The sequence below is a fragment of the Castanea sativa genome, chromosome 4 (genome assembly GCF_040712315.1).
Source record: "Castanea sativa cultivar Marrone di Chiusa Pesio chromosome 4, ASM4071231v1".
Lineage (NCBI taxonomy): Eukaryota > Viridiplantae > Streptophyta > Magnoliopsida > Fagales > Fagaceae > Castanea > Castanea sativa.
In genome coordinates this window covers 612,002-900,359 of record NC_134016.1, presented here as the reverse complement: position 1 = coordinate 900,359, position 288,358 = coordinate 612,002, and the positions used below count along the sequence as shown (strand labels likewise).

At 35.4% G+C, this 288,358-nt stretch overlaps 11 protein-coding genes, 3 long non-coding RNA genes, 1 other non-coding gene and 4 pseudogenes across 26 annotated transcripts; 5 read left to right on the top strand and 14 right to left on the bottom strand.

The window, feature by feature from the left end:
• Positions 1–7,873: 7,873 nt before the first annotated feature.
• On the bottom strand, positions 7,874–15,987 carry LOC142631731 (uncharacterized). Of its 2 annotated transcripts, none has more exons than XR_012843650.1 (5): positions 15,805–15,987; positions 13,024–13,133; positions 10,380–12,829; positions 8,715–8,801; positions 7,874–8,578 (listed from the first exon to the last, which is right to left on the bottom strand). It is a non-coding gene; the product is annotated as an uncharacterized LOC142631731 (long non-coding RNA). The 2 variants fall into 2 exon arrangements; XR_012843651.1 differs by having other exon boundaries at positions 10,380–12,824.
• Positions 15,988–16,490: 503 nt separating this feature from the next.
• On the bottom strand, positions 16,491–20,115 carry LOC142631732 (uncharacterized). Its single transcript, XR_012843652.1, has 4 exons — positions 20,012–20,115; positions 18,569–18,791; positions 18,389–18,466; positions 16,491–16,612 (listed from the first exon to the last, which is right to left on the bottom strand). It is a non-coding gene; the product is annotated as an uncharacterized LOC142631732 (long non-coding RNA).
• Positions 20,116–26,154: 6,039 nt separating this feature from the next.
• Positions 26,155–30,564, top strand: LOC142633130 (putative thiol methyltransferase 2). Its single transcript, XM_075807398.1, is given in 8 exon segments — positions 26,155–26,447; positions 26,781–26,911; positions 27,639–27,725; positions 28,420–28,520; positions 28,599–28,698; positions 29,001–29,047; positions 29,219–29,297; positions 30,323–30,564. Coding segments are annotated over 8 exon segments (855 nt in total). The 5' UTR covers positions 26,155–26,191; the 3' UTR covers positions 30,377–30,564.
• A 5,373-nt stretch (positions 30,565–35,937) lies between these two features.
• Positions 35,938–41,044, top strand: LOC142631395 (disease resistance protein RPV1-like). The gene is made up of 5 exons (XM_075805564.1): positions 35,938–36,599; positions 38,516–39,617; positions 39,802–40,074; positions 40,176–40,944; positions 41,019–41,044. The coding sequence occupies exons 1-5, from the start codon at positions 36,109–36,111 to the stop codon at positions 41,042–41,044; spliced, it is 2,661 nt and encodes an 886-aa protein (XP_075661679.1). The 5' UTR covers positions 35,938–36,108.
• A 1,411-nt stretch (positions 41,045–42,455) lies between these two features.
• Positions 42,456–57,150, top strand: LOC142631210 (disease resistance-like protein DSC1). 6 transcript variants are annotated; one of them, XM_075805321.1, is made up of 10 exons: positions 42,456–43,284; positions 45,235–46,336; positions 46,521–46,793; positions 46,895–47,692; positions 47,810–48,791; positions 49,137–49,447; positions 51,032–51,219; positions 53,757–53,926; positions 56,049–56,313; positions 56,578–57,150. In XM_075805321.1, the coding sequence occupies exons 1-5, from the start codon at positions 42,794–42,796 to the stop codon at positions 48,596–48,598; spliced, it is 3,453 nt and encodes a 1,150-aa protein (XP_075661436.1). In that variant the 5' UTR covers positions 42,456–42,793; the 3' UTR covers positions 48,599–48,791; positions 49,137–49,447; positions 51,032–51,219; positions 53,757–53,926; positions 56,049–56,313; positions 56,578–57,150. The 6 variants fall into 6 exon arrangements, with proteins under 6 accessions (XP_075661436.1, XP_075661437.1, XP_075661439.1 ...); XM_075805322.1 differs by lacking the exon at positions 56,049–56,313; XM_075805324.1 differs by lacking the exon at positions 56,578–57,150 and having other exon boundaries at positions 53,822–53,926; positions 56,167–56,545.
• A 10,284-nt stretch (positions 57,151–67,434) lies between these two features.
• On the top strand, positions 67,435–86,799 carry LOC142631959 (uncharacterized). Its single transcript, XM_075806339.1, has 13 exons — positions 67,435–67,864; positions 68,551–68,643; positions 68,927–69,017; positions 69,494–69,560; positions 70,361–70,404; positions 71,855–72,025; positions 72,146–72,244; positions 73,266–73,334; positions 75,365–75,503; positions 78,258–78,453; positions 85,888–85,997; positions 86,132–86,171; positions 86,536–86,799. The coding sequence occupies exons 1-13, from the start codon at positions 67,528–67,530 to the stop codon at positions 86,703–86,705; spliced, it is 1,626 nt and encodes a 541-aa protein (XP_075662454.1). The 5' UTR covers positions 67,435–67,527; the 3' UTR covers positions 86,706–86,799.
• A 3,879-nt stretch (positions 86,800–90,678) lies between these two features.
• On the bottom strand, positions 90,679–97,663 carry LOC142631886 (uncharacterized). 2 transcript variants are annotated; one of them, XM_075806225.1, is made up of 6 exons: positions 97,199–97,663; positions 95,162–95,356; positions 93,838–93,954; positions 93,578–93,727; positions 91,859–91,917; positions 90,679–91,054 (listed from the first exon to the last, which is right to left on the bottom strand). In XM_075806225.1, exons 1-6 carry the CDS (start codon positions 97,436–97,438, stop codon positions 90,919–90,921), a joined length of 897 nt encoding a protein of 298 aa, XP_075662340.1. In that variant the 5' UTR covers positions 97,439–97,663; the 3' UTR covers positions 90,679–90,918. The 2 variants fall into 2 exon arrangements, with proteins under 2 accessions (XP_075662340.1, XP_075662341.1); XM_075806226.1 differs by having other exon boundaries at positions 95,162–95,383; positions 97,199–97,337.
• Positions 97,664–105,306: 7,643 nt separating this feature from the next.
• Positions 105,307–111,380, bottom strand: LOC142631675 (outer envelope pore protein 37, chloroplastic). Its single transcript, XM_075805904.1, has 6 exons — positions 110,821–111,380; positions 109,968–110,054; positions 109,426–109,596; positions 109,142–109,236; positions 106,277–106,397; positions 105,307–105,795 (listed from the first exon to the last, which is right to left on the bottom strand). The coding sequence occupies exons 1-6, from the start codon at positions 111,229–111,231 to the stop codon at positions 105,664–105,666; spliced, it is 1,017 nt and encodes a 338-aa protein (XP_075662019.1). The 5' UTR covers positions 111,232–111,380; the 3' UTR covers positions 105,307–105,663.
• A 1,170-nt stretch (positions 111,381–112,550) lies between these two features.
• Positions 112,551–112,624, bottom strand: TRNAI-AAU (transfer RNA isoleucine (anticodon AAU)). Its single transcript has one exon. It is a non-coding gene; the product is annotated as a tRNA-Ile (tRNA).
• Positions 112,625–113,389: 765 nt separating this feature from the next.
• Positions 113,390–125,017, bottom strand: LOC142631319 (la-related protein 6B). The gene is made up of 10 exons (XM_075805467.1): positions 124,263–125,017; positions 118,162–118,243; positions 117,754–117,848; positions 117,580–117,651; positions 117,197–117,276; positions 117,010–117,109; positions 115,400–115,447; positions 115,243–115,311; positions 114,658–114,804; positions 113,390–114,003 (listed from the first exon to the last, which is right to left on the bottom strand). Exons 1-10 carry the CDS (start codon positions 124,866–124,868, stop codon positions 113,746–113,748), a joined length of 1,557 nt encoding a protein of 518 aa, XP_075661582.1. The 5' UTR covers positions 124,869–125,017; the 3' UTR covers positions 113,390–113,745.
• A 2,015-nt stretch (positions 125,018–127,032) lies between these two features.
• Positions 127,033–136,545, bottom strand: LOC142631934 (inositol 1,3,4-trisphosphate 5/6-kinase 4). Of its 5 annotated transcripts, none has more exons than XM_075806295.1 (13): positions 136,261–136,541; positions 135,512–135,547; positions 134,923–135,121; positions 134,426–134,452; positions 134,114–134,217; positions 132,900–132,968; positions 132,228–132,430; positions 131,261–131,414; positions 130,854–130,967; positions 129,604–129,666; positions 129,183–129,328; positions 128,649–128,805; positions 127,033–127,658 (listed from the first exon to the last, which is right to left on the bottom strand). In XM_075806295.1, exons 1-13 carry the CDS (start codon positions 136,396–136,398, stop codon positions 127,521–127,523), a joined length of 1,548 nt encoding a protein of 515 aa, XP_075662410.1. In that variant the 5' UTR covers positions 136,399–136,541; the 3' UTR covers positions 127,033–127,520. The 5 variants fall into 5 exon arrangements, with proteins under 5 accessions (XP_075662410.1, XP_075662411.1, XP_075662412.1 ...); XM_075806296.1 differs by having other exon boundaries at positions 134,123–134,217; positions 136,261–136,540; XM_075806297.1 differs by having other exon boundaries at positions 134,923–135,051; positions 136,261–136,320.
• A 13,307-nt stretch (positions 136,546–149,852) lies between these two features.
• On the bottom strand, positions 149,853–188,204 carry LOC142631933 (putative disease resistance protein RGA3; annotated as a pseudogene).
• A 1,028-nt stretch (positions 188,205–189,232) lies between these two features.
• LOC142631390 (putative disease resistance protein RGA4) lies at positions 189,233–190,823 on the bottom strand (annotated as a pseudogene).
• Positions 190,824–193,788: 2,965 nt separating this feature from the next.
• LOC142633132 (putative uridine nucleosidase 2) lies at positions 193,789–198,783 on the bottom strand. Its single transcript, XM_075807399.1, has 9 exons — positions 198,467–198,783; positions 197,133–197,248; positions 196,926–196,985; positions 195,947–196,132; positions 195,760–195,864; positions 195,176–195,272; positions 194,746–194,853; positions 194,521–194,656; positions 193,789–194,183 (listed from the first exon to the last, which is right to left on the bottom strand). The coding sequence occupies exons 1-9, from the start codon at positions 198,513–198,515 to the stop codon at positions 194,075–194,077; spliced, it is 966 nt and encodes a 321-aa protein (XP_075663514.1). The 5' UTR covers positions 198,516–198,783; the 3' UTR covers positions 193,789–194,074.
• Positions 198,784–206,224: 7,441 nt separating this feature from the next.
• Positions 206,225–208,627, top strand: LOC142630904 (uncharacterized). Its single transcript, XM_075804963.1, has one exon. It carries the CDS (start codon positions 206,316–206,318, stop codon positions 208,404–208,406), a length of 2,091 nt encoding a protein of 696 aa, XP_075661078.1. The 5' UTR covers positions 206,225–206,315; the 3' UTR covers positions 208,407–208,627.
• A 45,443-nt stretch (positions 208,628–254,070) lies between these two features.
• Positions 254,071–257,290, bottom strand: LOC142630464 (monooxygenase 2-like; annotated as a pseudogene).
• A 6,698-nt stretch (positions 257,291–263,988) lies between these two features.
• Positions 263,989–268,494, bottom strand: LOC142631670 (uncharacterized). Its single transcript, XR_012843639.1, has 6 exons — positions 265,675–268,494; positions 265,347–265,440; positions 265,007–265,176; positions 264,825–264,919; positions 264,585–264,691; positions 263,989–264,379 (listed from the first exon to the last, which is right to left on the bottom strand). It is a non-coding gene; the product is annotated as an uncharacterized LOC142631670 (long non-coding RNA).
• Positions 268,495–275,237: 6,743 nt separating this feature from the next.
• Positions 275,238–278,954, bottom strand: LOC142630960 (proteasome subunit beta type-5-like; annotated as a pseudogene).
• Positions 278,955–282,105: 3,151 nt separating this feature from the next.
• On the bottom strand, positions 282,106–286,959 carry LOC142631384 (serine/threonine-protein phosphatase 7 long form homolog). The gene is made up of 7 exons (XM_075805528.1): positions 286,415–286,959; positions 286,165–286,255; positions 285,646–286,044; positions 284,705–285,558; positions 284,430–284,599; positions 282,558–282,905; positions 282,106–282,192 (listed from the first exon to the last, which is right to left on the bottom strand). Exons 1-4 carry the CDS (start codon positions 286,957–286,959, stop codon positions 285,535–285,537), a joined length of 1,059 nt encoding a protein of 352 aa, XP_075661643.1. The 3' UTR covers positions 282,106–282,192; positions 282,558–282,905; positions 284,430–284,599; positions 284,705–285,534.
• Between the last annotated feature and the right edge of the window lie 1,399 nt (positions 286,960–288,358).

The window sequence follows — 288,358 nt, the reverse complement described above, 5'->3', positions numbered from 1 at the left end:
TATTTCTTTTCTGATGTCTTTTTTTTTTTTTTTTTTTGGAGCTGGGTGCACGATTTTAACCTAGTGCACTTCAACAAAGACAAAAAAAATAAGAACAATGAATGAAGAACACAAAAGAAACAAGAAAGGAAGATAACAGGAAACAAAAAATAAAGGGATAGGAAACTGATTTTAGAACCTGTGCTCTGATACCAAATGATGCGAACCTCAATCGACACGCTTTGAGATCTAACAAAAATATTGGAATACTTGCCCAAGAAAGCTAAAATTCAGATTTTTGATAGAAACCCTGACCCAACATTTATAGACGAAACGCGAACCAAAGGTATAAGTTGACCTTGACCCAATGATTATAAAGAATCACGAACCAAATGTATAAAGTTTGAATGCCACAAGGAAGAATCATTGATAAGTTCACAGTTCTTGAAGAACCAAAAGAGAGCAAAGCCTCACCTTTTCTGATTTTTATTCAATAATATTCTGAAAAACATTTACAGACTTCAAGGCCTATTTAAGGACTCCACAAAACTTGACAGACAAGAAAATATATTCTAAAATAACTCCTAATTGATACCTTACCATATTAGGAATCAAGTTTGACCTAAAAAGCATTAAATGCACCTAAAAACAAGGAAAATACCTAAAAAACGTACTAAATAATAAAACCCTAAATAAAAGTTGATTTGGTACCGAAATTAACGGAATCCAAAATAGGAAAAAATCCGCCTAACGATATAGAGTTTGGAAAGTCAATCAGCCATTAATTCATGCCATAAATCACTCCCAATTAAGCCAGATCAACCTTAAATAGCTTGAATTAAATTTATTACACTTTCATCTTCCTTTGGGCTAAGCTCGGAATGTCCTGCGTTAGAATCAGCCCAAATCTCTTGAATCAGCCCATTAAGTGCTTCTTGGATCTTCTTGGATCTTGCTCTTGTAATAGGCCCAACTGAAACATGCAATGGATCCTTGAATGCTTGTTGATTCTCATCAAAACCCCTGCAAGGCCAATCTACTCATCGGCGAGTGAAATCACCTTCTTTAGTATTTCCCCAACAACAAAACTAATGAGAGCCACTACAAGAAAAAAGACTTAATACAAAGAAAAAGTCGTTGCAATAACAACTAATGTCGTTGTAATAGGTGTTATTGCAATGAAAAAAAAGTTGATGCAAGCCGTTGTAATAAACTCCGAGACAATAGGTTTATACAACACTAGATTTTCGTTGCAATAAATTCCATATATTGCAACAATTTATATATTGCAATGATTTATATTGAAAGTCTCGTTGCAATAGGTTATTTTTTATTTTTTATTTTTTAAAAAAGTAATAGGTTTATGCAGCATTAGATTTTCGTTCATTAGATTTTCATTGCAATAAATTCCATATATTGCAACAATTTACTTTGAAAATCTCGTTGCAATAGGTTATTTTTTTATTAAAAAAATCAATACCATGTCCTTCAATGACCTGAAACTTTATCTCTTCTAATTGTAGATTCAACTTTTTGTCAATTGTAGTTAGTCCTTTGCATGAGATAAAATGAGACGAAAGAGCCTTGGAGATTAAGGCCTCTATTTGGATCTTCTGAAGTTTGCTTTGAGCATACTTTTTCCCCCCTTATAATTTTATTGTTGTCATGTGTTGGCTTTTGAGACAATATCTATTGTTTCCAACTGTAGGAACAATTTATCATAATCATAAGCCAACAAAAGTTTATTAAAGTTGCAATTTCTCTCAAATTTTCCCATGTTTTCCTCTTTTATTGAATTCACTCTTTTTTTACCCTTTTTTTTAACATAGTTGAAAATCATAGAAACAAGTAGTTAGAATATCTTCTACACTGGAGAACCTATCATTTATACATGAGCTATACATTTGCAAGAAGCTACAATATCTGCTTATGGTGTAACTAGCTCATTGCATAAATAAATACCAATGATCTTTCATTGTCCCAATCAGAGGCCATGTAGTTTAGTACAAAAGGGTCTAAGATTTCCATGTTCCTTTGATTAGGATAAACCTTTGATACATCTTGTTCTAAGGTCAAAATCATTTAAAACTAGTATGTTCTCTCAAACCCTTTGTTTGCTGTTTCACCTTGAAGTTGACTAACTATTCATGATTTGTTATCTAGTCTATTTATTCTTGGCCGGGCTAATGATATCCAAAGATTTTTATGTCAAACCATTAATTCATATTTATTTAACATATTTTGCTGCATAACTTTTGTGTATCTTCAAATTTTAGCTCTTTTTATTGTGGTTCTTCCAATATGGTTGGACTTCTTTTGCATATCAAATATTTCTCAGAAACTAAGAAAGTTTTTAGGATTTCATTTGAATTATTGCATTCACTTGTGTTTTCATATTCTTTGTTAATATTTGACTCTGATTTGCTTGTTACAGTTGCACTACCTTCATTGAAAATTTTGCAATACTAAAGTTGCTGTGTATGGGAGAGGAAGATTCTCGAAAAATTTTCTACAAAACCAGACACTTTCAAGCCAAAATTGGAAGGTTGTTTCAACTTCAGTTTTGACGAAATTTCCTAATAAAGAGAGCTTTGTGTTGACTGGTGAATGGTATTGTTACTTGAAATTCCTTTTCATTTGCTCAGATGCTAAAGCCCACTTGGTGGAATCTTTTCTTCTTTTTATTGTTGGTATCTTAGTGTGATAAATATTTGTTGTAATCCAAGAATGACATGTTTTTGTTGTCTTTGTAGCCAATAGCGTTTGCTTTAGAGAAGATTATTGTAAACCCATATTCTATAGTGAAAGATTTTACTGGACCAGGTCCTGTGGTTTTTCCCTTCTCCTTGAAGGATTTTTCACGTAAAAAATTGGTGTCTTGATTGTGGGTTGTTTCATAATTTTTTTTTATTTTTTATTTATAATTATTATTGTGCTTAGCTAATTTATTTGAAATATCCTTTGAATTCATGGGCGGCTCCACATGAAGCCGAGGGCATTCAAATGAACCCCCTGAACTGGCCCAAAAAAAATATTATAATATAAATTTTTTTTTTTTACTCCTAAAATAAAATTTTGAACACCCTAACTCTAAAATTTTGTTAAATACAACTGAAATAAGCTTGAATTTGACGCTCTTAATAATATCTTGGCACCACTGCACACCCTTACTGCAATTGTCACTCCAGAAGTATAAGTGCTTGTAGGATATGGGGTGTGGGGGGAGAAAGGGCTAAGGTTCAAATCTCTAGGAAAGAGACTCACACACACACACACACACACATATATATTATACATACATACATACATACATACATACATACATAGATTAGGCTAAAATAGAATTTTTATTTTGTATAAAATAAATAAATAAATAATATCTTGGCATTTTTAAACACAAAAAAAAAAATCCAATAACAAACTAAATTTGAAAAAAAAAAAAAAAAAGCCTAATAACAATAGTATGAATTTGTTAATCTTAATTTTTAAACCTTATAAAAAGCCCGTTTAGATCTTAAAATATTTGAGATCAATCAATCGAATGGGAGATAAGTGAATGAATGATTGTTTGGCAATGAATATTTTTTTTTTTTTTTTTTTAAATGTAACTTGTAGGATTGATAATGAAGATATTATGCAACAATTTCAAAATATGAAATCTCATAAAAGGTAATCATAAATCTTCATGTATTTGGGGTGTTTTTTTATTTTTTTTTGTGATGTCAATATATTTAAGTTCACTTTTATTTTAAATTTTATATAATTTATGTTTCTCATTGAACCCCTAAGAAAATAATTTTAGAGCCGCCACTAATTGAATTTGCACGAAGAGGGAAAAATGAAATAATTCTATGTTGAATTAATTAGCTATTAATAACAATATGAAATAGAGGAAATTTTTTTCAACCAAAGGCAATAGAGGACATTTTTTTTTAAAAATGTCTCAGTGCCTTCACTTCAATGTCACTCCTCCATGCCTCCATTTGAATTCTGAGTTACCATTTTGTTTGCATTTGAAAGATAAACTTATAAAAGGATCGTTAGAATTTTTAGCTGCCATGATGTTGGCAACTGAACAAGGATCTATAGTTCATTTATATGTGTGAAGGGCCTTAACTAGTTGCCAAGTACAAAGGCAGTAATTGAGAAAATGTGAACCTAGTGTGGGAATCATCGATTATGACTTTGTTCCATTGCCAAACTGGTGGCAATCAGCGCAAAGAGGTTTTCTTAAGGGGGTGTTTTAGTTTTTGTTATATAACATTTAAAAAAGGCCTAGGCCCTCCTGCCTATTCTACAAGAATAATTCAAACCCGTGACCAGGGGAGTCTAAATTAAGACAAAGTCTAGCTCCAAACATGTTTCGATTTTTAGGCTTCAACAATCAATAGGAAGATAACATTAATCTTTGTTATGTGCAATAAATATAACTTACTTAATCAATCAATCAGTCATGTATATTATGCATAATAGGACACCTGTCATATTCTTAGCAGTGGTTTGAGCCCAAGGCTCCAAACCTTTTCTGCCGAAATATAAATATAACTCCATAAAGGCCACCTTCAATCAACAAATAATTTTGGACAGACACAAACCTTCGGTTCTTTTTCTTTTTTTACTTCTCAGTTCTCACCATTTGGTCCAAGCCCATATAAGAATGGAAGAAGCCCATCAATGGGATGGTAAAGTGATGTGGATTAGAGGGTAAAGTGGTCACTTCACATTGTTCAAAACCAATAGCTCATGGAGAGCCTAGACAATCTGCTGAACTAGGGCAAGCCCCTGACACAAAACCTTGTCTCCTACCAAAGATACAGTCAGCATTTACTAGTTGTTCTAGTTACTTATAATTTAGAGAAATGTTTAAAAAATTATTCAACCCATTAAATTTAAATAGTATCCACAGCAAAGATGTTAAAAAAATATAGTAACTTTTAACAACTTAAAAAACTACATTATTTATTTTAAAAATTCATTTTTAAATTTACCCAACATCAAAGATTCTATTTTAACATACAGCACATTAAAATAATATAAACAACACAATAAAATAATATAGGCGAAAATGCACTTTTGGTCCCTACATTTTGGGTCAATTCCTATTTTGGTCCCAAAATTGATTTCTTTGCTAATGTCATCCCTAAAAAAAGAAAATCGTTTTTAAAATGGTCCTTTCTATCAGGCTAGAAACGGAGAAATCTGACGTGGCTAACGGAAGGCCCTATTTGCTGACATGGCGCTGACGTGGCTATTAAAATATTATTAAAAAAGATTATTTGGTAAATTTTAAATGCCATGTCAGCATTTTAATTTTTTTAAATAAAGCCACGTCAGAAATTTTATATAAAAAAGAAATTAAATTTAAAAAAAAAACCTTAAATCTAATTTAATTAAAAAAACAACTTGTTTCTCAAAAAAAAAAAAAAAAACTAGGTGTTCTTCGTGTTCTTCCCCATCAAACCCAGGAAGAACTCAAACCCACATTCCCAAAAAAGAAACCCAGCAACCAAACAACAAACACATACCCAGATCGGCAGATTCACAACAGCACACCACAACAGAAACAAAAACCCAAACCAACAGCACACCACACGGCCAAACCCACAAATTTGACCACCACTTCCACCGTCACCCACCAGCCACAACCCCAAATCACAGCAATAGAAAAAAAAAAAAAAAAAATCAACCACAACAAGAAATCACGCTCATGAAATCACTTCCTCCTCCACAACTTCTCAAGAAATCACCACCATCCACAGCAAGAAAAAAAGAAAAAAAAGAACCCACAAACCAAATCAACCAAATCGGACCACGACTCCTACGATCCACGCTCCGACCCATGAACAAACAGACCCACGCTTTGATCCACCATTCGATCCACGCTCATGACTCCTTCGATCCACGCAGACCCACGAAGAGAGAACAAAGAACAGAGAAAGAGGGAGAGAAGAAGAAGCCGCCGCGACGTTGGGTGCTGGGTTGGTGGGTTTGGGTCTCGGCGAGAACAGAGAGCAGAGGGAGAGAAGAAGAAGCCGCCGCGACGTTTGCTGGGTTGGTGGGTTTGGGTCTCGGCGAGAACAGAGAGCAGAGGGAGAGAAGAAGAAGCCGCCGCGAAGTTTGCTGGGTTGGTGGGTTTAGGTCTCGGCGGCGAGAACAGAGAACAGAGGGAGAGAAGAAGAAGCCGCCGCGAAGTTTGCTGGGTTGGTGGGTTTAGGTCTCGGCGGCGAGAACAGAGAACAGAGGGAGAGAAGAGAGGGCAAAGAAAAGAAGTGAGAGAGGAGAGATAATTAGATTTAAGGTTGGGTTGTGTTTGTTGTTGGGTTTGAGTTCTTCCTGTGTTTGATGGAGAAGAACACGAAGAACACCTATTTTTTTTTTTTTTAGAAACAAGTTGTTTTTTTAATTAAATTAGATTTAAGGTTTTTTTTAAATTTAATTTCTTTTTTATATAAAATTTCTGACGTGGCTTTATTTAAAAAAATTAAAATGCTGACATGGCATTTAAAATTTACCAAATAATCTTTTTTAATAATATTTTAATAGTCACGCGCGCCACGTCAAGCAAATAGGGCCTTCCGTTAGCCACGTCAGATTTCTCCGTTTCTAGCCTGACGGAAAGGACCATTTTAAAAACGATTTTCTTTTTTTAGGGATGACATTAGCAAAGAAATCAATTTTGGGACCAAAATAGGAATTGACCCAAAATGTAGGGACCAAAAGTGCATTTTCGCCAATAATATATCAACGTAATAAATAACAGTCATAACCAACAAACCACACCCATCAGCAATCATAACCACCACAACAACCACAACCCACCATCACAGCCAAACCCACAGCTGAAATCAACCACCACCACCACCACTAAAACCACCAATCCACAAGAACCACACTCAAATCAACCACCACCTAAGTTAAATCTCAAATTGAGAAAATTATAGGAAGAAAAAGATAAGGAAGCTTGAACAGTGCGGTCAGATTTGTGGCAGCCGATTTCTTAATTTAGTTGCAGTCAAAGCTTGAACAGCCTTGCCAAAAGAAAAAAGGATTGAAGAGAAGGGAGGAGCAAGATAAAATATAAAATAATAAAAGAAGAGAAAGAACCGAATACAAAAAAAAAAAATTATAACTTTGTTGCTACAGTGGCAGCTTACTTTTATTACTTTGTTGCTACATATAAAGTCATTCTAGCTGATCAGTTGGTTATTGAAAAACAAAAGATTCTCATGAGGGTTAATGGACTGATATGTCACTAATTACCTTTGTTCCTACCCTTCAAGAAATTACTAGGCTCACCAAAGGACTGCTAAGGTAATCCTCCCGGGTCTTCACATTTAATAAAACACTGTCAATTAATAATTTTTGTATATTTAGTAAATCAATATATCTCAAAATCTTAAAGGCTAATAAAATTCCATCAACCTACACCTTCATGTTCAAAAGATAAGCATTTCTTATTCAAGAGCAACTGTGTAATTTTTCAATTGGTTGCCTAAAGGTCGCACAATGAAAAGTTGGAAATAAAAAATTGGACTTCCACTCTATTTGATGGTTTAACTATAACCCAGTTTATTATTTTTAAAACCAAATGTGATTTCCAAAATCATTTTCCCTAAACCAAATATACAACAATAAATTTCAAAATAAAAAAGATTCTCCATCTTCTCACATAAATATTTACGGCAAGCTGAACACCGGCTACCTACCAACCATTATGAATTTCTTGGTTCAAGTAAAATTTGAGTAAAAAATTAAGTAAAATGCAAAGTAGTTTTCTTGCCAACTAAAACCATCTCAAAACAAATTCACAATAGTAGACCACGAAAAACAAAAGATGCCTCTAAAAGTTATGCATCAAGCATCAATGTATAAATTTATTTGTTAAGGTGGAGTCGTCAATAATGGAAGCTTTGATATTTATTTGTTGTGTATGACCAAATGATAGTGGTTGTTCATGCAAAATAGAAAAGAAAATCACACGGGAAACACAAAAATTTACGTGATTCGGCCATAAGCCTACATCCACGGGTGCTGTCAAGGAGAACGTGTCACTAAGTAATTGGGAGATTACACAGATAGTATAAAGGTGCAATCACAAAACCTAAACACCATTACACCCAAATAGTACTCTCACCATAAGCACATAACAAGAGAAATCTATAATTTCTCTTAAACAAAGCCCAGCTTGAATTTTTTTTTTTTTTTTTAACTCTTGAACTCTATTTTTTGGCACAAAAAAATTAACAAGACTGCATATATATTAGTTTAGGTTTGCAACCTGAACCAATAAGGCCAGCTAATCTTTGTGTGGAGCACAAGTGACATGGTGCACACTATCTGAAACCAAGTACACGGGCAACATTGCTTAAACAATGTCAAGCAACCAACTCAACAATCATCATCATCATCATCATTGATTATACCGTGAAATCAATGATACCATTCATCACAGTAGCAAATAGGCATCACTCTTCAAATCAAATGTTTGATAGCTCATTCCACTGGAGAATCTTCTAGTTCTCATTTCCAAAATCCACACTATCTTTACATTAAAAGCATGATTGCGGATGATCCACGTTGCTTATACTAATGAAGAGAACTGCATAAAAAGAGATATCTCAATCATTGTCTGTCAAGTAAAATATGGCATGGACCAAAAAAAGAAAGTTAAATAATAACAGTGAAATAACAAGACAACTCTTAAATACAGCTATTTCTGTGAATGAAAGCATCACCATAGTTAATTTTAAACTGCCCTTTGACATTTTCTTATGTTTGCACCATTGCTATGTCCATATACCCATCCAGACATGTAAGAGTACCTGCACATAAAGATTAAAAGACATCATAAATGCCTGTAAATGTATGTTTTCATAGTCCATATAGAACAAATTGAAGTGGGGTGCAGCAAGCATCATTCAGATGTTTATCTGCAATGTGTAATTCTTAAATTCACCACTCACCTTTTATAGCCAAGTGGTATTTTTTTGCCTTCCAAAGATGTACCCCATGTTAAACAAAAGTTACGTTTCACCCCTTCCCCCTTCCTTTGGTTTGTATCTTGACAGAAAAATTTAATGGATAAAATGGTAGAGGGCAAATCTCCCATACATGAATGTCACTTTAATCTAGATGCCATGATTTTCACTAAGTATATTGTTTTCCTCCTCAAATCTCTGAGAAATGTTGTCTGAAGTACTTAATCCCCATTTAGAAATTGCCAATAGTTTATCTAACAGCGAGTAGTCAACATATGTACACTATGTTGCAGGTTATGCATTTTAGATGAAGGAAGGAGATCTCTATATGTACACCATGTAACATATGATGATTGTGTCAGCAAGAAAATTAATAACAGGGAAATCCATAAATTTAAATCAATCATGCATTAAAAATAATTCTACTACTAAAGCTCAACATAATTATCAGCTTGCAAAATGAAGGTTATACCAGTAAATGGCAAAGGGGTCCTGTAGAAAAAGGCAGGCCCCTTTCCAGAGGAGAGGAGCTGAATACAATTGAAATTTTTTATGAGACATAGATAATGCCTATAACCATATCATTGCATCTTAACCACAACTTGGCTCTCCGGAAAATACTTTTGAAAAAAAAGGATAATATATAACTCTGACAAACTCCATTAGCAATCTTAGAATATTTTGTGCAAACCTACATGACATCAAATTGGGAAATCGAAATATCATTAGCATTTGTAATTTAGTGATGCAATGTGCCACTTCCAATATGGGTAGATTCTGTAGCTTCTTGCAAATGAACAGCCCATGTAGAAATGAAAGTTTGCCAGTTACCATATAAGATAGTTTATTTGATTCAATGATGTTCAAATATGTTACTGTAGTGAGTTGTTGGATAATCACCAACATCATTTATATATTTGTATATGTACAATTTTCAGCATTCAGCAATGTTCTAAATGTACTACTAGGACCTTGGACAACAATTCTAAAGCTAGATCTATGATAAATAAGTAACTATTTGGAGAACTGTTGAAAATGACAAAAAACTGCAGGTTTGATTGAACTTTTTTAACTGAATAAGATTTGTAAAATACCAGTAATGCACTTGTATTATAATATTTTTTAGGAAAATGAATTATGAAAATAAATAAAAAAAACTGAGTTTCTCATCTATTATGCCATGTTGAAGAGAATAAAAATTCAGCAAAAAGAATTACCAGAACATGCTTCCCGCACTAATGAATTTCAACAATTCTCCAAATAGAAATGTAACAATAACCCTACAGAGTCATTATGCTCTGATGTGATGAATGACTTAGCAATGAAATCCAAGATCACTTATGAACAGTATATATTTGGCATGTGATATTAAAGAAAAGAGAGAAGATTTAGACATCAAGTTTGGAGGGAATAATCACTTGCCTTTTATGATCTTTCTATCATTTGAATAAGAGCAATCCAGGGATACTGGGGACCATTTCCCTTGGCATATCCTTCTATTAAATGAGGGAAATAAGAAATCAGCAGCATCTTGTAAGGGAACATATCAACTTCTTGAAATCCAAAGTATTTTGTACAGCAGTTGAAGATAATTTTCCTTTTTCTTGAATTTGGGGCAAAAAATGAGGGCCTTCTGTTAAGAGACAGAAAATGACATGGAGCACTTGTCAATTGGCCACAAATTTCAATCAACTCCACAAGGCAAGGAAACATCGTTTCTATTGTTGTCAACTCCATCGCGTCCTTCCATTCCACTAGATTGGGCAACTTCAGCAAACTAAGTTTTTTCAAAGTTGGGAAAACCACATTTCTGCCACTATCACCTCCACTATTACTTGATCTCTCACCACTATAATCAATGTAAAATTAATGTAAAATTCTATTCCTATACACGTCACATTATCCATTCCCTCTATTTGAAGAACCTTGAGACGGGGTAAATGCCCAAGTGTAGGAATCTTGTTGCACTTGTTACAGCCTTTTACATGGATTTCCAGCAGATTGTTCAAAACAAACAAACCACCACTACTATTATTACGTGCCAATATCCATGAAGGGAACTTCTTGCCCTTGAAATTTTCAATTTCTAAGCTTTTCAAACTTGGGTGAGGTTGAAGGTCTTCCAACACATCCTCATTGTTTCCTTCTCTTTCTCTATTCCAATGGAATCCCAACTTCTGCACTCCTGCCTTTCTCTCTAAATTTGCAATTTTGGCTTCTTCTTTATCTCTCACATGCTCTAGATTATAGATACTTAATCCTCCTCTAAATTGGCTTAAGCATCCCACTTCTTCAATTCAATGACCAGCATCTTAACTGATAACAAAAAAGACAATGTTTGAAGACAAGTCAACTTGCCCATATTGATTGGCAACTGCTTTATGTAATTATGTCTAATGTTAATGTATCTCAAGTTAGTCAAATTTTGTAGATCATTTGGAAGGTCTTCAAGAAGACGACAATACTTGATTAGTAGAGTTTGTAAGTTATAGAGTTTGGTAACAAAATCAGGTAATGCTTCAATGTTGGTCTGCTCAATGTGGAAAAGACTCAAATGTCTAAGGTCACCAATTGACTTGGGCAATTTGCCTACATGTCTCCCAAATAAAGTTAGATCACATACACATTTTAAGTCCAATAACTTGTCACCAAGATTAACAAGAATAAAAAAAACTGTGCACAATCTACCCATGTCATCTCTAGATAGTGGGATTGTTGGTGTTGTTTGTTGATTGGATATAAGAGATAAACATCGAATATGAGACATATCAATGTCACCCCCCACTATGCCATCTAAATGCAAGGTTTTCCGTTTTGAAATTGAGAGAGCAAGATCGTGTACAAGATCATGCATCTTACAGCTTATTATATCACCATAACCATCCTTTTTTATATCTTATAATAAGGAATTTGCCATATCAAAATACTTGTTACCAATATCCTCCATCACTGAAAAATGTCCTTGAGATGGTTGAAGGAACCCCTCGGCCACCCAGTGCTAAACTAGTTCTTCCTTTTCCATGTCATAATCTTTAGGAAAAATTGCTCAATATTTGAAACAATCTTTTAAAGATGGTGGATGAAGATGATCAAGGCTTCAGGCCGAGGGGTTCCTTCAACCGTCTCAAGCACATTTTTTAGTGATGGGAATATTGGTAACAAGTATTTTGATATTTTGTTGGCAAATTCCTTATTACAATATAAAAAGGGAGGGTTATGGTGATATTATAAGCTGTAAGATGCATGATCTTGTACACGATCTTGCCCTCTCAATTTCAAAACGAAAAACCTTGCATTTAGATGGCATAGGGGGGGTGACATTGATATGTCTCATATTCGATGTTTATCTCTTATATCCAATCAACAAACAACACCAACAATCCCACTATCTAGAGATGACATGGGTAGATTGTGCACAGTTTTTTCTATTTGTGTTAATCTTGGTGACAAGTTATTGACTTAAAATGTGTATGTGATCTAACTTTATTTGGGAGACATGTAGACAAATTGCCCAAGTCAATTGGTGACCTTAGACATTAGAGTCTTTTCCACATTGAGCAGACCAACATCGAAGCATTACCTGATTTTGTTACCAAACTCTATAACTTACAAACTCTACTAATAAAGTATTGTTATCTTCTTGAAGACCTTCCAAATGATCTACAAAATTTGACTAACTTGAAATACACTAACATTAGACATAATTACATAAAGCAGTTGTCAATCAATATGGGCAAGTTGACTTGCCTTCAAACGTTGTCTTTTTTGTTATCAGTTAAGATGCTGGTCATTGAATTGAAGAAGTGGGATGCTTAAGCCAACTTAGACGAGGATAGCCCCCAGTTAAAAAAATATCTATAATCTATCCTGCACTAATGAATTTTAGCCCCCAGTTAAAAAAATAGCTATAGAATAGCCCCATGGAGACATAATGCCTAAATGTTACTAATAACTTAATGAAAACAATTATAATAAGAAAGAAATACAATTATAATATGGTATTTGGATTTAAAGAAAAAATAATTAGAGAAGAGAGTTGGAATTCAAGTCTGGAGGTACTTATTACTTTCTTTTTAAGATATCTATTGTTTGAAAATGGAAAATCTTGGGACACCAGTCATCATTCCCCTTGGCATATCCGTCAATAAAGTGAGGGCAACAAAAAATCAGCAACATCTGTAATTTGAGGAGACATTACATGGAAGCAGATGAATCAGCATACTGAAATCATGCATAATGTGTGGTGCATTTGAAGAGAGTTTTCCATTTTTTATCCTTTTAGCACCAAATATGAGGGCCTTCAATAGCTAAATTAATTTGCAAAATTGCTAAAAAGATGTTTAGCACGTAATTAATCTATGAAGGATGACCTTTCACCACCAAAACAATACAATTTCCCTCTTCAAATCAAAGATTTCATAGCGCATTCAATTACATGTAACAGCTAACAAAAGTTTCATTTGTCCATTTTCTAATCCTCATTTCCAAAATCCACACTCTCTTACTTTAAAATACAAGTATAAAAATCATGAATGCAGATGACACCTACATGACTTGATAAAAGTTCAAAAACCAATCATTGTCATCCTATTTCATATGTGCTTTTGGCGCACTGGGTTGTTTTTCCTTTGTGGGCTCATATTGTAAGCCCACGACTACATGTCCTTCACAGACTTATGTCTTTTGACAATATTGTAAGGTTAGAACTTAGAAGTGAGAAATAGTTCTCTTCATAAATTACTCTATCTAACTAGGAAGATATCTAAGTAGTCCAATTTGCTTGAATACAAACATAAGTGGAAATTTTTCACTTCAGGAGGACCAAATCTCATGTGGGTCTCAGTTTGTATTCCTACTGGTCTTCTTTGAATTTTGCAACACTACGTAGTGTTATAAAAATGGCAGGATCTTGATCTTAGTTCTATATTGATCTTTGAATTTTGATGATTTTATTAATAAAGTATATTTTATTTAATGGGAAAAGAGATTTAATTGGAAGTGCATGCCCCCCCGGACTTTATAAGAAACAGTGAAAATTTGTGGGAAAAAAAATTAATTAGATTATGTTGTGGACAAAGAGAGTTAGTCTCCATACAGTTCTTTCTTGGACTAAATTTATAAACCAAATAAATAATTAATCAAATTCAGTTCTAGGTTGTGAACCTTTGACAAACACACTAATGAAATGCATGGAATGGTAGCACAAGTGTCTGATTTGGTTACAACATGATTGATTATGTTAAAGTTTGTGGAATGTGACATATACCAACAGGTGGTTTTTCTAAAGGCCATATTTAGCACAACTTTTATAAAGTGGAGATAATAAATTTACATATAATAATTACAAAACATGTGGCAGAGGCGTCTGCAATGAAACTCTATGTATGTGAAAAAAGATGATATGAGAGTAAGAGACTATTAATTTTGATTAGTACAACACATGATCCATAAATTGTCCCTCTATATGATAATCTTTAACACCTGAAAATATTTTAACTTGCTTACATTCTTTTTTGGATGGCTTGCTTCTAATTTGAATGAAGAAAAATAATCATAATAAATTTCAAAAGTATTATATAAAAACTCTTTATTATTTTCATATGTATGTATCACTTATAGTGGACAAAATGGACCGGAGTAAACCAAACCAGAGCGAATGAAACGATTTGGACCATAATGGACCGATTGGACTGATTCGACCAAATGGATGGAAATGATCCAAATTGGACCAAAATGGACTGAAGTGGACCTGATGGACAGAAGTAAATCAAAATGGACTAAATTGGACAGAAGTGGACGATGATGGGATATATCACACAACATGGATGATGATGACATGGCAAGGTGACGTGGCATGAGTAAGTGACATGGAACAACGCCAACCAAGCCTAAGGGCTGAATTTCAAGTGTCATGTCATGTCACGTCACAAGTCAGGCCAAGCCAAGCCAAGCCAAGCCTTGTGCCACTTCAATATGCCATGTCATCAGCATCCATGTTATGCATACTCTTGCATCAACCTCCCCCACCCCCCCATATCTTAAAGAGAGGTACCATATACCAAAAGCCTAGCCAAAAATTTCCATTTACAAATTTGTGGATATCTGATAAACAATCTTTAACTAATGTACCTAAAATCAGTAATCAATATATTGTAGATATCTGATAAACAATAAGGACCAAGTTAGGAAGTTTATATAAAGGAAGGATACCTCCTCTATATGTAAACTATGTGATAGATGGTAATTATGTCAATAGTGGGGAAATCAATAAATTTAAAATCAATCATGCAGTCAAAGCTATTAAAATTCAAGATAATTACAACTTGCAAAATGAAGGAGATACCAGTCAATGCCAAAAAAGGTACTTAGAAAAAGGAAGCAATTTCTTTCCAAAGAAAAGAAGGTGAGCTCGGACAGAGAATAATTGAAAGATTGAAACAAAGATGGTCATTATAATTATATAAGTAGATAAAACATAAAACGCTTCTCTCGAATGAGAAAAGTGACAAAACTCATTCCTTTTTAAGTAATAAAATATACAATATTAACTGACCAATCCCTTTTTTTAATAAAAATTAATATTTTAAAAAAGAAAAAAAAAAAAAAAAAAGGTGGCCTGTAGAATTGGAGTTATCTAGAATACCTCAACAGAAAGAATGTTTGCTACGAGGCAAATTAAACTTCCATCAAGAACTAGCCACAATAGGCAGCTGAATATGTTTTATTGAATCATTCACTTGTCACCTCACCCCCCCTTTCTCTTGCATGCACGCTTGTGCACACACACACACATAAACAAACAGAGACTAGAAACGATACTGTACAAATAAGAAATAGGGAGCCTGACCTTGATAATCTACTCCAGAATTCAGTTTAACAACAATAGGTCATCCACGAATTGATTTGAGGAAATCTCCTGGGGTTTTCGTAGTTGCTGACCCTTTCTCTCCACCTCCAATCATTTTGCCCATCTAAATATGATCTTTCTCTCCCGGATGATAGAACAATAAAATAGCAAAAGTGAAATTAACTAATTATTAATAAACATCAGAAATGAACTCCAACTGGTCTAAGCAATATTATCTCATAAAAGGTTAACAAAATATGATGTACAAAAATAAATGGACTAGTCATCAAACAAGACTAAGAGAATTTACTCCAATTTAGTTTTAAAACTCCAAGTAAACAACTTCTCTCAGAGAGGCATGCAAAACCTAGAGCATAGTCCAAGCACTACTTTCTTCTCTACTCAACATGTCAATATACAGTCTACTAATAGTTGCAATTTATTTGCAGCGTAAGATGTTTCACTCACTTAATGTCAATAATCAATTTGACTCCAAACGTTGAACTCAATAGAAAGCATAATAGAAAACTTAAACCAATGAAAAGAAATTACAAAACTCATATTATTCGTAACATACAACACCTTAGCCGCAGATTTTTTAGCCTCAGGTCAAAGTGAATTTGTGTGACCATAAAATTTGTTCTTATATAACTATGTTGGAGAAAAGATTTCAAGAACGCAAGAGATCTACCTGGAAACCATTTTTGCAGTCATCAAGTGGATGACATACATCATACACATTTGGCATATGTCCTAGCAGCCAACCCACAAAGGAAAAGCTGAAAGCTTGAAAGTCCATTTTCAGTAGCTACAATGTATGAAGAAAAACATATCATATCAAGAACAAATGCCTACACCATCAAGTTTTTTTTTTAAATTTTATTGGTAAGTTACATAAGCTACCAATGGGTCTTTAATAAATTTAGTTCTAATACAAAATTTTACAATTTTGCAGCAAGTAAACTTAATCAGTATTAAAATGTGGTGAGCATTTTCTTCGTACAGAAAACATAGAGAATGTGGTTGTCAACTAAAGTAGAATACAAAATGCAAAACCAAGAAAGACCCAATACGATATCCAATATATATAGCCCACTAACATACAATAAAAGACCATTACATTACATAACTCATCCTCATTAGGAAGGTACATACTTTTGTTTTTTGAAACTGCGAACTTCTCTTTTCACAAATGCAAATGCAAGTTTGTAACAAATTGAAAAACTAAAAACCTAATATTTCAAAGAGCACAAGCACACATACCTAATACAATTGTTAGAAAGAACCCTACAAACACAGTCAACCTGCACCAGTGGCGAGGGTATTAATCATGCCAGCTCTGCGACCCTAAAGACTTCACCAGTGCAGATTGAACTGGTTCAAATTTTTGAGCATTAGGATTTTTCATAGAAGGGTTGAAAAGAGATAGTGAGGGCTCTGCCACTCGACCAATTCAAGTTGTGCGTTTGGTAAATCGACCCATGAGAAGAGGAATAGACAGAGTGGATTAGGCCTTGTTTGGTTGCTGAGTGATAGGTAACTCATCACTTAAATCTCATCACTCATCACCCTATCACTCATTTCTCATAACTTAAAAATCCCCAAAACACTCCCACCCTTGTTTGGAAACTAAACCCAGTTCAGTTTCTTGCCTAAAAACTCAAAAAAAAAAAAAAAAAAAAAAAAAAAAAAAAAAAACCTTTTTGTGGGACCCACGGGCTGACCACTGTGCAGTGCACACGGAACGGTTACCCGCAGAGAGCCCTTCATTTTTTTGGTTTGCATTTCATCTCTCAAAACACATTTCCCTAACTCATTTCCCTATCACACTTCAGCTCTCAAACCCCAAAGCCGCTGACCATCCTCGAGCTCAACTCCTCCATCCTCGTCCAATTGCGCCGCCGCCATGGGGCCCACCTTGCACAAAATTACCAAACAAGAATTCCCCAAACACAATATCACATAGTTCATCAACACAATCATCATCCCACGTTCTCAAATCCCCAGCCATCTTACACCAATCCAAGACCATGTAAGTAACACTTTTAAACAACAAAATCCAAGGTTATGTATGTAATGCCAATTTAGGTGACAAGTATATGGGATCCACGTATGACTGTGTGCAAATCATGCCTTGTTCCCCCAAATCCCAGTAAGTGAAAAGGAAGAAGAAAAAAAACAAACAAAAACCACAGGGAACGCTAAATCAATGGCAATATTAGTATAATGCAACTCTCACCAAAAACCACAAACCATTATCCCAAAATCACACAACCATTATCCCAGATGCTTACATCATACCCTTTCCTCCAACATACAAACACTGTATACAGAACCACAAAACACAAAACATGGTAAAATGGAAATAAATCTCCAATAACTACGACCCACGGATCTAAGTTGTATTAAAATTTTGTATTAAACATGCGCATCTTATTTGTATTAATGAAATTGCCTAGTTGTAAAACCCATTCCAGCAACAACTGTGACCCACAGATCCGGCCAAAAAATCACAGCACAGAACGGAGAAAATGGAAAAAATGAAACTCAGCACCACAGATGAAGGAAGAAGGAGTGTGGGTACCTGTTCAGACCAAAAGCTCTGTCTTGAGAGAGTGATCAGCGTTTACATGGTGCATAAAGCACCATCATTCCATATTCGCTGAGACTGTAAAACAGAAAGTTACAGAATTTGAAAAGAAACAAAGAGAACAATAACAAACCAAGAGAGAAGGAGAATGGCATTCATGTAGCTGTCATCAACCTGTCCTCAGTAGGTCAGGCTTTAATTTAAGGGCAAAGAACAAGGATCGCATGAAATTGCTTTTGAAGAGAGATGAAGGAAATGGCAATGGCAAGATTGAGGAGAGGTAGACAATGTTGAGAGGGTGAAAGCATGGATCTTCCCACACCATCAGGTCAGCAATATATAGCCCAGGGAGAAGAATATGGTAAAGAAGACCAAGATCTTGACCATGAACGGACACCTATTCATTTGAAATACAATTGGAGTGACGAGAAACCCTATCCTTAATTCAACTGGCTAACATATTATACCATGTGAAATTGAAATTTCATAGATGACTAAGAGTCCGTTTGGATAGAACTTATTTAGTTGAAATTAAAAACTGAAAACTGAAAATACTGTAGCAAAATAATTTTTAAATATGTGAATAGTGCCGTGGGAACTATTTTTAATGAAAAAGTTGCTGAAAAGTGAATTTTGTGGGTCTATGAACAGTATACAGTATACTGTTCACGGTTGAATTGGTCCACTATTGCAGCTACTGTTCATGCACAGTGCATGAACAGTAGCCTCTGCATCCTGAAACGCGTGCCCAAAAAAAAAAAAAAAAAAAAAACCGCAGCAAAGAAAACGCAACGCGAATAATCCGTATCCAAACGCCCTCTAAGAAAATAAGCATGCCAACAAACACTATCATGAGGTATGGTCAATTTCGGCATAAATTCTTATAGCAGACCATCGGGGCTTCCGACAAATGAAAATTCTAAAACAACTCAAAACTCCTGATAGTTGTAAAGCCCTCACACTCTCAGTTTTCCTATTTATATGCAAGAACTATGGAATCTCATGATATTGAGTAAGAGAAAGTTTGGTCCAAAGAGGGGCTAACTTAATTACAGCAACATATGACAATGTTAGGGGAAGAGTTTCATTGAGATTTGTTTACTTTAAAACATTACTTTAAGTCATACACTTGCTTGCATTAATCCTGACCCTTCTCAACTACCCTGACCCCTTGCAATCAAAAGACATTCCTTAAAATTGAGTATATAACCATAAAACTTTAAACTGAGTGCCTAAATTTCCCCTTTACCAGCATTTTCTCAGCAGCCAACCAAAATGTTTAAACTAATAACTAAACATTTTGATAAAACCCCAGCCAAAAAAGTTCAAAAACCGAATTTGCCCCAACATACCCATTTGATTCACATGCAATTAAGTGACTTAAACGAAGAGAACACAACCAAATCACTCACAAGGATCCCATCACAGAACAGAGTGAACAAACAAACCACACCATTTTAATCACGAAATTAAAAATACCCAAATCACTACTCAAAATCTTAGATACCACAAACCACATATCTTAACTCGTAAGTCTTAACCACAAATCATATCGCAAAATTCATTATAAAAAAAAATAAAAAATAAAAAAAGAAGAGAGAAAGAATAGAGTGATACCTGAGATCGGCGGAAAAACCAAAGCAATGGGCTGAGGAAGGCAGCGGCGGCTTCGGCAGAGATGAGCTGGGCTTCGGCGATGGTGCGTGGGTCGGCGATGATGCGTGAGCTTCGGCAATGGTGAAATAGAAAAATAATTAAATAAAGAAAGGGAATAAATATTATTTTAATGTTAGTGAGAATAAAAAAAATAAAAAATTTTGTTTAACTTTTTTTTTTTTTTTTTTAGAGTAAATTTTGTTTAACTTCAAGCTATATTTTGCAGCCAAAAATAGCTGCATCAAGCTTTACCTTCACTATTATAGAGGACTTTTTATATTTTGGTGTAGCTAAAATAGCAATATAATTATTTAACTTCATTATTGCTGGTGCTATAATTGTTGATAGGTGAAAATATATAATCTAATTTACTCAATTGGTTTGATATGAGCACCCTATATGAAGATTTGTTCATTGAAAAAAAAAAACACATTGGCAAAACCCAAGCTATAAAAATACTAAAGGATATACAATAACGGTCAAAATTAAATAAAAAAAGCTACATTTAAGAAAATTAATATGAAAATATTTTAATTGTCTTGCAATCACAAAGAAAAACATAAGAGTACGTTACTTCTTTTGGCGAAATATGGTACTTTTTTTTTTTTTTTTGGAGGTAAGTAAAGTCATGTCTCGTGATTATGGTTATAAATTTCTACAATAATTATTTGGTAATTTTTATTATCCGATACCATTAATTAAATTCCAATTGTTGCCAACTAGTAAGGATGTGGTAAGTACCAAGAGGTTTGCAGTTCAATTGACACATTTTAATGTTTTCAATGTGGACATATATGGTTGATTCCTCCCATCTCCAATTTTTTATCAATATAATAAATAAAATAAATGAAAAAATGTAGTATCAACAATGAATAGGTAAAAAGATAGAGCTAATGGTAACATAAAATTTTTGAAAGATGGTGAAATTAATTTGTAGAATGGCTAATAAAGAATCACAATAAGACTCTTCAACAAGTGTTACGCATAATTCATGAAGCACAAAACTTAGGCATAATACCTTAGGTACTGTTTCTTAGATTTTCCACTTAAGATTGAGCAATGTGGTTACTTAACTAAAAAATACACTTTAATCTCATGAGGAAAAATCCACATAACAAAATCTTACAAGGAGAACCTAAGAAACAGCACCTAAATACTGCACCTAAATCTTGCCCATTCATGAATGTGACACAATAAATTAAACTGTGTTACAAAGGAGTTGTTTGATACTGGTGACTTTTGGCAAAAAAAGGGTAGCTTTTTTTTTTCTCGATGATACAAAATATATATAATTGTAGTGCCCTTTTTCACCGTTCTATAGGCTACATTTTTTTTTTCCTCACACTTGGGCTAAAAGAAAAAATTTTATTATAATTAACTAATTCACATGGTTGAAATTTATCATCACCTATTTTGTGAGTCCAAAAATTTTAAAAAAAAATTTCTCAAATCACATATATTTTAGAAATAAATAAAATGTTTTTGAGTTTACAGAAAAAATGTTTGTATTTTTAATTATAATAATCTTTTGTTAATAATTTGATAATTGAGAGAGAATAAGATTTGAACTATAGACATCTCTACTAGAAATATCAATAAATGTCAGTTGAGTTACAAAACTCTTAACAATTATATTAATTTTAACAATTTACATTTCTAAATCCTTGAATAACATGTAACATATATGTGTGTGTGAAACCAACACTTAGTTGCCTTACTTTGTACTATGTAAATGAATTTTGATGTGTTAATTCTTTACAAGTGTCAATATAAAAATTTCTTTATAAGTGGTGTACAAATTATTTATATATTTTTATGATTATTTTTATAAGATTTATATAAGGAACAGCCCCTAACAATTATAATACATTAGAAGTATTATTCATGGGATAATTTATTAAGATACTGTGTTGCAAGAAGAGAGAGAGAGAGAGAGGCTCAATTTAACTTCGAATAGAGGTCGCCTTTTGAGGTTGATTTACTCACTTGTATACATGATGTTCAGCCATACCACTCTCCTTAAAGACATGCCATCATCTCTTTATCTATTTTTTTGGCATTAATGAAACATACCACTCTCCTTAAAGACATGCCATCATTTCTTTATCTATTTTTTTGACATTAATGAAAATTCACTTCACTCACGTTTACTAGTAATATATAAATAGAACGCAATATCATTCATCTTGTATAAGCCATCTTCTCAGTCATGAACCAAACAAATGGGATTTCTTACTCGCGTTCCACTTCTATACTTGTTCCATCCATTATTGTTTTTCTTGACTTTTCATGTTAAAATTATTTGTATCAAAGTGCAATTAACTTAATTAATCGTAGTGGATTTCAGGTAGCTTAACTCATAAAGCCTTTTGTTGTTGAAAAAGAAATTTAAGGTTTAATTCCCCATTATATCAAAACCAATTAATGGCTTGGGCGCTACAAGATAATGAGTAATTATCATGAAGTGTGGATGTGGCTAATGGTAGTAACCAGTGATGTGGCTCAACTAATATGGAACTAAGACAGCATATATCAGTGGCATTACGTCTGAAAAACCAATCTTTGGCTGAATGCTCAGCGGCTCAGACCCATCACCCTGTTTGGAACAAAATATGGGCTCTTAATGTACCGCCGAAAGTACGTACTTTCATATGGAGAGCATGCTCAAACTGCCTCCCTACACGTGACAATCTTCACTAAAGGTTGATCCCAGATGTGAGTTGTGCTGCCAACAAGCCGAAACAGTAAGCCACTTGTTATGGGAATGTCCATTCGCACGTAATGTCTGGGCAATGTTCAAGGGTCGAACGCAGAAGTGCAGCAATGAAGCCAACGATTTCTTCCTCCTATTCATGACAGATGCAGATTAAGCTTAGTCAGTTGGAGCTAGAGAGATGGGCAGTTACAGCTTGGTCAATTTGGAATGCTAGAAACACGTTCTATTTTGAGCAAGTGCAAACCCATCCGAGGGTGATTCTTGAGGAAGCTGGTGGTTTGTATGAAGAGTATCAGAGGTTAATGGTTGCACACCAGGTTTCATGATGTAGTTTTGAATAGTATCAGTTTTCTTGATGTAGTTTCTTTTTCATGTTTTGTTTTGGGGACTCTCTACTAGTGACAGTGGTCCCCTTGGTCCTCGGTTTTGGCCGTGGCTCGTACGTGTACACTTTCTTATTTATTAATTCAATTTCTATCATTTGTCTCAAAAAACAAGAACTCAAGTTTACAAATATGGAACTAACTCAAAAGTCTTGTATGTGCCTCGCGCTTGAGATAAATTCTCGGTACTAAATACTCGACTTTGACAAAATTAAGTTTTTAAAGACTACAGTTTGAGAATTGCTTAATGCCAGTAGTTTATTCACAAAACGTGAGACAAAAAACTAAAAACTAATTTATTTTCCAAAAAAAAAACTTCAAATTAGATTATTTAAAATAAAATTTAGATAAAAAGTAATATAGACCACAAAGAGTACATAAAATAAGCAAAAAAATTAACTTATAATCATTACCCAATAAACTCACATGTTAGCTCAATATAATTCTAAAAAAACTATTATTTAGAAAAAAAAGGCCCTCAATTCCAATCTCTCAATATTTCTTGCACAATGTTGCATGGGAAAATAATGGGAGTGATAGAAAAAACGATACCTTATCAGGCGAATTACCAAACAACGAATCATTTGCGGTGCATTATCCAGGCTACCTGTTAGGCTAAAAATAATTATTTTCACATGCTAGAGCATGCGGATCAGTTATCAACTAGTTAGAGTGTGCAGGCAGTTACAATTTTCACATGAGCAATGTATAGGAGAAGTTACCAAAATATGAGGAAGAGTGCACTAATTGCTTTTGGTCACAAGGGACAAAAAAAAATAATCTAACAAACCAGATTTACATATCCGGTCAATAGAAGGATAATTTTATGTTTATAAGTGCGCCTTGTCTTGCCTAACATGCATGAATTATCTAGGAATTTTTTTTTTTATATTTTTTGGTAATTTAACTTAGTAGTTTGTGTGATTTAAATCTTTCTCACTTGTATGATCTTGAATTTTGAATTAAGATATCAATAGACTGTGATTACATTGCTTGTTCCCTTGTTTTTCTTAGTTGAATTTTTGTACCTTGAAGTCCTATCAGTTTAGACAGTGACAAAGCCCATCAATTTGGTGCAAAGTCTTGTCTCGCAAATGGTTCTTTTGTGGAGACAATTATAGTTTGCAAGATAGTTTGTATTCTCATAAACACTGCCCTTCTTCCACCTCCTGCGCCATCATTGACTCTCTCGGCAGCGCCTGAGCCATCCTCAAGGCACGCACTTCCCTTTCCAACAAACCGGAGCGCCGTTTCCAACCCATATTCCCACCCGGCTTGGTAGTTGGAAATTTGGAATATAGTATCGATATTACTAAAGAAACTTTTGCATGGATGTTTGTCTAAACTTTAAATCTTTGCAGTTATGAAGAGGTATTACGTACCTTGGGCCATACTGCCATAGGGCAGTATCCTTAGTGGAGCTATGGACCACGCAGGGTATGTGATAACATTTTCTCCTATCGTTTTTGTCCTTCTTTGTTTTATATTTTGATTTGTTGAAATTTTATTATTTATCATCACTTCCTCATTGATATATTTTTTTAAAGAAATTTAAAAAATATTTTTTACTTAATTTTACAATTTCCATTTTTATGCATGTTCTTCTTTATCTATTTTCTTATTTCTCAATCTTTTTCTAATCTTCATCTATTCAGTTGCAAATCACTTTTCTTTTGACCAAAGTGGATTTAGTGGGCTCAAATGGACCATAATAGACCAAATTGGATCAAATTGACCAAATTGAATTGAAATAGATTGAATAAACCGAAATTAACAATCTCAATATATCACATGTAGTGAGTCGTATGGAAGCCTTTACAAATGTCATGATTTGTTTAATTAGTTAATGAATTATTTAAATAATACGTATGGACGGTCTTATATATTACATGTAGTGAGTCGTAAAAGATAACTCCAAGCATGTTTAGTAGCTAAACTTTGTCCAATTAACAAATGAAAATAAAAATAAAAATAAAAATAAAATATGGCAAATTACAACTTACCATAGGTTTAATTAAAATTTAAGTTACTTACCTATACTTTAAAGTTTTATATTTTACCCACCTAAGGTTTGACCAAAATTTAAGTTACCTACATATAGTTTGAAAACTCATGATGCTAGTATTTTGCTAGAGTCTTTTTTATCTTATTTGATTTTATATTTGTATTTTTTTTTTGTGTTTTTGGAGAGGAGAGACATAAAAGTAAAGTAAAATTACACATTTAGTCATGTTTTTAACAGAGTTGGGTTAAGAAAATCTAACTGAGCTAACCTTAGGTGGATAAAGTACAAATTTTAAATCACAGGTAGCTAACTTAAATTTTGGTTGAACCACACGTTGCTAAGTTGTAATTTGCCCTAAATAAATACATCTCAAGTCGACTTGGGTTGTGTATTTCACTTGGGTAGAGGTGGCAATTTATGTTCGTGAGTCGGGTTCATGTCGTGTCGAGCCATGAGTATTCAGCTATATGAGTTGACTCGAACCTGACCTGTTAAGTAAACATATCAAGAATCTTCAACCTAAACACGATCTGTTTATTAAACAGGTCAATCAAACCCGACACATTTAACTCGTTTAATTAACAAATCATGTAAAGGTTAATATAAATAACTTATTTAATAATCTATTTAATTAATAGGTCATACCTAACCTATATAATTTTTATCAATTCCCATATATCTAAAATTAAAATACAATTACAACTATAAATATAATAATAAACATATACAAAACAACCATTAATTAAGCAATAATATTAAAATAACTAATAATTTTATAAGCTAAACGGGTCAGACGGGTTAGCATATTGAACACAAATACGACCCGTTTATTAAAAGGGTTAACCGTGTCAACTCAAATATGATCCAAACCCATTTAACTTTAATTTATAACCTTATAAATAGGTTAGTAGCGTTAAATTCACGTTTAGTGTCAGATTTTGCCACCCTTACACTTGGGTATGGACTACGGACTTGTATAGCAAATTGATAGATAGGTAAGTGGAGAAAGAGCATTTTCTCAATTTGGGCATTATGCAATGCAATCCCTCTCACACTCACGTTTACTGGGTCACACATTTTCTCATACATACGCCACCGCCCTCAGCCCGTTTCAAAATTTTCCATCAATCATACGGACCTTTTGGTCCATAAACGCTGGAATTCGTGGTACGAAACCGAGGAGGATGGAGAAAAGGGATGAAAATCAAAAGAGTGTAACTGTGGAGAGCGCCACAAGATTAAACAACCCCCGTGTTGATAAGCTTCAACAACTCGTACACAAGGATTCTACTGGTACCAACCAAAAACAACTTTTTTCTTTTTCTTTTTCTTTTTTTTGGGTTTTTAAGATGGTTTTGTCAAATGGGTATGCCGATTTTGTTTAAAAGATGTGATTTTTCTGTTGGGTTTTGGTTCTTTCTTGTATTAACTTTGTATTTCTATTGTAATGGGTCCTAAGAACATGAAAATGACTTGGTTCAGTTATAAGTTTATGTTTGTGTCAATGTTATTATGCCTCATAATATGGCAGAAATGTGAAAATTGCATACATTCAGATTGTACTATGGATGGAATTTGATTTGTGCGATTGTTCAGTACTCATTTTGTTGTATGTTAACTCATCAGATGGTTGGGAAAAGAGTTGGAAGCAAGGTGTGACCCCATGGGATTTAGGACAACCGACACCAATTCTTGTGCATCTTCATCAGACAGGAGCTCTTCCCAAGGGTAGGGCTTTAGTCCCTGGTTGTGGCAGTGTAAGTTCTATGGTTCATTCTTACTTACAAGATATTACTTTCTGATATATTAATTCAATTTCTTATATACTTATGCAAGATTTGAGTCCTCTACATGTCAATATTTTGTATCTGTTTCCTTTTTCTTGGTTTTCTATCTCAATATTTTCTATCAGGAAGATTAGTCCCTTGAGGATCCATCATCAATGATTAATTGGGTCAATGATCCTGTAGAAAATCTACATGTGATCTATGTTTGATGAAATATAATTTGTGGAGAAAAATAATGACACTTAAAAATAATTTCTTGTTTTAAGAGTAATTCAATGATCATTAATGACATCTTAAAATATGGTAGACGATTTTTGATGTGATATCTATCTCATCCCAGTGAGGGGGACCCAAAAAAAGTATAAAAGATTAAGCAATAACGATTAAATCTATCTGCAATTGAGTATGAAGTTGAAGCAAAATTCAGTTGTTAAATGAATTCCTGATGCAGTTATTCGATTGTATCAGAAATCAATCACTTAGTATCTTTCCTTCCTCCTCCTTTCTCACACATGGAATTTTAACTACTACTTGATCAAGCATTACTAAAAAGGGGACAAGGTGTAGTGTATATCTTTCCTCACCCTTTACCCTGTCTGCATGTTACATTTTTTATGTGTTGTTCTTATATCTTTATCTGTTTGCTAGCATTTTGGCTTGCTATTGTGGCCAACAACAAATTGCTCAAATATGGCAGGGTTATGATGTAGCAGCAATTGCATGCCCTGAACGCTATGTTGTTGGATTGGATATATCAGACATTGCCATTAAGAAAGCAGTGGAGGTAAGAGCAGTTGGTGAGAAAATTCTGACTTCACTAAGGCTTGCAATCTCTTAGAAAGAAAGGACACCCGAAAGTTTTTACTTTTACCATTTCATTTTCTGTTTCCTTTGGAGAAACAACCATGTATGTGGCTATGATGATATAATTGAAATATTAAAGCTGAATTACCCATGTCTATTTGGCCATTATTGTCTAATTTATCAACTTTTTGGAATGCCTCCCTGAACTGGTTGTTATTCAGCATTTCTGAATTGGATTAGGAACTACAGCTGGACCCAGCTTCTCACAGTTGTATTAAGGACAGGGTAGAGATGTATAGCACTTGTGATCTCTGTTAGATTGGATTAGGAACAATAACAGGGTTGTTCTAATTTCTGAAAACATGTCATTATTCATTTTCGTATTAAAATTGATGCTTAGGAAATTTATGTTATAGAAAAATTTAGAGCACTGTAAATACCAATTACTATGGTGATCATTTGCAAACGTCTTGCGTTGGGATTACCTAGACCAATAGAGAGTTGAACCTGATAGATTCAATTACTATTTCATAAGAAGCTGGTACTTTTGTGACTTTAACTTGTGATAAGTCACGGAATCTAAATTGTTTTACAGTTTAAAGACGTGACCTAGTATTGGTTTTCATCTCTTTCTTTACTTCTCATTTTAATAGTCTGTTCTAATGTTAATGCAGTTGTCTTCCTCATTACCAAATGCAAGTTATTTTAACTTCTTAAAGGCGGACTTTTTCACTTGGAGTCCAAGTGAATTGTTTGATCTCATTTTCGATTATACGTGAGTTCGCATGAACAGTGGTTTAATTGTCCATGAAAAGAATCTCTTTATGATCATATTTTAATGGAGAATTTACAGGTTCTTTTGTGCCATTGAACCAGACATGAGGTTGGCTTAGGCACAGAGAATTCGTGATATATTGAAATCTGGTGGAGAGCTCATAACACTAATGTTTCCAGTAATGATCTTAATTCCTCATTAATTTTTCCCACTTAATTTCTCTTTGTTTATTCTTGTTTGCATGTGAAAAACACTATCATATGATATTTGATAAGACATTCCACAATCTTACCTTCTTTTCTTTTCTTTTTCCACAATCTTACCTGCTTTTCATTTCAATAGCCATGTCCTTAGAATTTTAGAGACCTTCCAATTTTTAAAGTAAAGTTCAGATTAATTAGTGAAATTTCAAAATTTATAAATGTTTGTGAAAATGGTTTCCTTATGGCTCTGTTGAAACTAAAATTTTTGTGATGGCAGATCAGCGATCATGTTGGTGGACCCCCATTCAAAGTATCAATTTCAGAGTACACTTTTATTTACCTTCTTTTTTTTCTTTTTTGCCTGCCCCTCCCTTGGGGGTTGGGAGGCTTGGTAGTTTGAATCTAGTATCGATATTACTAAAGAAACTTTTGCATGGATGTTTGTCTACACTTATAACTTTTTTTTTTCAAACTTACCAATTTAAATCTTTGCAGTTATGAAGAGGTATTACTTCCCATGGGCTTTAGGGCAGTATCCATTGTGGATAATGAACTGGCTATTGGACCACGCAAGGTATGTCAAAACATTTTCTCCTAGTTGAGTAGAACCTTCAATGTAGAGCTTGCAAAATCAAGCATGCTAATCACATGATAATAAGTTCTCTAAGATACGCGGTACACTTTGAAAAGTCAACAAAGGTGTAATAACAGCCATTGGGACAGCCAGCTAGCTTACAGATAAATCTAACACACACACACACACACACACAAGAGTCTCAAGGAGAGTTAAGTAATTTATTTGTATAATTTCCTTTGCATATGTACTTGTATTACTTATCATGTGTATTATTCTTTGTTTTATTGTTTTGATTTGTTGAAATTTTGTTTATTGAAGTTTTTCCATCATTGTTTTTGACAACTTGTTATTAAACAGCATCTCTTTAATGTCTTACACCTTACTAAATACTTTTATTGATGTTTTATTTGAGGCATTAAAGTTCAAAAATGGGTCCAATTTCACTGAATGAGATACTTGTCGTGGTATTTTGCAACTCGCCACTGAAAGTTGATTTTGTGGACAGATATTCCACTCTAAATTACCAAGTTGGCAATCTTATACTTTGAGGGAGGAGATAAATGAGTTTGGAAATGGAGTGGGCATTTAAAAATATTTTCAGTTTGACCAGGATATTTTATACTGCACCAAACACTTGAAAACAATGAAAATGTTTTCCTCTGATAAACATAACTTAAGCGTTCCCTGTAATCCTCTCTCAAAAAAAAAAAAGTGTTCCCTGTAGTGATCTGATGTGCAAGTTGATTGAATGCCTTTTTGTAGGCTTAGAGTTTGCTTTTCCAGTCTCATAATTCGTTCTCTTTATTATTACTTTTTTATTTTGTTTAGAAAGAAGGGCAATGTCTATTACACACACTCGCTTGCACCCGCTCATGATTTTTGAGTAAGAGGAATGTTCCTAGAAAGAATGAGGAAAATTGATTAGTAACTATCTGTCTGGGGAGAAGTCTAATGACTTTTTGGTTTAGATATCATAATACCCTTTAAAGTGCTCTAACAATTGGCTTTATTAGCTTTTACAGGGAAGAGAGAAGCTTGGCAGGTGGAAGAGGTCCCTAGCCCAATGCTCACTATGATAACTACGGCCATCTTGTGAAAAGTGGAGCACTTGGGGACATTCAAATCGTTCATATAATGATTATGACAGTAAAACATAAAGAATCGTTCTAATAATTTGATTATTGTTAAATGATATCAATAAGTCTAGCAACACAACTTTTACCTGCAATTTTTGAATTTATTTGTTGATATATGCAGTTCTATGTAGCCCTATAACTTTAAAGTTAAAAAAGAGATTTGGTTCAGGTAATTTTTTTTATTCCCTTCATCCCAATGTTAAAAGTAAAATTTTTGGGTTTTAATTGGGATATTTTCACACAAACAGAGAGCGGATAACATATGATCTTGACACACAACATTTTTACCCTCTCATCCTCTAACTTGTGTTGGCCTTACTAATTACTAACCTCCACTTTGGCGAATTTCAAACAGTTGAAAAACTCTAAATCAACATTCAAATACAACCAATTTTAGTTCATTTGGATCATGGCGAAGAAATTTAAGAAACCCAAAGATTACTTGATAAGAAATTTCAACTCTAATTTCGAAATCTCCCCCAGGTCAAAGTTGATTTTGTAGTGTAAGTTAAACTAGGAGCAATTTCCATACTTTTTAAGATGGCAACTCATTTACTCTAACTGGATGATCGAAAATTTGTTCAAATGTGGACAAATTTGTTCAACCTTGGTCAAATCAGACTTGACTCAACATTTTTTTACAATTTTATGAAACTCTTTTAGCATATGTTTAATTGAGGTAAACAAGAATCATCAATTTGATTTCCAATGCTTCAATTACAGTTTTGGATACAACAATAATTTTCAAATACCTGGGCATCATTAAATAACTATTCATTTTTAAAAAAATTATGGAGCAAAATACGATGTCGACAAGTTCGTCACATAATTTATAACAAAAAATTATGCATCCTTCTCATGAATTCTTGTGCCGGAAGTGTTTTTTCTTCCCAACCAATTGTGTAAACCAAAGAGTGTTGGTTAAAACAAGGATGTAGAATGTTCTTATTACTCAACATTTATTACAAAGTATTTAATTCAGCTTCCAATTCCTCTTTTATACTTCATACATATATAACATCTCTTATTCTTCATACGTATGTAACATAGTTACTATTATTATTATCATTTTGAAAGAGAGTGATTACTACCGAGAAATAACTGATAAATTTTCTTCCCATTGTCATTGCGAGTATCCATATAGTATTCGACCACCTTTTAGTTGCATCAAACAAGTTACAAACTGATTCAAAAAAAAAAAAAAAAAAAACCAAGTTAGAAACTATAATGTAAGTGAGGTGGTGTTAATTGATGTTGATATCTAGATGTTTATTTCAAAATAGAAGTGAAAGGTAAAATATAAATCTATCATATTTGGTTGGACTTCAAATTCAACGTATTTAACATGTATCACACAACAAGTAAACCCAAATCCAGAAAAAATTTAGCTACAAAATTGATTATAGCCTAAAACTACAACCTTATTCAAGAAAATAAACGTTTCTACATATTTTGAAAATCTATCTGTTGAATTGCATATTCTTTATACTCTAAATATACATGTCTAATTTTGTGTTATAATTTACTATATGATCTAAAGCTTATATATTATGCATCATTTTAAACTATAGAAATTTGCAATTTAAATAATTTATTAATGACAAAGCTGTTGATCTTTAGTTTTCTAGAAATTTTGCAAACATGAAGGATATAAGAAGAAAATATAATCTGATAGTGGATTTGTCAAAATTCACATTCAATAAAAAAAAAATATTGAATAAGGTTATACCTTAAGACTACAACTAATTTTGTAACTAAACTTATCCAATCAAAAAGCTTCTAAAGTTAAATGGAACTTCCTAAAGTGTATTATTCACTTACAAAAATTTATTTGTCTACCAAAGAAAGAAATTTTGATTTTGGTCTAGCAATGGTCCAAAATTTAACGTAGTCCAAATATTTTCACATTCTTATCAAATCATAGAAAAAGAGGTTCATTCGTAACCAAAATTATTCATTAAAAAAATGTACATTTTAAAATCTAGGAAGAACTATGTTAAAATTTATTAATTTTTGAAAAATATAGTCATCCAAAAATGTATAAGCAACCCAACACTATAATTTTGTTGACCTTTGTGAATCAATTTTTTTGTTTAATTTGGGACCACAGTTGGTGTAAAAACAAGTTTTTATGACTTTTACGATAAAAGGAATTAGGTGGGGTGGTACACATAAGAGTACCACCTGGACTGCCATGTCAGCCTTACCTAATTTAAAAAAAGAAAAAAGAAATAGCAAATAACAAAATGACAATATCAATGAAAGCAGAAGCACCCTATACTAGTATGAGCACAACATTCACTCTGCTCAATGAAGTCCATGCCGAACATCATCAGTTCACACTTCATAATAATCTCTTCTCTTTCTTTTGAGGGCCAACTCTAGTCGATGACGTTCATGTAATCATGTGCTACATCATCACTTCACAATTTCACACTAATCTCTTATTATCTTCTAATTTTGCTTGAAGTATTTGTTTGTGATTGTATTTCCAATAAAAACCCATTTGAACAGAGAGTTAGAGAGAGAAAGAGATTAACCAAAATCTGCGTTACCAGCCGATCGGTTGTCGCCAGTCTTCACCGTTGGGTGTCGCTACCGTGCTTGACCTTCTGGCATTGCTACCATGAGAGCTAAATCTACTGCAAGCTTATCACTAAGTTGGTTTTTTTTATTTATTTAATTTTGACATGGCAGGCCAGGTAACGGTCTTATTTGACTTTATACAAATATTTTATTGAGATTAAATTCTGTAAGGACGTGATGTAAAACTCATGTTTTACCCCTTAATTTTAATATCATCTTATCACATATTTAAAAATAAGTATAATTACACTTATGGTCTGTTTGGATTGAGGGAGAGGGAGAGGGAGTAGAGTAAAGTAGAGTAGATTTAGCACAAAATTAGCTTATTTTTAGCCAACATTACTCTACTCCCCTCCACTTCCCCTCCTTCCCCCTTCCATCCAAACAGGCCATTAATTAATTCTAATACCATTATGACATAAAACCAGAATGTTATAATTAAATTGACACGTTTGAAATATTAATGACTAAATTATCATAGTTAGATACCAATTAAATATGTAATTTACTCATAAATCTATTTTAAGGTTAAAAAGACTCTAGAAATCTGGAAAAACAAAGAGCAAATTGACATTTTGAAAATTTTTCCTTTCATTTTTGAAATGCATGCGTAAAACTTGCTAGCTTTTACTTTCAATAGATTTTCCAAAATTTTCAAATATTCACACATCGCCATATATGTTTGTTTGGATGTAAATGATCTTATTTCACATTTGCGGCTTGTAATGTATTTTTTGCATTTTTTTTCCCATAAATTAAAGAAATATTTAAAGATATCATTGTGCGACTAGCATAAAATAAGGCCTTAATTAAGTGCCAAGCATACTTTCTACAAATTTGCAATTAAAATTAGGAGCTCATTTGTTACCGTTGTTTAAACAACAGTTTTTAGTATTTAAACAACACTATACGTATTTTCACACACTTTTTCACCCACAAGTATGTTCAAAAATACAAATAACGTTACTAGAATAATATTACCAAACAGACCCTAGATTTTTCGGTTACTAAAGGTGCTCATATTACTATCTCCAAAAAAAAAAAGTGCTCATATTCCTTCCTCCTCAAGAAAAAAAAAAAAGAAAAGGAAAAGTTATCTTCAAGTGTTGTGTCCAATAATTATGATTTCAGTAATCTGCTTCATCGATCTGCTCCCATGGTATGGCTCACCAAGTTGCAAATTTTGCCGATTTAAAAGAAGCTTCAGCCAAGGGAAACGGTGGTCCTGTGTCCTTAGACTTCCCATAATAATCAAATAATACACTCATCACAGAAAGCTAGTGATAAACACCTTGTCCCTAGATTTCCCGTAATCATATAATACATGCATCACAAAAAGCAAGAGATAAACACCTCACAAGCTGATTTCTTAGTTCTTACTCTCTTCTTTATTTATTTTTTCTTTGAAAGCAAAAACCAAATATGTGTGATTCATATGTGATCTATTATTTCTTTGCTAAAATACTCACTTTTTTTCTTCATTAAGTTACTACTTACTAGTACCATTTGCGCATCATGTTCTTTAAGGGCTATTTTATAGTTATTTTCAACTAGGAGAATCACTGAAATTAAACATGACATAATGCTTAAGAAATTCGAAATTGTTTATTTTTTTAATAGATATTTTTACACTTGGCTTCCACCACCCGTCATTGTTTCAATCATAAATTAAGCCACTAATATCAATGGATAATTTATGAGTCCCATCATAGGAACCATATATCAATCACCAATATACAAATTTGTCACAGTCAAGCTGGCAAATAAGACTAAAACGAATATTTAGTGTTAAAGAAATTGTAGATTTGGTGGGTTAGGTAAGAAATAAGAATTGGAGTTTGTCCATATATCATAATGCTTTTTATCTATTTTTCATGTTAATATCAGATATAATTTTGGTACTTTTTTATTGGGGAGATTTTCGATCCAATGTAAATCATATCCTATATTAATGTAAAGGCATTTTTCAATGCAATTTCCTGTATGATTTCCTTATTGAAATTGGAAAAAAAGAAAAAGAAAAAAAAGGGAATTGAATTTGTTTTTGCTGGGAGGTCCTACGCATGGTGATGGTTGATTGTAGCTGGATTTATGGTTGATTGCCTTGAATGTTGATGAAAAATACATTCTCAATCGATATTTTTCCCAAAACAAAAATAGATTGAAGCTTTAACCTGTGTTGCGTGTTTATATCTTTTAATGCATATATGACAGTAAATGGACATATTTGTGTCCATGTTAGGCCATAAAATTTTATCTACAGGTAAAGGATTTTTAGCTATTTAGCTAGCATATTGATATACAATAAATCTATATGCACTAAATCTTTTAATGGACTTTTCACACATCCCCATTCCGTGTTTGAGTGTGAGATTTCTGATAAAAAATTTATTGTGCTGAGTGGATTCTACTTTCTTCACCTTTTCATTTTTCTCTTCTCCTAATAACCAAACAAAGGAAAGTTTAATATTTCTCTTCCCTTCTTTCTTCTTTATACCATCAGTGTCATGGAAAAAGAGGGGAATCTGCAGGAAAATGAGAAACTTTACTTTCTATAAAGAAATCTTACTCGACATGGTGCTAGACTAAAGATTGCTACTTTTCCAGAAAGTCAAAAACGTGTGGACCTGTCTTTTAATTTTGTTGGATTGCATGGAAGAGTGATTGTCTACTTTTATCAACATTTCCCTTTGTTTATTACATCTCACTTTCGAATGACTAATAAGATAGGAAATTACCATTTTGTTTGACCACAATTACCGGTATGGTGCTTAGAAAGTCCCAAAATTTATTTTAGGTTTCACATGGAAACTTGCATGATATTGCAACAAAAAAGCATCTATGTTTCTTGGAAAGTTCAAAGAGTTATTGGTCACACCAAAACCAATGTAAAAGGCATCAATATGGCAGTTTAAAGTTAAAAGAGTTGCTGGACACACAAAAAGCAAGCCACCTTTAAAGGCTCCTCTTGCTTGCATTCACCCTCTTCCTAATTTGTCATTCACTTTCCCGAGTTATATTGCAATCCCATCACATTTTTTTTCTCCTCCTTTCAGATCTTTACAACAATTTGCTCATAAATCTCAATGGCTCTTGTGACCTACAAAGGAGCCTCATCTTCTTCTTTCACCCACCAACCCAAGAAGTTTGATGTCTTCTTGAGTTTCAGAGGTGAAGATACCCGTCTTGGTTTTATAGGTCATTTGTATGATGCTTTGTGTCGACGGGGTATTAACACCTTTATTGATGATAACCTCCAAAGGGGGGAAGAAATTTCTGTAGGACTTCTCAAATTCATTGAAAGTTCAAGGATTTCAATAATTGTTTTCTCTGAAAACTATGCATCATCCAAATGGTGCTTGGATGAACTTGCCAAGATTGTTGAGTGTAAGAAAAAAGACCAGTTAGTGCTACCGGTTTTTTACAACATAGATCCATCAGAAGTTTGTAACCAAAAAGGAAAGTTTGGAGAAGCACTATCTAAAAATGAAGAAAAATTAAAGGATGACAAGGTGCAGAGCTGGAGGGAAGCTTTATTTGAAGCTGCAAATATATCTAGTTGGCATTACAAGCATAGGTTTTATTTTTATTTTTTTGAGAAAAGCATGGGTATGTATTTAATGACAATTATTGTACTTTTTATGAGTAATTTTATTGTTAAACAACAATTACCACTAATTTATCAGTGTTGGTTTTTTGCCAAATTATGAATAAGTTTTTTTTTCTTTCATATCCACTCCTATAGAAGGGTTTTGTTTTGTTTTTTTGTTTTTTTTTTTTTTGAGAAAGCACTACTATAGAAGTTTGCTGGCAATGTAGAAATAGAAAGATTTAAAAAATAAAATAAAAAATTACCTTACCAATTAAATAGTTAACTATTTAATTGAAAACCATTTCCTAAAAATATCCTTAATAATTTAGTTCTAGTATTAAAAATGAGTTGTAAGTTGTAACAAGTTTCAATTATCAATAACTAGATTTTCATAGCAACTCACACTCAAAAAAAAAAAAAAAGATTTTCATTGCAACTTTATGCTAAATGTATAGTTATCATAATCGTACCAAAACAGTGGTTTTTTTTTTTTTTTTTTTTTTTTTTTTTTTTTTTTTTTTTTTTCTGGAGAGTCAAACAATGGTTGAACCCTCAAATTGGTAAACAATATGAAAATCTGGACATTATGATAGAAACGTTAGTTTCACAACCAAAAAGCTGATTAAATCATGAAAATTGTTGGTTTTTTTTTTAAAAGAAAAATACAGAACCACATGGCTTTATTCAAATCGTTTGGTATTTAATGTTAGTTTTTTTTATCAAATTAATAACTATACTTTCCTTCAATTATGCACTTTTATTTATGGTCTTTTAAGTCTGTAGCTTTTAAACTTGAAAGAAGTGGTCAAATGATCAATTCAAGTATCTTATTATTTAGTCATTATTTATATAAACATATATAAATTCAATATATGAACAATAATATCCTATTAATTTCAATCTATATAATGCCTACATATTTATGTTTGAATTGAATGTAAGTTCATCTTTTTATAGTTTATCTTCTTTATTTTTTCAAATTTACTTTAATTTGTTCATATTTAAAATAAATTTATCATTAGTACAATGGTTGAGTCAATCATCTAATGGTTGAACCAGTGAATTACCATACCACTCTTTGATGATTTAATGCTCAACACGCCATGACAACTATGCCTAGAACCCTAAAACTAATATATATATATATATATATATATATATATATATATATATATATATATATATATATATAAATAAATGCTAACATAATTATAGTTATAGATTTATGAATTTGTACATGCCACTTACTTTATATGATAATTATTCGAATTTAATGCACAAGCCGAACATCTTAAATTTAGTTCATTTTCATATTACTATTTTCTTCTCTAAATTGTGTGTGTATATATATGATAGAAATCTAAGGGTATGTTTGGTAGACTGTAATAGACACTGTAATTTAATAGTTATTCCTATAATTTAGTTATTCAATAGTTTGGTAATATTTTTATTACAAGAAATAGTCATTCCTTATGAATATCTATTCTTTAAAATGAGGAATAACTATTCATTTTTAAAAGGGATGTAATAGCTATTCCTTAATAGGTGTATTAATTTCTACAATTAATATATTTCTAAATAAACAAACTTTCCACATGCACATAACAATTACGAAAATTTTAAAAAAAATCATAAAAAATAACTAATATCTTTTCAAATTTAAAAAATATTATTTTTTAGGAAATATAATTATTTGAGTAAGATATTTCTTAAAATATATCTTAAGTTTGATTAAAATACTTTCATTCCATTGTCTTCATGGTTGTATTATTGTGTTGTCACCAAACAAATGAATTGTAATAAGCATTACATTATAGCATTTCATATTCCTATGTAATTACTGTTACAGTCTACCAAAGTGTCTTAAATCATATATTGTTTTCATGTTCTGTGAATGACAGTTGCAGCGAGTCTGAATTTATCCAAGAAATTGCTAAAGAGATCTCAAATTTTAAATTAAATCGCACGCCGTTATTTGTTGCTCGATACCCGGTTGGAATAAATTACCGTGTAAAGTGTATACTTTCAGATATTGAGTCAAATGATGTTCACATGATAGGGATCTATGGCCCTAGTGGAATAGGTAAGTCAACAATTGCAAGAGCTATTTTTAATAGAATTTGTGATCGTTTTGATGGATTTTGTCATCTAGAGAATTTTAGAGAAAATTCGGGGACAAATGATTGTGTAATCAAACTACAAGAGACATTTCTTTCGGAGATCTTAAGAGTTAAAAGTTTAAAGGTGGGTAACAAATCTAGAGGAATCAATATTATAAAAGAAAAGCTTTCTTGTATGAGGATTCTTCTAGTTCTCGATGATGTGGATAAATTGGTCCATATAGAAAATTTGCTTGGAAAATGTGATTGGTTTGCTTATGGAAGTAGAATCATTATAACAACAAGAGACAAACACTTGCTAGCTACTCTTGGAAATTGTTGTTCAACCTATGAGGTTCAGGAATTAGATAAAGATGAAGCTCTTGAACTCTTTAGTATGTATGCCTTCCAAAGAAACAAACCTAAAAAAGATTATTTGGAACTTGCAAACCAGGTTATACAATATACCAAGGGACATCCATTAGCTATAGAAATAATGGGTGCTGATTTGTGTGGTAGAACTAAACCGGAATGGAAAAGTGCATTATATATGAATGAAAGAATCCCCAGCAAAGATATTCAGAAAATATTTGAAATGAGCTATGAAGGTCTGAATGCAATTGAACAGAATATTTTCCTTGATATTGCATGCTTCTTTAAGGGATTTCTTAAGGAGTACGTCTTTGATATATTGGATGCTTGCGATTTATATCCAATTTACGGAATTCAAAGACTAATCGATAAGTGTCTAATAATTGTTGATCGATATGATAGATTGTTTATGCATGACTTGCTACAACAAATGGGTAGGGACATTGTTCGACAGGAATCACCAAAAATGCCTGGAGAGCGTAGTAGACTATGGTGTTATGAAGATGTTCATAAAGTACTAACTGAAAATACGGTATGCATCATTTTGGTTCATTTTCTACACTTTTTTCAAATGGCAAATGTAGTGATTATTTTGCGTTTAAATGTTGAACAAAATTTAAGTTTATTAGTTTGGTTTTTGTTTAAATTTAACTATCATTATATTTTTGGTGAATTTTATTGTATAGTCTGATTGACTTGATGCTTTGTATAATTAGGGATCGGAAAAAATTCGAGGCATAACGATATGCTCACTTGAACCATCAAAGATGAAATTAGAACCTAAATGTCTTGAAAAGATGAAAAATCTCAAGTTCCTTATAGTTAGTAATGTAGATATTTGTAGAGATCTCAAATATCTTCCTAACGAATTAAGGGTTCTTGATTGGTCTGGATTTCCTTTATCTTCCTTACCATCCAGTTTTGATCCTAAAAATCTCATTGCACTCAACATGCCAGAAAGTCGGGTTACATTGTACAAGCTTTTCAAGGTATAATCATTTTTATTTATTTATAAATTATTATTACTTTATTAAGCTATATTTTAATAACGTTTGTTGGAGTTAAAATTTTGAGTTTCTTTTTTCTACAGAGGATACAGTGTAGAAACTTGACATATATGAATTTCAATTCCAATCAATACATTAGGGAATTACCCGACCTATCAAGTGCCACCCCAAACATAAAAAAATTGGATCTCCGTTACTGTAAAAGATTAGTCAATGTTCCTGACACAATTGGATATCTTGATAAGCTTGAAAGCTGGGACGTCTATAATTGCCATGAACTTCAAACTCTTTCAAGCTGTATTGTGATGAAATCTCTTAAACATTTAAATCTTTTTGGATGCAAGAAGTTTAAGAGGATACCTCATATTCCACAAGAAATGGAAAATTTAAAGTTTCTAAGTTCGGGACACACGGCCATTAGAGAGCTTCCTCCATCAATTGGAAATCTCACTAGGCTTGAGCTATTAGAGATAGGTTCCGATTTCTATCCGTGTCATCTTCCAAGTAGCATTTATAAATTGCAACAACTTCGCACGCTCTCACTTTATGGTAATGTCAAATTTCCAAAGGACGAGGGGATTGGTAGACAAGCAGCAGCGGGCAATTCTTACGGTGGATTTTCAAAATATTGTTTTCCAAAGTTTAATTTTCTAAAAAAGTTGACTTCTTGCTTCACCCATTTAGAGAAATGTTTATTACCAAGAAGCGAAGATTTAAACTTCCAAGAAAACATCATCAGATTTAATAGATTAAATAGGCTTATAATTCGGGATTTCAAGTTCCTTAAGAAAATTCCAAAGCTTCCAGAAAGTATAAGACAAGTAGATGCAACAAAATTTAGATATAAAACCCGTGAGAAATACATTTTGAATAACAAGTTCTTTTCTTCTTGGTTTTTTTTTTTTTATTCGCTTATTTACTTTCAGTCATGGGGCCCGCTCATGGCACATGAAGTGTATACACAAGAAAATTAGTTTAACCATGGCTCATACCTTGGTGAACGTAAATTTTGTTTTAAAAGGACGGTAGATCTGCTAATTTAAAATTTTATCAAAAGGCAAGGTGACCCTTTTGACAAAAACAGATATTTTACTTTTTTTTTATTAAGGGGATAGTGGGTTAGGTGGATTAAAAGAGTTAAAAATAAATAATGTAGGTTCCATCAAATATATAAATAATGCAACTCTAAGTTTTTATTTTCAGACCATCATCATATTCATATCATCTCCGATACTACATACAAAACCGAGAAATTAGATATTTATCTTTGAATAAGCAATGCTTGTCTTTAGAATGTTGTCTTTATCTTTTGATACCAACGTGAACGTAAATCAAGATTAAAGGAGGTTTTATTTGCTAATTTATAAATTTGTCACAGTCAAGCTGGCAAATAAGACTAAAACGAATATTTAGTGTTAAAGAAATTGTAGATATGGTGGGTTAGGTAAGAAATAAGAATTGGAGTTTGTCCATATGTCATAATGCTTTTTATCTATTTTTCTTGTTAATATCAGATATAATTTTGGTACTTTTTTATTGGGGAGTTTTTCCAATGTAAATCAGATCCTATATTAATGTAAAGGCATTTTTCAATGCAATTTCCCTTATTGAAATTGGAAAAAAAAGAAAAAGAAAAAAAGGGAATTGAATTTGTTTTTGCTGGGAGGTCCTGCGCATGGTGATGGTTGATTGTAGCTGGATTTATGGTTGATTGCCTTGAATGTTGATGAAAAATACATTCTCAATCGATATTTTTTCTAAAACAAAAATAGATTGAAGCTTTAACCTGTGTTGCGTGTTTATATCTTTTAATGCATATATGACAGTAAATGGAGTTATTTGTGTCCATGTTATAATAGGGCATAAAATTTTATCAACAGGTAAAGGATTTTTAGCTATTTAGCTAGCATATTGATATACAATAAATCTATATGCACTAAATCTTTCAATGGACTTTTCACACATCCCCTTCCGTGTTTGAGTGTGAGATTTTTGATAAAAAAATTATTGTGCTGAGTGGATTCTACTTTCTTTGCTTTTCATTTTTCTCTTCTCCTAATAACTAAACAAAGGAAAGTTTAATATTTCCCTTCCCTTCTTTCTTCTTTATACCATCAGTGTCATGGAAAAAGAGGGGAATCTGCAGGAAAATGAGAAACTTTACTTTCTATAAAGAAATCTTACTCGACATGGTGCTAGACTAAAGATTGCTACTTTTCCAGAAAGTCAAAAACGAGTGGACCTCTCTTTTAATTTTATTGGATTGCATGGAAGAGGGATTATCTCCTTTTATTAACATTTCCCTTTGTTTATTACATCTCACTTTCGAATGACTAATAAGATAAGAAATTACCATTTTGTTTGACCACAATTACCGGTATGGTGCTTAGAAAGTCCCAAAATTTATTTTAGGTTTCACATGGAAACTTGCATGATATTGCAATGAAAAAGCATCTATGTTACTTGGAAAGTTCAAAGAGTTATTGGTCACACCAAAAGCAATGTAAAAAGCATCAATATGGCAGTTTAAAGTTAAAAGAGTTGCTGGACACACCGAAAGCAGGCCACCTTTAAAGGCTCCTCTTGCTTGCATTCACCCTCTTCCTAATTTGTCATTCACTTTCCCGAGTTATATTGCAATCCCATCACATTTTTTTTCTCCTCCTTTCAGATCTTTACAACAATTTGCTCATAAATCTCAATGGCTCTTGTGACCTACAAAGGTGCCTCATCTTCTTCTTTCACCCACCAACCCAAGAAGTTTGATGTCTTCTTGAGTTTCAGAGGTGAAGATACCCGTCTTGGTTTTACAGGCCATTTGTATAATGCTTTGCGTCAACGGGGTATTAACACCTTTATTGATAATAACCTTCAAAGGGGGGAAGAAATTTCTGTAGGACTTCTCAAAGTCATTGAAAGTTCAAGGATTTCAATAATTGTTTTCTCTGAAAACTATGCATCCTCCAAATGGTGCTTGGATGAACTTGCCAAGATTGTTGAGTGTAAGAAAAAAGACCAGTTAGTGCTACCGGTTTTTTACAACATAGATCCATCAGAAGTTCGTAACCAAAAAGGAAAGTTTGGAGAAGCACTATCTAAACATGAAGAAAAATTAAAGGATTACAAGGTGCAGAGCTGGAGGGAAGCTTTATTTGAAGCTGCAAATATATCTGGTTGGCATTACAACAAGAGGTATGTTTTTTTATTTTTTATTTTTTTTTTGAGAAAAGCATGGATATGTATTTAATGACAACTATTGTACTTTTTATGAGTTTCATTGGTTTGTTATGATAACTAATTTTATTGTTAAACAACAATTACCACTAATTTATCAGCGTTAGTTTTTTGCCAAATTATGAATAATTTTTTTTTCTTCATATCCATTCCTATAGAAGGGTTTTTTTTTTTTTTTTTTTTTTTTTTGAGAAAGCACTACTATAGAAGTTAGCTGGCAATGTAGAAATAGAAAGATTTAAAAAATAAATAAATAATTACCTTACCAATTAAATAGTTGTTTCTCCCACATATTATTTATTTGAAAACCGTTTCCTAAAAATATTCTTAATAATTTAGTTCTAGTATTAAAAATGAGTTGTAAGTTGTAACAAGTTTCAATTATCAATAACTAGATTTTCATAGCAACTCACACTCAAAAAAAAAAAAAAAAAGATTTTCATTGCAACTTTATGCTAAATGTATAGTTATCATTATCGTACCAAAACAGTGGGTTCTTTTTTCTTTTTCTTTTTTTCTGGAGAGTCAAAAATGGTTGAACCCTCAAATTGGTAAACAATATGAAAATCTGGACATTATGATAGAAACGTTAGTTTCACAACCAAAAAGCTGATTACATCATGAAAATTGTTGGTTTTTTTTTTCTTAAAAGAAAAATACAGAACCACATGGTTTTATTCAAATCGTTTGGTCTTTAATGTTAGTTTTTTTTTATCAAATTAATAACTATACTTTCCTTCAATTATGCACTTTTATTTATGGTCTTTTAAGTCTGTAGCTTTTAAACTTGAAAGAAGTGGTCAAATGATCAATTCAAGTATCTTATTATTTAGTCATTATTTATATAAACATATATAAATTCAATACATGAACAATAATATCCTATTAATTTCAATCTATGTAATGCCTACATATTTATGTTTGAATTGAATGTAAGTTCATCTTTTTATAGTTTATCTTCTTTATTTTTTCAAATTTACTTTAATTTGTTCATATTTAAAATAAATTTATCATTAGTACAATGGTTGAATCAATCATCTAATGGTTGAACCAGTGAACTACCATACCACTCTTTAATGATTTAATGCTCAACATGCCATGACAACTATGCCTAGAACCCTAAAACTAATATATATATATATATATATATATATATATATATATATATATATATATATATATATATATATATATATATATATATAAATGCTACATAATTATAGTTATAGATTTATGAATTTGTACATGCCACTTACTTTATATGATAATTATTCGAATTTAATGCACAAGCCGAACATCTTAAATTTAGTTCATTTTCATATTACTATTTTCTTCTCTAAATTGTGTGTGTATATATATGATAGAAATCTAAGGGTATGTTTGGTAGACTGTAATAGACACTGTAATATAATAGTTATTCCTATGATTTAGTTATTCAATAGTTTGGTAATGTTTTTATTACAGGAAATAGTCATTCCTTATGAATATCTATTCTTTAAAATGAGGAATAACTATTCATTTCTAAAAGAGATATAATAGTTATTCCTTAGTAGGTGTATTAATTTCTACAATTAATATATTTCTAAATAAATAAACTTTCCACATGCACATAACAATTACGAAAATAAAAAAAATCATAAAAAATAACTAATATCTTTTCAAATTTAACAAATATTATTTTTTAGGAAATATAATTATATGAGTAAGATATTTCCTAAAATATATCTTAAGTTTGATTTAAAATACTTTCATTCCATTGTCTTCATGGTTCTATTATTGTGTTATCACCAAACAAATGAATTGTAATAAGCATTACATTATAGCATTTCATATTCCTATGTAATTACTGTTACAGTCTACCAAATGTGTCCTAAATCGTATATTGTTTTCATGTTCTGTGAATGACAGTTGCAGCGAGTCTGAATTTATCCAAGAAATTGCTGAAGAGATCTCAAATTTTAAATTAAATCGCACGCCGTTATTTGTTGCTCGATACCCGGTTGGAATAAATTACCGTGTAAAGTGTATACTTTCAGATATTGAGTCAAATGATGTTCACATGATAGGGATCTATGGCCCTAGTGGAATAGGTAAGTCAACAATTGCAAGAGCTATTTTTAATAGAATTTGTGATCGTTTTGATGGATTTTGTTATCTAGAGAATTTTAGAGAAAATTCGGGGACAAATGATGGTGTAATCAAACTACAAGAGACATTTCTTTCGGAGATCTTAGGAGTTAAAAATTTAAAGGTGGGTAACAAATCTAGAGGAATCAATACTATAAAAGAAAAGCTTTCTTGTATGAGGATTCTTCTAGTTCTTGATGATGTGGATAAATTGGTCCATATAGAAAATTTGCTTGGAAAATGTGATTGGTTTGCTTATGGAAGTAGAATTATTATAACAACAAGAGACAAACACTTGCTAGCTACTCTTGGAAATTGTTGTTCAACCTATGAGGTTCAGGAATTAGATAAAGATGAAGCTCTTGAACTCTTTAGTATGTATGCCTTCCAAAGAAACAAACCTAAAAAAGATTATTTGGAACTTGCAAACCAGGTTATACAATATACCAAGGGACATCCATTAGCTATAGAAATAATGGGTGCTGATTTGTGTGGAAGAACTAAACTGGAATGGAAAAGTGCATTATATATGTATGAAAGAAACCCCAACAAAGATATTCAGAAAATATTTGAAATGAGCTATGAAGGTCTGAATGCAATTGAACAGGATATTTTCCTTGATATTGCATTCTTCTTTAAGGGATTTCTTAAGGAGTACGTCGTTGATATATTGGATGCTTGCAATTTATATCCAATTTGTGGAATTCAAAGACTTATTGATAAATGTCTAATAATTGTTGATCAATATGATAAATTGTTTATGCATGACTTGCTACAACAAATGGGTAGGGAAATTGTTCGACGGGAATCACCAAAAATGCCTGGAGAGCGTAGTAGGCTATGGTGTTATGAAGATGTTCATAAAGTACTAACTGAAAATACGGTATGCATCATTTTGGTTCATTTTCTACACTTTTTTTGAATGGCAAATGTAGTGATTATTTTGCATTTAAATGTTGAAGAAAATTTAAGTTTATTAGTTTGGTTTTTGTTTAAATTTAACTGTCATTATATTTTTGGTGAATTTTATTGTATAGTGTGATTGACTTGATGCTTTGTATAATTAGGGATCGGAAAAAATTCGAGGCATAACGATATGCTCACCTGAACTATCAAAGATGAAACTAAAACCTACTTGTCTTGAAAAGATGAAAAATCTCAAGTTCCTTATAGTTAATAATGTAGATATTTGTAGAGGTCTCAAATATCTTCCTAACGATTTAAGGGTTCTTGATTGGTCCGGATATCCTTTATCTTCCTTACCATCCAGTTTTGATCCTCAAAATCTCATTGCACTCAACATGCCAAAAAGTAGGGTTACACTGGACAAGCTTTTCAAGGTATAATCATTTTTATTTATTTATAAATTATTATTACTTTATTAAGCTATATTTTAATAACGTTTGTTGGAGTTAAAATTTTGATTTTCTTTTTTCTACAGAGGATACAGTGTAGAAACTTGACATATATGAATTTCTATTCCAATCAATACATTAGGGAATTACCCGACCTATCAAGTGCCTCCCCAAACATAAAAAAATTGGATCTCCGTGGCTGTAGAAGATTAGTCAATGTTCCTGACACTGTTGGATATCTTGATAAGCTTGAAAGCTGGGACCTCAGGGATTGCTTTGAACTTCAAACTCTTCCAAGTTGTATTGTGATGAAATCTCTTAAACATTTAAGTCTTTTTGGATGCGCTAGGTTTAAGAGGTTCCCTCATATTCCACAAGAAATGGAAAATTTAAAGTTTCTAAGTTTGGGAAAAACGGCCATTAGAGAGCTTCCTCCATCAATTGGAAATCTCACTGGGCTTGAGCGATTAGAGATAGGTTTCAATTTCTATTCGTGTCATCTTCCAAGTAGCATTTATAAATTGCAACAACTTCGTGCGCTCGTACTTTACGGTAATGTCAAATTTCCAAAGGACGTGGGGATTGGTAGACAAGCAGCAGCGTGCAATTCTTCTGGTGGCTTTTCAAAATATTGTTTTCCAAAGTTGAATTTTCTAAAAAAGTTGACTTCTTGCTTCACCCACTCAGAGAAATGTTTATTATCAAGAAGCAAAGATTTAAACTTCCGAGAAAGCATTATCAGATTTAATAGATTAAATAGGCTTCTAATTCATGATTCCAAGTTCCTTAAGAAAATTCCAAAGCTTCCAGAAAGTATAAGAGCAGTAGATGCAATAAACTGCAACTCGTTGAAATCAGAATCATTAAGAAAATTAATCCTTCAGGTACCCCTCTCTCTCTCTCTCTTAAAGTAATAATAGAAAATAATTTTGGTTACCTTTGCAAATACATTTACTAGGTTTGCTAAACTTCAATTTCTTAAAATTCCTAATCTCATGCAGTTTGGAAGAAATTTAGGGCTTTCACCAAATATGAAATGTTCAGGTGTGAAAGACAAAGTATTATTGGATTCGCATTCACATCGCAATTTATCAAATCAGATTGATAGCTCTTCTTGGGTCTCCGCCTCCAAGTTCAACGCAATTAATGATGAGTACTTTCCCACTCTAGATGCGCATCTGGTTGAGTTTACAGATAGATATGAAATTATAGTACCACGAAAGAAGATTCCGAATTGGATCAATCACCAAAGCATTGAAAGTTCCGTATCATTCTGGGTTGGTCCTGAATTTCCATCAATTGCTGTTTGTGTTGCTTTTCATCTAATTCCGTTGAAGGATAGTTACGCTAATAATGATAAGCACGGTTCTATTCGTGGTGATATAATCGATTGTATTTGTGATATCCACATTTCTACCAATAGTCGTAAGCGACGTCACATGGCTGGGTTTACTCTTTTTTATTTGAAGTGTGATCATCTGTGGTTTTACGGTGAACCTCACAGCCAATTACAGTGGATATTCGGAGACTTGATGCGAGGTGATCGGAATCATGTTGAGATTTCATGTAAAATCTCTCATTGGACAAGTGAATTTGGAAAATACGCTCCTATGATTGCAAGGATGGGAGTACATGTGGAATGCGTATGTCCTCCTCAGAATTCTGTTATCATCCAGCACAATTCTCAAAATGTTGATGACGACACAGAGCTACTCGCACCTTTACTATCTCAAAATGGTTCACATACGGACTCAGACGTAGGAGACCTTTCAAGTTCCTCTAGTCCCTGATGACATCTGATTCAAGGCGTCCAGTGGATATAGCAAATGGGCTTGACTTATGTTTGGGTATTGACTCAGCAGATGGTAATGGGTTTGATTTCGGTTCTTCTTTAATAGCCAGTACCTTTATAAAAAGATGACTCCATTTTCAATCTATATCCACCGTCAAAGAAACTGGTCCAATGTGAAGAAATATGCCCAGGTATTATTTTTACATTGAAACTATTTTCCGTTAGAAGACTAAATTCAATACAATGCACTTTGTATTATGAATATATATATTTAAGAAAAATTCAGGAAGTCAGAGTAGGAGTGGATCGCTGAGTTGAAATTTTAGAATTATATAGTCTGCTCATAAAGTCATTGCCCTGTTAAATTTGGTACAATTTCAAAGTCATTTGAGGGTTAAGCATTTGGTAGAACTAAGCATTTCATTAGGATTGACTTAAAATCTCAAGAATAGATTTTGCTCCCTTCATAAAGGGGAAAATCATGGTTTCTTATTTTATTTGAATAGTTTATGATTTTAATTGTCCTCAATGCCTAGGCTGTACAATACCGAGTGGCCAAATCAGAGTACTTTTTCATGTAATGACTCAGCTGTAACACAATGTCAACCTCCTCTAGTCTCTCACGCAACTGGGCACCTCTCTTTACCAATTGATTCAAGGCTTCAATTAGATGTGACAAATGGGTCTGACTTGGGTTTGGGATCTGACTCAACTGTTGGAGATGGGTTTGATTTAGCTCCCTCTCTATTGGCCAATTCCTCTGTAAACTATGATTTAGACTTCAATCCATATCCACAGCTGAAGAAAATGAGAACCTCTTGATTAAATTCCAAGAAAACATGACAAGGTACTGTTATTAAATTGAAACTTTTTTCCTTTGCATTATTTTAGTTCAATTTCTTTTGCCTTGTTGACAAAGTATGTCACCCACTTTAGTTGTATTGTTTGATTTGCATCTTTGGGTATTTTAATCACTTCTGGCTTTGTTTTGCTAAATTAACACCCTCATTCATGAAGGGTACCAACCCCAATTTGAAAGGATATGGTAATGCGAAGAAAATAATAGAATTAATGAAAGGAAATTAGTAATTTGATCAATATATATCATCGCATGGCTTATTGCTTTGCAGGGTAAGAATATTTGGCATTGGTTAGCTGTCACATCTAGAAGTTGGCCTCTAATTGGGTATTGTAATAAATATGTAACTATGCTTCCATCAAGTGAGAAGTCTTATGCATGGGTCAGTGTTTTTACTGCATTTTTTTAATACATTTTCTGCTTAAGATGTTGCCTTAAGAATCATGGCTACCCTTCTTTTTATTCAAACATTGCAGACTTTGAACTAACATTTTGTTTTCTCGGCCTTTGTTTCCTAGTTGGACAATTTTTTAGTATGAATAAAATGCTTCTTAAAGTTTCCTGCATTACGTTATGATGTAGTTGCATCTTGTTCTTGTCGAATTTGAAAATAAATCTAGTTTTTTCATACTAGCAATGTGGATTGCTCTTTTTCTTTTTCTTTTTTTTCCCCCTAGACTGGATTGCTATTCATTCTCATTCAATATTAGGCTGTACAACATCTCAATTAAAGGATGCTATTTTCGTATGTGAACGACCTTTGATTAATTATGTCCAGATTGAGTGACATCTATGTTTGAGTGAAGTTTTTTGTGGGTTTTGTATAGTTATTCTTTTCATGGTGTTTTTGTAGCATCTAGAAAGTGTCAGATTTTGTTTCAGTTAAGTAAAGGCTTACCATGAAAAGAAAACAAGATGAAATAATTAGTAAATTAGTGGATCAATAAAGGTACGTAGAATATTGTTGTTCTTTGGTCACTCAGGTGGAACTAAGAATGAAAGATGTTTTTATAATATTTTATTTGTTAGTTTACTGATGGAATTTACACAAAGATATATTGTTTTTTTTTAAGACTTTCCAAAATGATTTATAATTGTAATTGAAGTTTTAGATGTCAAAGAACAAATGGGTTTTTTTTTTAGTGGAGAGAAAACAGTAAAGAGAGAGGAGAGACAGCAGTTCAAAGGTCTTGAAAAGTCATTAACTAATTTAAGTCTATTGGTGTGTTTTTATATCATGTCATTCAATGTGTGAATATGGTGGGGGTACTAAATGCAGGCCCCTAATCACATACCTGGGCGGAAGTCTCTTGCCCATTGGATTTGATTATCATGTTGTCATTTCCATCAGTGGTAGGCAAACAAACGTTCAAAAGCACAAAGATTAAAGAAGTGATAGGGGTCCATATAGAATGCATTTGTGTTTTGATTCTGTCAAGTTTGAAGGGCTTTCACAATTATGGCTGTGATTTGGTATTGTAATCAACTGCCTATCCCTATGAATGCAGATCATCTCATGGCTTAGATTGTCCCTGATGACATTGTGCACCTTTCTTTGCCATCTGATTCAAGGTTTCCAATAGATGTGACAAGTGGGTCTCACTTTGATATGGGATTTGCTTTAAAAGTTGAACATGGGATTATTTTGGGTTCCTCTTCACTGGCCTATCCCTCGGTGAACAATGATTTCAATTTCAATTCATAGCCACAGTCAAAGAAAATTAAAACCTCTTGATCAAATTTCAAGGAAACATAGCAAGGTACTGTTATTACTTTGAAATTGTCTTCCTTTGCATCATCTTTGTTTGATTTCTTTTCAGTTGTTGAATGCCAGAGTATGTCCCCCTCTATAGTTGTATTACTTGATTTGCATCTTTGTCACTTCGCACTCTCTTTCATTATATTAACATGCTCATCATCAAAGGGGTATTAAGCTAATTTGAAAGGATATAGTAATATGATCTGTTGCTGAGTTGCATTCCTTTTAATGGAAATGAAGTTTTCAAAATTCTTTTAGCAAAAAGCATAAAGTTGTGCAACTTAATGGACAAGTAAAGCCAAAATGAAAATAATATTTTATATTGGTGAAGATCAACATTGCTTAGACATACTCAAGAGATTACTTGTACTGAATTGGAATTATTGGTTTAATTAGTTGAGCATAGTTTCTTATGGGATTTGAAGGGGCAAAGTGGTAGTTGCCAAATAGGCCTGCTGGATTTGGCAATAGTAAGCATTTAGCTAGGAAGGATATAATAAGCAGTTAAGCAGTTATTGTCTTGTCCTCTTCTAAGATACAATAAGAATAATATTTAAAAAGTTGAAACATATTATTTTCAATATTTTATATATGAGGATTAATGGGTAGAAAGTTGGATATTTGAGATAGGAAATGGCTTATGGAATAAAAATCCAACTTGGGAGATGGTGAAAGGAGTTGCACATATGCCATTTTTCAAGGTTAATGAGGGAAGAGGGAGATGTGTATTTGTATTTGGTGTTAACGAAACAAGAACTGTATTAGGAATTCTTAAATTTACCATAGCACATCAACCCATGTACATACCCTTATAGGTTTTCATAGCTTGCTAAAAAATATTATTATGGAATAGTCTTTTAAGCATATGACTTAGATTTCCGATGTGAACTCTACACAAGTCTTACACCTTTTTTTTACTTTTTTGATAATCTGCACAAGTCTTACATTAATGCTAACAAAATTTAAGCAATATTGGGAACTTAAGAAAATGACAAGGTAAAAAGATGACTCCATCTTCAATCCATATCCACCGTCAAAGAAACTAACAATATCTTAATCAAATTTCGAAGTAAAATGCCCAGGTACTATTATTGCATTGAAACTATTTTCCTTTGCATCATCTTCATTTGATTTCTTTTACGTTGTTGAATGCCAGAGTATGTCTCCCTATTTTGCAGTGTTTGATTTGCATCTTTGGGGGTTTTTGTCACTTCCCATTCTCTTTCTTTAAATTAAGGGGTTCTTTCATGTGGGATACTAATTTAATTTGAAAGGACTTTTATGCAAAGTAAAAGTTTAATTGATGGTCATATTATTTGTTTTTGAATTCAATATCTTATAAATTTGCAATGGTTAAAAAGCCTTCAAAATTATTTAAAAAAAAACATTAATTTGTCTAGTTAATGGACCAGTAAAGTCAGAAGCCCTATACTTTTTCAGACTCACTAAGATACACATCTAATTGGCCATTGTCAAGAGATTTCTTGAAATGATTAGAATTACTAGTTTTAATTAGTTAAGCATATTGTCATGGTGTTTTGAAAAGGCTCAGTGGTATTAGTTCTGAAACAGATAGCTTAAATGAATGTTGCTAGGAATTTAAGGTTTGATTAATGGAATTGTCATGGTGCCATAAATTTTCAGATAGAAGACTCTGTTCAATCGAAATGCATTGTGTATTATGGAAAATAAATAAATATACAGATTCACCCAACCAAAAAGAAAAATTTAGAAGTTGGAGTAAGAGTGAATCCTTGAGCTTAAATTTTTGGGTTATATAGTCTACTGATAAAGTCATTGCTTGTTAAATTTGGTGCATTTTTAAAGTCATTTGAGAGTAAAACAATTTTACAAAGTGATTAGGGTTGGTGGATTTGGCAGAACTTAGTATTTAAATAGAAGTGACTTAAACTCAAGAATAGATTTTGCTCCCTTCAAAAAATGGGGGAAAATAATGGTTCTTATTTTATTTGAATAGTTTATGATCTTAATGGTCTTAAAATTCAGTTGAATTGGATGATTGTGATAAAATATGGGTTTGAATTTGATTTGGTATCTGAGGCCTTAATGCTATGATCACCTGCCTAGACTTTTCGCATTGTAGAAAGCCATTTCCCAATGCTGATTTCCCTCCAGGTGTTTGTGTGAAGTTGACTAGTAGTTATGTTTATCTAGGTTGTACTTTTTGAACAACAACTTATTGGGACATAATAATTCAATACCATCATCTTTGTTTGAGGAAATCCTATATCATGATCTGTTAGATGAATTGTGTTCTTGCATTTACATGATAAATATTTAAATAACTATGCAATAATGCTTCTACCTAGTGAGACATCTTATGCATGGATTGGTCTTTTGGTAGTTGACATGGGCATGTTTTTACTACATTTCTGCATAAGATGTTTTCCTTAGAACTCCTGGCTGCACCCTTTCATTTTATTCAAACTTTGCAGTCTCGGAACTAGCTATTTTTCTCATCACTGTGTTTTGATATATCCTTTTCTGCTATGCTCACCTACTGTTGTTCTTTTGTAGGGTTTTATATGTTCTCCTGGCTCTTGACTTTTAATGTAAAAGTCTTTCTTGGTGTTTTCATGCAGAGGACTTGAAATTAAATTTTTAAGGTCTAAGGGACAATTTTATTGGCTTGATCTGGTCAAACAAGATAACCAAAAAAAAAAGGGGAACAAGCATTTGTGCAGCTGGTGAGTCTTCTTCTTTCTACTCAATATTTATGTTTTTGCTTCTTAGTAATTAGATTTTTGAGAAATTCAAAAGTTTTCAATTTATCACAGTTTAAAGAATCTGATTTAGATACCAAAAGATATTTACTATTGTTTATTTCAGTACTAATGTATGATTGTATATGCTGAAATATAATTGTGGGGCATTATATTACATTAGGTTATCTGTCTCATACACACCTGTTTATGTATCAACCATTCTATTTTATAACCCCTAAAACAAGACAAATTCTTGATGAGAACATAGTATATATGTAAGCACAACTATAACAAAAACAAAGAGGCAATTGTACTAATTTGTTTTTATTAGTCATTGGTCCCTGCATAAAGAGTAGTAACATTTCAATTCAAGAATGGAAGAAAAACATAAAATACATTGGCAATGCTTGGCATATATTCTTGTAATTCAGAAGTAATGAAGTCAACCTAAAAAATGTGCTTCTAAACAAAAGATGACATGTAGTGATAATATTGAATAGATCTATAAACCAGAAGCATCAATCACATAATTTTAGAACATTTGGAGGCCCGTGACTAGAACCAGATAAAAAAATTCACTTTTGTCCATGAGACGGGTTGCATCCTCGATACCATTCATTTCTTGTTAGACCAAAAATGTTCTTTGATCTTTGCTTTGAGAGATTTCTGAATTGAACATGAATACGTGTGTAAGTGAATTGGTTTGAGCAGAAGTTGAATTGGCAGGTGTTCTAGGCTGTAAGGCAGGTTTTCTTCCCATGTTAATAAGGGTTTTATTAATGTATGCCTTTAGGGCATATGTTTGTAAACTATTTTAGGAAATTATTTTATGGAAAAGTGAAAAAGTGATTAAATTTTTAGACAGCTTTTTTAATTTCTCATAAAAATTTCCTCAAATAAATGATTAATGTGTGCCTTAAGGGCATACATTAACCGGATCCTTGAAGAAATTGTACTTGTCAGAAGAGGATAGGATTGTCTTTGTCTCTTCAGTATGCAATTCCATGTGGCTCATTCATAAGATAAATTGAAGTGCATTTTCTGTTTTTGTGTTGGATTTCATTTGATAATTATATTTTTCCTTTCTTAGTATTAGATAAAAAATTTTCAAATTTGGAACCCAAAAAAAAACCTTTTTTTTTATTTAATAGATTTTCTTCTCCTTTTTAGGAAGAGGTGCCCTGTCTCAGATCCAACTTTTTTCATTCTTAATTATTCCCTTTTAAATTTTTTTGTTATGAGGCTCTAATTATTGTTATTTGCGAATGAATTTGTAATCATGTTAGCAAGTCAGTGGTGAGGAAGGTGGTGGAGCCCTGTCTCTAATCCATTTGTAATCATGCATTAAGTTAACATGTAGTTGTATCTGCTTCTATTTGAAGTTGAAAACAAATGGGTAAAATCTAGTTAACACCCTTGAGGTTTGGGCTAATGTTAGCCAAGTCCAAGACTTTTCAAAACGGACCAACTTGGTCCATAAACTGTTACTCATTTTCTCCTCTTTCTCACAATGATTAGGGACCAATTGGGTCAATTTTGAAAAGTCTTGGACTTGGCGGGCATTAGCCCAAACCTCAGGAGTGTTAGCTGTATTTTGCCCAAAACAAATTTTGTTCTTTTGGAATAGATATTTGATATCCTCTTCATTCCTATATCTTGTAGTTCAATATTAGGCTAGACATGTCCATAATTAAAAGATCTTTTGTATGCCAATTACCTTTGATCTTATACCCAAATTGAGTGTATCTTTTTTTGGGTTAAGTTATATTTTGGTTTTAAGCAGTTCTCAGTATAATGGTGTTTTTGCAACATTGAGTCTAATTTCCATTCACTTCAGGCAAGGATTATTAGCACATGACTTACTGAATATTTTTTAAAAGGCTTATTTGCTAAGGAGGATATCCTCAGAGTTGCATACAATATTCTTGTACTTTTGTCATTTTGGTATCACTAAGAATATGAAAGGCAGTTGTTGTGACATTAAGTGCACAAATATAGGCAATTGTTTCATTTATTTGTTAATAGATGGTATTTGAGCAAAAATAGATAGCAATCATTTGAAGACTTTGCAAAATGATTTTAAACTATTTGGGAATTTTTTTAGATTTATATGATATGGTGTGGTTGTAGAAGAGGGGGTGGGGTTCAAGATGGAGGAGGAGAAAGCAGCTCAAAGTTCAAGTCATTAAACTAACTTGTATACATTGGTGGGGTTCTTGTAGGTGAAGAGGATGACCTCTGTTGCCAATAGTGAGCTTGATGAAAGAGTAATGGGCATCATGGATCTCCTCAATTAGAATGTCTTTGCTTGGGATGAAATCTGCAAAATAGTGACAGCTGATGTTGAGCTTTAGGAAGCTTATATCAAGGTGCCATTCTATCTCATTAGTAATGTTGAGCTTTGGGAAGCTTTCATTTCCTCTAGCTATCATTAAAGAGCACCCCAAAGCATGGCGCATGCACAATTGTATTTTTTTTACCCTTCGATGAAATGACATTACTACTTTCTTCATCAAGTAAATTGAGTGTTTTTGGGTAACATGGAATGAAGCACGATCATATTAATTCTATACTAATTAATGAATTGTATAATTTTGAGTAGTTTTCATTCATTTAAAAGTGACATGTTGCAGGATCATCTGGATGCAATTGCATATAGAGATAGGATCTCATATTTGTGAATTGTTCTTGATTAAAGTTAATGAAAGTCAAAATGGAAGATCAAGTTGTTTGGACATGAAAATGGAGATCAACAATATTGCCCTTCCAATGGGGTCAATGATATAATGTGGGATATGCAATATCCAACTAGAGAGTTTGAAATATCTTATCAATGGAAATAATAGAAAGTTTGTAACTTCTTAAGCCTTTGCATGATCTCAAAAAGTTCAGAGAACATCTAGGAAGAGATACAAGAAGAAGTTGAGCAAATGCCATTAGTAGTCAAAATTGTTCCTAACATAGATGAGAAGCTCTTTTTGGAGGCTTGTGAACTTTTAAAAGATGAGAGAATGACCAAGAAAGATTTCTGGGAATTTATTCTTCAAATGTTTAGAATATGGTACTGGCATGTCTTATGTGGTTAACTTCAAAGTTTTTTTTTTCCCAACCAATCGTGTAAACCAAAGTGTGTTGGTTAAAACAAGGATGTATGACGTTCTTATTACTGCAAACATTTATTACAAAGTATTTAATTCAGCTTCCAATTCCTCTCTTATTCTACATACATATATAACATCTCTTATTCTTAATACATATGTAATATTTTTTTTTTTGAAAGAGAGTGACTACTAGTGAGAAATAACTGATAAATTTTCTTCCCATGGCCATTGCTAGTATCCATGTAGTATTCCACCACCTTAGTTGCATCAAACAAGTTACAAACTAATTCAAAATTTTTTTTAAAAAAAAAAAAGTTCGAAACTTTAATGTATGTGAGGTGTTGTTAATTGATGTTGATATCTAAATGTTTATTTTAAAATAGAAGTAAAAGGTAAAATATAACATTAACTATCATATTTGGATGGACTTCAAAGTCAATGTATTTAACATGTATCACCAAACAAGTAAATCCAAATGTAGACAAAATTTAGCTTCAAAACTGATTGTAGCCTAAGACTACAACCTTACTCAAGAAAATGAACGTTTCTACATATTTTGAAAATCTATCCATTGAATTGTATATTCTTTACACTCTTAATATACATGTCTAATTTTGTGTTAATCGGATATTATTTACTATATGATCTATGCTTATAAATTATTTTAAACTATAAAAACTTGCAATTTAAATAATTGATTGATGATAAAACTATTGATCTTTAATTTTCTAGAAATTTTGCAAACATGGAGCTAGAATATAAGAAGAAGATGTAATTTGATAGTAGATTTTTCAAGATTCACCTTCAATAAAAAGATATTGAGTAAGGTTGTAGCCTAAGGCTATAATTAATTTTGTAGTTAAATTTTATCCAATCCAAAAAACTTCTAAAGTTAAATGGAACTTCCTAAAGTGTATTATTCACTTCCAAAAAAAATTTATTTGTCTACCAAAGAAAGAAGTTTTGATTTTGGTATAGCCATAGTCCAAAATTTCACGTAGTCCAAATATTTTCACATTCTTATAAATCATAGAAAAAGAGTTTCATTCGAAACCAAAATTATTCATTAAAAAAATGTGCATTTTAAAGACTACAAAGAACCATGTTAAAATTTATTAATTTTTGAAAAATATAGTCATCCAAAAATGTATAAGCAAACCAACACCATAATTTTGTTGACCTTCGTGAATCAATTTTTTTGTTTAATTCGGGACCACAATTGGTGTACAAAGTAAAAACAAGTTTTTATGGCTTTTACGATATAGGGAATTAGGATTTTAACTCTACACACAGTTATTAGTATAAGGTTGTTGTTATGAATGTGTGTGTAATATGTATGTATTTTGCCTTATATATATACATTATACAAACATTCATAGTTGAAGCTTGGAAAATTTAAATTCTAAATATTTCCATTGGAAACGTTAAGAGGTGTCAGTTAAGGATGACAACGGGCTGTGATTCTAATTTCCCGTCTCCACCTTACTCCCACTTTAAGACGGTTTTTTTTTTTTCTTCTACCCCATCCTAGTAGGCACCCACAAATACCCGCCTTAGCTGCCACACTCAATTTTTTTTATATATAAATAATTAAATTTTGATTTAAAACATATCATTTATAATATTAAAATTTTTGAAATATGAAAAACAAATTCTAACACTATAAAAACTTTTCCAAAGTGTAACAACAATTCAAGCATAACAATACAACAATTATAAAATCTAAAAAATTTAAATTTTAAAACATAAAAATATAAATTTCTTGGAAAAAAAAACACCAAACGACATCATATATATATACGCGCGCACACACACACACACTAGCCTCATCGTATGCGCAAAGTGTGTGTGATGAAGTTATTTTTTTTTGGTTTAGTGTCATAGTTTTTTTTTTTTTTTTTAAATTGATAAATTTGTTTTAAAGATTTGGATTAGTAGTAGAGTATCCTACTTTGTAGGCATTTTAAGTAGAGTTTGAGATATATTTTTACCGGGTTGTCCTTAAGTTTTTTTCCTATTAAACGTAAGGTTTAAGGGTATTTTTGAACCACATAAAAGTTCAGTCTAAAGAAAGGAATCCTTTTATAAATAATATTAACCTCTAAGCATGTGCATCTTCTATTTTTTGGATAAAGGTAAATAATTTGCATTAATTATAATTTAAAAATATTTTTTTTAATTTAAAAAAATAAAAATGATAAACTTTAGAGATACGCAGTAATTGTAATTTCTTTTTTGAATATGAAGGGAAAAAAAATCTTAAATTTTAAGAGTTCTCTTTTTGAATTTAAAATGAAATTTGTTATTTGACATTTATGATCCTATATCTAAATGAAGTTACTTTTCATTAATGATAGTATTTTTTAACCACATAAAAGTCCAGTTAAAAGAGAGAAATCTTCTTATATAAAATATAGATACTATATGTATTTACGTGAAATTGCAATGAATGTCTAAAGATTATAAAATTTACTACTTCCAAATAAAATAAAAATCTATGCAAAGCACGAATCGACAACTAGTACATATAAAGTTTGAAGGCTAAAGCAAATATAAATTAATTTAGATTATTGAGAGAGAGAGAGAGAGAGAGGTATACTTTAGTATCTATATATATTAAGAGGATTCCGAAATCTGTATATATTAAGAGGATTCAGAAAGTTAGTTATTGCTTTTTTTTACTGTAAAAAATACCCCTAAATTAATTAATCGAGAATTTAAAAATATGGTTCAAATAGTAAATAAAAGAAAAGATAAGGATTAGAAGTTAAGACTAAGAGTACAGCTTGAATTGCCCAATTCAAATGGGAGAACGTGTGTGTGGTGGTGGAAATTTGTATTTGTATAGAAGTTGAGTATTTTAAATTTTAAATAGTTAATGGATGTCTTTCCTATGTGCAAAATAAAAAACAAGCTAAATTTCATGTTTATCTTAATCTATAAAAAAAAAAATTGGTGTTTGCTATTTATTCATAGAATATTTAAAGTCCATCTATTACCTTTTTTTTCTTTTTTCAAATTGTTGCAAATCTGTATAATATGTCACTTTTGTGTGGCGTTTGGTATGGGAAAATCCACATTACTCTTGGCATCTAGATTCCTAGGAATCACATTCCTAAGAATGTACTATTCCTATGTTTGGTTTCATTGGGATTAAGATTCCTAGGAATGTAAGATGATAATGTTTGGTTTATTCCCAAGAATCTTAAATGAATTATTTATTTTTCCTATTCTATCCTTAGATTTGAATGTGAACTACCAAGTCCTTAAATAATAATAAAAAATCTTTCTCTAAATAAATAATGAAAAACCAAATATTTGAAAAATTCAATAAAATTATAGTCTAATATTTCAAAATGACAGGTACAATACAAAAATAACTATTTAAATTCTCAAATGTTTTTATTCTTAATAATAATTTTAAAAGAGTTTAATCCATAATAATTTGTTTTATATTTTATCTTAATTGCTTAAATGATAATGAAAAATGGTTAAAATTGTCAATTTATAAAAAATACAATTTCCTTTAAATTTGGGAATCTGGATTCCCACCTGTTTTAAAGGGAATCCACATTCCTACTGAGAGGGGAATCCAAATTCCTCTGGCATCTGATTCCTTAGTGTGATTTGCAACCAAACATGGGAATCTTTAAACATTCTTGGAAATCCTAAAATATTACCCCATACGAAATGCCACATTGTTGTCTCTAATTGTGTGCTTAGAGGCTCTTCTATTTTTTGGGTAAGGATTAATTTAGAGCATTTATTATAATTTGGGATTATTACATTTTCTAATCATAAAAAAACCTAGGAGTGTGATGAGTATTACGTGCGGTGAAATAATTTTCCCTAGGTTTTTTTTTTTTTTTTTGTAATTGGAGAATGTAATAATCCCAAATTATAACAAATGCTCTAAATTAATCTTTACCCAAAAAATAGAAGAACCTCTGAGTACGCACGTGCTTAGAGGCTAGTATCCTTTATAACGTTTATATCAATATCGTGCCTCATCAAGGATTCCGTCATACATTCCACGAACTTGATCTATTCCATTATATTTTTCCTTTGCACTCTTTTTTCGCATCCTCTACCTGATGCAGGAGAGGTTCTACTCTTGGGTTTACTAAATTTCTTTGACATTTTCTTGGAGGTGTGTTATCTTCTTCTTCTTTCTTTTTTTCTTTTTTTCTTTTTTGTGAAGGAGGAGGTGTGTTATCTAGATGTGTAGAAAGGGAGAGAGATGGGGCTCGTGAAAACGGAACGAGAGAGAAAGGAAGATGGAGAGAATGAGTAGAAGAGGGCTTGCACCATAAAATGAACAACAATGGACAACATTGTTATCACAATAACTCCTTTCATTACCTTTTTAACCATTTCAGAAATATTTTGTTGTTTGGAATCCCCGATTATGAAACCACAATTTATAGAATTTGAAACCTTAATGATGCAGTATTTATTAGAAATTAAATTTAAAATTGTATATATTTTGATTGAAAACTTTATTCAACCTTAAAATCACCATACAACCAAACCTAAAAGTGATTAGATTGGTAGATTGATAAATTTTGTCCAGTAGTTTTTTAGTGTTTGCTGGTTTTGGTAAAAGTATTGTTGTAATTATTCCATTTGTATTTCAAGTTCAACCGATTGATTAAGATTCAACCTAACTGTGGATAGGTGAAAATATATAATCTAATTTACTCAATTGGTTTGATATAAGCACCCTATATGAAGATTTGTTTATTGAAAAAAGTGATTAAAAAAACACGAAAGGATATACAATAACTGTCAAAATTAAATATAAAAGGCAAAATTTAATAAAATTTATATAAAAATATCTTATTTGTCTTGCAATATCAAAGAGAAATATAATGGTAATTTATTTTGGCAAAATATGTAGCTATTTTGGCAAAATGTGTGAAGCTCCCTCCTGGAGACTTGAACCCCGACCCTTGCCCCCCACACCCTACAAGTACTTATACTTGTGGAGTGACCACCGCACCAAGGGTGCGCACTGGTGCAAAATATGTTGCTATTGAGGTAAGTAAAGTCATGTCTCTTGGTTATCGTTATAAATTTCTACAATAATTATTTGGTAATTGATATTATCTTATAGCATTAATTAAATTCCAACCATTGCTAACTAGTAAGGATGTGTTACACACCAATAGTTTTGCAGCTCAATTGATACCTTCTTGTGTTTTCGATTAGAACACACACACACACACACACATATATATATAATGCTTTTGAATTCACCAAAAAAAATATATTTTTAATTGTATTAATATTTTGTTTATAATTTGATAATTGATGGAGGTGAATATTTGAACGATGTTTATCTCCACTAAAAATATCAGTAAGTATTAATTAAATTATAAAACTCTTGATAATTATATTAATTTTAAAAACTTACATTTCTAAATCCTTTAATAACATGTAACATTACATATGTGTGTGTGTGTGAGAAACCAACACTTAGTTGCCTAACTTTGTATTATGTAAATGCATTTTGATGTGTTAATTCCTTATAGGTGTCACCAAAAGAAATTCTTTATAAGTGGTGTACTAATTATTTATGTATTCTTTTGATTATTTTTATAAGATTTATACATATAAGAAACAATTGATTTGAAACATGTAACTGTTGCCCAAATTATTTGAATTTGACAACAATTGAAAAAATGTTCACCAAATGATAAAAGCAAATGTAGTAACAAGCAATTGATTCAATCATATTCTTGATTATACTAGCTCTTATAATTTGCATATTTGTAAAATAATTGAAAATGAGTTTCCAAATTATTATAAGAGAAATGATATGTCCACAACATTTTTACAATAAATCCTAAGTGGTAAGTTGTTAATGGTTGTTATTGTTAGGGCAAAAAAGTAATCTTAGTGTTAGGTTCAAATTTGAACTAATAACAACTAACCACCTATGATTTGTTGTAAAAATGTTGTGGGCGTAGCATTTCTCTTATTATAATCCATAAGAAGTATTATATATGGGATAATTTATTACAAAATATTCAAAATACACCGCGCGTCAAGGCTGCCCTTTAAGGTTGATTCACTCACTTGTATACACGATGTTTAGCCATACCACTCTCCTTAGAGATATGCCATCATTTCTTTATCTAGTTTTTGACTGACATTAATGAAAATTCACTTCACTCACGTTTACTAGTAATATATAAATAGAACACAATAATATTCATCTTGTATAAGAGAGAAAAAATAGTAAAAGTGAATTTTTTAAGTTAGGGTCCGTTTGGATAGAACTTATTGCTGAAAATTGAAAATTGAAAATTGAAAACTGAAAACACTGTAGCAAAATAATTTTTAAATGTATGAATAGTGCTATGAGACCCATTTTTAATGAAAAAATTGCTAAAAAGTGAAGTTTGTGGGATCTGTGTACATTACACGGGTACACTGTTCACGGAAGAATAGTTAAAAGTTGCAGCTTGAAAAAAAAAGAAAAAAAAAAAAGGAGAAAGCACGTAGACGTGAAACGTGCAAACGCAAACGCTGAAACCAAACAGATACTTAGTTTATCTAAAATTTTACTGAGGCTGATGTGAATGCTTTAACATCACAAGAACATTACATTATTGTAATGTAGCATTATGGGAACCAAGCTCTTCCTTATGACAATGCTCTTCATGGTTTTAGTGCCCTCCTATCTATCTACAAATGAATTCAAGGCTTTAAAGATGTTCCCAGGATTTGTTGCAGCTTATAGTGGCAAGAGTGCATTGATTAAGCAAAATGGGTATATGCCATGATAGCCATGTTGCAGCTGATGTCGCAGCTAATGGTTTTAGTGCCCTCCTATCTATGATGTAGCTAATGTCGAGTTCTACCTGTAACTCGATTTTGTTAAAATCAAGTTTCAAAAACAGGGGCATTTTGCTAAACATTTTCAAAATAGGGATATTTTGCTACATAGTTTGTAAATTAGGGACAAATGCCCCCCCACACCCACCCCCACCCCCAATTGATTGATACTACTTTACACACCTGAATCTTTGACCATAAACAATCATGCAGATTTATGGCTTGTCTCAAGTTATGGTAAAGACATTATCATTGCTGTTGTTGAGAGTGGCATATGCCAGAAGAAAGCTTAAGCTTTGAAGACAATTAATAGGAGACACACCCGATGCGTAAGAATATATAATTATTTTTAGATATAGTATAGTGTCTAATTTATTCTCTAAACTTTATTTTAGATGTTTTGTTCTCCCGAAAAATTAAAAAATTTCTAAAAGTAATTTTTATCTATTTATTTTTACAAATATATAACTTTATCATTTTTGGTGTTTTTGATTAATATTATTCTTTTTTGAAGTGATCCATATTCTTCTAAGTGCTCGTTTGGGATGCATTTATAAGCCAATTTATTGCTAATTTTTATACTATTTGCGAATCACACATAAGTCACCTATTTATTTTATTTAAATTTTACTTATTTTTACTACTATTTGTGGATCCTACACAAGTCATCTACTTATTTTAAATGACTTTTACCTTATATCTACGACACTTTCAGCAAAAAACTAGATAAATTGTTCTCAAACAAACTCTAATTACTATTATTATGCATTAAATTTTCTTAATTTCTTTTGGTACATATACAATTTTTAAGTTTCAAATATATTATTCAAATTCCTCATTCTCTTAAGGAGATTATCATGATAATCAAAACTAATCATATAATTACGATCGATATTACTCAAATAGTTGATAGTTAACCCAAACATGTCTTTTCCTACTCTTAAGTAACCATACGAAGTGGATCGAATGGACCGGAATAGACTGTAGTGTGCTGAATTGGATTGAACTGGACCAAAGTGGATTGAATTGGACCAAAATGAACTGAACTAGACTGAAATGATCCAAAGTAAACCGAATTGGACCAAATGCTGAACCATCTTTATTGCTTTATATAGTGACTATATTACATGGATGGTCAAAAGATTTCGTAGAACTGCAACGAATGTTGGAAAGGGTTATGCAACTTATACAATGCTGAAGTGACAACTGACAACACCAGAAGTTTCTATAGTTACTCTCACCAGAGGTATTGGTGTTCGAAAAGAAGAAGGAGACGCAGTCATACAATATTACCATAGGTTATAGAGGGAAGTTTCATTTGGTGCCCTTGTTTGGGTTGAGGAAAATGGAAAGCATGAAGTTAGGAGTCCTATCGTGGTATCACCTATGTTGAATTTCTGAGTTCATGGTTTGCTGTATCAGAATTATCATATACATGTATTCATGTGCTTATGTATTGTATACACAAATACATAAACGTCTAAGCTAAATTACCATATTCATCCTCCAGCATTAGGTGGTGTTTGGATAAAGATTATAGCTGCGTCTGCGTTTTCAGTTTTTTTTTTTTTTTTTTTTTTTTCCTCCAGCCGCAAGTGTTGACACAATCTTTTGTGAGCAGTGCATTCGTGCACTGTTCACGGACCCACAAATTTCACTTTTCAGCAACTTTTTCATTAAAAATGGGTCCCGCAGTACTATTCACACATTTTAAAATTATTTTGCTACAGTATTTTCAGTTTTCAGTTTATAGTTTTCAGCAATAAGTTCTATCCAAACGGACCCTTAATCCCTGTGTATTACCCTGCATATATTGAGTTACATCTAAAGCAATATATTAGTTTGCTACAAACAAGGGAATCTCTTTGCAACCAAATTTCGGTGGTGGACCTAGTTAAAGCTCGTAGAGCTAAAGCATGTTTACTTTCTTTTTTAGTTCAATAATTTAAGGGGAGAAAAGTGTAATTAATTTAATTTTAGTGGGTTCTATAGCTTAACTCATCAAGTTTTTTGTTGTGGAATAAAAGATTTGGGGTTCAATCCCCTGGCTATACCAAAATCAATCATTGTCTTGGGCACCTAATGATAATGAGCAATTATCATGAAGTGTACATCATAATAATGGTAACTAGTGATGTGGTTTGACTGATATCAAACTAAGAACTTGAGTTTACTAAACTCGTGAGCCCGCATAGAACTTAACTTTGGCGAAATCGAGTTTTTAGATGTTACTATTTAGTTTAGGAATTGTTTATTTCCAACAACTTATTTATGTAAGTAAGGCAAAAAGCTAAAATCTAGCTTATTTTCTAAAAGTTAAAAATAAAATTATTTGAAATAAAAACAAAACAAAAACTTTTTCTCAAAAAAAAAAACAAAAACGAAGGTGGACTCATAATCAGAATATAAAATATGCAAAAAAAAAAAATACACACACATGCATAACTAATATAACTAGCTAATAAATATAAGGGTAAATTACGTATTTGGTCTTTTTTTTTTAACACCATATTTCAATTTGATTCATAACCTTTCAATTGTATCAATTTGGTTTCTAATTTTTCAATGTCATTTCAATTTAGTCACTGCTGTTATCTCTTAGATGAAAATTACTGACATGACAAACAACCAAAGTAAAAAATTAGTTTCAATTGATGTGGTAATAAACTAATTTTTTATTTTGGTAGTTTGTCACATCAGTAATTTTCATCCAAGAATTGGCATGACACTAAAATATTAAGATTAAATTAACACAATTGAAATTAGGGATGTGCAATCAACCCGCCAAAACCGACCTGACCCAACCCAACCCAACCCGCCGGGTTGGGTCAGTTTTAGAGTTTGGTGGGTTGAGTTGGGTTACAAAATTTTTTTTTGATAGCGGGTTGAGTTAGGTTCGGGTCATTAAATTCCAAAACTGTCAAACTCGACCCGATCCACCCATATATTTAATATATATATTTAAAATATATTATATAATTAACAAATTTTTTTTAAATATCTAGCTCTTCCTATCCTATATAAAAACTAATTAGTTCACACAAATCCTAGTAAATTACTATTATTATTTAATCATTAGTGTTGTTTGCCTTTTAAGAGTTACATTGATACTAATCTTTGAGTTTTTTTAAATATAATTATATCACCGCACACCCTTGGTGCGATAATCAGTCTACAAGTATAAGTGCTTGTGGGGTGAGGGGTAAGGGCCGGGGTTCAAATTTCTAGAAGGAATTTTCACATACATATACACTTAGATTAGGCTAGAGTAGAATTATATCTTGTATAAAATATATATATATAATTATATTTATATTTTTTGTGCTCAATTTAATAATAATAATAATAATAAAAAAGAATTGGATTAAATTTATGTAATGGGTTGAGTTGGGTTAAATTTTTTTTTTTAACCTAACATGATAGGTTGAGTAAAAAATCTCCTTAACCTCACTTAACCGACCATCCACCCAATTCAAAAGTAGAAGACGAAAATAACATACTGTTACCCTAAATATAATTTGGAAAAAGCTAGTATTATTTAGGAAAAAAAGGCCCATCAATTCAAACATCTCACAGTCTCTCTCTCTCTCTCTCTCTCCCTCCCTCCTCACTCTTGCCCAAACGTTGCATGGGAAAATAATGGGAGTGATAGAAAACGGTACCGTATCAGGCGAATTACCAAGCAACGAAGCATTCGCAGTACACTATCCAGGCTACCCTTCCTCCACCTCCCGCGCCGTCGACTCTCTCGGCGGCGCCCAAGCCCTCCTCAAGGCACGCACTTCGCCTTCCAACAAACTGGAGCTCCGTTTCCGACCCGACGACCCGTATTCGCACCCGACGTTCGGCGAGCTCCGTCCCTGTAACAACAATTTCCTTCTCAAAATCTCCAAAACTCAATCGATCGAACGAAATTCCGATGCCGAACTCGCTGCCGACGTTGTCGCTCGAGTCCCTCAGGCTTATCACTTCGAAGGTTTTTGCTCTTACCTCCTTTGTCAATTTTCAATTCGGACTTTAAATTTACTAATCATGCCCTCTAATTTTGACTTGTTTGCATTTACGTCCCTAAAGTTTTCACTTTTTTCATTTCAGTACTTTGTATGACCGTCTGGATGATTTATTGAATTGCTGAAAGTTGGATTATTTACCAATTTGGACTTTAAATTTAGGCTAAATTACTAATCATGCCCTATAATTTTGACCTGTTTTCATTTTCATCCCCAAAGTTTCGTTTTTTGTTTCATTTTAGTCCTTTGAACTGCCACTGTTTTACTACTACGTTGAATTGCTGAAAGATGGATTATTTACCAATTTGGACTTATAATTTAGGCTAAATTACTAATCATGGCCTCTAATTTTGACCTGTTTTCATTTTCATCCCTAAAGTTTCGTTTTTTTTGTTTCATTTCATACCTTTGAATGGCATCTGTTTTTGTTAGTAAGCGTTTGGATTATTTACTGCTTTGTTGAATTGCTGAAAGTTGGATTATTTAACAATTTGGGCTTGAAATGTAGGTTAAATTACTAATCATGCCCTCTAACTTTGACTTGTTTTCATTTATGTCCCTAAAAGTTTTCACATTTTTCTTTTCAGTACTTTGTATTACATCTGTTTCCTGTGGTATTCTAACATTGTTGTGTGCACGTGCTTGTGTGAAGGAATGGTAGACTACCAGCATGTTGTGGCCGTTCATGCAGATGCTGCACGAAGGAAAAAGAGAAATTGGGCAGAAGTGGAGGAGCCACATTTTGGTGAAGTCTATGTATTTCATTATCTATACCGCTTTGAACGTGCTATAAAACTGAGAGAAGAGACGAATGCATATTTTCTATGTCAATAACTGCATTTATTTAGTCCCTTAATTTAGCTGGGGTTAGCTTGGGTAGTCAAAGGTATTAGTGAATACAAGTGCAAGCATGTTACAATAGGAAATTGAGCCCAAGCAGACCTACGCCTAATATTATAACAGAGCATACAAATTAAAGTGCTTCTTGATCTATAATTTTTTGTGCGCTTTTTTTTTTTTTTTTTTAGATAAGGGTGGACTGATGGATGTGGATCATGAGGATGTGATGATTCTGTTGCCCCCGCTTTTTTCGCCAAAGGATGTGCCAGAGAATATAGTGTAAGATGTTGTGGATTTTCTTATCTGGACTGGTTACATCCAATCCTTTTCTTATATGTGTCATAAGAAATTTGTGTAAGGGTTGTTGTTCTTTTATTTATTTATTTTTTTTAATGGTGCCCGTGTCACTTTTCTTGTTTTAGACAAAGAAACTTATATAACACATACTGCAGAAAAAAAAAAAAAAATATATATATATATATATATATATATATATATATAGGTAAGCATTAATGTAATGCAACTTATCTCTGAGGATACCTAAGCTTCCCTTACCCAAGGATAGTGAGGGATCCTAACATGTTCTGGGACAATTTTTTCTTTCCACATCATTTATGCAAATCCGAGTATTTGAGGTTAAATTTTCATTAGAATTTTAAAAATACTCTAAAATTCCATAGAATAAAATCCTCCAACGAACATGTTGATTGTGTACATTTTTTGAACTGGTTTTTGTTGGCCTAATTATGGTTCAGGTTAAGACCGCCACCCACGCTGAGTTCTAAAACAAAACAAGATGAATTTGCAGAACAATGTTGGAAGGTGAAATTTCTTTGTTGATTACAGTAACAGTTATTTAGACATTAATTTTATTTATTTAATACACCAGCTAGTCCAAAATTAATTTTAGGATTATGAACATCTATGAAATTATAAACTTCTATTAATTGATTCTCTTACTTTCTAATTGAACAAATTCAACTTGATTGAAATTTGGTCTTGGTCACTTAGGTGTCATAGATACTCCTGATAGGCTGATACAAAAGTTTGAGGAATCAAAGCGTATTTAAGCTACCTCTACTATGGGCAAGCATAGTTTCCTAGAGATTTTTGTGCCTTTGGGTGGTCTGTGTGATCTCTTATTAATATCATTAATTTGCAGATCAAGCTTAGGTAAATGCTTGACAAGCTTTAGGCAAGCCCACTTGTGTCCCCAGACTCCCCACTTTTAGGCTTTATTGTTGCTAATATCACTTCTTTCTTCCTGTCTAGTGCCTTGTAGTTCAACTGGCACTTCCTGGTGTTTCCAACGGAGATGTCTAGGATTCAAATTTACCCTCTCCCAACTATTGAAATTTATAATAAATAATACATATAAAAAAAATAACTTCTTTCTGCCTTGTTTTTGATTTTACAATTTATAATATGAATATGAATGCAATTTAGTTCTTCTAGAGATTTTTATGTTGTTTAGGACTTGTATTGTGTCTCATTCCAAATGTCCTATGAATCATTTTAGTTTGCCTAATTTTCAACTCTCTTTATTGTATGTATTAGTAGATATTTAAGGTGGTATAACTGTTAAAATGGCACATTTTGTTTATATATCTTGTTCTGTGCAGATGGATATGGAGCCAGTTCTTGCAATTGATTTTAACATAAAAGATATCCTTCCTGTAACTTCTATTAAACTAAGTTTCTATGTAGACCTTTACTTTAGATATCATCCTTGTAGAGTTCATTGTTATGTTTTTTCTACTAGTAAATTTAGTTAGGACTTAGGTTTATTAACCATATAGGACAAAAATGGGATACAGATCTACCTATATGCATATAATATGGTTATAATTATTTTATAGAAGTTAATCGTGCAACCATCCTTAGTATGATAGAAAAAGAGACCTTAGTTGTGTTGAGGGAGTCAAAGCCTAGTCATAAATCCTTCTTAAGTTCCCCTAAAATAATATTCCATTAAAGCCAGGTAAAGGCGCATCCTAAAGCCTTTTTTTTGGGGGGGGGGGGGGGGTGGAAGACCAAAAAACTATTCTAAAATTAAAAAATTATTATTTTTATTATTATTATTAGTACACAAAAAAAATCCTTTGTAAGGAAAAATGAAGCTCCACATGGGAATATTTACTTGGGCTTTTTGAGGCTTACCTTTATAGAAACTTCTTATTAGACTCAGCTGTTATTGGGTAGAACCTTACCTAACTAATCTATGTTTCTTGGAAGCTCACTCTGTCAATTGTGACTTAGTCTCAGTCTCACTAGAAAATCTTTATTATTATCCTTTACCCTGTACATTAAACTTTTTTGATGTCAGTTAAGTTGTTGATAGCTCATAGCTCAGAAAATATTTTGTAAAGCATAAGTGAAAATTAAGTGAGAAGATATTTTGACCAACCTAAAGTTCCATGTGGCAGATACATCCATTTTGACGTAAGATGTAACTAACTACTTATTTTGTGGGAACTTTAGATATATGATTACTCTTTTTTATGTTGGACTATTTTTTTACGCTGCCTGCATAAGTTGGATGATAAGAAACTTGTGCACTCTTTTGTCTTAAGTAAGTTCGCCTTTTTTTTAACTTATTAAAATAAAATAAAAAAGTTTCTACAGTACAATTTTGTAAGCTTAGAGGTCATGTACATCACTGTTCTACATCTATTTTGGGCCCTTTCAAAGAATGTAGAGTTTTTTTGTGCAATGTGATCATGTTATTCATGTGTGGTCAAATGCACTCCTTTTTTTTTTGGTCAGTTGTGGATGCGTTTGAGATGGTTTATATATTGGAGGCAATCCTTCGTAGATGTTTGCGAGGCCACTGTTGACTGATATGAATTTCTTTCAATGATTTTAAAACTCCAACAAGGTTGCTGACTTTTAAACTAAAGGCTCGTGTGATTCTCTTAGCAGTCAGTTTTTGTAAATTTCATTACCATTTTATCTAATAATCTACGAGGCTGTGAGTTCTTTCTGTTAGTATTGTTGTCAGTTAAGAGAAGTGCCAGTAAAAGGTATAATTGTTACTGAATAAAACATGAGAAATTTCAAAATGAGCATTGCACAATGTTATTTGTTTTGTCCATGTTGCACTTAACACTCATACAGATTCCTAAGAAAGTAAATTGGGAGGAATATGTAACCCAAGGCTCAAATCAATGGGAGTGGCAGATGTTTCTTACTAATCTCTTTGACGAGCGCCCTATATGGCCCAAGGAATCACTAAATGAACGTTTGCTTGATAAAGGCTTAAGTTTTACAATTGAGATGTTTAGAAGGTGTGTTTCTGCCCAAAAACTTGCCCATTTGTAGTTAAATTATTTTTTATTTGAATGTTTTGTGGAACTTGGATAAATCTGATATTTGCCAGTGGCCTTTGCACTTGTCTGATCTTGCAGGCATCTGTCTAGGATTGCATACTACTTTTCAAGCGGACCATTTCTCAGGTTTTGGATCAGAAAAGGTTACGATCCTCGCAAAGATCCTGGTTCATGCTTGTGAGAGTTCTTGAATAATGTCTGAACTTCTATTTCTAATCAATACTTAACGCATTTGCCACATCTTGTCATATTTTAGGTTTTAGTATACCTCTTTTTGTTCCGTTGACTCGAATCAAATCTCTCTTTCTCATTGGTGCATTAATTACTTTCCTTTGCGCATGGACAAATCATGTCAAGTGACTTTTTCTCATCTTTACATCAGTAAGAGCCAATTGTATCTTTAAATGAATTTCTTCATCTTGTGTCTTTATCTTTCCGTATACTTCCACGTATTAATATTAATATTCTCATTTTAGCTACATTTATTTTATGAATATATTGTTTCTAAATAGTTCAATATTCAATACTATAGAGCATAGCTGGTCTTATATTAGTCCTTTAAAATTTTCCCTTTAACTTAATAGGTATTCTATGATCACACAATGCTCCTACTTCTCTACTTCATTTACCATGCTCTTTTCCTATAATCTACATGTTTGCCAATTTCTCCGTCCTTATGAATTATAATCCAGATATCAAAATACTACCTTTAAGCATTTTTATGATCAAATATTACAACCCGTCAACCAGTTCATTTTTTATTCTACTTTTTCTAAAATTACACACTCCATGTGCTTATTTAACTAAAGTCTTTAGATTCTAAAGCATTCCTCTAAATTTCTAAGTTGGCATTAACTCCCCATCTAGTTTTGTCTACTGAAATCAAATCATCTATAAAAAGTATATACATAATTTATATTTTTTTGGTACCACAAGACTTCATCCTAAATCAATCCAGTAAGTTCATTCATATCCAGTGAAGAGATATAGACTTAATGCTAATTCTTGATGTAAGCTTATTATAATAAGAAACTCACTTGTGATGCCTTCACTTGTTCTCATTCTAGTAACATAAATATCATGCATATGTACATACATATACCTATACATGTTTTTAAACAAAACCCTTATTAGAATTAGAATGATTTTGAACCTTTACTACTTTGATGCTTATCTTCCTAGTATTTTTTTTATGCAGATATCAAAGAATTGATTTTCGAGTACCACAACCATTACGGAGTTATTGTGATGCTATTACAGACAAAGGGTAAGTTCTTTTCAAAACCTAATCTAATTTTTAATTTAATTTTATATTATATGTTATTCCTAAAGCGATCAAAATTAGCACCCCAATGCTCACCACAACAGCATGCGACCCCAAGTAGCAAACCAAGCCTATCCCCACTGCTTTGTGTATTGGGAACAAAAGTTTACTGTCCTAAACCCAAATCTACCATGTTGCAGATTACCTTTGTGTGGATGCAAGAGAGAGAGAGAGAGGGGGATTTAATAATTACTTGTGTAAAATTCTATGATTAAGATATATAATAATTGATCCTTTTTTGAAGCTGCATTCCCATAGTGTATTGGCCTGAACAGTGTGAGGCTTTATAGTATGCTGTCAATCATCAACAACTCTGAAAAGAAACTGCTTATAAAGCCAAACTCCGTACTAAACTTTTGTTAAAATAAAGAGGAAGAACACAGACAATATGTATTATACATACTTGGGGAAATATTGAAAACCAAGATCCTGTTTTCCTTAGGCGTCCAATAGTTGAGCATGTTGGTGACCTAATTGTTAATAGGTGCATCAAGTTCGTAGTGTTATTAACTGGTTGAAGTTGGTTAAGAAATTTTTGTCTAAAAGATAACATCTGAATGACACTAAACAGTTGCAAATATGATTTATGTTGTTGTTTTAACTTTTAATAGGATCAACCCTAGTCTGTATGGTATAACTTTATTTTTTTTTTTATTTTTTTTACTAGTAAATATTTCATTAATTAAAAGAAAATAGGCATAACCCATGTACACAGGATGTATACAACAGGTACACTAACATCAAGCAGTGAAAGTACAAAGAACTAAATGAAAACAAAGCCAAAGCATTTATCCACTCAAACAAAGCCTTGAGGAAATGTCTAAAAACATGTGCTAATTTTAATGGAGCTATGAGAGCAAAAAAGAACGGTATTATATTAAAGGCATTCTTTTATAGAGGGTTGGCTAAACCTAAATTTTGATGGTTAAAGAGAGTGATTTAGCATCTATGCATCAAAATTTTAATAAATTCTTCTAGTCGTCCTATATGTGCAAAAAAACAATTGGGTTACAGATCTCCTGGTTCTGCTTTTAGAGTGTATGGATTTAAGAAATATATAATCTTAGCTAGTTGGAGGGCTAAATAAGAAGCTTCTTTATTGAAGGTGGTACAAAAATTGTTATTGAAAGCATTATAGGTACACCAAGGGAGCTTTGTAAAATCGTAATTATCATTCAGGATTGTAAAAGAATATTTTGTGATAATAACTTGGAGGTTAATAGTTTGCATATCTACAGTGAAGGTAATAGAGTATCAATTTATTTGAGTAAGAGAATCCTTGTAATTCTTTAGGCTTCTTTGTGTGTGTTATCATGTACATGTAGTCTTCTTTTAATAAAAATTTATTACTTATCAAAGAAAATTATTTGACTAAGAGGAAGTAGCAGACTAAGAAATCCATCTTATTAGGGACAAAGGAGTTTACTTTCATGACTCTTGCAAGAATTTATGAGAATTATTTATGAAGAGTTAGTGGATTATGCTTTTTTAATTTTGTTGGTTTTGTATGCTTAATTATAGATATCTAGGACTTTGTTTATACATGCTTGATGTAAATTTAGGCTTCTGTAAGGTTCTCGGTAATCTTAATTTTAGGGTTGTTTAGTAAACAATGGGTGGTTGAGTTGGTAAAATAGAAGATTAGAAGTAAAACTAGGTATCCATATGCTTAAACCATTGAAACGGAGAACAAATGCAGATATGAAAGGAGATGAAGAAGAATAAAAATAAGAAAATTGCGAAAAGAACTTGGCAACCTTGCCTTCAATGAACCATATTATCCTGTTTCTCATAAATTGAACTGTAACAGCTGTGGAGTACAATAGAGCATATTTATAGATTCTGATTCCTTCGTCATTTTTTTCTTGATAAGTGATAAAATATTTATTGAATTACAGAACGTACTTTATGCAGGTTGAGTGACTGTACGAAGTAATTACTCTGATTGTTTTTGTTGTTATTCATTTTACTAGGTTGAAGCATAGATGGGAGGACGTATGTGCGTTTCGAGTTTTTCCTTACAAGCTCCATACATCATTGCAGTTTTTTGAACTTGCTGATGATTACATTCAACAAGAGATAAGGAAGCCTTCAACACAGACAACTTGCACAGTGAGTTTCATGAAAGGTGCCAAGAAGGCCCCACATAAAAAATAAGCCAAATTTTGAATATTTTTTAGTCATGTTTTTCCTTGAACTCTCTGCTGGTTTCATCAAATCCATATCATCTATCTAATCTGGGAGGGGTTTGAAATCAGCACTAAGCATGATATGAACCCAAGAATCAGCACCTGGGCTTGCTTGGAATCTGAACCAAGCACGGGAAGAAATCTCCCAACCCAATTTTATGAATTCATGATCAATTGCTTACAATAAGGAACTCTAGGCCCTTTAAAGAGTCTCCAAAATTGCATCAAATATGGAAAGAAATTCAAGTACAAATGAGATTACATCATAAATTTAGATAAAATTCAAGTAAAAATCAAATCTCGCTAATAACATCAATCTGTGTCAATCAGCATTAATCGTGATTAATCAGGTCCAACAAAATCAATTAGCATTAATGAGTCTAATTTGGTGTCCACTCCATTTTGCTTAGTGTTGAGGCTTCGTTTAGCATTTAATTTTGGTTTATCTGTTGTACACTTCATGCATACATGGATGACACCCTTTTTGCTTTTTTAATATATTTTACTTCTATAAATAAAAAAAAGGTTTGTGTTGATGCTTATGGATAAATAAATTAACATTATTTCTTTTTTTGATAAGTAATAAATTAACATTATTTCAGGTTACTGCAACTTTAAAATTGATTCTTGAAGGGTTCTAAAACTTTAAATATTATGATCCTTATTTTTCTGAAATCAATCATAGGATTATGTGGTCACTTTTCATCCATACAATGAAGCCTTTATTATTTGCCCTAAGACTAGAAGTTGATGGATAAAAGTTCTGATATATTTAGCCCGAGAATTTTAGTCTTGTGGGTTCATTTAGCAACCACTTAAGGTGACAACTACACCCTGTCTAGTGTATTTTGGACTAGGGAGTGGTGGTTACTGACTTATTGCTCAAGGAAATTCATTATGCTTTTGCTAACCGCTACCCATATTGGCTTAAGCAGGGTTGATACTTTGGCTCCAATTATAGGTCCAAAGAAATGGAAAGCATGTTTTTTGACAAGGTTATCAGGCTGAGATTCTTTCATTATCTTCATCATGCTACTATAACTTTTACTAGTTACTGGGACAACGCTTTGTTTCAATCAATCAAAAAACTACATTTTGGTTGCACTAGGATTACATTAAGAGGAAGTTACCTCTTGTGAATTGGTGCTGCCTTTGTCGATGTGAAGAGGAAACTGTGGATCATTTATTGATCCATTGTAAGTATGCTTATACCTTGTGGAGTGAAGTCCTTCGTTTATATGGAATTCAATGGGTGATGCCGAAGAATGTTGTTTCTCTTCTTACTGCATGGTGGAACTGGTTGGGGAGTCACACTTCAAAAGTGTGGAATATAGTTCCAACATGTCTTATGTGTCTAATTTGGAAGGAACGAAATGCCCGTATTTTGAGGAAACTGAGAGACTCGTTGACTCGGTGAAGTCTTTGCTACTTAGGACATTATTTGAGTGGTCCCAGATTTGGGGGTTTACGCATTGTCATTCTTTGTTTGATTTTCTTAATTCTGTTAGTCTCTCTTTTTGATTGATTTGTATTCTTTTCAGTGCAGTGGGTTTACTATCGTAAATTCATTGTGCTTTTATTATCAATAAAGCTGTTATTACCTATAAAAAAAAAGGATTACATTAATTATAAAAGCAACTCAGTCCAATTAAAAACAAATCTATAAACACATAAACATGGGCAACAAAATTAAGCAAAAAAAAAAAAGGCCAGATTGCTGTCAAAAATTAGTCAACACACTCACACATCGAAAATACTATATATTATTTAAAGCCTACAACCTTTGTGCAATTGCACAATTCTGAAATTCTCCAACTGTTTGAGCTAATAAGCCATATATGTTACTATTTTAATTATTTAAAACTTTTTTGATTTAATAATCTTTTATGAGACTTCATTCTACTTTATATTTCACAATGTGCGCATTACTTCAATTAGATGTGCTCTTCTGCTTTATGCTTTGTGCTTAGGTTCTAAAGAGGTCTTAGTGCTAAAGTGCGCTTGGTGCTTTTAACATCATTGTGACACATCATGTCTGGCCAATGCTAATTGTAAAACCCCTTAATAATAATTCTTATAATCGTAATCTATATCTTTCCCTCAAACTTAATAAGATGCCTAAGTTACAGGGAATTACAAAACTGTTTTTGAAGGTGGGAATTTGGATAGAGGTAGAGGCTGCTGGCTTGGTTATTTGGATTTGTGTATATTTTAAAAATGAGACAGATAGGCTGAGTATATTATAAATATGATGCCTGATTTTGCAAGGTTTAATTTGACCTAAAGCCTATAGTGGCAAGAATCATTAGCTGTTTCTGTTGCTTCCAGGGTTTTTTAAAGCAAGTTGCTGGATTTTTCATTTAAAATGCCATGTACATAACTTAGTGTATCTAGTAACAGTGTTTCCTGTAAGAAATTCTGTGTTTCTGTCATGGAATAAGTTGGTTAGAGATACTGATCTTTTATTAGCACAAGTCCTAAATATTTTGGTGAAAAATTATCAAATTGAATAATACAATTTCTTCTTACTTCCATACAGTTAATTTAGTGATAGTAATCCTGGTATCTTTTTGTTTTAATGTATGCCTACAATCTGCATATAGTGTAGTATTTGAATGTGCAAGCTATATACTCGGTTTTAGTTGGATCATGTTTAACTTATTATTTACATCTGCAGTTTGGAGCAGGATGGTTCTCAGAGCACATGCTTGATTGCTTAAGACAACGTGTTAAGGTGAGGTTTTTATCAGTCTTCCCCCAAGCTGGTGCAGAAAACCTACTTAAAGCTGCTTCTGAAAAGTTTGAAAAGTTAAAGAAGGAATGCAACAAAGATGCCTTAAAGCTTCATGAAGAGCACCAACAAGCCAATACAGGTACCACTATCTGACCAAACTCAAGGACTCTTCAACTATTTAATTTTTGTTTGGTTATAATGATTATAATGTGAAGTCATCCTTATTAGGCATAAGGGCAATAGCCCATTTTACAAGAGCAATACTATGAGCTCAACAGGGAATAGGGTAAACCCCACAAAATTTAAGCGTACCCTATAATAATTTGTCTAATGTCCATCTCAAACTCAAGTATATCATAAACTATGAGTTTGGAAAGAGTGCTAAAAAGGATGAGAAAAGATCCCAAAGCAAGACATGCAATCCTGCCCCGAACAACACCCCCCCCCCCAATAAATAAATAAATAAAAAGAAATCCCAAATTTGCAGGAAGCCAGATCACATTAAAAAGACATCTATTACTCTTTTGACTTCAATCCACACTTTATGATTGTTGGGTAAGAAATACCTAAAATACAGATTACCCATGGACACCCCCAGATAGACGGCAAATAAGTTAAAAAGTAGGTTTCTTAACTCTAAATGTGAACATTGTAGTATCAGTTTGATCAACAGGATAAAAAGCAAAATTATTATGGTGAGAAGGTTTGTCACCTGATAATCGGAGAAACTATTTTTTTTTTTTTTGATAAATAACGTAAGAATATTATTAATAATAATAAAGAAATTGCCAAGCCGAGTACATTGGGGATGTACTATGGGTGCAAAAATCAAGAAACAAAAGAACAACGGTAAAAAAAAATAGAAAAGGAAAAACAAGAAAAATGAGAAAAAACCACTCCATTCAAAGAGAGTGTGTAAGAAAAAAGACTTAATCTCCAGCAAAGAGCGTTCACAGCCCTCAAAGCTTCTAGCATTCCTTTCTCGTCAAATGCACCAAATCAAGCAGTGAGGAACTAATTTCCAAACATCAATGTGACGATGTCGTGCAAACTTTCCTTGCCAAGCCTCAAACACCTCAAGAACAATACGAGGCATAACCCACTGAATACCAAACAAGCAGAAAACCAAAGACCACAACTCCCAAGCTATGGTGCAATGAAGTAGAAGATGATTCACCGACTCCCCACACCTCTTACACATAAAGCACCAGTCAAGCACAATCACTCGTCTTTTACGAAGGTTGTCTGTTGTTAAGATCTTACCTAAGGAAGCAGACCAAGAAAAGAAGGCTACCCTTGGAGGAGCCTTCGATTGCCATATTATTTTCCATGGAAAGGAAACAAGATTATGAGGGTAGAAGGAACTGTAATAACCTCTAACCTCAAATCCTGTATTCCTTGCAAACTTCCAACAAACCTTATCTGGGCCAAACCCTCTCACTGACGAGGAGTAGACTAGCCCCATAAACCGATCAAAGGCTTCTTCTTCCCAATCTTGTGGAGGACGACGAAATTACACATTCCAGTGATACCTCTCAGCAGACCAACCCATAACTTCAGCCACTGAGGAGTCCTTGGACCTACTAAGACAATAAAGCTCCGGAAAGGCCTCTTGGAGAGTACAATCCCCACACCAAACATGCTTCCAAAATTTCACTCTAGTACCATCCCCCACATCATAAACAAGGAGTTTAGAGAAGTTCAACCAACCACTTCTAATATATCTCTACAAGCTGACCCCATAAGGACTTGTCACCTTCTTCGTACACCAACCACCCCCAATATTCTCATATTTTGCCTCCATAACCTTCCTCCATAAAGCATCAGTCTCGGTGCCATACCTCCACAACCATTTACCTAGTAAGGCAGAATTAAAATTACCCAACTGTCTTATACCCAACCCCCCATCCTGCAAAGGCCTACAAACCTTGGCCCAATTAACTAAATGAATTTTAGGTTCACCACCAATCCCATCTCACAAAAAATCTCTCTGTAATTTCTCCATACGCTTAGCCACCTTGCCCGGTAAAGGAAGAAGGGAAAGAAAGTATGTAGGTAAGGACGATAATGAGCTTTTAATGAGTGTTACCTTACCCCCTTTGGATAAATACATTCTCTTCCAACCTGCTAATCTCCTCTCCATTCTCTCAAGAATAGGGTTCCAAACAGATAAGTCCTTAAATTTTGCACTTAAAGGAAGACCCAAATATTTCAAGAGCAGAGAAGACTGCCCACACCCCAACAGACCCACCAAAGCCTCCAAATTGGGTACGCCACCAACAGGTACCAACTTAGATTTCCCTAAATTAATACGAAGCCCGGACACCTCCTCAAACCTAGCAAGAATCGCCCTCAAATTAGCAATCTGAGAAGGTTCAGCATCACAAAAAATCAAACTGTCATCTGCAAATAGAAGATGAGACACCATCACTGATGGACCAGCCGTACTGCCCACAGAAAAGCCTGAGAATTGCCCAATGGAGGCAGCCACATCCAACATACGACTTAATACCTCCATCACAATATCAAACAACAATGGAGATAAAGGATCCCCTTGCCGAAACCCCCTAGAACTTCCAAAGAAATCAGTTGGGCTACCATTGATCAAAATGGAAAACTTTACAGTTGAAATGCAATACCTTATCCAGTTTCTCCATTTTTCTGAGAAACCACAACGCTGCAGCATATACATTAAAAAATTCCAATTCACATGATCATACGCCTTCTCCACATCCAACTTACAAAGCACACCCGGAACTCCTGATTTCAATCTACTATCAATACATTCAGAAGCAATCAAGACGGAATCTAAAATATGTCTGCCCTTCACAAAAGCATTTTGTGAATCCAAAATAAGTCCATGTGCCACCCTACGAAGCCGATTAGCCAACACCTTAGAAATAATCTTATACATCCCACCAACTAAGCTGATAGGCCGATAATCCTTTACTTCCACAGCATCCACTTTCTTAGGAATAAGGGCTAGGAATGAAACATTAAGACTCTTCTCAAACACCGCCTGAGTATGGAAATTGTGGAATACAGCCATAATTTTAGTTTTCAAAACACCCCAACAAGACTGGAAGAATGCCATGGAAAAGCCATCCGGGCCAGGTGCCTTATCACCATTAAAGTCATGGATCACCTCAAACACCTCTTCTTCCTCAAAAGGCCTATCTAGCCAACTTGCATCTTCCACCGAGATGCTAGAAAAATCCACATCATCTAAGACAGGTCTGTGAGCCACCTCCTGAAAATAAAGCTGCTTATAAAATTGAGAGATACAGTTTGCTATAGCAGCCGGGTCCGAAGACAACACCCCATCCACCATAAGTCTATCAATAGAATTAACCCTCCTGTGAGAATTAGCTATACGATGGAAAAACTTAGTATTCCTGTCTCCTTCTCTAACACAAAGAACTCTAGATTTCTGCCTTCAACAAATTTCTTCCAACAGAGTAGCTTTCTCTAACTCATCACGAATTCTTCCCATTTCCACCCTTTCCTCCACTGATAATCCCTGACTCTCCTCCCTATTCTCTAGAACACTAAGGTCCTTCCACAATTTTCTAATCCGAACATCAACATGACCAAACACCTCCACATTCCATCTTTTCAAGTCATTTTTAAGGAGCTTTAATTCATTAGCCAGAATAAAACTCGGTGCACCGTGAACCTGGTAGGAATCCTACCATGACCGAACCCTATCCACAAAACCTTCATCCTTTATTCACATATTCTCAAATCTAAATGGCATACTCCCTCTCTGAAAAGATCCACCCTCAAGGACAATTGGAAAATGATCTGAGCACAATTTAGACAGTCGTCTTTGAGAAACTGTTGGGAACTTATCCTCCCAATCTGCAGAAAACAAAAATCTGTCTAGCCTAGCCTTCGAAACAACTTCTCTAAAATTTGACCAAGTGAAAGTACCTCCTTGCAAATGGCAGATCAATAAGACCCTGTTCTGAGATAAAATTAGAAAACTCCCTCATAGCAGTATTGAAAGAAGTAGACCCCAATCGTTCAGAAGGGAACCTAACCACATTAAAGTCACCACCCACACACCCTGGGACACTCCACCAGCTATTCAAGCCACAGAGTTCCTCCCATAATAACCTCCTATCTCGGTGTAAATTAGGACCATAAACACCCGTAAATGCCCATACAAACTGATCTGACACTAGTAAACTTACAAGAAACCGAAAATCTCCCCACTGCTTCCTCCATTTTTATTCACTACCCGAGTGTCCCACATCACTAACACCCCACCAGAAGCACCACAAGAACCTAAGTAAGACCAATCAACATGTTGGTCACCCCACAAGCTACGAATCACTGCTCTATTAATTAGTCCCATTTTGGTTTCTTGAAGACAAACCACATCTGGCCCCCATTTCCTAATCAAGTTTCTAACCCTGAGCCTTTTATCCTGCTCATTCAACCCTCTAACGTTCCAAGAAATAATCTTCACATTCATTGATAAGACACAACCGCCCGCTCAGAACTTGCACTCCTAACTTTATTTGTATCATACTCGACATTTAAAGATGACAGCAAATTCTTCAACTCCCGCTGACCTTTCTGTCCGGACTTAACCAACTTCTTCTGATCACCCACCACAAGTTTCTGTCTATCTTTCTTTCTGGCCTCTATGGCTAATAACAGTCCTGTAATCTGCTCCTCAAAACCTTCCAGTGAAGTGCCCACAGATTTCTTGAAAGCCTTTATCCTATTGGTTACCCATTGTGATAGTTGACAATTATCCACACTCTCCTTGCACCCAATCTCCTTCATAGGACTAGACTCCAACTCCAACGGACCTTCAGTAGCCAAAGGTACCACAACTAATGGCTCATCACCTCCCTCACAAGACCTCAACCTTTCATCAGACTCCCACAGCTCACTTACTAACCCGGGAACCACAGTCAAGGAATCTACTAGCCCCTCACTCTCCTCTGCCCAAGTAACCCTCTTCCCTTCATTAGTACAAGAAACATTACCTGGTACACCCTCTCCCTCTAGACTTGAGCAGACTGACATATAATCTGGAGAACGATACAGTGATAATGGGAGCACTAATTGCCGGCCATCACGCATTTGTAATATCCAATCTTTGGAGTTACCCCAAGACTTATCCAAGTCTCCGACCAAGTCCCTTATAGTTGGGCCAGGTAGTTGAACTCCCCCAAAGTCAGAAATAACCGAACCTTCCAAACCCATAAAATCCTCATCCCCATCCTCCGATGCCACTGAAGAAGACAAAGGCACCAACTCCGACACTATCGGGTCATCCAGATTCATTACCTGTTCCGATACCGTGGTCGATGACACCACTGGCACCAACCTCGACCCACACGGAGTACTGGTCAGCGACATCTGTTCGTGGGAGACTTGGGCCACCACCACCGGTCCTGTCGGCTCAGTGGGTGGTTGCGCTAGTCGAATCGAGCTGAGCTGAGCTGAGCACCCTTAAGTTCAATCTCCGTCACTGCTACGTCCATCAGTACCGTCGGCGATGTCGAAGGTTGCTCCGAGGTGGTGGGTGTGACCATCAATACCCTCGGCGACATCACAGGTTGCTCCGATGTCATGGGTGTGATCACCGATACCTTCGACGACGTCGCTGGTTGCTCCGATGCGGTGGGTTTGACCCTTGAGCACCTAACCTCCTTCGTGGCAATGAGCTCACTTCTACCTGAACTTGGCAACGTGAACCCATTCTGGTAAGAAGACTCCGGAGCCCTTGGACCACTAAATGAGCTTTCTCCAGCCACAAAGGTAGTTGGGCTTAGCAGACCCAGGCCCAAAATGGGTTCTTTATTACCCAACGAGGCTGGGGCATTCATCTTGGATGGGCCCAGACCCACTGCATTATTAGAATCAATATTTGCTTGGTACCCATTTGCCAGCTTGTTGACCTCCCTTAACAGCATCCCAAGATACCCGCCTCTTTCCATATTCATTTACACTCACAGTCAGCCCTCTCCCCAGCCAACGTCCCTTCCTATTATCACGCAACTTTCCAAACTCAACCATTTTTTAATTCAAATTGGGCTTCAAAGGAATATTGCAATTAATTCCTTCCGGGATTTTCTCCTCAATTTTATTCTTGCCATTAATATCACCTGCTCCACCCTCACCACCACCCACGGCTGCCTGATGAAAACTACCAGTCTGAGTTTCAAAAGCTACAACTTGTGTGTGAGACTTGTCACTTGGAGTCTCCACAGTATTCTTCACGATATCAGCCTTAACCTTATCTTTATTGAGGGGCTGCTGAACATGCTTCAACATTGCCTGCACTGGAGCTTTGACAGCTTCCACAAAGGACCTGGTAGGATGATGTTTTGGGATCTGCTTAGACCTGGACGGTACAAACTTCAATCCACCCAACGCATATTGAGCAGGTTCCAACATCCTTCGTAATTCAATCCCAAAAGTTCTCCATCCTTGTTGTAATTTACCGGCAGGAATAATGATAGTTCGCCGCTGCCCACCGACCTTAAGCTCTGTCACTGAAACATATTGCCCAAATGAATTGGACCCCTGTTGCAAGGTGTACGCAGTAGCACCTTCCCTGAGCGTGAAAAATTGCTTAGGACTAACCCCAATCACAATGTGTTCCAGATTCCGCATTATCCAAAGAGCTGCACTCTTGCCCATAAACACTGATTGCATGTAGTATTTTCCCCGTTCAAAGATCTTAAGGGAGAAAAAATTCCCTCCTTCCTCAACCACCAATTGAAACAACTTAGATTCAATAAAGAAACTTCGGAATCCCCCCATACTGATCCTATTTTTAAATTGTCGATGTTCTTTTCCATCATTCCACTCTCTATACTGTTCACAAATGGATGGAAAAGTCATCAAATCAATGAACTACAATAACAAATAAACAGTCCTGTCAGTCTGACATCTAAAGCACAGATATCTATTAGTTTATCTTTTATTTAGTCCCATCCTCCATGGTAAATTTTGTTGAAATCTTGTCAATATTATGAGAATTTTTTAAATTATTACTTTTATTATAAACTATTTTTTTATCAATTGAAAATCAATAATAATAATAATCCTTACAAGCATAAGTCCTGTACACATGGATCATTGCTTTTGTTATAGGCAAATGATGGAAAGTTATCCCATGTTTCTGTCTGCGTGGAATTGTTGTGTTGAAATATCAGTTGTATAGTGATGCTTTCTTTGTTATTCCATATAGACTATATATGCTTCTTTCCATAGCATGTATACTACTTCACCCCTTTACCCTACCTTCTCTTCTTTCTTCTTCGTCACCTCATATCTATTTATGATCTTATTCTCTTACACTGAAACATTGCTGAACTAATATTAGGGTTCATTCCCTAATTTCCTATCATAGTATTTTCCACATAATTCTCATATTCCAAATGGTTGTCAATACCTTGTAAACTCCTATTAGTTTACTGTGGTTCCTATGGTTTTTTTAACTCACCAATTTTGAACGTATGAGAGAGATTGCAAGAATCTATATTTTCTTGCACACTCATTTAATTTTGTAATTTGACATTACTAATTAAATTTAATGATGTAGAACCTGCTGGGGATGAAGATATCGTGGAACCCAATAATGTTGAAGATGATGAGGAGGATGAAGTTGACAATGCTGAAGATGAATTGGATGGATATGAGGCGCTTGATCTGGTACTGACTTCTCTATTAACTGAATTTACGTTTTGCTGGATTTTCTATATCTATAATCAATATTGTCTTAATTTCTTATGTGCCTTGGTTTGTGTTTTATTTTTATGTGTTTATCAATGCTTTCTTGTTTCTAGGCTGAAAAAGAAGGTGAAATATCTCTGCAGACACAGTCATGTATCCTTTTTTACCATTTCGATAATGTTCTTTTGTTTAAGCCTCTATTTTCAGCACATAAATTAATAATTCAGCCCTCAGTCATGTTTTACGTACCTTGGGAAAAAAAATGAAAAATAAAAAATAAAATAAAATCAACTAAACAAAATTTCAGTTTGGCATAGTAGTAGTACTATGCCAAAAATACAATTCTATTGCAATGCAACAGTGGAGATGCAAGAAGAATTTTCACATTTATAAAGAATCCATGAAGATAACGTTGCCCTACCTTGTCAAGAAAAATTATTGAGACCAATCAGTGCTAACTGTTGTGGAAATTTGTTTAGATTGGTTGTCACCATTGGCTTTCCTATACATTGCCTAGATCTAAACATGGAGAACATATCGAGAACCCATTTGCAGGAGCTTTTTGATAGTTTTCCATCCACAGAAGCAGGTGATAATAATATAAATGAAGCTAATTCAAGTGATGAAGAATATCAGATATATGAACCTGATAGTGATGGCAACTACTCTGATGACGATGACTGCTAATGTTCCTAGTTTTAGAAGTAATGTCTAGAGGTTTTTTCGGATGGCATTCTTCTTCAATGCATCTTTCAACTACTGTAGACTATATTTCTTACCACAAGTATAAAGTATTGCAATTTTCACAAATAATCATAACATAAACATAATGGGGGAACTGGGGGTGAGGAAATCTTAATCTAATTGGCCCAACTAATTGCTTGTTTGGATTGAGGGAGAGAGAAGTAGAGCAGAATAGAGTGGAATTGGCTCAAAATTAGCCCATTTTTAATCAACTTTACTTTACTCTCCTTCACTCCCCCTCCTTTTCTCCTCAATCCAAACGAGCCTTAACTGCCCAAGTTTCATCTTTGTCTAGCCATTTCCGCATGAAGTAACTGCTATCTACAATTACCCACACGTTTTAAGCTTAAAACCTGAAACATTCATGACCACACCCCAAATTGGACCAAGTTACGTTCAAAAAAAAAATGTAAAATACACTATCTAGGAGGTTTGGGCTAATGCCAAGTAGGTCCAGGACATTTCTAAACTATCCAACTTAATCTATAAGCACAAGTGGTGTTACACACTATTTCCTCACTCTCTCTCCAACACAAAACACTTTTTTTGAGATAAAAGATAAGACAACCCACAAACACTTGATGCTCATGGGTGCTTTCCTTTTTTCACAAAGATTTTTTTTTTCCTTTTTCTTTGAATTTCCAACAACATAACGATTTTCTTTGGATTTTTTTTTTCTTAAAATAAAATCAAAAGAAAAAAAAAATTATTAATGACTGTGTTTGGTTAGTTGAGAATATCTGAAGGAAAAGCCACATGAATCTACTTCATTCCGTGTTTGATAGCCAAGGAAATCAAAAGAAAAAGCCCGTCAAAGTCTCATCTATTTAGTGCTTGGTAGCCAAGAAAACCAAAAGGAAAAACCACTTTTCCTTCTTAAAGAAACCCAAAAAAACCTAATGGCCTTAACTTAATCGCAGTGGATCCACCACAAAATGTTGGCCAAACCCAAATCTAGCCATTAACCTGTATAGAGAAAATGAGAAAGGAACGGATAGGAGAAAGAAGTCCCATCGAAGGCTAAATTCGGCCAAGCAAAGGAAAAGGAAAATTGAAGAAGAAAAGGAAAAAAAAAAAATAGAAAGAGATTCGGAGACAGGTGAGATTAGAGGAAAAAGAGAAAAAATGAGAGAGAGAGAGAGAGAGAAGCCCGTGCACCACAAACCCACAGCCATATTAAACACAGCCACCAAACCCATAACCCAAAAACCATCGCCACAACCAACAACTCAGCCCACCACCAAAATAATCACAATAACCAACAACCCACAACCAACGTTGATCTAAAAAACCCACAACAAACTAAAATTATTTTCACTGCTGCCATCGACCATGATCCACAACAGTCGTCATAGTGAAAGAGTGAGTCCAATAGAGGAAAGTAGTTGTCATGTTGGAGGGAGAGAGGGACAAGAGGGAGAAGAGAGGTCTAAGAGAGTGAGATAGGGATGAGAGATAGAAGAAACAAAAGAGTGAGAGAGAGAGAGAGACCAGTCTAGGAGAGAGAAGAGAAAAATATTAACAGGCCTAATGGTGTTTATAGACCAAGTCGGGTTTAGGGACCAAATTGGCCAGTTTTGAAATATCTTGAAACTAGTTTGCATTAACCCAAATCTCAGGGTAAGTTAATGGAATTTTCTCAAAATAAAAATTGGACCTAAATGTGTTATATAGAAGGAGAAATTACATTTTACTATCCTAAACTATACCCACGATTATACTTTGTTCCCTAAACCTTTCAAATGCACATTTTTGCACTCTAAACTATGATCATTTTTTACATAAAGTTTGTTGTTAACTTGGATGGAAAAATATAGCACTACATGAAAAAAGCTAATTGTCCTTCTTCTCAATCCTTTAAATTACGCTCTACCACTCTAAATTATACTCATAATTACACTTTGCACCCTGAACTTTGAATTTCCATCCAAGTTAACAACAAACTTAACGCCGGGTACAAAGTGTAACAATGGTAGTTTCCTTCAAATTTCGTTTGGCATTTCATTCAGAGCCTCATTTGACATTTCATTCAAATTAACCATTTCAAACCAAAAGAGCACCTCAAAGATATTTGATGCTTCCTCAAGTAAAGCTCAAAAAGGAAAAGAGAGAGAGAGAGATCGCTCCAATGATCTCAGTATTTGACTGATGCACTCTTCTATGTTAAAAGGATACCAATTCCTCTACATTGACATGAGCCCTCCTTGGGTGGTTTCCTTTTTTTGTAAGGAAATTGCATGTTCAATAAAAAGTTCACATGAAGGACTGGATACTTAAACATTGATCATTCATGTTCTTATTATTTGATTGGGTAAATTACATTGAGATCTGATAATCCAAATAGGCAAAACTATGACTTGTTATCTAAAATAACATCGACTCCCCAATGAGAGAAAATAATTCACATCCTTGTCATCTTTATGCTCATTTCTCCCCTCCTTTCACTAAACTATAAAATCCTAATAGGGCAATCAAAACCATTACCATCAACATCACCATCCAAATCTGACTTTCTTCAAAACTAAAACAGCACCTTTAATGTTATACTAGTTCCAGACACCAATCTGAACTGAACCCCCCACCTTTAAAATTAGATCATTTTTAGCACCCAAGGAAAGGTCAGTGTAATTTCAAAAGAATCTAGAAAGGTGTTTGTATATCCAACGATCCCTATGGGAAGTCAATATAATTTATTCCTTTTTTTAAGTTAAGAAATATTTTATTGCAAAAAGACTACTTCATCTACAATGGATACAACAGAGTCTAAAGAATAATAAATAATACAAAAGGCAACAACTCTAGAATGGACTTACTAGTTACTAGTAATGAAACGCAATGCACGAATCCAATCAAATTTTGTAGTAAACATAGTCTCAAATTTTGTACTTAATAGTTGCTACCAGTGTAACCCAATGCACAAGACCAATTAAATTTTGAACTAGTAAACATAGTCTATCAAATTTTGAACTAGTAAACATAGTCTCAAATTTTGAACTTACTAGTTACTAATGGTGAAACCCAATGCAAGAGACCAATCAAATTTTGAACTACTAAACATAGTCTCAAATTTTCAACTAATAAACATAACTACCAATTGAGTCCCTACACTTCCCGCATGCTCAATTGTATGAGTTAGTTCCCTCCACTTCATGCATGCTCAATTGTATGAGTTAGTTCCCTCAATATTGTGCACATCAAACATAATGGAACTATGTTCCAAATCAATATCAATATCTATATAGTAATATCTAACAATATCAATATCTATATAATTATATCTAACAACTGAAACGTGGCATTTATTACTATTTCACTTCTATTGAGTCACGTCAGTGGCCCTTTTTTCCCAATTCAAACAATAAAAGGAACAAAGAATGCAATATTTCGGATCTTTTTAAATGTCATTTTTACCTGTCTCAGACTAGAATGTTTACTGTGGCTGAAAAAAAAAATGAATGGACTGCCCAAAACTGCCTGAACTGAGCTAATTTTTTCAATTTTATTTTTAAAAAACTGATTTTTTCGGTTAAATCCCAGCTTCAATCACAAGCAGACCGAACCAAACCAAAATCAACCGAACAGTATATATATATATATTATACTTTTTTATACAAGGCTCATCTAATGTGATCCACCCCACATTTTAAAAAAGTCCAGCCCATTTTATATATATATATATATATATATATATATATATATATATATATATATATAGATATATATATATATATATATATATATTATACTTTTTTATACAAGGCTCATCTAATGTGATCCACCCCACATTTTAAAAAAGTCCAGCCCATCAGACTATAAAGATTAAACTAATTAACAAAAAATATGTAGTACTTGCATATTAGCAGGACTGTTATGCAAGCTCACGACATTCTCATTCGAACTGCATCAACAATTCTAATTTCACCGAATCTAAACGAATCAGATATATTGCAAGCATGCGACATGCATGAGCATTCATATGAATTGGTACATCTGTAATAGTTTCTTTCCTATTAACAATAAGAAATAATGGAGAAAATTGGCCCCCTTTCTCACTGTAACAATCTACAAAGAAAAACAATGTCTCATTTAATCCCCTAATTTACAAACAAAAATAAGAACCTTTCTGCAATGTATGGACAGAAGTGAGCAATCTGCTCTAGTCCAAGTAGAAGAGGGTCACGATCTTGCGCATATTTTTGGCCTCTTGACAGGTTTCCATAAGCAACTTACTGTCATGGAATGCAAAGCAAATGACTTGTTGTACATGTGAAATGATATCCATGTTGCACAACCTGCATGATCACCATCAAAGCTATAAATTCCTCTCAGAAACCATATATGAAATTCATAAAAGATTTGGCTGTCTGCCTTACCAAAATCTTGAGAAATGGTTGCACCTATGCAAGGCACTTGCCCATGATGTAAAACTAAATTCAGGTTATGTTAGGGCTTGTCAGTGTATAAGATAGGTTATTTACTAGTCTAGACCAATACAAGTTAGCTATCACTATATTGCAATGAGAAACGTGCTAGATAAGCAAGAATTTAATTCCCAATTCTCAAAGTGGTTTTTGTTTGAAAAAATTGGCAGGTAAAATTTAGCTAGGCTTCTCACGCTAGTTTGTCAAGCTTATAATTATTGCTCATGCTTGGTCATCTAGAAATCTAAACCTCAACATTTTAGTTGAGATTTATTTAAAAAATCTAGCTCACCCACATGGTGAACAGAGCATTGACCAGAGTAGAGTCAGCTTGTCTCATTGACAATTGAAGCCAGTGAGCTTAGCTATGCAAAGACAGCATTTGTTTCAACAATTGCAACAATTTCCATCTAGCAGGAAGACGCTTTACCCGAAGAACTCACCCTGTCCAGCACTAACAAGCAACTTCAGCCTTTTTTCCGAACAGGTGTCCAATATCAGCCACCAACTATAAATTGATATTTTACATGTAGCTATGACAGGTTTCACTTCACACCAAGGATGAATATGGTATCAACCAAGATAAGAGGCCACCAGTAAGATGAGTCTCATTCCTTGCTCATTTATAAAGCATCAGAAGACTACACGAGTAACTGGAGAAAATAAATTACAAACCTGCTGGCTTCTAATAGGGGTAGATGATCATTGTGAGGCTTCTCTATCACATTCTTCACCTGCAAATCCAACAAAAAAACTTAAATTATCACAAAAATAACTGTTCTTCCTTTATCCCTCCCTTTTTGGGTCAGAACAAGAATTGACTTAATAACTGGAACATATATGAACTGTAATTGAACTTCCTAAGAAATACTATGCCTCCATGCCCTTTATCTGACTTCATTTGGTCACTTAATTCAAGGCAAGCTAATTTATATTCATTTAGCAGCCAATGACCAACCAATAATTTGACCTTGCTTCATAATACGAGAAGCATTCTTATGGGGGCATATCAAATGTTTTATACACCATATCTACAAATATTTTATCACCGTCACCCAAGATTATAATATCTAAATTCAAAACAAATCTGCACATCAAGAAGATGCATTATTAAATGCGATGAAGAATATTAAACCTCTCTATCTTCCATTTATTCATATCTATGTTTATTTTTGAGAAAGACGATTGCTAATAGAATATAGTAACCAAAACTCTGGAAGGATCAAACCACCTGGATCACTTCAAAAATTCTGAAACCATAAAAATCAACCAATACAAGAGGAAAATCTACCATTTGACTACTAGAAGCACCCTGTTTCACAGATTTTTTACTAGCAAGTACATCTACTGAGAAATAATTAATAATCTTGACTAAAAGATCTAGATAGTATAGTGTTTCGATAAAACAGAAGACCATAAGACATTAGTAAAATTCCCCACAGTTATTGTTCAGAAACATTTCAAGCCATGTAGTCAGACATACAATATCATGTATTCATGTTTATCATTAGAATTAATGATCTCCAAGAAGAATTCATGCATTGGTAAGTTTCCATACTGTACAACATAATCCTTTTATATTATACTGTACTACAGACTTGATGCAAAACCAAAGTTGTCAATATTGTACCATACAAAACATTAAGCCAGCACGACACTGAAACATATCGGATAAAATACCGGCCTGCTCGGGGGGCTTTTCAGGTGTTTCAGCCAGTACATTAAAAAAATGATAAGGGATTACAAAAAAATGCTATTTGGGCTTAATATATTGGTCTTATAAAATGTGGATTTAACTTCTATGTTTATAAACATGGACAAAGTTTGGCTGTAGCTTTAGGCTACAACCAACAATTTACTAAACCACACTAAAGTGATTGTATACAACCATTTTAAGTAAGTCATGAGTATTGCACATGACATGGACACATGCCCATCTTCCTATTGTTGGTTGTAGCCTTTGTAGCCAAACTTTGTCCTATAAGCATATAAATAAAAACATAAATATTTATATACAATAATAAACCTTTGGTAGGATTCCCTTTTAGAAATTATGAAATATATTGATCAAGCACATCAATTATATTATCTTTGTATGATTAAATGAATGCACCAGGAAACATCCTATTGTATATTTTTTAGATTTTCAAAATTTTTTCAAAAACATATTGTAATTGGTTAGGCTCATTGGTACAACTTGTTCTTTATTTTAATAAATAATTTTATTCACGAGAAAAATCAGGCACATTAAGTATGAAGTAATGCCATAAACTGAGAAACAAACTATATTTGGGTTTATCTGATGGTGTAAGATATGAGAAAAACTAAGTAAAAAATCAAAGTTTACAAAAGATGAAGGACGAACATAATGAATATGTAAAACCAAACACTTACTTTCGATAATAACTCCTGGCTCTCAGGAGGTTGCTTTTTCAAACTTTGAGGCAAAATCACTGTAAGCAGCTCTGGCCTCTCAGCTCTTAAAGCACCTCTGATGACAGCTGCATTAGTTCCAGATGCTCCTGATGTATAAATGTGATTCTTCTGCAAGAAGAAGTTATGCAGCAAATCAGAAACATACAGTATAGAAAATTTTGAAATGCTCAATGTGTACGCACAATGCCACATACAAGAATTCAATTATAGCATCTTACGGTTATAACCATAGCATAGCTAAGAATCTCAATAAGTTCTTGATGCATGAAACCCATATTCCTTGTCCCAAAAAAACCAATAGATCTTGGCCCTTGTTGCTGAATAGCCAATAGCTCCTGCACAAAAAAGCGGAAAAAAGAATAAACATAGAACTTTATGTTGAAAAAATATTCTAGGTACATGTGAAATTAGCTGAAATGAGAAAACTTGGCATGGTTGCAAACTTAGGAACAGTAGGATGTCTACTTCCCTATTGAAAACACAGTCATTCACAAACCCTTTATTTCCTCTCTTTGTGGCATTTAATTGCACTAATTTCCTTTCACACTATGGGAAAATCTGTAGACTTAGATGGACACAGTTTTTTGATAGGTATAATTGAGTTCAAAGTCAAAGTGGACATCCATGTTTACACAGACATGCACACATGAGAGAGAGAGAGAGAGAGAGAGAGAATTGCAACATTGCCAGTGGTGTGTGACATTGAGAGGCAGCTAGCAGGTAAAAACTAACAACACCTAAACCAAATATACACATACAGACACGTGTAAGGTATGAGCTTTTAAAATAATAATAATAATAATAACAATAATAATAACAAATGTATATATAAAGGGCAAGACTTGGACAGCTCTTGACCTCCACTCTGAACCCAGGTCACATTCAGAACTCTGTACCCACCTCCAATCATAGTGTAACCAACCTTTTTTTTTTCTTTTTTCTTTTTTCCCAATGAGATAAATTTTAAATAGCATCCCTAGTGGAAACTAAAAAACAAACTGGAGAACATATCCAGTAGTACAACTTAAGACAGTTCAAGAAACTGCCAAAATGCTCGTTCTGTCTTGAAAGTTGTAAATGCCTAGTTGTCATTATGGTAAAGATAAACTAAGCCAATCAAAAAGTTTTTGTAAAAAGTCACACAAAAGTAAGCCTCCATTTGAAATAATATGTTCAAACTTATATTTCAAACTTTCGTTTATAATTCGTTGTCTGATTTGCTTGATAGATGTAGTTTTCGTACTTCTTAAGCTTCGGTCTGTTCTTTGCTTACCTTAGTACATGCCCTGTGTGCTTTGGTTGTTTTGTTCTTCTTTTGTACTTTTTCCTCTATCAATAAAGTTTATTACTTATAAAAAAATAAAAAAATAAAAACTTATGTGGTCAAATTCATCAGAGACATTAGATGGGACCCTTTCATATTCAAATAACCACCCCCCCCCCCCCCTCCCCGCGCAGAAAAAAGTAAAATTAAGTTAAAATGAAAATAAAGAACATAAATGCCCAACTGCAGAACCATTTTGAAACACAATAATTACATACCTGTAGATAATCTACATCTGGAACAGGTTTAAACTCTGACATCAGAACTGCCGCTGATCCTTCTACAATAGTTTGGGCTTGAGTTGGAATTTGATTGCCAGCCTCTTCATCTGAACCAAACTTGCTAAACACCTTCTCCTCTTCATAGTTCCAATTATCCATGTCTTGATCTCTTCTCATATGTCCACAAAGCCACTATACCAGCAAATAAAAACAGAGCCCCTGGTAGTAAATCATTAGTGAAAACCAACTGCCCACAAGAGTGGTGATCTACAAGTTCAAACTAACATGAGCTTTGATTCATGTTGGTGGTGGAAAGATGGTCATACAGTGCAAATTACATGTATCAACCCTGTTCATTTCAAGGCCAAGCAGGTTTACAGGAAGCTTGATACTTCCCTCTAAGCGATTATGCATTGTAACAGAGAGATAATTATATCTGATATATGCTAAACTAAGCAAAGCCTTACCCAATTGTTTAGATTGACTATATATGAAATCAAACAATAATTTATAGGTGCTCAAACTCCAGACATAAAGGATTATTGAAGCACCATGCAAGCGGATACATTAAGGCCAAATTGACAGGTGCTAAACAAATCTACCAGCTGGTCGTCCTTGATTGAATAAAGTTATGAGCTTCTAACAATTAATTTAAACTGGTGGGAGGGCAAGTCTCCTTTGGGAGTGACTCAAATCAATAATTTTACATTCCTGCAAACCCAACTAGCATTTATGGGGGCAACTTTGGTGGAATTTATCACTTTGGTAATGTTTTCATGGGATTCTTCCCTTTTTAATATGCAAAAAGGATAGATTCAAAGCAAATATAAAAACCGATTCTAAAGCATATTAGAAAAGGAAAATGATAAAGCTACAAAAAATTTACTGTAAAAGGTTTACAATGGTAACATGTCCAACACCAAATATGGAGGGTAGTAATTGATACAAGGCTACTCACCCCATAGAAATATTTTAGTCTTTCCACAAAATACTCAATGTATAAACTATAAAAGCTTCATCTGTATCACTGTATGTATTTTTATAGCAATGCTTTCTAGTCCCCCATCCCCCTTCCCCCCTTCCAAAAGAAAAATCCCTATCTTTCTAATAACTCAGTCCATCAAGTATTGAATAAACAAAATTACCAATCTTTTTTATGTGATTCTCTTACCTGCATATTCACATTTAAAATCTCATATTTAGCACATAGCCCCAGTTCTCCAATGCAAGCTACCATACACTATTACCAATCAACAACAAAACTAAAATATTGGTTCCACCTACAATCATAGGACATACAACTCTCACCAATCTAATAAATAGAAAAGGTACGGTTCTTTTGACATAAAGGGAGGAGTCCAAAAATTACAAAATGCAATGAACGAACATAAATCCAGTATAGCCTATGCCTTCCAAACAAAAGCTAAGGATAAGAAGCCCCCAAGCTAAGAAAAAAGTTACTAACTTTTGCATCCTAAACATCTAAATCAACAAAACCCAACTCCTAAATTCACCTGCACACACAAAGAATACAATGAGTGAGCAGAACCCGTTATAGCCCATGAATTCTAAACAAAAGCTAAGAACAAGAAAGCCCCCCCAGGCCCCAAGCTCCTAAGAACTTACTAACTTTTGCATCTAAAACATCTAAATTTACAAATCCTAACACCTGAATTCACCTACACACAGACAGAATGCAATGAATGAACAGAACCCATTACAGCCTATGCATTCCAAACAAAAGCTAAGAATAAGAAATCCCCAAGCTGATTAAAAAAATAAAAAAAAAGTTACAAACTTTTGCATCCAAAACATCTCAATTACCAAAGCCCAACTCCTAAATTCACCTACACACTCAAAGAATGCAATGAATGAACAGAACCCATGATAGCCTAAGCATTCCAAACAAAAAGCAGAGAATTAAAAACCTCCCAAGCTCACAAAAATTTACTAACTTTTGCATCCAAAACATCAAAATTAATAAAACCCAACACTTTAAATTCACCCACACACACATAGAGTAAGATTAAATACCGTTGGTGTGGAGAGAGATCGTTTGTGTTTTCGAGTACATGTGTGTTGAGAATGAGGGAATGAAGAAGATGAAGGGGAAGAGGGAGAGTGGAGACTGAAATTGGGGCTTGCAGTGTGAAGGGTTTTCAGGGATTTGGAAGGAAAGTCTGATGAAGAACAAGAAGAGGAAGAAGAAGAAGAGAGAGAAGTAGTGGCAGTGGTCAGAGGCAAACACAGCCTTGAAGATATAGGTACAGTCATTCTTTCTTTGCTTTCTCTCTCACTCTCTTTCACTTCACAGCAGAGAGGAACTCCGAATTTTCTTTCCTTTCTTTTGGGATTATCACCAAAAATAATAAAAAGCTTTTTCTTTCTTCCTTTCTTTCTAATCCCTTTTCCAGAGAAGAAAAAAAAAGAGAGAATTTACACGCACACACAAAACACACAAGGAGAGAGAGAGAGAGTGAGGAACAAAGAAATAAGGATGTTTTTTTATTGGAGCAAATGGATTAATATATATATAGTAGTTTGAGATAAATAAGAAAACGGATTCCCTTTTCATGTAACCTTTTTGTTCACTGTTTTTTTTGACTGGTAAAAAAGTGATTTAGGATGGTCAGCTTTGAATCTTTTTACCCATCAAAATCAGCACAAAAGAAGGGAATAAAGATATTTTGATTTTTTTTTTTTTGGAAAAAAGAATGGAATTTTACCACATGATAAATCAAGATAAATATGAAAAAAATACAAGAAACTTATCTTTTCAAACTTTTAATTTAGGGATGTAAAATTTTATATAATTTCAAAAGTAATAAGTTAATCACTAGAAAGTACTGTAAATCAACAAAGGTTTAATTTGTTATTTTTTTTATTAGAATAATTTTGATTTTTAATAACTTCATAGTCACAATCAGAAAAGTGAGATTTGAACTTAAGTGGCTTCGTTGGAGACGCCCAGAAGTATCAGTTGGGTTACAAGACACCTGATAACAATTTGTTATTTTTTAAAAGTTCAAGATTTTAATTTATTAATTTTTAAAATCTTAGGATTTAATGTGTTATTTTTTAAATTATATAGTTTAATTTATTAATTTTTAAAACTTCAGAGTTTAATTTAATATTTTTTTATAGAATATAATTTGTTATACCTTTAAATTATAGGGTTTAATAGAGTACTTTTTATATTATATTTAGTTAAAATAACAAAAACCTGAAATTGGTATAACACTGTGTTAATAAAAAATATATACAAAATACAAACACGAACGAAAGCATTTTTACCATTTGACAAGTTAATAATATAATTATAATTATATTATATTCCATTGCTTCAGTCCTAGTAAGAGCATTCCCATCCGACAATTCCATCATATTCTATTTTACCATCTTAAAAAACTACTTTATTAATTATACAATACTATTTTTCAATACACTTAATATCCTAATTTTTATTTTACCATACTACACATTAAAATAATATATCTACACAATAAAATAATATATCTACACAATAAAATAATATATTAACATAATAAAATAATATATTTTGAAGAGAGAGAGAGAATGAGACAATGGAGAGAGGAGGCAGACTTTTGTAGGTAGAATAAAATAATAATTTTTGGATTTAAAATGTTGTTATAGTACCATTACAATTTTTGGATTTAGAATGTTGCGATGGTACTGTAGTAGTATTTCAAATTTTTTTAACTTTAACAGGCGAGTCGTTGAAGTTTTTTTGTGCTAAAATGGTAAATCTTGGTAAGATATGGCATACACCATCTCAACTGCGAATGCTCTAAGTTCATAATTAAAAAGTGAAACTTTATAAAATTTGGTTTCTCACTAAATACAAGGCTTTCCCTTTTCTTTTTCTTTTTTTAATTAATAGCGAGCAACCTTTTGTTGAATGTAGAACATATGCTAGATAGAAATCGTCCTTTTATTATTATGTGTTCTTTTTAACTTTTTGCAGCGCATGTGGCTTTACAATTTTTATAGCAAATTAGCAATGATCTTACATATTTGTTTGCTAAGTCTTTTCTCCTTGGGTAAAAGAGCCCAACAACGTGTTGTTTCAAATTTTTTAGAAAAAAAAAAAGAAAAAAAGAATTCCATGTTCTAGTCATGTTGTTGGCAACTGAAAAAAGTATTGCAATGATCTTACATATATTTGTTTGCCAATTGCCTTTTTTTCTTGGGTAACAAGAGTTCAACAAAGTGGCGTTTTAGTTTTAGAAAAGAAAATTCCATGTTCTAATCACACTATTTGCTGCAACAACAACAACAAAAGTATTGCAATGATCTTACATTGCATATTTGTTTGTGAATAAAGAGTCCAACAAAGTGCTGATTGAAGTCTTAGAAAAGAAAATTCCATGTTCTAATCATACCTTTTGCAATGAAAAAAAGTATTCTAAAGAGCTTCAAATCATGAGCATATTTTTTATTTTTGTTGGTTTTCTTTTAGAGCAATCCTAGGGTCATAATTTTCTTTTCATATCTTTTTCTACAAAAGTGGTAACAGGACAACATAACTTTACATGGACCCACTACTAACACTAATATTATTAGGTTAATGTCTCTTATACACATAGCACACTTATTGAACTGAAACTATAAGTTAAAGTCACGATTTATGTACAAAAGTGGCGAGTATACGGTTGTGTGTAAGTGTGTGTAATAAACATTGCTCATATGTGGCAATCATAACATATGTGAAAAAATTTGTATCACTGCACTGCACTAATTATTTATTTCTTCTGCCATCTAAAAGAAGAAAACTATTCTGTCTCTGTGTTATTTCAAACTAAAACTGTTTTTGATAATTATTATGTAAAATAAAGTTAGAATATTTAAGGACTCATGATTCATGACTCATGAGATAAGGAACGTCATAGCAGCCTGATCATTTAGGATGCTTCATCGCCTTTGCTTTGGTGTTTAGGTCCAAGGTTCTTAGTACGGCTTCTCACCCACAACAGTTGATTGACTTTTGACTAGATTCGACATTACTAGTTACAGACTTACAGTATCTACATATATTTCCATTAAGCTAACATTTGGCGGTGGTGGTGGTGGACACCAAATTAGTATATTTATATGTTTACTGCTCAAACATACACAGGCACAGCTAGGATATCATTAAATTACAGGAAAAAATGGCCCACTACCACTATTTAGCAAAAAAAATTAGCAATCTACCACTATTTTGGAAATATGTAGTGATGTACTACTATTTTAAAACTTGAGTTTGTGCAACTTGAGTTCTTTGAAAAAATATACTTTAAATTTTTTGGATTTTTTTTTTTGTGGTACCATAAAAAATTTTCAAAATTTTTCCATGGTAATACCATGAAAAACTCAATTTTACCAAACTCGAGTACCCAAAAAGTGGTAGATCCCTACATATTTTCAAAACAATGGTAAATTGTAACATAGTTTGCAAAAAGATGTTTTTTGGCTATTTTCGCCTCAAATTATAAGTCACAACTCAAAAATACAATACCAGTTATACTTTCTGGAAGTAACAAATAACAAGTACCCTGAAAACAGAGATCCACATATAAAATGTTCAGGATGTCACATAAAACCAAAAGAGTAACATCATTAATCAAACAGATGACTTCAGTTTTTTTAGTACTTGAAATTCACCGCTTCCAAGATCCACAATGCAAGGTAGGCACATGGATTAATTGAGCTCAAATCATAGTGTAACATGCATCTCTCCATGATGGCCTTGGCTTTGTGAACAGCTAGATTAGGTGTGTGACATAAGAAAAAGGCATTCAATAAGGAATTAATTAAAAAGTTCTAATTTGTGAACACAAAATGGGATTAAAAAGAATTGGATAGAAGATTTGATGGCATTATCAGAGTATCAGATGGAACATGTCCAGCACAACACCCAATGTTTAAAATAATTTGAAAAAAAAATAGCTAAAGAGCAATTTATACGCACTACATTGCAATAAATAATAAATTGTATGCAGACAAATGATAAGATATTTGGTATCAAATGATGTCATGTTAGCGGTATCACAATCACGTGGTATCATTTGATACAAATGAAGTTTAGAAAGCAGATAAGTACCTTGTGCATATTTATCTAAAGCATTTGTTTTGGCATGCTTTGAGTAATGCCAATGATCATGTGAAACCTTCAAGTTTCTTTATAAAAAATAAGAATACTTTTATCGTTTCTTAATCTATGCACCATCCCTTTCAAAAAAAAAAAAAAATCTATGCACCGTCAGACATTAACATAAATTGCCCTCCACCAATCCATAAAAAAAAATTATAATAACAATATGTTATGATTCGGATTTCAGACAAGGATGAGACCATTCTGCGTAAAACACCTAAACTTGTGGGAGAAGATAAGCATGCTGCATGACCAGATAAGGAGTTATCAATAAGTTCCATCCAAATTTATTGCTATCCGATTGTTATTCCCTTGTTATTTCAAGTTGTTGATTAGGATTAGAATGTTATCTCATTTCAAGTTGTTATTAGGATTAGTTCATTATTTGAATTTGCTGCAGAACTATTAAGTTGTAATTTGAATTTCCTAGTTGAGCATTCTGCTTGAGACTATTTAAGAGCATAAGCAAATAATAAATGATCAAGCTAAGTTTACCCCAAATTTCCCTTCTCTCACCCCCATTCAGGAGATTAGCCATCTCTAAGACCAAACTATCATTTCAGTTTTCCAGTTCATAACACAATATAAATAAAATAAAAACCAACAAATAGGCCTCGTCTGGTAGCAGTGTTTGAGTACTGTTGTTCAGTTTTCAATGTTGTGAAAATATGTGTTTGAGTGTTATAAAAATACATGTCAGTTGTTTTAACACTGAAAACCGATGTTTAAAAGCAGCTACCATACAACCCCTAAATAATGGCTCCTTAAAACACCAAATAACCCCTAACATTATAGTGAATAAACTAGCACATCATTAAATAGCAGAAGAAGAGCAGACCTGCCATTAGATAATGCTTGAAGTTGAAACACGGAGCACGGGGTGAGTTGATCCAAATGATACCTCTTTGTGCCTTAAAGTGTATGGGGGAAATACGGGAGCCTTAGTTCCAAACATGGGGAAGAAATGGAATATTTATGTAGTAATATTTATAACTAGTTCAAAATAAAAGCTGAAACCTAGCATTTAAACTGAAAGTTTGAAGCAACAAAACATGAAATGTATCAAATATAGTCAAAACCCATGTAACACAAGGCATCAACTTAGTAAAATTTTAAACAAAATACTTCAAAAACTATGGATTAGGAATCTCTGGTACGCCAACTCCACAAGTCTCAGGAGCTCTCTTGTAGCCTGTAGGTACCCGAACACTCAAAACCCCATCATCCACACTGTATACAGCTCTACTTTGATCCACATAGTAGTCACTTGGGATTTTTAGTTTCCCTTTATAAACACACTTCTTCTACTTTCACTCTGTAATTCTTGCGTCCAGAAGAGTGATATTGGGTTTCAACCCAACAGTGAAAATCGCAACTAAATTCAAATTCTTTTGTGGTTGTACACAATAAGTCACCTTTACTTTGTGTTCCATTTTTGCGGCCTTCATTTGAACAAGATAAAAGGAGATCCTTGCAATTCTCGATGAGGCTTACAGTCAGAATTAAGAGGCTTGCTCGGCCTGAACAACAAAACAAGACCAGTGAAAGATGTTAAGAACAGTGATTATCACACACTAGCAATTGTACACTATTACTGTTCACATTTTATTATGAATATCATACATGCAATTTTGGATATAACGTGTATTGAGTGTACATTGCTAAGTGTTAGTTTGAATACGTTTTCTGTGTGTATGTGATTTAAACCGTGGGTCCGTGCACTATTTATAAGACCCATAAGTACAAAATTCAACAAAATTTTCATTAAAACTGAGTCTCACGACACTATTCACACATTTAAAAATGATTTTGTTACAGTATTTTCAGTTTTCATTTTTCAGCAATAAGCGGTATCCAAACATACTCTAAGTGACCGTTTGGATTGCAATGAATATATGTGCATTTGCGTTTGCGTTTTTTAGTGGCCCCCACAGTACTGTTCATGGAGCTGCAACTTGTGAAAACCGCACTATTAAAATTTGCTACAGTGTCCTGAGCCATACAGCTGGCCTACACCTTTTATACTTTTGTTCATTTAAATGTACCTATTCTACCTTTTTCTGGTAAAAAAAAAAGTTTTCTTAGGTTTTTTTATTTTAAAAATTATTTTGTTACAGTATTTTCAACAATAAGTTTTCAGTTTTCAGCAAAATAAGCGGTATCCAAACAGACCCTAAGTGTGAGTTTGGGAAGCGCATTTTGCGTGTTTTCCAGCGGTTGCGTCTCTGTTAGTGGGTCCCGTGCACAATTCATGGGATCCACAAACCTCTTTTTTCAATAAAATTTTCATTAAAATTAGGTCTTACGGCACTATTCACACATTTAAAAATTATTTTTCTTTCAATTTTCAGTTTTCAACAATAAGCGATATCCGAACAGGCCCTGAGTGTGTAATGTGTATCAGGATTTTTGCACATATGTTATTAAGGACAAAACTTACATACAGTACCTTAGGTGCTGTTTGTTAGGTTCCCCTCTTAAGATTCTGCCATGTGGCTACTTAACTTAAAAAATACACTTCCATTAATGAGAAAAAAGCCATATGGCAGAATTTTAAAAGAGGAACCTAAGGAACAGCACCTAAGTACTGTACCTAAGTCTTGCTCTGTTGTTAATATAAATTTTGTTGTACTTTTCACCGGCTTTCTATGCAACTAAACATAATATTAGTTGTTTCATGTTTTACTTACCTTCGTACTTGCGAGAAGCATATTGTTTGAAGAGGATGTCCACTCATGTGCAGGGACTTGTGGTCGATATTATAAGAACTTAGATTATACTAGAGAAAAATTTTCATCTCAAGTAAAAAAAAGTGTCTCAAGCTGTTAAATGAAAGAGTTCACAAGCCACAACACACTTTTGAAATAATAATCTATACTGTTTATAAAAGGATTCTCTTTTTTGGACTGAACTTTTATATGGTTCATAAATATCCATAAACCTTATATTTAACCCGGAGAAAACTTGAGAATAATCTGGTAAAAATATATCTCTAATACTACTTAAAATACTTACAAAATAAGACACTCTCCTATTAATCCATGTTTTGAAAATAAACTTATCCAAAATTTTAAAAAAGGAAATTATGACACTAGACCAAAAAAAAAACAAAAACCGCATCGCAGGTGCAAAAGCGTGTGATAAAGCTAGTAATAATAATAAAATACTTAAAAGGGTTTTAATTGGGTACAATTTTTATTGACCCAATATTTTGAAGATCTTCTTAAAGGTAGATAGAGAGTAAACAAGCCACTCTTTTTCTTTTTCAATAATTCAAGACACAAAAATTTTCACATTTTTTTACTACCAAGATGAAATGCTATAATTGGTAGCAGTAGTAAGAGCATTTGAATGCAATATTGCTTCAGTGAACTAATCGCAAGCAAAACTTATTAGGCCAATAATTATGAAAAAAAAATTATAATTTGTATTTCTTGTACTTCTCTCATTTTCAAAAGATCAATTTTCGCCACAATTTTTTGGGCCTAGGCTTTGAGCCAATCCTCATTAGAAGAGTAGGGCTTAGTTTGATTTTGACCCAAAGTTAGGGAGTTTTTTTTTTTTTTTTTTTGGAACAAGACTCCATTTACCATGTCAAATAGAAAACCTTGAAAATATAGGCCAAAATACATCATCAGTCTTTGAAATTTACTTAGTGAACGCAATTAATATTGATCCTTTAGTTTAAAAAATAAACAATATTAGTCTTTTTGTTAACCAACATTAGTGCAATGCCTACATGGCTATCAAAAAATAACGTGGCATCTTTTTAAGTTAAGTGATGTGACATTTTCTTCCATTAAAAAATTACAAAATTGAATTGACACATTAAAAACCCACGAATGATGAATCCCACAATGGCCCAATTCGGTAATACCTAGTGTGATTTGGGTATATGAATTCAGAGAATATGAAGCCATCACATTCTTGAATAACCAAGTGGCTCAACATTAGCAGACAAAAATGCATACAAAAAAAAAAAAAGGTCTTATCTAATCGTCTTATAGTACTTCTTTGAAGGTTAGATGAAGATGGAACAGTTCAGAGTACAAGGGGGTAGTTCCATGCATCCCTATCACCCAATGCAGCAAATAAATTATGAACGTCATTGCAACAGGAGATAGCTTTATGTAGTTAGAAATTTGGAATTCTCTTAAAATTCTATATGATCTTCCTGTCACATGATGGCCACTAAAGCTCTAATTTCAAAGAGAATAACAACCAAATGACGTTCATTATGTAGCAACAAGCATCAGTACAACGGGCCGTGATGTAACAAGCTGGGCTACCATATAGAACCAATATTTAATGTATAAGAAAGGAGAACAGGCTGTCCAGAATAAGATCATATGTCCCATCTTTTTTTGACCCGGAACATCAAGGCTGAAGATCCAATGTTGTCTTGTGGCACTTGGAGCATGAATTGAACTTTCATCTTCATTGGAGCCGTCTTTGCTTTGCCACCTTCATCTCCAACCTGAAACCAGATCATTATAAAGCCAAGCAAAACTTAGTGCAATGTTCCAGACAAAAACAACTCTCTTACAATAAATTTAACTAATCTATAATTGTAGAATTGATAAACTCGTTTTGCTATATTGGAGAATGTCTTATCAAAGTATACAGTGAAGTGATGAAGAAATAAACACATGGTCAAAGCTATCCTACTCTCTAATTACAACTTAAGCTAGTGATTTAGAAGTATATGAGCAAAGCAATCTCAACCATCCATTAAGCTCACTGTTCTTTGGGTGCTCATAAAAATAAGCCAATGATCAAAAGACACCAGAAAATAATCCTTCAAAAGACCTGACATTCCTGCACCAAATAGCTCATAACAAGCATGCCTATGGTGAGAAAATTATCAGCTGTGAAATCTTTATACCACCCAACTAATTAAAGATAAAGAAAAAGATTTGTTTAATAACAGAAGCAATGAAGCAAATAGGAGTACTTACCCAAAGAGAGGCCCAGCCAAGGCGCACCTCTGAATCATAACCAGCTTTAAACTTGAAGTCTTTGCCATGTACGTGCTTGTACACAGCACTCCAGTAGTTGGAATCAAAATTGTACCAGTAGCTGGCCATTGAATGATCAGAACAAATCATAAGTTGCAAAATAAGCTGGAAATAGATGAATGAACGAAATGAAGCCTAGCAAAGAATGAAAACCTGTATGCATTCTCTCATGCCCTAAAAGGTTTTGTATTCCTAACTTGTGTGCAACTTTAACATGGTTCTAAATGTTGAAACAATATCCCCCAAACCCCCCCTCCCCCCTTTTTTCTGCTTTACTGAATTCTTAATTTTTTTTTTTTTTTCCAAATGAGTTTTTATAGGCAAATATAACACAAAATTCCAAACAGGATTGAACCCATGACCTCATCCTCCACCCCTTATTTTATGGGGGAGGACATGACATTTGGTGATTTGGTCTAAAGACCATTGGTGCAGAATTGTGTCAGAGCATGTAAATATTATAAAAAGGGAAATAAGAATGACAAAACGCATCCATCACTCTTTATATCTAGAGGCATAATTTGCATTCACCATTTGATAGTCTTTATAATAGATATTCACACCAATTATCCACATGAAATAAATAAAATAGAAAATAGCAAATAAAAGCCATTATACACACAATTTAGCAATCCACAATTTGAGAGGTGAATATAATTACTGGCCATGTCAACAATAACAGATGGGCATGTAAGTCATATGTGTTTGGCATTGCCACAAAAACACACAATTCTGGTACTTCTAGGCTTCTACCCAACATGTTTCACTAATTGTTTCACACATCTTGTCGTTGCAATTTATAAACAGTGGATGGTTTCCATGGAAGATTAATCCCATTGAAGGGCACTCAAGGCCAAGGACCATGTGATGCTTTTCAAGTGTCACCAACCCCTTCATGAGAGAAATACTTGGAGCTAAAATTGGTATGGCAAGGGTTTTGATATTATCCCAACATAAGCATCATCTTGTAAGCTTGACTATGAGGGTATTAGTAAGCTGGATATTATAAGGTAACCATGCCACCTGGAATTGCTTGATTTATTGATTGGGCAGATTTGGTTTTGGTGAAAAATGGACAAAATGGGTGTGGTTTGCGTTTTTAATGTGTGGTTTTCTAACTTGGTTACTGGCAGCCCAGCTGATCCTTTGTTTTTTCATTAGTTCTAGAGAGTTGAAATTAATTAAAAAAAAATCCCTTATCACTACTCTTGTTCATACGTTGTAGGATGATAAATAGTAGAGGAAATAGGGGAATTTATGGAGATATTCCATACACTATTTGTTAAATAGTAGATGACATGATTTTATTTTATGGGCAGATTCTGAAAAACATGGGTATATTTGAAGCTAAGGGGATAATATAAGTGAATTGGTAGTTTGGTACCAGTAGGCAATATTGAGGGAGTAACAGAATTAGCCTAAGTGCAGGGCATTAAGGGGTAGTTTGGGCACACACATAAAGGGGATTGCTAAATAATAGTTAAATGAAAATTTATTATACTCCATGCTGCCCCATTATATTTTTTACCTTTTTAGTTCGATACAAGATGTTTCAACAGAGAAAAAAGAAGTCCACCATTACAATATTCAGTTTGCCTGTGCTTTTCAAGATTGAGAATTACAATCCAAAGCTAATATTTTTGACATCTTGTATTCTAACTTCCCTTCTGGTAGAGGTGAGGAGTGAGGATAAAATGTCTTGGAGGTTAACATGGTCTAGAAAATTTGAGGATGGGTCCTATTATGATGCTTTGAGAGAGCCTGAGGCCATGAAATTCCCTTGAAAGGGTATCTGGGTGTCAAGATGCCTTGGAAAGTTTCTTTTTTAATTTGGACAGCCACATTGTGAAAGATTTTAGAAATACACTTATCTCCAAAAGAAGAATGCTATATATTGGAATTCTATAAACAGAGGTAGTGGGGAATTAGTTTGTCACCTTTTACTCAATTGTTTGATTTGCAAGAGAAACTTGGTCATTTTTGTTTTCCTTATTCATTGTCTCTTAGGAAGCATGATGTGCTTGTGTTGGCAAAGGTGGTTTGGTAGCCCATAGCAGCATAAAGATTTGGAGTTTTTTTTCCTTCTAAGTAATGAAAATGATTTAGAGAGAGTTGAGTAGTAGGTCTTTTGATGGTATTGAACTTCTGCAGCATGTTACCAGATCTTTTTTTCTTTTTCTTTTTTTATCATTATATTATTGGATGACTGCTGCCATGGACTGTGATCTACACGTTTCACACACTTTTTGTTTATTCAAGCTTTATTCTTCTTATTTTTTTTAATAAAATTATATTACTCAATTATTAATTGACGAAAAAAAGACAGAGAGTTGTTTGAGATAGTTTGGTCATATTCAGAGAAGAGTGACTAATGTACCGGTAACAAAAAGTAAGTTGATTTAAGTTGAGAGAATGAAAAGGGTAGAGGAAGACCAAAAATAGCATTAGTAAACGTAAAAAAGGATATATCAATTAAGAAAGTTTAAGAAAGTATGACTTTTGATAGAATAGAATAGAGGAAAAAAATCCATGTGGTCAACCCTGGCTAATTTGTTAAGGATCCATAGTCGACCCCAAAAATTTGGGACTAAGGCAATGTTTTTTTTTGTTGTTGTTGTTGTTGTTGTTGTTGTTGTTGTGTGTTAGTAAACCAAAAAAAAAAAAAACACCTAGGTAAGAGTTCCAATACAATAAATTAAAACCAAACTAAAATAGTATATATCTAGTTATAAATTAGACCAAACCAATCAATCATGGACCACAGAACAAAACATTTCAAGTGTAGAGAGAGAGAGTCTTCCTAACCTCAATTTATCTGAAGGACCAAACCGGCGCTTGAATGCAAATGAACATACATTTGAAGGTAAAGAAACACTTGGGATGAATGACAATTGCTCATCCTGCAGTAAATTCAAACTTTCATCAACATAGTCTGAGAAATGAAACATTTAAAAGATCGAGAAACAAACAAAGAGCTAAATTCAAACAATCCCAGCATTAAGGAACTATAGAATAGCAAAAGTCTAGTCATCTATCACATGGAATTAGGCGAAAAAAGTCAAGTGAAAGATAAAATGCAAAGTGCAAACCTTGTAGGCATATCTTAGATTCACATCTTCATCCTTGTATTGAGCAGTGCAAACTCCATTCAAAATATGGCCTTTAAAAATCCCATTCACAGACAATTTTCTTTTGACTTCCTCCTCTTCTCTTTCTTCTAATGATACTTCACCAAGGGGAAATTTAAGGGTTGCTCTGGGCTGCAGTATTCAGAAGGTAACCATGGTCATAACTCCTAAAGATTATTAGGACTTCATTTGGAAATATAAGCAGAAGAGGCATTGCACTTGATACTGACTGAAATGGTGTTAAGGGTTATACTTTATACTCAGCAAATATACAATATTTGATAAGTTTTGTGTGTCTATATATATAAAAGGGGGAGAGGGGGTTGGTATACAAAAGGGAAAATTGAAGAAAGTACTTGGCTAGCAGATATATATGGAACAGCCAAATAGAGTTGAAATTCTATGTCACATTATAATGCCCCACAAAACCAAAACTCCAAAACTTGGCTCAAATGAGAAAATGACACAACTTTTAACTCTTAAATGCGAAAGATAATACTCACCACACTAGATGGGACTGGAGATGTCAATTCAAATGCATAGCCAGGATCAGCAAGGTTTGCAACCATTGACAGCTCTCCTTGATGTGCCTAAAAGTTAATGACATGTTAAAGAGATGGTAGAAGAGCATAAATAGATTAAATAAATAAATATATAAATTACAGGCATCCATGCAAAATGAAACAAGGAACATAACATAAAACAGCAATATGAAGTACTACACCTATGTTTTCCTGAAATCATAGCTCCTTATAAGAAAGGAAAAATCAAGCTTCAAACATCAAACATCCACGACAATACATTGAATTTTGACTATGAAAAGCTCTTGAAAATGAAGCACCAATGTCAAACAAATCAGAACCACGTCCTATTGCATTACAACATTATTAAAGAAGTGAATTCGGTCATTAGGAGTTCCAAAACATTTGAAAGATCAAAGTGACAATCAAAGCCTTCTTCACTTCAATCCCAAAGATGAATTTCACCCCAAACAAACAGAATTCATATTTCATAACCAAGCATCAACAAACAACACTCTGAACATTTGCATCTGAAACACTCCAAAACAAAGAAACCCCATCTCCCAAAAGCACCCAATATAGCAAAAAAAACCATACCTTTAGACGTGCAGGAGTGAAAGAAAAATATGATACATGTAGATTGAGCCAATAAGAAAACAAAGAAAACCCACTTCCCAAAAGCACCCAATATACCAAAAAAACCATAAATTTAGACATGCAGAGAGAAAGCCATTCGAAAATAAAGAAAACCCATTTCACCAAAGCACCCAATATACCCAAAAAAACCATAAATTTAGACAAAGTTGAGCAAGAGGGAGAGATAGAAAGGAAGGACCTTGACATCATGGAGAGCACGAAGCTGCAACCTAGAGCCGAGCTGGAGAGAGGATTTGAGGAGAGCATTGAATTCCTCAAAATCGTAGTGAACAGAGAGGTGTTTGGTGATGAGGCTGAGTTGGGGTTGGATAATCTCGCCCTGGCTATCGTTTTGGAAAGAGAACTTGAGCTTGGCCAAGTTGTCAAGGAACTTGCAAGAGATTTTGTGGAAGAAGAGGAAGCTGTCACTGTCGAACTCGGTGGTTACTCTCAGGGGGGGCCTCTTTAGAGGAGGGAACGTGAACTTGCAGGGCTGTGCTTGTGGTTGTGGTGGTGGTGGTGGTGGTGGTAGTGATGGAGGAGGAGGAGATATTCGTGGGACCAGCTGGTTGGGGTACGGGGGAGGTGGGTCTGATGGTGAATCCACCATTGGGTTTGGTTTGGTTTGGTTTGATTTGGTTTGGTGTATGAGAGAGAGAGAGAGAGAGAGAGAGAGAGAGAGAGGTTTGGAGTGAATTTGAATTATGTTATGAAATGGAAGTGAAAGGTGGGTGAATGTGTGAGTGACTATTGGATTTTGGAATATCGGTTAGTGAGTAGAGACTAGTAATAATAGTGTTTTTTTTTTTGGTATTTTATGGGGTTGTGGTTTTTGGGCGGAAATGTAGATGAGGATGAATGATTTCTCTTCTTTTTTTTTTTCATTTAATTTTTTCTTAACTTCACGTGTACTTTTTTTTAAAGAAAAATTTAATTAAGTTGGTAGTAAGGGAGGGGAGATTAGGGCTTTAAACCACATGTATGAAACATAAAAAGGGAATGTTGTTACCATTGAAATATCGTTTGAACCCTAAACACATGTATTTGTGCGTAGGGAGATATATTTTGTTTATTAGAGATAACAAATGTAAAATCAGTTATCTGAATGGATTTATTAGAGATATATGCTGAGACATTTTCTATTAATGACGTGTTACAATGTACTTAAATTTTGTATGCATGGTTTAAATAAACTAGAATGACAAAAAAAAAAATGTGGCTAGGGATGGCAATAAGACGAGGTTAGAGCAGAGTAAGCTGGGATTTGGTGCAAGTTGGAAATATTTTAATAATACTAATGAGAATGATAAGACATTGATGAAACAGAAAGAAAAAGAGCTATTGTGAGAATATTAAGAAATTAGAAGAGATAAAAGTATTTTAAAAAATGTAAAAGAATATGTTTATTAAATATAAATTATAATTAGGATATGCATAGAAAATATTAAATATATGTATAGATAATTTAAATATATATATATATATATATTAAATAACTAATGCATAATCACCGCAAGTTAGAGTAGGATTTTTTTTTTATTTTCAATCCTTGATGTAGCCAAATCTTGAGAATTTATAGCGACCTGAAATTTTGAATTAAAAATTGATTATTGTTGCTATTTTGATTTTATTATTATTATTATTATTATTATTATATTTATGGCAAGGATTTTAAAATTTGAATCTAGCAAATAGCTTTAGATTAGATACCTTTTTGACTTTTTATTAAAATTTTGAAGAAAGCAAATATTTGGAATGTATATAATTATATCTTGATTTGGTATATGAGAATTTCAACTTTTGAAATCATACAAATATGAAATGGTTAATGTTAAAAAAGAGGGAGAATATGTCAAAAAAGAATAGGAAATGTTTAATGTTTAATGTTTAAAAAGATGGAAAATATGTAAAATATGTAAAAAAAAAAAGTGGCCCATGCAGGTCTCGAACCTGCGACCTTCGCGTTATTAGCACGACGCTCTAACCAGCTGAGCTAATAGGCCATTTGAGATGAGTTGCCTTTGCTTAATATATAGCTGTTTAAGCATTAAGGAAGTGTTATAAAATACGGAATTTGTTTTCCTCAATAAGCGAAAGACTTTGTCCATGCCTCACATAAATTACTGCCACCTTCCAGTACTTATAATTAGAAGTGCCACCTAAAAATTGTTTTGTGTTAACAAATACACTATTGCTTACCCACAACTGGACTTGTTCGTAGCATCTATCAGAATTATTGCTAAATTGACATCTGGACCACCTTATCTTCAAGTCACCGATTCAACAAGCCTCTCTAAGCTTACGATAAAGAGAAATTGTGCCTATAAAATCAAAAACGACAGAGAAACATATGGCTTACAAGCAGAAGAAGAGAGTCGAAAGTGAAAGCGAAGGAAAGAAACGTAAGACACACTAACACTGGGGCCAACCAACAATAAGAAGGGACATCACTTAAAACAAATGTGGAACCAACTAAAACGAGTATAACTATAAAGGGCACCCATTTCTATTCTCCAACTCTACTTTGAGGAATTATTGCTTCTACTCTTATCCTCTAACTCAAATCAAGAGAAGACTTAATTCCAACTATTTTGGCATCACTTCAGCTTTTGGTCCAAAACAAATTGTTCACATCCAGATATTTTCCCCCCCTGTTATGCTTTGCAAACTAAAAGATATGTTCTTGCCACTTCAGTTTAGTTCACTGTTACAATTTGGGATCATGTGAAACATGGCGTTCATAATCCAAGGAGAGAGAGAGAGAGAGAGAGCAAGAAATATATTGAACAGTGTTATATTGCAATGTCATTTCTTCACTCACATTTACCTATAGGTATTGGAGACTCCCCACTATTTTTTTTTTTCCCTTCCCCTTTCTACATTTAAATTTGAAAAAAAAAAAAGAAGTAAAAATCAATTCTCTGCATCATCCTTACTGAATTACATAAACAAACAGAAGAAAGTACTCAACTTATACTGCTAATTTGACCCAAACTACCCGGATTGACAGCCCTTGTAAAACCATGCCATCAACACCACACGAGAAGACAGTTTCCCACCCAAACATACACTTCGCAGGCACAAGAAAACCCCCATAATTAGTATTATGTAGAATACCCAGTTATTATGCAATATTCACAGCAACTGGCTTCCCCCGACCCATTGCAAATCCTCTTGTGCCATCTGGCATTCGTGGTCCAGGAGGCTGCTTGGCTATAGCTGGCTGCTCATTATTAACTGCATTGTTTGAAGGGGGAGTTCCCACATGATTTCCACGGTTATTGTGATGGTATTGACCCCTTCCACGTCCCTTGCCCCGGCCACGGTTACGACCTCTCCTCTGCCCTCCATCTTTCTCGTTGACATGCTGCTGCTCCTCTCCCTAATCCAAAGAATTAAAAATGAGAATGTTACAACAAAAAATTATTGTGTCAAAAGAAAAAAGAAACACAGATTAATATAAAATATAATTATCACATTACTTTCCAAATGTATATTATAAACAAGTCACTTCACGACTTATATAACATCTGCATCTGTGTCAGTGAAATGTAAAAGCCCTTGGAAAGGAGGACAATAGATAGGTTGGACAATGTGTTACTGTTGTATGTATAATGATGATTGATATATTTGCCTGTCAGGACATGAAAATATGCCCATTCCTAAATGGCAGTCGGAGAATAAGAAAATAGACCGCATCCCACCCATTTTGTTAAGGTGTGAGGCTACTAAAATCCCTGTATCTCATCTTTTCTCTAACAAATTATAGTAGGCAAGTACTAGTTCTGGGAAAAAAATAAAGATAAACATAATAAAACCCATATCTGTATTAACTAACAGAAGAAACTGAAAAAGAAAGGAAACTAGTGAGTAATGCAATAAACAAAATAGACTGCATTCCCTTAAAGGCTAAAGCTCTAGCTCCTTTCTGAAAAATATATTTTCCCAAAGCTAAAAACAAATAACCATCTCTATTCATGATGCTTTCAAAATTTATAATTTCTAAACAGCTTTCTGCCAATGCACTGGCACTTACTGTTTGTTCTTGTGGATGGGCATCAGACTGTTGGGGGGGATCCTCCAACTGTTTCTCACTTTGCTGCTGATCAGATGTAGAAGTATCGTCTTCCTCAATCACTTCCCCATCATGTCCCTTTTTTCCTCGCGCTGAAGAAGGTTTTGACTGAGAAGAGAAAATTTGCAAAGACACATCAATGGACTAATGCAGGCATTGGATGGACTAAAATTAGCAAAGAGGGCTCTCTATCAACCTTGACTTAGAATTGCATTCAACTAAAATAGCAACTGCAGAGAAACTACAGGAACTGTCCTGGTTTTAGGACCAACCAGATTGCACAACTAATGTAATTAATTTTTAAAAAAAGAACATGTGTGCACACATACTCACTCTCAGTGTTCACTTCCCCATACCTATTATTCGCACTAAATTATACATTTATTCTGGAAGTATTTATGTTGAGAAGGAAATGATTTTTGACACTGCCCTCCAATTTTTTGTATTTGTTTCTTACTTTTTCAGTAAGTAAACTTACTGAACACACTATTGCTGAATTGCAAACAAATCATGAGGAAGGAAAAAAGCTCAATATTTGGCAAATACCGTGCGTTTAAGCATTAAGCGGACCCTAAGGCCGCGCCTCCAATTCCCCTCCTCATTTAGCTCTGCAACCTGCAATAATAGTATTTACAGATAAATATATGCTAGAATGAGCACGGAAGAGAAATTGTGTCATGTAACAGAAAATTAAAGTACTTACTGCTTTCTCAGCCAGCTCAACAGATTCATACTCCACAAAAGCATGCCACTACATACGAAACAAAGGATTCAGATGTTAAGGCTTTCATATCCAATTGCTTCAATGTCATAAGTTTCCTCATAATCTAAAGTTTAAAAAGTCTATTATAAACTGGCATAGCTTCCTCTAAATAGTTTCTTTCGTTCAGCAATGGCAACCATGAATGGTTAGAGGAGACATGTTTATATGAGATCATAGGTGCATAGAGGAGGTTCTTTAAAAGCCCAATGAACCTGCAAATGATTGCATCATCTGCCAAATGCATTAAACTGTCAAATCAAACACATACCTAAAATCTGAATAATTTGGACAAGCATATTTAGTGAAAGGATAGCACCAAAAATTTGCCCCTAAAAAATATATAATTCAAACCAGTGAATTTGAAACTTGAAAAAGAACCTGCTTCTTATGATCAGCAAGTTCATGATGGGATAGCTAATTCGAGGTTGCTGGGCCTCCAGAATTAAGAAAGATGAGAATGAGAGAGAGACTAGAGAATAAGAGAGAAGCTTTTACTCGACAGTTCAATTCTTGCCTATTACAGTTGCTTATGCAGGCTATGTATGCTTGCTCAATATTACATTCCAAGAATCACTCACTAACTCTCCCTTTATTCCTAACTAACTAACAGATTTACTCAATTAAGCAAATGGCTTTATTCAATGCACATGGCTAATCAGTAACTGGTTACAACTATGATTAATTCCTATCACTTATCAAGTCCATACAACAACAGTCAAGTTGAGCTGGAGCCTGGATTATATAAAGCAATGCAGTAGTCATCAACTACTTAGTGTGTCCTAGCTCAGCTTAGGCAGCAGCCACCAACACCTCATGCTACAGACACCAAGACTTGGCATAGAGCACACCAGCAGCTCACCAAACTTAACTCAGTCTATGCCACACCACAGAAGCTACACTAGATGCCTTACAGAAGATATACACCAAGCTATCATGATGAGCAGTACACCCAAGCTAAATCACTGCATCTCTTAGCCAGAAGGACCTTAACAAAACTGCCACTCAAAACTAACTCCAAGTCTGCAGAGCCATACAGTGACAAGACACCACACAACTAATCACCAGACAAGCCTGCACCTCATGACACCAAACCAGAACACACAGCAAGCCCTTCCCATGGCAGGAGTACTACTAGACATATTGCCATACTGTTGTACTGTGCCCTTGAACTTTTGTTCTTTCCTATTATTTTCATGGAACTTGTAGCGATACGCATTAACATAACTTTTTTTTTAAGTGCAAAGAGAAGCGTAATCCTACCAAATGGGGTACACCGTACACCAAGGAGAACAAAATGGAAAGAGAAGATGTACAAAAGAAAATAACACCTGAAAAAGAAATCATCTAGGAAATCCATAGAGCTAAGAAAGGAAAAGTGGGTGTAAGATGAAGCAAGAGTGGTGATTAGTTGTAGTCAAAGCCAAAAACAGATATAATTTCTGACATAAAGAATTATTACCACCTTAAAGTTGATGAAGCATGATTTAAAACTTTCAAAAAAACTGCCAAAAAAAACTGCACCAAGGCAGAATGTCAACTTCCCTACTTACCTTGTTACTATAAAGCACACTATCAGCTTTTCCTGATCTAGATGCTGAAGAAGCCCCACCATTGGAGGGTTGAGGCTGACAAGTACGGATTGTCTTCACACTGCCAACGGACCACTCAACATGATTATTTTTTCTATACAGGCAAGGCATTGAGTTTGAAAATTTTCTATTAGAAATATCTTGGTACCTTCCCACAGCAGAAAAAACTTTCATAAGGTTTTGGTGGCAATGATCCTCAGGCAAGTTTTCAGCAACAACTATTCGAGACTGTGAATCAAAATGAGAATTAGAAAATAAGATGAAATAACAATAGTTCAGTTGTTGGGAACTTTAGAATTATCATTTCAAACAACAAAGATCTAGCTTGAATCTTACAAGACATTTTCAAGATAGATGATAACTTTGCATCGAAATACACACCATTATGCATAACATACCAGTTTTCTAAACAATCATTCTGATATGCTTGACTTAGAAGGAATAGAATAACATAATAAACAGGTCAGCCAATCATCTCTCATAACAAACAGTAAAATCAGAACCAACCAACAAACTAGTGGATAAACCTACTTGCAACTCCTCCATTTCTGACTCAGTTAAGATACGCTGGCGTCTAACTTTCTTTCCATCTTCACTAACTACCTGTAGAGCATCAACAAATTTTTTTATTACAAAGGTCAAAAAACAGATGTACATGGTTAACAAAGAAGATTATTTGAAGCTAGACTGTATGAAGACACTCACAAGCTTTGATGAGTTCCGCAAAACAGCTGCCAGCTGGGAATGACTACTTATAAGAGCCTTAATCTTCTTGAAAGATGCAACAACAGATATAGGCACTATATAACAACAGAAGTATAAGAAGGAATTTAAAATGTGACTCCAAAGTTGGATTCAAATAATTCATGAAAGAGAATATCAATACTACGCATTATTACTCTGTAATCAATAGCTTCACCAAAAGAGAAAGAAAAGAAGAAATGTGTATATGTTTGAGTGTCTAGGAGCATTTGCAAGTGCATAAAGATGCAGAAATTTCTATGAACAATTATTGTGAAAGAGAGCAGATCAAGCATGTCAGTGCTTTCGAACAAATAATTCTAACCATGTCATAGACATCTGAAACTAAAATAAAGTAGCAAATGATATTACCAAATCCTTCAGAATCTTTGCTGATGAACCTCATTAGATGATCAGTAGTAGCCAGGTTCAAATCACTGAAATAATACTCCACCTACATATCAATATGCCATACAGAAAGATTTTTTTGATAAGTAATAAAACTAGAAAGCGTATACAGGGAGAAAACAGAGAAAAAAATATGTGCCATACAGAAATATTAAAAGGCAACATCCAATCAAAGAGATGTTTAGATAGTAGGAAAAGTTAATAGCATAACATTTATCGAAATAACACAGCCATAAATAGGAAAATAAAGAAAAACAACCAAGGGAAAAATGGCCATTTGTAAGAAAATAGAAGCATCAGCTCAATAAGCATTTTTATTTTTTGATAACGTGGAACCTCATTAAGGCAAGGCCCTTTGGAACCTCAATAACGATTCTTATATAATCAAGCCAATGGAGACAAGTTTAGTTTTACTAATATAAATTTTCATAACCTGAGACTCAGACCAAATACATTTAAGTATAAAATTATTATCATTAAATCCCTCTCTTACACAACATCTCTAGCCAGGTTACCTTCCATGTCAAAACACAGAACCCCTCTACATTACTTGCAAAAGACACCAATGCAAGTCCAAAAGTATTATCTATTGCACCACTGTCTTCTCTCCCGACAGGTTGAAAAGAAAAAATACAAGCAAACAATGAAACAATGAAGCAAAAATAAATCTCTCTCATTATAGGACCAACATAACATTGCCAAACAGCCTTTAATCAAAGGAGCATCGATATTAGCATTAAACCTAAAATGCTCTTTATCAACAGGGTTGAAGACAACAAATGCACAAAACATTTGGTTTGAAGGAACTCCTGATATCTGCCATCAGATGAGAGTACATACCACTGAATTCCTCAGAAAGTAAAAACCACTGCAAGAGTACGGCAGTGGTCACTCTTGCAGTGCTTGCATGTGGGTGGAAACCTGTTGGGCTTGTTGGCTTTAAAAATTATGAGGTCCCCTCCCCCCCCCCCCCCCCTCTCTCTTTAAATGGAGGGGAAAAAAGAGAGACAGAGAGAACAAATAAAAATTTAATTTCATTCTGTTATCAATTTTGGTGATATTTCTTTCCATGCCCAACAACCACTTAAAGAAAATAAAATTTTCCTATTGATTAGAATAATGATAAATAAAAATATATATATTTCAGCTTGAGAGCCCTGCTTTATTATGGCAATATAGACAAGACTATAAACAATAATGTTATGGAGGCAGGAGGCATAGCTCTATTTGTATATTTAAAAAAAACACTATTCTGACAAATTTTCTCTTTTCTTAAGCCCATATATGTATTCATCCTATGTGCATGGGTTACGGCTCTTTCTCTTTTTAATAAATGCAATTTTTACTAATAAAAAAGAAGAAGGTAGGGGTTCAATGATTAGCCCAATGGTAATACTTCGTGGTGCTCTATGTCTCTGGTTTTAACCCCACAACACCCCTACCCCACTATCTACCTTTCAAATATATATACAAAGTAAAGACTTGCAAGAAAAATGAATTATACCACAACCCACAGAAAAGCAAAATATTATTTTGTTTTAGATGACTCCTCCACCAACCGTCATTGAATTGCAATAGTATGCGAGGCACTAATCTGAAAGTTGTTATAATAACATGGGCCAAAAAAAAAAAATTATAATAACAAATTTCAAATGTGGATATACATTCACCAATCACAATTGTAGAATTGATGAAGTTAAAGTGTGAGCAGCCCGCTATGATTCAAATCCATTTTTCATAATTTATAACTACAATGAACTAATTTGCTATCAAATTTTTAAAAAGTTTCATTAACAATTTCTGAGTTTTTCCTTCTTTTTTCCCTTTAATTTTCACATTATGTAACAACTTCAATCAGCACATACTAAATGCCTATGGATGAGATATCAACATATCTGCCAATTATCTTTTTTGATAATCCGATAGTTACAATGGGTATGGGGGGATTTGAACTCCGAATGTCTCCATTGGAAACATTAGGAGGTGCTAGTTATTCTCCCAGTTATCTTACTCAAACCTACATTCATTAACTGAATGTCAACTGTACACCCTCAGGTGACCTTTGCAAACCATCATAGTACATTCAATTAATATTCGCCTCTTGCCTTATTTTGTAACAGATACCAAATCTCACACATGTACCCTAATTTCCCTCTAAATCCAAGCAAATTGTTTTTTATTTTTATTTTTATAAGTAATAAGATATATTGATACCAAAAAGAAAGCACCCTAGAACACAAGGAGTGAACAAAGGGACAGCAAATCAAATACAAAAATTGCAAGAATCTAGGAAATCAATAAAAGAAGGGAATGATTGGTTTTGCAAAGCAAATAACCAATCCAATAAAGTTCTAAAAAAGAAAAGCTTGAGGTCTGGAATAGATCTCTCAATATCTTCAAAACAACGACTATTTCTCTCCCTCCAAAGACACCACATTAAACCATGAGGAATAATGGACCATATATAACCATTTCGATGACGACCAAAACTGCCTTGCCAACACCCTAACAGCCCCAAAACAGTATGCGGCATAATCCAAGATACTCCAAATAAACCCAAAACCATAGACCAAAGATCCATAACAACGGGACAGTGAAGGAAGAGATGGTCGACCGATTCACCATTACTCTTGCACATGTAGCACCAATCCAAAATCCACACCTTCCTTCTTCGTAAGTTATCAATCGTCAAGCATTTCCCTAAGACAGCAGTCCATACAAAGAATGCTACTCTAGAGGGAATCTTCTGCTTCCAAATACTTCTCCAAGGAAAACCGGAGATAGTAAGACCAGCTAAGATTCTATAATAATCTATCACCAAGAACCCCTTATCTTTGCTAGGAATCCAACACATCTTATCCTCACCAAACCCCCTTATTGAAGAACCGTATATGGTTTCCATGAAGCTTGACATAGCCTCTAATTCCCGAACATGCACACCCCTAAAGAAGCTCATATCCCAAAAAAGGGCCCCATTGGGGGATTTCATAATCTTAGCCACACTAACCTCATTCTTGCAAAATCTGAATAGGTCAGGGTAGCTAACTGCAAGAGGTGTCTCTCCACACCAATGGTCTTGCCAAAACTTCACCCTAGACCCATCACCAATATCATACCGAATATGGCGTGAGAAAGAGGGCCAACCCTGACTGATACTCTTCCATTAACCAACACCGTAAGGACCATTAACAGATCTAGTACGCCAGCCCCCCCCCCCCCCCCCACACGCCCATATTTCATCTCTATCACTTGTCTCCAAAGGGCATCCTTCTCAATCCCAAATCTCCATAACCACTTCCCAAGTAGAACTATATTGAAAAGACTTATCTTCCTAGTCCCTAATCCACCCGAAGAAATAGGAGCACATATAGAAGCCCATTTAACCAAATGAATTTTAGGTTCATCACCGAGACCGCCCCATAAGAAATTCCGCTGAAGTTTCTCAATTCGGTTAGCCACACTAGTAGGTATTGGAAATAGAGATAGAAAGTAAGTGGGTAAATTAGATACCTACTCGGAGGATGCTAATCAGCCTCCAGCTATTGAACCACTTGCTTTTTCTCTCCCTTCGGCTATGGCAGAACAGTCAGTTGTGGATGAGGAGAGGTTTGTGGGTGTAGATAATTCAGAGAGGCAAGTACCTTACTCAAGGTGGTTTCAAAGGAGATTCAATAATTTCGATAGTTTCCTTGGCACATCCCTTGAGGGCTTGGAAGATCAAGCAACAAAATTTTTATTGGCTATTGAAGCTGAATTAAAGCGAAGGGCTGAGGTAAACAAGATTAACATGTGGCTTTAAAAGCTCGGGGATGAAAGGTTTAAGAGAGCTAAAGGGGTTGTTCAGTTCTATTAATTATGGCTCTACCTTGGCTAGGCAAAGTGGTTCTAATAGGGACCGGGTTCTCTCTATGGCTCAATGAAATTGAAGTTACTTTCCCGGAATGTCAGAAGGCTGAATGTAATAGAAAAGAGGCTTCAGATTCATAACTTGTTGCGTTCCTGGAAGGCTGATATCGTGTGTTTGCAGGAGACCAAACTACAATGGATTACTATAGGTATTGTCCGGAGTATATGGAGTTGCCCATACGTAGATTGGCTATACCTGGATTCTGATGGTGCTTCTAGAGGTATTTTATTGATGTGGGATAGTCGGGTTGTGGAAAAGGTGGAGGAAGCGGTAGGGCATTTTTCGGTTTTATGCAAGTTTAAAAATGTTGGTGATCATTTTGAGTGGGCTTTTACTGGTGTTTATGGACCAAATTTAAACAATAGGCGCAGGTTGATGTGGGAGGAACTAACTGGCTGATCACTTGGTGGGATTTGTCATGGTGCTTAGGAGGTGACTTTAATATCATCCGTTTACCTTCAGAGCGGCTGGGGGCTGCTAGCTATTCTCGGGCTATGTATGGCTTCTCTAACTCTATCTCTCTTCATGGGTTGATGGATATTCCCTTGGCAGGGGGCCTTTACACCAGGTCCAATTCTTCATCAGCTTCTCGCCTAGATCGGTTTCTTTTCTCCCCTCTATTGGCAGAGAACTTCGCTTAGTTTTCCCAAAAAAGGATGTCTAGAGTTCTTTCAGACCATTTTCCAAGCAAATTGTTGATCTAAAAAAAGTTTCTTAAATGCCATGAAGATGACACTAACAACTTGCTGCCTACGAAAAGACACATCCTGGCTAAGTGGGGTTCCAAAGCAGTATTTACAGAAAACTAACTATTATTGGTCTTGACTTGATACTAAAGTTGTTGTTTTTTTGGAGGGGGGGGGAGAGATTTGAACTCTAGATGTCTCTTTTGGAAACACCAAGAAGTGCCTATCAATTGAGCAACAAGGCTCTTGGCATCAAATATTAATTGACTCTGACACTCTGTAAATAGAAATCAAGTCTCAACACCATTTTCTTTACAGTTCATGAGATACATGTATGTTAGATATTGATTGATGTCGACATTACAAAGCCAGTAAACAATACAATTTGATTGTCCATTGTGGACAGTTTTAGGTGCCAGAAGAATCCACGCTATTTACAAACTTCAAGAATAACGGAACCGATATCCAAGATTAATGGTAGAGCATCACTAAGCTTCCTCCCATAATACACCATTTTGTAAGACTATATATGTGCATCATTGCCTTAAATCTTGTAGCTAAACCAAGTTTGCACACGCACTGTATTTCTCATTTTAAATGTGACGATACAACAAAATCCAATGACTTAATGAGTTCTGTTATCCTATAAAACATTCTACGTTTGTGCTGTATCACCTTAAATCTTGTACCTAAACCAAGTTTTCACATGTGCTTTGTTAATCATTTTAAAATTGACTATACAACAAAATCCAAAGGGGTCTGAATTCCCCTATCCCATTTTGTAAAGCTTTCTCCACATTAAATCTAGTAGCCAAACCAAGTTTGCACACACGCTTTGATACGAAGAAGGTGTGGCAAAACTTTGTATATATATGTTGAATCACCCTAAAATCTTGTAGTTAAACCAAGTTAGCATATGAGCTTCATTCCGCATTTTAATTTGACTATGCCAAATCCAGTGGGGTCTAAAGTTGGCGATCCCATATCTTAAAACTTTCATGAACCACCTTAAATCTTGCACCATAAAATCTTTCCAGTCGGGATTCTGTTATCCCATGTTGGAAAACGTTCTACATAAATGCTGAATCGCCTCACATCTTGTAGCTAAACCAAGTTATCACACATGCTTCATTCCTCGCTTAAAATTTAACTATTCGACAAAATAAAAAAAAATCCAATTGGAACCTGAGAATGCTGTGGAAATACCCCAAATCCCCTTCATCTTTTAGAGTCTCTCCATCAACATATACCAGTGTTGAGTAGCTGGTAGAAGCACATTTCACCACTATTTAACAACTACATAGTATCTGAACTCATGAAAATACACTAGAATCAAAATTCAACCAAATTTGAACCCATTCTTATAGTATGTACATTAATCAATACAAAATCGAAATGAAATTAATTAATTAATTAAGAACGAAATTGAAAATAAATATATATAAAAAAAAAATGAGGAATAAGCTTCACACCTGATTCAAAATCTTCTGAGTAGCCTCCTCGGAGATCTTGTTTTTCGCGGAGGACGAAGAAGCGGCAGCAACGACATGATCAGACTCCACCGGAGCTTGATTTTGCACTTGCGCCCCAACCTCTTGCTCTCTAAACCCTCCGCCACCGCCGCCTCCGCCTCCGCCGTAGTACTGCTGATGATGATGATGAGGATGAGGATGAGGATGCGGATGCGGATGATGCGGGTGATGAGGATGGTACTGAACCGGAACATGATGAGGATGCTGAACGGGGATCACGTGAGGAGGAACAGCCACGTGACCCTGGATCGCCGCCGCAACGTGGAACGGAGGCGGCGGCGGAGGCGGAGGAAACGAGTGCATAGGCGGCGGCGGAGGCGGAGGAGGAGGAACAACAGAAGAAGCAGCAGAAGCAGCAGCAGCAGCGAGTCGCGGTGTTTGCTGCTGAGTCGGAACGAACTCGGGAGCCTGCGCGTTGAGCCTGCTAAACGAAACGTTTCGCGATAACGAAGACGACGAAGATGGAGGTGGTGGATCGGGTTTGGAAGGATCCGAGAGGTTAGGGGGAGAAGGAGATGGATCTGGAGAGGAATCTTCTTGGGCCATTTGGGTAGAAAAAGGTTTGAGGGGGGGGTTTAGATATATATATATATAGATAGAGATAGATGTGGGGGGTGTTTATTTTTGGCCCTGTAAAAAGGGGCGGAAGAGAGAGTCTGGGGGAAGACAGTGGAGAAAGGGGTTCTCGGGATTTCAGGGATGGGTTGGGACTCAACTATTTATAGACGTCATAGATTGATACATTCATACTTCATACAATCGCCCACTGATATGAATTTTTTTTTTTTTTTAATGTTATGTGGGCCCATTGTTACTTATTACACTTACTACTTGTACTACTCTCCAAGTGGAGCTACTATTTATTTTTTTAGTCTCTTATTTTTAGTCTATAGTGTATACTCCACTTCTTGCTATCCCACCTTCCTATTGTGTTTCTCTTTCTCATTAGGAATTAGATGATTTGATGGACCAAGCCCAGCCCATATCCATTGAAAGAAGAGGTTTGAAGCAAGCAAAATGACCCATTGTTCCCTAATGGGAGCCGATGAAAGATATCCCATCGGGCAATATCAACCAAGGGTGTCTAGCAAACCCATGAGAAGTATACGAGAAACCTCGAGATGTAACTTCTAAATTAGGCAACTATTAACTCCGCATTAATTAGGTGTTTTCCCTTGACACAAGTCATATTTAAATAGGGAGAAGAGATATCTGATGAGACAAGTATCTTCTAACTTTCATCATAACAGTCTATTACTATGACTATAAATAAGCCAAGTTGAGTATTAAAAATTCAAGCGTATTCATTTAATTTTATCTTGAGCTCATCATCAAACAAGATTATATGTTTAATCTTGGTTCATTTACTTATCGAGCAAGCTCAAGATTGTTTATGAGCTACTTGATTAGCTTATTATTTTTCTACATATAGTCAAATCATGACTAAAACGTTATACCTCTTCACAAGTCTATAAATTTTTACTACAAATGAATAATTATTTATGTTATGAATAAACTACAAATAATAATTTTATATCATATGAACCAGTAATTTTAAATTGAAGCTCACATTTTACCCTCCAAACCCACTTTGTGATGGATTTGCTTATCTCTCTCTCTCATCAACTTTGGTTTGGTTTTTTTTTTCCTCCCTCTATTAAGGATTTATATGATGTGGATTTGGTCATGGGAGTTCTAGGAGGGAAGGTAGTGGATTTTTTTAAGCCCAATGCTTGCATTGCCAGTTCCAATCTAAGGAAATAGAGCTCAATATCTTTTCTTTTTTACTAGAAACAATCTTCAAGGATTTTTTTTATTTTTTTTTATTTTAGCAAACGCCTACTTTTTGGAATTTTTTTTTCTTTGAATTCATGGACTTCAAACTGACATTTTTTTTTGGAACCAGCTCTCTCTCGTTCAACCATTTTAATTATTAAGATAATGATAATGTAATTATTAAGAAAATTGGGAAATGATGATATCTAATACACTAGTTGAAGGTCATCCTTTAACTTGGGAGACTAAAATATTATTTTTTTTCATGGATTAAGTTTTTCAATGAAAAAAAATATATGAATAAAAGCTTATTGGAGAAAAGTTGTCACGGTCTAAACCACATCTTATTGGAGATCCCATGAGAGCCATAAGTCTCTCAGATTTTATTTATTGCAAAAGGGAAGGTAAAAGCATATAGTTTTGTCAATTTTTGAGAAGTAAGGAAGGTTTATATAGAATTGGAAACAAGAGGATATACCTCAAGAGAGGTTAACAATACAGGGTTGGTAAAATACAGACACCATTATATAAACCATTCTACTGCAGGAGCTCACTCAAGCAGGGGCCCGACAGGCAGACAAGCACTTCAAACATGGATGATCGCAAGTATTACCTAGTTTGGTTTTTTAGCTTGCTTTTTCACTTTGTAGTTTGTACCTCAAAAACAAAAACCAAAAAGATAAAAGTGATGATGATTGATGACCTAACCAATCCAATAATTTGCTCCCATTCAATGAATCATCAAGGAGTAGAAAACTATGGTATGTGTTACCTCGTGCTACAAAAATCATCCAAAGAGGTGTGCTCGGGCATATGTTGGCGTAGCAGTAGGCAACTGTAAATAAGTATATAATATGCAATGCAATTCCAAAACTTTGACATCTATCTATTGTCAATTCTTTCCAAATTTACATAAGTGATAAGACATAGGAACAAACGTTAAAAATCATGATCTACTACATGAAAAATGTCCAATCTTTACACAAGATGTTCCGTAAATAAAATCATAGTTATGAACATCACATAAGGGGGGTAAAGTGAAGAAAGCTAAATGTACGTTCCCTCCCCCAAACAAACAAAAAAAAGGCACTTCAAATCCAAAAGGAATATTAAAGGGGGAAAAAAAAAAGAAAGAAAGAAAGATCATGCATGACAAGTTCAAATTGCGCAGCAAGTGTGGACCGTAGATAATAACACAAGATTCTAGACATAAGGTGCAGTGAAAGGACTTGTGCTAAGAGAAAGATTACATGATATATTTGTTGCTCAGATTTCCTCCCAAGGTGCTATGACATATAATCATAGGAATATACATCTTATATCTCACTTCCAAAATGAACAGAACATGGTTGGTCTCTAACACAGATGCGATGATCAACCCCGTCTTCACTGATCATCTTGTCAAAGAGGAGCTTTTGTTGCTTATTTTGACCTTTTCAATTCAAATTTCTTCTTAATAGCCTCCCAAAAGGCAGGTATTGCAATATCATCAGGAACTTCCTTAAAAGACGGGAGATAATTTACATCCACAATGACATGATCACAAGTGCCTTCCTGAATCTAAAATTTCCACACAACAAAGAAGATTACTTTTATGGCAAGCAACAGACAAGTTTGCCTTAAGTAGCAAGATACACACACACACACACACACACATATATATGTGTATTTATGTATGTATGTATGTATGTATATATATCCATCACATGCTTGGAACATATCTTAAGAATGGAATACTGGTTAAAATATCATACTTATATATCATTATTAAGTGAAATCTCAAGTGAATGGTTAACCTATCAAACATACATCTAAAATAATACATAATTCACTTTTGTTTATTCCAACTAGATCTGGTTGATGCAGGTTGGGTTTTTTTTTCTTTAAATAGTAATTTGGTTGGTGCAAAAAATACGAAGGAAAGAGACCCATCGGCCATCAGAGAGCTAAGTCTAGGAAGCCAAACTCACCTATTTGAAAGGCCAAGGTATTCACAACAATCACATGTAAAGCTTCTCCATAGATTGTAAGCCACCTTCTTATCTACTACTTTTTCCTTTTCCTTGTTTTTTAAAATATATATATTGATTAGCTTTTGACTAGCTTTTAAAGATTTCATGGATTGTTCAAACATAAGTTAAGGCAATTTTAGTTTCCCTCAAAAGTATATAAATTGCTTATAGACAACTTTTAAATTACACAAGATAAATCCTGCTAAATTAACCAATATGCAAGAATGGATACAAGAAAACTCAACGACATGTCAGTCAAGATGGAAAACAGTGTCTGAGATGACCAGCTTTCAACTAGGAGATTTTTGAGGAAGTTAAGAAAATTTAAGGATTCCAGTTTTGGATTGTATTGTGAAGGATTGGTCATCATTACTAATTATGCAAACATTTAGTTTTTAAGTTGTGTGTTAATCTACATGGTTCAGCAATAAAGAAAATCAATTGTAACATATTCATGGAAAACACAATCATCATAAGGAGAAATGAGTGCAAACTACTGTAGAATATGTATTCAAGAAAACTCGACTTGGCTACTTACAACAACATCAAAGCCAAAGATGGTAAGATCAAGCACTCCCCTAAGCCAATTTGCTGCGTCTGTAACCAGATCAAGATCAACACAACTATTAGTGGCCTTGGAACAATTATCATTGTCATAATTCTGGTTTTCTTTGGCAGTGGGAAGAGATTTTAAACTGCAGAGAGAAACGATCAAATCATGGGTTATCAAATATATGCTCTTGAACATATATCATCAAAGCAAAGACCAAAAGAAAAGGGGTTTTTTATAGGTAGGCAAAACTCATACACCCACATAGCTCAATTGGCACTTACATCTCCCATAATAATTGGTTGGAAGGTGAGGTCATGGGTTCAAGACCCACAGGGTGCATTTGAAACTTACCAATAAATAATTAATCTTAAAATTAAATAAATAAAAAAAAACACCCTCACACACCCACGTGAGTAAAACCACCACCCCACCCTCACCCATCATCTACAGGAAATGCCAATTGGTCCAAAAAAACATTATCAAAAAGGAAGAAGCAAAACAGAAGCAATAAACACATACCTGTCAAAGACTAGAGGTTTGAGTCCATTACTTTCAGATAATTTCATCAAGATATTAGCATTTGGTGTAGACTTCTTAACTGCATAGAAAACTTTTTCCCCCAAGACATAAAATTTGTACAAAGTAGATGAATGATCCACATATTCCTGCAGTTCCAATAACTTCAAAGTCACATTCCAAAGGAGTAATCCATTATACCCGAGAATCAACATAACCCTGCCATCTAAGATATTAACCCACACATGCACACCCTTGACAGACACTCACTTCAAAAACTATGTCACATATAGTTGGAGTTAATCCAGTTTCCAACTTTCCATATTGAATTTTTTTTAAGAGAGAAATTCGAGAGTACTAATTCTACAATAAGGATAACAGAAGTACAACAAAGTCTTCATAATGAAAGTTGTTTCTTGCTCACCTGCACAACAGCTGGAAGAGGAACACTCAAGTCCTTAAAATCTTCATTTCTGAATATGATTGCCTGTTTATATAAAACATAAGCTATTTAATTCAAATAATGAAAAAAAAATTTCAGATCATTATAGCTTAACATAATAGACCTAGGACAATTTCTAAATAAGGAACAGTCAAAAAAAATGTTTTAGAATGACTGGGCAAGCTGAAGAGATGAGCTACAAAGTCGCTTGGATGCTTGCATAGAAATCATCAAAACCAATTAACAACTTTGAACCAGCAATACAGGAACTTGAATGGTGATTTACTTTTAAAATGACTTTAGTCACATTAAGTGCCCAACAAGAAGTATAAAGGCAGATCACTTGTCGGTAATGCATGCCAATTAGAATTCAAGCAAAACAACAAAAGCATCATTTACTGTATATTTTCATGGTCAAGATGAAACCCTCTTTAATTTTGTTAAGTGGTTGCTTGAAAAGGGTAGAGAACGAAAAAGAGTTTTTACGTTTAATAATTCAGTTTCAAGAGACTGAACATTCAACTGGCATGAGGTTAGAACAACAAAAGCTATAAGATTTTCTTCATCGATTTGAATAAATGTAACACTTTTCTGTTCAAAAAAATTGTTTTCAAATTGCCACCATATATTTTCATGGTAAAGATGAAACCCAAAAAAGAATAAAAATTAAATGGTGACATTATATCTGCATTAAACGTCAATGCCCATATTTGTGCCCTCGCCAAATATATTTTTTAAGAAATGTCAATTTGTTCAAAAATTCAGAAAATTAATAGATAATGTGCAGCAAATACATGAAGTTTTGTAATACTATACTGCTTACTTCTTTCAGCCTTTTTTGATAATGCAAGGAACCTTTCTAAAGAAAAGCCCTTTGGAATTGTCTCTAGCTAGTAAAACCTACAGGCAACTAATTGCACCCGTCATAACCAGTTGCCGTGTAATACTATACTGCTTTACTGAAGCATACATGATGCTTTGTAATACCATATAGAATGGTATGGACTCGTCTCTAGCCAGTCCATACTGCTTTACTTTGGCTTTACCTCATCTCTCCTTAATATGTCTATCAATTTCAGTCATTTGTACCTTCTAGAAATATGAAAGTCCAAGGTAATTGGCCTAGATAAACGGTGGCTTCTTCTTCTTCCTCTTCATATGAGTGATAAAGGGAATTTGAAATTTTAATTAATAATACATAAATCCAGAATGAAACTAGATAAAGTCAGTACCATCTTGTGAGCATTAGCTACACCACATGCAACTTGAGGCTTCACTATACTTGGAAGAGATAATTTAGCTTCAGACATCCTTTGCAGCAAATCAGGTTCTTTGAAACTATCAACCTGCATATAAAAGATCCAGACTTACTAAATTTGGGGAGAAATTTGATCAATTTTAAAATGGATCACTATTCCAACTTAAACCTTAAGTTGAGTTTCGTTAAACATGATCAGAATTACTTTAAACATTCAAATCACCCAAGGATTAAATAATTGAGATTTATCTTTGTGTATAGCAACTAAAACAGATACATCCCAATCAATCATTCCCTCAAAAGAATACCATGGTTGAATTGAAAGGAAAAAAAAACTTGATACAGCAATACCATAACCAAAAAACCATCAAGACATAAGACCTTTAGAAAATGGGGGCCCCTGATTGTAGAGTGGCCTTCAGTTTTGAGATCCTCCAAGCGAAGTAATATTTCTTGAATTTCCAGCCGATCTAGCACAGGGTAGATGTTGTTAAATGAATCAATCACACAGCAATCAGGGTGATCCTCCAAATATCTGTGCAAGAACAAGTTTTTTATTAAATAAAACTTAAAGAATGTTCATTATTTTTGTTGTGACTTCCGGATAGAATAAATAAATACAAAGAGACATGTAAAAACAAACTACTGATTATGTTATCAGCTAAAATCAGAAAAAAAATTTCCTCAATTTTATTTTAATCAAATATCAAAGATTTCCTCAATTATCAGAATTTCTAATAAAATGCCCCTTCAATTTCTAATAAAATGCCCATGTCTAATTGCCTACAGAAACACTGCAGCATAAAAAAAATTTATAAAAAATAAAAACTCAAAAATAACCTATGGATGTACAAATCATTACAAGATTATCACTTGTCAATACCTGCTTACATACGTATACTGTAAATTTACATGCAGATATATGTGTAGGAATTTTTAGTTTTTAACACTAAAATTAACTACATTGATTCAATTTATAGAATGAGAATTTTCATTATAACAAATTACAGGGAAAAATGTTTCGAATATTTATAGTTCAAAAAATAAGTGAGTTTTCCACGCATTTTGGATGCATTTCGATGAGTCTGATGAATATATGGACTTACAAATTATCACTGTATTTTTATTGGGTTCATTAACAAGGCGAGCATTTGACTTTGGCCAAGACCAAAGCTTGACAAGATTCATGTTGGCATATTCACAAAACAATTCCACCCAAAAAAAAATAAATGATAGAGATTCATGTGAGGCTAAACATAAAACTGGCATTGGCACGTTCATTTTTTCCCCGATTACCCAGTTCATACCAGATCGTGAAACATATAGTTTTATGGACCTGAAAAGTCACCTTTGTAAGTCCTGCATGCCACTGGTGTAAACTATTCTGTTAGAGAAGTTTGTACGGCTCTTCAATTCAATGGACATAATTTCATCAGTTGCTTTATGGAGAACTACGTCAACCTCTTGCAATTGAGGTGATAAAGGAAGCTCAAAGGTGAGGGGCATGAACATCAATCCATTCTGAGTAGGATACAAAGGAAATGCACCCCTCTGTAAAAACCAGGACAACTTATAAGTTTCTAATTGCATGAATCAAACAGTACAACTAGAAAACTAAAATTTATCATGAGTATAACTGCATACATGACCAACCAAAGTGCCAGTAACATTCATTAAATCAAATCAAACAAGATCCCTTAGGCCAAAAGCCATGTGGTCAGATGATAATGCATTCCGATGCAACATATTTCTTACAACTATTGAATCTAATACTTTCCTTTCAAGGAAAAAAAAGCAATGGACTGGAGTCAAAACCACTTTGAAGCATACAATTCCACATACCAAATTCTGTTTATTTACAATATCACCTTAACATGACACTTGATCAGGGACATTTGCAATATTGTGTTAACTTCATGTATGTATAGGTATCATATGAGGGGGAAAAAAACTCACAAAGTTTTAATTCTTGCTTTTTTCCCCCACTAAAAATACCTACATTTATTCATATAGGGCTCACCTTAGCAAAATCTTCTTCACGAGAAGATTTCATAACATATCCAACAGTCGCAACACTGTTACCAGTTGCCTGCTTGCAATGCAAAACATATAAATAAATAAATAAGAGTCATGAATATGTGCAACAAGAGAAGGTACCCAAAGGTGTACTTACTATAAAAAAATAAGGTAGTCACGCGTGAATGATAAGGTAAGTTCATAAGCTGCATAATAATGCAATTTGTAGCAATCAAATTCTGAAGTTATTTTTTTTATAAGCAAAACAAGTATATTCAAGAATAATGAAGTAAAAGATGTTCAATTGACTCCCCATTATTTTTGCACATGCAACACCAATTAACAAGCATAATACTTCATTTCTGAAGATTGTCTAAAATCTAAATTTTACCCAGGGTAAGCAACTTTACCCAAGGCACCTTAGTACCCATACGCTTCTCCACGGGAATTGCACTTAGATAGACCCTCTCAGAGTATCATAATTCAAATGAATTTAAAAAGTTCCATATTAAATCAACCTCTGTACTAACTGTTCCTATTCTTGACGAGACAAAAATTAGAATACAACAAATTAAAGAGATTGCCCATTGACTCTAGTTCCCAGTCCTGTAACAACTAAGAAAACTGAGGATTCCAACACAAATACTTCTGTCATCTTCAAAGACCAATAAGAAGCCATTGAAGCTTCCTTATCCACTTCCGATCTCAACAAAAAAATCTGGAAAGAGGTCTTTTTAAGAGGAAAATCCCCACACCGTAGGTCATACCAAAATGAACATGAGAACCATACCCCGCTAGGAAATTCAGATGATTGAAAAGGAGTTTTGCCCTGCTCTAATAATCTCCCAAAAGCTCACCGCTGATCACCTCCATGGTCCAATAAGGCTTTATTAAAAGTACTCAATTTACGGATCCTCAAACCTCCCTCCTTTAATGAAGAACATTTTTTACCCAATCTACTAAATAAAACTTAGACTTATCACCCTTCTCTCCTTACAAGAAGTATCTTTGGACAATAATATAAAGCTAAGGTAGCCCCAAGACATTTATAATAACAAAAACCTACACCCTTCAAGAACAATGATATAAAAACCTATTCTTAAAAAATCTAGACCTATCTGTTTCTCCAAGTTATTTTTAAACATTAAAACTAAAAATTTATAAATAAACAAATAAGATCTTCCACAACTGGAACAGTGATATAGGGACAAAAGTTACTTTTGAAACCTTTCTATTTATGTGGCATATGGTTGAAGGCAACTCTTCTAGCTTGTTGATAAAAATCATGATTGAGTTCTCACATGCACTGCCACCTTCAGTAACTGTAAAAAAATGACCAAATAGACTAAGCTACTAGTTTAACTTTAATTGGTTATGCAGTCAAGAGAGCCTATCAAATTCCGGCCAAGTAAAAAGCACATATGAGTAGCAAGATGAATATGAAAGACAGAAAATGACTAGGCTCAAAACATAATTATGCCTAAAAATAGCACCCTATGCAGTATGATCACAGAAGAGGGAAGTGCACACCTGCTGCTGATTCTTGACCAAGAGATCCTGCAACAGAACATCAAGCCAATTAGATGTTTGCAGTTTTCTTTCTGGTTGACATAAGAATTTATAGGTCACTGTCATCCCATCAAGATAACTGATTTCCAGAATAGGACACTCCTGTACCATTGTCATTTGTAGCTATCAAGGCCACTGCAGTCTCTAACCCAATTTATACATCCATCATAAAACCAAAAACTTCTCCTAAATCACATTTTTTTTCTAAATAAGATCCCAAAGATCTCACACCAAGGTAATCATAATTAACTAGATGGTTGTATAGATTCTTTTATGTTAGACAAAGCTCTAGACACATTCCAAAGAGAGCTCAGCTCAATATTCATTTTGAGACACCTAAAGTAGTATAAAAAGATAATACTTTCCAGAAAATCCAGTCTTATACTCTTATATATCCCAAGCCAAACAAAACTCTGAGGCTTTCATCATTGGGGAAAAATAGGTTTTGTGGAACTCACTGAGAACAACGATCAGCCAACCGCAATTGCTTAGTTTAGGAAAGAATTCCTTCTTCTTGTCAGAAACTACGTACAAAATACTGCCTCCAGTGTCCCCCCAAGCTAGCATAATCTCATTTTTAGCATCATCTACAGAAGATTCATTCAAGATAAAACAATCAAACGAGTAAAGGGTTGCCAGCCTTTTCAGAAGACTCACCTATAACAAGAAAAGACAAATACGTTAACAGCTTTTCCATCAGGATTAAAGAAATGCTGTAAAAACCACTCCAAATTTCAGTAGTGTCTTGAACCAGTACAAGGACATCCCAAGTAATTAGCAGCTTAATACTTAACGCTAACAAAATGGAATAAAATTTGTAACCAAATAAATAACGATACTTATGAAATCCGGAACAGAGTTCAACATGTGATTCAAAATAAAAATTAAAAAAAAAAATCTTGAACAATGATAAGATTAGAAACTCACTTTTGATTGTGTTATGGATCTCAAATAAATGAGAATGACAATAAATTTACATTATATTGATATATTTATATCTATCAGAAAAAAAGTTCAATGTTATATGAGTAGCACAAGAAAAACTACCTTATCATCTGAGAGCCCCACGTCACAAGAAATCCCCTGCACAAATAAGGCAAAGCATGCTGGTCAATAGGACTTAATACTTTTAGAAATGCATGGCATATAAGACATCCATTTCTTAGAGAGTAAATTTTCTATGTTATCCTCTCTAAGTCAAGGATTCAAAACAAAATCTTATGAGGAAAAGAACACAGTTTAAGTTGCTTTAATGGCAGGAAAAACACATGAAAAGATTTAGACTTTCCCCTTTATTGATCTACTATTTTTCTTTTAAGAATAAAAAAATGTTTATACTAAATTTTTATTAATTCGAAATCAAAGAAAAAAGAAATCATCAATAGCATTTATAAAAACTTATCAAAAGAGTATATTATTCCACAAAATGAGAGATAATCACGGCCAGCAGAAAATTTAGACAATTTATTATGAATGGGTTAACTACAAAGGATCCATGGCCAACCCCAAATTTTGGAACTAAGTCTGGGTGGTGGTGGGGGTGGTGGTTGTTGTTATTGTAAGCATGCAAGCAATAAAACACTTATAATTAATTCATGAGGATAATCAGAACCATTTGATTGACAAAATAAAAGATACCCAGAACACAATTTTTAGTTATAAATACATAAAGATTGAGTAACTGACCATAAAAAAAGTTTGTACACCTCAAATCAAAGAAAACCCAGAACGGTTGTAATAATATATTGGGCAAAGAACAGTGAAGTTGAAGAAGAGAGAGAGAGAGAGAGAAATACCGTAGGGATTTTGGAATGGCGGAGCTTGCGGAGAAGAGAGTCAGCAACGGGTTGCAAGGATGGGTTTTCATGTTGAGGAGAGTTAGATGCTAACAGTAATGACTCGTCCAATATCACTCCTCCTACTGCAACACCCATCTCTCTGTCGCTCTCTCTGTGTATGTGTTTGTGTTTTGGTTTTGTTGCAGAGAAAGAGAAATGAACAAACAGAAGGAAAAGGTAATGCTAAAGAGGGAATCAACCGCAGGTTTCTCTTTTCTGAAAGCTTTTTCAAGTTTGAAGTTGAAGCTTTGCACAGGCAAAAATGCAATTTTCGTACCTATTTTTTTTACCAATTCTTATTTTGATCTTAAAACTAATTTTGTTACTAATTTCATCCTCAAAAAAAGAAAATTATTTTTAAAATAGTCCTTGCCGTCAACCAAACAAAAAAAAATCTTACGTGTCTAACAGAATGTTTTACTTGCTAACATAGCACTGACGTAACCATTAAAATATTATTAAAAAAAATTATTTAGTATTTTTTAAATACCACGTCAGTATTTTAATTTTTTTAAAAGCCATGTCAGAAAATTTAAACAAAAAATAAATTAATTTTTTTTTAAAAAGCCTTAAATCTAATTTAATTTAATTTTTTTTTTTCTTTTCATTACTTTTTCGTAAGAATATAACAATTTGTTCTTCCCAACTCAAGAAACAAACCTAGCAACCAAATCCAATCTTCATCAATGCTAGGAAAACAAGAAAAAAATTATAAAATTCCTATTCCAAATTCATATTAATCATGAACACACAAGAACAACAAACCCAGAATATTCAATCTCAAGAAAAAAATAATAGAAACCCAAAATATTCCAAAATTTGTACACAAATTCTTCCACAAAAATCAATTATACATTCAACCAAAAATTATTATCCTAATACAATATTTCTCATGGTGGTAATGTTGTAGTGAGATAACAATGGGTAGAGAGAGGGATTAATTAATGCTTTGAGGTTGGTGACTAAGAAAATTTGATGTTGAGTTAGGTAACTTGGGTTCCTGGGGTTGGGATTGGGGTTTGGTGCAGAGGATTGTGATCAAAAAATTTAAAATTTCAGTTTAAATCTGATGAGGAATGAAGAAAAATTATATTACTCCAAGACCGTCTATAGTCATCCACACCAACAGCCGTCCAGAAGAAGTCACCAAGACGAGGCTAACGCCCATGGTCGTCCATAGGCGAAAACACACCCACAACACTCGTTCTAGGAAAAAGCTATCATCCTTGTCCTGAAAGGGTTCGTCCACAAGAGGACCCCTGGGCGAGACCTTTACACTTGGAATTACTGACAACATTTCACCACTCTACAACCTATGCATAACTTCCAGTGACCGTTGTATTAGAAAATATAACTCCTAAACGGTTGTGGAAGTTATCCCTGAACCCTCGCACCTCCTCAAATCCAGGGGAGATTACAATCCCAATAACTGTTCCTAGGATACTATATAAACACCCATTTAGACCAGAAAAATGTATGTTTTTACTTCTCCCAAAAAGTTGGAACTCCAAAAATATAGAGAGGAAACTAACTTTGCCATCGGAGGGTTCTTGACCGGCGACCCCGGTCACCTTTAATCGCTTTTCTTTATTTTTCAGGCCATCGAGAGAACAAGTGGTCCTTTCAAGTCCGAAATATCCAGCCTACTGATTTTCTTTGCATCATCAGTTGACGCCGTCTGTGGAAACTCTATTCACTGTTCTTTTCATTCGACTATCTGTTTTTGTTGTCAACGATTAGCATTTTCTAGACAAAATGTTGAATGGTTCGAACAAGAGCAAGGGCTACCAGCCCAGGCCACCAGGAGAGTAGGGATGCTTCTAGTAATCCCCTTCACGATCGCAGGTCAGCGCCTGTCATGCAACCGCCTTCTATTCAACATATACAATCCATGGTTGCCGCTATGGCAGATTTGACCTGTCAGAATCAGGAGTTGAATAGGGAGATCAACCTTAGGAGGCAGTACCAAGATAGGCACACGGAGGGACGAGCCTAGAGTCAAGAAGGTGGAGGAGAAAATGTCGAGTCCGAAAATCAAACAAGGGGTACTGCTTCAAGAAGAGTGCCACACTTGGAAAGAGAGATGGACCAGATGAGAAAAGCCATAGATGAGATGAAGGAGAACATGAGGCGGGCAAACCCAGTGGATGATATGGTTCACCGAACGGACTCCCCTTTCACAGCTTCCATCAATAGTCATCCCCTACCTCCAAAATTCAAAATGCCTTCCTTGGATTCGCATGATGGAAATCGTGACCCGTGTGACCACATTGCTACTTTCAAGACGACCATGCACCTTCAAGGGGTCTCGAACGAGATTATGTGCAGAGCTTTTCCTACCACACTTAAAGGACCAGCGCGGGTGTGGTTTAGTAAAATACCCCCAAACTCAGTGGGATCGTTTGAAGAGTTGAGTAAGCTATTTGTCAATAACTTCATTGGAGGACAACACCATAAGCGTTCCTCTTCTAATTTACTAACTATAGAGCATGGGAAAAATGAGAGTTTGAGGTCCTTCATCACCCGATTTAATAGGGAAGCCTTAACAGTAGACGAAATGGATGACAAGTTATTGTTGGTCGCCATCCATAATGGGGTCAATTCTGACTTGTTCATCCATAAGCTCTACGAGCAGGAGCCATAGACTATGGCCGAACTCGTCCATTTAGCCTAGAATTTCATAAATGCCGAGGATGCTATTATAGCCAAGAAGAGAAAGAGAGCAAAGCGCTTGGAAGCAGACCACCAGCGTTACGCAGATCAGGGACCTCGTCCAAAGAAGGCTCGGGTAGACGATAGAAAAGACAAGGATGGTAAGAAGGCAAGTTCCTCAGCGAAGAATCAGCAATACACGCCCCTGATTATGCCACTAGAGCAAGTTCTTATGTAGATCAAGGATGATCCGTTCTTGAGGTAGCCGGATAAGATGAAAGGAGATCCTAACAAGCGCAATAGGAGCAAGTACTGTCGCTTTCATAGAGACCACGAGCATGACACGGACGAGTGTTTTGATTTGAAGCAGCAGATAGAGAATCTTATTAGACAAGGAAAGCTAAGGAACTTCCTTGGACGAGACCAGAGAGATGAGAAACTGAAAGCTAAGGTGGAAGAGTCATCACAACCTCCACTAGGAGAGATAAGAGAAATTATTGGAGGAAACTCGATAGCGTAGTCATCTAAGTCGAGGCAGACATACCTGAAGGTGGTGCAGAACATCCAGTTGTTTGGACGACCTCCTAAGACGAGGGAAGTAGACGAGCAGGCCGTTACATTCACGGATGAGAAAGCAGGACGACTTCACCACCCACACGATGACGCGAAAGTCATCACCCTACTCATTGCTGACTACATGACCAGGAGGGTGTTGATAGACAATGGCAGTTCTGCGGACATTTTGTATTACCTCGCATTCCATCAAATGAGGCTAGGACGAGATCAGCTTCGATCAGTGAATTTGCCATTGGTAGGATTCGGAGGAATGAATGTGCAACCAGTGGGCACCATCACATTACCAGTGGTCGTTGGAACATATCCACAGCAGATAATCAAGGATGTAAATTTCCTTGTTGTTGATTGTACATCGTCATATAATGCAATTATTGGAAGACCAACTCTGAATAGTTTGAAGGCGGTAACCTCTACCTACCACTTGTCCATCAAATTCCCCACCGAGCACGAAGTGGGCCAAGTACAAGAAGATCAATTGGCCGCCAAAGAGTGCTACTTAGCCATGTTGGCGATGAACGAGCATATACATGCAATGAGTATAGACGGGAGAAGGATCGTAGCGGAACCCACTGAGGTGTTAGAGGACGTCCTTTTGGAAAAGTACCAGCCTAAGAAGTTCACTAGAATTGGGGCAAGCATGGAAGAAGAGGCAAAGCATGCTTTGGTCCAGTTTTTGAAGAAAAGCCTTGATGTGTTTGCATGGAGTCATAAAGACATGCCTGGCATTGATCCAAGTGTTATTACTCATAGCTTGAACGTATGTCCCTATTCAAAACCAGTGCGTTAGAAGAAAAGGGTTTTCGCTCCTGAGTGAGACAATGCCATCAAGGAAGAAGTCTCGAAGTTGGTTGCCGCGGAGTTCATCCGAGAAGTTTATTATCCAGATTGGTTGGCGAACGTGGTCATGGTGAAGAAAGCTAACGGCAAGTGGCGAATGTGCGTGGACTTTACCGACTTAAACAAAGCTTGCCCCAAGGATAATTACCCATTGCCACGCATTGACCAGCTGGTGGACTCGACGATAAATCATAGGGTGCTTAGCTTCATGGACGCCTTCTCAGGTTACAACCAGATAAAGATGGATGAAGCGAATCAAGAGAAGACCTCATTCATTACAAGCCAAGGGTTGTATTGCTACAAAGTGATGCCCTTTGGTTTGAAAAATGCAGGGGCGACTTACCAAAGACTAGTTAACCACATGTTCCATCATCAAATCGGGCAAAATGTGGAGGTTTATGTAGATGACATGCTGGTGAAAGCCAGGACGAGGACAATCATCTAGACGACCTTCAAGAGACTTTTGATACACTACGGCGATATAACATGAAATTAAATCCAAGCAAGTGTGCTTTCAGAGTTTCGTCGGGGAAGTTTTTGGGGTTCATGGTTTCGCACAGAGGAATTGAAGCAAATCCGGACAAAATCTAGGCAATACTGAATATGGAACTACTGAAAAATATCAAGGAAGTCCAGTCTCTTATCGGACGAGTTACCGCCCTTAACAGGTTTGTGTTGAAAGCTACTGACAAGTGTTTTCCATTATTTAAAGTCCTCAGAAAGGCATTTGAGTGGACAGACGAGTGTCGAAAGGTCTTCCAGGACTTGAAGACATATCTTATGACAGCGCCGTTGCTGAGTCTGCTGTACTTGGAAAAGAGCTGTATTTGTACTTGGCGGTGTCCCCACACGCAGTAAGCTTGGCGTTGGTCAGAGAAGAGGGGAGAATCCAGAAACCAATTTATTACACAAGCCGTGCAATGAGAGGAGCAGAAGGACGATACCCGATGATGGAGAAGCTAGCCTTTGCCTTGATTACGGCTTCCAGGAAGCTGAGGCATTATTTTCAAGCTCATATTATCAACGTCCTAACAGATCACCCCATAAAGAAGGCAATGAACAAGTTGGAAGCTGTTGGACGATTAATACAGTGGGCTGTTGAACTTAGCAAGTTTGACATCAGATACCTTCCAAGAAGTACGATAAAGGCACAGGCATTAGCAGATTTCATCGCAGAGTTCACCCCCAGTCAGGATGAGCTGGACAAAGATGAAGGAGTTGAAGGGTGGGTCATTAATGTAGATGGATCGTCTAAACTATATGCAGGAGGGATTGGAGTCATACTAAAGTCCCCTGAGGGTGACAAGCTGGAGTACGCGGCCCGTCTACAGTATCAAACCACCAACAATGAGGCTGAGTACGAAGCTTTACTCAAAGGATTGGAATTGGCTAAGTCCTTAGGGGCGGAGTCGATAATAGTCAGAGGAGATTCTTAGCTAGTCATCAACCAAGTAAATGGAATGTGTGATAATAAGGAAGATCGAATGAAGAAATACCTCAGCAAAGTGAAACGACTCGCACGAAAGTTTTCAGCAATAAGTTTTGTTCAAATCCATAGGGAGGAAAATATGGAAGCAGATGCCTTGGCAAAAGCAGCTTCGACAAGAGGAGTTACAGACGAGTATGACAATGTCCAATATATGCCAAGCATAGACTTTTCATACATACAGCAGATAGGAGGGGGAGAAAACTAAATGAGTCCAATAGTAATTTATCTTAAAGATGGAAGGCTTCTAGAAGACAAAGATGAAACTAGGAAGTTGAGGGTCAGGGCAGCCAAATACGTCCTCATAAACGAAGTGCTGTACAAGCGAGGTTTTTCCCAACCTTACTTAAGGTGTTTGGCTCCTAACGAGTCAAACTATTTTTTGAGGGAAGTTCATGAAGGAGCATGTAAAAGTCATTCAGGAGCGAGATCACTAGTCCATAAGGTCGTCCGTGCAGGCTACTATTGGCCTACAATGCAGGCAGATGCTAAGGCCTATGTTAAGGTTTGTGACCAGTGTCAACATTATAGCAATGTCCCTAGACAACCGTCAGAGTACCAGATCCCAATGATGACCCCATGGCCCTTTGCACAGTGGGGACTAGATATCCTAGGTCCCTTCCCCATGAGAACTAGACAAATGAAGTTTTTGGTAGTAGGGATTGATTACTTTACCAAGTGGGTAGAGGCCGAATCTCTTGCAACAATCACTCAACAAAATGTTAAAAATTTTGTATGAAAGAATATTCTATGTAGGTTCGGAGTACCCAGGGTACTAGTATCGGATAACGGACGTTAGTTTGACAACGCACCCTTCAAGGACTTTTGCAATCATTTTGGGATCAAGAATCACTATTCCTCACCCTCCCATCCACAGGCAAATAGACAAGCAGAAGTAGCAAACCGATCCTTGCTGAAAATCATCAAGACTCAGCTCGAAGGGGCAAAAGGGATATGGCCAAGAGAGCTACCAGGTGTTCTTTGGGCCTACAGGACGACTGTGCAAACTCCGACAGGAGAGACCCCCTTTAAACTAGCCTATGGAAGTGAAGTCATCATACCGGCAGAAGTTCATATTGTTAATCATCGAGTGATGAAGCATCAGGAGAGAGAGAATGGGGAACAACTTCGTCTTGATTTCGATCTTATTGACGAGGTAAGAATGGATGTGGAGCAAAGAACTGCAAGATACAAGAATCTTATGGCTAGGCAGTATGATGCCATGGTGAAACCTAGACGATTCAGTGTTGGGGACCTTGTTCTCAAAAGAGTCTCCTTAGCAACTAGGAATCCGGCTCATGGAAAATTGGGACCCAATTGGGAAGGACCCTACAGAGTAATCAACTGCAAGAGGCAAGGGTCATACTACCTGGAGGCCCTGGACGGACGAAAGTTAGAGCACCCCTATAACATGGAACACCTGAGGAGGTACTATCAGTGATGAACTTGGACGAAATAATCTGGGGGCGAGGTTGATACTATGGGCAACTACAGCCACAATTTGTGTTTACTTATACCTACTGTTGTGTTCTTAAACGTTTGCACCGTCTACAGACTAGTTTGTAAAAGACAAGGTTATGTATTTTCTTAAGTGTTTCAATAAGGCACCAGCTTCTAAAACGTGCCATATTTGTGGACAATATTCATGCAATAATATGGTTTGGATTTCTGATATACTTAATCTAGTTTCCATAATAATACCCACAAGGGGGCAAAAGCCTAAGACGAATGAAAATCTCTGGACGCAGGGATGTATCGTTCATAAGCTTTCCTTGAAATAAGGATAAAACAAAAAGAAAAAAGTTAAGACATACTCGTCCAAGCTTTCCTTGAGATAAGGATAAAGCAAAAAGAAAAAGCTAAGGCATACTCGTCTAAGAAAGATAGGCAAGAAAAAGGCATACGTTAAGGCATAAAGTTTCAAAGACGAGCAACTAGCCAATATGCCTCGATGTCTTAGGACGAGTAAAACATTATAAGCCTTTTTGCAAGAAGACGAGTGATAATTGCCCAAAGGAAGAGGTAAAGTACTGCAAAGTCATCATTATCGTCCTAAGACGAGTTCCACTTGTAAAGGTTTGACTAGCTAATAAAGACATCCATGCCTAGGTGGGTCGTCCATAAGAAAATCACATGGACGATCATTCAACACTTAGAACACTGTTTAAAAGCCAATAGCATAAATGGTGAAAATAATGGATAAGCTCGTCCATACAATAAATAACGGATAAAGGAAAAATATTTTTTAGTCTAAAGGGGGTAGACGACCATCGCCCAAAAACCCTTATAAAATAAGCCTTAAAAGGCAATTGTTAATAAACTCGCCCAGAACACTCTGGGCGAGGTAATTGTACTCAAATACATTTTAAAAAGGGTCCAAAAACAACGGACCAAAAGAAAACCAAAATAACAATAGCACTAATTTAAAAATTGTCTTCAAGAAGGGGGGCATCAACGGTGGGGTCGTCCTGAGATGGTTTGGTGGTGGCATCGTCCTCAATGTTAACATCGTCTGAGCCTATTTGGAGGAGAGAACTTATAGCAGCGCCAAGGTTGAGTTTAATGGTGCTAAAGTCAACTCCAGGAAAGTTGTCTATAGCATCCATCCTAAAATCTTCAAACCCTGCTACATAGTTCGTGTCCAGCAGGTCAGTTTACTCTTTGGACGCTTTGAACTCCTCCACTGCGTCGTCTTTAGCTTTCTTGAGGAGGAGACTCAGCTCGTCATTCTTCTTTTGAAGAAAGTCAAGACGGTCGTCCTTCTTAGCAGCATCGGATTTCAGGTCCCCCACCAAAGCACTCAACCCCTTGACCTCGTCCTCGGCCTTGTTCGCCACCTCGGCCCAAGTCCTGCAGTCATTTTTAATCTCTTCTATTCTTTTCTCTAGAAGGATCCTCGTCTTGTCCATCTCCGTGGCCTGCCTGGACGCAGCTATGAACTTCGACATTGCCTACATGGAAGATAAGAAGGTTCAAGATATAAAAATAACAATAGATAACATGGCTAAAGCAAGACGAGACAAAGATGCTCACCTTAAAAAGGTTGTGGACACCGGAGTGCTCAAACTCCCTCAAAGACATGTCGTAGCACGCAGCCACGTCCTCACCTGTTACAGCCTCTTGGAATCGTTCCCAAGCCAAATCCTCATTCTCCAATAAGTTCGTAGAAATCCTTTGAGGAGGCTAGGACGAAGCAAGAGCGTAGGTCTTGGACGGAGCGATGCCAACGGTCATAGATGAGTCAACATCAACGATTGTGATGGACGACAAGGAGGAAGGAGGGTCAGACTTAGCAGTTTCGGGCTTGGACGACCCATGCTTGGTCTTCTTCCCCCAACGACTAGGTAAGCTTCCCAGGTCCAAATTTTTGGACAAGCTTTTCCTCTTGTCTCTAGCAGCAGAACGAGGCTGGGGTTGAACTTCAACTCTGGCCGTCTCGTCAATCACTTCCTTCCCCTTATTCCTTTCATGGTTGCTATTCCTGAAAAACACATGTACACATATATAAAAAATAAAAAAAAATTTCAAAATTTCAAGTAAGAAAGGCACACATGTCTACAAATAGTTTGCTCGTGCGCAAAGGCTTCAACAGATGGATCAGGGCCAAGTCCCCACCTGTGCAAGCGTCAAAGAGTCACCAATGAGTGAAAATTCCTCTCGGGGTGTAGACAAGCTCTGTGAACGCGGTCACGATGAAACTTACTTAAAGAAGGACGTTTAACAACTGAAAAAAAAAGAGAGGAAAATTAAGGTTAGACAACTGTCTAAAGATAAAATATACCAAAACAAATAAAAAAGAATGAAGGAAAAACATAACATACCTTCTTGACAAAGGTTCCTTAATTCTCCAATATAAGTGGCAAATACATCTCTACCAACCTCGATAGGATGCCCCGCCAGAAACCAAAGACAAAGAAAAATTCCGTCTTCTAGTTTCTGTCAGACGAAGGCAAAAACTTAATCAACCTACAGTCATTGCCCCTAGCTGTGAACTGATAAAAACCTAGAGATTGACTTATCTCGGAGGGTTTATAATAGTACAGAAACTCGTCCACGGTGATAGGACGGTTCCCATCAAATACCTCCCTCCATAAGACTTGTATAGAGACAATAAGTCTCCACATGTTGGGGTTAAACTGGCAAACTCCCAAGCCCAGCCTAGTGAGTAATTCCCTAGCGAAGGCGTTCAAAGGAAATCTAAGCCCCTCTAGCAAATAAGCTTTGTAAATACTTATTCCAAAACGGGATTGGCAACACCATTCCCCTCGGACGGCTAACTTAGGATTCAGATTGTCTGGGATTTGGAACCAACTCCTAAGAGCATCTAACCTTTTCTTGTCCGTCTTAGAAGGGATTTATATAGCACAACTATACACAGTTTTTTCTTCGTCCAAAAGGGAGGACGGCGGGACACTCGTCAAGGTATCAGCTCCAAAGGCTGCCCTCGTCCTAATATTTTCCTGTAAGGTTTCGACGGGAATTCTAGGAACGCTAGAGGTATACTCCTCTGTTGTGTAGCCACTACTACTACTACTACTATCGTTACTGGAAGTGCTATAATTAGAAGAATCATGGTACTCGTCTATGGTCTTGTCTATACTGTCGCTAGACGAACAGGTAGCCATTTCAGACGTCCTAAAGCTTAAAAAGGAAAGCTTGAGAATGAGAGTAAGGGGAATACCTGACTCTAGAAGAAAGATACTAAAGACGCTGAGAACACTCCTAGACGAGGCGACAGACGAGAATGTCAAAACAGAAAATCTGAAAAAATGAGAGGGGCACGAGAGGAAAACCACTATTTATAGGCAGAGAAGTCTCGGTATTCACAACGATGAGACCAATGAGAAGGCGACGCGTGGCATCTGCCTCGAGGAGGTAAGTCGACATGACCAACCACCTATGAGAGCATGACACGTGGTACGCTGTTTGAAAAACAAATAAAATAGAAAATAATAATAATAAATGTTCTTGAAAAACTCGTCCTAAAGTCTGGCGATGTACTGTGTGACCCCTTGACGAGGGGGCAACTGATGAGGAATGAAGAAAAATTAAATTACTCCAAGACCGTCCATGGTCATCTACACCAGCGGCCGTCCAGAAGAAAGCACCAAGACGAGACTAACGCCCATGGTCGTCCTTAGGCGAAAACACACTCACAACACTCGTCCTAGGAAAAAGCTATCATCCCCGTCCTGAAGGGGTTCGTCCACAAGAGGACCCCTGGACGAGACCTTTACACTTGGAATTACTGACAACATTTCACCACTCCACAACCTACGCATAACTATCCAGTGACCGTTGTATGAGAAAATATAACATCTAAACGGTTGTGGAAGTTATCCCTGAACCCTCGCATCTCCTCAAATCCAGGGAAGGTTACAATCTCAATAACTATTCCTAGGACACTATATAAACACCCATTTAGACCAGAAAAATGTATGTTTTTACTTCTCCCAAAAAGTTGGAACTCCAAAAATATAGAGAGGAAACTAAATTTGCTATCGGAGGGTTCTTGACCGACGACCCCGGTCACCTTTGATCGCTTTTCTTTGTTTTTCAGGCCATCGAGAGAGCAAGTGGTCCTTTCAAGTCCGAAACATCCAGCCTACAGATTTTCTTTGCATCATCAAAATCAAATTTGTATTTTCAGTTTAAATTAAAATTAAGAAATTAAAGGTTTGTGTTTTAATTAGATTTAAGGTTTGTTTTTTAATTTATTTTTAATTTAGTTTAAATAATCTGATCTGACTTTTTTTTTTATTAATAAAATGTTGACATGGCATTTAAAAATGTCAAATAATCTTTTTTAATAATATTTTAATGGTCACATTAGCACCATGTCAGCAAATAGGGCATTCCGTTAGACACGTAGAATTTTTTCGTTGATTGGCTGACGGCAAGAACCATTTTAAAAACGATTTTCTTTTTTTAGGGATGACATTAGTAACAAAATCAATTTTGAGACCAAAATGAGAATTGACAAAAAATGTAGGGACCAAAACTATCTTTTAATAGTTCACGGCTAAAATAAATGACTTTTCAAAATAAAAGATGATTTTTTGGGATTTGTATTGCTTAACAATGAAATAATATTTATAAAAAATGCCATATATAAAATAAGTAAATAATCAAACTTTAATGTATATTCTCAAATTGAAATTGAGTGCCAATCACATTGCACCTAAAATTAAACACAACTATTAAATTATTTTGCAAAATATTAGATTATGAAATTAGTTTTCAAGATTATTAATCTCTTATATGCTTTTATTCTTTATCACAAATTAGCTATCCAATAAGGCATTTGTAATATATTGTTTTTTATGCTTTGAGACATTGATATTATGTAGAAGTGAATCTTGTGTGTTTGTTTTAAGTAGTTTTCAAAGGGTAAACAAAACTCCTTTGTGTTTGTGCTATTTCATTTTGATTAACAATGTTAGGATTTTTATAATTACTAAACAAATATTAATATGTTGAGTTGAGCTCTTTCTTAATACGAGTGGTAAATTTAAAGTATTACATTTCACACTAAATAATTTGCTATATGACTTATTAAATGGTAAATACATGTTTTAAAAAAGAATCATGCAAAAAATACGGGTCGACCTAACCCGCCCCACCCTACCCGTTTTGCCACATCTAACCACACTGCCATCAATAGTGCCATTTGCCATCATAAACTAGCCAAATGAGAATTAGTCAATATATTAGAAGAATTGAAAGTTGAAACAGAGAAGAATTATGGCCATTAGTGATGAACTAAACAGTATGAGAGAAAGAAAGAAAGAAGACAAAAGAAAGTGAATACACAATTTAGGTATTATGTCCACGTTATTATTCCTACTGTAGCCCAAATGTGCTGGAGGTTTATCATTTCCCATGAATCTCTTCCAGAGCTTGAAATAAAAATAATTAAGGGAGTGAATAAATAGATGGATTCTAACGAATAAAGAAGCAACACAAGTGCAGACTTCAACGAATCTCAAATGACAGCAGAAATAGGACCTGAACAACATATACTCATGCCTATCCATGTGCAGGACCTGATTCACAAGTTATGAAAATCAATTACTGCAGCACATATGACAAAATTATATTTGCAACTGCTTTAAACCAATAGTGGAAAATATATAATCTCTACAACCAAAATTGAAAGGGAAAACCATACACTAATGTACAAGATAGCTAGAGAGGTTTATAGAAGTACGAAATATGAAGTAACTTAAATATTATATGTAAATTGCATAGGACATTTTGCATGACCCAAAAAATTTTAAAGATAAAAAAAACCTTGTAATCTTTTTCAAAGGTAGAACAATGTACAACTCTGTAAATGCAGAGCAGTGCAATGTAATTGATAGCATGAAAGGATAAGAAATATTCAGGATTAATATTGCCACCCTTCTCCTCTACTCATCCATGATGAAAAGGAACTGTGGAATTGACAAACACGTATCATACACAACCTCTAGACTTCCTAGCTAGTCCTACCTTTTTTTTTCTTCTTCATTTCAAAGAAGTATCAAGTAGCAGTAGCATCCTGGATAGCCAACTTTGATGCAAGTTATTGAGTTGACAACCTCAGCACTAGTGTCTTCCAACTGACACAGCCTCTATCTAAAGGACCACCCCCAATAAACTTGTTTTCAAGATCCACTTCAAGAGCTTCAATGGATTGATCTTCTATCAAGCCTGAATTTCTCAATGAGAATGGGCTGGTGGGCTTTGGCTCGTTTTCAATGTTATACAGCAAAAAAATAAAACACCTCCTAGCAAACCTCTTTGCCTTGATTGCCATCAGTTTGGCCTGATAAAGAAAGAAGGAATGAAACGAGGGCAAAGAATGTGTCCTTATTCAGATGGAAGTGGAACAAAGTCACAAACAATGATGATTACCACTAGGTTCACTTCACCAAGAAGCATGCATTATGATAACACGAGTCCTTGTTCAGTTGCCTACATCATGGCTTTTATAAGCTTATCTTTCAAATGCAAACAAAATGGTAACTCAAAATCCAAATGGAGGCATGGAGGGGTGACATTGAAGTGAAGGCAGTAAGACATTTGTAAAAAAAAAATTCCTCTTGCATTTGGTTGAAAAATATTTCCTATACCGCATATGGATAATGACAGCCAATTAATTCAACACATAATTATTTCCTTTTTCCTTCTTTGTGCAATTTAATGGATATTTCAAATAAATTAGCAAATCACAATAACAAATATAAATAAAAAATTCAGCAACAATCCATAATCAAGACACCAAATTTTTACGTGGAAAACCCTTCAATGAGAAGGAAAAAACCACGGGACCTAGTCCAATAAAATCTTCCACTATAGAATATGAGTTTACAACAATCTTCTCTAAAAACAAACGTTATCTGCTACAAAGACAACAAAAACATGTCATTCTTGGATTACAACAAATATTCATCACACTAAGATACCAACAATAATAAAAAGAAGAAAAGATCCCACCAAGTGGGCTTTAGCATTTGAGCAAATGGAGAGGAATTTCAAGTAACAACACCATTCACACGAAGCTCTCTTCATTAGGAAATTTCATCAAAATTGGAGTTGAAACAACCTTCCAATTTTGGCTTGAAAGTATCTGGTTTTGTAGAAAATTTTTCTAGAATCCTCCTCTCCCATGCACAGAAACTTTAGTATTGCGAAATTTTCAACGCAGGGAGTGCAACTGTAACAAACAGATCAGAGTTGAATATTAACAAAGAATATGAAAACATAAGTAAATGCAATAATTCAAATGAAATCCTAAAAACTTTCTTAGTTTCTGAGAAATATTTGATATGCAAAAAGAAATCCAACCATAATGGAAGAACCACAATAAAATAGAGCTAAAATTTGAAGATACACAAAACCTATGCAGCAAAATATGTTAAATAAATATGAATTAATGGTTTGACATAAAACTCTTTGGATATCATTAACCTAAGAATAAGCATAGTAGAGAACAAATCATGAATAGTTAGTCAACTTCAAGGCTAAACAGCAAACAAAAGGTTTGAGAGAACATACCAGTTTTAAAGGATTTTGACCTTAGAACAAGATGTATCAAAGGTTTATCTTAAATTCTTAATCAAAGGAACATGGAAATCTTAGACCCTTTTTTACTAAACTACATGAGCAAGTTACACCATAAGTAGATTTTGTGGCTTCTTGCAAATGTATAGCTCATGCATAAACTATAGGTTCTCCAGTTACTGTAGAAGGTATTCTAACTATTTGGCTATGCGATTTTCAAATATGCTAGTGTAGAGTGTTCAAGTAGATGAAGAGGAGACAAAAGATTTAGGCCACCCACATATATAATAGCCTATCTTTCACTATTGACATGTAATTGACTAGAGAGAAGACTGATTCTTTTACTTTTCCTTTTATATTACAAAAGAATTTATCCCAAGTGAGAGATTTTAATTGGGTGTTGTTAGTAAGAAACTCAAGTGTGATGAACAGGTTGAAGATGCATCTGAGTATAAACTGTTTAGCCCATTAGGGGTGAATGTCCCTAGATTTCCCAACAATTGAATCTGGTAGGGGAGGTTAGTTGCCCATATGTTTTATTGGCTAGAGGCGAGTCCTAAGTGCTCTTATTTAGAAAGGTATCCTATTTTTTAAAAAAAGTAAAAAAAGAGTGAATTCAATAAAAGAGGAAAATTGGAAAATTTGAGAGAAATTGCAACTTTAACAAACTTTGTTGTCTTGCAATTATAATAAATTGTTCCTACAATTGGAAACAATAGATATTGTCTCAAAAGCCAACACATGACAACAATATAATTATAAGGGGAAAAAAAGTATGCTCAAAGCAAGCTTGAGAATATCCAAATAGAGGCCTTAATCTCCAAGGCTCTTTCATCTCATTTTATCTCATGCAAAGGACTAGCTACAATTGACAAAAAGTTTAATCTGCAGTTAGCAGCACTAAAGCTTCAGGTCATAGAAGGACATAGTTGGTCATTAATTGTCTAATGTTTCAAAAAGTTTTACACTAGATAGAACCTATGTGATCTTTTTGGTTAGCATCCTCAACAACCAAAGACATTCAACTCATTCACAAGAATTTACAACTTAATAGTTTGTTATATATATATATATATATATATATATATATATATTAAAAAACCAGTAGAGTCATGCATTTATCCAGTTTCAGGGGAAAGTTCCTCACTAAATTGTTGTGTTAAAAGAAACTAGAAACAATGATATTGGTGCCTTTTCTAAACCGTTAATGGAAGTCATCAAAATGGATCAACACCGTGGTAGCTTAAACTACTTATATCAGTATTCACCATAAGTAGCAAAACATAGAGTAATTTAATTTATCACTCCTTATAGTCACAAAACCTAATTGTATTAAAAATAGTGAATAATGTACAATCTGTGTTAGTTTATACAGAAAGATCCATCACCGTATGCTTAAGATATTGAGAACTATCCTTTGACCATTTGCCTGATCTAGAGAAACCACCAGAATGTCACCAGTTGAGAAAGACAATAATGTAAAGGTTAATGGAAAAAAAAAAAACCCAAAATAGATGGAAACTCTCAATCAAAGCTAGTATTTTAAAATTTTCTAATAGAGAGGTGTGCAAATAATATTTAGTTAAATACTTTTTGATGACAACCAACAAATAAAAAGACTAACTATAGGTGTCTACCTTATAATCCAATAAGCTGTTAAAGTCACTGGCATGAAAGCTTCAAGTTAGAAAACCATAACAAACAACATTAAAATTATTTATGTCATCAATTACTTCTCAAGTTTGAAAATAGCACCAAAATAATTCATGATGTTAACGAACTATATAGGAGTTTAAAATTCCAGGTTCACTTAAAGACAATGTCAGAGGCCATAGTCATATATTCAATATTTTCTCTCTATGGGTGAACATGATACTGAACTTTAAAATTCGTACAAATAAAAAGCCTACTTATTAGAGAATGGACAAGTCAAAACATTACAGTGAAGTCAATGCAATGGTAACAAGTAGAAGAGAATTTTACACATAAAATTAATAAGAAACAAACTAAAGGGATTGAATGAAACAAAAACTTAGTCTACATACACTATACAGCAAAATATGTTGCACACTTGCACTACATAAAATTACAAGTTTTAAACAAATAAAAGTGAAATCACAATAAAATAAGTGAACAAGAAATATGGTAAGTGAAAAAAAGAAAAACTAGTTTATTCAAAAGTGACAAGTTAAGAAAAAGGACGTTTGAGAGAAAATACCAATTTTAGATTATTTTGAGCTAGCTTAGAATAGGAACCAAAAGTTTTTCTGGATATTTGGAATAGGGTGAATCCTGGACCACTCTTTCCCTTTCCTGAAGTACATGGCCACTACTTTGGAAATGAAGGATAACCAAAATCTGTAAAGTATATGAACAACAAATTTAGTAAACAGCAAAAAAAATTGAAAGCAAGAAAAAGAACCGAAAAGAAAGGATTCATAATAGGGTTGTGAAAGAAAGGAATCAAATGAGAAGAAGATGAGATTGAAAGAACTCACTTCAATGAAACAATTGCATTGGAACCAAGTGCTACCTGTGGCTTACAACATTGATGCAATGATATCAACATGTGAAAATTACATATATAAGAATATCAAGATGGAACATATACTAAGTAAAAAGTTAGAAAATGTCATAGTAAAAGTGAGAGGAAAGAGTGGATAATTGGCATGAATGATATATACTTATTGGATTGAATTAGTACTTTATATATTAGAAGAGAAGAGAGGATTTAAGAAAACTTAACAATCTTATATACTTCCATTATCTTCGGACTAGATAAAAACTCCCTAAATTAATTAAATATTTCCTTCTGCTGAACATAATAGACATGTTGTCCCTAGTGACAGCACATTGAGGCAACAAATTTATTGATTTATAAGATGACCAAAAACAAAAGTATTTGGGGAAACTGAAGAGACAAAGGAAGAAATTCAGAGAAATTATGAAAATACTCCAGTGTTGTAGGAAAGGAGAGTATAAGAGAAGAAAGGAGGATGAGGTCGGAGAAAGCTTACTGGTCATCCATCTTAATAATATACATGATCTTCAAACTGTTTCGTGCTTCATACATTCATCAAAATAGATATTTGGAATGTGGGAAATCCTAGACCACTCGGCATTGCTCCCCTTTGCACATTTTTCATTAATTTGGGGAAATGATAGACATTCAACTCTTTGGTTGGCTTGAAAGTGGGTTAAAGCTCCATGAACAAAAAAATTCCTCCAGCTGAACAAAATAGATATGCTAGTACCTGCGTATCAAGGCAAGATATTTACCTTATTGAATAATCTTTTAGTTCTTTGAATAATGAGGATCCATGTGTTGTTTGGTTTGTACATTTGTTAGCTTTTTAACATCCTAGCTTTTTAGTTCTTTGAAGTTTTAGTTAGTTTGTTATGTCCATGTCAGCAACTAAAAGAGTCAAAGCAAAGGACATTCCACACTGTTCAAGCTAAGCTATCAATGACTTTCTTATCAAAAGGTGTCAAAGTACAATTCATCAATCTGATTGTACTCAATCTATACATTGCTTTGGTTACATATGAACACATATATGGAGTTGACATTGCACACCTTTACATAGACTAAAAGTTTTGTTTAAGTAGATATGCACATTGGCTACAAAATGCAGTGACTCTATAATATATATACACGCACCCCAGTTTGAATTAAATTATATATACAAATCCCAAATGGTAAAGAGAAAACATATTTAAGTACCTTGGCATCAGTTCTAATCAAGTTGGTTATTTTCCCAGATACAAATATCTTTTGAGCTTCATGATTTAGCCTTAAAATTCAAATTTTGGCAGTTCCCTTTAAAAGGTAAAAAGAACACATATAAAAATATTAGAACGATCAACACCTTTGGTGTTGTCTGAAACTTTATAAAAAAGTGAGTTAAACTTTGCTTACACCAGTAGAACAGGGGATCACATAACTTCATGAACCAGTAAAACTGTCCTTCCAATCCAAAAATGAAAACAAAAATCAGCAAGACCTTCACTCACCAAATTTCTCATTCTTATACAACTCAACTCTATTTTCCCACAGTAACTTCACTCTTATAAACATAGCAATTATGACCCAGCCCAAATCAACAAAATCTATTGCCAAGAACTGATCCATGAACTATTAGTATTATAGTATGAAGTCAAAAAAATACAAGGCGGGGGTATTTGACACCAATAAGTGAAGGTTTCAAGAAACGCTGAGACCAAGAATGAGCATGTGGACTCAGGCTCTAATAGTGACGAATCCAATATTTAAAATTTCCAAATCTCCAGAAATTTTCAATCTTGAAAAATTAATAGGTAATAGAGTGTGGAATATAACGTTTTATAGAGCTTTTGAGGATTGGGAGTTGGCGGCTTCGTATTCTCTTCTCCGGCTTATCCAAGCTCGTATCCCTCAGGGTAGTAGGAGAGACATCCTTTATTGGAGGCTCAAAGGGGATGGTATGTTTGATGCTCGGTCTTATTACCTAGCGATCCGGGGTGCTTCGGATTCTTGGCTTCCTTGGAAGGGGGTTTGGAAACCTAAGATCCCTAAGCGGGTGGCGTTCTTTCTGTGGTCTGCTGCTCATAGCCGGATTCTCACCCTGGATAACCTCATGCTTAAGGGTAGGCCTTTGGTTAATAGGTGTTGTTTGTGTTGCATGGATGGGGAGTCGGTTAACCACCTTCTCCTGCACTGTCCTGTTACCCACTCTCTATGGTATTCGATGCTTCAGGCCTTTGGGATTCCTTGGGTTATGCCAGGATCGGTGGCGGAATTGATCTCTTGCTGGCATCAGTGGCATGGAAAGGATAAGTCGGACATATGGAATTTGATTCCAGGGTGCTTAATGTGGACTGTGTGGTTGGAGCGGAATCGCCGTTCCTTTGAGGACAAAGAGAAGACCTTGTTTGAGCTAAAGCTTTTATGCCAGCGTAATCTATTAGAGTGGTCTCGGTGTTGGGGGTTTACTAATTGTTCTTCTCTCTCAGTGTTTATGTCCTCTCTTAGCTTTGTTCCCTAGTAGTTTTTCTCATTCTCTTGTTGTTCATCATCATGAACTTCTTGTATGTCTTTCTTTTTCTTTTCTATATAAGCTTTCTGATTACTTATCAAAAAAAAAATAGTTTGATGAAAGAAAATAGGCTAGTAATCAGAAATTTGAAAAGAAGCAAGACAACTGCTAACAATAAGAAAAAAATTTAATTACTATACTTTTAGCAACTTTTTAAGTGTGTGTAATAATTTGCAGAGACAAAAATTTAAGTAAAAGCAAGCCAAATGGCAGAAATCACAAAATTTTTAATTATATTATGCTTTTAGTGACTTTTCGCAAATGATTGCAGGTGAGTTCAAATATTGAAGAAGAAGAGTAGAATTTTTCAAGTGCTGCCAAGGTGGTTGGTGATATTAATTTCTACTATTTATTTCAAAAGCCATTAAACCAAATTGTAACATTTATATATTTCATTAGTGACATCCAATTAAGTATTCATACCAGGAATACTCTCACCCATTACGAATATAAGAGGATAGAAGAGGATATAGGGTAGTATGAGTAGACTTACTGAGCATTGAACTGAATTGGGTTTTGTAAATGACCAATTACAAAGTAAATCATGTACACATAATGCAAATGGAAAGAGAAAGAAAACCTGAAGTGCCTTGGCATCAGTTGTCATCAAGTGAATTAGACGCAAACTTCTTGCCAACTTCCTGAGTTAGTCTCGAAATTAGAGCAATCTGGCCACCATCAAAAGTCAAAAACAATATATAGATATATTAGAACCATCAACACCTTCAATGTTGTCTGAAATTTTAAGTTAAATTTGTTTGCACTAGTAGAACTGGGGATCACATCATTTCAATGTCACCCCAATAAAATTGACCCCCCAACCCAAATATGAAATGAAAAATCAGCAAGACTTTCATCCACCCAAATATCAATGACTTTCTTATCAAAAGGTGTCAAACTACAATTCATCAATCTGACTGGACTTAATCTATACGTTGTTTGGTTACATATGAACACACACCAGTTTGAATTAAATTATATATCCAAATCCCAAATGGTCAAAGAGAAAACATATTCAAGTACCTTGGCATTAGTTCTAATCAAGTTGGTTATTTTTCCCAGACAAACATTTCTGAGCTTCATGAGTTTGCCTTAAAACTCTAATTTTGGCAGGTCCCTTCAAAAGGTAAAAAGAACATAAATAGAAATATAGTAGAATAATAAAACACCTTCAGTGTTGTCTAAAACTTTATAAGAAAGTGAGTTAAACTTTGCTTACACTAGTAGAACACGGAATCACATAACTTCATGGCCCAGTAAAACTGACCACCCAATCCAAACATGAAAACAAAAATCAATAAGACATTCACCCACTTAATTTCTCAATCTTATACAACTCAACCCTATTTTCCAACGATAAATTCGCCCTAATAAATATAGCAATTATTACCCAGCCCAAATCATCAAAATCTATTGCCAAGAACTGATCCATGAACTATCACAGTATCAGTTCAAGAATCCAGGTGTAGCTATTTGACAACAATAAGTAAAGGTTTCAAGAAACACATAGGCCAAGAATTAGCATGTGGACTTCAGGCTCTAATAGTGATGAATCCAATATTTAAAATTTCCAAATTTACAGAAATTTTCAATTTTGAAAAATAATAAGGTAATAATTTGATGAAAGAAAATAGGTTGGTAAATAGAAATTTGAAAAGAAGCAAGACAATTGATAACAATCAGAAAAAACAAATTACTATACTTTTAACAACTTTTTAAGTGTTTGTGATAGTTTGCAGAGACAAAAATTTAAGTAGAACCAAGCCAAATGACAGCAATCACAAAAAATTTAATTATATTATGCTTTTAGTGACTTTTTGCAAAAGATTGCAGAAAATTTCAAAGATTAAAGAAGAAGAGTAGAGTTTTTCAAGTGTGGCCACGGTGGTTTGTGAGATTGATTTCTACTATTAATTTCAAAATCTATTAACCCAAATTGCAGCATTTATATATTTCTTCAATGGCATCCAATTAAGTTTTCATACTAGGAATACTACCACCCATTACAAATATAAGAGAATGGAAGAGGATATAGGGTGGTATGAATAGACTTACTCAGCATTGAACTGAATTGGGTTTTGTAAATGACCAATTATGAAGTAAATTATGTACACATAATGCAAATGGTAAGAGAGAAAACCTGAAGTGCCTGGGCATTACTTGTCATCAAGTTAATTATTTTTCCAGATGCAAACTTCTTGCCATCTTCCTGAGTTAGTCTTCGTCTTCAAAATCCTTCAAAATCTAAGCAACGTGGTGGTCGTTCCCTTCAAAAGGTAAAAACCATATATAGATAAATTAGAACCATCAACACCTTCAATGCTGCCTGAAATTTTAAGTTAAATTTAACTTGCACTAGTAGGACTAGGGATCACATAATTTCAATGTCCCCAATAAAATTGACCCCCCAACCCAAATATGAAATGAAAAATCAGCAAGACTTTCATCCACCCAATTTCTCATTCTTATGCAACTAAGCTCCATTGTCCACAATAAATTCACCAACATAAACAGAGCAATTACGACCCTATGCAAATCAACAAAATCTACTATCAAGTTTTAGACAGCCCTAAGCAAAAGAATTGATCCATGAACTCTTACAATATCAAAATGTTGATCGAAATAATGAGTATGTGGACAGCTCTAACAGTGATTGATTCAATATTCCAAATTTCCCAATGTCCAGAAAAATTCAGTATTGAAAAATTTGTAGAAAGAAAATAGGCTAGCAAACAGATATTCGATAGTAGCAAGACAAAAATAGGTAACACTCAAAAAATTGTTAAATAGACTATGCCTCTAATTAATTTGGTAATTTACAGCAACAAAAATTTGAATAGCGGCAAGCCAATTTGAATAGTAGCCATCACAAAATTTCTAATTAAACTCTTGTTTTAAAAGCTTTTCTCAAATGATTGCAAATAATTTCATAAATTGAAAAAAAAAAAAAGGATTTATTAAGTGTAAGCAGAAGGGTTAGTGAGATTAATTTGTACTATTTATCTGAAGTACCATTAACCCAAATTGTAGTATTTTCTTAATCGGGTCCAATTAAGAATACTCTCACCCATTACGAATATAAGAGAATAAAAGAAGAGGAAATAGTAGGGAAGTATGAGTAGACTTACCAATCATTGATTTTAACCCATGGAACGTGGCTAATCTTGATCCGCTCATTGTCTTCAAATTCGGGGCAATCATAAATGATCAGCGTTTTCAATTGGGTGAGGCGTCGCATGGCTTCCTCCGTGGGCAGATGCACCAGCTTCCAGCAATCTAAAAGATACAACTCTTGAAGAGAGGAAAGATTGCCAAACCACTCTGGCAAAGCTACCATCTCATCAGATTCCTCTATCCATAGAATTTTAAGGGCAATGAAGTATTGAATTTGGTCCAGCAGGAGAGGCACAGCGTAGATTAGCTTTAGCTTTTGGAGGGAGGGGTAAATGGAGGAAGTAGAAGGCAGACGAAGATCCCCATTCTCCGAATATATAACACACTGTAACCCATTGGGTGGGTCTTCAATGGCACGCCTTATTATGGACCCGACACCTGGCAATGACATCAGATTAGGACAAATACTCTACTACCAACTTCTGAAGGGACCGGACACCTGGCAATGAACTCAGCTCACGACAATGAGATACTACCAACTTCTGAAGGGAAACGCAGGTGCGCAGTGAGTCTGGCAAATATCTCAGTTTATTACAGCATCCAATACTCAACTCCTCAAGGCAAGGAAACACAGACAACACCTCATCTGTGGTTGTCAACTCCTCTGCATCCTTCCACTCTTCTAGGGTTTCCATCCCCTCCAATTTGAGTATTCTCAATGCCGGAAATAATGTAGTAGTATTTCTGTAACTCCCATCACTGTAAAACTCACTTCCTATACATCTTACCTCCTCCATCCCTTCCATTTCAAGAACCCTAAGACAGGGTAATTGCCCCAGAGTGGGAACTTCTTCACATTTCATACAATATCTCAAATTGATCTCAATCAAATTGTGATATAGCGAAGACAAACCAACCCATGATGGGAATTTCTTTCCTCGGTAGGAATTGATTGTTAAGCTTTTCAAATTTGGGTGAGGCTGGAGGCCTTCCAACACCTTTACATCTTTATCATAACTGTCCTCTACCCTTGAAGATTTCCAGTCTAATCCCAACTTGAATATTTCTTTTTCTTTTAATTTTGCACTTTTGGCTTCTTCCTTATCTTCCACGTTCTCTAGATTGTATATGTTTATTTCTCCTTTGAGATTCTTCATACATCCCAATTCTTTAATTCGATAACCTTCATCTGGACCCACATGAAAAAATTGCAATGTTTGAAGGCAAGTCAACCGCCCCATATTTTTAGGGATTTCTATAAATTTATTAGTATGAATATGTCTTAAGTTAATCAAATTGCTGAAGTCTTCTGGAAGCTCTCTTACACCGTCTTCAATTCTTAAAGTTTGCAAATTGTATAGTTTGGTGATGGATTTTGGTAATTCCTTAATTCTAGTTCGAGAGATGTAAAGAAGTCTCAAATGTATTAATTGCTCAATTGAATTTGGCAACTCCACTATACTATCCCCGAATAATTTTAAAACACGTAAGCATTTAAAATTTAATAACATGATGTCAAAGTTGAAATTTTCTGAAATTAACGTGCGCAATTTTGTAAAATCAACCCCACTAAATGAACTTCCTAGTGTTGTTTTGCCATCAAGTCGGGCAAATAAATGTCGAACATTTTTGACACTATCCACTGGATCTCTCTACAAAATCAAAGTTTCAGATTTTGAAATTAAGTGTGCAAAATCGTGCACCAAATCATGCATTTTGCAACTAATAATATTACCATAGAAATCCTTTCTAGCATTTTGGAAAAAGGAAGTGGCCAACAAAATATTGAAATACATATCACCAATATCCTCCATCACCATATTAGCTTCTTCAGCTAGTTCAAGAAATCCTTCAGCCATCCAATATTGAATTAATTCATCCTTTTTAATGTCATAATCTTTAGGAAAAATTGCACAATATGCAAAACATTTTTTCAAAGATGGTATTGGAAGATTATCAAAGCATAACTTTAGCGCTGGAAAGATACCACTATTATCATCATCCAACAAATACCAAATTTTATCATTTTGAATTGCTAACCATTCATTTTCATCACATTTAACGTGCATTGCTTCCCCTAAAATTCTTGCAACCAATGGAACCCCTCTACATCTTTTAGCAATCTCCATTCCACTGACCTTCAAATCAAAAGTTGGTGATTTTCCTTTATTTGCAAATACTCTTTTTTCTAATATAGACCAACAATCAGCTTGTGATAATTCTTTTAAGTGATGCGGAGGAAGTGTCCTCAAAATCTCTGCTACTTCCTTGCTACGCGTTGTCACAATAATGTTAATTCTAGAATTGGAATTAATCCCATCCAAGAGTCTCCTTAAAATATCCCATTTATCACGGCCTTCGATCCAAATATCATCAAGTACAAGAAAATATTTCTTCATTTCTAAATTAGTCAAGTCCATTTTGAGAGATTTATAAATCTTTATTGAGATTTCTTCAACATCAAAATTTCCACCGACATGTACCCATGCTAGCACATCAAAGTGTTTATTTATTTCTTCATGGTTATACAATACCCTTGCTAAAGTTGTCTTTCCAAGACCTGGCATACCCACGATTGGAAGAACAGATATACCTTGTTGATTGCTTGAACTAATAAGTTCGTTCACTATCTTTACAACTTCACATTCTCTTCCAATAACTTCTGAATCATTGAGGAATGAATCCTCATTCTTGTCCAACCTAATCTTGATGATTGATTTCAACAACTCTGTTCTAAGACCAAAGCCAGCTACATCATTCACAAGTTTATCCAACCATTGTTTGATGGTCTTAACGTTATTGTGATTGCAGAACGACAAGGAACATACCTCATCTATCATTTGGCTTTGAATTTGTACCTTTTGCCGAATGATCTCATAGTCAAACTCGTCTAGCACATTATTAACTTCATAAGCTACATCCCTAAGCTCCATTAACCATTTCCTTACAGACTCATCACTTACTTGCCTCTTTTGATGTAACACAACTTTAATCTTGTATAATGAGTCAAAAAGACTTTCCAGCTCCTCCTTAAAACCCCACTTAAAAATGATATCCTTTGTGGCAAGTGAAAACGCTTTGGTTACTAGTCTACCCACAACATCATCGAGCACAATTTCATCTATATGTTCTTCCTCGCTCTGCAGAAGAGACATTAGCAGTTTCAAAGTGTTAAACTAAAAGTGTGGTTTTGTTACAAATAAACAACTATTTGTAGAGTTGGGACTAGATAATGACCTGTGTGACAATTTTTTCCTTTGGAATCGTTGAAATTGAAGTTGAGGGGATTGTACTCCCCTTATCACTACTTGAGATTGAAGCATTTTTAAGTTTTTTGTTAGTCCCTTGAGTTGCTTCATAAGCTTCTTTTTGCACATCTTCAGGCACAAAATCACATATACGAATATCATGCCCTTTAACTCCAGCCAAGTGTGATTTAATCCTTGATGCACCTCCAGGGAATTCATGTTTACAATAGTTACATTTGAAATGACCCTTTAGGTCCTCAGCGTAATCCCAAAATCGATCTCTCTTTCTTCCCATATTTTTTTCCTGATAATAAATACATAAAGAATGCAATATTATAAACAAATATAAATTAAAAAAATTGATGTAGAAAAGAATAAAAATAACTTTATTCTGTTTCTTTAATAATATCAAATAATTAGTTTATTTCTCTGTTTCTCTAATATATATATATATATATATATATGGAGAGAGAGAGAGAGAGAGAGAGAGAGAGATTGTTCAAATCATATAAAATATAAATACATATATCGAATATTATATTCAGTCATTGATATCATATGATATAGTAATCCTATAGGAGCATGCTTTAAACGTTAAAGATCCATATTTTTTCTATCTTCTCGATAGTGGTAGACATCAAATTATTTAATTTTTTCTTCTTCTTTTTTAAACCAATAGCATGAAAGACATGCTACCAAAAAGAAAAAAAGCATGAAGGAAATGTCATAGTGCACTTACTCTATTTATTTGCAAACAGATAGATGCAATCAATAGACGCCAAGAGGAGGGAGAGGTAAACTTTGGGAATTCGGAAGAATAGGATAAAGAAAGGAAGTAATAGTATTGCAACTTATTGCTAATTTGTAAACCCAGTTCAATTATTGCAACTTATATATATATATATATATATATATATATAAGTTGCGTTCAAATTTGATGGCTTGACTGGTTTGACTCTTTAAATTAAGTAAATAACAGCTGTAAAATTACATTACATATATGTATTTGACTTAACCAGTGTTTTCCGTAGAATTATTAATGTGAAACGGAAGTTTCCACTGGTCGATCCATGTCTTTTAATTTCTTTCATTCTCTCTCTCTATAATGGCTAACGAGTAACGTGTGAAACTTCACTAAAATTTTCTTCTTTTACATTGTATGGTATTACGGTACAATGAAAATTTATATTGTAGACACACAAAAAGTGGTAAATGTTTACACATTTACAAAATATGATAAATGTAAGTGCACAATCGCGCCTGGACCCAAAGACCAACGAGGGCTCAGGCCCAATGAGCTTTAAACAATAAAATTTGTAAAGTGTGGATTTGAAATCTAGTTTAGGGGTGTTGGAAGCTTGACAAACTGGCTAAAGTGTTACAATATTTGCAAATAATAAACAAACGTGACAAAAGAACCTCCTCGGACGTAAGCCGAGAACGATCTATGTATTATTTTCTCTTTTCTCTTCCAAAAGTTACAGTTCTAATAATTTCTTTTTAGCTAAACCACCCCCCCTTTTTCTTTACTCTCTTCTCTTCTTAAATACTTCTTCTTCCTCCTTCGTCCACGTGTTACACAAATCTTATCCCCCCCCTTCCACCACCTTCCTAAAGTCCTTAAATAATAGCAGGAAGGTGGTATTTTACTGTTTAGGGGTCACTTCTCCATTAATGCGGCCAGGGAGGTAGGTGCAGGATCTTTTATGTGGAGGTAGCAGCCTTTTCTGAGATATTTCTCTCACACCGTTGCGTTTAGAGGGTACTTGAATCCCCCTCTTAACCAACAGTTTTTCCAGAACTCTGTCTTGATCTTTTTGGCGAATCCTAGGGTCATCGCAGGTTTGTCCGAGGAGGGATTTGTCCGAGGACGAATCCTCGGACCCTCGACTTGTGAGCCGACCTGCAGCCCTAGAGGCTTTTAGTCAAAAATGAACTAGCGTCCATCAATAAAGCCCAAGGCCCAAATACTTGCTTAAGTTCTTTTATTCCCCATAATAGCCCCTCAAAACTTTATTTTTCCCCATCTGAGGAGAAAAATAGAGTTTTGATTCGACCAGAGCTCCCTCCACACGTTTCGTATATCACCACGCGTGTGGAGATCGTTTCGTTCCTAGAAAATGCCGTTTGGCACTTCGAATTCCAGAACGTGTGCATTTATGACCGCAAGTTACACCCTGTTCCCCACATTCAACGGTGAGATGAATATCTAACAGTCCTTGTCGCCTCCTGAAAATTTGGGCTAGACGAATCCAATTTCGAGGCCGCCCCCCGCACGTCATAACGCTTAGAAATCTGCGCCTTCATTCATTTCTTTAGAATTCAATCACATCAGAGCATCAGTCATCACTTTTCTTCTCCAGAAACCCGTGGAAACTCGCTTAACTACAAACTCGTAAGTTCTTACTTTCTCTACTACTTTCTCCTCGGATTCTATCCTCGACTCCCTTCTTAACCCCTTTCCTCTTGAAACTTGCCCTTTCCTTTCTCCTAGATAGGTAAATTTAAGTGCTTAGTTGATACCGCCGCTGGGATGGAAGGCTTTAGGGCCAAATACCAGATTCCCAGTGACATAGGTTTGAAATATTGTCCGACAGAAGCTGTAGGTGGTTCTAGGAAGACGGGAGAGATTATCATCCCTATGATTGCCTTCATAGAAGGTGGGATGACCCTCCCTATGAGAAGTGTAACTAGGGAATACCTTCGCAACCACAGGTTGTGCCCAGACCAATGCGCACCCAATGTATTTAAGGTCTTAGGAAGTGTCGACGCTCTAAATGAGCAGATGGGCTTGAACCTTACTTGGCATGATGTTGCCTTTATGTATGAATGCCACAAACTTAAGAGCGTAGGTTATTACATTAAATCCTGGTCTAGTGTAGTTAGGTTAATTTCTTGTTTGCCCAAGTCTAATAAAGGCATGAAGGACGACTACCTCATCGCCTCAGGCAACTAGCACGACGGCCCTCACTGCCCAATCGTATGGGGAGATCCATGTGTGACTCCTTAGGAGCTAATTTCCCTACCCCGTACTTCAATCTCAAAATATTTAAATGTTTATTTCCTTTTGCACACCGTTAATTCCGATTTCTCATACGTATTACAGATTTGACCATACTTGGCTTCTTTGATATCCTTTCTAGCAGATAAACAGCACGTACGCCCGCGATTGAGCCACTGCAACGTTGCCGACCTAAACCGCGTTCTCTGTTCAGAAGTCTTTGTAAGTGAAGACCTACAAGTAAGGGCGGCTCATTTGATACTTGGATACGACCTCCTATCCTCGGACTTCCAAGAGATAGAGAACGCAATTATCGCGGGGGATAGACGATGCCGGAGAATAAATGTAGCAAGGCCGCACTTTCTTGACGACCACGACATCCCTGATGAACTTAACACCATCCTATACACGCGACCCATCGCGGCGATCCCCCTCTCGGCGCACTCTCAGACAACCGCTGCCCCGGAGGAGCAAGTGTCCTCGTCGCACTCGTTGAACGAGGAGATAGACCAGTGTCAGCTCGAGGACGTCGAAAGACCCTGGGGAAACCAGTTTGTTGTACTTTCTAACGAGGAGGACGAGCCCGCCGAGGCCTCCGGAATTGCAGGGTTAATAGTTGCACGTCCTGACGACAGTTCCGAGGAGGAAGAGATGGACGTGCTCAAAGGCCTTCTGAACAAGAGAGACGAGCGAGTCGCCAAGAAAGGAGCGGGGGGGTCTCAAGTTCCCCTGTCCTTGCCACCACCCCCTCCCCCAGCCGATCCTAAGCCTCTCGTCGAGGAGCCCAAGAAGAAAAGAAAGGGGGAGGCCGAGGAGGCTGGTGGCGAAAAGCTAAAAAAACAAAAACAGCAGCCACAGCAAGCTCAGCAGCAGAAACCGGACAAAGGCAAGGGACGTGCTCGTTCAGTTGAAAGCGGGGAGATTAGGGACCCCTGGTCGAAGTGCGCCAAGCACCGGCTACTTAGTCTCCCGAGTTAAGAGTGGACGGCGCACCAATCTCCTGCCAGTCCAATAGCAGGGCGTTCCAACAAGGCCACGCCCTCCACCTGGTCGATGTGTTGGAACGTCCTCTTCTGCTGCCCAAGGATATGGAAGCCTTGGAGAAAATGAGCCAGCCTCAGCTGTTCCTTTCTTTGAAAAGGGACTTAGCCCTGGTAAGTTTCACTCCTTATGTACATTTCGTTCTTCATGATATCTATCTATTAGTAAATGTTTTCCTGTGTTTAACCCTCTGATACTTTATCATAGGCCGTTCAAGAGGTCTTTGATGCCGAGAAGTTCGTGGAGGATTCTCGGAAGACGGCTGGAATGGAGCAGGAGATCCAGATGGAGACTAAGAAGTCCCTAGGCCAGACCCTCTCTGAAAATGAGAAGCTCTCTTCTCAACTAGCCAACCTAAAAAGAGAAAGAGACGGCGCCAAGGCCAGCCTGAGAACGATGAGGACTCAAGTGGAGGGGCAGCGCAAACTTCTTCATCAAAAGGATGATGAGCTCTCCAAAGCTTAGAAGGAACGCTCTGACTTGGAAAAAGAGCTTACGCAGATGAAGAAGGAAGCTCGCACCTTCAAGGATTCATTAGAGGCTGCGAAGAAGGCTAGCTACAAGGAAGGGGTGGCGGCGACAGAAGACCAGCTGACAGAGGCGTTCGCGGCCTTGTGCCGAGAATACTTTCAGCAAGTCTGGGGCGAAGCCCTAAACATAGTACGGGTTCCTTCAGCTTCCGAGCTGAGGAAGCCCGAGAACGTTTGGCTTCCCCTTGACATACAAGAGATAGAAGAGGCTCCTGCTATCTCTCCTGCCCCTGAGACAGCTCCTTCTGCTCTCCCTCCTGTGATCCCAGAGCCCATTCCGGATCCTACAGAACCTTCAGGTTCTAATAAAGAGAAGGAAGGGTGTGAAGGTGCCGAGAAGGACTTAAGCCAAAGTGTGGAGCCTATTGTCCCTCCAACAACTACAGCAAACAAAGGAAAACAAGTTCTGTCTTTCTTTGAGTTGGAGTTAAAAAACACTAAAGCTACTAGCACTTCCCAGCAAGACCCCCCTCCAAAAGCTTAGGGCCGAGCCTAGGGCTTCTTTTTCTTTGTAATTAAGATTTTCCATGTAATGTATGTCAAAACAATTAATGAAAGATAGTTTCGTTTGATTTTCATTTGACTTGTATTTATTTTATCTTTGTGTTTACCATAAGAGTTCTCATTAGCACACAGCGAAAGAATGAATGGAACAGCTAAATCCACTCTTAGTAGTTGAACAATTACAACTTTAAACAACAGTACACATACTTGCCTTGTTCCTCGCAAATTAAATTTTAGGAATGTAGAAAGCATGAAGCAATAACGAACGCCTAACAGGCTAACTTAACTTTTGTAAACATCTGTAAAGTAAAGTGTTCAAAAACCTGACAAAAACAAACTTGGTTTAGATGGTAAGTAGTGCCTCACTTTGCAAACCCATGTGATACTTAGAATTTGTAACCTAAAACGCTAATTTTAGTAAAGTGTGGGGTCCGAGGACCCTACCTTACCAAATTTCTGCTTGATACTTAAAGATGTATAACTTAAGATTCTATTTAAACATGGTTCTGTTTGACAAATGATAAGATATCAATTTCCACAAGGTATGTGGTCCGAGGACCATACTTAACCAAATTTCTGTTTGACATTTAGTAATAGTAATTTAAGATGTTAATTTCCCCAAAGTAGAAGGTCTGTAGACCCGGCATAACTAAGGTTCTGTTTAACAAATGATAAGATATCAATTTCCACAAGGTATGTGGTCCGAGGACTATGCATTACCAAGTTTCTGTTTGACACTTAGTAATATATCAATTTCCACAAGGTATGTGGTCTGAGGACCATGCATTACCAAGTTTCTATTTGATATTTAGTAATATATCAATTTCCACAAAGTATGTGGTCTGAGGACCATACATTACCAAGTTTCTGTTTGATATTTAGTAATAGTAACTTAAGATGTTAATTTCCCCAAAGTAGAAGGTCTGTGGACCCGGCATAACTAAGGTTCTATTTAACAAATGATAAGATATCAATTTCCACAAGGTATGTGGTCCGAGGATCATGCATTACCAAGTTTCTGTTTGACACTTAGTAATATATCAATTTCCACAAGGTATATGGTCCGAAGACCATGCATTACCAAATTTCTGTTTGATATTTAGTAATATATCAATTTTCACAAGGTATGTGGTCCGAGGACTATGCATTACCAAGTTTCTGTTTGATACTTAGAGAGTTATAATTTACCAACCCATATACATTCATAATTTAAACTACGAACGATAAAAGTACTTTTTATTAATAATAATACCTTCGAAGGTTGTTTACATTCCATGGGCGTTGTACAACTTTTTCATCAAGATCAACTAATCGATATGACCCTATGCTTGCTACAGAAGCGATCCGATATGGTCCTTCCCAGTTTGGTCCTAGCTTACCCCAAGCTGGGTTTTTGGCAGTGCCCACGACTTTCCTCAACACCAGATCCCCAGGCGCGAGGGGCCTCAGCTTCACATGGGCATCATACCCTCGTTTAAGCTTCTGCTGATAGTAAGCTATTTGGACGATAGCTGCCTCTCACCGTTCCTTAACTACATCCAGGCTCTTCTCTAGGAGGCCGTTGTTATTTTTCGGGCTAAAAGAACTCATCCTTAGTGTGGGGAAACCAAATTCTAAAGATATCACTGCCTCAGCTCCATAAGTCATAGAGAATGGCATTTCTCCCCAGTGGATCTTCACGGCGTAGTTCGATATGTCCATAAAACATGTGGTAGTTCTTCTACCCATCTGCCCTTCGCATCGTCCAGCCTTTTCTTGAGTCCACTGACTATGACCTTGTTAACAGCCTCAGCTTGCCCATTTCCTTGAGGATAAGCTAGAGTGGAGTATCTATATATGATGCCCATGTCACCACAATATTTCCTAAAAGCTCTACTATCAAATTGAACGTCATTGTCTGAAATGAGTGTGTGTGGTACCCCAAACCTAGTGATGATGCTCTTCCAAATGAACCTCTTGGAATCGACATCCCTGATATTTGCTAAGGGCTCCGCCTCGACCCCCTTGGTGAAGTAGTCGGTTTCGACGAGTAGCCACATTTTGTTTCCTACAGCCCTCGGGAATGGCCCTACTATGTCCAATCCCCATTGGGCGAAGGGCCAAGGACTGGAGAGAGGATTGAGAACTCCCCCAGGCTGATGAATATTAGGAGCGAACCTCTGGCATTGGTCACACTTTCTTACATAATTCTGAGCTTCCCTTTGCATGTTGGGCCACCAATATCCCTGAGTCAGAGCCCTATGAGCTAGTGATCTTCCCCCAGTACGGCTTCCACAAATTCCCTCATGCAGTTCTTCCAAAAGTGCCTCTGTTGACTCGGGGTGGACGCATAATAGGTATGGTCCAGAGAATGATCGTTTATACAGCTTCTGGTCCTCTGACAACCAGAAACGCGGTGCCTTTCGTCGGATCTTATCTGCTTCAGACTTGTCCTCGGGAAGAATGTCGTTTTTGAGAAAAGATATCACAGGGTCGATCCAACTAGGCCCAAGCCTTATTAAATGGATACGGGGCGCACCAATAATGGCAAGAGCTGGCTCTAACAAATCTTCAACAAGAATAAGCCTAGGCAAACCCTGAGCCGAGGATGTCGCCAAGGTAGCACATCAAAGCATATGTGTATTTCCACTTCTTGAAACGTGAGACAGGATGAAGGAATCGAATTTAGATTGTAGACGCTTGACCCGGGCCAAGTACTCTTGCATTCTTGGGTCCCTAGCCTCCATGGTCCCCATCACCTGGCCAACCACTAACTGAGAATCTGAAAGCATATGTACTCCCTTTCTGCCCATCCTTTACACTATGTTCATTCCGACCAAGACTGCTTCGTACTCAGTCTCGTTATTAGTAGCCGAGAACGCCAACCTGAGAGATTTTTCGAAGACGATTCCCTCAGGGGATACCAGGACAAGTCCGATACCAGACCCTCTGTGGTTAGCTTCCCCATCAACGAACACTTTCCAAGTTGGAGGTCCTATGTCTGTGATCATGCCAACTGATTTTTCATCCATGTGTGATTCCATCACAATTTCTTCCAACAATGGTTTCGCGAACTCCGCCGTCAAATTTGCAAGAACCTGGCCCTTTACCGAGGTGCGTGGAATGTATTTAATATCGAAAGTTCCCAAAATAGTTCCCCACTTAGCCACCCTTCCAGAGTAGTCCGCACTATGCAACACTGACTTGAGAGGCAGTTGAGTCAGAACCACGACGGTGTGGGACTGGAAATAGTGAGGAAGCTTCCGTGTGGCATGAACTAAGGCTAAAAGTGCTTTCTCCAAAAGTAGGTAGCGCACCTCGGCTTCATTCAAGGATTTACTGACGTAGTAGACCGGTCTTTGCACCCCACCGTCGTCCCTTATGAGTACCAGGCTGACCGCATGGACGGCCACTACCAGATATGCAAACAGGACTTCATCTACTTCAGGCCGGAACATAATGGGTGGCCGAGAAAGATATTCCTTAAGTTGTTGGAAGGCTATGACGCACTCCTCGGACCATTTGAACCCCCTCCACTTATTCAACAGTTGGAAGAAAGGCCTGCATCTGTCAGCTGACCGAGAGATGAACCTGCTGAGAGCAGCGATCATTCCAGTCAATTTCTGAACTTCCTTTGGATTCTGAGGTGGCTATAAGGTTTGAATAGCTCTGACCTGTGCCGGATTCACCTCTATTCCTCTATGAGTAACCATATATCCTAGGAACTTCCCAGAACCCACCCCGAAAGAACACTTCGAGGCATTAAGACGCAACTTGTACTTTCTAAGTACTTGAAAAGTGTCGTCTAAATCTTTCATGTGTGCAGATATCGTCTTACTCTTAACCACCATGTCATCCACGTATATCTCAATGGTCTTTCCAAGCTGCAATTCAAATATTCTGGTCATCATCCTATGGTAAGTAGCCCCAGCATTCTTCAATCCGAACGGCATCACTTTATAGTGATAATTCCCTGTTAGAGTAATAAAGGCAGTTTTCTCCTGATCCTCTACCGCCAGTGGAATTTGGTGATAACCCTGGAAGGCATCCAGAAAACTCATCCGAGGATGTCCGACCGTGGCATCCACCAGCTGGTCGATGCGCGGCATCAAAAACGAGTCCTTTGGGCAGGCTTTGTTTAAATCTGTGAAGTCCACACATACTCACCATTTTTCATTTTTCTTTTTGACCACCATCGTGTGTGCCAACCACTCCGAGTAGAAAACTTCCTTAATAGCCCCAGCCCTCTTGAGCTTGAGCACCTCTTCTTTGACAGCCTCGGAGTGTTCCTTGGAAGAATGCCGAGGTGGCTACCTTCTAGGAACAACGGCAGGGTTGACGTTTAAATGATGACAAATGAAGCTTGGGTCTACCCCCGGAGCCTCATAGGGATCCCACGCAAAAACATCAATGTTGTCTTTCAGAAACTCCAACAAATCCATCTTCTCCTGGTGTGGCAAACGTATGCCAACTTGAAAGAACGTTTCAAGATCATCCGCTATCAAAAACTTCTCCAAATCTTCACATGAGGCTTCCTTTGCTGTCACCACATCGGGCGCATCCAGATTTGTTAATTGCTATAGGTCTTTCACGGTCGAGGTCGAAGACACTATTTCAACCTGATGCACCACTATAGCGAATATGCATTGCCTGGCTACCGACTGGCTGCCAAGAATTTCCTTGATGTATTCTCCCAAAGGGAACTTGACCTTAACATGCAAGGTGGAGGAGGCAACGCCCAAAGCGTGCAGCCACGGCTTGGCAAGGATGGTTGTGTATGGAGAATATGCGTCAACGACAATAAAATCCGCCTCAACCGTTTTCGAGCCAGATTGCACGGGCAAACGAATCTGTCCTTTTGGTATGACAGCTTTACCTTCAAAGCTTATGAGTGCCGAGTCATAAGGAACAAGATCCTCTAGTTTCAACCTTAGCCCCTTGAATAAATCAGGATACATGATGTTGGCGCCGCTACCTTGATCAATGATCACCTTTTTTACATCGTAATTCCCTATCCTCAGAGTGACCACCAAGGCGTCGTCATGGGGTTGGATGGTCCTAACCTTATCCTTCTCTGAAAATCCCAAGACAGGCACATTCACCTTCAACCTCTTCAGCTTGGAGCCCACCTCCTCGGCATGGGAGTGCGAAACTGCCATCACCCTAGTGGGACATGAACCAGTCCTGCCAGGTGCAGCAAAAATAACGTTGATGGTTCCCAAGGACAGCCGAGATGAATTATTTTTTTGATTATTCGAGCTGGACTGACTGCCCTGCCCGTTAGGTTGGTATAGGTGCTGCTTTAATTTTCCTTCGCCGATAAGCTGCTCCAAGTGATTCCAGAGGGTCCGACAGTTCTCGGTAGTATGACCCACGTCTTGATGGTACTGACAAAAGAGATTCTGATTCCTTCTGGCAGGATCCCCCGTCATCTTGCTGGGCCACCTGAAGTAGGGTTCCTTACGGACCTTCTCCAGTAACTAGTGCACCGATTCTCGAAATACAGTATTAACAGTCTGTGGTGCTGTCGAGCTAGTTTGCCCGGAGTAATCTCTTCTCGGCTTCTTGTTGTGATATCTGTCCGACCTGAAATCCTTTCTATCATGCGGGATAACCTTCGCCTTACCCTTTCCCTGTTGTTGGTCTTCCTCAACCCTTTTGTATTCGTCGATACGGTCCATGAGGCGACGTACACTCCGTACAGGTTTTTTGGTCAAGAACTTCCTCAAGTCATGATCAGTAGGAAGGCCTACTTTAAAGGTATTGATCGCCACCTCGTCAAAATCACCATCTATCTCGTTGAACATCTCCCAATACCTGTCGGAGTATGCTTTCAACGTCTCTCTCTCCTTCATAGCCATAGACAACAGTGAGTCCAATGGTCAAGGAACTCTGCTGCATGTGATAAACCGTGACGCGAATGCTCTTGTAAGTTCCCCGAACGAACCTACAGACCCCGATTTAAGGCCGTTGAACCACCTCATAGCAACAGGTCCCAAGCTAGAAGGGAAGACTTTGCACATCAGGGTCTCATTGTGAGAATGCACCGCCATTCTCTGGTTAAAGTGGCTCACATGTTCCACCGGATCAGTCCGGCCGTTATAAATGGTGAAGGTAGGCTGGGTGAACCTTCTGGGGAGTCTTCCATTCTCAATCCTACGTGAGAATGGTGATTTGGAGAGTTGGTGCAATGCCCGGCTCATAGCATCGTTCCCCAAGCCCCTGGAGGGGAGCTTCTTGTGCCTACGACCTGGTGGGTCATCCTGTTCACAAGAGGATGTTTTGCTGGGGGGCGACCATGACCTTGAACTGTAACTACTTCCCCGGGATTCCCCTAAAGAAGGATTAGATGAGGATGGCGAACGCCTCCGTCTGACGTGGTGTAGCTTCCTCTTAAGGTGATTAATCTCCTTCTGCATGGTCTTGGCACCATCTTCATGGGTAGTACTGCCTCCACCGTGAGTATGACTTGCTCTAGGATATTCGGTGTGAACGCTGCCCTCTCGATCCCTCCGGCGCTCAAGACGCTCGAAAAGATCCTCCGGTTGCGATCCCTGAGATTCTGCATGGTGTGAGCCTAAGCCTGCCATGGTGTTCCAACTCCTCTAACACTAGATTTCCCACAGACGGCGCCAATTGTAAGTGCACAATCGCGTGGACCCAAAGACCAACGTGGGCTCAGGCCCAATGAGCCTTAAACAATAAAATTTGTAAAGTGTAGATTTGAAATCTAGTTTAAGGGCGTTGGAAGCTTGACAAACTGGTTAAAGTGTTACAATATTTGCAAATAATAAACAAACGTGACAAAAGAACCTCCTCGGACATAAGCCGAGAACGATCTATGTATTATTTTCTCTTTTCTCTTCCAAAGGTTACAGTTCTAATAATTTCTTTTTAGCTAAACCCCCCCTTTTTCTTTACTCTCTTCTCTTCTTAAATACTTCTTCTTCCTTCTTCGTCCACGTGTCACACAAATCTTATCCCCCCTATTCCACCACCTTCCTAAAGTCCTTAAATAATAGCAGGAAGGTGGTATTTTATTGTTCAGGGGTCACTTCCCCATTAATGTGGCTAGGGAGGTAGGTGCATGATTTTTTATATGGAGGTAGCAGCCTTTTTCTGAGATATTTCTCTTACACCGTTGCGTCTAGAGGGTACTTGAATCCCCCTCTTAACCAACAATTTTTCCAGAACTCTGCCTTGATCTTTTTGGCAAATCCCAAGGTCATCGCAGGTTTGTCCGAGGAGGGATTCGTCCTCGGACGAATCCTCGGACCCTCGACCTTTGAGCCGACTTGCAGCCTTAGAGGTTTTTAGTCAAAAACGAACTAGCGCCCATCAATAAAGCTCAAGGCCCAAATACTTGTTTAGATTCTTTTATTCCCCACAGTAAATATTATACACTTTTTGCAAATGTACATTTGCTTCTTTTTGAGTGTTTACTTCACTCCTCTCTTGACTTTCACCGACCAAGCTATAGATTGGGTTGTGTGACTCAGAAAAGATTCCTTCAAATGAGTGTTCATTTGTATTGTCCTTGTTTTGAAACTTCTAAAATTTGGGTTGTTAATTTCACTTTTTAATTTTTCTGTTTTGGCTGTGGTTTGAACCTGATAAATGCAAAAAAAAAAATAATAAAAAAATCAATAGCACAGAGACATGTCAAAGAGGCAAAGAGAACTTACGAAAATAGCTTTGCAGATAGGTAGATGCAATCAACGTTGGGAATAATAAGAGAAAGAGGAAAAGAACCAGTCCTTGATCAGTAGATTACCAGCAATAATGGATGTGAAAGGAAGATCTGAACCCAACAATGAAAAGAGGAACAATATATTCATATCTAAATCAAAAAATGGAAAAAAATAATAATAATAATTAAAAATTACATAAATTAGAAACGAAGAAGCAACTAGTCACAGGATGAGAGGGCCCCTTCTCTCTCTCTCTCTCTCTACTGCCCCCTTAAAACTAAATTTAAGTTCACCAAGCTATTATCATGTTAAAGTATTTTTTATAAACAAAGTTGAAGTTATAGCTACAACTTTCCTATGTAAGTATGTATGGTGTTTACACTCAATACCTTCATTTTTTCTACATAATCAATCACAGAAATAAATGGGTTCTTTTTTAACTGAGTTTGACTTATTCATAAATAACCAAGTTATTTAAAGCCTTATCTCTATGAAGGTATTGAGCGTAAACTCCATGGGATTCAATTTTGGATAATAAAACTAACTCAAAAAATTAAAACAATTTATTAAATATTATATTCACTGGATGATATGATAGATATGATAGTACATAGTTATTGTAATTGCCTAGTCTCCGCATCAGTTCTCAAGAAGCTCAACAATTGCTACTATTCTTCATTCCTTCATGTTGTAATGACTAGATTTGAGCATGTATAATAAAATAAAAAATAAAAGGTTGCTCTTTTGGTTGTTTCACAGGCTAGCTAGAGAATTGGATCTAATGGATTAATCCTAGATGATCATGCTTTAAACGTTATTGCTCCATATTCTGTCTATCTTCTCGATATTGTTAGACATCAAATTCATTAATTTTTTCATCTTATTTGAATTGTTGTGTTAATAAACTATTAATTTATCCAAGAAATATAAAATCAATGGAATGAAGGACATGTTAGAGTGCACTTACTGTATTAGTTTTTGCAGCGCCAACGGATGCCAATAGAAAGTGAAGTGGTAGTAGGATTGAAGAAGATAAGTAATAATGTAGCAATTTTAACGTATTTTATATCCTTTTATTCATTTCAATTTAATGTTTTTACTTTTTTTTTTTTTGGGAGAAAGATTGTTTTTACATTAGTACGTGTATTGTTAACAAAAATGTTTTAAAAAAAAATTGTTGTATACAAAAAGACTTCTATCGATATTTAATGTTAAAGCTCGACACAAGCTGTATCTGTCGAGAATTACAAAATCAGAAATTTCAAATTTGATTACACGCATATCCTTGAGTATTTGTGTAGGGTTTCTTTTCTCACAACCTTAAACATATATAAGGATTATTTTAAGAGCTATCATAAGTGATGCAAAGTGATTATACACGCATATTGTGAATGGAAACAAAAATTGCTCTAGTTCATCATATTCACTGTAGAAGCTACTGCGTCTTTACGCCAAAGATTTTGTGTCCAAGGAGCATCCTAATCTTCACTATTGATGAATTGAAAAACTTTGCAGCCAACATCTTCCTCAAGTTGGTATGTTAGTCATGTACTGGGATCCGTGCATCATTGGTTAGTCACGTACTAGGATTCATGCATTGAACGAAGAGATTGCTGTTACAATACAAGTCCAATTGGGTATTAAGGTAAGGGTTCAATTGTAGGTTGATATTAGGTACTAGGATTCCTTTTACTTGTAACCGCTTGTGACTAATAATAGTGAATTCTTGGGAGTGGTGACCTTAAATTCACCCAGTGGGGTTTTGCCTTGGTGGTTTTTCCCATTCGTAAACAAATCACTTGTGTCAAATTTAATTTTCGCTACATTTAGTTTAATTGGTGATTTGTTCGTTCTACCATGCTATTGCATGTGAAATTGACTTAATTAATTAACTTAGATAGTTAATTAATTAATTTGCCAAAGGGATCAACACATTTTTTACCTATCAGAACTTATGACAAGTTCACATTCCCTACAAAGATGAGAGAAAAAGACATCGAAGTGGCATTAGCCAATGGTTCTCTAATGATTAAGTTAGTAGAATTCTCAATATCTCTCAAAATATAAGAATGTAATTCTATGTAATTGAATTGTATACCTTGTTTCTGGTGTTTGGTGGCTTATTTATAGCCTTGATATAACTGTTAGGAGCCTCATTATTAGTGTAACCATCCTTGGCCTCATAATGGCTCTTTCGGTTGTTTGAGTAATGTTTGCTTGAGCTTAAATGGAGGTTTAACCAGCTCATGATTGGTCTTTCTGTCCATTGGAGCTCGTCGGTTACAAAAATATTAATGGTTGCGCCATTAATGCCGTATGGTCATCTTTTCATATGATGACCTTATGGACTGTATGCTCATCACCTACATGGACGAGCCTGTGGATTAAAGGTTCGTCAGCTATATAACGATCTTGTAATTTCAATATTTGTCAACTACCCCAAAAAACATTCTTGAAGCTGCCACAGGGGTGTCCACAGGCTAGTCCTGGTCAAGTTTGTACCTAACCCACGACTGACTCGACAGAATCGAGTGGAGGAAGTTCAGAGCCTCCGCCTCCGCCGACCGGCGAGGGAGCCAGATCGGAGCAGTCGAGTTTTGCGTCGAAAAGTGGCCGGTTCGGTCGAAATCGTCCACGGTGGAGAAATTCGGCCAAAACAATGCATTTAAGGCGAAATCTCACCAGATTTGATGGAGATCTCACCAGATCTGGTGAGATCTCTCTAGATCTAGTGAGATTTCCACCAAATCAGGCTGAGATCTCACTAGATTCGGTGAGATTTCCCCAAATCCAGCATAAATCTTGTTGAATCTAAAGTATTTTGACCCAAAACTCGCTGGAGAAAGCTTGGATCGTTGGATTTTGGAAAGTTTCATGGCCAGGTTGGTTGAAGCGGGTTTTAGAGGAGAGAACCCACCAATCAACCACCGGAATTGGTTTCTATGATTCGTAACCCACTACCAACCATTAACCGCCAGAGCTCTTTGATTAGTCGCGAGTGAGTCAATTCTAATTGATTTCGAATCATGGGTAGACACCCCTAGCTGCCACTGAAACTTCATGAAATTCTTGGTTTTTCCCTAACCAACTCATCAGCTAGAATGACTTTATATCATCACAAGGATTTAAAGCTCTTGAGCAGCTCGTTGGCTAGAGACCATGAAAAATGCTTCCCTATCAAGTTAATGGTTTGACTAATTAGCTAAATTTGAAGGATCTAGAACAACTAGCATTAAATATTAAGTTATTAAGGCTCTGTTTGATAGAGTAGATAAAACACACATTTTAAGTTTTTAAACAACCTTACATACATTTTCACACACTTTTTCATCCACACGGATTTCAAAAAATTACAAACAATATTACTCAAACTCCTCTACCAAACGGGCCCTAAATTGTCAGGTGCTTGTTCTAGTTTTGCACAATACACATCTCTCATGTTCCAAGCCCCAATAGAGAAGCTTTGACTGAGCCTAGAGTTAGTGTAAAATGGCCACTTTACCCTCTAAGGAGACAGAAAATGGAAGAGATTATTGTCTTTCGTTGTGTTAATTAAAATATTAATTCAGCCAAGATATAAAAGAAAAAAGCAAAGAATAATACTAATAATAATAATAACAGCATAGAAGGCATGTGAGAGTGTACTTACTGTAGTAGCTTCAAGCTTGGAAATAGGTAGATGCGGTCAATAGTGGAGGTCAGCAAGAGTAAGAAGGAGAGAGAGAGAAGGTAATAATAGACTTTGAAGAGCAAGAGAGAGAGAGAAAGAAAAGAAAAAGGTAATAGCGAAGAATAGGAGGAAGAGAATAGACAGGAAGAGGAGTGGTCAAGCAATTTAAAAGGAGATTTTTATATTACATATATGGACTGACTTGACTAGTGTTTTTCGTAGAATTATTCATGTGAAATTGAAAGTTTCTAACGATCGATCCACGTCCTTTTCTTCATTCTCTCTCTCCAACGATGAAACTTCGCTTAAATTTCCTTCCCTCTCTCAATTATTAAAACAAGCAGCCACCAAATTTAACACTTTGCAAGATAAAAGATGGTTTTTTTTTTTTTTGGGGAAATTCTTTACCGTACAATGTGAATTTACATTGTAGACACATAAAGTAGCAGATGTTGTATACTTTTTGTAGACGTGTAGAATATTTGCTACTTTTTGCATGTTTACTTTGTAAATACAATATAAACAAAGTCTTCTTTTTTTTTTTTTTTTGTATTTCTAAAATTGGGTTCCAGCCTCCAGGTTTGAAAATTGTGATATGTGGACAACTGGGCATCTCAGAACTTAGCAAATGGCACAGTTGTTGAGCCTAGCATGTTACACGCCTATCATTTTTGGATTCTCTATAGGTTATATTCCTACCTATGTTGAAAATTTTAGAAGAGTTCCAACTATAATTAATTTGGTAGATATTTGTCTATAATTTGAATGATTAGATTTTATTTCCATGTATATCTATATACTAGATTTAAAATAAATAAAAAATAACATCATTTGAAATTGATAATTGTTGGAAAAAATAACAATTGATAATAATGAACTTGTGATACTCTAAGAGGAATTCGAATCTTCACATGGAAGAATTTTTCCAAACCCACCCATAAATACTTCACTCCTCTCTTGACTTTCACCTACCAAGCTAAAGATTGGGTTGTGTGACTGAGAAAAGATTCCTTCAAACGAGTGTTCATTTGTATTGTCCTTGTTTTGAAACTTCTAAAATTTGGGTTGTTAATTTCACTTTTTAATTTTTCTATTTTGGCTGTGGTTTGAACCTGATAAATGCAAAAAATAATAATAATAATAAATAAATAAAATCAATAGCACAGAGACATGTCAAAGAGGCAAAGAGAACTAACTAAAATAGCTTTGCCAAATAGGTAGATGCAATCAACGTTGGGACGAATAAGAGAAAGAGGAAAAGAACCAGTCCTTGATCAGTAGATTACCGGCAATAATGGATGTGAAAGGAAGATCTGAACCCAACAATGAAAAGAGGAACAATATATTCATATCTAAATCTTTGATGCACAGACATCGCAAAATGGGTGCCGCACCCGCGTTCGACACGGCGACGCTGCTGCCCGCGAGTCAGTGCCGCGCCTTAGTCTTTTTTTTTTTTTTTTCGGATTCGCACCGACTTGGCTCCGATTCGTGCCGACTCGGCTTTGACTCACGCCGATTCGCGCTGAACCGGGCCGATTCGACCAGAATCAGGAAACTATATAACTTGTAGAAGGAAACTATAAAACTTCAATTTTTTTTGTCAATAACTCGATATATTCAAGTTCTCTTTTTATTATTATTTTTTTCATTTAAGTTTTTTAATGACCACCCTAAACAAAATTCCTGGAGCCGCCACTGATTTGAAATTATTAATGATTAATTAAAATATTTATTCAGTCAAGGGAAAAAAAAAGCGACAGCATAATTTAGATTGAACAAGGTTGATATATTCAAGAATCAAGAGCAAGTTTAAATTTGAGGTTTTCTAATTTCAATTATAAGAAAAAACATGACTTGGATAAAGCTCTAAAAAAGTCTGTATATCACCATATGACTAGGAATGGCAACGGGTCGGGTTCGGGACGGGTTTTTTAATACCCGAACCCGACCTACGGGCCTGCACTCATGACCCGAACCCGGCCCGTTTAATAAATGGGCTTTTTTTTTAAACCCAGCTCGCCAGGCCCCCCGGGCTCCATGGGCCCCGTTGGGCCATGGTACTTCAGGGCCCATTCTGTGGTCCAATAAAAAAAATGTTTGCCTGATTTTGATTTTCTCAGCAACCAAACGGTAGGGGAAAAAGAACACAAGAAAATCCAATCTGAACAAATCGAAAACCAACAAAAACCATTATTTTCTTAGCAACCAATAGATCGGAACAAGAATTATAAAAATAGCACTTAAACTAGAAAATACAAATTTGATTACAATAGAAAATACAACAGATCGAAACAAAAACCATTATTTTTCTTTACAATATTTTCCCTCGTCAAAAGTAAAAACAAGATTTAACATATAAACCCTAGGTCTGAAAAAGAAGACCCTACAAAATCAAATCAAACAATCAGATCCTATTCAACAAAAATAGCACTTAAACTAGAAAATACAAACTTGATTCTTTGAACAAAAAGAATGATTTTCAATGTTTCATTGCAAACGCTTGAGTTCACAACGAGGTGAGGGAGATGAGAGAGATGCGGCTTTGTGATGTGGAGGAGGGCCTGGCGAGGTGAGGGAGGAGCAGAGGCGTTTGCAGGCTATGGCAAGGTGATGGAGGCAGGGAGGAAAGACCGGAGAGGTGGAGAATGGAGCGGCACCGGTGAAGGGAGCAGCGGCGGTCTTGTTCAAGTAAGAGTGAGGGGGAGGCGGCTTGGCAAGACAAAGAGAGGGTGAGAGTGAAAAGTGTATGGGTTTAAGGGATTTAGGGTTGGAAAGTGACCATTTATACTTAGGGTTTTTTTAAAAAATATTATATATACGGGTCGGGTTCGGGCCGAGCATGCCTAATACCCGAACCCGACCTGAACCTGCTTCAGGTTTTTAATTAAAACCCAGACCTGACCCTAATGTTAAACGGGCCAGGTTTAGGGTCGGGTCGAGTACGGTACATTTTGCCATCCTTATATATGACTACATGTCATGAAACCATGGTTTTAAAAACCGAACCGGGCATCGAACCGTTGTTTTCAAAATTTTCGGTTCAACCCTGGTTTTTTCCCGGTTTTTGACCGGTTTTGGGGCTTCTAACTGGACTAGACTGAACCGGTTTTCCCGGTTGAACCGGTCGGACCGACCGATCCGGTCTGGTTTTTAAAACAAAGCATGGAACAAGTTGCAAAGGAGATAAGTCTGTAAAGTATATAAACCACAATATTGTACCATATTTTAAGGGTTTACCACATAAGGTGATATTTGCAATTTACCCAAAAAATAAAGATTTGGATTTTGGAGTTCAAACTTCTTGTACAAATAACTTGAATAAAGTAGACTTGATTTTTTTTTTCTATTTAATATATGGATTGAAATGATTAATGATTAATTAAACTATTTATTCAGCTAATTAAAAAAGAAAGGGGAAACGGTCTATATCCCAATTAGGACTGGAAACTTTGTAGACTATCTCACCAAAGCATAGCAAGCAATTTGTGAATGACACTTCTTTGAATAATGGATCGGTGGGGGTGGTGGACCACCCTTACCAGGACAGTTTGTGGCCTTCACAAGATAGTGAGGGAACAAGATCCTATGGTGTGTTTTCTTATGGATACTCGAATGTTTAGGGAGGATTTTAAAAAGCTTTGTAAGGATACAAATCTTCCTCACTGATTCATTGTGAAAAAGCCAGGTTTGGGTGGTGGATTGGCTCTTCTTTAGAAGGAAGGTGTTGATGTTAGGGTCATTAATGGTTCGGATAACTATATTTTGGCAAAGGTTGTTGAAGAGGATGGATCTAGATGGTTCTTAACAAGTTTTTATGGTTGACCTGAAGCGTCTCAGAAGCCAAATTCTTAGGCGTTGTTAAACCATAATAAGTCCTTTGTGTATGGTCCTTAGGTTTGTATTAGAGATTTTAATGTTATTCTCAGTTCTATTGAATACTTGCCTTGGTCAACTCATGGTTAATGTAAATTGTGATCTCATGTTGAAGATTTCCACAATCAAAATGAATTGTGATGTCTAACTACCCAAATTGTGAAATTGATATTACTCAACTTGCGGGTGGTCAAGATTGTGATCAAAAGTTGAAGATTTGTATAATCTAAACAAATCAGGATGCCTCAAAGGCCAAACTAGTCAACACCCAAGTGGTTCATTTCGTTGGACACAAATGCTCAAAATTAGATAAAGAAGAAATTCACTTTGTCAGTTATCATTTTGGAGTAGGAAGGTTCTTATGGTACCAGTTATTCAAGAAGAAGGAAAGTGGTAGTTAGACGAGGATCCAAAAATTAGCATCATGACAAGTTTGAAGGTGGTAAAAAAAAAAAAAAAAAAGGAGGGAATGTTATGTGCCTCATTTTTTTTTTTTTTAAATTGAATTTCAAGGGCGGGTGAAAATTGTAGATGAGTTGAAAAGAGTCAACATATAAAAAAATACATCAAAATGGCTACACATTAACAAACACAACCAAAAAAAGCCTAGGTTGATAGCTACCTGCACATGTGTCAGTCTGCATCTATGCTTCCGCATACGTATGTTTTTGGTTGTGTGTATTTGCACGTAACAAATACATAGAAAGGATCCTATTAAATAATTTAAAAGACGCAAAATAAAGGTAATGCAATATATTTTTCATGTTTATTATAATAATGCAAATACCATAAATGGCTAAAACACAAAATTTTCACCTAAAACCTCACCCATGGTACATCAAAACCACCTAAAGACAGCCTCCTTTCATCTTAGTACAGCATTATTATCTTTTTTCATTAGTTTTGGATCATTTTAGCATTATTATTGGATTTCAATAGTAGGTACACCAGAAGGAGTTTATTTATTCAAGAAAAAGAAAAGTACAATCTTGTTATTTTCTGTAGTACCATACAGCATCAAGATTGAGGGAGTGACCAAATCAGATGCTCGACCATTGTTAATTTGTAAACCCAGTTCACACAGTAATATATATATATATATATATATATATATATATATATATATAAAAAAGTTGAATTCAAATTTGATGGCTTGACTGGTTTGACTCTTTAAATTAATTAAATAACAGTGGTAAATTACATTGCATATATGTATTTAACTTAACCAGTATTTTCCATAGAATTATTCATGTAAAAATGGAAGTTTCTAATGACCGATTCATGTCTTTTAATTTCCTTCATTCTCTCTCTCTCTCTCATGGTTAACGAGTGTGGAACTTCACTGAAATTTTCTTTTTTTACATTGTACGGTAGTATAGTATAATGTAAATTTATATTGTAAATATACACAAAATGGTAAATGTTATACTTATTTTGTAAATCCTGTACACTTTTTGCAAATGTACATTTATTACTTTTTGAGTGTTTACATTGCAAGTACAACCTAGACATATGGGGTTCCAGGCTTGAACGTGGACAACTGAACATCAAAACTTAGCGAATGCCATAGTCATTGAGGCTAGCATGTCACACGCCTATTATTTTTGGATTCTATAGGTTATATTTGTTCCTATGTTGAAAATTTTAGAAGAGTTCCAACTATAATTAATTTGGTAGCTAGATATTTGTTTGTAATTTGAATTATTAGATTTGATTTCCATATAGTATAATCTATTTACTAGATTTAAAATAAACAAAAGAAAAAATAACATCATTTGAAATTGATAATTATTGGAAAAAAAATAGTAACGATTTTTGTCCCACCCCACCTCTTCTGGAACATGATAATTGTTGGCAAACAAGTAATGAACTTGTGATACTCTCGGAGGAATTTGAATCTTTCAAATGGAAGAATTTTTCCAAACCCACCCATAAATACTTCACTCCTCTCTTGGCTCTCCCTACCAATCTAAAGATAGGGATGTGGGACTGAGAAAAGATTCCCTCAAATGAGTGTTCATTTGTGTTGTACTTATTTTAAAACTTGTAAAATTTGTGTTGTTAATTTCACTTTTTAATTTTCTGTTTTGGCTGTGGTTTAAACTTTGAACCTGATAAATGCAATAACATTCCATGCTCTCTCCTTTGGTTGTGTTAATAAACTATTTTTTCCTCAACCAAAAAAAAAAAAAAAGAAAAGATGTAAAGCACAGAGACATGTCAAAGAGGCAAAGAGAACTTACTTAAATAGCGTGCAGATAGGTAGATGCAGTGAACGTTGGGAAGAATTAGAGAAACAAAAAGAACTAGACCTCAATCGGAAGATCTAAACCCAACAATGAAAAGAGGAGCAATATATTCATATCTTAATTAATCATAAATGAAAAAAATAATAATAATAAATTACATAAATTACCAGCACGTTCGTTCTCTCTCTCTCTCTCTCTCTCTAGAAGAGTTTTGTTATTTCTCTCTCTCCCACTTTCTACTGCCCTCTTGAAACTAAATTTATGCTATAATATCAAAAATACTGTAACAACATTCCTTTGGCCCATAACTGAAAGAAAAATACTTCAAAGTTTTCATTTTGACAAAAATACTTTAACTTTAACAAAAAAAAAGTTAAAGTTAAAGTTACCATTGGACGCTCTTATCTGCCATGTGGCCCATAACTGGGAGAAAAAGACAAAATTAAGAAAATAAGCATTTGTTATTCAAAAAGTATTTCTCACTGATTTTATTTCTAATAATTCTAAATATTTTTTTTTTTCTTTTTGTCGTGTTGATGTTTGTCGGCCAAAAATATATATATATATATATATATATATATATATATATATAATATATATTCTACTCACTCTTTCTTCTTCAAATCCTCGCCGGCTTAGCATTTGATTGATTCTCTTTTATTTCTATCTCTTTTGCTATTTTTTTCTCTACCGACCAAGCTTCTCTCTTTCTACCAATAAATATTTAAACATAAAAATCTTTATATTTTTATGGAAAAAATTTTGTTACAAAATTGATAATAACCTAAGACAATAACCTTACTCAATATCACTAACATTACTACATATTTCAAAAATCTAACCATTAGATTACATGTTCTTTACGCTCTTAATATATAAGTCAAATTTTGTGTCAATTGAATATTATTTATTATATGATGTAAAACATTATATTTTATGCATAATTTTAAATTTAAAAAATTTACAATTTAAAAAATTTATTAATGACATAGCTATTAATATTTAATTTTAAAAAAATTTTACATACACAAAAAATATAAGAAGAAAATATAAATTCAATGGTAAATTTGGCAAAATTTAGCTCAAAAAAAATTATTGAATTTGTAGCTAAACTTAATCTTTTTTTATTTATATCTCTAAAATAGGGTTCCAGGCTTGAACGTGGACAACTGGACATCAGAACTTAGTGAAGTGAATGCCATAGTCGTTGAGGCTAGCATGTTACACGCTTATCATTTTTGGATTCTATCGGTTATATTCGTTCCTATGTTGAAAATTTTAGAAGAGTTCCAACTATAATTAATTTGGTAGATATTTGTCTATAATTTGAATTATTAGATTTTATTTCCATGTGTAATCTATTTAATTACTAGATTTAAAATAAACAAAAAATAACATCATTTGAAATTGATAATTGTTGGAAAAAATAACAATTGATAATAATGAACTTGTTATACCCTAAGAGGAATTCGAATCTTCACACGGAAGAATTTTTCCAAACCCACCCATAAATACTTCACTCCTCTCTTGACTTTCACCTACCAAGATAAAGATTGGGTTGTGTGACTGAGAAAAGATTCCTTCAAATGAGTGTTCATTTGTATTGTCCTTGTTTTGAAACTTCTAAAATTTGGGTTGTTAATTTCACAACCGCCCCGATAGAATCGGGGGAGGAAGTTCAGACCCGCTGTCGACTGGCGAGGGAGTCAGATCAGAGCGGTCGGATTTCACGTTGGAAAGTGGTCGGTTTGGTCAAAACCGTCCACGGTGGATAAATCCGGCCAAAACAGTGCATTTCAGGCGAAATCTCACCAGATCTAGTGAGATTTCCACCAAATCTGGCTGAGATCTCACTAGATTTGGTGAGATCACCCAAATCCAGCATAAATTTCATTGGATTTAAAGTATTTTGACCAAAAACTTGCTGGAAAAAGCTTGGATCGCCGAACTTTGGTAAGTTTCATGGTCAAGTTCGTTAGAGTGGGTTTTAGAGGAGAGAACCCACCAACCAACTTACCGGAGTCGGAATCTGGGATCTGTAACCCACTGCCAGCCACCGGCCGCTGGAAGAGGTTATTGTATTTCGTTGTGTTAATTAAAATATTAATTCAGCCAAGATATAAAAGAGAAAAGCAAATAATAATACTAATAATAATAATGATAACAGCATAGAAGACATGTGAGAGTGCACTTACAGTAGTAGCTTCTAGCTTGGAAATAGGTAGATGCGGTCAATAGTGGAGATCAGCAAGAGTAAGAAGGAGAGAAAGAGAAGGTAATAATAGACTCGGAAGAGCAAGAGAGAGAGAGAGAGAAAAATAGCTAGAATGACTTCATATCATCGTAAGGATTTAAACCCCTTGAGCAGCTCGTTGGCTAGAGACCATGAAAAATGCTTCCCTATCAAGTTAATGGTTTGACTAATTAGCTAAATTTGAAGGATCTATAACAACTAGCATTAAATGCTAAGTTATTAAATTGTCAGGTGCTTGTTCTGGTTTTGCACAATACACGTTTCTCATGTCCCAAATCCCAACAGAGAAGCTTTGACTGAGCCTAGAGTTAGTGTAAAATGGCCACTTTACCCTCTAAGGAGACAGAAAATGGAAGAGGTTATTCTCTTTCGTTGTGTTAATTAAAATATTAATTCAGCCAAGATATAAAAGAAAAAAAAAGCAAAGAATAATAATAATAATAACAGCATAGAAGGCATGTGAGAGTGCATTTAGAGCACTTGCAGCAGTGGAGCTAAATAACTATATAGCTATTTTAGCTCCATCAAAACACCAAAAAGAAGTATGCAGCAGTGGAGCTAAATCTATATTTTTTTAGCTCATTGCCTTTTAGTTCATGAGAGCTAAAAAAAATTAATTTTTTATTTTGTGTTCACATTACCTTTTTTATTGTGGTGTTTTTATTGTAGTGAGATGTATTATTTTATTGTGGTAAATATATTATTTTATTGTGATATTTATATTATTTTATTGTGTTGAAAGCTAAAATAAATCCACTGCTGCAGCATGTGTGTAGGTAAAATAGATAAAGTAACTTTTAGTGGAGCTAAATTGCTAAATTTTTAACTCCACTGCTGTGGATGCTCTTACTGTAGTAGCTTCAAGCTTGGAAATAGGTAGATGCGGTCAATAGTGGAGATCAGCAAGAGTAAGAAGGAGAGAAAGAGAAGGTAATAATAGACTCTGAAGAGCAAGAAAGAGAGAGAGAGAGAGAGAAAAAAAAGGTAATAGCTTGTGAAGAATAGGATGAAGAGAATAGAGGAGAAGAGGAGTGGTCAAGCAATTTACAAGGAGTTCTTATATATTAGCTTGAAAGTTTGTAATGATCGATCCATGTCTCTCTCTCTCTCTCTCTCTCTCTCTCTCTCTCTCTAATGGCTAAATGCCAACGATGCCCTCTCTCAATTATTAAAACAAGCAGCCACCAAATTTAACACTTTGCAAGAAAATAGATGGTTTTTTTTTTTTTTTTTTGGGAAATTCTTTACAGTACATTGTGAAATTACATTGTAAACATGTAGAGTGGCAGATATTGAACGCTTTTTGTAGATGTCTACAATATTTGCTACTTTTTGTGGGTTTATTTTTTAAATACAATATAAACAAAGTCCTTTATTTTTTTTTTATTTGTATTTCTAAAATTGGGTTCCAGCCTCCAGGCTTGAAAGTTGTGATATGTGGACAACCGGGCATCTCAGAACTTAGCAAATGCCACAGTCGCTGAGCCTAGCATGTACACACCTATCATTTTTGGATTCTATAAGGTTATATTCGTTCCTATGTTCAAAATTTCTGAAGAGTTCCAACTATAATTAATTCAGTATTGAAAACTTTGTAGAAAGAAAATAGGCTAGCAAACAGAAATTTGACGGTAGCAAGACAATAGGTAACAATCAAAACATTGTTAAATAGACTATGCTTCTAATTATTTTGGTAATTTGCAGCCACAAAATTATTTGAATAGCGGCAAGCCAATTTGAATAGTAGCCATCACAAAATTTCTAATTAAACTCTTGTTTTAAAAGCTTTTGTCAAATTATAGCAAATAATTTCATAAATTGAAAAAAAAAAAAGAATTGGATTTATATATTAAGTGTAAGTAAAAGGGTTAGTGAGATTAATTTGCACTATTTATTTGAAGAACCATTAACCCAAATTGAAGTATTTATTTATTTATTTACTTAATCGGGTCCAATTATGCATTTATACCAGAATACTCTCACCCATTACGAATATAAGAGAATAAAAGAAAGAGGAAATAGTAGGGAAGTATGAGTAGACTTGCCAATCATTGATTTTAACCCATGGAACGTGGCTAATCTTGATCCGCTCATTGTCTTCAAATTTGGGGCAACAATAAATGATCAGCGTTTTCAATTGGGTGAGGTGTCGCGTGGCTTCCTCCGTGGGCAGATGCACCTGGCAATGACCTCAGCCAAGGAGGACAATCCCATACTACCAACTTCTGAAGGGAAACATGTAGTGAGTCTGGCAAATATCTTAGTTTATTACACCCTCTAATAATCAACTTCTCAAGGCAAGGAAACACAAACAACACCTCATCTGTGGTTGTCAACTCCTCTGCATCCTTCCACTCTTCTAGGGTTTCCATCCCCTCCAATTTGAGTATTCTCAATGCCGGAAATAATGTAGTAGTATTTCTGTAACTCCCATCACTGTAAAAGTAAAACTCACTTCCTATACATCTTACCTTCCCCATTCCTTCCATTTCATGAACCCTAAGACAAGGTAATTGCCCCATAGTGGGAATTTCTTTACATTCACTACAACATCTCAAATTGAGCTCAATCAAATTGTGATATACCAATGAACCAACCCATGATGGGAATTTCTTTCCTCCATACCCTTCGATTGTTAAGCTTTTCAAATTTGAGTGAGGCTGGAGGCCTTCCAACACTTTTTCATCTTTATCATACATGATCCATTCTCTACCTATATCCCAATATAATCACAACTAGAATATTTCATTTTCTTTTAATTTTGCACTTTTAGCTTCTTCCTCATCTGCCACGATCTCTAGATTGTGTATGTTTATTTCTCCTCTAAGATTCTTCAAACATCCCAATTCTTTAATTCGATAACCTTCTTCTGGATGCACATAAAAAAATTTGCAATTTTTGAAGGCAAGTCAACTGCCCCATATTTTTAGGTGTTTCTATCATATTATCCGAGTAATCATTAATATGAACATGTCTTAAGTTAATCAAATTGCTTAGGTCTTTTGGAAGCTCTTCTACGAAGCCTTCAATTCTTAAAGTTTGCAAATTGTATAGTTTGGTGATGGATTTTGGTAATTCTTCAGTTAAGGAGTATGAGATGTCAAGAAGCCTCAAATGTATTAATTGCTCAATTGAATCTAGCAACTCCTTTATACTATCCCCGAATAATTTTAAAATGCGTAAGCATTTAAAATTTGATAACATGATGTCAAAGTTGAAATTTTGTGAAATTAACGTGCGCAATTTTGTATAATCAACTCCACTAAATGAACTTCCTAGTGTTGTTTTACCATCACGTCGGGCAAATAAATGTTGTATGCTACTACCATCATCATCCATTGAATCTCCCTCCAAGATTAGAGTTTCAAATTTTGAAATTGAGAGTGCAAAGTCATGCACCAAATCATGTATTTTGTAGCTAATAATATTACCGTAGGCATCATTTCTAGCATTTTGGAAAAAGGAAGTGGCCAACAAAATATTGAAATACATGTTACCAATATCTTCCATCTCCATATTAGCTTCTTTAGTTAGTAGGAACCCTTCAGTCATCCAAAACTGAATTACTTCATCCTTTTTCATGTCATAACCTTTAGGGAATATTGCACAATATGCGAAACATCGTTTTAAAGATGGTGTTGGAAGATGATCAAAGCATAACTTAAGCACTTTTAAAAATTTTGAAGACATCGCTTAACTCAAAAGGCTTAAACCCTATGAGTATGAGCTTAATTATAATATATTAACCACTCATTCTTCTTATTAATATTTAATGTGTGATTTTACTATTTAAATAATCACACTACTCAAGGAAGAAATGGGAGAGGGAGAAAGAGAAAGGATTGGTGACAAGAAAGAAAATACAAAGGAAGAAAGAGAGAGAACCAGAGAAAGAAAGAAGAAAAGAGAGAAAATAGTGAGGGAGAGAGAGAAAGGTTATTTTAATTGAAAAAGAAGAAGTAAGAAATATAAAAATATTATTTTTTTATAAGTTTTGAGCTACAATAGACTACTATAGATGGCAATTTACTGTAACTCATTTGCCAAAATTTTTAAGAATAGCACCATTGTTATAGTATGTTTTTGTGGAATGAATTGCTAAATATATATATATATTTTAAAAGCTTTTAAGAACTTTACTATGAATGCTCGCATTTGACATGGAGTTAAGCATTGATTTCATGGTCAAGCAAGCATGCACATTCCATAGTGAAAAAAATGTACTTTCCATACATCCATTAAGAAAGATTGATTTTTAGTTAAAAAAAACGTTTCAATGGAAAAACATGTTTTCAATATTTTTTTTATAAGAAAAAAAATAGTATTCTTATTCGGTCTGGCATCCATGGACAAATATCTGTGTAATAATCGGGTATGAATACTTAATGGGTAATAGAATCTGGGTATCCATGGGTTAAGGTTTCAGGTCGGGTTTGGGTAAAATACTATTTTGGTCTCTAAACTTTTACTAAAAGTTTGTTTTTCGTCCCTAAACTTTAAAAAATTCTTTTTTTATTCCTAAACTTTGTAAAGAGTTGTTTGAATAGATAAAGACTAAAATAATGATGAAAAAAGAATTTTTTTAATAGTTTAAGGATGAAAAACAAACTTTTAGTAAAGTTTAAGAACATAAATAAAACATTTTCAATGCTTTAAGGACAAAATATAAACTTCTTTAAGTTTAGAGATAAAAAAAAAAATTTTGGTAAAGTTTAGAGACCAAAATAGTATTTTATCCAATATTAAAATAAACAAACTGAATGTATAACTACTCAATATTAGTTATATCTTTATATTTGCTTGTGTCAAATTTTTATATACGTATAAGCCAAAAGTCTGTTAATACGAAACTAACATAACCGACAGTATCTTCATATGGTGGTACAAAGTTTGTTAGTCCACTTTATGATCACACCTACATGTCCATATGTATATAACATAAAAGAGCATAGTGAAAGTAACGTTCATGGGTGAGAGAAACTAGAAGAGCAAGAGCAACTTCTGTGTCTCTCTCTCTGTGAATGAAAAAGTTCTGCGTAAGGACTTGAATGAAAACACCCGCACGGAAATGAGAGAAAAAGCAGAGAATGCAATGCAAGCTTCAAAATCATGGGTCGTACTCGTAGGTGAAGATACTCGTGGAACTGGATGTAACTATTAAGTTGTGTTGCCTTGGTTTTTTAGCTTATGAGTGTTCTCTTTAAACAGTTAATTATTATTAAATTTATTGCTAGCTTTCACGGTTCAAAAGTTGTGTTTTTCTTTGGACTTCAAAAGGTTGTATTAGATTTTGGCAACAACGCATGCTTAAAGAGATGCTAGGGATGTTACGTTCTCCATATTGAATACTTGCCTTGATCAACTCATGGATAACGTAAATTGTGATCTCGTGTTGAAGATTCCCACAATCAAAATGAATCGAGATGTCTTACTAGCCAAATTGTGAAATTGATATTAATAGACTTGCGGGTGGTCAAGATTGCGATCATAAGTTGAAGATTTGTATAATCTAAACAAATCAGATGCCTCAAAGGTCAAACTAGTCAACACCCAAGTGGTTCGTTTTGTTGAACACAAATGCTCAAAATTTGATAAAGAAGAAATTCACTTTACTAGTTATCATTTTGGAGTAAGAACGTTCTTATTGTACTAGTTAGCATCAAGAAAAGTTTGAAGGTGGTAAAAAAGAAAAAGAGAAAAAAGGAGAGAATGTTATGTGCCTCATCTATATATCTATATATATAATAATAGTGAAAAAAAAAAAGAGAATGTTATGTGCCTCATCTATATAATAATAATAATAATGATAATAATAGGTGAAACTAAAAAAAACTCAAATTAGAATTCTAAATTAGAGTTTCAATTTTGCAGCATGTGTTCTAAATTATTTATCATTAAAGAGTTTAAATTCTAAATTTTAAAAGCAAATGTGGGATCACATAATAAATATTCATTCAAATGAGTTATTAAGTACAAAAATCAAAGAGTTTAGAATAAATGAATCGTAAAAAAAAAAAAAAAAGTGCTTCACAATGATGAATAAATAAATAAACATGAATAATTTACATTTTATTCCTCATAATATCCTTACAAATTTTTTTAAAGAGTTAACAAAATATAAAAATGACTATCAATAGTATTTAAATTATATACATAGGAATTATATTGTGCATTTTATTGTATATATTTAAGTATATCTATGCATATGTATATAGTTACAAGCTAATTTAAAATAAAAATTGAATTTAAAGAGTGGGTGAAAATTGTAGATGAGTTGAAAAGACTCAAAAGAGTGAACATATAAAAAAAAAATACATCAAAATGGCTACACATTGACACAACCAAAAAAAAGACCTATAGGTTGATAGCTACCCATACATGCATCTGTCTGCATCTATATTTCCACATACATATGTTTTTTCTTGTGTATATTTGCACGTAACAAATACATAGAAACGATCCTATTAAATCATTTCAAAGACGCAAAATAAAGGTCCTTTTCATGTTTATCATAATAATGCAAATAACATAAATGGCTAAAAGACAAAATTTCCACCTAAATCCTCATCCATGGTATATCAAAACCACCTAAAGGCAGCCTTTTTTCATCTTGGTACAACATTATTATCTTTTTGCAGTTTTGGATCATTTCAGCTTTCCCAGAAAATATTTATTGGATTTCAATAGTTGTTACTAGTTACACCAGAAGGAGTTTATTTATTCAAGAAAAAGAAAATTGCAATCTTGTTATTTTCTACAGTACCATACAGCATCAAGACTGAGGCATGACCAAATCAGATTCCCCTTTACGAAGTACAATAACAGAAAAACATCAAGTGCGACCATTTTTTGTGGGATATATCTGAATTGAAATCATAGGCTAGTAGTTGCATCACAACAGCTATGAACATCTTTGAGAACCGCTAATTCTAACCACAACTTCAGGAGTCCATAAGGCGTTCCATGACCAATTTCACTAGAGCGGGAGCATCAGCAGTGACTGCAACCTTCACTGTTGGTTTATCAGTCCATTCAGTGACTTCGCCAAACCTGTTTCATTTCAAAGAAAGTACAAATGAGTCAGTCGGAACACAATAGCTCTCTCTTTTTCTTTTTTTTCTTTTTAATGACTAACCATTTTTTTAAAGTTACTTTATCTATACAAAAATTTCAGAATACTGAGAAACACTCTGTAACTCTATACTGTTATGATCATAAAATTCACGATTATGGTTAGAACCCTATTATCTGATATAGAAATGGGATCCTAATGCAACCCAAAATAAAAAAAAACCAACTCATTTCAGCCTATGTGGTCTGCAAAGGAAGTAAGGAACCAAAAATCAAGCAGCTGCATCTGCTGATTTTAGGTGTCCAAAAGTCCTACCTCTTCTGTTTATTGTATAATATTGTTAGTCCCTTAGTGATGCCACTTGTCTGGACTCTAACCACACCCTCTGTGTAAGTCATAAGTGAAGGATCAACAGCTGCAAGCATGGTTGCTGGATCATGAAGATAAACTCCTACATGAAGACAAAAACTAGCATCAGTAAATTAAACAATTACCTATCAACTCACTCAGTTTCATCAACTCTTTAAAAAATAAACCAACCTTTTATGTTGTATGCATCGTGGTGATATGAAAAATACACGTCTAAGATTTTGCACAAGTACTGAGCAAATTTTCCATCTGACCTTGACAACTTCTCTCTATCAGCATCTATAATGTATCAAAATTGATGAATCAAATTCAAAGCAAATCCAAATGACAAAAACAAAAGATCAAATTGAAAGAGGAAAACAAATATCATCAAATTACAATTTTGAAGTTCTCATTTCACATTCTGATTGGCAACTCTACGTACAAAGCTACAACATTGTTATAAGGTGTGCAGAACAAACATAAAACCTGGATAAAAAGGTCATGGGTATATTTTTTAAATATAAAGGGTAACACCTTACAAGAAAAAAGATGGAAGATTTCTTAATTCTTACAATAAAATATGATTAACAGTGCATAATACCAATTTGCCAAAAAGTACCTGTGAAGACAACTTGATGAGTAACATTTATGCCCACAGCCACTACATCTGCTCCACTTGTGAATACAATATCTGCAGCATCTGGATCGCCAAAAATCTGGTCATCCAATTTAAGGGTTAGATAGGAAGAGGGGGAGAGAGTTGGAAATCACCACAGGGCGGGGAGCATGTTGGGGAAAGTGAACATGGACCAGTGAAAGACATCAAAGATCTGCTCAAGGAAAAATTATACAGATTGCTCCATAAACTTTGTTTCCCAGGCTTCTTTATAGTCGATAAGTATTAGAAGTATGTGGTTCATATCCCAATAGCTTAAACTTTTAGGATAATCGGTAATTTAACAATAAGTTCAAGAAGAGATCAAGTTATCAGAAAAGGATTTGTAAAATTCTGAGGACAAAGGCACCCACACTCTCTATCTCCAGCTCTTACTAAGTAGGGCAGCAAAAAAATTGAGCTATACAAAAGGCACCTCATTTGCGGGTTTGGTAGGCTTGCATGTAGAACAAGTCACTGAGCAATGTACATTTTGAGTTTATGAGTTGGAAATCACAGTCTGAATACATAAATTACAAGCAACTTACATTGGCTTCTGATGCGGGATTCACATTCCCATTTACTAAAAAAGCACCACCAAGAAGAACAATCTGCCCAATGTTCTTTGAAAATGCAGGATCTCGTTGGATAGCCTACACCAGCGGATACATAATTCAAAATATAATGGATGATATTCAATATTAGAGACCACGCCAAATGATCAGGAACTCTAACCAGTGCAATATTTGTAAGTGGGCCTAGTGCCACAACCGTGACTTTTCCTGGATAAAGTTTTGCTTGCTCAATGAGAAAATCAGCTGCTGACTGTTCAATTGGCTTTCCTTTTGGTGGAGGGAAATTTTGGTTGCCAAGTCCATCTGCACCATGGACGAAACCAGCAATGCGCAGTTTTGTGCCATTCTGTAAAATGAATAAAGAAGAACAAGAAAATTCAAATCATACATCAATGTCTACTTGTAAATGAATGATATGTAAATAAAAATGTGATGGTGCTTCAAATTCAGAGTTGAAATTATGTGAGTGAAACTACATAATCTACAATACAATTTCTCCTGGAACACGTTTAGCTGTTATTGTGAAAACTCGAAGTCAGCTTCTTCTGTGAGATAACCAGCTTTAAATGATGTTTCCAAAGAAAAATCATATTTATTGCAGCAAATGAAGCGTTAAAAAATCGTTCAAAGAAAAAAGAAAAAAACCTGTTTTTTGCTCTATGTACAAAATTAACAAAGGGAAATCTCAGGTTGTCCCTTCATTAGTTTTACTCATTTATGATACTTTCTAAACTCTAAACACATATCATAGAGCAGTATGAGTTCAGCCTTTCAATCATCATGAGGCACATAAGCGAAAGTACGATAGGTTCAAACCCTTTTTTTGATAATGAAAATAAAGAGGATCACACCTGAATTCCCCAATAGATTTCCCCATATATGTTCCTGATGCAAGAACAAGTTTGTCTTCTAACTACCAAAACTATTATCTTTTTTTTTTTTTTTGATAGGTCGGTATTATCTTCTATTAAAATAATTTAATAAAAAGTCCTATCAATGTATAATTTCGCACATCCTTCCTCCTTTTGAAAGTTAGCATAAACAAAAAAAAATCACAAAAAGACAAAAAAAAAATGCTCAAAGATACAAATCTAAAGAGCCACTATAACATAGGATCATGGTTTTTTGTCTGTACATACAGTGATTGAGACATGAGATCCTTCAGCCACTGGGATATCTGTCCTTCCTGCAACTTCAAGCTACATCACAAACATATTGGAAGAGTTACTACGATCAGCCTCTAATAGTACACTAAAAACAAACCCCAATTCAGCTAGCGAATAATACAAAGAATAACTCATATAGATTCAAAATGCCATATATAAAATGAACCTCATTAGCTATACCAAATGCAACGCATTTCTTGTGGCCAGGGTTGTATAAACATTCCCATATATAGTTGTAAGTCCAATCACCTCCACCTCTGGTGACCGTAATGCCACAAAAATTGCCATGGCATCATCTGTATTCATCATCAACTCACATAATGTCAGAAAGATGATGAATTAAATAACATATATATGAATGAAAGCCATTAAGACAGTTGCAAATTCTGGTAGAGCAATTTTGTTTTCTGAGTTCCCATATGGAAGCACAGCGTGTGGACATGATGGAGACACTATCATGCATGTCCTCAATAGGTGGGGAGGAGAATATATATTTTCTTATTAAAAAATTCCTTTGATTTTAGATAAGTTTCAGAAGATTTTGATAGTTGTTATTTATATTGAAAACATAGAATATGCCTAAATAACAGAGAGAGATATATACACACACACATACATATATTAATCAATTAATTGTTGTATCCCTACCTAATTTTTCATGAATTGCAGTGTCCCTTGTGTCCGTGTCTGTGCTTTTTAGTATAAAAGTCCAAAGATTTATCAAAATTTTCAGACAATTTCAGTCTCAGAAATAAGATTACAAGAAATCAGGACCACCCTTCATTGGTACAGAGTGAATTGTTAAAAAAAAAAAAAAACCCTTAATTGGAACTGAACGCATTAAGCCAGTTGCAGAAGTGAATGAATCTATGTGGTTCCCATATGATGAACAGTCATTGATTTTATATAAATTCCAATTCATACTCTGCTGCTGCACTCAACAACCAAACAGAGCAGCAGGGATGACTTCTTTGATATGAAATTGCTGAATTTCATGGAATCATTGACTGAACTACGGTTTAAAATATGCAGATAATCATTGACCGAATTACTACGTACTGTCCTAATTTGTCCAGAATTACAGTGTCCCGTGTTGTGTCTGTGCTTTTTAGTATAAAAGTCCCAAGATTTTTATTAGAATTTGCAGACAATTTTTTTACTCTGAGACTCTCCAGTGGAATACAGAGTGAATTGATAAAAGTAAACGAACCCCTGAAAATCTATGTGGTTTCCTGGGTTCCCATATGATGAAAAGGTCTGCGATTTGATTAGAATTCCAATTCATAATCGGCTGCTCCATTTTCTCAGCAACCAAACAGAGAACGGCATGACTTCTTTGATATGAAATTGTTAAATATACATGGAATCATTGACTCTTTTTTTTTTTTTTTAATGTAAAATATGCAGATAAACACAATGAAATGTAGAAATCTCGGATACCCAGATACAATAAGGTCCAAAGAAACAAACTTTGAAGAAAACGGGATTGAATGAAAAGAGATAAGGTGACTTACCAATACCAGGGTCTGTATCAATGATGATCTTCTTTGGCTGAGCTGCCATGGCGTCTGAGAATTAAATACACAAATTGATTGATAGGTTGTTATTAATAATGGTATTGAGTATTGACAAGGATTGATGGTGATTTATTAAAGTATTATGGATTACATGGAAAAAACAAAAAAGTTAGGTGGGTTGTGGGTGTATTGGTTTATGTAAAGGGATAAAGAAGTCAATTCTGTTAAGGAAGATTGTAGCTGGAGCTTCAGATTCTCAGAGTGGTCTCACTCTCAAGTCTCAAGTCTCACCTCACGTTACTGCTTCAGGCCCCATGTTTATTTTTATGTTTGAACATTGAAGACTCTTGGTTGTGCTCTTGGTCTGTTGCTGTGAAAGGAAAAGATGAGAGAAAAAATAAACAAAATATATTTATGACCCTTCTTTTGTTTATTTTTTATTATTTTATTTTATTTATTTCAGATAATATATGATAGGATAATTAGGATTCAACTTATAAAACTTCAAGTAGTTTGATTCTCAACCAAGAAAAAAAAAATTCCACTAGTTTTTAGCATGGGTGCATAGATGAGATTCTAAGCCAAGTATTTTATTTGACCACAAGAGATTACCTTATTGAATTGACTGGTGCTATGATGTATTTTTCAATTGGTTTGGGACTTTGGATACACCCAATTTTTTTTACAATAGGTGTATAAAATATTTTTAAAATTTTTCAACATTTCTTAAGTCGTATGTTTTTCATTGGTGTTATAGGTGGTTTGATTGGAGTGATGTTGTGTAAATCACAACTTAGTGCCTTTGTCACTAATTGTACTTTTCTAATTGATCAATCACAACTTTTGGGACTAAAAATGAACAAAAATAATGGAAGGACAAAATTATTGTGATCTAAAAACTTTTGGGGACTAAAAATGAACTTTAAAAAAAAAGGGACTAAAATAAAACTTGGATCAAACATACATTTTACCATGATTATATCAATAAAACATCATAACTCTTGTGCTTTTAAACTCTTGACAATTAGTAGCCTACTAGTAATATTATGGATGAGGTTGCACTTTTGGTTGATTTTTTTTTTATTGAATAAAATGGGGATGGGGGTGATCAACCGTGCTACCCTACCAATACATGGCCATTTTAGCTTCTACATTAGATGAGAAACAAATGTATGAGGGACTTAAAATAGGGATAGAAGTGGCAAGCGTTGTCTTAGATGAGCTTAGCCATAGTCATTGGGTTTGAAATGAACCAGCACCACCAACACCGACTTGATCATGCCAATTGACAAAACTTCTGCTATCATCCTCGAAATGGTCAAAATCTAAATGTAGATTACATTAGGAATAATAATCTTTCTTACTAGAAATAAAAGACATTGTAATGAAATAACTATTACTATCTATAAATTTGATTGTTATATATGGAAAGCTTGTAAAAAAATGATGTATAAGGAAACTTTATATTTTTTGAAATATATTAATTTTAAAACCTATTATATGCACTAAGGAATAACTATTACATACATTTTGAAGAGGAATAGTTATTCTTCAATTTAAAGAATAGTTATTCTAATGTAATAATTAATCCATATAATAAAGATACAACCAAATTATCGAATTGCTATTACACATAAATAATTATTCTATTATAATAGCTATTATAGTATACCAAACATATTTTTAATTTGATGTTCATTCAAATTTCAGACGGATGATGCTTTCAACACAAGTGTCCCAAAAATGAACCAAAAAATAATAATTAAAAGAACTGTGAACCAAAAAAAAAAAATGCTAAACAACTCAAAAGTAAAAGGAGAGTCACAAAAACCAACACATTGAAATAGTACATTACAAATCCAAGGATAATGAAAGAGATGGAATTGTGATGAGAACTAGAAAATAAATGCGTACGATCTTTGTCCCAAGGGTTTAAGTTGGTGTCATGAAGGCGATGGTGACATTGAAGGGCAAAAGGTTTGATGGATGATGAAGCTGTGTTTAGAGAGAGAGAGAATTGAAGGGAAAATGGAATATGAGAGATGGAGTATGAATTATGAAATATTTATTTTTAATAAAAACACAATGCGTGCCTTTGTGTGTGGTTTATGAGATGGTTTATTTAAATATTCCGGTAATTTTTTTTAAAAATAGAAACACTATTTTTTACTGTTCATCGGGTCAAAACTGCTCAGAACCCATCAGATCGGACTCATCAATTGGGTCTTTTGGATCTTTGCTAACCCCATCCTTTTTTTTTCACCCAATTCTTAGATTATTTATAGCAGTCTTTTTATTTATTTTTTATTGTTTAAAGAATAAATAGTAACTTTTATCTTTAACTTTGTACATTTTTAAATATATTTTTCAACAAACTCTCTATTAATTTTTTTATCCCATTTAAATATAATTTCTTCATTATTTTTGTATTCTTTTTTTTAATCTTCCTTTATTATTTTTAAATCTTTCTATATTCTTCATTTATTCATTCTCAACAACTATATTTTTTAAATTTTCAATCACTATATTTTTTAAATCTCCCAAAGTTAACATTTTTGGTAACATTTTAATTTGAAATTTATTAAATCTATGTTAGTCTTGTAAGTTATCAAATCTATGTTAGTCTTGTAATTTATCAAACCTATGTGATTTGAAAAAAAAAAAAATTCAATATTTGTTCCCTTCGAAATTCATCAAAATTTTCCCACTTTTAATTTTTAATTTATGATTGTTATTCGTTAACTTATCATTATCCCTTTCTATTTTTTTCTCCAAAAAAACCTATCAAATTTTAGTTTAAATGATGATTATTATTATTTATTAGAAAAAATCTCATATCATAAATCCTAATCAACTTTTTTTGTTGTTGTTAAACATGCTAACAATATTACGCAAACAAAAGTTAGCAAACTATTCACCACAAATGGTGGGTCATATAAAATAAGAAGTCAATTAATTAAATAGCTCCCATTTTAGATAGCCTATCGGCACATCTATTTGCTTCCCTTTATATATGGGTCACTATGTAGTTAGGGAAGGAACTGATCAATTTCCTACAAACAGTCAAAATAGGTTCTAACATGAGATTTACATAGGATAGATTGGAAAGCAAAAAAACAATCACTTTCTACATCTAATTCTATATTGATATTGTCTAAGTTCAACTGCTGAGCCAAAGAGAGGCCATCCTTAAGGGCCCAAAGCTTAGCCATATTGCTGGAAATACTCCCAAGATTCCTTGCAAACCCATCAATCCAGTCCCCATTACTACAACATAACACCCCACCTCCACCAACCTTCTTAGGATTTCAAAAACAGATCTGTCTGTATTGAGCTTCACCCAACCTGGAATGGGCTTTTTCCAGCTAACTTGGACTTGGATTCTACTTTGTTTGCTAGAGTTATCAGGTACAATAGCAAAGAATCCAACTCCCTTCTTGATACAATGAGAATGTATGTTTGGGTCGGTTCTCCCAAATTGGAAGATAAACCTATTTCAATGGAGGCATCCATATAGCTTGGGGAAAAAACAATCTTTCAAGGTATATGAGGCTACAAGAGAAACTCATAAGATTCACATTTCCTTTTTAACCAATCCAACAACGAGGTCCCAAGGAAATCCTGCATTGCATTACTGACTCCCAGGTTCCTCCAAACATCCTTCTGCCACACTACAATCTCATAGAACATGGGTAATTGACTCAACAAATATACCACATAAATCACAGGTAGTATCAAGATTAAAACCCCTTGAACCTAAAACTTCTTTAGTAGGGATGCTAAATTGAGTGCATTGCCAAATGTAGAATTTTATTCTTGGCATAGTTTTGGCATTTCGGACCCACAAGTTAGAAGTATCCAGGTTCAAAGGATTCAAACCTTTAGCAATCAGATAGGCCGACTTAAGAGTGAAATTCCCATCCTTGGAAAAACCCCATATGAGTGTATCTTCTTGCATGATATACTCTGGCAAAACAAAACAAATCCCAACATCATTAGATAGAAAGTCTTTAATAGAGATGTTCCCTTCCCACTCCATTAGAGGGCCAACCAAAAGTCATCCCAAACACTCACAGCTTCCCCATAAGAAATAGGTTGTTTTAATCACTTGTTAAACACTTCCCCCCTTCCTTAATTCAGTAATCTTCAATAGTGCAATCTCATTTTTATGGATTTATAAATTTATCATTAAAATCAACCTTTATTATATACAAAGAGGGCGTTTGGATAGCAAAACGTGCGTCCACGTTCAACTTTTTTTTTTTTTTTTTTTTTCCACGCGCATCTGTCACTGTTCATTGGCCATGAACAGTGATTTTAGGCCAATGAACAGTACTTTTTGGAATGAACAGTAATTTTTACACATTAAAAAATTATTTTTGTACAGTATTTTCAGTTTGATGCTATTGTTCGTAGGTTCTGGTGGAACCCCAAATCAGAGTTTGATTCTTATTGGACTCCTATTTCTTGGACGTCGTTATGTAGACCCTACAAGGAGGGAGGCTTGGTGATGCGAACCTCAATCGACACGCTTTGAGACCCAACAAAAATATTGAAATATTTAACCCAGGAAAGCTAAAAATCAGATATTTGATAGAAACCCTGACCCAACGTTTATAATCGAAACGCGAACGAACCTGTGCTCTGATACCAAATGATGTGAACCTCAATCGACACGCTTTGAGACCCAACAAAAATATTGGAATATTTAACCCAGGAAAGCTAAAAATTAGATATTTGATAGAAACCCTGACCCAACGTTTATAATCGAAACGCGAACCAAAGGTATAAGTTGACCTTGACCCAATGATTATAAAGAATCACGAACCAAAGGTATAAAGTTTGAACGCCACAAGGAAGAATCCTTGATAAGTTCACAGTTCTTGAAGAACCAAAAGAGAGCAAAGCCTCACCTTTTCTGAATTTTATTCAATAATAATCTTAAAAACGTTTACAGACTTAAGGGCCTATTTAAGGGCATCACAAACTAAAGGTATAAAGTTTGAACGCCACAAGGAAGAATCCTTGATAAGTTCACAGTTCTTGAAGAACCAAAAGAGAGCAAAGCCTCACATTTTCTGAATTTTATTCAATAATAATCTTAAAAACGTTTACAGACTTAAGGGCCTATTTAAGGGCTCCATAAAACTTGACAGACAAGAAAATATATTTTAAAATAACTCCTAATTGATACTTTACCATATCTAGAATCAAATTTGACCTAAAAAGCATGAATCCTTGATAAGTTCACAGTTCTTGAAGAACCAAAAGAGAGCAAAGCCTCACCTTTTCTGAATTTTATTCAATAATAATCTTAAAAACGTTTACAGACTTAAGGGCCTATTTAAGGGCTCCATAAAACTTGACAGACAAGAAAATATATTTTAAAATAACTCCTAATTGATACCTTACCATATCTAGAATCAAATTTGACCTAAAAAGCATTAAATGCACCTAAACAAGAAAATAAATCACCTAAACCTAAAATAATATTTTTTACATAAAAATACCAAAATTAATAAATTACAATAATTAAACAATAAATTGTGTCCTACATCACTTGGGTTTCAGGAAATTCTAGGATTACAACCAATATATCCTCTCCAAACTTGCTTGGTGGGTGTTTTCTAGAAAAGATTGTCTTTGTATTGAGGTTCTGAGAGCTAAGTACAAAGTTCGCCACAATTGGCTTAATCAAACTCCCCATAGTAATGCTTCCCCTATTTGGAAAAGTCTTGTTGGCACTAAACACCTATTATCTGAAGCAGCTTGTTTGTTGGTGGCTAATGGTGAGTCCATTAGAACTTGGTCAGACCCTTGGGTCCCAAATCTGCCAAGTTTCATCCCATCTCCCAAGGCTGGTGTAAATCCTGATCTTGCTTTGATTGTTTCTCAACTCTTGAACCAAGATCACAGTGGTTGGGATATTGCTAAACTTCGGCATTTCTTTGAGGATTCGGTGGTGGACATTATTCTGCAGGTACCTTTGCCCTCTTTTTCCAGTGCTAATTGTTGGTCTTGGACCCTCACAAATTCTAGAAAATTCACAATCAAATCTGCATACTGTGTGGGCAGAATGCCAGAATTTCTTCCCCTCTTTTGACGATGGACCTCTCCCGCGGTCGAGTGTGGAAGTCTAGGCTAGATGAAAGGCTGAAAATGCACTTATGGAAAATTGCTGTGAATGTTCTGCCTACCAAAGATGTCATTAGTCAATTTGCCAATGTTGAGGCGGGTTGGCCTCTTTGTAACTTGTCTGATGAATCTTCTCTCCACATATTTGCTCTTTGCTCTATTGCTAAGACTCTTTTAGTTTCGCAATCAGTGGGGTGTGAGAAGTGACTCACTTGGCCTTGCCTCCATTCATGACCTCATTAATTTTCTCTTCTCCCATCTTTTTGCCAAGGAGCTTACTATGTGCCAAAGGGAAGACTTCTTATTTTTTGGAGCTATTTCATGTGATTTTATCTGTTTCTCTTTTTGAAGGTCTTGCTGTAAAGCTTGAAGAGCTATTCTCTAGAATCTCTAAATTATTTCTTGAACACAAGTCTGCTTGACCCTTTGTCTCAAGCCAGGCCACCTTGGCTCCTTCACAACAGTGGACCCCTCCCTCCATTTCTTCAATTAAGATTAATGTTGATGCTAATGAAGGCCCTCGTTGTTCTTCCATTGCATTTGTCACCAGAGATTGGAGAGGGGAGTTGGTTTTTGCTTGTTCTAAGAGAGTGAATACCATCTTCCCTCTTCAGGCAAAAGCTAAAGATATTAAATGGGCTCTAACCTTGGCAACTAACTTAGAATTTGAGGCGATTATCATAGAATCAGACTCGCAAGTTCTCTTGGCATCTTCTCCTAAGGTTTCTATTTGTTGGGCGCCCAGGTTGTGCAATGTGGCTACTCCTTCTCTAGCAAAGTGGTGTTTAGCTTGTAATTTTTTTTTGGTTCTTTTGATTTTGGTAACAACCCCCCTTTTTTTGTTTCTGTTATTCAGGGTGAGGCTAGTATGCCTGTGTAGTTTGCTTTCTCTCCTTTATTAAAAAAAAAAAAAAAAAAAAACTTATTATATAAATACATGTACAGAGAAAAAAAAAATCACTCAAAAGACAAACCCACCCCACCGTGTACGATTAGATTTACCCACGCCTGACGCCACCACTCATTTTCAATCAAAAAACCAAGAGGCCACGCATTTCATTCGCATTAGAGAGAGAACAACACAGACAAAGAATCAGATACCGCCGCTCCAAAACTTAAAGAGAGAGTCGCTTGAACCGTGCAACCCGCCACTCGTCCTCCTCCCTTCCTCTAAGGACATGCTGCCCGAATGGGTTAGAACTTAGATCAGCTTCTGTCCTTTTTTTTGTTGTTCTGATTTGATTGGTTTTAAAGTTATGTTTTGTGTTTGTGTATCCTCTATAGTTTATTAGACACGTTTGAGAGAGAGAGAAAGGGTTTGGGTTGAGTTTTGTAGCCGTTGTGAATTGTATGTTTGAGAGTAAAAGTTCAATATTTTTAAGTGGTTGGGTTGAATTATTTATTCTGGTTAATTCTTTTCTTCAGAGTAAGACAAACAAAGTGACATTTTTTTTTGTGGGTAAGGCAATGGTCTGGGCTCGTACTAAATGACTCTTCTACCCTCATTTATCAGCTCAAGAGAAAGGACACTGCAACAAATTTGGAATTAAAAAAAAAGGGTAAGTTAGGCAAAGCAAAAAAGTAGCCTCTTTAGTCTTTTCTCCCCCTCCATTCAGTTTCAAATATTCATTAGGCAATAGGCAAAAGCAGAACACACAGTACACTGCACCACAGTAGTAGTAGTAGATCTAATCACTCTCATTTGCTCAGAATGAACCGAACTTTCTCTTCTAAGATCCCAAAGAAACCTTCTCCAGCCCCGCCTAAGGTCGATGGAAGCACTGACAAGACCAAGAAAAAGAAGAAGAAGAAGCAGAGTCCCACTCGAAACCCATTACAAGATTTCAATGCCATTTCCACCATCTCCAGCAGTAGCCATAGCAGTGAGGCTTCTTCTGTGTCCATTGAAGCTCCCAGAGGCTGCCTCAGGTTCTTTCTCTCTCACCATTCTTCTTCTTCTACTTCTAATTCTACTTCAAATTCGAAAACCCCTTTTGATAGATACAAAACTGTGTCCAAAACATCCAAATCAGCCCCTAATGTGATGGTTTCAAAGCTATCTAAATCTAGGCCCTCAAGGGAGAGCAAACTGTCAAAATTAAATATTGAAGAAAACCCAGATAGACCCATATCGCAGAAAGCACAGAAAATTAAGAAAAACCCACCTTGCTTGTACCAATGGCAATCTGGGAAGAAACCCAGTTCCAAAACCGGGAAAAGATTGAAACTTTCTTCTGTTCTAAACAATAGTGATGATTCTATGAATAAGTTAGCATCTGGGTCTGAAGTAGAAGGACTTGTGAGGGTGGTTAGTCATGTAGGTGAGGCCACTGAGCTCAAACCATGGGGTGCTGCTGATGCAACTTGTACTCCTTTGAGTAAGATAGCAAGTGGGTCAGGTTTGGATTGTGAAGTTGGTAAGGTTGTGGAGGAGAACTCAAACAGGAGCAATAGTAAGACACCTCCTGTTCTGCCCTCGGTGTCGCCTGAGATACAATGTGGATCATCTGTGGTATCTACAACGATAACGCCTTCTTGTTATGCTGCTAGCCCCATGGTTTCTGGGGTCACTGACAAGAGGAAATGTAGGCCTAGAGGGATTCTAGCTATTGGAGAAAATGATGACTTTGGTAAAGTTAAGCCTTTTGATAGTTTTGATGATGATGATGATGAAGAAGAAAATGTTGTACGGGTTGGTGATGAGTCACTCGTGATCCCTGAACCTGCTGAGGCTTCAGTGCATTGGCTTTTATCTCCATGCAATGAGGAGGATGAGGATCAGAAGGAAAATTCTGAAAATATGTCATGCGGAGCTGAGAGGCCAGCAGGGTCTGCCATACTTCAATCTCCTTCACCCATATCTGGTGATGGGTTTTCTTCAGATATTAGTAACAATTGTAATACAACAAGTACTACTACTAGTAGTTGGAGAAGGAGTACTCCTTTAATTTCTCCAAATGGACTTCCAGAATTTGAAGGATTTATGGAGCCTCTGTGTGGCCATGAGGCCATTATGTCTTCTCCTTGTGTGACACCAAGTCGTGAGGCTGTTACCTTAAAAGAAGGTGAAAAAAACCATAATGATATTGAAGGTGAGAATTCTCCATTATCCAAGGGCTCTTTTAGTGGAAATGTCATGCAAACCCCACAATCAGACTTAAGCTCAGGTAGACCTGTTGGCCTGTCATGGTTAAATGAAGACAGTTACAAGAAACAGCACTTTGAAGCTGAACTGAATTCGGTGGCTGACATACTTCAAATGACAAGCTTGTCTCCCAAGAGACATTTATTAACAGAGGATACTGTTGATTCAAGTTTCCAGTTTGATTGTCTAACTAATTCTTCCAACTCCATCGATCTTACCCAATTTCAGAAAATTTTAGATGATCGAGCTTCATGGCTTTCAAATTCTACTTTTGATAGTGTGTCACAATCCCAGATGAGAATATCTTGGAGGGAAGGATTAGCTAGCCGAATTTATGAGATGGATGAATTTGATTCTTGCAGATGCTTATCAGATGAAGAGGAAGGTGCCAGTGGCTGCAATGGTGACCAATTAAAAGCCCATTGCAGTCCTGAGGCCAATGTTGATGTAGCAAGTAATCAAATATTTACTGGCAACTCAATTTGTACTGAATTTGTAGATAATGAACTAGGAACTGATGAGAACGGTAAAGAACAGTTTCCATCTCAATTACAATGTTCCTGTGCAGAATCCATCAGCACCGATGGAGGTGGCCTTGTTGCCTCAAAGGATTCAGATTGGAGTCTATGCTACAAGAACCACCTGTTTGAAGTATAATTCATTACCTTCTCTTTATATGGGTAAGTCTGACTAACCTGAGTTGAAAGATGGTTTTTCTTTGTGGTAACTGGGAATTACTACTTTAGGATGACTCCCACTCTTTTATTCTATTTTTTTGAGTCATTTCAATTGTATTTTACTTGAATTTTCTTCAATTAAAGCTTTGCTCTTCATTATGTTATGTGGGATGCATTATGATTTGCCATATCTGTGGTGAATATAATTTCAGTTGAGACATAAGAACTTTTTTGTTGGTATATTGAGAAATTCTGTCATAGTTCTTCTGTGAACTAATAATTCATGTCATCAAGAAGCAATTTAGTACTCAAGATGGTGCTACTCTTAATTAACTGCTAATGATTTTTTTGGGTACAAAAAGTAATTCATTAAACACACTTAAACAGGAATAATGGAGATGGATCTTGCAGTGCATTGACCCTCCAAGTCCAAAAGGAACAATAGCAATATATCACTAGGAGGTTCAAAAAACGAAATACAATCTTCTTATTGATAGGATCTGTGCCTAGCTAATGTGTCAGCACAACAATTAGCTTCTCTAAACACATGCTTGACCCAAATGTAGGGAACTTTGGAAATCAATTCGCTGTAATTCGTAACGTGTGCGTGTAAGTTTCTGTTAGGAGTGTCAGATTTTGTAACTATGTCAACCACCACCGCTGCATTAAGTTCTACTTCTAAAGAGCTCAAATGAAGTTGTTTAACCAAGAGTACCTCTCTAAGGGCCTAGAGCTTTGTCATTACAGTTGTTGTGACCCCTATGGATCCTAAAAACCCTTGTAACTATGTTAATCACCATATAGAATGAGCTTTGAGATTTCATGAAATTTTTTAGAGCAATTTGAATTTTGAGTTTGTTTTAGTTGCCAGATCACTTTTTTTTTAACAATAGCCTTATATTTTCAGATAACAAATCCATAAAAAGAAGGGAGCTCAACTTCTATAAGTTCTCAATTCATTATACTTAATAAGATGCCAGGAAGGGGAGAGGGAAATATGAGGTGACAATAGTAGTAGTTAGTTGGAATTTGCATTTGGAATCCAAAATCATCATTTATGTCATTCAATTTAGATGATAGATCTTGTGGGGTACTAGGATTCATGACTAATCCTAGATAAGGGAGCCAGATGAAAGATATGGAATCACAATGTTTTCTCTTTGAATTATATGTGATGGAGGAACCCAATAATCCTAGTTTGATTGACAAATTCTTTTATAAGAGCATGGTGTATGGTTAAGTCATGGGTTCAAGACCCTTTTGGTGCTTATGTAACTTATTAATGGAATAAAACTAAAAAAGATAACAACAGGGGTATAGAACCAGGAGAAAAGGTAAAGCTTATTAGTGTTATTATTATTATTAACAAAGGTACAGCTCTATAAAATATAAATTGCAGTAGCATTCCATGTAAACTTACAGTGACATATATATATATATATATATTTTTTTTTTTTTCAATTTAAAATATTTAATAATAATCAATCTAGTTCCATCGTTAAATGTTCTTCATAATCCTTGAGATGTTCTCTTGTTTGTTTGTTTTTTTTTTTATAAATAGTTACAATGGGGTGGGGGGGGGGGGGAAGGAGATTTGAACTCTGGATGTCTCCGTTGAAAACACTAGAAGGTGCTAATTGAACTACAAGGCTCTTGGCAAGTGATGTCCTATTCAATATGTTAGAATTTACTCACGTGCAACTGTAAGTTGCTAAACAATACTTTGGCTTGGTATTGGCCTTAAAAATGGAAGCATAGTTGAGTTTCCAATCTTTTTCAATAAGGACCTTGTTGTGGGATTGAAAGAGAAAGTGGAAAGATTTGATTAAGATTGAGAATTGGGAAAAGGTTGTCGAGAGAGCAAACGAATTTCTGCAGTGATTCATTTTAAACAAGCCTTAAAAGGAGCTTTAAGAACTCTGACTAGTTCTTTGAACAACGAGTTACATTTACGGACCATCAATGCTAATATTGGCATGTTTGGGATGCTGACAGAAATAATGGATTAGTCCTTTTACTGTAGGCATTATTTTTTTTTTTCCAAAAAAGAATTAAGAAATACTCATGGTAACCATTTGAACATATGAAATTAGTAATATTATTTGGGAACATATTGAGCAATATAATAGAGAAGTATGTAATGTTTTCTCTTTGCTTAGATGAGCTGAATACTTTACCAGATCATTGGAAATTGTTGCAAAGCTTATTGGTAATGCTTGAGAACTATGGGGAAATGGGTTATGGTTTTATTTATATAGAAGCCAACTAGTAATGTCAGTGGCATATCTTTGAGGCTAGATGGTAATATGCCTTTATGCTGGGCTTTCTTCTTCCAGGGTTAGGTAGGTGTGTGTACTCCTCTTGTAGTATATTTAAGATGTTGGTGAGAGTTTGAAAGTGCTGCTAGTGGTATAACGAAGGAAGGACTAGTGTTTTGGAATTCTGTACCATCTTGTTTTATGTTCCTTTTATGGAGAGAGAGAGAGAGAGAGAGAGAGAGAGAGAGAGGAATAGAAGGATATTTTGAAGACCAAGAGTTGTCCATGTAGAGTATTAAATTTCAATTAATAGGGTTGTTGTATTATTGGATGTTATTGAATGCGCCTAGACCTCCAAAACTTTCTGTTCTCATAGTATTTGTAATTTGTAGTTTGTACTAGAAACTTTGGGGTATACATCCTGTATACTTCATTGGTTTTTCTTGTACTTGGTTTTTGTTTAATGACTTATGATCTAATGTAGGAGCCTGAGTATTGCTTATAGCTAGTACTGGATCTGGGTATAGTTTGGAGTCTGATAGAGTCATACTCATATAAATGGATCTAGAACTAACTCCTAAAATTTGTAAAATAGACCCAGCAAGCAAGGAAATGAGCCTAAAATTTGAAAACGACTCACCAATCAGGAAATTGAGTAGAATTAACTCATAAAATGTTGAAAATAGACCTAACAAGCAGGGAAATGGGCTGAGTGAGTCATGGTATACTTACATATCTAGTGAGTAGAAATGTAGAATAATTAGTAGAGGTTTCTAGATATTAAGTTGAGACCAAATGACCTGTAGCTGTAGGGATCTTAAGTGGTCCATTGTAAAGTGTAAACGGGCAATTGCATAGGACATAAAACAGGGAGCTGTCAAGGATGACCTTATAGAGAGTGTTACTTTGTTGAAAAGTCCAAGTTTGATTGAAAAGGTCTGAGTACAGAATACCAAAACGTTGAGTTGTTGCAATTAATATTTACTAGTTAGTAAGTTTCTGACCATTTTTTTTACTTAAAATGGAGCCCAGCCTTAGTTTCTGACTATATTCGCTTACTAGGAATCAGAATTTTGATCTTTTTGTTTTGTTAGTAATCTTACATTCTCTTCCTAATGTCCCTACATTTTTCAAAGACAGCATAAATCTATTACTCTGAAAATTTGCTTGTAGTAGGCCACTGTTTCTTTATACTCCTTTATTCGAGCAAAAACTTTTGTGACATCAATAAGATAAAGGTTGTAGTCTTTTTTCCCCTCTTCTAATTACACCTTGCTGTTAACATTTTTTCTCTTAATTGCTTTCTTAAGGGAGCATCAAATTTGTAAACAGAATAAAAGCTGGTAACTTTTTTTTTTTTTTTTCTCATGATTCTTTCTATTTTCTTTTTATTGCTATTTGGTTGAAGATGACAAAATTGAAAATCAGCAATTCTTCCGGGATTTGAAAGGGTAAAAAGAACTATAAATTTGATCTGGTTACTCTATAAGTATAAATGCTTGTAGAGTGTGGGGGGCAAAGACTAGGATTCAAGTTTCCAGAAGGGAGCTTCACACACGTATACACTTAGATTAAGTTAAAGTAGAAATTCTATCTTATATCAACAAAAATAAATAAATAAAAGAGCCACAGACATCAGTTACACTTGGTTTTTGCATTTATAATTTAATGACTTGAGACTGAAATTAGAGATTTTTTTTTCCTTCTTGATTTTAAGTCTTTTATTGCTGTGATGCCATAGGGAGAACTTAGATCTAGTGTAGATCTGACATGAACCAGCCAAGAGATGCCACCTTCAAGCAAATTGACACTTTAAAAAAATAATTTAAGGAATTCTAGCAATAAACAGGATTACAGCTACAAGAAGTAGATTTTAGATTGAAGGTTTTTTTTTTTTTTTTTTTAGTCAAAGAGACCAAAGATTAGTGAAATATGATAAATGAAAGACTAGTCTGGTTTATAACAAACAGGTTGATAAAGTGGACTGATGGACATTATTTTCTGTGGGCTTAAATTCTGCTGACCCCCTGATTGAGGATGAAAAACATGAAAATCAGCATAGCTGGGGGTTGTAATGCAAAAGAACTATAATTTTGTCACTATTCTTTGTTATAACAAAACATGAAACAGTAATTGATTCATTTAAAGTATCAATCCGTTATCTTTAAATGGGAGAAGACACAAAGACATTAGTTATACTTGATTTTCCACAAATGATGTCATGACCTGATTATTGAAATGCAATTATATACTTGATTTTGTACATATGATGTAATGACTTAATATTGAAATGCAATTATATGCTGCATGCGGCAACAACTTTTACAAATGACCATTCTTTAAGCCTTGTTCTTGTTGTTGACTTCTTGTTATGATGGATTACATGACCAGAAAACCACTAAACCAACCCTTGAGATTATACAAGACTATTTTCCATTGGCAACTTTTAACTTTCTTTAATTAATACATTGTTTCTCTTTTTCTGGTAAAGATATGTCTTGTAACAATTTTGCTGTTTTAAATCTTTGTACTTTCTTGATATTCATTAGGGATGTATATCTGAAGTCTGAACACCACTGAAATGATTTTAATCCCTTTGTTTCTTAAACTTGAAGAAACAAAATCTAAGTACTGTTTTGATGATAAATCAATTGTCATTTGTCACATTTTTTTGATCCTGATAAAATAAATTGCAACTAGACATGTAAAATATTTGCGCTTATAACTTGTCTGTTAAGTCTTAACTAAATGCTCTTAACCTTATCTCTAGATTCCTATCTCTTACCATTTGCCTCGTCACCAAGAATATAGATCAACACTATCCTGAAACACACTCAACATTTTAGCCATATAATTGTATTGAACAGTAACGATCATATGGCTCATGCTAGCCTAAGCATGTTGAAATATTCCAACACTAAATATTATGCATATATATTATATAGTTTTCGTAATCCAATAGAGAAATATGTTCCACAAAAAAAAGATAAGTGTATATCTTAATGCTATTATTAAAACTAGGAGTGCACGACTTTAATTAGAAGGAAATTTCAGCCACCCCTTAAAAAAACTGTAGTAATGAAGAACTAGCACATCAAAGAACATATAGTCGACTATGTTTGGTAGAGATCTTAGTCACGAGGACAGATTTAGTACATAAAATACAAACAAACAAGTGAACAACTACAATCATCTGGTTCAGTCTTCAGAATCAAAATCAACTTGTATTAATCAATGTAACACGTACATGTACGAGACTGTTATAATGACAAAACAAATCATATAAAAGTTAAAATTTTCAATAGCAGTTAGAAACTCCTACTTTTATAAGAAACAAAAGTTGAATGTTTTAATTACCATGGCTTGGTCAAGACCAGGGTCAACATTTCTGGGTGGCTGAGAAACTTCCTGCTTGGCTCTGACCGAGTTCTATAACATGCATCTTCAACAAGTCTATTGTTGTGTTTTGGAATTAGGGGAAGCAAAGCTTCAACAAGTCATTATGGCAAATTGGGTGGACATACTTCTTTGACTTGGTAAATTGGTGGTAATACTAGAGCAAGAGAAATATAAAAGAAGATATGCTTGTTATACATCAAAATGCAATTTAATATAATTTTTTTGACTTTTTTTTGGCGTGCGTGACTTCAATATACCACAATTATATTATGGATAGGATGATGCTGATGACAATAATAAATATTTATTGATATGGTTTTCTTTAAACAAAGCCTGCTGTTGAATTTGTTGATACATGAAAAACCAGTCAAATGCCAAATTTTAGAGTAATGGTTTTTTTCTTTGATTTTTCTATTTTATATATAACTTCAATGTCATTGAGTTGTTTGTACTTGGTTGTAATAGAATATGATCCGCAAATAATTTGGTAGTTTTTTTATATGAATTTTTTTTTTAAAATTTTTTTTATACAAGATAGAATTCTACTTTAGCCTAATTTAAGTGTATATGTGTGAAACTCCCTCCTGAAAACTTGAACCCCGGCCCTTACCCCCCACATTCCACTAGTATTTATACTTATGAAGTGACCATCGCACCAAGGGTGTGCGGTGGTGAACTTTCTAATATAGCATTATTCTCTGTTAAAAATAATAATAAGTGTACCTACACAAATTATTTTAACAACTTGTTTTTTACCAAAATATTAAATTTTGGGTACACAATAAAAATAATATTAATAGCAAACCTATAAAAAAAATTGACTAATACACTAATCACAACTTGTCAGCTTCATAAATTTAAAATATATATATATATATATATATATATGAAAATAATATAATAAGAAATAATACTTATGAAAAGAATCTTTTTACCTTATCTTGCGACCACGTTTGAAATACATTTTTGATACAAACGCCTCCTCCCATTATAACTACTAAAATATCATTAAGTATATATATATATATATATATGGGGAATACTTTTCCTAAAAAAAGGTCATATTCATTGTATTATTCTGAAAATACAAAAATATTTTTTTGGGCAAATGATTTGTCTCCCTTTCACAGCCAAAAATCAAAATGACGTGTAAGACTTCGATGCTTCATTGTTTCTTAGAAGAAAAAGTTGGGAGAAGTATATATCACCAACCACCCCAACAAGCCTAAAGCCCAAAAGTCCCACATCTTTAATTAACCTCTTGCACATATTATTGTCTCATTCCTTAATTCCTTCCTTCAACACAAAGATAGCAAAGATATCCACAAATCTTAGATGGAGGGTCTCATTCCCATGGTGTTCAAGGCATTCAAGAAAAACAGAGTTCGCAGTCAATACAGGTGTCTCTCCTCTGGGGGTTCTCAGAGTTACAACATAGCTGATTTCTACACCAATAGTCAGAGTCATGCATATATGTTGCCTTCAACTGAAAAGGTAGGTGGTTTTCACACAGAGAGAAATGGTCATCACAGGAGACACAAGTCTGTTGGAGATTATGCTGTTGAATTCTCATCATCTGGAGATAACATGAGAAGAATGGAAGTTGCACCTCCTGCCCCCCAGAAACTTGTGAGGTTTAGGAGCCACAGAATGTTCTCATGTGTAACTGGTGCCTAGAATTGCAACCTTTCTTGGTATCAACTAATTCCAAGTGTTGTAATATTTTGGTGATTTTGCTGTTTGTTTTTTTTTTGGTTATTTATTTTCATTTATATAGTTTCATTACGTATCATTTCTCTACAATTGTTGATATGATCTGTTGTGATTAAAACATAATAAAAGTGGCATCATTAGTAAGCTGAAAGTGAAATTAATGTTGCTTCCATCACAACAATGATCAAATTATGTCAACAATTGTGAAAAATGTTGTGTACTTATTTCTCGATATAATTTTGATGTAAATACTTCTATGCATAATACACAACTTTATCATGCCCAACTGAGGTTCATTAGGCAAAATTGAGTCCGATCAAGTACTCTACCTAACCTGATAAAGATGTATGTGGTGTATATAGAACTCAATGGGCCATACTGTAGCTTTTGTAATCTAAAATTTATAAGCTACAGTTGTTTAGTGCCTGCAAATAATTAAGCCATGTGAAGCTGTTGACATGTTTGCTTGCTTGTGAGATTCGCACACCCAATGATCCGTCCTGAGATAGTGAGATTGCAGAACTAGAATTTGACTATTGTACAAAGTTTGGACGCACTCTCAATTATTTATAATTAACTTTGCTTTACCGACATTTTTGTTGTTATCGATAAGGTGAGTGTATTACTGAAGCTAAAGTTAAACGTGCATTTTGATACTTTTTTTTTAACTTTATTGTTTATTTATTGAAAATTGATTAAAGTATATAATTCTAACTTAAAGGAATGAATTAAAAGATTGTATGTAAATGAATATAGAAAATATTGATAGTAAACAAAGACCCTAATGATATTCTTCACAAAATTTATGTGAATATCATGAAAAACGAGTTGAGATTCAAGGAACTCAAAATGATATAGCTTGCTATAAATCTTATGAATAGGTTGTAAAGAGGATCACTGATGTTTGCAGCACTGTGAAAGTGTCAACCTCTTGTATGTTAGATTCTCATATTGATTGATGTTGGAACTTTCCTCATATTCTCCTTTCTAAGAATAATTCTCTGCAATAACCAGCTAAACACTAGAAAACAAGATACACTCATTACTAATTTAAATATATTACATCAAGTGGTTAATTAAACATTGATTTTTCAAAGTTCCACAGTAAAAAGCTACCACGTCATAGTCATTCCATGATGTATTACAAAAAAATTGTCGAACCTTCGTTCAACTCAAGCATGATTATGAATGATAATTACAATAACAGGCTCGGCATTGTTACTTTGTTTGCACGGCTCTTTTTTTTTTCTTTTTTTTCTTTTTTGTGATATTTTGATTGTTATAACAGGAGAAGAGAGATTGGAGCCCTAAATGTCTCTGTTAAAAATACTAAAAAATGTCAATCAGTTGAGCTACAAAATTTTTATGATAAAAAAGTTTCTCATTTAGCTTCTGCTGATAGATTTGTTGATTTTCCCTCAACTCAAAAAACTTATTGCGTATAGCTTATTATAAAATTGTAGTGTGATGAGAACAACTTGCAAGAATAGGAAATCTCAGGTTCACAGTTTCTTTTTCATTTTCCTAAATATTTAGGAGCTAAGACCATTCCAATATTCCTATTTACCATGCATAAACTGCACCAGATAAGCTAGTAAAAATATTATGTATATAAATAATGGGGAACGAATATGCTAATACATTAGAAACTCATTAGCTATGGCCATAAATAAAGACCTTTCGACATTTAAAAAAAAAAAAAACTGTAATAGTGGAGGTGTTTAGATTTTAGATGTAAGTGCACAATTGCACCTAGACCCAAAGACAATAACGGGCTCAGGTCCAATGAGCCTTAAACAATAAAATTTGTAGAGTGTGGGCTTGAAACCTAGGTTAGAAGTACTGGGAGCTTGATAACAGGCTTTTATAAACAAATACAGGTAAACAACGAACGATGATTGCAAATGGATCTCCTCAGACTCGAGCCGAGGACTACTTCTTTATTATTTCTCTTTCTTCCTTAAAAATTACAATTTCTTAATTTCTTTCTTCGTTACCGATCCCCCTTCTTTTTGGCCTTTACCCCCCTTTTATACTTCCTTCCCTGATACTTTTTGAACAGTGACTAGAAGTTTTCACCTCACTGTTCAGGGGTCACCTCTCCATTAATGCGGCCAGGGAGGTAGATGCAGAGCCTTTAATGCGGAGGTGGCAGCCTTTGCTCTTGATATTTTCTTTAATACTAGTGCATCTAGAAGATTCAGGATGTCCCCCTTTAACCATCAGTCTTTCCAGGGTTGTGCCTCGACCTTCATAATGAAGTTTTGAGTTCTCTTGGATCTGTCCGAGGTGAAACTCTCCCTCGGTTGTATCCGCGGACCCTCGGCGTATGGGCCAACTCGTAAAGTTTAATTCTGGATCTAGTCGGCCCTCCATGCTACAGTCCAAAGGCCCATATGCCCACTTGGGTCCTTTTACTCCCCACAATAGCCCCTCAAAACTCTATTTTTCATTATCCGAGGAGAAAAATAGGGTTTTGACCCAATCGAACACTTTCCCCACATTTTCTGTAAATAAATACACGTGTGAAAACCGTTTCGCGTTCTAGAGGGTGCCACTTGGCGGTTTTATTTTCAAAAACGCGCGCATTTATTACCGTAAGTTATAACTTGTCCCCTATGTTCAACGGTGAGATGAGCATCCAACGGTCCTTGTTACTCCGTGAAAATTTGGGCGGGACAAATACAATTTCGAGGCCGCTTCCCACGCGTCATGACGCTTCGGGAACCTGCGCCTTCATTTATTTCTCCAGAGGCTAATCCCATCAAAACATCAATGATCACCTTTTGTCTGCACAAATCCGTGGAAACTCGTACAACTTCAAGTCTGTAAGTTCCTGTTCCCCTTTTTTTCTCTTAACCCTTTCTCCTCGGACCCTGTCCTCGGCTCCCCTTGTAATCATCCTCCCTCTTAGAATTTAGCCTTTCGTTCCTTTCTGATGGGAAAGTTCAAGTGTCTAGTTGATACCGCCGCTGGGATGGAAGGCTTTAGAGCCAAGTATCGTATTCCCAGCGACGTAGGTTTAAAATACTGCCCGGTGGAAGCCGTGGTTGGTTCTAGGAAGGCTGGAGAGGTTATCATCCCAATGGTAGCCTTCGTAGAAGGTGGGATGACCCTCCCAATGAAGCCTGTAATTAGGGAGTACCTTCGCAACCACCGGTTATGTCCCGATCAGTGCGCCCCAAACGTTTTTAGAGTTTTGGGTAGCGTTGACGCTCTAAATGAGCAAATGGGTCTGAACCTCACATGGCATAATGTCGTCTTCATGTACGAATGCCACAAACTCATTGGAGTAGGTTACTACATCAAATCCCGCTCCAGCGTAGTTAGGTTGATCTCCTGTTTTTCTAAGTCCAATAAAGACATGAAGGATGACTACCTCATCGTCTCTGGCAATTGGCACAATGGCCCCCACTGCCCTGTTGAGTGGGGAGATCCAAGTGCGACGCCTTAAGATTTAACTTCCCCTAACTTCCTAAATTATCTAGGAATATGTATTTGCATTTACTCGAGCGTATACCTTTACTTTATTATATGTTCTGCGCCTCTGACCATGTTTGTTTATTTGGATATTTTTCTTTGCAGATAAGCAAAACGTGCGCCCGCGCTTAAGCCACTGCAACGTTGCAGACTTGAATAGAGTGCTATGCTTCGAGGTGTTCGTTAGCAGAGACCTACAACTCAGAGCGGCCCACTTGATTCTGGGATACGATCCCGTCTCCTCGGACTTCTAGGAGATTGAGAACGCCATAATTGCGGGTGACCGAAGGCGTAGGAAAATCAACGTAGCCAGACCTCACTTCTTGGACGATCACGACATCCTTGACGCCCCTCACACCGTCTTGTACACACAACCCATCGCGGCCATCCTACTCGCCGTGCACTCTCAGGAAATTGCTGTCCCAGAGGAGCGAGTGTCTTCTTTGAACACATTGGACGAGGAGATAGACCAATTTCGGCTCGGGGACTCCCCACGACCTCGCGAAAACCCGTTTGTTATCCTTTCCGATAAGGAAGAAGAAGAAGCTGAGGCCTCTGGGATCGCGGGTCTAGTGATAGCGCGTCCAGACGATAGTTCTATTGAAGAAGAGATGGACAAGCTAAAGGATCTCATGACCAATAGAGGTGCCCGTGTGGCAAAGAAGGGAGCAAGAGGGTCCCAAGCTCCCCCTGCCTTGCCACCACCCCCTCCTCCTGCCGAGCCAAAACCTCCCACTGACGATTCGAAGAAGAAAAGGAAAGTGGATGCCGAAGGGGCTGGTGGCAAGAAGCCAAAGAAGCTGAAACGGCGGCCACCGCCGACGGCGAGAGCGGACAAACGCAAAGGATGCGCCCGCTCGGTTGAGGAGTGGGAGATCGGGGCACGTGGCCGAGGTGCACCAGCCACCTAGTCTCCTGACTTGAGGCTGGACGGGGCCCTAATTCCCTGCCACTCCAGCATTAGGGCAGTCCAATAGGGCCACGCCCACCACCTGGCCGAGGTGCTGGAGCGTCCTCTTCTGCTGCCCAAGGACATGGAGTCCTTGGAGAAGATGGGCCAGCCGCAGCTGTTCCTCTCGTTAAAAAAGGGTTTAGCTCTGGTAAGTTCCATCTTATACTTGTATTCTATATTGATTTGTAAACACTTCACTGCATTTAACCTCCTAACATATTTGCAGTCCATCCAAGAAGTTTTCGCGGCCGAGAAGTTCGTGGATGACTCTCGGAAGTGCGCTGGGATGGAGCAGGAGCTAAGGCAAGAGGCAGAAAGATCTCTAAGCCAGGCCCTAGCAGAGAATGGGAAAATCACGTCCCAGCTGGCCGACTTGAAAAGAGAAAGAGATGGTGACAAGGCCAGCTTGAAAACGATAGAAACCCAAGTGGAGGGGCAGCGTAAGCTTCTCCGTCAAAAGGATGATGAGCTCGCCCAAATCCACCAGGCACGCTCTGACTTGGAAAAAGAGCTTACGCTGGCAAAGGAGGAGACTCGCGCCCACAAGCACACCCTGGAGGCCGCGAAGAAGGCCAGTTATCAGGAGGGGGTGACCAGAACGCAGAGAACGACGAGGCTTTTGCGGCCTTATGCGAGTACTCGGCGGGTACGGAGGAGAGGCCATGAATGCAGCGAGGCGTTCCTCAAGCTTCCGAGCTGAGGAAGCCCGAGAACATCTGGCTTCCCCTAGACATACAGGAAATTGAAGACCCTCCTGTTACTGCCTCTCTTGCCCTTCCTCCAGTGGTGCAAGAGCTCGTTCCTGCTCCTACAGAACCTGAAGGTTCCCATAAAGAGAAGGACGGGTGCGGTGGTGCCGAGAAGGAGCAGATCCAGAGCGTAGAGCCCCTCATTCCTTCAACAGACAAAGGGAAACAAGCCTTGTCCACCTTTGAGATGGAATTGAAGAGTACTGAGGCTGGCAGCAGCTCCCTTCAAGACCCCCTTCCCTAGTTTAGGGCCTAGTATAGGAACTTTCTGTACTCCCCTTCTTTGTATATAATTAATGAAGAAAATTTTTATTCAACTTTCGTTCATATTGTCTTTGTTTTACTTTATTCTTTTTGTGCTTACCATGAAAGTTTCCCATAACAAATAGTTAAAGGGAAAACAGAATAAATAAGTATAACTCTACCATGCAAACCACTATGACTTCAAAACAGCCACATAACTTAATTTAGACATCGAATAATGTCACAGTTAGACAACTCACCTGACAGTTAAACCTTTGTAATCTGACATAGTGCTTTCAGTAGGATGTAAGGTCCGAAGACCATTCCTTACAAAAATTTGTTTAACACTTAAAAATGAAGAACTTGAGGTCCAAATTAATGAATGGTGAGACAATGATTTCCACAAAACGGGTGATAAGAATGAGAACAATGATAAGATATTAAGAACAGTGGCAAGGTTTGTGGTCCGAGGACTATACTTAACCAAGTTTCTGTTTGATTCTCAAGAATAGCAACTTCAAATGTTAATTTCCCCAAAGTAGGAGATCCGAGGACCTGGCATAACTAAGGTTCTGTTTAACAAATGATAAGATATCAATTTCCACAAGGTTTGTGGTCCGAGGACTACACTTAACCAAGTTTCTGTTTGATTCTTAAGAACAGCAACTTCAAATATTAATTTCCCTAAAGTAGAAGGTTCGAGGACCCGGCATAACTAAGGTTCTATTTAACAAATGATAAGATATCAATTTCCACAAGGTTTGTGGTCCGAGGACTACACTTAACCAAGTTTCTGTTTGATCCTTAAGAATAGCAACTTCAAATGTTAATTTTTCCAAAGAAGGAGGTCCGAGGACCCGGCATAACTAAGGTTCTGTTTAACAAATGATAAGATATCAATTTCCACAAGGTTTGTGGTCCGAGGACTATACTTAACCAAGTTTCTGTTTGATTCTTAAGAACAGCAACTTCAAATATTAATTTCCTCAAAGTAGAAGGTCCGAGGACCCGACATAACTAAGGTTCTGTTTAACAAATGATAAGATATCAATTTCCACAAGGTTTGTGGTCCGAGGACTACACTTAACCAAGTTTCTGTTTGATCCTTAAGAATAGCAACTTCAAATATTAATTTCCCCAAAGTAGAAGGTCCGAGGATGGACCGTTAAGGTTCTATTTTAACAAATGATAAGATATCAATTTCCACAAGGTTTGTGGTCCGAGGACTACACTTAACCAAGTTTTGTTTGATCCTTAAGAATAACAACTTCAAATGTTAATTTTCCCAAAGTAGGAGGTCGAGACAGGCATAACTAAGGTTCTGTTTAACAAATGATAAGATATCAATTTCCACAAGGTTTGTGGTTGAGGACTACACTTAACCAAGTTTCGTTTGATTCTTAAGAACGGGCACAAGCATCAGAGGTACTCATAACTTTGAAATGTTAACTGACAAAAGCAAATTTTATTAATAATAATACCTTCTAAGATTATTTACATTCCATGGGCGTGGTACAATTCTTTCATCTAGGTCAGCTAGCCGATATGACCCTATGCACTAGCTGCGAAACAATACGATAGGGGCCTTCCCAGTTGGGTCCTAGCTTACCCCAAGCTGGGTTCTTAGAAGTGCCTACAACTTTTCTTAATACAAGATCACCAGGTGCAAGTGGCCTTAGCTTCATGTGGGCATCATATCCCCGTTTTAGCTTCTGTTGATAATAAGCCATTTGGACCATGGCTGCCTCGCGTCGTTCCTCGAGTAAATCAAGACCTTTCTCCAGGAGTCCATTGTTATTCTCCGGGCTAAAAGAGCTCGTCTTTAGGGTGGGAAAACCAGATTCCAGAGGTATCACCGCCTCGGCTCCATAAGTCATAGAGAATGGCGTTTCTCCCGTGGACCTGCGCGGTGTGGTCCGATACGTCCACAGAACATGAGGGAGTTCTTCTACCCATCTGCCTTTCACATCGTCCAACCTTTTCTTAAGCCCACTGACTATGACCTTATTAACAACCTCGGCTTGCCCATTTCCCTGAGGATAAGCTGGGGTGGAGTATCTATTTATGATACCCATGTCACCACAATATTGCCTAAAGGCCTTGCTGTCAAATTGAACGCCATTGTCTGAGATAAGTGTGTGTGGTATACCGAATCTAGTGACAATATTTTTTCAGATGAATTTCTTGGAATCAACATCTCTGATATTTGCTAAGGGCTCGGCCTCAACCCATTTAATGAAATAGTCTGTTCCCACAAGAAGCCATCTTTTGTTTCGGCGGCTCTCGGAAATGGCCCCACTATAGCCAATCCCGTTGGGCAAAGGGCCAAGGACTAGAGAGGGTTAAGAACCCCACCAGGTTGATGAATATTAGGGGCGAACCTCGGCATTGATCACATTTTCTGGCATAGTCCTGAGCCTCTTGCGCATATTGGGCCACCAATAACCACGAGTCGAGCTATGGGCTAAGGACCTTCCCCCAGTGTGGCTTCCATAAATTCCCTCATGCAGTTCCTCCAGTAATGCTTCCGTTGATTCAGGGTGCACACACAGCAAGTACAGTCCTGAGAAGGATCGTTTGTACAGCTTCTGGTCCTCGGACAACCAAAAACGTGGCGCCTTTCGACGTATCTTTTCTACTTCAGATTTGTCCTCAGGAAGGATATCATTCTTAAGAAGAGCTGTAACCGGGTCGATCCAACTAGGTCCAGGCCTTATCAGATGAATGTGAACTGTACTGACGATGGTAGGAGTTGGCTCCAACAAATCCTCCACGAGGATAACCCTGGGCAAGTCCTGAGCCGAGGATGTCGCCAACGTAGCCAAAGAATCTGCATGGGTGTTTGCACTCCTAGAAATATGAGCTAAGACGAAGGAGTTAAATTCAGCTTGCTGACGCTTGACCTAGACCATATATTCCTGCATTCTGGGGTCTCTAGCCTCCATGGTCCCCATCACTTGGCCGACCACTAACTGAGAGTCCGAGAACACATGAATTTCCTTTCCACCCATCCTACGTACCATCTGCATGCCTACTAAGACTGCTTCATATTCGGCCTCATTGTTAGTAGCCGAGAATGCCAATCTCAAAGAATTCGAAGACAATTCCCTCAAGGGACATTAGAACAAGTCCAATATCAGACCTTCTCTGATTAGCCGCCCCATCCACATACACTTTCCAAATCGGAGGCATTGCAATTGTGATCACACCAACTGATTTTTCATCCATGTGTGCTTCTTTTGGAGCTTCTTCTAGCAATGGTTCGGTAAACTCTGCCACCAAATCAGCGAGGACCTGGCCCTTCACCGAGGTGCGAGGCTTGTATTTAACATCAAAGGCTCCCAAAATGGTTCCCCATTTTGCCACCCTGCCAAAGTAATCGGCACTGCGTAACACCGCCTTGAGAGGCAATTGGGTCAGGACCACCACAGTATGAGACTGGAAATAATGAGGAAGTTTGCGCATGGCGTGAACTACGGCCAGAAGCGCTTTTTCCAAGGGCAGATAACGCAACTCGGCCTCATTCAAAGACTTACTAACGTAGTAGACCGGTCTTTGCACCCCACTTTCATTCCTTATAAGGGCTAGGCTCACCGCGTGGACGGCCACTGCCAGATAAGCGAACAAAACCTCGTCCACCTTGGGGCGAGACAAAATGGGTGGCCGAGAAAGATATTGCTTAAGCTGTTGGAAAGCTAACACGCAGTCCTCGGTCCATTGAAACCCTTTTCACTTATTCAACAACCGAAAGAAAGGACGGCATCGGTCAGCTGACCGAGAGATAAACCTATTCAATGCGGCAATCATCCCGGTCAATTTTTGGATCTCTTTTGGGTTCCGAGGCGGCTGCAAATCCTAAATAGCCTTAACCTGCGCTGGGTTTACCTCTATGCCTCTATGAGTAATCATATATCCCAAGAACTTTCCAGACCCCACGCCAAAAGAGCACTTTGAGGCGTTAAGGCGCAGCTTATACTTTCTTAGCATCTGAAAGGTGTCGGCCAGATCTTTCATGTGTGAAGGTATTGTCTTACTCTTCACTACTATATCATCCACGTATACTTCAATGGTCTTCCCCAGTTGCTGATCGAACATTCGGGTCATCATTCTTTGGTAAGTAGCCCCAGCATTTTTCAACCCAAATGGCATAACCTTATAATGATAGTTCCCGGTTGGAGTAATGAAAGCAGTCTTCTCTTGGTCTTCCAACGCCAAGGGAATCTGATGGTAACCCTGGAAGGCGTCCAGAAAACTCATTCGAGGATGTCCGATGGTAGCATCCACCAGTTGATCAATACGTGGCATTGGGAACGAATCCTTGGGGTAGGCCTTGTTCAAATCTGTGAAGTCCACACATACTCTCCACGTGCCATTCTTCTTTTTAACCACAACCGTATGCGCTAACCATTCGGGGTAAAAAACTTCTTTAATAGTTCCATCCCTCTTGAGTTTGAGCACCTCTTGCTTTACAGCTTCGGAATGTTCTTTGGAAGAACGCCGAGGTGGTTGCCTTCTCGGCACAATGGCAGGATTGACGTTTAAACGATGACAGATGAAGCTCGAATCTATGCCTGGAGCCTCGTAGGGGTCCCACGCAAAAACATCTATATTGTTCTTCAGAAATTCCAACAACTCCACCTTCTCTTGGTGTGACAAACATATGCCAACTTGGAAGAACCTCTCTGGGTCATCTGCTATTACAAACTTCTCTAACTCCTTACAAACAGCCTCATCTCCTGTCATCGCTCCAGATGCATCCGGAGCTGTTAATTGCTATGACTCTTGGATGGGCAAAGTTGATGACTCAGCTTTTGACGGCAAAAGCACTTTGCGGCCGATATGCATTGCGGCCACTATTTGGCTGCCGAAGGATTTCCTCGACATACTCTCCCGAGGGGAATTTAACCTTAACGTGCAAGGTAGAGGAGACGGCTCCAGAGCATGCGGCCATGGCCTGGCGAGGATGGTTTGTATATAGGGAGTACGTGTCGACCACAATGAAATCCACCTCAATCGTTTCGAGCCGGATTGGACGGGCAAACGAATCTGTCCCTTCGGCACGAACGGCCCCTTCCTTCGAAGCTTATGAGTGGCGAGTCATAAGGAGTAAGATCTTCCAACGTCGGCCTTTAGCCCCTTAAATAAATCGGGGTACATGATATGTCACTGCCCGATCAATCATCACTCTCTTCACATCATAACTCTCTATTCTAAGAGTGACCACAAAAGCATCGTCATGGGGTTAAATGGTACCAACCTTATCTTCCTCCGAAAATCCCAAGATGGGTAAGGTCAGTTTCAACCTCTTCAGCCTGCAGCCTGGTTCCTCGGCCTGAGGATGTGTACCATCACTACTGCGTGGGGACCCGAGCCGGTCTGCAGTGCAGCAAAAATAACATTTATTGTTCCTAATGCCGGCCCGAGATGAAGTTCCTACTGATTATTCGAACCAGATTGACTGCCCTGTCCACCAGGTTGACACAAGTGCTGCTTCAATTTTCCTTCATTGACAAGCTGCTCCAAGTGGTTCCAAAGGGTCCGACAGTTCTCGGTAGTGTGGCCCGCATCCTGATGGTATTGACAAAAAAGGTTCTGATTCCTCTTCGCAGGGTCCCCTGACATCTTACCAGGCCATTTGAAGAAGGGCTCCTTATGAACTTTCTCCAGCAAGGCGATGTCTTGGTTCTCGAACATGATGCTCACGGCCTGAGGTGCTGCCGAGTCGGACTGCCCAACGTAATCTCTCCTCGGCTTGTTAGTGTGGTACCTGTCCGACCTGAAATCCCTTCTCTCCTGCGGGATAACCTTCTCCTTACCCTTTCCTTGCTGTTGGTCTTCCTCCACCCTCTTGTAATCGTCAATACGATCCATGAGACGACGTACGCTGCGGACGGGCTTTTTGGTCAAAGACTTTCTCAAGTCGTGATCAGTAGGAAAACCCACCTTAAAGGTATTGAGCGCCACCTCATCAAAGTCGCCATCTATTTCATTAAACATCTCCCAGTAACGGTCGGAGTATGCTTTCAATGTCTCCCCTTCCCTCATGGTCATGGATAACAGCGAGTCCAATGGCCGAGGTACTCTGCTACACGTAATGAACCGCGAAGCGAATGCCCTAGTAAGCTCCCCAAACGAACCTATAGACCCCGATTTAAGGCCGTTGAACCACCTTATAGCAACAGGTCCCAAGCTAGAGGGGAAAACTTTACACATTAGGGTCTCGTTATGAGAGTGCACCGCCATCCTCTGGTTAAAGTGACTCACGTGCTCCACCGGATCAGTCCGGCCATTGTAAATGGTAAAGGTGGGTTGAGTAAACCTCCTGGGAAGCCTCCCCTTCTCAATCCTCCGTGAAAACGGAGATTTGGAGAATTGGTGCAGCGCCCGACTCATAGTATCGTTCCCTAAGCCCCTACAAGGAGCCTTCTTGCGTCTACGAGCTGGCTGGTCATCCTCCTCACTAGAGGACATTGCACTGGGGGGTAAGCATGATCTTGAGCTGTAGCTACCTCCCCGTTCCTCCTCTGAGGAAGGATTAGATGAGGATGGTGAAGGCCTGCATTTGGCGCGGCGTAACTTTCTCTTCAAACGATTAATCTCCTTCTGCATGGCTTTGGCTCCATCCTCATGGGTGGTACTGCCCCCACCATGAGTATGGCTAACTCCGGGGTATTCTATATGGACGCTTCCCTCACGATCCCTTCAACGCTCAAGACGCTCGAAAAGATCCTCCGGCTGTGATCCCTGTGACTCTGCATGGTGAGAACCCAAGCCTGCCATAGTATTCCCACTCCTTCTAGACTAGATTCCCCACAGACGGCGCCAATTGTAAGTGCACAATTGCACCTGGACCCAAAGACAATCATGGGCTCAAGCCCAATGAGCCTTAAACAATAAAATTTGTAAAGTGTGGGCTTGAAACCTAGGTTTGAAGTACTGGGAGCTTGATAACAGGCTTTTATAAAAAAATATAGGTAAATAACGAACGATGATTGCAAATGGATCTCCTCGGACTCGAGCCGAGGGCTACTTTTTTATTATTTCTCTTTCTTCCTTAAAGATTACAATTTCTCAATTTCTTTCTTAGTTCCCGATCCCCCCTCTTTTTGGCCTTTACCTCCCTTTTATACTTCCTTCCCTGATACTTTTTGAACAGTGACTAGAAGTTTCCACCTCACTGTTCAGGGGTTACCTCCTCATTAATACGGCCAGGGAAATAGGTGCAGAGCCTTTAATGCGGAGGTGGCAGCCTTTGCTCTTGATATTTTCTTTAATACTGGTGCATCTAGAAGATACAGGATGTCCCCCTTTAACCATCAGTCTTTCCAAGGTTGTGCCTCGACCTTCATAATGAAGTTTTGAGTTCTCTTGGATCTGTTCGAGGTGAAACTCTCCCTCAGCTGTATCCTCGGACTCTCGGCGTATGGGCCAACTCGTAAAGTTTAATTCTGGAGCAGGTCAGCCCTCCATGCTACAGTCCAAAGGCCCATATGCCCACTTGGGTCCTTTTACTCCCCACACTAGAATCTCCATAAAACTAAAGAGAACCATCTTTGACAATAAACTTTGTTCAAAATGCAGTGTCCCAAAACTATTTCTCGAGAGAATCTTTTTAATTAGATTAAAGGATTAATCATTTAATCTTATAAAATCCTCTACAACATTAAAGTCCAAATTTAATTTCATTTATTTTGCTGGTGGTGTGGATTTGGGAATTTGTGTGTCCTTAATAGCACCTTATATATAGGCAGCTAATACTAATAGCTAGGGTTTATAATTGTAATTAGGGATGGGCTGGCCTTTGAGCTCAATTCTCACAACACAGTCCCAGCCTGAGGTTTTTTTTTTTTTTTTTTTTTTTTTTTTTGAGAAGGATTTTTTACTACTAAGTTAAGTGTTGGGTTTCTTCTTTAAAAAAAAAAGTTAAGTGTTGGGTTATTTATTTATTTACAATGGGTTGGATTGCATTTCTTCGAATTGGCCCTTTAATTTTTTGAGATAATTTTAACTTATGGCGTTTGCTCATAATAATAGCTCTTTGTTATCAGACCAAAACACCAACTAATTTTTGGTGTAGGTGAGGATTAAACTTTACATCTCTTATTCAACTAATCAGAGACTTTACCAGTTGAGCTAACTAAAACCCACAATTGACCCTTTAATTTAAAGATGTGAGTTTGACTAAAATTATTTTGGTTGAACCAATTGGACCTGGCAAATGAAGTAATGTTTCCTTGATAGGGATCGGGTTAGGATAAATAAATCTAAACCCCACACTTAATTTTCTCTCAACCTTAAGTTAAACTTAAATCTCTCTCTCTCTCTCTCTCTCTCTCTCTCTCTCTCTCTCTCTCTATATATATATATATATATATATATATATATATATATACACACACACTTTTTTAACTTGCAGTTTTCCAAAAATAGCTCATGAACCTAACTTCCCTATCAAACATAATTTTTGGGAAAGCCATATAATTTGGTGATCTATTCAAATTAAAATCTTGGCCAACTTGGAAACATGGGAGGTTTAGGACCAAGAGATGACATGGGCTATTTTGGAGAACCTATCGATTACCAAAAGAATTGAGTCTTATTTCCCAAGGGTATGCGTTATTTCAAATTCCAAACCCATAATTACATTTGACCAAGGGAGACTGGGCAAGTGACTTGTTCAACATTGGCTAATTAATGGTCTTTGTAACGTCTTTCTCTAGGGTTGGCTAGAAGAATCAATGCTCAACTATTCATCATTAATTGATATGTTCTTGTGATTAAATCACCGTCATTTATGGGAGTCCAAATCTTCTGTCTCACTTTTCCTGCTCCACTCTATACTCCACCAATAAAAACTTGCTACGTATTCACCGCATTAATTAAATACTATCATAAATTGACTTATTAATGCTACCGTTATTAATTAATAGTATTATTTAATTAATGCGGTAAATACGTGGCAAGTTTTTATTGGTGGAGTATAGAGTGGAGCAGGAAAAATGAGACAGAAGATTTGGACTCCATTTATGGCTTATTTGGATTGAGAAAGAGTATAGTAAAATTGGCTGCTGAAAATTAAGATTATATATATACACACACTAATAGGCAAAACTTAGAGAAATTAAGTCTAATTAAAATTTACAATTAGAGTCTAATTATGTGTCATATGTCCCAAAAGTTTTCTAAATTTAGGTGCCTAGTGGGGTTCACACCATAAATATACTTACATATGTCCTCAAATGATCATGTATAAAAATCGAAAAATTCAAATTCAAATTTAATTAGATTTTAAATTAGATTTCAATTGGAGTCCAATTTTGCGCCATAAGTCCATTTAATTTTTTTAATTTTTGTTGCAAGTGAATTATTGGGTGCAAAAACCCAAGAGTCTATATGTATAGAGTAGGACTTAGGTACATTACTTAAATGTTATTTCTTAGGTTCCTCTCTTAAGATTCTACCATGTGGTTTTTTTCTCATGGATGGAAGTGTATTTTTTAAGTTAATAAGTAGCTACATGACAAAATTTTAAAAGAAGAACTTAAGGAACAGTACTTAAAGTACTGTACATGAGGTTTGTTCATATATATATAATTAGAAACTATTACATATTATAAAAATTTATGGTTTAAAAGATATGTAAGTTAATACCATATATAATTTCAACCTCTTCTAAAAAAAATTTATAATTTGAACAATATAATTGTGATTGTTTTTTTTAAATTTTACCCATGCATATGCACAGAATTACACACTAGTTTAATTTAACACACGTATTCAAGGAACGTAATTTAAAACTCTTTTTCCCTTTTTTTTTTTTTCCTTTCCAAATTCCAACTGCATGTACTTTTTGTGGTAAAATAAAAACAAAAATCTATATATATATATATATATATATATATATATATATATATATGTAATTTTATGTATTATTATTATTATTGGATTGAATGGATTAGGCTTTGATATAATAGGTGAGATATATAAAATTGTAATTTTAAAGACTTTCAAATATATGTGGGTGTGTGTGTGTATATATATATATAAAGTTATATATAAGATTAGCAATAATTTCTAAGCTGTACAATTCTATTAAAAAAATAAAAATTCAAGCACATATTGTAATTGATATATAATATAAAGTGAAACATGCATTAACATTTGGAATTACGATTTTTGTTTGTCATGGCATAGTCCACCAACTCATCTATACGTAGAGTAAAGTATTCAAAAAGAGATTGCCCATTACTTTTAAACTAGTTAATATGGGTTGATAAAGACAAAACATGTTTCTAGGCCAGTACTCATTAAATATGTCACTTTAATGTAATCTGAATTGAAAAGGCATGCAACTAAATATAATTTTGCTATCAAAGTCTTGTGTATCAACTTTAGCATAATTATCACCGCACATCTTTGGTGCGATAGTCACTCTATAAGTATAAGTGCTTGTGGGATGGAGGATAAAGGCCGGGGTTCAAGTCTCTAGAAGGAAGTTTTCACACACATATACACATAAATTAGGCTAGAGTAGAGTTTCTATCTTATAAAAAATAAAAAAAAAACTTTAGCATAATTAATTAGTTAATTAGAAGGTCTAGTCAGGGGCGTGGCCATAAAATTTTACTTGGGGGGGCCGAATTGTAGTATTGATGTATTAACCATAGATCATATTGAATACAAAATTATTAATTTTGATATATTGTTATATTCTTAAATATCAATAAGCATACAAAAATTATATAGTTTATTATAGACAAATACAAAAAAAAAAATCCAATAAAAGAGCAATTCACATCAAAATTATGCCCAACAATCTTTAATGGAATAAAGATAGCAATACAAAAATGTGAACAAAATAATCTTAAATACCCTTATGCATATCAACACACACATAGTGGCAGAAGAAAGAAAACAAAAATAATATTAATGGTAAAATAACAATGATGATTGGTAAAAGAGAGAGAAGAAAATGCACTTGCATATTCACTTCTTTAAAGAGTCAAGAAGATGATGTTGCACCAGGAAAAAAATAGATTAATAATTTTGGTTGAGATAGGAGTTTTTGTATTGAGAAGAAAGAAAATGGGGCAATGAGCTGACACTATTAGCTACAACAAATCTCTGTAGTTACCTAAAGATGAAAAAAAAATTGAAATCATGTTGAGAAATGGGTTGTCAATGATGCTAGAGAGTGAGTTATTATCTATTGGATTAATTATAAAATTTTTGGACAATGAAAAAGATCAACTATTAGTCATTATATTTTAGACTAACTATAAATCTTAGGAATAATTGGGGTGAACATGTAATAAAGTTTTGAACAATTGAGGAGGCCAACTAAAAATCCATTGGACTAATTAGAAATCTTAAAAATAATTGGGGGGCCGGTTCTAATTTTTTGGGAGGACTATATTCTATTACTAGTATAGTTGTAGGAGAAAGAAAATTTGGGGGGGCGGGGGGGGGGGGGGCAGCAATGTAGCTCCGCCCCTTGATCTAGTTGTCTTAAGGATGTACCAATTGGGTGTTCATTATAATCTGACTTATTGCATATTACAGAGTCTTAACACTTAATTTATAATTATGGAAATAAAATAAGCTGATTCTTTTTTCTTTTTTTTTTTTGAAAATACTATTAAAAAAAGTTGGAGAATCAGAATAAGTAAACCGTAAACTAATTAATTATTACGGGACTCGTGAACAATCGATTGAAACACATTAAGTAAAATGTGTAAACCATTTTTTGAGCGTGACCTCACGTAAACTAAAATTTTGAGCAAAAAGCATGCAAAATGCAATACAAAGTCAGCTAGTTCTCTGACTAAGTTTAGCGCATAAAATATGACTAATTAAGCTGGGTTTTTTACTAATTATCCGTTTGGATATAGATTATTCAGCATTGCGTTTACTCTATTGCGTTTTCCTCCTCTTCTTCTTTTTTTTTTTTTTTTTTTTCTAGGCACGCGTTTCAGGAGGCAGAGGCTACTGTTCATGCACTGTGCATGAACAGTAACCACAATAGTGGACTAATTCAACTGTGAATAGTGCACTGTGTACTGTTTATGAAGCCACAAAATTCACTTTTCAACAACTTTTTCATTAAAAATAGGTCTCACGGCACTATTCACATATTTAAAAAAATATTTTGCTACAGTGTTTTCAGTTTCAGCAAAATAAGTTCTATCCAAACAGACCATAAGAGTCTATTTGAATACCGCTTATTGCAAAAAACTGAAAACACTGTAGCAAAATAATTTTTAAATATGTAAATAGTGCCATGGGACCCATTTTTAATTATAGTTTTGCTAAAAAAAAATATTTGTAGGTCTCATAAACAATGCACGGGATTCACTAACAGCTGCTGGACGCAGTTGAAAAATCATTTCAGCTGTATCCATACGTTGACCAAGTAAACAATAAGTTTTGAGAAATAAGTTGCAGTAAGAAAAATGTTAATATACCGGTGTATTCGTATGATGGTAACATGAACAAATTTTGAGTGCACAAACTTTGTGTTTAATTTATATTTATATATATGAGATGGGTTCAAATTACACCAAGTGTAACTTTGTAAATGTTACACCTTTTTTAATTTGTAGGAAATCTAACGGCTAAAAAAATATATTAGCCAATCAACCTAATTAATGCAGCATCTTTTATGTTTCTCTTCCTTATTTATTACAAATGAATTCTATCCTAATTTCTATCTCTTGCTTACCCAATCTCTCTCTTGCTTACCCAGTATAAAACAAAATTCTCTAGAGAGCAGATCTGCTTCTTTCTCTCAATGTGATTTGGGTAGAGGAAGAAAAGATAAAAACAAAATGATTATTTTTTACGAATTAAAAAAAAAAAAAAAAACTTATAGTATTAAGAAGTGTCGGTATGAGTTTTCTATTGAGATTTCTTTTTTTCCTATTTACGAGACTTAGTTAATTGGTTTTGAGTAGAAATGTCAGTATGAGTTTGAGTTATGTTTTGTATGAGGCTTTGTTTTATATTTGTGGCTGACACCTCTATAGCAACACATGCATGGTCTTGGTGAGTTATTATGATTTTTAAATACACTAATTTATATAATCATTTTATATCTATAAAGTTTTCTATCAATTATTCTTTTTAAAAAGAGTACGTGAATTAGGAGATTAGGAAAACTGAAAACCCCAACCAAAATATATCCAACAATTGTAAGAAGAAAGGGACATCATTAAATAACACCATATGAGATCTATGGAAAGTAATAAATAAGGATAGAGAAAAATTGTTATTATTTAGGTAAATAAGGTGGAAAGTAAAAGTCATTTAATGCTGTTTTTTCAACCGTTGGATCTATTAGAAATTTACGGTACAAAAAAGGTATAACTTAAACCCCTCTCTCTCTCTCTATATATATATATAATATTTAAAACGATTTTTTTTTTTGGGAATTCAGGATATCAATACATGATGTACATAACAGTTATAACAATTAGAGAAAAGAGATTCAAACTTGGATTCTCTCTATAAAAATGTATATATTAAATATACTATAGCTCTTAATTACAACGATATTGGTTATGAGTGTGCTTGGCCTGATCAAGGGGGTGGTTATCAATTTCAAAATATAGAAATAAAGATATAGAAGGGTCATCGTCAATCATAATAAGGCCATGTAAGTCTGAGGAACAATTAATACTCACCAAGTAAAAGTGTTTGAGCCTTTGAGGGGCAAACAATGAAAGTTAAGAAAGGAGAAGAGAAGAATTAATAATTACTGCATGCAGTATATCATGAACGTGTTCGTTGATGGTCATCTAACCATAATGTCATAATAATATTGCTCATATAAATATGCATCTGATTAGAAGACCATCAAGAAACATATCCATGCCTGCACAATACAAGTACGTTACCACTTCAACTTGAGAGCTTTAGCAAAAACATGCTCATTTAGTTTCAGATATGGCTATATATCTGTAGCTTTTCGTGTTGAAAAGAACATGTAGACTGTAGAGAAAAAGAGTATATCCTTGGGTATCATTCCCTTTAAAACGTATATACTTTTAGAATAAACCCTATCTTCTTAGTTCTTATTGGGTGGTAGCAAAAATAAGGTTGGTATAGAGACTATAGATATGGGAATGTTGAATGATGGTTGGCTGGTTGCCTTTGAACTTGAAAGTTGAAACCCCACAACAAGAGAAAGAGAATGTTGACTGAAAGATACGTTGTACGGGTCACGAAGCAAACATAGTACAGTACTGTTTAATTCCAGTTTCAGCAATGCCAAAGCCCAATGTCTCTAACCAAAGTCAGCCCAAGTTTCTACTGTATCCATTATCCAACCGCAACTAATGCAATAAAACCATGCTACACAATTGTTTTCCCCACCTTTTCAACAACTTGCTAAGATAGTTGTTTGAAAAGGAATGTATTATGTATATGCTTTTCTTTAAATTAAAATTAATATGCAAATAATTTATTTTGAATGCTTATTGCCATCCAAAATATAATCATAATTGGTTTGAAATATGGCATTCTTTCTCAGGTGTGGTTTTTTTTTTTTTTTTATATACAAGATATAAATTTATTATAGTCTAATCTAAGTATATAGGTGTATGAAACTCTTTTTTAAAGTTTTGAATCTCGACCCTTACTCTTTATACCTTATAAACATTTATATATGTGGGTTGACTGTCGCACCGAGAGTGCGCAATGATTCATGTGAAGTTGTTTTAACAACAATTGAAACAAATTTAATAACACATGCAATCAATAATATAATTATTTCTCTTAATCTAGTCATAATAATTAAACATTTATTAATTCACTAAAGTAATAATATATGCATATTTTTAATTATATTAATATTAACAATTTTTATTTCCTAACTCATTTGGATGACATGTAATAGGGAAAATATATTTTTATTTCACGTAGTAGTTATTATTCGGGGTGCATTAATAATTTATATAAATTTTGGTTATTTTTCTAAGATCTATATATATTAGAAATAATTTGTGTGGATTATGGCATTCTACACATGCAAATTTAATAACACAAAATTGAAAATATAAAATAATGATTGTACACTTAATTTAGTGAAAATAATTAAATATTTATCGATTCACTTGAACAGTAGGTTTATCTTTTAGTTATATTGATTTTAAGAATTTGCAATTCCTTTCTTTCTAATGGCACGGCATGTTTTTTTCCCACCAATTAATAGAAGTAACATGGATGAAAATTGTAGGTGCACAATTGCACTTGGCCCCAAGAACAGTTATGGGCTCAGGCCCAATGAGCCTTAAACAATATGAATTTGTAGAGTGTGGGCTTGAAACCCAGGTTAGAAGTGTGTGAGGATTAAATGACAAACTAAAGATTGCAAATACTTGGAAACAACAAGGAATATAGTAAATCAGTTTCCTCGGACGTAAGCCGAGAGTTGTTCTTATATTATCTCTCTCTCTTTGTTTCTTTTTCCTTTTAGGTTACAAAAAGTCCGTCCTCTTTCTGTCTTAGATTGCTCTTTAAATACGACTCTTTTGAATACTTTGTACACGTGTTGCCCCACCTCCCCCTTAGCCTAGATATTTCTTTTCTTAGTGCCTTTGAATTGTAACCAGAAGTTTCCCTTCCACTGTTCAGGTGTCACTTTCCCATTAATGCGGCCAGGGCGGTAGGTGCAGGGTCTTTAATGTGGAGGTAGCAGCCTTTATCTTTGATATTTCTCCAACATCGGTGTTTCTAGGACATTCAAGGGTTCACCCCCTTTAACCATTGGTTTTGACCGTGTCCTTCCCTAACCTTTACCATGAAGTCCCGGGTTCTCCGACGTCAGTCCGAAGGGAAAAATCATCCTCGGCTGGATTCTCGGACTCTCGGCGTATGGGCCGACCCGTAGTACTAACAAGTCCTAAACCCAAGAGCAGGTCGACCATCTTTAGCATGACCCAACGGCCCATATTCCCATCAAGGTCTTTTTACTCCCCACAATAGCCCCTCAAAACTCTAATTTTCGACATCCGAGGAGAAAAATAGGGTTTTGATCTGACGAGGATTCACTCCACACACTTTGTAAATGGTGGCACGTATGGAAATCGTTTCGCGTCCCAGAAGATGCCACCTGACGGTTTTATTTTCAAAAACGCGCACATTTATTACTGTAAGTTACTCTTTGTCTCCTATGTTCAACGGTAAGATGAGCATCCAACGGTCCTCGTTGCTCCATGAAATTTTAGGCGGGACAGATATAATTTCGAGGCCGCCTTTTCACACGTCGTGACGCTTCGGGAACCTGCGCCTTCATTTAATTCCTCAAGGGCTAATCCCATCAAGACATCAGCCATCATACCTTACTTGCAGAAAACCGTGGAAATTTGCACACCTTCAACCTTGTAAGTTCTTGCTCCTTCTATTCTTAACCTTTTCTTCTCGGTATTTGTCCTCAGCTGTCACTACAAACATTCTCCCTCCTAGAGTTTAATCTCTCGTTCCTCTGTAATGGGAAGATTCAGGTGTCTAGTTGATACCGCCGCTGGGATGGAAGGCTTTAGGGCCAAGTACCGTATTCCCAGCGACGTAGGGTTAAAATATTGCCCGGCAGAAGCCGTGGCCGGTTCTAGGAAAGAGGGAGAGGTTATCATCCCAATGATAGCCTTTATAGAGGGTGGGATGACCCTCCCAATGAGACCTGTAACTAGGGAGTACCTTCGCAACCACCGGTTGTGTCCCGATCAATGCCTCCCAAACGTTTTTAGAGTTTTGGGTAGTGTAGATGCTCTAAACGAGCAGATGGGTTTAAACCTCACCTGGCACGACGTCGTCTTTCTGTACGAGTCCCATAAACTTTCTAAGGTAGGTTATTACATTAAGTCTCGGTCCAGTGCCGTTAGGCTAATCTCCTGTCTGCCCAAATCCAACAAAGGCATGAAGGACGACTACTTGATCGTGTCTGGGAACTGGCACGACGGCCTCCACTGCCCAGTTGAGTGGGGAGATCCAGGTGCGACACCTTAGGATTAACCTCCCCACCTCTCAACTTCCTTGACACTCATAAACATGCACACTAACATGTGTTTATATTTGTTTAACTTTGTCACTTGTTATGTGAATCTGACCATGTTGTTCACTTTCACGTCTTTCTTTACAGATAAGCAGCACGTGCGTCCACGCTTGAGCCACTGCAGCGTTGCCGATCTAAACCGAGTGCTTCGCTCCGAGGTGTTTGTCAGCGAGGACCTACAACTTAGAGCCGCCCATCTGATTTTAGGATACGATCCCATCTCCTCGGACTTCCAAGAAATAGAAAACGCCATAATCGCGGGTGACCGGAGGCGAAGAAAAATAAACGTAGCCCGGCCCAACTTTTTGGACGACCACGATCTCCCTGACGCCCCTGACACCGTTTTATACAACCAGGCCATAGCGGCAATTCCCCTCGCCGTGCATTCCCAGGCAACTATTGTTCCAGAGGAGCAGGTGTCTTCTTCTCATACACTAGACGAAGAGATAGATCAATTCCAATTCGAAGACACCGAACGACCTCGAGGGAATCAGTTCGTCGTGCTTTCAGACGAGGAGGAAGAAGCTACCGAGGCCTCCGGAATTGTAGGGTTTGTAGTTGCCCAACCGGAAGACGAAGCCGAGGAAGACATGGATAGGATGCAAGATCTCCTAGTCAAGAGAGGTGCGAAGGTCGCCGAGAAAAAGACGGGTGGGTCCAAAGTTCTTCAAACTTTGCCACCTCCTCCTCCTCCTCCAGCTGAGCCAAAACTTCCCGCCGAGGATCCCAAAAAGAAGAGAAAGGAGGATACCGAAGGGACGATCAACAAGGACCCCAAAAAACCACGACAACAACTCCCAACGGTTCAGCAGCAGAAGCTGGACAAAGGCAAGGGTAGGGCCCGCTCAGTTGAAAGCGGGGAAATCAGGGACGAGGCAGAAGTGCGCCGAGCACTGACCACTTGGTCCCCCGACCTAAGACTGGACGGCGCACCCATCTCCTGCCAGTCCAGTATAAGGGCGGTTCAACAAGGCTATGCCTACCACTTGGCCGAAGTGTTGGAACGCCCTCTCCTGCTGCCCAAGGACATGGAGACCTTGGAAAAAATGAGCCAGCCACAACTATTCCTCTCACTGAAAAGAGACTTAGCGCTGGTAAGTTTTTCCCCTTTTTAGGAAGATTCCACTTTTAACAATATTTATAAGTTTTTTTTTTTTTTTACTATTCCTGGTTCCATCATACTTTGTTACAGGCCATTCAGGAGGTTTTTGTAGCCGAGAAGTTTATAGAAGACACTCGGAAAAAGGCCAGAACTGAGCTTGAAATCAGGCTGGAGACTGAGAAGTCCTTGGGCACAGCCCTTGCTGAGAATGAGAAGTTGACCTCAGAGGTGGCTGATCTAAAGAGAGAGAGGAATGGGGCCGAGGCGAATCTGAAGACCATGAAGACCCAGATAGAAGGGCAGCGCAAACTCCTCCGTGAAAGAGATGAAGAGCTCTCCCAAGCCCAAAGGGAGTGCTCGAATATGAAAAAGGAACTTGCGCTGATGAAGGCAGAAGCCAGCTCATTCCAACGCTCTTTAGAGGCCGCCAAGCGAGACGAGCTACGAGGAAGGGGTAGCAACAACCGAGGAGCGGCGACGGAGGCCTTCGCGGCTTTGTGCGGGAGTATTGTCGAGAAAGTACGGGGAAGCCCTAAACGTAGCTGGAGTTCCTTTATCTTCGGATTTGAGGAAGTCCGAGAATGTTTGGCTTCCCTTGGAGATACAGGAGATTGAAGAGGCTCCTGCCGCTACTCCTACCCCTGAGCCGACTCTCGCTGCTCTGCCTCTGATGGTCCCACAGCAAATTCCTGATCCTACAGAACCTTCAGGTTCCAACAAAGAGAAGGAAGGAGGAGGGGATGCAGAGAAGGACTTGAGCCAGACAGTGGAACCCAACGTCCTTCCAACGAAGACAGCAGATAAAGGAAAGCAAGTCTTGACTCCTTTTAAGCTGGAGTTGAGAAAGACCGAGGGCACCAGTACCTCTCAGCAAGACCCCCCTCCAAAAGCTTAGGACCTATCTTTAGGACTTCTCTTTTCCATATTTGAATTATATGTAATGTATATTTGAATGATTAATGAAGAACAATTTCATTTGCTTTTCACTTGGGTTGTATCTGTTTTTACTTTATTCTTTTTGTACTTATTACAGAAGTTTCCCATTAATACATAGCAAAAGTTTCTTAGAGTAAACAAATCTAACTCCAAGGATTGCACAATCATAACTTCCACATAATCATGCGCATATTATTAAAGATTTAACAAAAGATGGCATAGTTGATACATTAGAACAATGCCTCGATTAAAAAGAAGAGAAGACCTCATATAACGATTAAACCCTTGTAATGCATAGCACCGTTTCTAGTAGGATGTAAGGTCCGAGGACCATTCCTTACACAAATTTGCTTAACACTTAAAGATATAAAACTTAAGGTCCGAGTTAATAAACAGTAACGCATTAACACCCAGACATAATATGGAGTTAACTTTGATCAAAATCGTGGTCCGAAGATAAGACTTGATCAAATTTCCGTTTGATTCTTAAAAATGATAACTTTAAATGTAAAATTTCCCAAAGCAGGAGGTCCGAAGACCCGGCATAACTAAGGTTCTGTTTAACAAATGACAAGACATCAATTTCCACAAGGTTTGTGGTCCGAGGACTGCACTTAACCAAGTTTCTGTTTGATTCTTAAAAATGATAACTTCAGATGTTAATTTTCCCAAAGCAGGAGGTCCAAAGACACGGCATAACTAAGGTTCTGTTTAACAAATGACAAGACATCAATTTCCACAAGGTTTGTGGTCCGAAGACTGCACTTAACCAAGTTTCTGTTTGATTCTTAAAAATGATAACTTCAAATGTTAATTTTCCCAAAGCAGGAGGTCCGAAGACCCGGCATAACTAAGGTTCTGTTTAACAAATGACAAGACATCAATTTCCACAAGGTTTGTGGTCCGAAGACTGCACTTAACCAAGTTTCTGTTTGATTCTTAAAAATGATAACTTCAAATGTTAATTTTCCCAAAGCGGGGAGGTCCGAAGACCCGGCATAACTAAGGTTACTGTTTAACAAATGACAAGACATCAATTTCCACAAGGTTTGTGGTCCGAAGACTGCACTTAACCAAGTTTCTGTTTGATTCTTAAAAATGATAACTTCAAATGTTAATTTTCCCAAAGCAGGAGGTCCGAAGACCCGGCATAACTAAGGTTCTGTTTAACAAATGACAAGACATCAATTTCCACAAGGTTTGTGGTCCGAAGACTGCACTTAACCAAGTTTCTGTTTGATTCTTAAAAATGATAACTTCAAATATTAATTTTCCCAAAGCAGGAGGTCCGAAGACCCGGCATAACTAAGGTTGTTTAACAAATGACAAGACATCAATTTCCAAAAGGTTTGTGGTCCGAAGACCGCACTTAACCAAGTTTGTTTGATTCTTAAAAATGATAACTTCAAATGTTAATTTTCCCAAAGCGGAGGTCCGAAGACCCGGCATAACTAAGGTTCGTTTTAACAAATGACAAGACATCAATTTCCACAAGGTTTGTGGTCCGAAGACTGCACTTAACCAAGTTTCTGTTTGATTCTTAAAAATGATAACTTCAAATGTTAATTTTCCCAAAGCAGGAGGTCCGAAGACCCGGCATAACTAAGGTTCTGTTTAACAAATGACCAGACATCAATTTTCACAAGGTTTGTGGTCCGAGGACTGCACTTAACCAAGTTTCTGTTTGATTCTTAAAAATGATAACTTCAAATGTTAATTTTCCCAAAGCAGGAGGTCCGAAGACCCGACATAACTAAGGTTCTGTTTAACAAATGACCAGACATCAATTTCCACAAGGTTTGTGGTCCGAGGACTGCACTTAACCAAGTTTCTGTTTGATTCTTTAGAATAACAGCTGCGAGCATCAGAGCTACTCATAACTTTGAAATATTAACTGACAAAAGCACATTTCATTAATAATAATACCTTCTAAGATTATTTACATTCCATGGACGTGGTACAATTCGTTCGTCTAGGTCAGCTAGCCTATACGACCCTATGCCTGCTATTGAAACAATGCGATAGGGGCCTTCCCAGTTAGGTCCCAGCTTACCCCAAGCTGGGTTCTTAGAAGTGCCTACAACTTTCCTTAATACAAGATCACCAGGCGCAAGTGGCCTTAGCTTTACGTGGGCATCATATCCTCGTTTTAGCTTCTGCTGATAGTAAGCCATTTGGACCATAGCTGCCTCACGCCGTTCCTCAAGTAAATCAAGATCTTTCTCTAGAAGTCCCTTGTTACTCTCTGGGCTAAAAGAACTTGTCTTTAGAGTAGGAAAACCAGATTCCAGTGGTATCACCGCCTCGGCTCCATAAGTCATAGAGAATGGCGTTTCTCCAGTGGACCTGCGCGGTGTGGTCCGATACGTCCACAGGACATGAGGGAGCTCTTCTACCCATTTGCCTTTCGCATCGTCCAACCTCTTCTTGAGCCCGTTGACTATGACCTTGTTAACGGCCTCGGCTTGCCCATTTCCCCGAGGATAAGCTGGGGTAGAGTATCTATTTGTGATACCCATGTCACCACAATATTGCCTAAAGGCGTTCTTTGTCAACTTGAACGCCATTGTCTGAGACAAGTGTATGCGGTATACCGAATCTAGTGACAATATTTTTCCATATAAATTTCTTGGAATCAACATCTCGGATATTGGCTAAGGGCTCAGCTTCAACCCATTTAGTGAAGTAGTCTGTCCCTACGAGCAGCCATCTTTTGTTTCCAGCAGCTCTCGGAAATGGCCCTACAATGTCCAAGCCCCATTGTGCGAAAGGCCAAGGGCTGGAGAGAGGGTTGAGAACCCCTCTAGGTTGGTGAATATTAGGGGCGAACCTCTGACATTGATCACACTTTCTGGCATAATCCTGAGCCTCCCTCTGCATATTGGGCCACCAATAACCCTGAGTCAGGGCTCTATGGGCTAAGGACCTTCCCCCAGTGTGGCTCCCACAAATTCCCTCATGCAATTCCTCCAGTAATGCTTCTGTTGAGTCAGGGTGTACACACAACAAGTACGGTCCTGAAAAGGATCGTTTGTAGAGCTTCTGATCCTCAGACAACCAGAAACGCGGCACCTTTCGACGTATCTTTTCTGCTTCAGCCCTGTCCTTGGGAAGGATGTCATTCTTAAGAAAAAATACGATCGAGTCCATCCAGCTAGGACCAGGCCTTATTAGATGGATGCGAGGCGCGTTAGAAGTTACAAGAGAAGGTTCTACCAAATCCTCAACGAGAATAACCCTTGGTAAACCTTGAGCCGAGGATGTTGCCAACGTAGCCAAAGAATCTGCATGAGTGTTTCCACTCCTAGAGATGTGAGCTAAGGCAAAGGAGTCGAATTCAGCTGGCGACGTTTGACTGGGCCAAATATTCACACGTGCAGGGGTCTCTAGCCTCCATGGTCCCCATGACTTGGCCGACCACTAACTGAGAGTCCGAGAACACATGGATTTCCTTGCCACCCATCTTATGTACCATTTGCATGCCTACCAAGACTGCTTCATACTCGGCCTCATTATTAGTAGCCGAGAAGGCCAATCTCAAAGATTTTTCGAAGACAATTCCTTCAGGGGACATTAGAACAAGTCCAACACCTGACCCTTTCTGATTAGCAGCCCCATCCACATACACTCTCCAAGCCGAGGGCAATACGGCCGTGATCACACCAACTGATTTTTCACCCATGTGTGCTTCTTTTGAAGTTTCTTCTAACAATGGTTCGGTAAACTCCGCCACCAAATCAGCGAGGACCTGACCCTTCACCGAGGTGCGAGGCTTGTATTTAACATCAAAGGCTCCCAAAATGGTTCCCCATTTTGCCACCCTGCCAGAATAATCAGCACTGCGCAAGACAACCTTGAGAGGCAACTGGGTCAGAACAACCACAGTATGAGATTGGAAATAATGAGGAAGTTTGCGCGTGGCGTGGACTACAGCCAGAAGCGCTTTTTCCAAGGGCAGATAGTGCACCTCAGCCTCATTCAAGGACTTACTAACGTAGTAGATCGGTCTTTGCACTCCGCTTTCATTCCTTATAAGGACTAAGCTCACCGCGTGGACAGCCACGGCTAGATAAGCGAACAAAACCTCGTCCACCTTAGGGCGAGACAAAATGGGTGGCCGAGAAAGATATTGCTTAAGCTGTTGGAAAGCTAACTCGCAGTCCTCGGTCCATTGAAACCCTTTCCACTTGTTCAACAACTGAAAGAAAGGACGGCACCGGTCAGCTGACCGAGAGATAAATCTATTCAACGCAGCAATCATTCCAGTCAATTTCTGAATCTCTTTTGGGTTCCTAGGCGGCTGCAAATTCTGAATAGCCTTAACTTGCACTGGGTTTACCTCTATGCCCCTATGAGTAATCATATATCCCAAGAACTTTCCAGACCCTATGCCAAAAGAACACTTGGAGGCGTTAAGGCGCAACTTATACTTCTTTAGCATCTGGAAGGTGTCGGCCAGATCTGTCATGTGTGAAGGTACTGTCTTACTCTTCACCACCATATCATCCACGTATACTTCTATGGTTTTCCCCAGTTGCTGTTCAAACATTCGGGTCATCATTCTTTGGTAAGTAGCCCCAGCATTTTTTAATCCAAATGGCATGACCTTATAATGATAGTTCCCGGTTGGAGTAATGAAAGCAGTCTTCTCCTGATCTTCTAACGCCAAGGGAATTTAGTGGTAACCCTGGAAGGCGTCCAAGAAACTCATCCGAGGATGTCCGACAGTAGCATCTACCAGTTGATCAATCCGTGGCATGAGGAACGAATCTTTAGGACAGGCCTTGTTCAGATCAGTAAAGTCCACACATACTCTCCACTTGCCGTTCTTCTTTTTAACAACAACAGTGTGAGCCAACCATTCAGGGTAAAAAACTTATTTGATAGCCCCCGCCCTTTTGAGTTTAAGAACCTCTTCCTTCACAGCCTCAGAATGTTCTCGGGAAGATCGCCGAGGTGGCTGCCTCCTCGGAACAATGGCAGGATTCACGTTTAAATGATGACAAATGAAGCTCGGATCTACGCCTGGAGCCTCATAGGGGTCCTACGCAAAGACATCTATATTATCCTTCGAAATTTCAACAAATCAATCTTCTCTAGTTGTGGCAAACGTATGAAAACAAGGACGAACCTCTCTGGATAATCTCCTATTACACACTTCTCAAACTCCTCACAAGCATCATCTGGTCCTATCATCGCTCCAGGTGCCTCCGGAGCTGTTAATTGCTATGACTCTGGATGGGCAAAGTTGATGACTCAATTTCGGCCGACGAAGCACCGCGGCCGATATGCATTGTACGGCCACTACACGGCTGCCGAGGATTTCCTCAACATGATCCCAGAGGGAATTTAACCTTAACGTGCAAGGTAGAGGAGACGGCTCCCAAAGCGTGCGGCCCTGGCGAGGATGGCTGTATATGGAGAGTACGCGTCAACCACAATGAAATCCACCTCAACCGTTTCTGTGCCGGATTGAACGGGTAAACGGATCTGTCCCTTCGGCACAACGGCTCTCCCTTCAAAGCTTATAAGTGGGGAGTCGTAAGGAGTTAGATCTTCCTACTCCAACCTTAGCCCCTTAAATAGATCAAGGTACATGATATCTGCACCGCTGCCCTGATCTATCATCACCCTCCTCACATCATAGTTCCCTATCCTGAGGGTAACCACAAGGGCATCGTCATGGGGCTGGATAGTCCCTATTTTATCCTCCTCGGAGAAACCCAAGACGGGTAAAGTGCCCTTCAATCTCTTCGGCCTGCTACCCACATCCTCGGCCTGAGGATGGGAAAACGCCATCACCCTAGTGGGACCTGAGCCGGTCCTACCAGGTGCAGCGAAGATAACATTAATTGTTCCCAATGCGGGCCGAGATGAATTGTTCCTCTGGTTGTTTGAACCAACTTGACTGACCTGCCTAGTGGGCTGACACAAGTGCTACTTCAACTTTCCCTCACTGACGAGCTGCTCTAGATGGTTCCACAGGGTCCAACAGTTCTCGGTAGTGTGGCCCACATCCTGATGGTACTGACAAAAGAGATTTTGGTTTCTTTTCGCAGGGTCCCCTGCCATCTTGCCTGGCCATCTGAAGAAAGGCTCTTTACGAACTTTCTCGAGTAACTGATGCACTGGTTCTCAGAACACAGTATTTACAGCCTGAGGTGCTGCCGAGCCGGATTACCCGAAGTAATCCCTCCTCGGCTTGTTGTTGTGGTATCTGTCCGACCTGAAATCCCTTCTCTCCTGCGGGATAACCTTTTCCTTTCCCTTCCCTTGCTACTGGTCTTCCTCTACCCTCTTGTACTCATCAATACAATCCATAAGGCGGCGTACGCTGCGGACGGGCTTTTTCGTCAAAGACTTTCTTAGGTCGTGGTCAGTAGGAAGACCTACCTTAAAGGTATTAAGCGCCACCTCATCAAAGTCACCATCTATCTCGTTAAACATCTCCTAGTATCGGTCGGAGTATGCTTTCAGTGTCTCCCCTTCCTTCATGGCCATGGATAGCAGCGAGTCCAATGGCCGAGGGACTCTACTACACGTAATGAACCGCGAAGCGAATGCCCTAGTTAGCTCCCCAAACGAGCCTACAGACCCCGATTTGAGACCGTTAAACCATCTCATAGCCACAGGTCCCAAGCTGGAGGGGAAAACTTTACACATCAGAGTCTCATTGTGAGAGTGCACTGCCATCCTCTGGTTGAAGTGACTCACGTGCTCCACCGGATCAGTCCGGCCATTATAGATGGTAAAGGTGGGCTGGGTAAACCTCCTGGGAAGCCTCCCCCTCTCAATCCTCCGTGAAAACGGAGATTTAGAGAGTTGGTGCAACGCCCTACTCATAGTATCGTTGCCTAAGCCCCTAGAACGAAGCTTCTTACGTCTGCGGGTTGGCTGGTCGTCCTCCTCGCCGGAGGACGTTGCACTGGTGGGGGAGTGCGACCTTGAGCTGTAGCCAACTCCCCTATCCTTCTCCGAGGAAGAACTGGATGAGGACGGTGAAAACTTACGTTTAGCACGGCGTAACTTCCTCTTCAAACGATTGATTTCCTTTTGCATGGATTTAGATCCCTCCTCGTGGGTGGTGCTACCCCCGCCATGAGTATGGCTAGCGCCTGGGTATTCTGTATGGACACTCCCTTCACGATCCCTCCGACGTTCAAGACGTTCGAAATGATCTTCCGGTTGTGATCCCTGTGACTCTGCATGGTGAGAGTCTAGGCCTGCCATAATATCCCTACCTCTTCTAGACTAGATCCCCACAGACGGCGCCAATTGTAGGTGCACAATTACACCTGGCCCCAAGAACAGTTATGGGCTCAGGCCCAATGAGCCTTAAACAATATGAATTTGTAGAGTGTGGGCTTGAAACCCAGGTTAGAAGTGTGTGAGGATTAAATGACAAACTAAAGATTGCAAATACTTGGAAACAACAAGGAATATAGTAAATCAGTTTCCTCGGACGTAAGCCGAGAGTTGTTCTTATATTATCTCTCGATCTTTGTTTCTTTTTCCTTTTAGGTTACAAAAAGTCCGTCCTCTTTCTGTCTTAGATTGCTCTTTAAATACGACTCTTTTGAATACTTTGTACACGTGTTGCCCCACCTCCCCCTTAGCCTAGATATTTCTTTTCTTAGTGCCTTTGAATAGTAACCAGAAGTTTCCCTTCCACTGTTCAGGTGTCACTTCCCCATTAATGCGGTCAGGGCGGTAGGTGCAGGGTCTTTAATGTGGAGGTAGCAGCCTTTATCTTTGATATTTCTCCAACATCGGTGCTTCTACGACATTCAAGGGTTCACCCCCTTTAACCATTGTTTTTGACCGTGTCCTTCCCTAACCTTTACCATGAAGTCCCGGGTTCTCCGGTGTCAGTCCGAAGGGAAAAATCATCCTCGGCTGGATCCTCGGACCCTCGGCTGGATCCTCGGACCCTCGGCGTATGGGCCGACCCGTAGTACTAACAAGTCCTAAACCCAAGAGCAGGTCGGCCTTCCTTAGCATGACCCAACGGCCCATATTCCCATCAAGGTCTTTTTACTCCCCACAAAAATAATAATATTTTGTTTTCCAATCTTATCTAAACATATACTTTATTTCAGGAATGCTGCATCATTTTTTTTTTACAATATTTTTTACAATTGCTTATTTTCTTTCTAATGGTCAACTATGAGTGGTAGAAAAAAAAATTGTACATACATGTAAACATTTAATTAAACCTAAACATGTAAACATTTGTTCTCGGTTTGCCAACACAACAAAAATATGATTCTAAACATTTAAACCTAAATCTTTAGAACCTAACAATCTCCCCCTTTAACAATCTGTGACAAAACACACATACAACATGTAATGCTTAAATTAAATACCAGCCCAAATACAAGATATAACCCTATTACAATTCTTACACAACTACTAACTATTAGTTGCTAGTATAGACAGCAACTGTTGAAAGAATTAACCCGTAAATTCCTGAAACACTAAAAACAAAACCTAAATGCATGTGTGAAAGATACAGTATCATAATCTAAGTGAAAATCTGAACTTTAATTCACAGAACATATAAAGAGACATTAATCACATCAATCATATCATCAATAGATATCATAACCAATAAGCACATAACAATGTTTGTGAATCAAGTAAATAAACACTAAACAGATATAAACAATGAGATATAAACATCAAAACTAAAGAAAATAAAGAAAATGAATGGAAATACATCAACCTCCCCCTAAATACAAAAACTCTACTCCCCCTAAGTACAAAAACCTACTCCCTCTTTTTGTCACGAATTGCCAAAGGAAAAATCAGTCATCGGATGGTGGAGGAGGTGGAAAAGCACTCCTATACTCTGCAAAATCTACTCTCAAGGAAGCAACCTCCATTAACAACTCATCGAGAAGTTGTCCATGAGCAGCTTGTGTAGTCATGAAAGACTCCATCATGGCATAGAGTGAGAGAGGAGGGGCAACAGTAGGGTCTGCATTGTCAGCACCACTAGAAGGATCCACAACTGCAGTCGAATCCACAAAAGTCTCCTCAGTAGTAGGCATAGCACCAGAGGTAGGAGTTGCAATAGAAGCTTCTCCTCGTGATCTCTTAGAAGTCCCAGTCCCAGTGCTTGGCTCAACACTCTTCATCTATGCCTGTCGTTGTCTAAGAAATGTGGCTCCTATAGGGGCTGTGATGTGAACTAACTCTAAGAGAGGAAACTGAGACAACACGAAAAACCTCAAAATCCTATAAATATACATGGGAAAGAACAATTTTTGACTTTTACTCTTACTCCTAGAAATATCAACAATGGTTTGGATAAAGATTTAAACTTAAATCTTTAGAACCTAACAATCTCTTCCTTTGGAAATCCGTGACAAAACACACATACAACATGTAATGCTTAAATTAAATACCAGCCAAAATACAAGATATTACCCTATTACAATTCTTACACAACTACTAACTATTAGTTGCTAGTATAGACAGCAACTGTTGAAAGAATTAACCTGTAAATTCCTGAAACACTAAAAACAAACCATAAATGCAAGTGTGGAAGATAAAGTACCATTATCTAAGTAAAAATTTGAACTTTAATTCATTGAACATATAAAGAGACATTAACCACATCAATCTCATCATCAATAGATATCATACCCAATAAGCACATAACAATGTTTGTGAATCAAGTACATAAACACTAAACAAATATAAACAATGAGATATAAACATCAAAACTAAAGAAAATAAAGAAAATACATGGAAATACATCGAACTCCCCCTAAATACAAAAACTCTACTCCTCCTAAGTACAAAAACCTACTCCCTCGTCAATCCAAATATGACACATAGCACCTTAGCACCTTATCATCCAAACATAGCTCACTTACAAAGGATAATGACTAACATAGGACAATGTTAAAGTGAAATTCAATTAATAAGACTATATATTGCATAGAAATTATTACCAACCATAATCACACAAACAAATGTAAAACAAAAACAAAAAACAAAAAAAAAACGTAGAGGTGAAAAATATTTATTATCAAAATCATAGAAATTTGTATAAATCAAAGCAATGATTATTACACATTTATAGAGTTGGAATATGTCCCAACTCCACCACATTCTAAGTCCTCAAACAACAAACAAAGTCTATTGAACACGTTTACTTCAATTTCACTACTTAAAGAAGAAAAAAAAAATCCAAATATCATTTTCTATACAATAAGTTACGTTAAATTTTTCTCAAAAAAAAAAAAAAAAAGTCTAACAATTTATAGTTTGATTATCAATAAATGAATGTTAAAAGAATCAAGTCAATTTAATGTTACAAAAATATCTCCCACAAAATATATTGATATGAAAAATGAAAAACAAAGAAAAATATGCTTCAAAAGAAAAAGAAAAATATAAAATATATAAAAAAAAATTTTGCATGGTTGCAAGTGTGTGAAGAAAATCTATTTTACAATAACACCTTAAGTATTTTGTTGTGCAAGTATTAAACCTTACCGAGCACAACTTTTATGATTTGCACATAGGTCTTCATGATTTGCGCGCGAGTAACAGTGGTGAGATGGTTATTTATCATTTCCTCTTAGGATTTTTTAGTCTTTACAATCAAAAGAATGTGACTTTAAAATCAAGAGCATGTGTTTAAAAATCGTAAACAACTCACACAATATAAGCACTACATAGCACAAACTAGCAAAGTGCAGAAAATAAAGCTAAGCAAAAGTAAATAAGGTACACAATCATGAAATGTAAATTTCATAAGTCAACCTCAATTACACATCTTGAAGATGTATAATACAATAACTCCCTTTTTTTGTTTTCTAATTTTCTTTTGTTTTCTTTTTTTTTTTTTAATGAAAAACAACAAAAACAGCCCTATAATGCAATGTATGAATGTTATGCAAATACAAACTTAAAGAAAAACAGTTTTGGTCATAAGAGATAGAAAGAATGAACACAAAAACCATATCAGACAGACTCATTGAGGATGAGTCTTTTGCATCTAAACTCTTTTAGATGCAAACTTGGAGTTGGGATTTCTATTTGAATTGGCCCTAATTTCAGCTCTAGTATTGGTATAAAGGTTAAGAATCCTTACCAACTCATGAATAAGTTCCACAAGATCTTATGCTTTTGGCACAGACACTTTTTGTTTGGAATCTTGCTTTTAGGCTTGCAACTTAAAGCAATTTGACCTAGTATGCCCAGCTCCACCACAAAAGTGACAAAACCACTGAGGTTTGTGGTTTTTCTTGCTTCCAGATTGATTGGGATTCTTAGGTTTAGACTCACTCAGATCTACCCTAGTTCTTCTAGAATCTGGAACTACTTCTTTATGTACTTTGACTTCAAATACAGATGGATGAGCAAAAGAAGTGGAAGATGTAGGTACAAATTTGGGAGGATTAACAACCGAAGGAGATCCACTCTCAACAATCCCTAGACCTGTCTTATTGGAAACAGACTTTTGAGCATGTAACATCTCATCTACTTTAGAAGTAGAAGGCCTATCTATTTGGTCTCTAACAATAGATAATTCTAATTTTAAACTTTTAACCTTTTCAAGCAAAGTCATGTTCTCAATTTTAACTGAGTTCAAGAGTTCATTAACATCAAACAGCTTTAGCAGCAAATTCTTCTTTTCTTGTTCAAGAGTGTTTATCTTTTTCAACCTTAACTCAACACTTTTAACATCTTTGGCTGCAATCTTGCATAACTTGTTATAAGCTTCTTGCAAATCAGCATTCTCAGAGAGTTCCCCATCAGAAGGATTCTCATCAGCAGTCTCAATTTCACTTACTATAGCAGTAATAGTGAAAGCCATGAAGTTTCCTTCTTGATCACTTTTAGACTCATGATTAGAAACTTCATCATCACTCAGAGTAACAGCCATAGCTTTACCTTTCGATCTCAAGAAAGTTGGACACTCAGATTTTAGATGACCATAACCTTGACAACCATAACACTGTTGTCCTAAAGAACTATTGGAAAATTGACCTACTTTATCTTTGATTTTTCAAAATTGTTATTTTGGCAGTGTCGTTCCTCTTCACATTCTTAGTATCAACATTGTTTCTATTTCTTGCCCTCCTATTATTATTTCTCAGAAAATTTCTAAAGTTCTTAGCAAGATAAGCAATCTCAGTAAATGAGAGTTCATCATCAAATCCACAATCATCAACATCATTAATAGATTTTAAGGCCATAAATTTGGATTTATTAGATTTTGGTAAGTCAAATTCATAAGATTGAAGAGATCCTACAAGTTCATCTACAGATATAGAATCAACATCTTTACTTTCAATTATGGCAGTTACTTTAGGTCTAAAATCCTCAGTTAATGATTTAAGAATTTTCCTAACAATTTTTGGTTGATCATAAACTTCACCCAAATTAAAAGTAGAATTGATAATATCATTCAACTTAGCATATAATTCATCAAAAGATTCATCATCAGACATTCTAATACTTTCAAATCTAGAGGTCAACTACTGCAATTTATTAATTTTTACTGCCTTAGTGTCTTCATGCACTGTTTGTAAAATGTTCCATGCAGTTTGAGCAATCTCTACATTTGAGATCCTCTTAAATTCTTCCATAGAAACAACGTTGAATATCGCATTCTTAGCCTTACTGTTAAAACTTGCTGCTTCCTTTTGAGCAGTAGTCTATTCACCAATAGTAGCGGTTGGTCTCTCCTAACCATTCTCAACAGACAATCACACTCTCTCATCAATAGATTTCAAGAAGACTTTAATCCTAACATTCCAATAAGCATAGTTATTCCCATTAAAGTGTGGAGGGATCACAAAAGAGTGATCGTGTTCTATGATAGCAAGGGTCAATGATCAACTCTAGGTTAAGAGACCTATAAAAAAGAGCTAATCCGTTCTGATACCACTTGTTTGTTCGTTTAGACCCCTTAAAGTAGATTGTTTAACTTAATATATTAACCAAGTGATTACTTAGATTAATTATTCAGATCTAGGTTAAACACAAATAAATCATATCATGCAAAACAGCGGAAAATAAATAACACCACGATATGATGACCTAGGAAAACCGATGAAACGAACCGTTTCAAGGTAAAAACCTGGGGAGGATTTGACCTAACTGTCCTCAAGGCAAAGTAAATCCACTATAAAAGAATTGAACTTTTTACCATCAGATTTAACTCTAAATTTATTACTACCTTATATAGTAACTTACTGACACGACCATATGCAAACTTCGAATTTACGGTCTCCTTCTCTTTTGGGATTTACACCAACACAAGCAGTCTTGTTTATGATTCTGAGATCTTACTCAAAGGTTTCAAATCACCATCAGTAATGATCTTGATGCAGCAACTATGTTTTACCAACGCTTGATTGTGATTCTTGCTCCAGTAGATTCTTGTGTAGTTAGAAGGTAAAAAATCTCTCAGATCTCACAAAGAGTAACACGTAAGTTTTCTCCAAAAGTCTTTAAAACATGGCTAGGGTTTCTCTTTTATATGTAGAGATGTTTAAATGAAACCCTAAATGTTTTCAAGGGCTTGGGCCTATTTAAAAATTCTGCAGAAAATCTGGACCTACGATTTTCGATCGGTCGAAGAAGGCAGAACCTCACTTCCTTTTTTCTACAATCAGCTGGACTTGAAACTTGAAACTTATACTTTTAAGCATTGCCTAACACTTAGACTTGACATGTTTTGTTCTCGGTTTGCCAACGCAACAAAAATATGATTCTAAACATTTAAACCTAAATCTTTAGAACCTAACAAAATTTATAGGTGAATATATTGAGTGAGAAATAAATACTTACAACTAAATACTAGATAACTTCTAATACAGATAACAACTCCGTAGACTGACTTTGCATCACATCAAATTTATTAAGCTGGGATAACTACCTACAAGACTTATAATTAACTTTGAATAAATACTAAAGACAAATAAAAGACAAATAGACTTATAAATAAATGACACATGTTGTCCATGTAGCTGCCACATAAATTGCCCAACCCCTACGCTCTTGCATCACTTGATCCGGGATTTTAGCTAGTAAATTTTTCTTTGGTCATTGTCGAATTCATTATTTGATGATGAAACACAAGGCAACTTCCCACAATCATACTGCTTATCATTAGATATCAAACTAGAAAAATGCCTATAGAATATTGAATCCCTTAAGAACTTCATAAACCATCCTGACCCATCTTGTTGCACCCAGCCCGCTAGATACGCACCCACGATCAACTTAGCAACACGCCACTTCCTTTCCTTAACATAACTTTCCAAGGCTTCAGCAACTTGATCTCCTGCCACAAGCTTTTTGTTCTTAACGATTAAGTTACCAATGTGTCTACCTAAAACAACAGCATCTTCCAATGCCGAGCAACCACCTTGTCCTAAATCAGGTGTCATAGGATGCATAGCATCACCAGCCACTGTGATATTCCCTTTGCTCAGGTTTCCAAGTATTACGTCCCATGGAAATCTAAACAACAGGGGAGCCCATGTCAGTGTTGAAAGATCTGAATGCTGAACAACTCTCAAGTATGATGTAGGGAAGTTCTTGGCAAAGTTACTAATAACTTCTTTTTTTATCGTCTCAGGGTCATGTGGGATGTCCTCACCTGGAATGATAAAGATTGTTAGAATTTATAATAGTCAAAATAATTGAATTCAGTTTAAATTTTTGGACAACCAATGACTTATCAAAAATACTCATTCCTTTTAATTGGTAAGAGCATTAGTATTGGTTAGGTGACTAATAATACAATCTACAAATTCATTGGCAGTTTTGACTCAATCAATTTAATTGATGTTGTCCATCGTTTCTTTGTTTTTAGAGTATCAAATAGCTGTAAACATCGACACAAAAATGAAAATATTTAAACTTAATTTAAAAGTTTAAGCCTATTAATTAAGTTATGAAACAATTATATTATTAATTCCCCAAGCTTTTATTTTTTTTCTTTCATGTGAGACTTCCACTCACGCTTGTATACTCATGTTTTGGTAAATATGACTCTAAACTTCCAGTAGGTTTATTTGTTTGGGGGTGGGGTAGCCTACTTGTATTAATGATCATAGTAGAAAGTTTGCGTGAGGTTGAGAAAACTGGCATAGTCACTTAAAATTCAAGTCAAGGTAGTTAGTCTGCATTTGTACTCAATAATATGGACTCAATTTTGAAAACCTTTGACAAGCTTGGTATCAATATAAGAGATAAAGTATTAAGGTGGAATGAAAAGGCTTAACCTTTTGAGGATTTGCCTATGAGAAACCAGTAGACCTCTTTATCATTGAGGGCAGCAAAGCCAGCCCTTTTGCCAACAGTAACAAATTGTTGGACGTCAACGTCTAGCCCATGGCCTTCAGGAAATATGGCCAACCCACGCACGGCCCATCGGCCTGAATTGACAGGCGCGGTCAGTCCTAACCAACGGGCCACCACAGAGTGAACCCATCACACCCTATCAGAGCCTGTAACATTCAAAATAGAGAAACAAATTTAACAATTAAGCATGTAAAGTGTAAGCTCTACTAATTAAGAGGTATAATATGGGCCCATAGTTGAGGCTAAGAGGTGCTTATACTCAATGACATTGTAGTCACTTAGGAGAGGGGCAACTATTGTGGCTTCTTTACTTAGCTGTTACCTTAACAGCCCCTAATCACTCTCAGGCTTAGGCTTCATTTATAATAAAATATAAGAAGCACCAACATGTGGCTAGTGGGAGGGCAGTGGCTCAAATCTAAGATGTTTTGCATAATAAAGTCTTTTTGGCCTAAGGCCCCTTCTACTAGGCCACCAAACATGTTGGTAAGGTTTAAGGTTTGACTCATGGTAAGTTCAGGATTTATAAAGATTTTTGTTGTAATAGATTATAAAGAAAAGTTTTTACTTATAAGGATTTATGTGGTAATATAAGGAATTTTTTATTTGTATAAAATAACTTTTTGAGGGATTGTGCTTACATCAATGAGTCTATGCACACAATTTTTTTTTTCAATTGATACTTTTTTTTTTGTTAGGATTAGTGCAAAATAAATATTGTATTAATGGCGGACTCAAGTGAAAGTGATATTGTTCTAATCACTTCTAGCCAAGTTATTAAGGAAAAAAGTTATCCTTAACGTGCTTAGTATATAATTCACCTTCGCTTTGATGCTAACTCCATCTTCCATGTGAATGATAGCATAGAATGAGCCTTCTTCTGCCTGCAGGTTTACTATGGACTTGAGCTTGGAAGAGAAACGGATGGTGTCCACTGGCAATTCTTCTGCCAGAGCTTCCAATAAAGCTTTACGATGTATTGGTCTACTTTCATGTCCATGCCTGCATCACCACCAGAGGGAAATAATGGTTCAAGCTTAGTGAACTTGGGAATGGATCTGAAGGTGAAAACATGAAGGATACGGTTTAAGTAACATACTTATCAGGTTGGGGGAAAGTGATCTGTTGAGTTGCTCCAGTATCAATATTTGTTACATTTCCCCTATTATAGAAACAATACAGATCAAAATCTTAACTACTGTATGATATATGTACATGATCACATATTTTCTGGATATATATAATGTATTTCCACTTATTCATATCAATTTTATTAGAGTATGGAATGGAGATGAGAAACACATAATTGTTATTTGAAATGGAAAAGGAAACTCATGAAATGAAAATGGTGGGAAAGTACAGTACTTTCTCAAAGGAGGATAAGTAGTGGTGGTGAGCTTGTGAGCTACGCCGAGGGCTTCAAGGGCAAGCCAAGCATTTTGGTGAAGACCTATGGCTGCACCTGTGGCTCTTAGCCCTTCTGATTTCTCCAACACCAATGCTTTAACCCCTACTCTCTTCAAGGCTATTGCTGTTGCCAATCCCGCTATACCTGCCCCTACTATCACCACATCATGCTCCTCCATCTCTGTTTCTCTCTGTCTCTCTGTCTCTCTCTCTAATAATCTCAAGCATGAATGAAAATGGGGGGTCTAAGTGTTCTATATATATATATATATATATATATACCAGTTCTTTTAGAAATTTCAAAGGTCTAGTTCACAACATTATTTGTATTGGACCCGCACCCTTTTACAAAAAAGGTATTTGCGTGTAGAAGGTACTAGTCATATATGACGGGTCAAAAATTACTAGTACAATAAAAGACTAGTAAACAATGTTGGACGGAGTGGCGGCGCCACATATAGGTCAGGGTGGTCCCAGGACCACCCTGACCTGAATTCTTTTTCTTTTTTTTTTTTCTTTTTTTATATACATATAATAAAAAAAATTATTTATTTACCTTTAAAAAAAATTAGGAACACTCTTAAAAAAAATTTATGCCAATAAAATTAAATTTTGGTAAATTATTTGTTACATTTTAGCTGGTACCAGTTTTTAGAAGAAAAAAAGAAAAACTTGACAAACTCGTCAGCACAACATGTCATTACTTGCGTCGAATGCCTAAAAAACAAATCCAGCTATTGCAAAAGTCGCCCTTTCTTCTTCTTCCTTTTCGTCTTCTTTGCTTCGTCTCAGACGTTCTGCTAGTCTACATCTTCTTTCTTTTTTTACTCTAGTTTTTGTTTTGTCAAGTTTTTTCTTTAGTTTGTTTTTTAGACTTTTAGCTTGCTAACTCTATCCACGTGACAAAACTCAAAAAGCTAACAAAATATTTTGATTTCAAACTTATTTATTGAGTTTTAATATGATATACATATATACACTCTTATTGTACTATTTTTTGTTGTTGTTTTTCATTATTTAATTACATATTTATGTTTTAATATTCTAAAACAGTAATTGTTATGTAATAACTAAATGATTTTAGTGTCAAAAAAGAAAAACTAAATGATTTGTTTTATTTGAGGTTTACTTATTTAGATCAATAATTTTATGTTGTATAAGAAAATATAAATATATATTATTTTTAATTTTTTTTTAGAAACCCTGAAACACCCTGAAACGGTACGTCGAAATAAATCTGTACCAAAATATTCTATTTTACTAAACAAACCGAAACATGGTCCAAAACGATATTCATAACATTGCTTTCAAGCAAAAAGAAAAAGCTAAAAAAAATTCGAACTTAAATCTAAAAAAGGAAAAATTGTAACAGAGAATCTGAAAAAAAAAAAAAAATTATAACAAAGCAAGTCCACCGAGGAACACCCTGATAAATAATCCTGGAGCTGCCACTGTGGACGGTTGTGCAAAAAATAAAGATAATCTGATCATGTATTCAATTCTTACACGAAGGTGTATATATATAAAAGGCGAAGTTTGGCTATAAATCTGGTGTAACTTAATGCTATAACTTGACTTAATAAAACAAAAACTACTATATATTTTAAAAATTTAACCATTAAATTAATTATTCTTTGTGTTCTTAATACACATATCAAATTTAGTGTTAATCAAATATAATTTACTATATGATCTATAGCTTATATTTTATGCATAATTTTAAACTATAAAAACTTGTACTTTTTATAATTTATTGTCTGCAAAGTTTAGCTATAAATCTGGTGTAACCTAATGCTACAACTTGACTTAATAAAACAAAAATTACTATATATTTTAAAAATCTAACCATTGAATTAATTATTCTTTATGTTCTTAATACACATATCAAATTTAGTGTTAATCAGATATTATTTACTATATGATCTATAACTTATATTTTATGTATAATTTTAAAATATAAAAACTTGTAATTTAAATAATTTATTGATGGCATAGCCATTAATCTTTAATTTTTTAAAAATTTTGCAAGTATGTAAGGTATAAGAAGAATATAAAATCCAATGATAGATTAAAATTCACCTCTAATAAGAAGATATTAAATAAGATTGTAGTCTAAAATTATAACCAATATATATATATATATATATATATATATATATATATATATATATATATATATAAAACTTATGTTTCAACTTTCAACATCATCACATTAAAGAAAAACTTTGATTAAGAAATTCAAAACAAAAGAGAGGCTGCACATGTGAGCAACCTCTACTTTTTGTTTTTGTTTTTTTTTTTATTTGTATTTTGTATTTTGTTTTGTTTTGTTTTGTTATTTCACTATATTCGTGCATGGCAAGTCGGAACCAAATGGCAAATTGTTCACTAAAACTGTTCGTCAACCATATGATATTTTTTTCAGCTACAAAAAAAGAAAAAAAAAAACCGGTTGACATTTTGACTACACATTTACCTTTTACCTACCTATCTTTTCAAATATACTTACAACACATTCTCTATCATTTCTCTATCTTATTTAAATATTATTTCTTCATTTATTCTTTATTTTTTCTTAAATCTTTCTTTATTCTTTTTTTAATATTTTTTCATTCATTCTCAACAACTATATATTTTAAAATCTCCCAATGGGTAAAGATTTTAAAATTGTGGGCGGTTTTTTTTATTTTTCAATAGATCTCGTGAAGCACTTGAGATAACAATATAGTGAGTTGTTAGTGTTTATCGTAATTTGAAATTATCAAATTTATATTATTCTTGTGTAAGTTTTTTTTTTTAATTCCATATATTTAGAAATTTATCAAATCTATCTTAGTCTTGAAATTTATCAAATTTATGCAATTTAGATTGAATTTATCTTGTGTTTTTTTTTTTTGAAAGGATCGAATTTATCTTGTTAAATTTTCTCTAAAAATATTTATTAATTTTACCTTTTTTGGGATTATTATTATTATTCTCTTTTTAGTGAATTTTATTCATCATTATTCATTCATTTATCATTAACCCATTTTTTTTAATTTTTCTATAAAAAAAAATCTGATCATAATTTATTTTTTTTAATTTATCATTAACCCATTTTTTCCACCACACATGGTCACACCCGTTTCATATCTGCAACCCATTGTTTTGACCACCACACACACTCCTTTATAATTCCAATTCAATTCTCCACCACATACCAAAAGTTTAGAATAGGAAATATCTTATCTCAAGCTCAAAGAGTCATCAAACAAAGTCAAACTTTCATCGTTAAAAAAAGAAAAAAGAAAAAAAAGGAGTTAAACTCGTAGATTCAACCAGAGAGATAGAGAACCAGTGGAGAACAAAGATGAAAGACCCATATATTTATTCAAATGAATAAGAGGAGTTAGGGTATTTCCAGTTTTGGAGAGTGAACAGTTACATTTACCATTTATCTACCTACTTTTTCGAATGCACTTACCAGCAGATTCTCTATCATTTCTTTGTCTTATTTAAATATTATTTATTTATTCATTCTTTATTTTTTCTTTAATCCTTCTTTATTCTTTTTTTTAATAATTTTTTATTCATTCTCAACAACTATATATTTTAAAACCTCCCAATGGGTAAAGATTTTAACATTGTGGGTGGTCTTTTTTTTTCTCAATGATCTCGTGAAGCACTTGAAATAACAATATAATGAGTTTTTAGTGTTTATTGTAATTTGAAATTTATCAAATTTATGTTATTCTTGTGCAAGTTTTTTTTTTTAAAAAAATTCTATGTATTTTGAAATTTATCAAATTTTAGTCTTGAAATTTATCAAATTTTTGCAATTTAGATTGAATTTATCTCATTAAATTTTCTCTAAAAATATTTATTAATTTTGCCTTTTTAGCAAGAGAGATGGTAATAAACTTGTCCATAGTTTAGCCCCGCATTCCATTAATGTCGATGACTATGTAGTGTGGATAGAGGATGTTCTACCACCTTTGTTTTCCATTGTTCAAGCTGACATAGCCAAAACTTCTTTAAGATAATAAAAACCTTTCAAGGTCTTCTTTCTATAAATAAATAAAAAATAATAAAAATAAATAAAAAACTCTTTGCTTACCATTATTGCTTTTATTGCATATTTTGTAAGTTTAGATTATTGTAACTATTTCTTTTCTACTAAAATTTCTTTTGGGGGTGATTACCCCCAAAATGGTTTTTGCCTTTTAAAAAGTTATTCAAATGTTTTTCACTTCATCACCAAATTTTTAAGTACTTTTATTGTCTTTATTTCTTTTGGATTGTGGTGACACCATCTGGTTGATTGCTAACTCCGGCCTTAAGCAACTTTTTGTTAGTATTTATGCTTTGTAATTTCTTTTTGGGTTCTCATGTAGTACCTCTTTTTTACCCCTAGTAAGACATTTTTCCTTTTTTGAGAATCTAGTAAGGTATTTTTTCAAGAATCAATTGGACTAGTAGAGAAGAATTTTTTTTTTTTTAATTTGAAGATTGCATTCATTTTTATGATGACTATCTAAATTGCAGTTCAACTAATCACATTTCTGGAGTCAAAGGGTACAGAAACTACCAATGATAATGAAGTAGTAAAAATTGAAAAGTAGATTTTGTACAAATTAATTTCATGACACGCTAATTAGGCCTTTGTGTGTGTGTGTGTGTGCGTGTGTGTGTGTGTGTATAAAGAAAGTAGTTAAATAAGAAAAGTAGGGCTTGGCTTAATTGGCTGGAATTGGAAATGGAATGAGCTCAATGAAGTTTCCTTCACATGCTTCCCAACTATTTCAATCAATTACAGGAAAGACTAAACAGCCTTCCATCCCTTACCTTTCCAACTTTCTTTCCTTTTCTCTCAATCAAACACCAACATATTGGTTTGTTGTCCAATTTCCAATCTACCTTTTGATCGGGTCCCTTTGTTTTTTGTTCCTCAATAAAGTACATATTATTCAGGAATTTTATATACATACATACATACATACATATATATATATAATGCACGGGCTAGTTGTGAAATTGGATTCCTTGTAAAAAATAACTTACCTAATTTACTTAAACTTTTTTGTCGGGAAATCAATCCTAATTTGATCAAAATTTATTTAGTATTGGTCCTATTGGATTAATAAATGAAATAATATACTTGCATTTATTTATAGTGTAATACATGTGAGGCTAGTCATACCACATCAACCCCTTTATCAGGATGTTAAAAAAAAAAAAAGCAGCTAAGAAAATAAAAGAAGAACATTATCAAACTTTTCAATTCAAAATTATCAATAATACTTCAGAAAGGAACTCATAATCTCTGCCAAATAATAAATGAAACTTAGAAACTCATATGGTCCAAGCATATTTGATAAATCAAAGAATATACATCCCTAAACTTGCCATGGTCATGTTTAGTTTAGGCCAAATATATAGGTTAAATTTGTTGTGTGGATTTTTAATTCTTGGAGAAGTATATGCAAGTGAAAAACTCATAAACAACATTTCAAATCACATGAATATAGTCTAAGAATATTTGATAACTAAAAGGATATGCATCCCTAAATTTGCCTTGGTCATGTTCAGTTTAGGCCATGTATATAGGTTAAATTTGCTTTTGTTGTGTGGATTTCTAGATTAATTTTCTAGATAAATAAAATAATTACATGAAAAACTCATAAACAACATTCCAAATCACATGAATATTTTACAGATAAATAAAAGAATCACAATGCAGCATACTATGCAACTTTCCTTTTTATACATGCATTGATTTAATAGCCATTCAAAGCACAAACCTCATTGATTCAAGTGAAAACCAAAAAATTGGTGGCATTAAGTTAGTATCATTAATGTATTTCATACTCACCCTAAAGCTATATTGTTTAGTTGTTTAATATTCAATGTACCTACCAATCACTCAACTCTTCTACAAAAATTCAACTTTCTTATCTAAGTTTTATTTGAATACATTTTCATTGCTCCAGTTAATTGTGTACTTTGATATAGATTTTCTATTTACACTCAATAAAGGCCAAACACAAAAAACATAATCTTTCATGATTGAACAAATGATACTACAATTCTATCATCAAATTCCTCCCATTTCCTGAATTATTAAAGCAAAATTTAATAATTATTCAAGTTTTGAGATAAATTAAGGAGGGAATCCTAGAAAATAGCATGAATGGACAAATAATATCTATATAAATGGTAACCACAAACCTAATTGAAGAATCAAAGTCATGGGTTTCACTTCCCAGATTTATTGGCAAAAAAGTTTATATTTGACCATCCACTATAAGTCCATCATATTCATGGGCAGTAAAAGTAAAGAAACAATTTTTTTTAAGAATAAAGAAACCATAAAGAATTAATAGCTTTATTGAATTATTCACCTCATACCTAGAAGAATGTTCACAAATTCTTCACTTAGTTATTTCAGGCCTTGTGAAGAAGTAGAATGTTAAATGGAATGAGAGATATAGTGCAGAAGCCAAGTGTAAGGAATAAGCTCCACCGCTATAGATGAGATTTTTTAAGGACACTTTAGTAGGACATATAAACATGACCATGTTCCTATAATTGAACTGAAAGATATATAAAACAATCCCTACAGTAACTAAATTTTATTTGTTTATTTTTTTTTAAAAGCCATCAAAATAAATTGCGTTGTTCAAACATATTATGGTGCAAATAGTCTTGCATCATACATACACATGCATTTATTTGTTGTTAAAAATGTAACTTGATTTAAAATATAACTTAGTTAAATATGATTAGGCAGGATGAGAATGGTATTAGATTTTATCTTAAAATAAGTAAGATTACAAGATTAAGTAATTTCTATTTGGCTCAAGACATACCAACCATATTTCAAGATCAAAGAAGGTATTGTCGTTCATCTCTTTGAAGGCTTATAAGATGCAAAGATAAAGTACGTATAGTGAGGTTAAACCGTCTACGATACAAAAATAAATATGAACATAGTGGCATAACTTTCACGATTATTTTAACATATGTTCTATTGCCTATGAGCCAATCTAATGTATATCAAAAAGAGAAAAAGATTTTGTTGTGGCATAAGAATGTCAATAGAGAAATCAATGACTCTTGGTAGGTAATCCCTCCATGTTAATCCCAAACAAGATTACTTACATTCCATTCCTTTTTATTCATTTCCATTCCTCTATTTTAAAACATCCAATCAAGGTTACTTAATTCCATTCCATTCCATTCATTTCCTTTACTTAAATACATTCCATTCCATTCCTTTCCATTCCCTTATGATCATTCCATTCTATTCAATTCCCTTCTGTTGTGCATCTTGCTTTTTTCCTCACCTAAAAGATGAATGAATGTGAAGTCATCAGAATCTACCAACATAGTGAATCTTCAAACTATTACACGTCAGTGTTATTCATTACTGACTTAATTATTAGGAATTTAAAGATATATTTGTTAGTAATAAAGTTAATGGTTAAACCAAATGTTACTAATTGAATAACAACAAATATAAGTCAAGCTACCGAGATATATGTCCAATACCTTATCTACTAACTGTAGGGAATTATCCTCCGGACCTTAGTATGGAATGGGGCACCCAAACAATTTGGCCTCTTAGTTAAGACAACAAGACTGATGCGAAGAGAAGACTACAATAGAAGACACATGGGAAATCCATTAATTGATGCGAGTAGTATTAAATGCTCTGGTAGAGATATGTAGAAGAGATTATCAGTGAAATGAAATCAATGTGTATAAAATGGATAATCTTCATATGTATACCTTGGTGTATAGTAAAGTGTTGAAGTCATTGGAACAAAGGGCTTTATAAGGCCATGATAACAGCATAAGATTTGGTGGATGAACTGTTAGGAATTCTGTTTAGTAGAAAAGATCTGTGGTTTAGTATATAGATAGGAGATGGAAGTAACTATGGTTTAAAAGCTAGAAATCCTTTGCCTCACCTGACATATTTTTGGTTGTCAACAACTTATGCCAACTTCAATCCTTAGAGAGACATGCAGCAAAAAGAAGAAAATTCATGGGCCAATCCCATCATCTCCACCGTGTAGGAGCTAGGAGATCGTCCCAGGATACCTTTGGCATCTAGAGGTTGCAGACCGACCAAAGAAACCTGTTTAATTAGTGGAACACATTAGCTGTCCCTTCTAAGGTTGTTTAGTGAGGGCCACAGAAGGGAAATCATTCATTCTTCAAACCAGCATTCTTATGAACAATTATTTATGTATAAAAATTAAACAATATACAAAAGAAAGAAAACTTAGAAACAGTAATATGGCTTACCAAAATCCTTAACTTGATCTGAGGTAAAAAAATGCATCAAAATCGAACGTCAAGTTGCTCTTCTTTATTGGACTCTTTATCTTCTGGCTCAGGTCTAAAGACATCATGTTTACCATTAATTATTTCTAAAGCTTGAACATTCAAATCAAGATATATACGATGATAATCTATATGTAAGAAGGCTAATCCATCATGTAAGTGTGATTTATAAATGTGTTAAAGTCACCAATATGTCCAATTTATTCCAATTTATTATAACAAAATTTCCAGGGATTAAAATAAACAAAAAAGAGGAAGAAAGAAAACTCAAAATAGTTATATGGCTTACCAAAATCCATAACTTGATCTCAGAAGAAAATGCATCAAAACAGGTGGTTCTTCTTTATTGGGCTCTTCAATTTCTTGCAAAAGTCTAAAGAATGAATTTCATTGTTTGTGTCATTGAATACTAAAGTTCGAACATTCAAATTGAGATATATATGATGATAATCAGCATGTAAAGCTAATCATAGATGTCTACCCCATTATTTGGAAAAGCACTGAACTCACTACTACAGAGACTTTAAGTTAGGAAACCATAGACAGGATTTGAAAAGTAGATGAATTGTCAAGATTCCTGTATGTTCAGGAAAGAAAAGAGTTATTTTTTTATTATATATATAGGAGATGGAAGCAACCATGGTGTAAAGTGTAAATGCTGGGAAAGCCTAGGCTTACTTGATGCATTGTGAATGGTGATATGTACAGCCAATCAACACTTGCAGATACATTCAAGTTATGGTTCCTGAAGGGGATAAAAATAGTAGATGGACGGAGATAATGAAGACGGATCGACACCGTAAGTGACTCGGCTATGACGGTTAAGTGATTCGGCTATGACGGTTAAGTGTTGCTGAATATCCGTCTTGTATGAATTAATTGTAGATTCCACGTGGCATGCCATTTGATATGTTTCAGATGAGCTTTTGCTCTATCCCCACGCAAACGTGCACACTTGAACTTCTTGCGACACACGTTTGAGAAGACTCCTATATGGAAAGGAACTTGAGAAGGAAGTTGTATCCTAAAAGAAAGGTAATTCCACTCAATATAAATACCCCAGAAACCCTAGATATGAAGGTACGCATAATATTCTTTACTCTGGCACTCTAGGGTTAAAGACACAAGATTCTAACTTGACCTTCGGAGGGTTTTTGGCCGGCACCACACCGGTGCTCTCTTTAGGTACATTATTTTCTTTTTGCAGGTATAGCTTTAGTTGGAAGAGCGCTTGCAACTCACTGGTGATATTTTCGGCATCATCAGTTCCAATTGATCTACACCCGGAAAATTTCAAGTAAAAAAAATTGAAAAAGAAAAAAAAAACTCACGAAAATAAATTTAGTGTAGCTCAATAATAACTACAATCTTGAAGTAATCCAGTGATAAGTAATACATCTTACCCAACATTATAAATTGATCTCAAAAGAAAAAAGATGTCAACCTTTCATTCAATTTAATTCGAATCCGAAGTTGTACTTATAGTGTACTGTACAGTAAACCAGACTTAAAGTTCATCAACAAATCTAAGTAAAATACAATAAATAATTTGTCACTGATGATTTCTCAAGTTCAAAACTAACTTATATGAATTCAAGACATTAACAAACTTTGGTGAAGCTTGAAATTTGAATAACTAAAGAGCCCTAATCAATACATTGTTGGTAGACCAGAATAAACACACGCACACAAATAATCTCAAGAAGTTTCAAACAAAATGCTTCTTTCTTTTTTTTCTTTTTTCTTTTTTGTAGGGAGAAAAATTTGAAGATATAAGTATGCTATGCAACAAAATATGTTACACTATATGAGCACACAGCTAACATGAGTTTAAAACAAAAATTCTAAGGATATCATTAAAAAGAAAAAGGTGCATAAGCTAGTCTATTTTTAAGCAAAAAATATGAGCTTAGATAGGAATCGAAAGTTTATCTAGATATTGGGAACATGGGTAACCTTAAACTATCTGTGCTGAAGTAAATGATCTCTAGTTAAGAAATGAAAGATTACCAGCATCTGTTATTTTCCCTGCTAGTAGATATCTTAGCTTCTAGCAACCATTTAGTGGCAGCTCATCAAATAAATTAAAGGCTCTCCAACTATAGTGGAAAGTCATCCACTCTTTGATTTCAAAATATGCTAATTATGCTTGTTTAAGTAGATGAGGCAGCAACCTGAGCTTAGGCCACACTCACTTAATGTTTGATTTGTATGCAGCCTCATATGTCAGACATCCTTTAAACAAAACAAAAATAAAAATAAAAAACGATAATCCATCGTGAAGAATTCCATATAACATGCACAAGGTCATCCAAACTCCCTATTGCTGTCAATTAGCCACTAACACATTAACAAAGAATTTAATAAAGGACAACAAATTTGATAAATAGTCTACAAAATTGAAAATGGAAAAAGGAAAGAGTGGTGATAATAAAATTTGTTGGAAGAGAGGCAATAGATGAGTAGAAAAGAACTCACAAATTAAGTGAGAAAAAGAAATAGCCTTGGAATTAATTTAAAAGTCTACCTATTATGATTCTTGGACTATGACCAATCTTTTATCTCCTTCCATCTCCATTTCAAACTGAACAGTTGAAGTATCCAACTTTGACTGTACTGTAAGGCTTCGCATGTCTTTACTCAAAGGTAGCGACCGAGCGGACTATATTGGATGGAGTAGACCAAAATGAACCAAAATGTATCAAGGACTAAATGGACCAAATTCAACCGAAGTGGACCAAATAGACTGAATTGGATAGAAATGAATTGAATCAACCGAATTGGACTGAAGTTGACCATATAGACCAAAGTATACCAAAGTGAACTGAATTGGATCGAACAAACTAAAATGGACCAAATTTGACCAAAGTAGACCGAATTCTGAATAGTAATTAGTAAACATAACTCAAAAAAAAACTATAACAATAAAGTTATGTAAAACCATAATCTAAGATAAGTAATGTATTCCAATATGATAGAAGTGGTTTGTTGTTAAAGTAACATCAATCAGATTTGTTATCATATTAATATTTTTAACTAAATTATTATGAATGTGTCTGTTGAAAGTTTTATTCAAGTTTAATTCGGTGTCATGTAGAGAAAGTTGGTACAACACAAAACAAACAAACAAACAAACAAAAAAAAAGAAGAAGAAGAAGAAGAAGAACATTTCAGGAAAATCACTTGAATGTATAATTTATACCAAAAGGAAAAGAAAGAGGGAAAAAAAAAACTTTTGTTAAGAGCTTTATTATCTCTATTTCTTGATATTGATGAAAATGACATATGATTCTCTAAGTATGAACAAAATTAGACCCTTCAACCTAGCCTTAAATAATGCATTAGTATACGAATATGAATACAATGGTGGAATGAGATTTTTTTTTTCGTGCGAGTACAAACTAAAAATAAATAAATGGTGTCGTTGACAAAGGTGTTTGTATTACATATATTTTCTATTATAGTTATATTTAGATTCAAATTGTGTAAAGTCATGGTAGTAAAAAAAGTGACGGTCAGTCATATCATAATTGATAAATTTTAATTAGTTTATAAAATGAGTAAAGGTTATTGCATTCATTAATATTTATACACATTTTTTTTTTTAAAAAGTATGTAAAGAAAATGATAACATAGCTGCTGATTTAGCTCAAGAAAAATGTCTTTTAGATAAATATAGATTTGTTTGATTTAAAGGAGAGCATCAGAGCAGGGGATTAAGTTCGAGAAAACTTACAACCCATATTATTTTAACAATATAACTTCAAACAGCTTCCCCTTTTATCCACTCAGTCTTCGAACCATTTAGCGTCAACTCAAGCACATCTTTCCTTGGGGCAATTATGGATGGACAGGTACTGCAATTTGGTCAGGTGACAGAGAATGTCATCAATTTAGGCATATAAGCAGGGTTCTTGCATCCAATAAATACCATATGTTCAAGAGAGAAAATGCTGCCCAACCGATCTGGCAAAATTTTAGGCGTTTTTACAGAACTAACTACAAAACTCAAACTATATCATTAGTAAGCAAAGGTTTGAAACAAATTTGGTTTCTAACAATTCGAGTCTATTGGACTCGATTTTCGGTTTATATTTCTCCATCGCGGCACTGGCTGAGCTGGACAGGGAGTCCACGTAGGCACAAAAATCGAGTTCATTGAACTCGTTTTTTGGTCAAGAAAATCGAGTTCAATGAACTCGATTTCTATTTTCCACACTCTACGGCGCACGTGATCACTTTAAAGTAAATCGAGTCCAGTAGACTCGATTTTTGGTCACGTGATCACTTAAAGTAAATCGAGTCTACTGGACTCGATTTTTGGTCACCATGGTTTTCGGGCACGTGGACGTAACTCGAGTAAAGGAGGCTCGATTTATTTGCTTCTAAAAATCGAGTCTCCTGAACTCGATTTCTGTGAATGGTCCCCAACCCATCCACGTGTCATGTGGGTCCCAACTGGGACCTTTTTCCCCCTTACCCGGCTCACACCCTCTCTTATGCTCTCATTTCTCTTCTGCTCTCATAGCAACACCACTCACACAACCCTCATCACTCACACAACCCTCATCACTCACACAACTTACTTCATCACTCACACAACAATCACACTCAACTTTCATCAACTTCCATCAACTCTCAGGTAATGTTTTTTACAATATTGATAATATTTTTTGTTAGTTAAATATAGTGGTTATTTGCTAGGTTATTTTTTTTAAGAAACAATTATAACATATTAGGAAAATTTTTGTTTTTTTGTTTGTTAGTGTAAATATTGTGATTAGTTTGTTTGTTTGTGGGTAGTTTGTTAGTATATTGTGATTATTTGTTAGTTTTTTTTAATTATTATTATGATTAATTATTGGAAATACTTAGTACTAAATATTGTGATTAATGTTATTACAACATATTTGGAAAATTTTTTTTTTTGTTAGTGTAAATATTGTGATTAAATTATTTGCTAAGTTTTTTTTAGGAAATTAATATTGTGATTGTAAATTGGGAATTTTTAGTACCAAATATTGTGATTAATTATGTTATTACAACATATTGGAAATATTTGCTTATTTTTTGTTAGTGTAAATATTGTGATTAAATTATTTTCTAGGTTTTAAAAAAAAATTAATATTGTGATTAATTATTGGGAATATTTAGTATTGGGGAAATATTTAGTACCAAATATTGTGATTATGCTAGGTTTTTATTCAAAATTAATATTGGGAATATTTAGTACTAAATATTGTGATCAATTGTTAGGTATATTTAGTACTTTTAGGTTTTTGTCATTAGTATGAAATGGATTATGAGTTTGATACCTAAGACACCCATTACAGTCTTTTTAGTATAAATTATTTCAAGATATAGTTGTTTCAAATTTGTAACAAAAATTTCAATGGGTAACTAGTTGCTATAATATTTTTGTTCATCATATCTTATTTGAATGGGTTTTGAAAGTCATGCCTCTAGAATGATTTGGATGTGAGTATATGCAAATTTGGTTGAGGTTAGTATTGTTGGCATGTCATACCCAAAGTTTTGTGATTGATGTTGATTGAGAGTTATAAATTTGTCACTAACACAATTGCACTTGATGATCTATAGGTTGATAATGATCTATATAAATATATACTACGGTGGATCCCTTAGCAATGCCAACCCTTATGACGGATTTCCATTTCAAGGTCCGGGTATCCAGTGCTGTTATATGATGATACGCCATAAGTTAAAGACCTTGAGTGATTTGAAGATAAAAATTATGGAAGAGCTGCAACTGAACCCTGCTTTGCATGACATACATATTACTTTCCGTTCTCCACATGAAGTCCTCAATCAATGCATTAATTACAGATATATGGCGATAACAGAAGACGAACATGTGAAGTTCATGTTTCACAAGATGCGTCAATGGGAACAAGTAGCAAATTTTGAGTTATACGTCACTTTGGAGCCGCGTGTAGAAGTCGGCATAGAGGATATTGTACAAACAACTACATCTCTACAGTTTGCAGTCCTAGATGATCAATGCACCACGTTGGGAGGCTATACACCCCCTTTTCAAGAGACACCAAGAACAGTTGAGAGCGAACCTGGCAATAGATATGAAGATCAATTTTGTACACATCGAGGTGAATCCTCTACAGTTCTAGTAGTTGAAGATGAAGACGAACACTGTGTTGGGGAAGATCTTGACAATAGAGATGAGTACGAAGAGAGGATTGAGCGAGGTGACTTTGATAGGGGTGTTGATGACCATGAAATTACTCTCAATCCTAATGTTGATGATATGGATGAATGTGATGAAGATGATGCAAACCCTACTGTTAGAGTTCAGCATGTTACAAATGCAACCCCCGTTTATGAACCTCCCGCCTTATCATTTTATGAAAATACTTGGGAAAATATGATTGATCCTGAAGTTGGTGAGCAAGCATTTGCTTCTTCTTGGAATGCGGACATAAATTTTTGTACGGGGTTGATTTTTGCGAATAAAGAAGCGGTGAAACGTGCATTAACAATTTATGCCACAAAGCATAACAGAAACTTTCTGACTAGTAGGTTGACCAAAAGTAGACTGTATGTGAAATGCATGGATGGGTCATGCAAGTGGTACGTTGGAGCAGTCATGAAGCCAAAACAGAGAACATGGATGGTCACATCTTATGGGGGTCCTCACAGTTGTATGACCCTTGGCATGGCTCTTGATGGTAGAATGATGGATTGTAATTTTCTTGCAGCAGAATTTGTTCCAATGTTGCGAGAAAATCACATGGCAACAATTCAACACCTTAGAGATTACATCAAAGGGAAGTATTATGAACATAAGCTTTCTTACTATAAGATATGGGATGCGAAACAAAGGGCTATTGCAAAGATATTCGGCGATTGGGAAGAGTCTTACGAAAGGCTGAAAAAGTTGTTGTTGGCATACTTGGATCAAGAAGCTGGCACCCGGTACTGGTATCTCACTGAACCGAGGGAGGAAGGTGTTACAATATTGCGATATGCATTTTGGGCTTTCGCTCCTTGCATTGAAGGATTCAGACATTGTAAGCCAGTAATCAGTATTGATGGGACCCATTTGTATGGTAAATATCGAGGGGTGTTGATGATTGCAATGGTCACCGATGCCAACAACAAGGTTTTGCCTCTCGCCTTTGCTGTTGTGGACAAAGAGTCAGGGCCTAGTTGGAGGTGGTTTTTAGATTGCGTCAGGTTTGCACTGGGGGATGTGATAGCAAATAAGGACATATGCATAATTTCTGACCGATATAAGGGTATTCGAAACGCAATTGCAATCTGGCTTAGAGATGATCATGGACGAGTACGAGTATACCACAAATATTGCCTTCGACATGTTGCTAGCAACTTCAACACGCATTTTCAGGACGCCACTTTAAAGTCATTGGCCTTGAAAGCGGGGTATGCTACTCAGGAAGCTAAATTTGAGTTGTACATGCAACCTATCAAGGAAGCCGAGATCGAGGCCCTTAGGAAGAAATCAGCCACTGAACAACAGGTAAGTGAACCTGACCCATCCATCATGCCATACACATATCTAATGAAAGAGGATATAGAGAAGTGGACCCAGCTACGTGATGGTGGATACCGTTATGGGGCTATGACAACCAATGTCTCGGAGTGCTTCAATGGAGTGCTTAAAGGTGCCCGTGGCCTGCCCATTGCTGCACTGGTTGAATTCACTTGGAGCAAACTTGTCGCGTATTTCCATGATCGACACAAAAAAATTACTCATGATCTCTTGGAGGGCAAGGTGTGGAGTAAATATGCCTTAGAAATCTATGATTCAAATCTGAAAAAATCTAAAACACACCAAGTAAGGCCGTTTAATAATGTCCATGGTATATATCAAGTAACGACTGCGTACAACATCCATAGCTCTGGAGGGGGACAACATAGTCATGAAATAAACATATTGGCCAGAACATGTGGTTGTGGAAAGTGGCAAAATCGAAAGATCCCTTGTGGTGTCAAAGTCAGAGTCATTGTGGAGGGATGTGGAAGGTCCAAAGTGGGTGCCTGACCCAGACCTGTTGCGGGCCAAAGGCCGACCTGTGAAGTCTAGGATACGGAATGAGATGGATGGGGTCCGGTGAAAACCGAGAAGTCGAAGGCCAGATTCTAACTTGAGGGAGATTCAACAAAAGCAGAGCTGTGGACTGTGTCATCAACATGGGCATAACCGTAGAAAATGTCCGCTTTCCCGTGGGGCTTCGACAAGCAATACTGACCCAACCTAGGTAAGTGATGCTTTTATATAAAATTTCATGATTGTATCAATTATCCAAGTTACATAGATTAGTACCGTTGTTTTGGCTGTTGGTACCTAGCGACAATATTTCAATTTTTCTCAGGTATGTAGATACTCGATTTTGGAATGCCATTCTAGATGTAAATTGTGGTTCTCCTTATTGTGTATTTGAACTTACTACTGGGTTGTATCGGCACAATTATTATTTTCTTTTATCACTGAATGCACTTGTAATCGAAGTATTCTGTATCCAATGTACCTGTTTCTATATTGTGATATTATGAATGGTTAATTTTATCTTTCAATTAGTTGTTAATTATTTCTATTAGCTGTTATACTCATCTGTGTTGGTGCTTCTTGTTGAGACTATAAGAAAAATAAGGAAAAAAAATAAGAAAAAAAAAGGAAAAAAAAGTAAGCAAAAAAACGGAAAAAAAAAAGTAAGAAAAAAAATGGGAAAAAAAAAGGTAAGAAAAAAAATGGGAAAAAAAATGTAAGAAAAAAAAGTAAGCAAAAGAAAGGAAAAAAAAAAGTAAGGAAAAAAAAATTCAGAAAAAAACTAGTAAAAATCGACTTCATAGGGATCGAGTTTGTCCCAACTCTCTGGCTGAGCTCTCTGCCTGGAAACTCGAATTTGGGGAGTTTGTATGGTGTAAAGTTTTAGATGGAGAGTTTTTCTCATAAAAAGTTGTAAGTGAAAATAATTTTTATTTTTTGATAAGAGTCTAACTATTTTGTAATAGAGTTATTGTGAGTTTATGACTAGTTAATATTATAAGCATGTTTAAATAAATAAAAAAATGTTATGCCAAAAATTTTGAATATATTTATAGCATTTGGCAATTGGCGTACTATTTAAAAAGTGTTGTAAAAATGTTTTTTTAAATAAAAATTGTGTGAATAAAACTAAAATAACTACAATAGTAACTAAATATGCCTCATAAAATAAATATAATAACTAAAAAATAATTTATCATCCCACTCTTTGGTCATTACTCAATACATAATAATGTTTTTTTTATTATAATTTGAATGATAATGTTTATACTACGAAAATATCAGGAATAACAACCGAGTCATTTCAAATACCTTTCCTATAATATTTTCAAAAGAAGAATCAAATTTTTTGAAATGGCCAATTTTAAATAACATGTACATGTTCAGATTTGATTTGGGGAGTAAAAAATAGTAAAAATGCTCAAGCCAAAATAAGCTAAACGCCCATAACATCCCAGCATGGAAAGAGATTTTTTTTTTTGGGTACTGGAATATGCATTGGGTGCAAAATGGAACTTAAAACATTTCTACTTAAATTAACCAGTGGCCAATGGTATACCTCATCTCCTTTAAGTTCCATATTATTGGTATATACTATATACTCAATCCTTCCTTCCCAAAAAGATACTAGCATAAACATTGGGTAAAAGTCTACAATATCACTGTTACTGAACCAAATAAAGTCTCTTGTTACTAGAACCTCTCAAACCAAATGAGGTCTTCCATTGCCCACAAGAGCAGCAACTAAAGCAAGATTTTTCTTAGGTATTGCCATGAAAGCGCGCACACACATAGAGACTAAAAAATGGTAAAACCAAATAGAATTTAATTAAAACTTTTGAACAATCAGCAACAATAGTCTGTCCAACAACACTACACAGCCATGAATCATAGGGCTCTGATAAGTGATATAACCTTAGAGACAAGTCTATCTATAAATTGTTTCAAAGACCAACTGGAAATGCATGTGCTTAAAGGATTTTAGGCCCCCATCTCCTACGGAGAAAACATCTATAGCAGAGTCCAAGTTCAGCAAGAGCTTTATGCCCCAGTTACTTCAACCATTTCCTGTTCCACTGTGCTCGGCATAACTGGATAGTAGTGGTAATGAAGTTCTCCAACATCATCACCAGAGAGCTTTTTCCATCCATCAGGTCCCACATAATAAACTGATAAAAAGAACAAGTTCAAATTATACTGTGATCATGGATGTGTGGTGTTTAGAGAGAGAGAGAGAGAGAGAAAAGAGAGTACCGCTAGCAACTCCACCACTGGCACCATCACGGAATGTTGCATGATAAATAGACCTTCTAGCCAACTCTACAACTTCTTCAATTGACATATCATACCGGTAACTGGTGTAAGCAGTGCCATAGAAAACAGAAATTTCAAGTATACATTTGACTCAGAAATAAATCTGCCACAAACTGCAAGCTAATGGAAAAAGAAGGGGAGCGGGGAGAGGGGGGAAAGAAAAAGGCTGGGCTCAATTTGACTCAAAGCACACAGAATATGGAAAAATAGGATAGGGCAGCATGCACCTATGATTATGGAAGTCATACAAGTACAAATTGACAAACTTGCATAAACAAAATGAGTGAAGCTGGCCTGTTCAGCCAAGTTCCTAAATAGTGGCATCCCCCATTTACACCACAATTCTCAAGCATCCTGTACATCGTATGCTATATAAATTGATCAAGTGCAGAATATGTAAAAACAAAGTGCCTACATTCTTGCCCGCAATTACAAAATTCTAGGGACTCTTTCAAATTTCAATACTTAGCCCACAATTCAGTCCTCCCATACATCCATAAACCTAAGCAAAAAGCAGGGAGGAGTTGGGAGGAAGCGAGCACGTATGGGTGGAAAATTCAAGTCCAAAAGGAAAGGATTTTCCCAGTCCTTTTATTTTATATTTTCTTTCCTTAATAATATATGTTTTAATTTTTTGCTCTAATATCTGATATTTCAAGGAAGTAATACTACCTACTTCCAATCAATCTCATGCGAAATAAGGTCAAAAATGCAAAAATCATTGTTTCCTTCAACAAATTTCAAGAAGACATTAGGTAATGTAAAATACTGGGGAAAGAGCACACACCCATTGTCCAGGACACCATAAGCATAGGGTGAGCCTTCCTCCTTCACTGTCCACATAATATAGTCTAGGACCCTACAACCATATAGAAAATACAAATATCAAGAGTTTGATTAAAAGATAATGTGAAAACATAACATGATACAGTCATATGTCTTTACCGTCTCATCCCATCCAGCAATCATGGTCCCAACAGACAGACCCATTCCACGGTAAGAGTACAGAATGTTTGCCAACAGCTTTGATGCTCCTGTAACTGAAATAATCCCGCTTGTTTGCTAATTCGTGCAATCGGCACTAAATAATGCCAAGAAAAGTGTCAATTAGGAAGTGACAAAAGAAGAAAAACACATAATATTGGGTTTTAAAGCTACTTAAAAAATGGGCACTGCCTGTGATGACATATTCACACCAGGGCATGCCAGGCTATTTTCTATGGCTAGGCTATGGTCTCTTCAGTGGGCATTGGATCAGCCACCACTTAAATATTCAAGTAAAATGCCTAACTGACTTTGCATAAACAGTCAAATTAGAAGTGACTATTTAACAAATCAAATTATATTTCCTTTTTGGGAGGGATTATTATCATTATTTCTACCATTTCCATTATCCATCTTCAAAAAGAACTAAGGAATCAGTGTTATGATGAAAATAAATGTTCTTTTTTTGTTAGTCAAGATAATCCAGTATGTAGAAACCCTCACCACTACACCAATTTCTAGCTGCCTAATGTATATACAAAGCAATAAGACTTCACTATACTAAAAAGGTTCACTTAACAAATTGGACTTTTATTGATAACATCAACACTACAAAGCAGACAGCATAAAGCTAACGATACTAAGTTATAATAATCGTTATACACTCACTGACTCAAATGATTTGGAGCCAACATGCCTGAAAAAATATGTTACGAACTGGGGAAAACAGCATAATCATTTTAATACATTACCTTAATGCCCAGACCTCGTGCGAAAACCGACAATAGCTCCTCCAGCCATAGTGCCAAGCATGTAAGGATTGATTTCAATGATTTTCTTTACAGACTGTGATGCTGATAAGATAAGGAAAGAAAGAGTAAGTGCAACATGACATTTCCCATCCACTTTAGACAATGCAATTGAACACTACGATTAATGTTACTTGCAACATTAATTAGTCAATTATCTCGAAAAGGAACTAATACATGCTATTCCAGTTAACTAACAAAGGATAATTTATAATACCAAGCTAACTGTGAGCATGTTTGTGTAACTACAGACATAAGCATGATCATCAACAACAAGTCTAGTTTCTATAAAGAAATTGATATGTACAAAATCAGCATCCAAAACCCATATATAATTATATGCAAGATAGGAAAAAAGAAAGAACAGAAATAACATACAGATATAGCCTCCCATGCTAGCTCGAGAATCAGTAGCAACCATGACACCCTCTTTGAATATGAACGCAAGTGTGGTGGTTCCCTTTGTTGGCTTCACCATCTGTATAGCCTCTTTCTGGAATCCATCAAACTGAAACAAAAAAAAAAAAAAAAAAGAGTCAATATTCAGCCAATTAAACTTCTACTTTTCTCTCATGTGAATAGAGAAATCAGAGAAAATAACAAAACAACATTTGAACTCACATTGATAGTATTAGGAAGCGCAAAAGATGGGGCGGCAGAAATCTCATCATGAATCCCACTGCTCAATGACCCAAAGAGCGGGGCAGTTGATTCAAGACCACTAGTACCAAGCTTCATGATTTTGTAAACTGACCAATGCTACACACAATTCACACAGCATAAGATCTACTAGTTGTAAGTACTCAAGACAAGACTTTCAATTGACTTTAATTAGGAAACAGGATTCATGACATCCCACCCACTAGACTGTCACATGGAAAAAGGTTTTACTAGAAATGTGAAATCCCTAGAATATCCAAATAACGTTAAATTTTGGTAGGCCACAAATTTAAAACAAGATTCTTCTTTTTGTTTTTCTATTTTTCACCCTCCTATATTTGAAAAAGGGTCACATTGCTGCATAATATCAACATCTCCCCCACAATAAAAAAATTTTGTAGACCACAAAGTTAAAACAGGATTCTTATTTTTCTTTTTCTATTTTTCACCCTCCTATATTTTAAAACAGGGTCACATTGCTGCATAATATCAACATCTCCCCCACAATTCACAACAATATTTTAGTAAATATTAGGATGCTACTTTATATGCATTTATGCCAGCATCAAGATTGCCTACAAAGATATATTATAAACAACAACCAAAGTCACCATTCATACAAGATAATGACTGTCAACTGCACATAGCAGTAGTAAGAACCTGAAGCTGATAACTTTGGAGGTAAAAGTCTTTGAGCACAATGCAAGAAGAACTGCTTCCTGATTTACTTCACGCATCTGGCGTATCCTAACCACCCTACATGACAAAGTCGTAGTCCTTGATGAGTTAGAAGGAATTGTACAGACAATCTTAGTTTTTCTTAGAGAATTTGAAGTTCCCCTTTCCTGCCCAAGAGTGTTACCACTAGACTGAAGCTCAAATGGAGAGTTCAACTGATCCTGACAAAAGAAAAATAAAAAATTGAGCTTGTTACACGGTTACAAATTACACAAAAAGAAGAATATTCAGGGGAAAAAAATGGAATTAACAACATATTGGATCAAATAAATGCCACTAACACATCCTTAATGCGAAGTTGATAAACACAAATCTAGATAGGATTTTTAAAAATCTTAAGAATTCACCAACCGTAAAGCATTCTATATCGGAGAACTGTATCTAATCAAAGTAACCGAAATGTGAAATTACACAAAATCCATTTCTACCTTAAAAGTTCTAATTTCTTAGAAATACTCCACTTCTTAACCAAAAGACATTTCTCCCTTAATTGATATCTTTGATGCAAATTATTTTTAACTGCACCTTTCAAAAAGTCCACGTACAGTTAGAGCATGAGAGCAAGGAGAAGAGACGCTTAGTCACTAAGCAATGGCTTCCCTCCCCCCCCCCCCCCCCACCCCACACAAAATAAAAAATTAAAACTTTTTTCTCTTTTGCATAAGATCAGCAAGTTCTACTTTCATTAGCATATTGAATCGTTTTTAAGCATATTCCTTCACTCATATTTTTCAAGAACCAAACCAAGGGTAAACATTCACATCAAATCTTCAAAGGGTCTGGCTCAACATCTCAAAAAGAAATCTTTTTCTCAAATACCACTAGACTTAGATAGCACATTGAACATTAATGCAGAGGCAAGGCAAAAAAGGAAGATCCAAGATTCAACATGGGTAGTAGCTGATTAGCCTAAAAACACACAAGTGACTGCCTTCTGAAACATACCAGAATATCTACCAATCATAGTTCATGTAATTTCAGCAACACTCGAGCATCAATATAGTAGGATAAACATCACAAAACAATATAAACATACCTTATTACCCATTAGGAGTGAAACAGCATAGCCAGTATTGAGTGGCACCTTCCATGATGATGACAAAGTCTAAAAAGAAACCAGAAAATATATATTATAGTGTGCACAAATAAAAAGTTTGACAGCAAAAAAGCCAGGTTACAGGGACATAACAGCCTCAATAAACGTGGTTTTCCATAAATAAAAAATTCATAAAAGCCAATGGCAAAAATCAAGAAATAATGAGAATTATGACCTAACAGAAGTTCCAATTGAACTAACAAGTGGCGGACTACTGGTCAAATTTAAAGAGGCGACGGACATATTTAAATGACCAACCTCCGTAACATGAGTCATGGCTCCCAACCATGTTATCTCTAGGGGTTAAATGGACCTCACTTCTAATAGAAATAAAACAATGACATTATGAAGTAACTTTCCATACCAAGTCACTACGAATGCAGCTCCTGGCTTCATGATATGCAGTAAAAATTTTGTCAAAGATGGCCAGTCTTTTCTCTGCTGGCAATGAATCTGCGGCTGGACCATGTAAATCTTTTTCCAATTCTTGAGCTAACAAATTTGTCACATAAAATAAAACTTGAGACATAAAGCAAAACTTGAGACTTTTTGGACTATAAAAGTAAAGAAGGGGAGAAAAAAAACCAGCAGACACAACCATACTTGAATAAATTCAGAGAAGTTACAAGTGCACTAGTTAAGCAAGAGAAAAAGGTATATTTTTCACAAACGGGATAGTTGCATAAAATATAATCATCGCCAAATATCCAGTTGTGGCTGGAAACCATCAGAAGACTTTTAGTGTGGTTCAACTCATGGGACTGAAAGAAGTGAAGAAATATACCATTATCCGCAAAAAATTACATGCAAACCTACAATAAGATAAGATTGAGAAGAATGTTAAAATAGTCATTACCCAAAAGATAGAAGTGAGGAATTCAACTGGCATAAAGTTATTTACTGAACAAGAATGGAGAATGGCTACTTCAGAAGGACGTGAAAGAGAAAAGAGGAAGAGAAAATGATTGGGTGGGGGGGGGGGGGAAGCAAAAGAAAAACATACTCTGGAAACCTTCCCTCAATTATTGACGTGTGTAGATCTCGGCTAAGCTGCAATGTTAAAGAAATTCACTTTCATTTATAGACCAAACAAGGAACATCTCAAAGGGATTTCTGAGATAAATTTCGACTCAAAATTAATTTACACCTAAATCAATTAATTCATTATTATTTTATTTTTGAGGTGAGATTTGATGATCAAATTCATTTCCAATGGCAAAGTATCAAGAGTAAAAATCAGTATATTTAAGGAGACAAGAATGCACCTGGCACTTTTGAAATTCATTAATGCTGTGTCCCAGTTCTGATCTTGTTCAAACAACAAGTTCCCTTTCATATAGGAGGCATAAGCCTACATATTGGAAATTGAAAGTTAGCAAAATGAAAATGGAAGAAGTTATGTAAAACTAGATTAAGTAAAAGATAGTTCTCAAAATAGAGTAATCAAAAGATAAGTATCAAAACATTCACTATCCAAAAAAATTAGGCAACAATTCAATAATCAACATATGATTCAATGTGTTAATGGTAAAAAGTGATACACTGATTAAATAGCCTGTAGTTTTGAACAAGACCCACAGATCATTCATACTCCCTCATTCAAACTGATTAGTACAATCATGATGAATTCTAACCCTTTGAACAAGACGAAGAGTTGCTATCCAAAGACCTAAAAAGGTGTCATGCCAGGTGGTGCCATTTATTGCTTGAAGGGTTTTAATCAAACCTGCACAATTTGAAACCTTAAAATTATCATTTTTATAGACATTGGATTTGGAAGAACAGATCTGACAACATTTCTATTAAGATTCATGTCAAGGACTATGAAAAACTCTGAATTTACCAGTAATTATTTCAATGCCACATGTTGCATTTACTTGATATCCATCCATGGCATCTTCTAATAAGAGATCAAGAGCAAGCCAAAGAGCAGAACGGCTAGCTCCTTGGCATAGACCAGCAGAGGAAGAGAGAGATCCAAAAGCCATGACTGCATGAAACTTTTGTAGTGAACTTGTTTTGCATTCTCGAGACAATACTATTCGAGCATCTGAAGTCAACTGAAGAGACTCAGGAGTAAGAGTTTTGGAATTTCTTAATGCTGAGGAATTTGCTTGAAGCAACTGTAATCTCTGGATGAAATCTAGCCAATGTGAGGGCCTGACAATGTAGCAGGGACTGTTAGCCTAATTTCTTTCATTCAAAAGAAGACCAAATAGAAATATGATTATGGTAGTTATGAAGAGACATAATAGTTATGACTTCATAAAATTATAAATATGGAATTGAATGGAATAACAAAGCAGGATTCACTGAAAATATAGGACAACTATTTTGGAAAAATCTTTCATAGAATATTAAGTTATGTCTATAAATAATGCACTTAATGGTCAATTGATAACAGTCACTATCCAATGCTTGACCTATTGAGCATAAGAGTCATCCAGTGTGATTTCACTTGCATGCAATTAAAGTAAAATGAACAGAGTTTGAGAAGGACGTTATTAAAAGGGAAATCTACATACATGTTTCGACGAGGCAAGTAAAGAATTCTCGCAGTTACTTTATTTTGTAGAAATTCCCCTACTAACTCAATGGCCATCACAGTATTTAAATTTTGCAATCTCTCCTGAAGTTCAACCCTCTTCTCATCAAAACTATTATTACGATCTATTTCCATTTCTTGAGATTTAATTATCCATTTGGACTTCTTATCTGAGGTAAGTTCTAGCAAGCGTTCATCATCTAATGTTGCATCAAGCAACTGCCACACAATTGAAAGGATAAATTCAACCACAAGAATCCCAGGTTCACTCACAGGCATACCATATCCCTGTGAAAGTTGAAGAAGAGCATCTATCGATTTCATGACCCTGCGTAAATTTAAAAAAAAAAAAAAAAAAAAAAAAAAAAAAAAAAGGTTAGAAACTAGAAAACTTTATGATAGAAAATTACAATGGAAAACAAGCATTATAAATTAAGTGAGAGCAATTTCATCAAACATGAAATTTCAATTTTGGGGTTATGCATCAGTTATTATATGACTCATGTGTATCACATAAATAAATGTCATAAAAAATTATTTAATATTTGTGAATTAATTAAGAGATAGTAAACTAAAAAATTTGAAATAAACTTCATTACACTTGAATTGTAGAGCTCTTCTATCCTTATTCAAATTATGTAGTACTACATAAAATAAAATTTTCACAGAAACTCATTGAAAATTTGTGAATTTATTAAAGATAATAAACAAAAATGAATAAAAGTTACAGCTGGTGATGCATCCAACATGCACCATCCCAAAGAGAAGATTTCAGTCCAAGTCAACATGGAAAGCTCTAGTTTCCTATTCCTTAGCAATTACTGTAGCTATTTTTCACTACTTCTCTGTATTTCAACTTTATGTGTTGTAAACCAGAGCTGTTAAGAAGGCCTAAGCGCATATGAAGGGTTTAGAACAATGGGGACCTCATTGGCTGTTGAATCATGAGAGGTGTGAACCAGTTTAAAAGCCTACTAATTAAAGATAATTACAGAGCATAAATACATTTTAGTCAGTCATAACATCTAGCACTGTAAGGACATCGAATTTGACATAAAGCATTACACGCAACACTCATTTTCATTCATAGGCCAAACTGAAAGAATTTGGTACGACTGGAAAGATAGATAAAATAACAACTTGTCAAACAGAGAGAGAGAGAGGAACAATGAGGAAATAAACAAAAAGTAAATTCAGAATCTTGAGGTGAAAAAAGAAGAAGAAAAAAGAATGACCAACAGAGAGAGACGAATAATGGGGAAATGAACAAGAAAGAAATTCAGAATCCTGATGTCAAACAGAAATAAAAATAGCACTTTTATCCTCAAATTTCGATAAAGTGAGCTCAAAACAATCATTTGGCTTATTCTCAGCTTTTGAGAACAAAACCAATGACCTATTGACTCTAGACATTACTTTATTGTCCTCCATTCTCTCAGGAACCAAACACAGTGCAGTCAACGGTCCCAAACTGCATCAGAAACTCATCAAATAACACAGGTACCATGATTACTTAAACAGCAAATTTGATTACTTAGTCATCTTACATTTAAAAAACAATTAAAAGATTCTACAATGTGGTATCAGGGTTGGAATACATACTAATGGACTAGAGAATTGGACTTATAGCCTTTGAGCTACTTTATTTCGTTTGATAAGTTAGATACATAGATTTATTTATTTCATTCTATTGCAGACAAATAAAGTGAAAAACTATTTATAATATAAACGTAGAGATGCTTTCCATGGTCTCAACCGTAAGATAATTTCAAAAAAAAATATTCAGGACTAGTGTAGCATAAACATATAAAAAGAGATAACATAAACCCTCAAGCATATTGATAAGCCTTACAAATCTTGCAAGGGGTGCTGAGTTGGGCAAAATATACATGCTGAGTTGAACACCATTTGTAGGCAGATGGGGTGCTAACCCTATGGCACTTGACGCTTACGCTGTCTTGTATAATGTCTGGTATGTGGGGGAGGGGGTACCGCATCTCCTTGGTCAGGCTCCTTGCGTTGCTGCAAAGACGAAGTTACAAAGAAGCAATGGATCAAATGAATTTTAATACCAACTATAACAGCAGTCACGAAAGTATTCAAAGCTAGTAAATGACCAATGCATACCGTGGGGCCAGCCTTGTGTCCTGCTTTGTGACCACCTGTCCCACAAGGAGGTGCTTTTCTTGTGCGTTTAGGCCGACCTTGTGGGGGTGACTGTAGCTCATCAACTTGCTCATTCTCGACATGCACAACTGGTTGATTTGCTTGACTCCCAACAACTGAAGATACTACAACTGCGGGGGAGGATGGTGTAGCGGACTAAATGTGAGTGAGGCTCATAGTCATAGGAGCTGTATGCAGTCCAGGAGTGGGCATGAATGACATGGAGTCACTATGGGGTGGTACATGGTGTATATGACCAATGTTGTACGAGGGAGATTGAGTGTGCATGACCTGAGGGGTGTCATTGAAATCAATGCCGAGATCAAAGGATGGTGGAGTAAGGGATAGATGAGCGGGGTCAGAAAATGTACATAGGGTGGGTGAAGGGATCTCGGGGTGAGAAGATGCATGTGCAGTGGGTACAGGGATCTGTAGGTCAGGAAATGCGGGAGTAGTACGAGGAGGGATCTCTGGGGAAGGAGATGCATGTAGGGGTGGAGGGAACTCTGGGGCAGGTGATGCATGTGGGGGTGGAGGGAACTCTGGGGCAAGATAAGCATGTGGGGGTGGAGGGGGTTGATTTTGGCCTTGATGGGGTGCAACACACTGGCCATGGCTATGGCTGGCGGGAGTTGAGCTCGTGCTTGGTCGTCCATTATGTTCTGGCAATTCTGGATTTGCTGGATCTGCATCTTCCAAGGGAAGATGGGCAGCTAGACGGTGAAGGCGATCCACTTCCTTCAGCATAGCTGTAATCAGCTTGTGCTCAGGACTGTTTACTACATAACGCATCAACATCTGCTTGTGCATGGCAACTTGCAATTTTTGTAATACAATTAGTACACCTAACACAAAAATGGTAATACGCAACAAAATTTGGAAAGAAAGGTCAAAGCGATTACCATAATAAGAAGAGAGGCGCTAGTGTGGTCGACAAACCTCCATGTGACTTTACCATACCAGCCGAAGTATGGATGAACACTCGACATAGCACCCTCTAGTCGTGCTCCATGACATAGTTTCTGTGCTCTCGTATTCCATACTTGGATGTGGCTAAAATGTCTGACCCTCCAATCCACTTCAATCTTCCCCCTCAAGTCTATCTTATGAAGGGCATCGTCAGTATCAACATCTTCGGGAATTTCTTGCACCATCCCAAACTGACGAAGAACACGATCTGGTGTATGTTTCTCTACTAGCCAGAAACATACAAGCGGCACCCTCGCCGTCCACATGTCCCATCCTGCTACACAGAACGCAGGCAGATGGCCTAATTCGGCTTCATATGGTTGCCACACCACCTGTTGTAGTAAAAAAAAAACGCAGCACATTATGCAATGTTCCATTATTTTGAATTGACACATTTTACAGTTATAACAGTATACACTAAGATAACATTACAAGAAACACAATTTGAATACCTGGTTGGGATACATAGAATCTAGAAGCTGACGGTACCGAACCAAACAGATTTCGGCGGGGCTATTCTTCGTGCTCACGACCCAAACCAACCTACAATGAAGAAAGAGGAAATCAATATCTACCAAATATGCAATGTAATAAAAAAGAAAAAGGATATGCATGTTGAATAATGCTAAGTTCAATGTGTCATATCATTTAAAATGAAGGATCCAAAAAAAATAGAGAGAATCGGTCAAGGAAGAGACTTACTTAATAGACAATGGCGAAGATGGTAATGGTGGGCCATATGCACCATCTGGTGGGAGGTCCATCCTTGGGCACAAAAAAGGGAATCTGGACCATGCCCAATATTGAACGAGTATTAAGGCCCCACCAATCTGACTAGCGTTTTTGTCGGTTGCCCTGCATAACTCTCTGTACAACCATGCAAGGCAAGCGCTCCCCCAACTGTACCGAGGTGGATTGTGAAGGTCCCTCAACATCTGCAACCATATTGTATGCACCCTATCGCCAAACTTGTCAGTGAAAATTGTGTCCCCTAGGAGTGCTAGAATATAACACCGTGCATACTGATGCACAACAACCTCTTCTGCACCATCGGGCAACCCTTTGTCAATTTTTTCAAGTAGCTTCTTGATTTGGATCCTCTGTCCTTTAAGCACCACGGAATTAGTAACAATTCCAAGCATTTCCTGACATTCAACAGCCCACCTCAAGGCACAAGTTCCAACAATTGCCTCACCATCAATTGGAATCCCCAACAAAACCTCCACGTCTTGTAATGTGATCGTCATCTCACCATGTGGAAGGTGGAAGGTGTGGGTTTCAGGCCGCCATCGCTCAACAAAGGCCGTTATCAAATTATGATCAAGCTCTCTAAATGGGGTCCTATACAGCCCCTCTAATCTAATTCTCTTGACAATGTCGAGGACGCGATCATCCACCATCGGGCTTCGTTTTCGAGACTCCTCATTACAACCACGACATTTCAATACCCCCAGATCCTACACATGATAGAACCATGGTGATGAGATGTAATATGCCATAACCTTTGTATAAATGATTGTAGCTATTGTTGGGAAAATAGACTATAAGTTCTTCAATTGGAATTTCCATGAGTTTATGACAACTTATTTAACGAAGCGTTTGTAGTCTTCTTATTTTGTTTATACAAAAACCAAAAATACAAAAGCTATATATCAAGATTAAGGTTATGCTCAAGAAGAATTACATCAACAAAATCAGGAGTATAGCCTAAAACAAAAATGATAAGAGGTAGATAATTATTTAGAGACCATTTTGCAAGAGCATTACTATGCATTCAAAGGGACCAAAGCAACATAATGTAAAAGGATAAGAAAAGAATATAGAAATCTACTCAGGTTGTCGATTTTAATTTTACTTGGCCTTCCTAAACAGCAGATGATCGATGTTCTGTTAGAAACCTTAACACCGAAGGAACCCTGGGACCAGGACCGAACCCATCATCCACCTCAGCAACGGCAGCCATACTACACAAATTTTAGGGAGTCAAGAGTAATATAAGCCCATGTTCAAGATAAATTGGCAAGGATCTCAATGTACAGCCTAATTTATTGCACAATTCTCCAAATACCATTATTCACAAAAGCTCCATAAAAGATAATATTTATGTCAATAAGATAGAATCAAGTGAATAGAAAAACTAGCTAAATAGAAGACATCAACTTAAAACTACTAGGTAAGTTCGGGTGACATTGCAAGGAGAAAATTAGCATATGAAGATAATTTTGAAACATATATGTTAGTTAACATTGTTTTCAAACTAATTAGCAAACTAACATCTCAAGGTTTTTAAACTCGATTTCACTGTAGCAACTCGAAACTCAGAAACTTGAGTTCCACGTGAACTCGACTATGGGACACTTATAGAAAAAGAAAGAAGAAACCAAGCAGGTCAGCCAAGATACAAACTATCAAAAAAAAGACAAAAGATCAGAATCAAAGGCAAGGGACTGAGAAGTGGGCTGTTCCTACTCAAATATATTGCCCAATGCCCACCATTTGTGACCTGAGCAGGATTACCAAGCATTCGGTCTTCAAAAATGCAAAAATTCGTCTCTCCATATAGTCTACATCAAACAAGACAGAATAGCTACCCAAATTTTGAATGTTCCTTTTTAGCACATAGACCGGTCCAGCTGATTAATAGAT

What these genes read in the sequence shown, in the direction of transcription:
- LOC142631959 (XM_075806339.1), top strand. Translation starts at nt 67,528, where the DNA reads ATGGGAGTGATAGAAAACGGTACCGTATCAGGCGAATTACCAAGCAAC. An exon ending in TCAGGCTTATCACTTCGAAG is followed by an intron (nt 67,865 to 68,550) that starts GTTTTTGCTCTT and finishes GCTTGTGTGAAG; the next exon opens with GAATGGTAGACTACCAGCAT. An exon ending in AGTGGAGGAGCCACATTTTG is followed by an intron (nt 68,644 to 68,926) that starts GTGAAGTCTATG and finishes TTTTTTTTTTAG; the next exon opens with ATAAGGGTGGACTGATGGAT.
- LOC142633132 (XM_075807399.1), bottom strand. Translation starts at nt 198,515, where the DNA reads ATGGCAGCTCAGCCAAAGAAGATCATCATTGATACAGACCCTGGTATT. An exon ending in TCATCAAGTTGTCTTCACAG is followed by an intron (nt 194,854 to 195,175) that starts GTACTTTTTGGC and finishes GATACATTATAG; the next exon opens with ATGCTGATAGAGAGAAGTTG. An exon ending in CGATGCATACAACATAAAAG is followed by an intron (nt 194,657 to 194,745) that starts GTTGGTTTATTT and finishes GTCTTCATGTAG; the next exon opens with GAGTTTATCTTCATGATCCA.
- LOC142631886 (XM_075806225.1), bottom strand. Translation starts at nt 97,438, where the DNA reads ATGACTGTACCTATATCTTCAAGGCTGTGTTTGCCTCTGACCACTGCC. An exon ending in GATCTCTCTCCACACCAACG is followed by an intron (nt 95,357 to 97,198) that starts GTATTTAATCTT and finishes TTGCTGGTATAG; the next exon opens with TGGCTTTGTGGACATATGAG. An exon ending in CAGATGTAGATTATCTACAG is followed by an intron (nt 93,955 to 95,161) that starts GTATGTAATTAT and finishes TTTTTTGTGCAG; the next exon opens with GAGCTATTGGCTATTCAGCA.
- LOC142631934 (XM_075806295.1), bottom strand. Translation starts at nt 136,398, where the DNA reads ATGGGTGTTGCAGTAGGAGGAGTGATATTGGACGAGTCATTACTGTTA. An exon ending in GGGGCCCCCATTTTCTAAAG is followed by an intron (nt 130,968 to 131,260) that starts GTCTTATGTCTT and finishes TTTTATATGCAG; the next exon opens with GTTGATAGTTTCAAAGAACC. An exon ending in CTCTTCCAGCTGTTGTGCAG is followed by an intron (nt 129,329 to 129,603) that starts GTGAGCAAGAAA and finishes TTGGAACTGCAG; the next exon opens with GAATATGTGGATCATTCATC.
- LOC142631384 (XM_075805528.1), bottom strand. Translation starts at nt 286,959, where the DNA reads ATGACGATCACATTACAAGACGTGGAGGTTTTGTTGGGGATTCCAATT. An exon ending in TCTTCGCCATTGTCTATTAA is followed by an intron (nt 286,256 to 286,414) that starts GTAAGTCTCTTC and finishes TCTTCATTGTAG; the next exon opens with GTTGGTTTGGGTCGTGAGCA. An exon ending in GCGCCTCTCTTCTTATTATG is followed by an intron (nt 285,559 to 285,645) that starts GTAATCGCTTTG and finishes AAAAATTGCAAG; the next exon opens with TTGCCATGCACAAGCAGATG.
- LOC142630904 (XM_075804963.1), top strand. Translation starts at nt 206,316, where the DNA reads ATGAACCGAACTTTCTCTTCTAAGATCCCAAAGAAACCTTCTCCAGCC.
- LOC142631675 (XM_075805904.1), bottom strand. Translation starts at nt 111,231, where the DNA reads ATGGTGGATTCACCATCAGACCCACCTCCCCCGTACCCCAACCAGCTG. An exon ending in CTCCAGTCCCATCTAGTGTG is followed by an intron (nt 109,597 to 109,967) that starts GTGAGTATTATC and finishes TGAATACTGCAG; the next exon opens with CCCAGAGCAACCCTTAAATT. An exon ending in ATCTAAGATATGCCTACAAG is followed by an intron (nt 109,237 to 109,425) that starts GTTTGCACTTTG and finishes AATTTACTGCAG; the next exon opens with GATGAGCAATTGTCATTCAT.
- LOC142631395 (XM_075805564.1), top strand. Translation starts at nt 36,109, where the DNA reads ATGGCTCTTGTGACCTACAAAGGAGCCTCATCTTCTTCTTTCACCCAC. An exon ending in AGTTGGCATTACAAGCATAG is followed by an intron (nt 36,600 to 38,515) that starts GTTTTATTTTTA and finishes TGTGAATGACAG; the next exon opens with TTGCAGCGAGTCTGAATTTA. An exon ending in CATTGTACAAGCTTTTCAAG is followed by an intron (nt 40,075 to 40,175) that starts GTATAATCATTT and finishes TTTTTTCTACAG; the next exon opens with AGGATACAGTGTAGAAACTT.
- LOC142631210 (XM_075805322.1), top strand. Translation starts at nt 42,794, where the DNA reads ATGGCTCTTGTGACCTACAAAGGTGCCTCATCTTCTTCTTTCACCCAC. An exon ending in AAGTACTAACTGAAAATACG is followed by an intron (nt 46,337 to 46,520) that starts GTATGCATCATT and finishes TTGTATAATTAG; the next exon opens with GGATCGGAAAAAATTCGAGG. An exon ending in CACTGGACAAGCTTTTCAAG is followed by an intron (nt 46,794 to 46,894) that starts GTATAATCATTT and finishes TTTTTTCTACAG; the next exon opens with AGGATACAGTGTAGAAACTT.
- LOC142631319 (XM_075805467.1), bottom strand. Translation starts at nt 124,868, where the DNA reads ATGGCCCAAGAAGATTCCTCTCCAGATCCATCTCCTTCTCCCCCTAAC. An exon ending in CAGAAATGGAGGAGTTGCAA is followed by an intron (nt 117,277 to 117,579) that starts GTAGGTTTATCC and finishes TTTGATTCACAG; the next exon opens with TCTCGAATAGTTGTTGCTGA. An exon ending in GCTTAATGCTTAAACGCACG is followed by an intron (nt 114,805 to 115,242) that starts GTATTTGCCAAA and finishes TTCTCTTCTCAG; the next exon opens with TCAAAACCTTCTTCAGCGCG.